The 266,549-nt window shown below is 38.7% G+C and overlaps 1 protein-coding gene across 2 annotated transcripts; it reads right to left on the bottom strand.

Annotated features, from left to right (window-relative positions):
• Positions 1-23,384: 23,384 nt before the first annotated feature.
• Positions 23,385-178,992, bottom strand: LOC149250232 (E3 ubiquitin-protein ligase PRT1-like). Of its 2 annotated transcripts, none has more exons than XM_089458979.1 (7): positions 178,589-178,992; positions 143,233-143,261; positions 142,923-143,102; positions 74,231-74,674; positions 73,885-74,094; positions 24,714-24,787; positions 23,385-24,142 (listed from the first exon to the last, which is right to left on the bottom strand). In XM_089458979.1, exons 1-7 carry the CDS (start codon positions 178,774-178,776, stop codon positions 23,819-23,821), a joined length of 1,449 nt encoding a protein of 482 aa, XP_089315105.1. In that variant the 5' UTR covers positions 178,777-178,992; the 3' UTR covers positions 23,385-23,818. The 2 variants fall into 2 exon arrangements, with proteins under 2 accessions (XP_089315105.1, XP_089315104.1); XM_089458978.1 differs by having other exon boundaries at positions 74,231-74,677; positions 178,589-178,991.
• Positions 178,993-266,549: the final 87,557 nt, after the last annotated feature.

Here is a 266,549-nt window from a genome sequence, read left to right as displayed (position 1 = left end):
GAGGAAGGATGTGGAGGATAAGGAAGTCCTAAAGAGGTATCATATTTTGTTGCAGTTTCAGGATGTGTTTCCTACAGATATTCCAGAGGTACCTCCTCATAGAGAGGTGGATTTCTCTATTGAGTTGGTACCAGAAGCAGCACCAACATCGAAGGCACCTTACAGGATGAGCACTCCAGAGTTAGTGGAATTGAAGTTACAACTTAAAGAAATGCTTGATAAGGGATACATAAGGCCAAGTGTATCACCTTGGGGTGAACTAGTGTTGTTGTAAAGAAGAATGACGGTACTCTCAAATTATGCATTGATTATAGGAATTTGAATGGTGACCATTAAGAACAGGTATCCATTTCCTCATATTGATGACTTGTTTGATTAGTTGAAAGGAGCAACATTGTTTTCAAAGATTGATCTCAGATCTGGATATCATAAGGTGTGCATTAAATAAGAAGACATCTACAAGATTTCACTCCGTACCAAGTATGGGAACTATGAGGTTGTGGTGGTTTCTTTTGGTCTAAGTAATGCTCCAGCCACTTTCATGTGTCTAATGAATAATGTATTTCACCCTTACTTGGACAAGTTTGTGATAGTATGTATTGATGATACATTGACATATTCCAAGAATGAGGAGGAGCATGTAGAGAACTTGGTAGAAGTGTCAAGATTGTTGATCGAACATTAGTTGTATGCCAAGCTCAGCAAGTGCAGTTTGTTTTAGTCTCAGATTCATTACTTGGGATATGTTGTTTCCAAGGAAGGAATAGTAGTGGATCAAGAAAATATTAATGATATCGTGGAGTGGCCAACTCCTAAGCGTGTGGATGAGGTGAGATCATTCATGGGACTAGCAAGATATTACAAGTGTTTCATCGTAAACCTCTCAAGGATTGGTTACCCTATCACATATTTGCAGACGAAAGTAAATAATTTTGAATGGACTAAGGAGTGTGCAACTAGTTTTGAGAAGTTGAAGAATTTTCTTACAAATGCTCCAGTTTTGAAGATTGCAGACCCCGATAAGGAGTTTGTAGTTTTCACATATGCTTACAAGAAAGTACTTAGTGGAGTCATGACACAGGAAGAATAGGTGGTATGCTATGAGTCAAAGAAGTTGAATGAGCATGAGAATAATTATGTGACTCGTGATCTTGAGTTGGAAACAATCATTTATGCATTGAAGATGTGGAGACATTATCTCCTTAGTAGGAGGTTTATTTTGATGATTTATCATAGTGGGTTGAGGTACTTGTTGAATTTCAGGCAAGCTAGATGGTTGGCTATCTTCAGTGAGTTTGACTTTGAGATAAGATACATCAAGGGCAAGGAAAACAGGGTTGTAGATGCTCTTAGTAGGAGAGTGCAGGTGAACCACATTACATCTATGATTTTTTATGGGACAAATTTTCAAGAGTGGATATTACATAAAGGGAAACATGATGAGAAGTACCAGTAGCTAAAGAATAGGTTAAATCATAGGTTGCAGGAGGAGGGTGAAGTGATAGGGATGAGGAGTATCACCTCACAACAAATGGCTTGGTGAGATTCATGAATAAGATTTATGTGCCAGATAGTAGTGAGTTAAAGAAGCTCGTCTTGAGGGAGTTTCATGTCAAGCCATATTCAAGTCTGTTGAAAATGCAACAAGATGATGGAGCTTAGTGGAAAGGAGTCGCCTTCACTAAGTGGGCCCGCAAGCTGTTTTTGGCGCAAAGTCTATTTTTAGACATATGGATCATGGTCTATGAGTTTTAGTATTTTGTTTATGGATGATTGGTCATGTTGGGAAAAATAGATGGACTTCTATTTTGGTTCACAGCGGAGTGATCAGAGTCTATTTTTAGACTACCAGGCTAAAAATAGAAACAGTCAAATATTATTAGCCCTTAGTAATATTTAGACTCTAAACATTATCTTACTCTCTTGGAGCACTTCAATTCGAGCTACAGATGTGGCACATGCAGCTGACAAAAGGAATCACATGGTTTCTTATGTGTTAGTTGAGCTATTGCATGAAGGACTTCAGTTAGAACTCATGCATGTGAGTTCTGTGGAGTTGGATGTGGAGTTGATGGAGTTGTGTTCAATTTGACTTAGTTGAACTAGTTGTATTTAGTCTAACTAAAGAATACACTAGTGATGAGTTGTGTGAATTATATATTAATTAATTCACTAATTATTAACTCATAAAGAAACTAAAGAATACATCAGTTAACTCAGTGCATGGACAGTTCAATGGAGATAGGTGTTAGAGGTAAGTGAAAGGGTGAGTTGTGACTATCAGTTGTGCATGAGATTTTGCACATGCATGGATTGAGTAATGCCAATGAGGATTGCGCAGTGTGGGACAATATCAAGGAAATTGTAGCTTGTGCTCACATGATTCTCTTGCAGGATTGTGCAGTGGAGGCAGGCAAAGCAGCAGAGGAGATTTGAGCTATGATTGATCAGATCTGAGATAGTTTTGTGTGTAACAAGTGGAGATAGTGTTGGATACTTGTGAGGATTATTGTACTATGTATTGTTACATGTTCTCAATCATTATAATATACAGATAATGTGGGGTTTTCAGTTGTATGCTTTCCCCGGGTTACATACTGTGTTAATGTGCACATGTGATTGATGTTTCATTGTTTTTGATGCTGCTAAATTGATGATCAACATAGAGGAGATTATGTATTGTGCATGTATTCCGTAATAGTGTATAATCAGGATAATCTCTGTGAATAAGTGTTTATTATTCAAAATTTCTACATGGTATCAAAGCTGGTTGATTTGTAGAAAAGTTCTACATGGTATCAGAGCAGAGTTGATCATCAGATCTATTATTCAGAAAGTGTTTACATTTTATTTCTTCAAGCAGAGTCTGTAATCGGGCCAGGTAGCCTCTGGATTCATCCTTCTTTTGGAAGGTGAGATATCCGATAAAATCCCATACAGTCAATCTCTGTACAAGAAATACTTTGTTCTCATAAATTTTAGATCAGAAGCAGTTGAGTTTTGAGCTGGTGGAATTCGAATTTGCAGCAGTGCTTTCTTGGTGTCAAAGTTGAAATGTCTTTCAACGGATTTTGATTGGAGTATGCCCTTGAAGGCAGCTCGAACTATATTGCATGGAAAGATAGGATGGAGGCGGTGTTAGATGACAATGGGCTGAAGGAGTTCATAGAGGTTGAGGTCCCGAAGCCTACTGATACTGCTCACGTTGAGGCTTGGCAAAAGAAGACAGCAAAGTGTCAAAGGATTCTGTTGGAGGGCGTGAAGGATCACATTGTGTCTAGCCTGCATGGAAAGGATTCTCCATACTTGATGTGGAAAGCGTTGACATATTTATTCCAAAGCAAGAGCGACCAGAGGAAGTTGGCGCTCAAGGATAAACTCAGAAACATTAAGTGTGAGAATGGAGACAGTATGCCCAAGTATCTCACGAAGTTCACCCAATGCCGGGATGAGCTGGGAAGTGTGGGGGTGACTGTCGATGATGAGGACTTGGTGAGCTTGTCTCTCCTTGGTCTTCTGAAGAGTTGGCATTCCTATCAGGACTTTGTCAATGGTCAGGAGAAATTACCAGGATGGGAGAGACTTTGGTCGGATCTTGTGCAGGAGGAGATCAGACGGAGCACCGGAGACAGTTCTTCATGCATGCATGATGAGGAGAACCGTGCCTTAGCAAGTAAGGCGAATAAGGGGAAGGAGAAGGTTTCTCTTTCTGAGTCCAGTTCTTCCAATGATGGGAAGAAGGTTGACAAATCGAAAGTGCGATGCTTTTGTTGTCATGAGGTGGTCCATTATGCTTCAAATTGTCCACGGAGGAAATCCAAGAAGGGATCCAGGGAAGGATCTGAAGGTGAGGCACTTGCTTCACAGTTTGAGTTGGACTTCACACTCTTCGCATGCATGGTTTCATCCATGGTGGGAAGTGGTTGGTTTCTTGACAATGGAGCTTCTTTCCACATGACCGGTGACAAAAGTTTGTTCAGTACTTTGGAGGAGAAAGATCTCCAGATACTCATAGAGATGGGTAATGATGAGAAGTATAGTGTCTCAGGTATAGGCACAGTTATTTTTCAGAGGGAGCATGGAACTTGTCTTACCTTGACCGATGTCAAGTATATACCGGGACTGAAGAGAAACTTGGTGTCGATCGCGATGCTGGAAGACAAAGGCTATGATGTAGTCTTCAGTAAGGGAAAGGTTTTCCTTAGACACATCATCACTAGACAGGTGAAGCAGATTGGTTCACGGGTCAAGAACCTGTATGCTCTTGAGGTTCAAGATGCATGCAAAGCCTTGAGCAGCGAGGTAACTGATGGAGACTTGGTGGTTGAGAGGGAGCGTATATTACCTCTAAACATGCAGAGGCAGAAGAAGTCTCAGACGATTGTGGAGGAGCCACAATTGGTGCAACAGCTTCAGGAGGTTGTGGAGAAGCCAAAACAAGGGAAGCTGAGAGGAGAACGAGTAGAGACATCTACTCATGCAGAGATCTCCAGTAGTGGGAAACTTTGAGCCAGGTGGGCTGAGGGATCGCATGCAGCCATACCTCCAGGTAGGAGGTGGGGCGATATAGATTGATTGTGCCAAGGAGGAGGGGCAGGATCCTTGAGGTACCCAACCTCTTGGATGATACCTTGCTACGGGACCCCCGATGTGGAGTAGCAGGAACTGATTGATTGGGTAGAGACAAATGCGGATGGAGCGGCAGAGAGAGCGACAGTGTAGGGAATCCCAGGACAGCGCATGGCTAGCAGGCTGCAGCAATGCGAGAGGCACAAGTGTTTTGCACAGTGCCAGGTTGCACAGAGAGGTGTGCAATGGTGCGAGATGCATGGAGATGTTATAGTAGCGCAGATGTCAGAGAGGGAGAACTTGTCAGTAGCAGGTAGAGCTTCAGCATCAGAGTATGTTCCTAGCCCAACAAAGTGGTTAGTTGGGAGTGTTTTTGTTCTAGGTGTTGTTGGAGCAAGTGGACCGGGCAAATGTGTTGCATGCAAAACATTCCAGAGTTGCATGATAGGGGTTTCCGATAATCCATATCTTGTTGAGAGGGAGTGTTGAAAATGCAACAAGATGATGGAGCTTAGCGGAAAGGAGTCGCCTTCACTAAGTGGGCCCGCAGGCTATTTTTGGCGCAAAGTCTATTTTTAGACTATGTCTATTTTTAGACATATGGATAATGGTCTATGAGTTGCAGTATGTTGTTTATGGATGATTGGTAATGTTGGGAAAAATAGATGGACTTCTATTTTTGGTTCACATCGGAGTGATCAGAGTCTATTTTTAGACTGCCAGGCTAAAAATAGAAACAGTCAAATATTATTAGCCCTTAGTAATATTTGGACTCTAAACATTATCTTACTCTCTTGGAGCACTTCAGTTCGAGCTATGGATGTGGCACATGCAGCTGAAAAAAGGAATCACGTGGTTTCTTATGTGTTAGTTGAGCTATTGCATGAAGGAATTCAATTAGAGCTCATGCATGTGAGTTCTGTGGAGTTGATGGAGTTGTGTTCAGTTTGACTTAGTTGAACTAGTTGTATTTAGTCTAACTAAAGAATACACTAGTGATGAGTTGTGTGAATTATATATTAATTAATTCAATAATTATTAACTCATAAAGAAACTAAAGAATACATCAGTTAACTCAGTGCATGGACAGTTCAACGGAGACATGTGTTAGAGGTAAGTGAAAGGGTGAGTTGTGACTATCAGTTGTGCATGAGATTTTGCACATGCATGGATTGAGTAATGTCAATGAGGATTGTGCAGTGTGGGCAAATATCAAGGCAATTGTAGGTTGTTCTCACGTGATTCCCTTGCAGGATTGTGCAGTGGAGGCAGGCAAAGCATCAGAGGAGATTTGAGTTGTGATTGATTAGATCTGAGCTAGTTTTGTGTGTAACAGGTGGAGATAGTGCTGGATACTTGTGAGGAGTATTGTACTATGTATTGTTACATGTTCTCAATCATTATAATATATAGATAGTGTGGGTTTTCAGCTGTATGCTTTCCCCGGGTTACATATTGTGTTAATGTGCGCATGCGATTGATGTTTCATTGTTTTTGATGTTGCTAAATTGATGATCAACGTAGAGGAGATTATGTATTGTGCATGTATTCCGCAATAGTGTATAATCGAGATAATCTCTGTGAACAAGTGTTTATTATTCAAAATTTCTACAAGGTCACCCAAGATATCTGTATACTTTGACAGTTGTTAAGAAATTCTATCATTGGTCAAATTTGAAGAAAGGTGGCTAAGTTTGTTGCAAGATGTTTGCATTGTCAGCAGGTGAAAGAAAAGTGTAACCACCTAGCTAGTTTTTTGCAGCCTATTCGGATTCCAGAATAGAAATGGGAGTTCATTTCCATGGAATTCATTACAGGCTTGCTAAGATTGCAAGCTACCCGCAACTATTAAGGAATCTAGTCAAAAGAAAAAAAAAATATTCAAAGAAGAATTTGGAGAAGAAAATAAAAGCGAGAAAGAGATCAGACTGAAAAAATAGCATATCAGGTTTGGAAGAAGAAGGAATATCAAGAAATGCCAAAGGAAAATTGAGACTAGATCAGCCTTAGGAGGAGCATGTAAAAGAAGGTGCATGAACTCAAGGGTCTCCTCCAGGAAAAGAATATTTACATAGTGTAGATAAAAAGTGTTTCAATGGAAAAAAAAATCTTGTTTCTCATTTGAATTCAATTGTAGTCTACCTTATTTTGATCATATGCACAAGCATGCAACACCATCATCTAATTTAGAATTGGTTCAATAAACACTTATGGTCAAAAGGTATGAAGTAACATGTCACGTAGATAACACTCAGAGACTTGTGGCAGTCCATGGTTAACTTGTGCACCTATAGCAAGTAGATAGTTAAATCTTATAAATATGATCTATGCATGAAGTTATCAATATGAAGTGCACTTCTGTGTAAAAAGTGATGTGCAAGTGTATTGGGTGATCATATCACTAGCAAGAATAGTGATTGAATATATATGTGCATTGAATGTATAATTGTTGAGACTTGTTTGATCATGTCCTGTGCATTTGGAAAAAAAATAGTTGTTGTATATTCCTCAAGTGCGCATGGATTAAGTGATGGTGTGCTTGTACAATGCGATTAGAGGCTATGCGCTTTGGTGTAAGGTTGATCCACTATGCAAATAATGAATGTGCATTGTGTGTAAATTGAAAAGTGTAGGTGACATTCTTGGAGTTAACGTGCACATTTGTCGTTGGTTTGAGGCTAATATGCCAATAATCAAGTGTGCATGGTAGAGACTCATAGCAAATGGATAAATTTTTGTTTTGCAGAAACTAGTGTGCATAGTCAGTTAGTAAACAAGATTGTGGCACCTGTGCATGGAGTGTAACAATACATTGGAAAATATTACATATCATGCATTACTTTTGTGTGTGTGGAGTGAAAACTCGGAAGTTGCGTCGGCTGTGTCAGTGTTGCTTAGTTTTGCACCATCGTTTGCACTTCCTTTTGTATCATCTTCTAAGCTAGATGGGCTTCTTTTACCAAATTCATTTGATCGAATGCATTGTGTTTTTATGTTGGAAGCCAAAGGAATTGATCAAGAATGATTGGGTGTTCTAGACCTCCCAAACCATGGACTAGGGGCATACAACTACCGACATCTAGTTGTTAAATCTAATCATACATTTTTTGAACTTCCTGAGGATGAGGTCATCCTTGAGTCTATGAATGAAGCCTTAAGTGATGAATGTAACACCCATTGCATCGAACAAGAACTTGTGGATCTATATGAAATAGTGAAGTGACAATGTGTTTTGTTGAGGAACATTTAGAATATGAGTGCACATGGAGTCACAAGGACCTAGTGCGATAGGAGGTGCACGAAAAAATGTTGTGCGACCTGTAGCAGAGCATGGAGGCAAAATGCATGAAGTATCCTATGCGTTGAACCAGATTTGATTTTCTAGATGTACAATTAGTGACTTTGGAGTACGAATTAGAGGCCTACTTAAATTTGGAACAAATATGTTTTGACCTCGTGATCGTGTGAAGATCGATTTCTAGATGTAATTATACAGAGGTGTTGAAGCATATGTATGCAGGGTTGCTGAATTTGATAGAGGAAAAACATGATGCCACATTGTGTAGCTACTACATATGGATTTCAAAGACAAACCTAAGGTTGTGGTGGATCATGTGACAGAGAAGTTATATGACTAATTGTGTTCGTAGGATTTTTTCCATATGTTCAAATCTCGTGTATTTTCCAAAATGCTAAAGCTATGTAATGTAAATGAGATGTATGTTGTTATGAGGTCATGTGTGTGAGTTTGAAGTGTTGGTGAATTGATTGATGTATTGAATGAGTTTGCATGTAGCTGTCCCATTATGTGTATGAGTTGTGTATAGATTGCTAGTGTTATTCACATGTACTTTGTACGTTGTTGTAGCAGCTTTTATAAACCATGTATATGTTGTAGCTTTACCTTCTTTATTGTTTTTAGAATCTTGTTGTAGATGTCACATATTTGGCTGAGTCAAAATCATGTTGCCAAGGGCTTTTCATTAGATTGTTGACTTGAGATGTGTATGGCTAAGATAATGAGAGAGGTGTGTTGTTGTCTATTGTATGAGTATGTTATTGCTATGAATTGATGAGGATATTATTGTTGACCAGAGTTTGTTGTCATTGCTTAATCGACTAAAGATTACTTGTTTCCATGTGTGTATTGGGCATATATTATTACATCTGATGTGGAGAGAAAAAGTTTGGCCATGTCATATTTTTCAGAGTTCACATGTGTCCATGGGGAGTATACTGCACATCTTTATCAACTATGTGATGAATGGCAGAGTGTTGGTATCATTGACATTGCTTTCATCCCCTTACCATTGATGTGAAAGGGGGAGAGAGTACTGAACTCAACTTTAGAGAAGATCAAGTTCATGAGAGCAGATCAAGCTTTAGCTGACATCAATGTCAAAGGGGTAGCTTGTTGATAGTATAGTATTGCCATTGATGTCAATAGGTGTTTGGCTTCATTTTCCTTGTATTCATTAAGTTCTATATTTTGTACTAGGTCTTATGCATGTTATTAATGGTCAAATATTATACCTGAAGTTGAGTTGCAAGTGTGGTTGAGAAGGCATACTTAGAAGGAGTAACACAAGTGCCCAGTTGAAGACAAAGCATTGTAACGTTGGTTTTTAACCTTCTCGGGTGTGTTATACGCGCTTGATGAGATCAAGAGGTGTGTTATTGTTGCAGATGGTTTGAATGATGTGATGACACCTTGATACTTATGTTCAACTGGTTGTATATACTTGTCTATGCCATGTTGAAGAGTAGAAAGGAAAACCACAGGAAATTATCAAGGGTTTTCCCATGGTATTTGGCATGAGACCTTAAGTGGTTAATTAATTTATTTTATTTGATATGGTCATCTTGGGTTATGGAATGTAATTAATGTTTTTTATTTGGTCCATTCTAATGAGAAGAAATATTATAAATCGATTATGTTAGTATTGGAGGATTATCAGTGAGAGAGCTACAATGCATAATGATGCCTTTGGTATACCTATAACATTGATCAGCAAAGTTTCTGAGATAGACTTGCAGACTTGAAAAATTGTTGTAGTGTGCATGTTGAGCAGATCATATTGGGCCCAGCCTGAAAAAATTGAAATGAGGTCTACATAAAGGTTGAGGAGGTTGGGGCCTCTAGCAAGTGGTGGATTTCCAAGATAGGAGTATGGATTCTAACTAGTAGTGATTATAAAACAATTGATAGGAAGTTGGGGCTTTCTAGCTAGTATTGGCCAGAAAACTGTAGTTGGGGTCATATCTCCTAGTTGGTAGTGTTTTGGTGATCTATGTAAAGATTTGCTTGACAAATAATAGAAAAATCTGAGCATCGCAATAGCAATAGGGTGGTTTTCTTTCCCTTGAGGGTTTCCACTAGATATTCTTGTGTCTCCTTATGCATGACTTTCTTAATATTTTTTATGGTGTTTATGTCTTAATTTTATTTTGAGCTTACATATTTAGATCTTTTGAATTATGTTGTGTTACTGATTGTTTACCATTTTGGAGAAAAACTTTAAATTGAATAAACCCTCACTACTAATTCACCCCTCCTCTTAATAGTGATATGATGTCCAGCAACCATTAGAATCAGTGTTGCAAGAAACACCACCCCCATGGATTAAAACCCATAATTGCATCTCGTGAAGACGTGTAGGTGAACCGTGGCTGAAACCACGAGAAAGAATATTGGAACCATAGTTCACCCTCAAAAAAATGCTTCCTAGACTTTCATAACCATGATGGTTTCGTTTCTAGTTTCATAGGTCCAAACTATGGTTCTAGAATGGTTTTGCCATCATTTTGTCATGGTTCCTGAGTAGTCCTAGAACCTACCTGCATGGTTCCGCGGGCGACTTTTTTTAATTTATTTTTTTTATTAACCAGTGGTTTAACCATAGCCTAGGGTGGGTTATGGGAAATGGAGGATGAGGTTAAAATGCCTCTTCCACCTCTCTTTTCCTCATTCTTGCATCTTTCTCTTGGATTTGGAGCAGAGAAGAGAAGAGACCTTGGAGAAGAGAGAACATAACAAGATTTTGAGATCATATTTATGAGAGGCTTGAGGATAGAGCAAAGGAGATCTTGGGGAAGTAAACAAGGAGCTTGGAGGAGTGGAGAAGGGTTTCCATCTACCTCAAGTTATCAACTTCTCAAGAGATAAAGAGGTAAGTGCAAACCCTAATTAACTCCCTCATTTTCTCTTCATTCTTGTTTGTATTTTTTCTCCTCCTCTCCTACTCTTTCCTATTCTTTCTTCTTGCTCATTTATTGCAAGTTTTCCATTTAAAATGGTTTTCTTTTGGTCTATAATTCCACTTTTGGTTTTCATGTTTGGTGGAGGTAGGCATACAAGGGAAGAAATGGAAAAAGAGGATATTCATTTCACTCATAATGACCCAATTTATGATGAGGAAGGGGATGAAGACGACATTGAAATGCAAGGAGGAAAGTTGCAATGAGACCCTTGTGGAATTATGTGACAAAACTTGAGGGAGGCAGAGGTAGTGGAACCTTCAATTTTTTATGCCCTCATGATTGTCATGGATGGAAACCTTGTAGTGGTTTATATCCCTGTGTGAGGAGGAATCTTTGTGGGGTAATGGAAAATGATGAAAAAAGCGTACCATAGGGATATCAATTTAGGAACAAAGGAAAAAAGACATCCAAATAGAGGAGGCTAAACAAAACAAAAACTTTAGTCTGACACAAGTGCCACCTGTATATTTGGTGGCCATACTTCATCTCCTCTTGATACTTCCGGAACCTTTGAATCTAGAAGAAAAATAGCAAATTTCCTAAATATTGGTGGGAGGGATGATGTCGATGCAAAAGTGGTCTAGTTTCTTTGTGTTTGTGGTATACCATTGAATGTGCTTCACTCTCCCTACTGGCATGATTTGGTTAAGGCCATCAATGAAGCCCCAAAAGGATACAAGATCCCCAACTATGATAAAGCTAGAACTTTGTTAATAAATCAAGAAAAATCAAATATTGATAGAGCGTTGGCACAATTTACATAGGAGTGGGCGGATTATAGGGTATCCATTATATCAGATGGTTGGAAAAATGTTGGAAGCCAACATTTGATAGATTTTCTTGGTGTTTCTTCTAGTGGTGTAATGTTTCTTGTAAGTCATGTCTCCTCCTCCATCACTGCATTTGCTCAAAACATTGCAAATCTCCTATTGAAAACAATTAATGATGTTGGTCCTAATAATGTGGTTCAAGTGATCACTGGTAATGCAACAAATTGAAATGGACCAAGAAGAATCATTGAGCAGACTCATCCACACATCTTTTGGTCTGGGTGCTTGTTGCACACATTGAACCTTTTGATGCGTGATATTGTAAAGCATAAATAATGTGGATGGATTGATTAGCTATACAAGAGAGGGAAGCAACTCATTAAATTTCCAATATAAGGGTCAACTAATTTTATGGCACTTACTCCAAGTTGCAGTTGCTTAAGCTTTCAAAAACTAGATTTTCAAGTTATTACCTCACCTTTAGGTTCCTAGTGAAGGTGAGACAAGCTTTAAGTGCTATGGTTATATGTGATTCATGGGATGAGATGAGCATTGATAGAGACGGTGCTAATGTAGTGAAGGAAAATGTTCTTGACAATTAATTTTGGTCATAGGTTAAATATGTTTTGAAATTCACCAAGCCAATTTATTACATGATCAAGTTTGCAAATTCAGATCGACCAATAATTGGGGGGGTGTATGAGCAGGTGGATATCATGTTGGGGAAAATTAAAGACATTGTTGATCCTAGATATATCGCCTTTTACAATTATATTCATGCAAATGTGGAAAAACGATGGAAAATTCTAAACATTCCATTTCATTCCTTAGCATGTGTTCTTACACCTAAATATTATCATGCATCATGGACTTCAACAATAGTACCTGGTAAGGGCACCAAGAGAAAAGCACACGAAGATCTAGAGTTTATGGTTGGTTATATGAAAACATTGGATAAATTAGTCTTTGATGAGGAGTGTAGCATCATACAAAAACAATTGAACAACTATATCCTTGCCAGTGGTGAATTTGTGAGAAATCATGCAATTAGAGATTGAGGGAACTTGTCTTCTCTTGAGCGGTGGAACATCCATGGAGGTGCTACTCCACTTCTACAATTTTTGGAAATTCAAGTGCTCTTGCATGTGGTGAATACTTCTTTTATATAGAGGCGTTAGAGCACCTGTAGTTTCATCCATAGTGTTAAAAGAAACAGGGTAAATGTAAATCAGGTAGAGAGTTTGGTTAATGTTCTTTACAAATTGTGATTTTTGTCCCATTACTATGAGGAGGCAAAGAAAAATAAAGACTTTAAGGTTTGTGACAAAAATCCAAAGGAGGCCAATTTGGAGAATGGAGTGTTGCATATAGAGAAATTGGAGGAGGCTCTTATTCAGGATGATGATGGTCATTATGAGACGGCACCCCCAACCAATGCCATGGTCCCCATGTTCCATTCTTCAACAACAGTGGTAGGGGCTTCATCTTTAGCTCCACGACCACTATCTTCTTCATTTCCACCATGTGGAGGCTCACATAGTGGTCATGGTCGTGTAAGGAGGAGAGATTATTCAATTGATTCACAGTGCACTACTTTTTTGTCATAGTATATAGATGATAAACTAGAGTGTTAGGATTTAGTGTTGTGATTTTGAACTTATCAATCTTCCTAGTTCAATGTGTAGTTGGTAGTGGCCAGGTGGCTTATCCTTTAAACATTACTGTTTGGTCATGATTCATGCTCACAATTGCTCACTTTCTACTATGATAGATAAGTTATTTGAATGTTTTATCTTCTAAATGTCTATTTTCTATTGTATGCTTAAAATTTGGATACTTTCTAATTTTTTACCTTCTATTATACGTAATATGCTTAAATTTGATGTATGTTTTTAATTACTGAAATCTAGATGGTTAATACTTCAATGATTAATTAGTGATCTATTTTGGATGTCATATCTATCTTGATGTATAAATATGCATGTTTTCATATCTTCTGCAACTAATCTGGTATTTTGGATTTTTTTTAAATATAAATGCAACACACACACACACATATACATACATACATGCTTCGTTTTTTAATATTTTTGGAAAAACCATGCTTTTGATGCTTTGCTTCCCAAAAATGTCCCTGATTCATGCAACATTGATTGGAATACCTCCAACAGTGAAAGCACAAAAATAACAAAACTACACAATTTTTGTGAGAAGACATGTTGGATGTAAATTTAATAATTCTCTCTAATTGTTTATTTCATATTCACAAAATTGACACTCTAAAAACGTCGTTTTTCCTTCAAAGTAGACTCACAATTCACTCTCACAAGTCACAGTTTGAGGAAAGTGTATTTGCAAATGTTCACTTTCATAGTGCCAGTTTCATTTTCTTTCACACTCAATGCAACAGTTTCCATTCACCAAACGTGATTTTGAGTGGATATGGCGTTTTATTTAGTATGTATATAGGGTAGGGTTGGGCTTTTATTCACTATTATAATAACGTTATCTCATGCCACCATTTTACAGGTGAGGAGGGAACACCAAGATATCCTCTTTTCGCAAGAGCCCATATTGCCACCCTAAAACGTGGGTTTCATGAGGGAATGCTCTCCTTTCTAGATGAACATTCTCACCTATGTTTCCTTGCATCCCCCTTATAAGCGTATGACATGAAATGTTCTGAATGGATTTTTGAGCCTCATGGGTGCATGAAGCATGCTCCCTATGCTTTGGGGATGTATCCCTATGCAACATTTATTATAGAAATCATTCTAGAAAGAAAAATGGTGGCTTCTATGGTAGTACCTTCTTGTCAAAAATTTCATGTTGTTATATCTCATACCTTTGCTCTAGCAAGGAGGATAGAAAGGGATTATTGTTGCAAAGGTTGACGGTTGGAAACAATGGTTTAGATGACTATGTTGGCTCTAATACTATGTGATAGATTGTTGGTATTGTGAGATAAAACTATCCAGAGAAGAAAGATTGTGAGAAAGAACTCACTTGTCACAATGTGTAAGAATTTGTATGGATGAATGGTGCCAAGTCATAGGAAATATATTTCACTTCTTCTCATAATTGAGGATTCATGTATTCTGTTTGTTGAAATAAGATGTCATTGATGCCAAAACCAAGCAAAGGTGAGCCTCTAAGGAAGCAAAAGTGATTGACCCCACCAAGGTCTTAGGAATGATGTCAAAACCAGTAGATAAAATAAAGCATCCACCAGAAGTGCTTGAACCCTCAAATTCAGAAATGAAATCCAAAAGAATCCCTTCAAGAAAATTCATGAAAAGGGTGGTCAAACTTAGTTCAGATGCAAAAGAAAATTACACCATCAAATAATTCATTCCTAGACCTTTCTAATGGTAGGTGGGATGCCTCCTAATTCCTTTCCAGAACTCAATTTGGCCCAACTGTCAAGTCGGCCATGATTTGAGGGGTTAAGACCACTATATATAGACGGATGTGCACTCATTTAAAATAGACTCAATCGTTGATCTAAACATAAGATCTTTGTGATGGCCTAAGGGCCAAACTAAGGAAGAAAGGTTGAGATTTTAAGGGTAGATCTAAGGGGAAATTGCAAGACGGATTTTGGATAGCCTTATATGGTATTTATTGTGGCATCTATGTGTGATATGTTGTTTGGTATCCTTCCCTTATTGGAGTAGTTCATGCCCTAGTCTGCTATTTTTTCTTTTTGGATGCCAAGACAGTGAGGCATAAATTTGTGCATGAAGGCCAACATTTTAGAGATAGTTTTTGTGGCTTTTTTCTAACAAGGCCAATGGTGGAAAACTTTCCATATGGCTCTCTTAGTTTCCAATTTAAAGGAGGAATGAATTAGTTGTTCTATGTTTTCGTTGTGGAAGGACTTGGCCCTTAAAGGAGTTTATTTTTCGAGGTATCTTCTCTATAACAAGGGTGTCTTCCTAGGGGTGTGACAAACCTATGGTAAGGACTACAGAGACAACATATTGTACCTACAACTAAGAAGAGTATATTCACTAGTGTATAGATGGAGAAGGAGTATATTCAGTTGTAAGGAGCAGTTCTATCAAAGCAGACTAAATCCAAGCCTTTGGATGGTATTTGTCTTTCATACCAAATTGTGGAACAAGAATAGATTCATGTACGTGGTGGAGTGGTGCCATGCAAGAGATTGTAGTCTCCTTTAGGCTGGTGTCCGAGAAGTGTGAGTTGGTGCTCACTAGAGAGTTGGTGCTTATTTTCAGTTGATGTTAATAAACCCGGGAGGTGGTGCTTCCTTTTAGTTGACGCTGATAAATTTGGATGTAGTCCTTAATATACTAAGAAAATCATTCAATGGTTTTCTCCTGCTTTGGGTTTCCACTTAAAAAATATTTGTGTCTTGTATATTATTATGGTGTTTTCTTTATATCTTGGGATACATTTGCAAATTTTTATTATTAAGAATTGTCAATATTGATTCACCCCTCAATATTGTTGAATATTTCAAACTTTAGTATCACAGTGAGGTTCCTTCAGAAACAATTTAACCATTGGAAGGAATATCTTTGTAAGACTCTTGAACAAGCAAGAAAAATACTCCAAACATGGTCTACCATTGTTTGATGGACAAAATTATGCCTTTTGGAGTATAAGGATGATATTGTTATTATAGGAACACGGATTTGATCTTTGGTAAGATGTTCCAAATGAACACAAGGTATCAACTTCTACTCCAACAAATCTGATTGCAAGAAGACTCTATGAAAGTAATTCAAAGGCTGAGTATGTCATTCTAGGAGGGTTGACAAGATCAAAAAATTTCCCAGTTATGCAATATGAATTAGCAAAGGAAATTTTGGACAAGCTCAAGAATGTGTATAAAGGAGATGAAATTTCAAAGGAGCCAAGCTTAAAACTTATAGAGGACAATTTGAACATCTGGAGATGATGGAAGATGAAGACATTATAGCTTAATCTCTCCAAGTTGATGAGATCATGAATACTATGAGAGGAATGAAAGAGAACATTGCATATGTAGTCATCATTCAAAAGATACTAAGATCTCTCCCAATGAGATTTGATTCTAAAATCTCAGCTTTAGAAAAGACAAGATCCAGCTACATTGAGCATTAATGAGTTACATGGAATTCTTACAACATATGAAATGAAGATAGACAAAGAATACCCTCCATAAGGGAAGCATCTTTCAAGGCTTCCAAGAAGACAAGGAAGAACAAGCAAAAGTAAAAAACAAGCTCTAGTTGTAGTGATGATTCAGACAATGAAAAAGAATTGAAAAGAGGAACTAGCAAATATAAAGGTAAGCTTCCTTTAAAATGTTTTGAATGTGGTAGAATAGGTCATTTTGCTCCTAAATGTCCTCTTGCAAAGGGGTTAGATAGTGATGAAGAGGAAAGTTATAGGAAAGAAAAGAAATTTCATAAAAGAAACAAAGGAAATAACAATGGAAAATTCTTGAAAAAAAAAAGTATCTAATCAAGAGATGTTAGTACCTCACCTAGTGAAGATGATGGTAGTGACTATGATTTTGATAGAGTGCTCTTCATGGAATTAGATACTCAATGAAACTCTTGTAAACTGTGAAGGAAATTGTGAAGAAGAAAGAGAAGTGGATCTTAAGGCGGAATTGGTTAGTGCCTTAAGTGATCTTAGAAGAATAGGGAAGAAAAATCTCAAACTCAAGGAAAAGGTGAATAAATTAAAGGAATGTTTACAATGTCTCGATAGGAACTCTGAAGAGACTGAACAGACTATCATAAATATAAAAGTACAATTAGAAGAAGCCAGAGTGATTAAAGAAACATTAAAGAGACACCTAGAAGAGAGGGAAAGAATAACTGGGAATCTAGAAGTTGAGGTAGTCTCCTTGTGGAAGGAACTAGAGAAGAAGGATATCCAGTAGAACTTTGACAATAGCACCAAAATACTGGATGAAATCATCTGCAACCACAAACCATACAATGACGGGTTTGGATAAGGATAAAAAAAATGATAAAGGTTCAAAGATCTATGATATCAAGAAATGAAGAAAAACAAGGAAGCTACATTGATGCTCTTAAGGTTCCCATGAAGAAGGAAGAATACAAGACATTAAAGGAGGAAATACAACAACCAACAATGAAAAAGATTCACGAATAAGATCATGGTTTCAAAAGGAAAACACCATCAAGAAGCCCACCTACACTCAGGTACCAAAATATTTTTCTTGGCTTATGTTATTCTTGTAATAATTTTGGGCATAAGGCTATAAATTGTAGAGCCTATGCAAATGATAGAAATTCAAGAAACAACTATGAAAATTCCAAGAACTACTATGAAGGCAGTTATGGTAGAAAACCTCATGAGGTTTTCAACATAAATTATAACAATTTTGGAGCCTCTTAGTTATGAAACTGAATGTTATAAACCAATTTTGGACATATAGCTAGAAATTGTAGAAGCAATTTGATAGTTCCTTCAAGGGAAACAAGGCGGGTTCTTGTCAATCATATGGGGGAACAAGCAAGAACATGGAAAAAGAAGCAAGAAGATTTGAATGTTGAAATATGTGGGTTTTCCTTACAAGCCCAAAGCAGAAGAAGTCAATGGTATATTGGTAATGGATAATCAAAGCATATGAGTGGAGACAAAAACAAATTTGTAACATTGAAGAAAGAAAAAAAAAGGGTCTTTCACTTTTGGTAATGATCACTCTACCAAAATTATAGGGAAAGGCACAATTAGCCCTGGAGGCAAAGATGTGGTGGCAGAATTTTTTTTACTTGTTTAAGGCATGAAGTATAATTTGCTAAGTGTTAGCCAAATGCGTGATCAGGGACACACTTATATTCAGTTTAGAAGAATGTGAAATAAGGAGAGAAGGATCAAGAAAAATGGCTACAACAATAATAAGAACTCCAAAATGTACATCCTTAATGAGATTGTGAAGGAAAGATGTTTCCTAGGAAAGGAAGATGAAAGTTGGCTTTGGCATAGGAGATTGGGGCATATACACTTTGACAATCTTGTTAAGATCAACAAGAAGGAAGTTGTAAGGGATATGCCTAAAATTATAAAGCCTTCAAATACTATGTGCAAGCATTGTCAGCATGGAAAACAAACAAGAGTTGAGTTCAAAACTAAGGAACATTCCACAACAAAACCACTGGAACTTGTACATACTGATTTATGTGGGACAACAAGAACAAAGGACTAGTTGGCAAACAATACTTCATGTTTCTCGTTGATGACTACACAAGAATGACCTATGTTTGTTTTCTTAAGAAGTCAAAATCTTTTAAAAAATTCAGAGTATTCAAGGAACTTGTTGAAAATGAAACCGAATTTAAAATCGAATGCTTGAGATCACATAATGGAGAAGAATTTACTTCAAATGAATTCAATGATTACTGAGAAGAACATGGAATAAGAAAACACTTCTCAACAACCAAAATGGATTGGTTTGAAAGAAAGAAAAAAAGTTTGGAAGAGATAAATAGAACTTTGTTGAGCGAATCCAAGATAAGTAATATCTTTTGGGTACAAGCAATACATACAATTGTTCACATTTTTAACAGAGGGTTGCTCAAAAGAAACAATGACAAAACTCCCTATAATTGTGGAAGGAAAGACTAGCTATTGTCAAGCATTTCAAAATATTTGGAAGCAAATGTTACATAAAGAGGGATGGCCATAAATTAGGAAAGTTTGACCCCTGAACATATGAAGGCATACTTGTTGGGTACTCATGTAAAAGTAAAGCATACAAGTGCTACAATATTAGACTCAACAAGATAGTAGAAAGAACCAATGTAAAAATTGATGAAATAAACTTATTGAAGCGCAAGAAGGAAACAAAAAAATCACACAACTTTGAAGAACATGAAGAGGAAGAACTAAAGCAAGAGGAAGAAAAGGAAGAAGAGGAACACCAAGAAGAGAAGTAGGTAGAAGCAAATAATCGACAAGATTTTTAGACATCTTTTAGGACACCTAAACGTTGGTATCAAAAGAATCATCCACCAAAGAAAATCATTGGGGAGAAGAGTGTAGGAGTAGAAACCAGAAGAAAAGCATAAACACCGAAACAAGGGCAATTATCTCTATTGTTCACAATTGAACCAATCTTTGAGGAAGCTAGCAATGATGAACATTAGATCAAGGCCATGGAAGAAGAACTAAATCAAATTGATAAAAATGGGACATGGGAACTTGTTCCAACACCCAAGGACAAAAATGTGATTGGTTAATGGGTCTTCATAAACAAATTAAATGGGGATGGAAAGCTAACCATAAACAAAGCAAGGCTAATGTGCAAAGGATATACCCAAGTGGAAGCGATAAAATTTGAAGAAACCTTTGCTCCAATGGCCAGAATGAAAGCAATCATAATGATATTACCCTATGCATTCTCCAAAAAAATCAAAGTGTATTAGATGGATGTAAAATCATTTTTTCTTAATGGGGAATTAGAAGAAGTCTACATAGAACAACCAAAAGGATTCATGTTATCAAAAGATGAAGACTTTGTTTGTAGATTGAAGAAAGCCTTCTATGGAGTTAAGCAAGCCCCTAGAGCTTGGTATTCAAGATTGGACAGGTATTTGCAGCAACAAGGATTTAGAAAGGGAAATATGGATGATAATCTCTACATAAAGATGGATCAAGACAATATGATCATCATTGAAGTATACGTTGATGGCATCATCTTTGGAAGTTATGATGATAGTTTAAGTAAAAACTTCACAAAAGATATGTAGAATGAATTTGAAATGTCCTTCCTTGGGGACTTGACTTTCTTCTTGGGACTCTTGATATCTTAGGTAGATAGAGGCATTTTCATTTCCCAAACCAAGTACATCAAATAAATATTGAAGAATTTCAAAGTGGAAGACTCCAAACTTGTGAGTACTCTGTGGTCATCAAATGCAAGTTGAACAAAGAAGATGAATCCAAAGAAGTGGATCAAAGACTCTCTAGATCAATGATTGATATCCTACTCCGTGGCAACTTCAAGACCATATGTAATGCAACCAATTAGACAAGTTGCAAGATTTCAAGTTGCACTAAAGGAAACTCATGTTCTAGTAGTGAGAAGGATCTTCAAATATCTCAAAGGAACAACAGATTTTGGGCTATGGTACCCAAAAGGAAAGGATTTGACACTAGTAGCTTACACAAATGTAGATTGGGCAAAAGGTATAGATGACAAAAGAAGTACAAGTGGAACAACTTTCTACTTGGGGGATTGGTTAGTATCCTAGTTGAGCAAGAAACAATCTTCAGTATCCTTATCCACAACAAAAGCAGAATATATTGCAGTAGAAACATGTGCTCAAGTCCTCTGGATGAAGCAAACCTTGTAAGACATACAAGTAAAATATGATGAGTCTATTTTGATACTTATGACAATACTAATGCCATAAACATCTCCAAGAATCAAGTGATGCATTCCAAGGCCAAATATATCCCTATCAAGTTTCACTTTTTACGAGAGCAAGTCACAAAAAAGAATATCAAGCTAGCGTACGTTGGGACGAAGGAACAGATTGCAAACATCTTCATCAAACCACTTTGCAAGGAGACATTTGAGTATCTCAGACAGAAACAAGGAATAATTTATGTTCCAAATTGATTTTCACAATCAAACAAGGAGAAAGATAGTGTCAAGGGGATAAAAAGATCAAGAAGGACAAAGATATGGGGAGTATAATAGTCGTCATCAATGATAAAAGGGAAGACTCTTGAAAGTTGTCATTGATGTCAAAACCAGGCAAAGTTGAGCCTCCAAGGAAGCAAAATTGTTTAACCCCACCAAGGCCCTAGGAATGATGTCAAAACCAGTAGATGAGAAAGCATCCAACAAAAGTGCTTAAACCCTCAAAATCAGAAAATGAATGCTAGAAGAAGCCCTTCAAGAAAATTCACGAAAATGGTGGTCAAACTTCAAATGCAAAAGAAAATTACACCATCAAATAAATCCATTCTGAGACCTTTCCAACAGCTCCTAACTCTTCACGATTGAGGAGATATAAATTTTTGAAAATATATATATATATATATATATATATATATATATATATATATCTATTTCCTTACTAGAACTCAGGTCGGCCCAACTATCAAGTTGGCCATGATTTGAGGGGTCAAGACCACTATATATAGGTGATTGCACGCTCATTTAACATACTCGGTGATCTAGACAAAAGATCTTTGCGGTGACCTTAGGGCCAAAATAACAAAGAAAGGCCGAGATTTTGAGGGCCGATTTAAGGAGAAATTGCAGTGCATATTTTGGACAACCTTTTGTGGTATTTACTATGCCATCTCTAACATATTTGTTTTTTTGCATCCTTCCCTTATTAGAGTAGGTCATGCGCTAAGGGATGACTGATATTTTCCCTTTTTGAGCATGAAGGTCGACATTGTAGAGATCATTTGTGGTTATTTTGGGATGAGGCTAATGGTGGATGACTTTCCCTGTGGCTCTCTTAGCTGCCAATTTAATGAAGGAACAAATCCACTATTTCGTGTTTTCTCTATGGAAGGACCTAGCCCTTAAAGAAGTTTATTTGTTGTGGTATCTTCTCTGTAACAAGGTTATCTTCCTAGGGGTGTGAAAAACCTATGGTAAGGATTGTGGATATAATAGATTGTACCCGCAACTAAGAAGAGCATATTTGTTGGTGTATAGACAAAGAAGAAGAGTATATTCACTGGTGTGGAGCAAGCCTTTGGAGGGTATTTGTGTTGCAGACCAAACTGTGGATCAATAACATATGTGTGGGTGGTAGGGTGGTGCTAGGTAGGAGACTATAGTCTCCTTCAAGTTGGTGCCTGAGATGTTTGAGTTGGTGCTAACAAACCAAGTTGGTGTTTCCTTTTAATTGGTGTTGATAAATTTGAATGTACTCTAATTTATTAAGAAAAGTATTCAGTGGTTTTCTTTCACTTTGGGTTTCCACTTAAAATTATGTGTACTGTATATTTTTATTATTTGCTTTGATTTATATCTTGAGATACATTTACAAGTTTTTATGGTTAAAAATTGTCAACACTGGTTCACCCCTCCCTCTTAGTATTGCTGAATATTTCAACCAACACTATTACGGTAACTTATGGTAACTTGTTTTTGTTAAACACCATGCCTTTAATATTATGAATCATGCTTTTTCTGTAATATTATTGGGTATTCATAATCTTAATGTAATGATGTGTTCTTCTCTTTGAAGAGGAAAATCTAAAGGTCGAGTTTATTTGAATGTATTGTCATGGCTTTCATGTCACTTGGAAATTATAATATTGCGCTTAATTTGCCTTTGGGAAAATAAGATTCGATATTACAACTAGATAAAGACAAATTTTGTCAGTCCCACCAAGTGATCACATAGGGGACCTCTCAAAATAATTCGGAGTGGGAGAACAAAATTATAATGCACTATATTACTAACACTATACATTCTGAGTTTAAACAAGCCAAATCTCCCAGAATTTACTCAAATAAGGATTTCTATACGAGCTTTAATTCAAACGTACTTTGTGGTCCTACTACATATTCTCGTATAATTCAAACGAACTTTGTGGTCCTACTACATATTCATTTGACACGTGAAATTGTTGCTTCAAAAGCTTTTAAACCTAGCACCGTCGTAAGGCAAGCAATTGGAGCTGGTATTGAGGCTTCACAGAGCAAACATGCCATTACAACCCTCAAAAAACATCTTGCATCAACACAAAATTTTCAAATCTATTGCATATTAAGTGGCTGGAGGTAATCCCATTGACAGCCAATAAACACTTAGCAGCTATGGATAAAAATCCCTAAAGATATATATAAAATTGCTTTAGGCATCACCTGGTTGCTTTATAAGTTTTAAATTTCAGTGTTGATAGGTATCGACAAAATATCGGCGAGGGTCCAGAAAACATCTTATTGGCAATATCGGCGAAAATATCAGCAAAATATTCTTGCCGATATTTTCAAAATAAGGCGATATTTTGCCAATATTTTCAAAATATCACGAATATTGCCGATATTATCAACAACTTTTAATAGTTGAACATACAGCTGAGAACTAGAGTGTTTTTACAAATTCCTATGCCCTGGAGGACCTTCATAAGTCACATATAGCAATACAATAGCCCATAAGACAGATGTCTTCAACATAAATCCCCATAGATGGTGTCATGGATACAACAAATATGACACTTCTGTTAAATCCCTATACACAGTAATGACATCAATCCCTATCACTTTCAGTTTGATTTCTCTCGGAATTCTCAGCACTCTCTACACTGTTGTGCATCGAGTCTTCACTGTCTTCTTCAGCCAGGGGAATAGAGCCCCTCCCAAAAATCCGCAGGATGAGTTCTGGAAAGCGATATGTCATAGATTCATCAGCTCTGCTCAGTGTGATTGCCTGGAAACAATGTTCTGGTGTATGCTGTTGATTGAAACGCCCAGGAAGCACTGAACCTTTCTGATAACATATTTCGCACAAGTCAAACCCAATAGATTCATGGCAATCTAGACATTTATACCTCGTTCCTACAATTGGAAGCACCTGCCAATCATAATGCACCTTGTTAGAAGTATGAATAACCTCAGACCACTGAATCAAATGTATGGACCCTAGCCAATCAACAACCATGCATATATCGCTTAATACAAGTTTTGCCTAGATCAGGAACAACATCTTGTGTAAACCACCTAAAAAGTCTCACAACACAACTACTTTAGACACAGAAGACTAGGTCATGTGGACTAGGGTCTACTCTCCAAAATCACCTTGTAAATCCTAGAGATAGTCTATCAATTATGACATGAAGATGTCCAAGAATGCTACTATATCTATGAATCCTTAAATTTTTTAAATCCTTTGTGTTGAAGGCTTCTTTTAACAGTCATCTAATATAAGAGTGGTTGCCTAGCACTCAACCTAGCGTTAGGGAATACAAAAGAAATTTTTTAATTACGTATCCAAGTCTCCATATGATTTACACTACACACAAACACTTAGAACTAGAAGCAGGACATGCAATCATACCCCCCTTAAAATAAAATAATAGATGGTAGAAATTACTATACTCTTTGGAAAAGTACTTCTCAAAAATAAATCATGCCCAAATGCTTACCCCACAATAATCACATCCAACATTTCGGTGGATTTCCGGCGTCTCGGCAGTTGTTCTTCTAGCTTCTTTTGTGCCTAAAATTCAGTCAGACCATTCAAATAAGTCTATTGGCTAGTCCAAAGGTTACAAAATAAGACAAAAATAAAGTACAGTGAAACATTAAATGCATATTATGGGAACATTTTGTGAGAAAGTATTACTTATATTACACAGAAAAAATCATGAATCACAATATGAGCATCTCACCAATCTTTATGTAGTCAAAGCTGCAATAAGGTCAGTGTAAGTTAGTGCAGAAACAATTTTAGCATCATTAATGAACATAAGGCTTTAGTTTGAGCAGATAGCTCATCAAATGCTAAATTTTGAAATGCATGAACAGAAGCTACAACCCTCTCAAAAACATACGGCACATCCTCCAAAGAGGGCACAACACATACGAGTTAATGCAATGCCAAAGGCCGCAATAATGACACAGAACAATGAATTTGCAATCTACAAGCAGTGCCACACAGTTAGGATAACATACAATGCGTTAGGAGTCCTAATAGTAAATGTTGGGTTGTGTTGTTAGGAAAGTCATTAGTCTTAATGTCATTAATGACCCATACTAGTTATAAGTTTGGCTATAGGAGTGGTGGTGTTAAACTAATTAAATGGCATACAAAAAGCAACCCATGTTAACGCATTCGATGACTCCTTGATTAATGAATTAAAACTTTCTCCTTATCTGTCGTCTTTCTCCCTGTAAATGGAGGCAACATACTCTCATAGAGCATGCCTTCATCAAAGTAGTTGTGCAAAGGAATAAAGGGAGAGCTATGGATAAGGCACGATGATGCCGCCAATTTACAGCGTGAACTGTTCTCCTAACCTTATAGGTTACGGCCTCCCTTAACAATCACTGTGGAATGTTTTCGCACAGTAGCTCAGCCTTTAACCTTCACTGATTCTTTCTATCAGGACTCTTCAGTCCCTTGAGAACCCTTCGCGCCCTCAAGCCTGCATACAAGTGACTGCCCCCTCTTTCCTTTGGTTTATTGGATTTATCGTATAAATCCTTAAAATCGGCACTTTTACGATAGCAAAACCTTTACAAAGGATTTACGCACAGACACGCGTAAAATCCAATCACCCCGCTGAATCCACAGGCTTGGCACAGTTCTCGAGGCTACACTTTATCGCAGTCGGGCGTCGGCCCTTCCACGGGTCACAATACCCAAGCCTTCCACTACCCCGATATGCGATTACACTATCGGAACTCCACGGGGGCGCTTTTTACACTACAGACCCACTCCCATTGTTATATCAGAAATGTTAAAAAACATGGAAATACAAAGAAAAAAATCCTCCCCAAACACAAAGTCCGGATCTCAAATTTTATATACCGAGGCCTATAAATATCGTCGGGTCCGCCTTATCGCTTGCGCCCATTCCCCTCCGCCGATAAGGTGGCGATGCGATTACGCAATGTGATCACGCCGATGATTGCCAATCCAACTCCGACAATTAAACCTCCGCCGTCGATCTCTTCCGTAGATCCAACGGTCCTCGTTGAATCGCTCTATCGCAATCGGCTATCGTTGTGGTCGGGGTTATTGCCCCCGCCGATCCAATCCCCCAATTTAATCTCCACCGTTGATCTTCCCATAGATCCAACGGCCCACGTGCAATCGCTTGATCGCAATCGGCGTTTGCCCGTGGTCGGGACTACTCCACTCGCCGACTTCAACTCCGCCGATTTAATCTCCATCGTCAATCTGTTGGATCCGACGGCCCCTGAGTATCGCCCCCTAAGCCTTGTGTTCCTCTATCTTCGGGGCTTTTTCACGTTCCCGCTGCGTTGCGAACACTTTCTTCTATGGATGCCTTCGCCCCCCTTGGTCATGCCGGATTCCCCTGCAATTATATATATATATATATATATATATAAGCTATGATTCGTGTTATTCTCAGTTTTCAACCATTTGAAACACAGATACACGGATTCTAAATGGAACTTTGCACATAACAACAACAATAAAAAAAACAAAGCAAGTATGTTGAGTCCCTGTCCCTCTCTGTGGTCTACTCGCATTACACCAGTGGCCTTCCTTACAGTCTGCCCGTAGGCTTACAACCCTTCTCAATTCAGCTAACCTCTCTAACCTTCCTTCTTGTTTTCTTTTTAATACATCAGAGGCAGTTCCTCTTACAGTTCGAGGAACTGTTTTCTCAGTTTTGAGACAGTTTTCTCAAACTAATTCCCATCTAATCCTATCTTGTCTAATTCAAAACTAACAATGGTTGATTCAGCCTTCACTTACAATAATACAAAATGAAACTAAATAAAATAGAAATTGAGATGTTTTCCTCTCTATTTGTTAAAATAGAACAGAAAATAAACAACAAACAAGAACCAACTCCCAGTTGTCACCTCTTCATTCGGGTGCTCCTGCATCACACAAGCAAGTTTTAATGTTATATAACTTTTCAAGGATGTTGACTTTAGAAAAAATTGGCATGTTTAAGGGAGAGAAAGAAACTTAAAACAAAAACAAAAAGGAAGAGACATAAAGGAAGAACTCACAATCCCACCTTTTGGAGAAGAATACAGGAATTCATGAGTTCACAGAATAAGGCACAGTTGAGAAACAGTTGAAAGGAGAACACTGCTAACCATCAATTTGCTGGATATGAAAGAGCTGAGAAACTCACCAGAATAGTGCGACCAAGCCAGACTTATAGAATGTAAATAGTAGATAAAGATGCAGAAACCCCTGTGCCTAATCGTAATAGAAGAGGATATCCAGAGAAGACATCAAACCAGAGCCACGAGGAGAAAAGACACATACCCAGAGAAGATGACATAAATATGGGCACACATATAGACCAAGAGAGGGACCTGCTCAAAGTAAAATCTACCAACAGACACAATAGCACACATAGACATAATGGGGCAGAAAATGTCTGCTTGTCCTTCGGACTTGACTTGACTTGATCCCTGACCGATGATGTGCACAGAGACAACCCTAAAAGTTTTCAACTAGGTTGCACAAAACGGGGAAACGGGTACGAGTTTCCGAAATGGGAAGCGATACGAAACACAACCTCCCCAAATTTTGGAAACGGGGAAACGCGATATATATATATATATATATATATATATATATATATATATATATATATATATATATATATATGTATGTATATATATATAAGGACATTTAAGAAATATGTGCAATGATAAAGCATATATGATACATTCTAATTTATTACATTATGATAAAATTGTCAATTGTCAATGCATAAACTATAAGTCTCTAAATTTACATCACATTTACTCATGAATGATCACATAATGAAAATAGAAATATCCAAAATCAGCCACGAGAAATTTCTAATTTCTTGTCTCGTGCTTGATTGGGAGTCCTCCTCCTACATAGTTGAACGACCTTAGTGCTCTTGATTAAATACAAGTTTCATACCCTAGTACCCTACATGCTCTTCATTATTGGGAGTCTCCCCTACATAGAGGGCTTGGTTCTTGATTAAATACAAGTTCCATACCCTAGTACATGATAAAATCCAATGGAAACATTGCAATCCCCCCAATCCTGAAATCCTGAAAAACAAATAAGTCTGCTGGATTTTGAGTGAGATCTAAAATTCTACTTTCTCCATATGAAATCCAATGAGGGCGAAACCACTCTCAAACATCCTGAGTCATTTCATGGTAATGTTAAAAATTTAAGTAAAAGTGATATTCTCCTTTATTTTTCATTACCATGAACTGCATATGCCTCAAACTTCCTGATGAACTGCATATCAACACTAGGGCAAAAGTTCACTTTTATAACTTTAGACAGGCATCTAGAAGCAACTAGAAGTCACTAGGATAACCTAAAAATAAATTAGAAAACAAATTAACAAAAAAAAACACACAATTAAAAAGCTGAAACGTGAGTCGTACGGCTTTGAAACGCGTTTCAGGCCGTACTGGCCACATTTCAATTTCGTGAAACATGGCAGTACGGCCTGAAACGCGTTTCAGGGCCGTACCACACGCGTTTCAGCATTTCGTACTCGTTTCCGTACAGAAACGCCCCCTTGCCCTACGTTTCCTGCAACATAGGTTTTCAGACAATGTTCGTGGCATTTTTCAGCAGAGACACAAAGAACATTATTATTCCAGTGGCAATGTGAATATTTCCAGTTGCAAATGGAAATAATGCAATCGCGTAGTCTAATGAGACGGAGGAGTTGCCCGGAAAGTTATGGAAATTCCGGTCATATTTAGAGAAAATCCGGCAAGTATTTTGTAAATCCAAGTTATAGTTGTTAAACTTCAAAATTTTAGGTGTCCTAGACAATTTTGATGGTGTTGAATCCATTTCCACCATCAAAAACACGATTCAAGCACTGTGTCTACAAAAAATTTTGAAATTCTTTTGCCCGGATTCCGGCCACTTTTAGCCGTCCAGGCAATTCCTCCGCCTCATTAGACAACTCATATTGCAATCAGGCCATGCACATGGCAATAATACCCAATGCAAACACGAATAATTTCTGAGCAAAACTACATACTGAGAGATAAATAATTGTTTTCTAAAGACTACTTTCTTCCTTAACTTTCTTTGCAACTAAAAGGGCAGACATATAAAAACACTTTGTTGGTAAATTTTGTTAAAAATTATAGCTCGGACAGGAATCTCCGCACAAATTTAGTGTGAACATGCCAGAAGTAATTTGAGATAGTTTTAAAAAGTAATTCTACTTATAGAAAATAATTCTATTTTGTGATTTGTTTTAATAAATAATTAGGTAAAAGTCTTATATTTAGCAGTTAAGTCTAAAATTGTATCTCATGCATGACTTAGACTAGAAGTAATCCTCAAGAGTCAAAACAGATTATCCGCTAAAAATATAAAAACAGGGCAAGGTAGAGGCTTTGACCATGTTTGAGCAGTTGAGCAAGTTGAGTGGCAAAAAGGGAAAGAGAGCAAGCAGCCAGGAAAGAGACGTTTCCAGCAGCTTGTGTGTAATATCTCAATTTTTCTCCTTGGAAAGTTGTAATTAAACTTGTTAAAAAATATGCATGGATATTTTATTTCTGCTATACTGATCACCATCAGGTAGATATAACATGGTGTTGTAAACATTGTAAATACTATTACTTCTTAAGTTAAAAAATGATGATGACAAAGACCAACAGACCATGAGCACCTATAGTGGCTATGATACCACAAGTGGGAAAAGGTAAAGGGATTTAAGGGATTTCTTCATGTCTAAAAATCCTATGTTCTTTCTACCTATCATCCCTTGTCATCTTCACCTTATTTAAGCAATGAGTAGTGGAGAAAACTATTTCCAAGAGTTAAAGGAAACCATCATCCCTATACTATATCAAGTGCCTCCCTTACATTCTTGGAACGAGAAGTAGTGGTGGGAACTTCTTGTTGTGCAATTACACATGGGAAATTTGAATGGGAAGAGGAAAGCTAAAAAAGACAAAAAAAGAGAGATGGAAAAAAAGTTTTTAAAACTTGAACAGTAGAAAAGAAAAAGAAGCCATGACCATGAAGATCAGACCAGCCATGAAATTGAGGATATACATCTGTTAAAAAGAGCCAAGGAACTCAGAAATTCTGCAAAAAGTTTGAGATAACAGCTAGACCTTTCTATGTCATCACTGAGCAGTGAGGAGCACAAACGAGGAAAATTTCCAAGGGACTGAAAAGCAGACAAGGAAGTCCTCCTTGTGTTGTGAGGGGCAGCTAATGTGGGTGCCTAGAGCTGCTTTCTGAAAAACTTGGCAGTGAAAATTGAATATTTGTTAGAACTCCATTTACGAGAGATGTTTTCCAATTGATACAAGAAAAATTCCAGGGAGTTCATGACATCGTGAGCCCTATCTAAGCCCTATCTTTGGAAAGAGGCTCAAGATCTTAGAGATCATGATTGGAATATTGGGTGATCATGAGGCCATCTACAAACTACTGCAGTCCAGATTATTGGCCATTTGGAGGAAGGAGCAAATTGTAATATTCCTAATAGGAAATTAACAGTGAATAACAGAAAAACATGCTCATGAATAACACCTAAAAATTGCAAACATGCATAAATATCAGATACACATTTATTGGCACCAAAACTAGTTCTTCATATTAAATTTTGAGTTGGATAAATACAATATAGTGAGGGAAAGAGGAACCTGGGCTTGCTATAGCAAACAAGCAAAAGCCCAGGTTGAGAAATCAATGCCCAAGTGCTCGAATATCAACCCAACTAAGCTTTGCGCGGATCCAGTAAATTCCTGCTCCTGCTGCTAGAAAAAAATGGTGATAGCTGCCACTCTTGTGCTCAGAACCTCCTGAAATTGCAGCTGGCACCTCCCCACAATTTGCTCAGAAAAAACCCAGAAAGGAATCTGCCCCAGACCAACCACCCAGAAAACCCACAATATGGTGCAAATTACTAGTTGAGTAGTAAAATGCACTGCTGAACGAAAGGGGATTTATAACCTAAACACTACCAGGAAAATTCTGTAAATTTAATCGGGACCTCTCTTCCAAATACCCATAAAAACCCAGAAAGCTTTAGGCCCCAATCCAATTCTCCAGAAAACCCACAATTGTGTGCATTGGCCCAACTCGTCCTCTTATGTGTACTGCTGGAGCAAGCTGTGGAATGCTCTCCTAAAGTCTCCAAGAATTTCCCTCTGAAATTCCCTTGCAATTCCTCCACAAAATCCCTGTCCTTCTAGCTCTTCTTTCACACCAAACTCACCCACCAAAACCCCAATCGAACTCCCAGGTAATGATGGCTTCCGCAGTCCCCAGAAATGTTCCAATTCAAGCTGGGAAATTCCTCCACACTCAGCCCTGTAAAATCCTTCAATCCACCAGCAAATTTGCAGAGCAAGCTTCCCTAAAAATCCCAAAAATTCGTTGGTCTTGTAGCTGCCTCCTCAAGGAATGTGCATTCCATTTCCAGCACCCAGCCTGCTCACAAGAAGGATCAAATTCTCTGGCAGACGGTTCTCGAATAAATTTGCTATGAAGAAATCAAACTCCCCTAGAGTGACACTCGAAGTCCATTGAAGGAGTTGAGATTCCCGCCCGGAAATCTCGTGTTGAACAGCACAATGTTGACTTGGCTCAACAGCTCAAGCAAACAAAGGTTCAATTTAGATATAGTCAAAAGGTCCCAAAATGGAGGCCAGTTCTCCTATTTATATTGTGTCTCCTCTCCTTGTGGGCTCCATAATTCGACCTCCTTGCCTCTTCCCTCCAATTCGACTTCCTCAAGGAGTGTGAATTTCCTCATGGGGTGGCCCCCACATCCAACTATGTGATTAATCTTCCCTTTGTCTAATGTTTGGGGCCTCCTCTATCACACAAAATTAAATTAATTAACTTTCACTCACTTTTCTTAAGTTTGTACGCAAAATTGTTCTCCATCCAAAATTTGCAAAATTGAGAAATGCACTTGGCAGATTTTAATTGGAAGTGATATTACAGTCCTCCCCGGCAAAAATTTCTTGTCTTCAAGCAATGCCCGAACAAGCGCCCCTCTAACTGCTAATCACCACTATCACCACCAGTGATACCAGGGTTCCAAATGTGCTACGAGTCATCCCCAGCCTCCACCAAAAATTGCCAAAAATTGCTTGTCCTCGAGCAATCCCTGAGCAAGCGCCCCTCTTAATGTTGATCACCACTATGACCACCAGTAATACCAGGGTCCCAAATGTGCTACTGAGACATCCCCAATATTTGCGCTGCCTGGTCATGAAGGAATCCCTCAATACTCGGATCCCAAGCCATCCCGATCATTGTGAAGCACCCCTTGCTCTGCTCACTGTCCAGCCAGGTATGGGTACCAGAATCCCATTACATACGATCAATAAGTAGAGCATCATGATAATGTAGGACTCTGTCCAATTCCCCATGAAGCTCCCCTACCAAGTAGTTTGGCTCCTGCCCTCCAAGAGTAAACTCCTGAAGGTACAACCCAATCCCCATGGAGATAAAGTCTCCTGAATGGGCTTCCACTGATATCATTTTGCTGACCAACCTGCCATGCCGATGAAATCTCCCATGTCACCAGCGAGTCACAAAAGCCCACTAGAAGATCTGAATGATCTCCCCCTCTGGTGGTCAGCTCATCCCTAAAGGTCGCTAAGTTGTCCTGTACTGCGATGCCCGGGTCTCATGCTAGCCTCAGATGGGTGCCACCATGTTGTCGTTGCGCCACTCTGACTATGATATACTGCCCATCATGCGCACGTTGTATCCTCCTCTCCTGAAACCCGATGGTGAAATATCGGTGAAAGCCAAGCTCTTCCTGCCCAGGCATCCCCATGACGCCAATATCTGCCCATCCACTGCTAATCCTAATCCTGAGCAGCAACTGGAAAAACCTGCCTCACCAAACAAAGGAGGCTTCAGCAATCCCCCATGTGTCAACCCCAACGTGAGCTAGATCACCCTCTACTATGGTCTTGCTCCTCACGAAATGGAGTGACCTGTTAGCCCATTGAATCCCTGGATTCCATAGCCAGACCTGTAGCGGCACAGCTCTGACAACTGTTGGAATCCATCTGTGCCTCGTCCCTAATCCTTGCATGTAGTCAATATATAGGCTCCATATATCATGAACTAATATGATGAATGCTAAACTGCCTTGTGCCTGCCACTGCGCAGTACTGATGACCGCTAGAAGCCACATGTGCCAAATAGCTACCCCTTGAATGCAGCCAATAGATGGGTATCTGATACTCGCAATTGACTCAGTGTATGTGGATCTGTCCTGCTCCTACCAACCGTCACCATTAAGTATGTCATCTGCCCTCTCGATAATGTGCCAATATAATGTTTATAGAGCCCAGACACATACTAGAAAACTACCTCAGTTGTACATGGTATCCTCTGCTCATGCAGGGTCCCGACATGCCCTGCGAAAAGAGTGGCACATGTCTCCCACATGATGATCTCCCCAGGTGTAGGCCCAATGATGAACCATATGCCACCGCTATAGAAGATCACTTCATTCCCCAACCGATGGCTGCCAACTCACGTACCGACCCCATGCCACCGCTGAGAAGTCTCTCCCCTAGTGCGTTGAGTGCCATCCAAATTTCTCAGGTGATCTCCCCGTCCTCTGTTGCTCATTTCCATAGTGTCAAAGGACAACAACCAAATCATTTGTGCTTGTAAGCGATGTAGAAGAGGGGTAGGTGTGTGAGTCCCCACGGATACCATCAAGTGTCGCTCATCTACATCCTCGTCAATCCTGGGTGAACTACACCCAAAGTTATGCCTGGTGTCTCTGTCCATAAGTCTCCTTAGAGGAAACACTCCAAGACCGCGTTATATAGCACCATACGCCCCTACATATCATTGAGCATCCCTGGACGCCTCGACATACTCACTATACACTGCGACCTACCCCTGTACACCACTGAATACCCACTGCTACTATTGTACCATCCTCCTCTATCTCGTGTCCTGCTTGTGTCACTGTACCTGACACTCCCCGTGGGTACTCAACACAATACGAGTTGCTCCTACTCCACAGCACAATCCAACACACTACGGCACACCACCATGCATCTCCATGCCCACCTACAAACCACTGCTCAACGCTAGATGCTCCTACACACCCCTGGATGTCATGGCCTAAAGTTGTGACAGTACGCGTCCACCCACACCCAACCAACATCATCACCTCCACCATCGCATCACCATACCCTCCAATGAATGGATTTCCCCTCCAAATCCTCCCTGAGAGACTCGTGAAGTGAATCTCCCTAGGTACCAGTAGCAATGCCACCACTGCTCTGCTCCTCCATGTCCTTTGTGCCCCACATAACTGTGGAGAATCCCCAGCCCCATACAAGGCACTGTTTGGTGACCTGCCAATGCCACCTCCTCCGACAATCTCCTGCAAGAGTGTGTTGATCATCCCGCTAACCAACATACCTAGATTACCCATGGAGTCCTCTCACACACTGACTAGCCATTGGTGCTAACTGAAACTTCCCTAGCAAATGCATGTGCTCGATCATTGGGTCAACTATACCACCAATGCCATAGTCAATCTACATATCCAATAAATGGTAGATAGTCCCACCTGGATCCCAATGCCAACATGGGCCCTCAATATCCCCAACGCCTGAACACGCCCGCTAACTCTCACTCTGGTCTATGACTAGCTCCATATGCCTAGCCCACACCACCAGGTCCCAATTTAGAACCTCTCGCCATCCAACCCCTAGGGAAGGATCGAAATCTCGAACCCCCGTACACGAGACTAGCCCCCCATCTTGGGAATGGTGCCCCCTGCGTAGCTCAAGTCGCCTCCTCTCACTGATCTGGTTGACACATAAAATATGTCAGGGTAATTTGGCATCTCTCGCTCCACTGTGCAGAGGTAGCCTAGCAATGCTGCTAGCCCCACCTATATAGGCACGAAGAGAGCTACTATTTGAAGGTACTGCAGCTCTGTTGATGGTTTGTGCATTTGTTTGCTCTAAATCGGTGGTCAGCCCAAAAGATGACTGCTCGTCCTCCTCCATCATGGGCTCAACATGACTCATGGATTGCCCCTCCACGACTAGCACACGTCCTTCTATGTGTTCTCCATGTTGTTGTAGGTGGTTGTCGTCTGGGGATTCAATCATGGCTCTGGGTACCTCTGTGTCTCCTAGCACCTCATCTAGGGACGACACCTCATCAACAGGTGGCTTTATGGGTGTAGCCTCTATTCTCTCCACCAAGGTGTTAACTGGTGCTATCAAAGAGGTCTCCAACAATGGTGACTCCTGCACCACACCGGGTATATCGATGTGCTCCTCACCATCCTATGTGCCCTCAGCATCATGCTCAACCTCCTCCCTAGGCTCCTGATATCTAAATCCAGGTCTCCACCAGCAAAAGCGCCCCCTGGTCTCACCCCCTAATTGCCCCTGTCCTGCCTGCTCCTTTTGAGGAGATTTGGTGCCCTCATTCTATTGACTTTCCCCACATGGTGTAGATGGTTGTACCCCCACAGCCTGCACACCCCTAGTGACTTTGTTGTAAGGATGAGGATGGACCTGGTTTGTCACCTTCCTCAACTGGGCCAACCTCTCCTCGATCCAGCGAATTATGCCCCCAGAATTCCTGCATACTGAATCTTCCTTGGGCCTCCTCTCACTGATCTGGTTGACACATAAAATATGTTGGGGTAATTTGGCATCTCTCGCTCCACTGTGCAGAGGTAGCCTAGCAATGCTGCCAGCCCCACCTATATAGGCACGAAGAGAGCTACTATTTGGAGGTACTGTAGCTCTGTTGATGGTTTGTGCATTTGTCTGCTCTAAATCAGTGGTCAGCCCAAAAGATGACTGCTCGTCCTCCTCCACCATGGGCTCAACATGACTCATGGATTGCCCCTCCACGACTAGCACACGTCCTTCTATGTGTTCTCCATGTTGTTGTAGGTGGTTGTCGTCTGGGGATTCAGTCATGGCTCCAGGTACCTTTGTGTCTCCTAGCACCTCATCTAGGGACGACACCTCATCAACAGGTGGCTCTATGGGTGTAGGCTCTATTCTCTCCACCAAGGTGTCAACTGGTGCTATCAAAGAGGTCTCCAACAATGGTGACTCCTGCACCACACTGGGTATATCGATGTGCTCCTCACCATCCTATGTGCCCTCAGCATCATGCTCAACCTCCTCCCTAGGCTCCTGATATCTAAATCCAGGTCTCCACCAGCAAAAGCGCCCCTTGGTCTCACCCCCTAATCGCCCCTGTCCTGCCTGCTCCTTTTGAGGAGATTTGGTGCCCTCATTCTATTGACTTTCCCCACATGGTGTAGATGGTTGTACCCCCACGGCCTGCACACCCCTAGTGACTTTGTTGTAAGGATGAGGGTGGACCTGGTTTGTCACCTTCCTCAATTGGGCCAACCTCTCCTTGATCCAGCGAATTATGCCCCCAAAATTCCTGCATACTGAATCTTCCTTGGGCCATGGGTTGTCTATGGTTTAACCCGTCACTGTTCATACATGCCCAAATCCTCCATGATCTTGTTGGATCCCCCACAGCTGACCAAGATAATGGCTCTGATACCACTGTAATATTCCTAATAGGAAAATAACAGTGAATAACAAGAAAACATGCTCATGAATAACACCCAAAAATTGCAAACATACATAAATATCAAATACACATATATTGGCACCAAAACTGGATCTTTATATTAAATTAAGCTGGATAAATACAATATAGTGAGGGAAAAGCCCAGGTTGACAAATCATTGCCCAAGTGCTTGAGTATCAGCCCAACTAAGCTCTATGCAGACCCCGTAAATTCCTACTCTTGTTGCTAGAAGAAAATGGTGGTATCTGCCACTCTTGTGCTCAAAACCTACTGAAATTGCAGCCGGTGACTCCCCACAATTTGCTTAGCAAAACCAATAAAGGAATCTGCCCTAGACCAACCACCCGAAAAACCCAAAAAATGGTGCAAATTACCAGTTGAGTAGTAAAACACACTGTTGAACAAAAGGGTATTTCTGTCCTGAATACTACCCAAAAAAATTTGCAAATTTAACCAGGACCTCTCTTACAAATACCCATAAAAACCCAGAAAGTTTTAGGCCCCAATCCGATTCTCCAGAAAACCCACAAATGTGTGCGTTGGCCCAACTCGTCCTCCTATGCGTACTGCTAGAGCAAGTTGTGGAATGCTCTCCTAAAGTCTCCAAGAATTTCCCTCTGAAATTCCCTTGCAATTCCTCCACAAAATCCCTACCGAACTCCCAAGTAATGATGGCTTGCGCAGGCTGGAAATTCCTCCACACTCAGCCCTGTAAAACCCTTCAATCAACCGACAATTTCCAGAGCAAACTTCCCTAAAAATCCCAAAAATTTGTTGGTCTTGTAGCTGCCTCCTCAAGGATGTTGAAGAATGTAACTAGGTTAGGTCTTCATAATTTTATTTGAGTCATAATGAAATGTATTTATCAAAAGAAAGAAAAAAAAAAATATTATTATTATGACTTATTAAAGCATGGGTTTCATCATTGGGTCATCATGTTATAGGTCAATGTCCCCATTAAAGACTTCTACGTTTTGTCTTGAGTCATTAGAGTTATTGTCCATTTTATGAGACCCTTCTTGGGCTTTTGAATCATGTAAAAATAATTTTTATTGAGTCAAATAAGTCATTTGGCACCTCCACACCAAGTTGGCCCTTACCTGATCAAGTCGGCCTACATCAACGTAATTCAAACTCCAGAAGAGGATATAAATATAATGCATCTTGATTCATTCGGAGCATCACTCACAAGTTCGATATTCAAGAGAGAAAAGCAGAAGAATGCGAAATTGCAGAAGAAATCGAAGGAGATTTGCTAAAGAAGGAAAATAGAAGTTTTTGGGTCATCTCTCTCACAAGTGTGAAAGTCACTGGGCTATTGCTGGAAGGTCGAAGTCTCTACTACTGCATCAAGGTCAAGTTTCTGATGCTGCATCAAGGTCGAAGTTTCTGTTGCATCAAGGTCGAAGTTCTGTTGTTGCTTCTAGGTCAAAGATCTGTTGCTGCTACTAGGTTGAAGTTTTGTTGCTGCAAGGTCGAAGTTCTAGGTCGAAGTTGTTGCTGGAAAGTCATCATCTACAGAAGAAAGGAAGGGTTGACTTGGTGATTGGAGGAAGTCAATGTCTAGATCAAGGAGTCTTGGATCATCTCATGAAACTATTAAAGGAAGAGTTGTTGACTAGGTTTTCCCCTAAATAGGGGTTTTGCCCTCGCTGTCCACCTACATCTGGTGTCTTTGATCTTCGTGTTATGGTTTTGTAATTGCTTGATGAACTAAGATAAAAGAACACAAAAAAGTTAATAAGAACATAAGAATATCAAAAGTAATTATCAACATAAAAAAACCTTTCTGCGTTTCTAATTTTATAACATGGTATCAGAGCTAAGGTGAAGAAAGAGGAAAAAGGCAACTTGAAAATCTATTAAAAGGAGTTTTAAGAAGTTTGAATAAGGGTCATTAAGGAAAAGGATCATATAATAAGTCAAGCATATTATCTTCAAGAACAATGTCTAACTCAATGAAGGGAGAAAACAAATTAGAAGGAGCATCCAATTACAAGGCATGGAAAAAGAGGATAGATCTCATCCTCGAGAAGAATAAAGTCTTGGATCTAGTCAAAGGAAAAGTAAAGAAGCCTACAAATGAATCAAGTGATGCAGAAAAGGCAAAGTTCAGAGAAACAGAGATATTGGCCATGACCCTAATGGTGGATGGAATAAAGGACAACCTCATCCCATATATATCCAACATAGATTCTGCTCAAGAAATGTATGAGGCCTTATCCAAATTATTCACAATCAAGAATCTTGGTCAAATTGCAAGTCTTAAGAATGAACTAAGAACTATGAAGATGACAAAGGAGGACATTGTGGCATCCTTCTTTGTAAGAATAGCTAGAATCAGAGATGAACTCCAAGCAATAGATGAGATAGTACCTGAAAAAGAGCTTGTAATCACTGCACTTCTAGGATTACCAACATCTTGGAGTGCCTTTTCATCAGGTATCAACAGTTGGAAGGAAACTCCTACATTCGAACAATTATGGAATGCATGTAGTCAAGAAGAAGTCTGAATTTCATTAGTAAGCAACAAAGAGAATGAAGAAGAGAAAATTTCAAATGCCTATTCTGCTCATCACAAGAGCAAAGGAACCTTCAAGAAGTCTAAGGGGTCTAAAAGGAAGGTAGACCTGTCCAAGATAGAATTCTACAATTTTCACAAGATGGGTCACTACAGAAGTGATTGTCTTAACAATCCTAGGAATAAGAAGGGGAACAGGGATCAAGCAAATGTTGTCGAAGAAGGATCTCCAAAGAAGAACAAGACCGAAGAATCGGAAGAATCGGAAATAAACGACTTATACTACTATGTCCCTCTACTCTAAATTTTTGAATTGTTTTTCTTTATACTTTGATTTTTAGTACTTGTAGGTTTAACATGCTTTGGAAAAACATTTTTTTGAATTGTTTTGTTAAATTTATAGGTCTCCCTTGAGATTGGATTAAGATTTTTCCAAAGATAAGTATCTTACTCCTTGTATTATCTTTTATATTTGGTTTTCCTTTTCTTATCTAGATGTGTTTGTATTAGAGATGCTAATAACATTTCTTTCATATTTTCCTTGTTTAGGAATGGTTTGATGAATGCTCAAAGGTTATGGAGAAGACCTCACAAGACAAAGCTTGATAAAAGTTTTATTGGAATCGATGTCCTATAAGGTTTGTTAAGAAACAACTCAAAGGTATGTCTTAAACCATAAGCTTTGTTCTCTTCATGATAAAGGTATATTCATTCATTCTAATAAATTTGCTTTACATTACTAACAAGTGTTATGTCTAGGACCTTTGAATCATAAAGATTCTTGTTTGGGTGATTAATCATTAGATTGAATCTACCCTCATTAAAATCATCATGTTTGTGGAACCCTAAAAGGTTCTCTATAAAACCCTAACCTAAGGGTATGTCAATGCTAATGTGAAAAACCCTAGTCTACTTAGGGTTATTGATGAAATCTAGAAAATACTATTCTTTTGATGTTTGGGGTTTTGATGGTAATGTCATGTTTGGAGTCTTAGTATTGTTATGGAAACCCTATTCCTTTAGGGTTGTGTATTCCTAGACCTTGAGGTTTTGGTAAATTAGGGTTTATGAGCAAAACCCTTATATATCGAGAGTAAGCTCCTAGGAATGAAACCCTAGGTGTATGTTTGTTTGTCTGATCAAAACCCTAGCCTAATCAAGATTTTTATATGTATGACTTTAAATGTATTGATATTTGTGTCTTGGGCTTACCTTATGGATATTGATATGCTTGTGCATGATTATGAAATCCTAGATATGTGCTAACCTAATTATTGATGATCATAGTTCTAGGGTTTGTAACTAAGCCCTAGTCGAAATGTGACATTCTAGGATATGATGTTTAGCCTTGATAATGAATCTAGGGTTTACAACAAACCCTAGTAAAAGTTGATCATATTAGATTGTACTATGATTGGTTTTATTTTTTGATATATCTTTGAGTGTCTCAAAGATGGAAACTAGGGTTTGCATTAAATCCTAGTATAAGTCTAACATATAAATTATGAAAAATTGTTAGATGTATTGTAGAAATGTACTTATTGCTTCTAGGATTTGCAATATATCATAATAGAGTCTGTCATATTTCTGAAAGTAATATTGGGGCCCTAGATATAATGAGACTGATATCTTGATTGAGTTACTGATGTGATCTAGGGTTTGTGACAAAAACCCGAGCTAGAGGTTGAATTATGAAAATATGTGTTTCTTGATGATTATGAACCTAACTAAGTTTAGGTATTTGATGCCTAATGCTTTCATTATTGTATGATTTTGATATAGTTAACTTCATGCTTCTATATGTGTATTTGGTTGTACTTTCGGTTTAAGTTGTGCAGGTACATAATCTTCAAGAGGTTGAAGATATTCGTAAGTTGATTTGGTTGATAAGCATGATGAAGGAAGTTGTATGAATGATGATGATCAAGATGACTTTGATAAGAAGGATTGAAGCCGTGAAATATTCTCCGATGCTATGGAAAAGATGTTGATCTCTCTAAGTTAAGAGGGAGCCTGGATAGAGGAAATCTCCCAAGTTGAGAGGGAAGGAATATTATACTCATGATGGATACCTTGAAGAAGAAATTGGAGAATGCATATTGAGGTGTTGTTGAAAGAAGGAAAGCAAGATCTAGTTGTAGAATATGTTGTTGCATGTGAAGTAGGAAAGGAAGTTGTATGATTGAGGAAACTTCTGTCAAGATTTTTTTGGGAAGCCTCTAAGTCCTACTATGATAAATTGTGAAGCAACATCAAGATGTTTGAAGACCCCGAAGGTTTGTGTTTACTTATGTATTTGAAAGGTTGTTACTGATTGGGGTTGTGATTGTTCAAGTAAATCTCTCAAAGTTTTGGAAGCATGCTTGATGTTATTGATCTATTTTATTGGGAGAGATTTGATGTGTTGAGGCTTTGTGTGTAATACACATTGCCTGGGAGGACATCTGATCGGCCTGTGTGTTGATGTCTAGTTCCCAAGTAGGGAGGGTGGCGTTGGTCATAGAGCTTTGACCTTGCATTACGCACCTAGTTCCCTGGGTTGATGGCACCTAGAGACGCTGAAAACTTTAGTCCATCTTACTCCCACCTTAGATTTCACTGGTCAGTAATCTAGTCCATGACGTTGTGTGTACCTAAAACTCTTTGTGGTTCATGTGGTTTGAGATCTTCCATGTACTTGTATATATATGTGTAACTTTGAATACCTCCCTAGTTAAGACGGGGTGTTGAAGAATGTAACTAGGTAGGCTCTTCATAATTGTATTTGGGTCATAATGAAATGTATTTATCAAAAGAAAGAAAAATAAATTTTTATTATTATTATGACTTATTAAAGCATGGGTTTCATGCTTGGGTCATCATGTTATAGGTCAAAGTCCCCATTGAGGACTTCTTGGTTTTGTCCTAAGTCATTAGAGTTATTGTCCATTTTATGAGACCCTTATTGGGATTTTGAATCATGTAAAAAAAAATATCGAGTCAAATAAGTCATTTGGCACCTCCACACCAAGTGAGCGCTTACCTGATCAAGTCGGCCTACATCAGGGTAATTCAAACTCCATAAGAGACTATAAATACAGTGTAGTTCGATTCATTTGGAGCATCACTCACAAGTTCGATATTCAAGAGAGAAAAGTAGAAGAATATGAAATTGCAGAAGAAATAGAAGGAGATTTGTTGAAGAAGCAAAATCGAAGTTTTTGAGTCATCTCTCTCACACGTGTGAAAGTTACTACGCTATCGTTGGAAGGTCAAAGTCTCTACTATTGCATCAAGGTTGAGTTTCTGCTACTGCATCAAGGTCGAAGTTTCTGCTGCATCAAGGTCAGAGTTTTGTTGTTGCTTCTAGGTTGAAGATCTGTTGCTGCTACTAGGTCGAAGTTTTGTTGCTGCAAGGTCGAAGTTCTAGGTCAAAGTTGTTGCTGGAAGGTCATCATTTGCAAAAGAAAGGAAGGGCTGACTTGGCAATTGGAGGAAGTTTGTGTCTAGGTCAAGGAGTCTTGGATCATCTCATGAAACTATTAAAGGAAGAGTTGTTGATTGGGGTTTCCCCTAGATAGAGTTTTTCCTTGGGCTGTCCGCCTACATTTGTGTCTTTAATCTTCATGTTATGGTTTTGGTAATTGCTTGATGAACTAAGATAAAAGAACACAAGAAAGTTAATAAGAATATAAAAATATCACAAGTAATTATCAACATAAAGAAAAATTTATGCCTTTCTGATTTTACATCAAACAAATGTGAATTCCCTTTCCATCACCCAATCTGCTCACAAGATGGGTCGAATTCTCTGGCAAATGGTTCTAAAATAGATCTACTATGAAGAAATCAAACTCCCCTAGATGACACTCAAAGTCCACTATAGGAGGAACTGAGATTCCCACCCAGAAATCTCTTGTGTTGAACAGCAACAATGTTGACTTGGCTAAACAGCTTAAGCAAACAAAGGTTCAATTCAGATATAGTCAGAAGGTCCCAAAATGGAGGCTACTTCTCCTATTTATAGTTGTTGCTTCTCTTCTCTCCTTGTCGGCTCCACAATTCGACCTCCTTGCCTCTTCCCTCTTCCCTCCAATTTGACTTCCTCAAAAAGTGTGAATTTCCTCATGGGTGGCCCCCACATCCAACTATGTGATTAATCTTCCCTTTGTTTAATGCTTGGGGCCTCCTCTACCACACAATTAAATTAATTAACTTTCACCCACTTTTCCTAAGTTTGTACCCAAAATTGTTCTCCATCCAAAATTTGCAAAATTGAGAAATGCAGTTAGTAAATTTTAATTGGAAGGGATATTACACAAATTGTGTCACTTGCTACCCATGAATTAACAAAAAGATTGGTTGACCAAAATATGAGACTATTCAATAGTTGACCAAGGAGGAGCTAAAGAGGATATGAGTTTGTGCATCTAACCACTCAAATGAAAACGGCAAGGATGTGAAGATTCAAACTGGCAGCAAGAATGACCTAACGAGGAAAGGCCTTTTCTTTATCTGCAAGAGACCTTGGTGGCCTAACCACTCATACTTGAGTAATATAAAGGAAGTGACAGAGGTAGATCAAGAGGAGATTCCTTATAACCCTCCTGATGAGGATTCGTCTTCTATAGTTGAGTCCATTGATTTTCACAAGGATACCTCTGAGGAGAATGAGTAGTCGTGTGGAGATGTTGACAACAGCCTCAATATGCATCCATGTTTAATGGATGAGTATGATGAGCAGTTGTGTGGAGATGTTGACAGCAGCCCTGATATGCATCCATGTTTAATGGATGAGTATGATGAGCAGCAGATTGTCCCCACGAGGGAAAAAGATCGAGGCGAGGACATTCAGGGTGATGAGCTACTAATGATGATCCAGTAGGGAAATCACACAAAGAAGCCTGAGTCAGATGAGGATGTTGTGCATGATATGCCATCCTTGGAGAGCCAGTTGAAGGCTCAAGACGTGGTGGAGGTGGTTGAGCATCCATCTTTGGGACCACCCATCGATGAGGTGCAAATGGATGCAAAGACAGCCAACAGGGCTACAACACTTTTAATTAGTAGCTGCCAGGAGAAGATTGAGCATTTCAGGACAAATCTTATGGCATTGAAGTAGAAGATCCAAACAATCTGAAGCACCATCATGCAGCAAAACAATAAAATTGATGAGCTTACATTGTCTGTGTTGACTCAGTGGCCAAGTTGTCTAGTGTTGAGGGACGACTAAGGTTCCTAGCGAGGCAACAAGAGAAGTATACCTTGGACATACAAAGCAGCCCTCTCCAAGAGTATATAGACAAGGCTTCTAGCATTGTTTGCCCACCTTTGTCCATTCAAGAGAGATGGGAGAGGTTTTATGGATGGATTTTATTGGTGAAGCAGTATGCATGAAGCACCTTGGGCATAATGGGCAGGTACCTTGTGCAGATGATCATGCATTCGATCTTTCCCACAGGACAGATTGGTGAGAGATTATGAGTTGGTATCCTATTGATGAAACAACTCTTATGAGGATATTTCTGGCCAAGGGTATATCACATCAAGAACCCTGGGCAAAGATGGGGGGATAGGGTGTTATCATAACCCACAAGTTCTAGGGCCTACGTATCATTGGGATCTAGGCGAATCTTTTGATGGCAGGATTGGTCGGAGGTTTGCTTGGGATCTAGGTATTGAGAGATTCATTTATATTTCGATGGCATGGAGGCATGTTGTAGCACAAAGGTTTGTATGGGATCCTAGTATCAGTTTACAGATGCCTCTACGTGGACAGATACAGATTGCTTGAGGGAAAGCAATCTTGGGGCGGGAGGACTTGTAATGTCCTCTATCGTACAACCGCGATGGATTTCCAGGGTACATGATGGCCAGATCACAAGAAAAGAATTACGTCATTAGAGGTCTTGAAGGGTTTTTGAGAAGTTTTATGGGGTATGTTGTCGCTCAAATTGTACAAGCACCGCGACAACTGCTCAGGGCAGGCGTTGTCACTTTGATACTTGCCCACTCTATTCTAGTTGTCTCCCAACAGCAGGCTATGGGGGGTAGTCCCTATGGAAATGAGGTGGAGGAAAACAAGTTGGGAATCAACTTGTTTGGGAGACTCAATTGAGTGGCCTAGCAACTTGGCAGAATTTAGCAAGATTAGGGATTTGATTAGATTTAATATTGAGACCACTACGTAATGGAGTCAAAACTACTTGCTTATTAGAAATTATAGCCAGCTGACCAGATGGAAAATTGTTGCTTCTATGATGAACTAACCTATATGAAGATGCAACTCCTAAGAACTAGGTGTGGTGCAAGGATCTTGGTTAATTTTAGATTAAATGCCTAATCTAAGTTGAACCTTCCTCTTAATTGTTTTGAGAAACAATCTTCAGAGTAGGTTGTGAGATGGATGCCAACGGGAAGCAGGCAGTGCCCTAATTAATGATACCTCCCCCTGTGTTCCAACCACCTAGTGCCTCTGCCACTGCAGAGACTGTGGCTCTGACGACTACAAGGTCCCTGTGTTAACCACTAAGAAGGGTTGAACACCTCAAGCTAGATGAGAGAGGGTTGTCCTAGGAGTCTATCAACCAAGCTTATGCTTGAATGTAAGTTATTAAGTGCAAAACTAAGACTAGGATGCTTATGCAATGATTATGAGTGAAGTCACATGAGTTAAGATTGTTTAAATGTTTAAGTACTTAAGTTATGATTACTCTATATGACAATAGTACTTAACAACAATTAGAAGGCAAATTTAAAACAAGATAAGTGCTTAAGGATACAAGTGCTAATAAGAAATGAATTCACAAGATACTTCAACCAACAATATAAGTAAAAGAACTTAGAGCACCTATCCACAAGATGCCAATAACAATTATTCAAAATATTCTTATGTTAATATCACAATGCCAATTAGATGTTAAGTGCTCAAAACTAATATTTAGGAAAGTTATGATTATTTTCAGTGAGTGAGCTTACTAGATGTGAATATTGAACTTTATAGCATATAAACTATAAGGAAAACACAATGTTAGCCACTTCCACAATATTAATCCTAGGAACAAGAAACAATAGAATGTATAGCTATGAAAGCACTTATGCAATTTATGTTCCAATGACCTCTTGATAAGCAACAAGTGAATGATATGACAGCATTAAAAGACTTATAGTAGCGGTGAGAAACTCACTTTAAACCCAAGATATAGCAAGCCTAAAGCAACTAGATTTGGTCACTAAAGTGCCCAACAACTTGCCAAAGTGAAACAGTGAATTTTAGCTCGCTTGACATGCAATTTTCAGAATTAGATCAGATATGATATATCTTGTTACAGCAGTAAATAAATCAGTGAATCAGTGAGCTAGTGATGCTACAACAAGTGTCAAATATGCCCAAAACTAGGAAAAATTTAACAAAACTGAAGAATTTAGTTTTTTGAGCCCTTTTAGGTGAATTATTCAGGAAATTTCAGATCTGATTCAGTGATTTACGTGGAAAATTCCAGCGAGTAAAATTTTATATATAGGTTAGATCCTTGATGCCCAAGTGGCCAAATATTAGGAAAATTTAGATTTTGCAATTTAAGAGTATTTTGACCAACTTAATGTGATTTTAGGGCTTATGTATCACTGCTATAATGATGAAATTACAACAGTAACAAAATAGTGAGAAAGCTAGGGTTTAGAGAGCAAACTCTAGGCCCAAGGCCTTGAAGATCCCTTGGTCCAAATTTGTTTAAACTTTAGGATGAGCTTGCCACCTAAAAATCAATTTTTTTAAGGGAAAAATCCTACAAAACCACCAAGTATTCAGTCTAGAAAATTCAGAGATGGATCTAGGGCAAACTAGTGCCAAAGAAGGCCAACACTAGGCCTAGTAGGGCTAGTCTTGAGGGAAAAAAGGGCTAGGAGGCCAAAGAGAAGGCAGAGGAGGAAGGAGGAGACCAAAAAAGGGGAGAAAGCCCTAAAGGGCTTGACGCAGGGGCTTAGAGAGTAATTTAGGGCCCTAAAGGGCCACGGCTAGCCCAAAGGGCAGTCGTTTGGGGCAAAGGAGGGTAGTCGAGGCCTCTTAGGCCTACGACTAGGCCTTTCAAGGCCTAAAGACCCCAACGCAAGGCCTAGGAAGGGAGGCCGAGGCCCCTAGAGGGTACGACCTGCCTTAAAAAGTGTTGAAATGCTGACAGAGAGGGCTGGAAGGCTGACGCTAGCCGAGAGTAGGAAGACGTTGGACCTAGGAGGGATGGATCCAAACCGTCCTAAAACTCGAAACCCCAGCTTTTGAAAAAATCATTTGCTTTAGATCTAAATTTTGCTGCAAATTTTCCAATGGTTGGCCCTGCAAAAATTTCTAGAGACTAGATCTTACCCTCAAGGGCCTAGATCTAGCTCTATTCCAACTTCTTCTCTTGATTTCACCTGCACAAATAGATTCACAAACACCCAAAACCCCAAACATATAGAAAATATCAAAACCCCAATTAGCAAAAATAATTTACAAAACTATTTTACAAATATACAAGGGTTTTAAAATAAATTTTGAGAAAAAAAAATTATGGAGCTTTTTTCTTTGATAAATGGCTAAAAATACTTTAGAAACCCAATGCACACTATAGCCTTAGCGAAGTTTAAATCAACCACATAAATATTTGGGATCCAAACAAAGTCGGTTCATGCCCACAGTTTGTGAACTTGGAGACCAAGGACTGGAGTACCTGCAAACACTATGTATATTTCTCAAGAAAATATGTTAATCACATGGTGAATCAAATCATCTAAGATTAGCCCAAAACTATCAATAGAATGACTTTATCCCCATCTAATGAAAACAAATATTTTTTCGTTTACCAACACAACATAGGAAAGCCCGTAGCCAGCACATATCACAAATCAACAAACAACGAACACCTTGAACTGCATCACAAATTCTTTATTATGATAGAAATAAAAGTTCCTAGTGGAACAATAGTGTTACATCAATGCTTCAGTAGCAATTTCTTAGCCAAAAATCATATGGTTTTTGAAACAAATGACTCTCGAATTTATGGATAAATCCTCCAAACGGAAAAATAACAGCTAGTTGGCTTGATCCTCGTCAAAATAATCTTGATCATCTTTTCATCTTAGCTGTTGAATTTTTATTTTTGAGGAATTTTCGAATTTCTCATTTAATTCCATTTTTATTAGCTCAAAAATAATTATTTTCAACTAATTTCCTCAAAAATTGACTTTGACTTCACCACCAAAGTTGAAGGGTTCAATTTTTCTTGAAATATCCAATATTCCCTTGGTGGAGGACCTCCAAAAATTAATTCTTTTAAAACTCACGAATTTTTACACTTGAGAATTTGGTGTCTAAGTATGAGGGACCATGCATTAAAATATTTTTTACATGAGCATTTTTACAATTTAACCCTCAAAAGGGGAATACTCGTTCAGTTTAGACCCTCAAATTACATACCCAATCTGCGACACAATATGATCTAGTAGACCAAATGATTTGTAATCAAATAATTTAGCCAACTAGCTTAAATTATTCCCAAATCACTTTTACATAAGATTCAACTAGAACGCTAGGACTCAGCTAAGACTTTGACAAAGAATTTCACCCTAGCTTTGGAGTGAAGTTGGAGGGAAAAACTCTACCGGTCATCCGTGTTTAGAAACACATGAGTCAGTGAGACGAAAAGCCTCCTAGGATGAAACTCTTGCCAAAACAATAGGCTTACCTAGGTTGTTACATACATTCATGGTCTTACTAGCACCATTTATATTACATAACTTGCAAAATGGGTTTATAATGACACATAAATTGTTGATATATGATCTGATCCTGTTGAAAAAATCGGTACTATCGCTTCCTTGGAACTTTGAAAAAAACTGTACAATAGGGTCCAATGATGTTCGTTTGGCATATTTCATCATCAGGGTCATTTCCACACAACTTGCTTTTGGTTTCGTTGCGTTCTAATAATTCCCATAAAACAGGGTTATTATTGAGCCTAACTTAATTAATTACACTTAAGGTGGCATTCCAAGAGGAATATTTGATGAAATATCTTAGTGTAATAGCTCGTTGGAACCAAAATGAGAAGCTCTACAGGATGGGATGATGAGAAGTGACTTTCAATGGCCAGAGAAAGTATTGTGGGTGATTTACCATTGTCTCAGATTAAAAGTGACTTTAATTAGTCACTTAATTAAATAAAAGAAAGGAAAAAATGCTCAATTGAAGGAAAAAAAGGACAAAAGTGACTTAAGCAAAATAAAATTAAAATTAAAAATTGATACTTCCGCTTCCTTGGAACTTTGGCAAAAATTGTGCAACAAGGTCCAACGATGTTCGTTTGGCATATTTCATCATCAGGGTCATTTCCACTAATGCATGGATAATGGGTACACTCAAACAAACTTGTATTGCGTTCTTCTTTGATGCAAGCAACCTATAGCCTAGTAAAATCCAACTAGGTACTGCATTTTCCACACAATACCAACATGGCAATGGGAAAATTTGTTCGCAAGTGACAACCACTGCAAGAAGATGGGTTGATGGAACCCAAGTACAAGAATTGACTGTTGGATTTGACTAGGGAGTGGAAGCAACAATTGTGGCTAGACTTGTTGTGGAAAAAAACTGAGACTAAGGACATCCACGAGATTCTTGGATGGATGAATAGGTTGCTTATTTGTTTTGCATCAAAATTTGGGGATTATATAACACTGTTATCGGAACTGGTGGAACCAGTCGGTCCAACTAATTTGGGGTTCAAACTCTTCTGGTTCAAGGTCTGGAACCAGAAATGGCCGGTTCGGTACCCAACAGCTGGATTTGTAATAGAACCAACGGGTTAGCTACCAAACCAGCGCTTTTTGCTGAAACGACCGGTTCCATACAATTTAAACAAAAGACATTCCAAACGTGATTTTTTTTAAACAAAAAAATTTGAGTGGGGAAGCCTAATATTCAAGCTTATGCCCCTAGTATTGGTATGCAATTCATGGTAATTTTTAAGAACATGCTCCTTTATCTTTCATTTTCATCCTTTTACTTAAATTTTTAACATTACCATGAAATGACTAAATTTGTTTGAGAGTGGCTCTGACTTCATTGGATTTCATATAAAGAAAATAGAATTTTAGATCTCACTCAAAATCCAATAGACTTGAGAGTTTTTCAGGATTTCAAGATTGGGGGGATTGTAATGTTTCCATTGGATTTTGTCATGTATGAGGCTATGAAACTAATATTTAATCAAGAGTATCAATTCCTCTATGTACATAAATGTTAGTGGGATTGGTTGTCGAACTCCTCTATCATGACCCTATTAAAAATGTACCCATCACTGGAACAAAATCTTGACTTGACGTGCTACATTTCTTCTATTTTATTTTAATGCTTAGAGGGTGATATTGATGACGAAGATCCCAATATAGGCAATGATTTTGATGATATGTAGGTATTTGTTGTAGCATGATTTGTTTTGGATGCTAAAGGCCATCTAGAGCCTATTTGTTGATATATTTTCGATTCAGAGATGGATTGCACTACATGTTATTTTGGTTATGTGCACCCTTTCATGCTATATAAATGAAAACTTTTGCTTATTTGTGTATAAATGGTTTGGATTCATATGGATGCACGTGAATATATATGTTTTTCCTTAAAATTTGAATATTTTTTGTTCTGGTGGACCGAAATTTTGGTTCAGCTTTTTTGCCAATTCCAACTGGTTCCCTATTCATAAGGTTTTCTAGTTCGATCATCAATTAACTCTGACAAAATTCCGATATAAAAGATGATACAACTTCCTTCCACTTGTCCTCCAACTTTTCTCTTTATCCTCAATTTATGTATATCTTCGTCATTCACAATTCCTCCAAGTCTTCAACAACACTCATGAAGAGACCTTTTTTTCCCAGATGGATGCTTAACCGTGAAGGTGTAGTTGGTTCTCTCATAATGATCCAAGCCACACTTTTAGAAATTCTTGGTCAAGAAATAAAGAGGGAATAAAGCCACTCACTACAGATTTTCAGATTTATGGTCAATAATTCTTATTTTAGTGAATGGCCAAATGAGCCTTTGAAATTTTCCAGTGGTCTAGGGAGGCATCAAATGTAAATCCAAAGCAGATTAAAAGGCAAAATCTGTCAATTTTGGGTTCAATTACTGACATTGATGAAGCACACACAAAATTAGATGAAGATGACACTTGAAAATATTGTCGTAGATGAGACAGAGAGCAACAATCATGAAGACATTGAAGAAGAAGAGATACTGGAGGGGAAGTTAGTATTAATTTTCAAAGCTATCGTGGTTGTTCGAGAGAGGAGATTGACGGGCAAATTGATCTTAGAATATCTCATTAGGTGGAAGGACTTGCCTGAAGAAGACGCCACATGGGAAGGAGAACAAATCTTGCAGCACCTGAATTTGCAATTGATTGAGTGCAAGCAATGTCAGGAATGGGGGACTGTAATGTCCTCTACTAATTAAATTTCCCAAGGGACGACGTAGTAGCCTATCTAACCCCGTAGACTCTAGTATTTTGTAAAGGTGGAACCAATTATTTGGTGTTATTGGGGTAACATTAGATAGTTTGGGGTAAATAAAGGAAAATTTACAATGAGAACCAAATTTGGGGCAAATGGATGAAAACATGTTAGCCACTCAAATTAAAATGAGGGAAACCCCAAAGGGAATCTATATAAAGGAGAGAGGATTCATTTTGATCATCATGGATTGTGGACCTTTCTGATTTTTAAGTTGAGGCTCTTGGAGGGTTTTAAGGCCCCTTTTCTCCTAAGTGGTTTTGATGTTGAAAGATTCCACTCTAGCCAATCCTTTACTCTCTAATATGTTTAACATAATCTTTGAGGCAACATTCATCTATTTTGTGGCAACAAGGGTTTCTGAGATAGTATATGAGGCAGCAACCTAACTTCAAGGCATTTTGTGGTAGCGTGGGCTTAGGAGGCAGAATTTTCTGGTAGCGTGATTTCCTAAGGCACTATTCTGGGTAGCGACGATCTCTGAGGCCACTCCATCTGGGAAACCTTGTGTTCTAGGTAGCAAGGGCTTGAGTGAAGAATCCTGTGATTGCGGACCACTCTTGAAATTTTATTTATGGTAGCAACTCCTCTCTAAAGCAATATCTAGGTCGTGAAGGACTATACTAGGATAGTGTTGATCTATACAAGGCCTAAGCCTATGGTAGCAGAGGGTTCTAAGGCATTTCTATGTAGTGAATCACCACTATGCCATTATCTAAGGTGAGTTGTGACTTGGATTCTAGGGCATGATCTAGGTTGCAGAATACTACTTTGACATTATATGAGGCAACAAAGGATTCTAAGGCTAGATCTCAAGCAACGAAGAGTTCCTAAGGCCAAATATGAAGCAACGAGGGGTTATCGAGGTTTAATTTGTGGAAGCGAGGGTTTCTAGTGCTAATTAGACAAGCACAATTTTCCGCAACCAATAATTAGTTCCAATGATTGCTTCCCACGTGTGAGTGAGAGAGATAATGTGTGAGTGATGAGTGAATGAGAAAATGAGAAATTCAGATGTCTTTTTATAGTGATTTTAGGGTGCCCAAGTGGCATGTCTCTGCTGGGCTGACCTGTACTTTTGGGGCTGACTTTAGCAAATTCAATTTTAATTTTCTTTCATGAGCCGACTTGTGTAGCTGGGGAATAGCTCCTGCAGCTACCCAAAAATCAACACCACCTAAGGCAACGACCCATCTTGAGGGTGTTTTCCTTTGGCAATGCACTGGTTCTAAGGCACTAACTGGTCAAAAAAATACCCCTGAGAATCAATTTGATGTAGCAACCCATATCGAAGGTGTTATCTGTGGCAGCTTCTCAATTCTAAGACCTGATGTGTGGATGCAGGGTATATCTGAGGCATTGTAGTGGCAACAAGTTATTTCTTAAGCCTTGGTTGTGGCAGCAAGTGCTAACTAAGGCTTCTCTTAGGCCTGGTTTGTGGCAGCAAGAGATTTCTAGCAACCTGATTATGAATTGATAGTGCCAGCACAGTTGGAATTCCCTCTGTGAGGCAGCAAACAGTGCCACTAAGGCAACAAGTTAGTGAAGGATCTCGGGGCAACCAACAAGACCGTAGTTCGCTGCAAGGTCAGATGAGTAGTATAGGGCCAGTAGGGTCTGCTAGCTTGTGTATTAAACTACAGTGTGCTATTGGAAGGATCATGAACTTGTAACTGTTGAATTGGTTTTATTTGTATGAATTGTTGGTGGAATCAAATACTTGTTACACTATTGTGCATTCAATATTATGTCTATTTGCGAAAAATTTCAGGAATACTGTTATACTAGTTAGAATACAAATTTTTTCGTGTGCTCTTTTCAACCCTAAGGGTAATTTTCCCTTAAGGGATATTACATCATCATCTGGAATGCTTTTACAAGTTTATATATTGACATAGAATTAATAGTGGTTTATTGCTGCTAAGTTAGAGGTGTTTTAAGATCTCATAGGATACTCTCGAGCAAGTTTGGATAAAGCCATGTTTTTGTTCCCCAGCGTCTGAGTAGCGTGTTTCATCTGTTCATTAGTTTCAAAGGGACATTTATGATATGTGTTCTATTGTTGATTTTTGGTTAGCTGCGGGAGGTATTCCCTAACTACACAAGTCGGCCTTTGAAAGAGAAAAAAAAAATAATAGGCCCGAAATAATAGGTTGGCCCCACAAATGAAGGTGGATGACTTTTGGTCAAAAGCAGTGTTGCGAACATCTCGATAACATCCTGATTTTATCTCGAAATCACGATTTTTTGGCCTAGCCGATATTTGCCTATTTTTACCAATATTTTGATGGGATCTTGATTTTGCCAATGTTTGCCAATTTTTACCAATATTTTCCCGATTTTTACGATTTTTTGTTTTCCGGACCCTTGCCAATTTTATCCCGATGCCGATGTCCGCAACATTGGTCAAAAGTCACCCCATTTGATCTAATATAAATACAAGTGTGACTTCTCCACTTTCATTCATTCATTCAACACAACAAAATCATCTGTTCTTCTGTTCACATGTGTGGAGGAGAGAAAGAAGAAGATCAAAATTTGACCAGCGTTGACTAGCATTGACCGAGATTTTCTGAGGTCAGTTTGACTTGCATTGACCAAGATTTTCTGAGGTCTGTTTGACCTGGGTTGACCAAGATTTTCTAAGCTCAGTTTGACCTGTTTGTCTGAGATTTTCTGAGGTCAATTTGACCTTTATTAACCAAGATTTTCTGAGGTCAGTTTGAACTATGTTGACAGAGATTTTCCTGAGGTTAGTTTGACCTGACTGAGATGTTCTAAGGTCAGTTTGACCTGTGTTGACTGAGATTTTTTTAGGGAAGTTTGACCGAAATTCTAGGCAGTTTGACCGAGCTCTATCTGGACAATTTGACCAAAATTCTGGGCAATTTGACCAAGCTCTATCTAGCCAGTTTGGCCAAAATTCTAAGCAATTTAACCAAGCTGTCTGGGAAGTTTGACCAAAATTCTGGGCAGTTTGACCGAACTCTATATAGCCAGTTTGACTGAAACTTTGGGCAGTTCCAGAAGGTCGAATTCTGGCCTGTTTGACTAGTGTTGTGATTTTGGTCTAGGTTGACCAAGTTTGACTTGAAATTATCAGATTATACTTTTTCTGAATGGAACAACTTCTAAAAAAGATCATTGAGTTTTCTCCCGGTTGTGGGTTTCCATTAGCAAAATTTTTTGTCTATTGTACATGGCTTTTCTGTTGTTATCTTTACTATTCCATTGCATTTACAATTGAACTTTCTAGAGTGTAATTGCTTATGTGCTAAAGTAATATCATATATCATTGGAAGTAATTATCAGTTGTAGGAAACTGTGCTTGTCTAATTAGCACTAGAAAATCAACATGGTATCAAATCTTTCGTGAAGACACCATTGGAATCACCCCTTGAAGACACCTAATTTTGCAATCATAGTTTTAAAACTCGGACTCGGACTCAAAACCGGCCGAGGGTCAACTCCAACTCGGACTCTGACTTGGTATCGACTCGGACTAGTTGATTCCAATGACTCCATCTCTATGAAAAGTAAATTAAAACTTTAATTTTAATGAAAAAACATATCTTTAAATATTTTCTTCATGTTTCCAAACTCAAAGCATTAGAATAATAGAGAGAAGACAACACTTGATCAAAGCATGCTCATGAATATAACTATTGTATCAGAATGGCACCGAGTGCACTGTCGAATACATGTAATATATAGAGATCAGAACAAATGATTATTGCATTGAATTCTTCTTTTCAAGAAGACCAAAATTGGCCTATGGTTCACTAAAATCGGACAAGGAGAAATATGTTTTTGAAGTGAAGCTCACACATGTGCAATTTGTCAACGTCGACCTCACCATCATGTAGGCTCATGAAGCCCAAGAGACATGTCTTTTGACCCACATTGATTCATATAAATAAGAGAGACCTCAAACCTCATTTGGCATCATCACAACTCATCAAATATTTTCTCTCCTCATCTGATTGGGTCATACAAGTTGCAGGCAGCCTATTTCTCTCACATGTGCACATTTCAGGAGGCATCTTTCACTGGGCATTGACTTTTTGTTTCAGCTGAATTTGACCAGCATTGACTGAGGCTCTTTAGACCAAATTTAACTGCGATTTTTGGAGGACACTTTTTGTTTGACCAGGCTGCATTTATTGGCACAAAAACCAAGGACTTCTGGGCACTTTGACCTGGGTTGACTGCAGGCCTGTTTGACTGCAACGCTGACTTCTGTTTGACTGAGTTTTGTTGACACCTAATCCTCAACGGATGGGTGAATTGGAACGTGAACAGTCATCAAGAAGATGAACTGTTCCGTCTCCTTTTTGTATATAATCAATAGTTCTCTAATGAAATTACATATCAGTTTTTCTTCTGCTTATTCTGGAGTTACCCTGGCCTGACATGGTATCAGAGCACAGGTCCCAGGTCCCTTTTTCTGGCGTGCCTTGTAACTCCTCTGCCTCTGCCAGCGCTCTGTCCTCAAATGGCTATGACAATCTGCCACACCTACTCTGTCCAAAATCGTTCCAGCGTTCCTCTGCGTGATTCTCTGCACCTCATTGAATTCTTTGCGCATCATTGATTGTTTGCGCCTCATTATACCCTGCGCATCTGCATGGTAACCGTTTTCAAACAAATTTTCCCACGACGAAATCGACTTTTGACCTGACCATCAAAGCCTGTTATGAACAATTCTCCAAAAGCCTCCATGTTGAGTTGCTCCGCCCAATATCTTTACCATCAACCAATGGTCGAACAAGTAACTGTCCACTTCTTGCGCGAATCATAGCAACAGCTCTCCAGTTTTTATATTCCCATCTATCAATCTGCCCAAGAACATTCATCTCCATTGAGACAGATAACATGCATCTATCGTTATACGAGCCACGACCTTCTTGTCTTTGAAGCGGATAGCCAAAACCAACTCTCCAATTTGTTGTTTTAAAGCTTCAAAAGAATTCTCTCCTTCAATTTGAATATCAAACTGATCCTGTCCCTTAGCTGTAAGCCAAAATCCTGTGCGAACAAATACAGCCAATTGACAGATCCGATACAGTAAAATGTTGCCTTATATCGGTACGGTAAAGACCAGTTGCGTAAGATAACTTTTGAAGGCAATCCCGCACTAATATTCCATCTGCTGATATAGCTTGCTTGCATCGTGCCCGTAGTTGCAGAGCAATCTTGGAAGGTGTTCTCCACGTTGTTCTGCGGAACGAATTGGGATCCCTGGTCGTGCATGTAGTACTCGGCCTGAGAAGTCGATGTTGTGCCGGAATTTCTGCTTCATCTGTTAAAATCGAAGGCTTAGCGGAATCGGCTCTTCGCGACTTTTAAGCTGCTAGACGGACTACATTGTGGTGAATTCTGCAGTAATCTATTAAATTATGTTATTAGTTAACTTGGAACCTGTTATAGACGTCCGTTCAAGTGAACACTACAAGCAACTGGACGGACTGCATTAGTGTTTGGTATCGATTTACTTAGTGATTTAAAATCCATTTATGTTGCGGCATGTGAGTTTGCTATGTGCTTCTTGGGAGCTTGCTGTTAATACCCACAGGGATGGTTTGCATTGAACGTTTTTTAGTGAGTACATCATTTATGAGTGTAATCTGACATTATTCCATAATGTGGGGGTTTTTGTAAGGGCTGAGAGTCAATCTGGTTATGGGCTCAGGTCTTGAGAATCAAAGGGATTTATGGTGATTTTTTAGTCTTTTCAGTGAACTTTGAAATTGTAATACCGTTGCTGCTCCAACTTTGTAGAGCTCGCAGTTAATACCGTTGCTGCTCCAACTTTGCAGAGCTCGCGGTGAATGACTGATTATTTTTAAACAACCAAAGTTATTTCCCACAGAAATCTTTTGAGTACAATTTCACTGTACATCAGTAAAAGTTTTTTATATCAACAGAAATTTCTTATCAGCAGAAGTTTTTTTAGCAGAAGTATTTTTTTTTACAGAATGCATTCAATCATTTCTATGGTAGGAATAGTTCTCACTGGCAAGGAGAACTATTCTGAATGGTCTCGAATGGTAAAACACACCCTCATCTACAATGAGTTGTGGAAAGGAGTGTGTGTCGGAGAAGAAGACAAAGACCCTGTGCAGCCTACATCAGATAAAGAACTTGTCATTTGGGAAAACAAGAACAGCAAAGCCTATGCATTGATCGCAGCATCTGTAAATGAAGAAGTAAGTCGTCATATTTCATCCTATTCCACTGCCTTTGAAGCTTTACAAAAGCTGAAAGAACTCTATGATTCACATTCTGCACTTGAAGTTGTTCAGCTCATGATTAAACTCTTCACTCTTGAACTGAAAAATAATGATCCCCTTGCTCTTGCATCTGAAATAAAGTCTATAATGCATGATATTAAATCCACTAAGGTTGAGCTGGATATCTCTCTTATTGCCTTTCTCAAGGCACTCTATCCTACCTACTCCAATTATCTTGAGTCTTTACAAGCAAATGGAAATCTTAAAGACATAACCTTTGAGTCTCTTGTGAAAAAGTTTGCTGAAAGAGAGAAAGCCTTTGGAAAGAAAACAGTCCCTGAATCTTCTGAAGAGACTGTTTGCCTTGCTCATAAAGAAAAGCATCCTGCTCAAGATTCTACAAGAGGAAGAGGTGGACGAAGAGGAAGAGGAAGATACTTCAGAGGCAGGGGGGCAGACATTCTCAAGCAGAAAAGGCAGATCTGCATTGCATTCGCTGCAAACGAAATGGATCACATGATGCTTCTACATGCAAGCTACCATGGGACAAAATTGAGCAGAGAAGAAATCAGCAGAAAGGTAAAACTGATGACACAGACAAAGGTAAAGCACCTGAATCCGCTCACTATATTGAGGCACAATGTAACATTGGAGTAAATGAAGATTTGTTTAATGCTTCACTTGCTTCTTCGAAAAATGACTAGTTGCTTGATTTAGGAGCAACCTGTCATATGACTCATAGGAAAGATTTTTTTGAAGATTTCACTGACAATGTTGATGGAGCAGTATACTTTGCAGATCAGTCAAAAATCAAGCCATCAGGGCTTGGCACAATCAGGCTTAAACTGCCTGGTCTTCCAGACTTTCTTCTGGACCATGTTCTATATCTCCCACAGCTCAAGAGAAACTTGCTGTCCCTGGTCCACATCCGCCAGCAAGGTCACTCCATTCATATGTTTGATGGCAAACTTGAGGTAAGAAAGGCATTTGACCACTCACTTGTCATGAGGGGTATAGAAGAAGAAAGACTTCTTAAACTGCAAGGAACCTCTGCTCATGCACAACATTTCTCATATATTTCTCATCATGAAGAAGGTACACTTCCGTCAAGTTTATTATGGCATGCTAGATTTGGACATTTAAACTATGATAGTCTCCGCTTGTTGAAGAAAAATGGTGTTGCTGGTTTGCCTACCATTCCTAGAAAACATAAGCAATGTGATGCTTGCATTCTAGGAAAGCATAGCAAACAGTCTTTTCATGATTCACATTCAAGAGCACATAGGAAGCTTGAACTCATTCATTCAGATTTATGTGGTCCAATTCCTGTTCCTTCTGCAAATGGAAATAAATATATCATGACATTTATTGATGATTACACCAGAATGTGTTGGGTTTATTTATTGAAGAACAAATCTGATGCTTTTCAAACATTCAAGAATTTTCATAAATGGATTGAAAATGATGCACAATCTCATATTGGGTCTATTCGCACTGATAATGGAAAAGAATATACATCAAATGAATTTGAACACTATCTTCGCCAACATGGGATTAAACATCAAACAACTGTGCCTTATAATCCTCAACAGAATGGTGTAGCTGAAAGAATGAACAGAACAATCTTGAATATGGTACGATCCATGCTTTTCTTCAAAAATGTAAAGATAATGTTTTGGGCTGATGCTGTTCTATGTGCTGCATATATAAAGAATAGATGTCCATCTAGTGCTATAAGAAACAAGACTCCTTATGAATTGTGGTATGGACATGTTCCTTCGGTAAAACATCTCAGGATTTTTGGTTCCACCTGTTATGCTTTAATACCAAAGGTACATAGAAACAAACTTGGTGCTAGAAGTCGTAAGTGTATCTTCCTGGGGTACTCAAACACCTCTAAAGCATACCGTCTCTATGATGAAGTAAATAAAAAGTTTGTTGTATCTAGAGATGTCATTTTTCTTGAATCATCCAAATCTGACAGTGTTGTTGAGCGGCAACTTGATCGCTTGGATAGATTCACAAAAACGAAATCATTTCAAGAGTTTGATAATCAGATTCCACATCTTGAAGGGGGGATTCCTATACTAGATCAACATGTGGAATCTTCTTCTGAAGAACAATCTCCCGTGCATGAAACTCCAACACCGGATGATCCTTTAAGTGATGTAATTAATAGAATTGGGAGACTCAATCTTGATTCAGTCCCAACTCAATCAACAGAGCAGCCTGGACCATCTCAGAAAGGTCCCCCAAAGTGGCTGACAAAGACACTTGAAAGTGTTCATCCTGATGAAATTGGAAAAACAGGAACCAGAAATACAAACCGACAAGATGGAGGTGATGTAGATAACTCTAATTCACCTGTTGATATGGATGTTACTTATGATTGTGAATTGAACTTGTCTACAGATTTTGAACCAACTTCCTTCAAAGAAGCGATGCAGAAGGAGTATGATGCCCTCATAAAGAATGGCACTTGGAAGCTGGTTGATCCTCCATTTGGAACCAAACCAATTGGCTGCAAGTGGGTCTACAAGAACAAGTACAAAGCTGATGGCTCACTTGACAAGCACAAAGCTAGGCTTGTGGCAAAAGGTTTTGCACAGAAGGAAGGGGTTGATTATGAGGAAACTTTTGCCCCCACGGCAAAATGGGCCACCATCCGAACACTCTTTGCACTAGCTGCTCAGAACGGTTGGAAAGTCCATCAAATGGATGTAAAAACTGCATTCTTGAATGGAGATCTAAAAGAGAATGTTTTTATGTCCCAGCCTGAAGGATTTGCTGTGAAAGGACATGAACACAAAGTATTCAAACTTGTGAAGTCCTTGTATGGCCTCAAACAAGCACCACGAGCCTGGTATGAAAAACTAACTGAGCATCTTCTGAAACTCAACTTCAAACATTTTGATCTTGATGATGCAACTTTATTTGTCAAGAAAGTTGGCAAAACAGTTGTATATCTTGTGGTATATGCAGATGATCTTTTAATGACAGGGAACAATGAAAGCTATATTGCATCCATAAAGAAAGAATTAGGAAAAAGTTTTGAAATGACTGATTTGGGCTATGTTCATTACTATCTTGGCATTGAAGTAACCCAACATCCAAAATCCATATTTCTTTCTCAAAAGAAATACATTGGAGATTTGTTAAACAGATTTGGCATGACAGAGTGCAATCCTCTTTCTACTCCAATGGAACAAAACTTGAAGCTCACATCTATTGAAGGAAAGGAATTTGAGGATGCAACAAAGTATAGACAGCTTGTAGGAAGTCTCATCTACCTCACTACTACCAGACCAGACATTTCATTTGCTATTGGAATCCTCTCCAGGTTTATGCAAAAGCCTTGTGAGGGACATTGGTCTGCTGCAAAAAGAGTTCTAAGGTACTTGAAGGGAACTCAAGACCTTGGAATCAAGTATACACAGGTGGACGACTTCAACTTGATTGGATACTCTGATTCAGACTTCGATGGAGACAAAGAAATTGGGGTATCTACTTCAGGATATGTTATGAGTCTTGGATCAGGAGCTGTCTCCTGGAGATCACGCAAACAATCAGTACCAGCAGATTCCACAACAGAAGCAGAATACGTGGCAGCTGCTGAAGCAACGAAAGAAATTGTGTGGCTCAGGAAAATTCTTGAAGATTTGCAGGTAAAACAAATACAATCAACTCCACTCATGATTGATAACACCTCTGCAATAAAGTTGGCCAAGAACCCAAAGTTCCATGATCGTACTAAGCACATCAATACGAAATATCATCTGATCCGACATCATGTTGAGGCCAAAACAATCCATCTCCGTCATTGTTCCACAAACGAGCAAATTGCAGACATCTTCACCAAAGCGCTTGGAAGAGAAAAGCTTGAAAGATTCAGAACGATGCTTGGACTCACCAACATCCCTTCAGATTAAGGGGGGGAATGTTGACACCTAATCCTCAACGGATGGGTGAACTGGAACGTGAACAGTCATCAAGAAGATGAACTGTTCCGTCTCCTTTTTGTATATAATCAATAGTTCTCTAATGAAATTACATATCAGTTTTTCTTCTGCTTATTCTGGAGTTACCCTGGCCTGACAAGTTTGACGACTCCAAAGCTCACTGTTTTGGGCTGACTTTAACCAGGAAGAAAGGCTAAATTTGACCAAGGTTGACCAAGCTCCTAAGGGTCTTTTTATTGCTGCATTGACCACAGTTCACTTTCTGGTTAGGGTTGTTTGACTGTTGTTGACTTGGAACAGAAATTGCAGATTTGACAGGGTTGTTTTGGATGGTGGTATTGGATCATCAAATTGGCAAGTCAATTTTGACTGACTTTGTAGTATTGCACTCTCTCTTTCTGTTGAATATTTGATATTTATAATAAGAAGAATTGATCAAGGGTTTTCCCCATTTTGGTGTTTTTCCTTGGCTTGAGCCAAATTCTTGTGTTCTCTTGTCTTGGCTTGTCTTCTGCACTTTATTGTTTATGTTCTATCTACAATTACTGCCAATTTGAATTAATGGTTTATGTGATTGCTATTGGAAATTAAGTAGAAATTATCATTGGGCTAATAAAAGAACATTAAAGTAATTGTTGCAAGCATAGAACATGCCATTGTTATCTACAATTAACAGAGAGACATATTAATTGTGTCCCAAGTCAAAAGGGACAAGAGAAAGGACGTGAAATTAAAGTTAAGTGGAAAGACGACTTGGCACTGCCACTTGGGACAGATCTTGTCCCCCACTTAACTCATACATTGGCATAATGTAACTTAACATAAGCCACCTTTCCTTACACTTCAGCACTATCAGCCAATCAACATGATATGCTACCAGTTCAAGGATTCCACTCAGCCAAAGGATTATACATAGGCAGTTAAAGGAGACATTACGCAGGCCTATCTATTAGTGGATTGCACACATGTTATTCACTAAAGTTTGCTAAAGGATGAACCACGATTTGAGTGGGAGACACACTCCACTTCATTGCCACTTCTCTATAATCAACAGCCAGCAAATCTACATGCAGCAGGCAGGGGAAATCTCCACACAGCTGACCTGTTTACACCTGGACTTGAGCCTGGTTACATTGAGGAATTAGTGGGAGATCATCTCTACTCGTGCCACACTTGTCTCCACTTATTCTACACATGCTAGCAGCCAAGATACTTGCACCAGCCGTCAGGGAAGGGTGACTGCCATCTACATCCAACTCAGATCCTCTCTTTGGTGACTTTACAACAGTCTTGAGTTAGTCCTCCTTCACTTGGCAAATCAAACCTGCCTTGGGATTTTTGAAATGTGTAACTAGGTTCGGTCTACATAATGTTTGTTGTAATCATGATTTTATATATTTGATTTTAAAGAGAAAAGAAAATTTATTATTGTCATTCTTGATGCATGGGTTCCATGCTCAAGATAAAGTTATTTGTAGGTCAAGCACCCATTGAGTGCTTCTAGGTTTGTCATAGAGTTATGAAGTAAGAAAATTCATTGTCATACATGTAAGACCCCTTTGGGCATGTTGTATCTTGTAAAGAATTTTTTTGTAAAGCCAAAAGTGTCATAAAGACCCTCCAAGGCCTTGTCAAACAAGTCAGCCTACAAGAAGGATCAAGTCAGCCTCAAGGACAGCAATTCGACCTCCTAAAAAGCCTATATATAAGGGAAACTTGACTTCATTTGAGAGGACATTCATTCACGCAAGAAAGAAGTTTGATCTCCTCAAAAAAGAAGCTAGAAGACAAAGATTGAAGTTTTGGACCTCTCTCTCTCTTGTATTAGGGTTTCTAAAGTAGCTGCTAGAACAAAATTGCAGAAGTTGTTGGGGAAGTCAAAGTTGCAGAAGAAACTGCTTGGAAAGTCAAAGTTGCAGAAGAAGTTGTTGGGGAAATCAAAGTTGCAGAAGAAACTGCTTGGAAAGTCAAAGTTGCAAAAGAAGTTGTTGGGGAAGTCGAAGTTGCTAGAAGTTGTTGGGTCAAAGTTGTTGGGTCGAAGTTGCTAGAAGTTGTTGGGTCGAAGTTGCTAGAAGTTGATGGGGTCGAAGTTGCTGGAAGTTGATGGGGTCGAAGTTGTTGGAAGCTGTAACGTCAAAGTAGCTGGAAAGAAAAGTTCATAAAGAAGAAGTTTGACTTGGTCTTGGAGGGATCTTTGACAAGGATCTTAGGTCTCGGAATTCATCATTCGAAGTTCTATAAGAAGAGAAGAATTCTTGTGGATTTTCCTCTCAAGAGGAGAAGTTTTGGCCCTGGCCTACAACCTACATTTTGTGTCCTCTTGTCTCATTGTTTTTTATTGTTTGGTAGTTGTTTGATGATAGAGAACACAATAATAATCAAGTGAAAGAAGAAGTTAATACATGTACCTCAAGCTAAGTAAAAGAACATCACAAACAATTATCGAAGTAAGAGGAATCACCTAATCTAGCTGCCCCTAGATTTCTCAACAGGGATTAGCTCCCATTTGCCACTTGGTTGATTAGTTCTTCATTGGGATTCTCTCAAAAATCTCTACAAATGTAGCCCATTGCTCTCATTCAAGCTATGGTGGGAAGCACTAAGCTTGGGTATATCTTGTTGGATTATTTCTTGATATCAATAAAGAAGCAAGTCTTTGGAGGTTAAGGTGGTGTCATCTTATTGTCTATGGTGAAGGTAGCCTTAGTTTGTGTTTAATTGATTCCTCTCATTTTGTATGCATAGGCCCTTGAACAGACAGTGTTGTCTTAGGGAGAGAGTAGAAAGTATTTGCTACTTCTCTTGTTAATTTGGCAACTAGATTTAATCGTTGTGTGTACTTGTTACTAGCACATTTTAGTTATTTATTTTGCAAGATTTACACCTATTTGCTAACATTTTGACGGCAAGATCCTTTAGTACAGGTTGTTCTCTATCTTGAAGCTGGCCACATCCCCGGTTGGATCAGCCACTTTCAAGACACCAAAGCAGGCTTACCTCATCCGTTCGAATACCTCCAAAGAGCTGCCACACATCAGTTGAAAATGAGGCTTTAAAGGAGCCCACATGCTCTTCCTTTCCATCATATCGAAACTCATTATTTCTTTTGGTTACTTGCACATGTGTGAAATTTGAAAATCTAAGCATAAGAGGCTTCTTTGTTTTGGGTTTATTTTATCCAAGAAGGAACCAAGTTTACTCGGTTCCCCTTGAGCAAATTTAGAGAAATTTATCATCAATTTAAATACAAAATATTTCTGCTAACTAATCCTAGTATATGTTGAGTTTTAACATTTCCTTTTTCAAGTCTTCAATAGCTAATTATTGACTTTTCTACTCGCTGTCTCCTTGGCAGATTTGCTGGCAGGGAATGTTGTCTTAGGGACTGTTTTTTGAGGCTGAACCACAGGACAGCAAGGACTGTTCTTTTTGGGCAAAGTTCGTAGGCAACAAGAACCATTTTTGGGACAGTCCTTGGGGCTAATTTTAGGACAGACTTTGACTATCCTTTTTTCACTAATATTGGCACAATTTGTAACAAGAATAAGAGAGTTTTGGAGTGGGTACTTGGCACCTTCACAAACACCTTGAAGACTGCCAAATCTCCAACATCGTAACCTTCAAGAAGACCATTGCAGTTTTTGGTAGAGGAATTTGCCCATTCGAATTAGCCAAAAGGGCCTTTGTAATTTCATTTGATCGCTTCTAAATTCAAGAAAGCAATATTTGCTCTCTTCCTACAAGAGGAAACTTATTGTACTTTTTGCTCTTTCAGTAGTTTGAGATCCTCTTCAAGGGGTTAATTACTTGTAACATTCACATTGTAACTCACAAAATATTTGGAGAAGGCATTTGTTCCCTCAAGGGACTTCATTGTAGGCCTCTCTCCAAGCTCACTCCTCATCCATTACTAAATAAGAGAGATTCTAATAAAATTTAATTTTTATTTGGGAGCTTGGGGAATCTTCCCCTTGGCATCCCTTTTCTCAATTTGGGGAAAGTATCTCTTGTGTTTGCTTGAGTGGTTCCATTTTGTCTTGATGCATCTAACTAGAGTAGAATAGATCCATAAGCTAAGTCATCTAATCTCTTTTTTTAAGTTGTTTTTCATGCAATTTTAATTCTAGTCCCTTTGACTTGCTCATTTCAATTTGCATGCAATTTAGTCTAAATGTGTTGAATAACTTCATTGGTTAGCTTAGCTTGTTAATTCTATTTTTGCTTCCATCTCTTTAAGAAATTCTCTCTTTCCTGCAATTAACAGATTTACTTGCTCCTGCAATGCATGTGCATATCCTGCAAATTTTCATTTGATTTAGTTGATATTTAATTTGGTTGTCTTGCCTTTCTCTTTCAAACACTTTCATTTTGCAAAGCAATCTTTCACAGCAACTTGACAACTTGTGCACTAATAATTTACCTCCAACTTAAGTTGGTTGAACTAGAAATTAGGGATCTTCCATTGCTCATTGTCTACTTACTCTGAGATCCAGGCCCCAGCGAGGGTAAGGTCTAGGGAAGAGAGTTATTTTAAAACTTGTTTTAGATCCTAGGGCTGATTCACTACACTGCAAAGCAGGTTGATATTTGAGTTCATGTTTCATATGCTCTTATTTGGACAGTGTTATTTATTTTGAGCAATCCTTATTTGTTTCAAGTATCATTTGATTGAGCATTTACTTCATTCTCAAGCATTTTTCAAGTGTTGTACTTGCTAAGTTATCATTTTCCATTTTACATTGAAGGCAATAATCTCTTGTGGCATTTTTACTTCATGTTTTTTTTGTTTCCAAGGTTTTTTTTTCAAGACCATTATCTCTACCCGGAATATCTTTTTAGCAAGTACTTATATCTTGGCACTAGTCTCACTTTGATTATCTTGCAATATTCATTCTTGTTGATGTATATGCTCATGAATGTGCTTTGAGGCTATATAGTGAATTATATCTTGATAATCTTTACCAACTCCTAATACTTAACTTCTTTAGTTGAGCCTTAGATATATTTTAGGGTCCACTCCCCATGAAATCACTAGGAGTAAGCCTAGACGGAGGAGTTGAGAATTGAGTGATAGCCTCAACTAGAGACATGCCTCCAAGGCCACACCAAGTGGAGTTAACGATTTTCTCCACGATAATTTCAGGTGTGGATAAAGGCGGGAACAAGTCCTAAGCACTTGTAGCTCATACGAAAAAAAGTAAAGGAAGAAGAAATTATGGAAAATTTCATAAAAGGTATACAAGTAGAAGACATGCTCCCATTCAAGATCAAAAGAAGAAGGATATATCAAAGATTCAGTGTTTCAGTTGTCACAAGTTTGGTCACTATAAAAACAAGTGTCCTGAAGGGAAGAATGATAGAAAGAGGAAAGGCAAGAAGCATGCTTCAGTACCAAAAATTGATGATAATGAGCATCCACATTAGAAGAGATCTAGGAATGATAGTACAAATGATCTTATTATTTAAGACAATACAAATAGAGAGTTCAAGGCAAAGTTCTGAGAGAAAATAATGAAGGAGAATATATTTCCAAGCACCTCATTGCCTTCTGCAAGGAAGCAGAGATTAAGAGGAAGTTGATGATTCCCTACAATCCTCATATCAAAAGATAAGTACTTCATATATTTTTTTTCTTGATTATTATTACTTTATTTTTAGTTAGCCTCTTGTCTTTGTATCTTTTGCTTAGTTATAATTGTTCCTTCCATGGCCTTCTAATGAGGTTTGCAAGTACGTCGTGAAGGTTGTGAATGCTCTGGCAATAGATGGAAACATCGGGAAGAACAAAGCAATGTTTGAGGTAAGAGGATTATCCCAAGATTGAGCATAAACTCAAAAAGAGTGATTCGTCTTCAAGAGGGAGAAATTGTACAGCCATCTAGAACAATGCCAAATGACTAGAAAACCTCCTAATTTAGAGGGAGCAGACGACCAAGAAGTTTGGGAGGATGCCATGATGGAAGAATGAAGAATGATGTGTGGATAAATTGTATCGAGACCTTAAGCAAAGTTAGAGGTGACTTCCAAGTGGATCTACAAGATCAAGCATGTCGTAGATGGCAGCATAAAGAAGTACAAAGCGAGATTCGTGGCAAGAGGGTTCTCCCAAAAAGATAGAGAGGCCTATGAAACGACATTTATTCCAGTTTCCAAGTACACTTCTATTAGATCTATTATTTTTTTGCTTCTATTATACGTTGGAAATTGCATCAAATGGATGTGAAGACTGCTTTCCTCAACGTGAGTAATTGAGGAAGAAGAAGTGTACATAGAGCTACCTCAGAGCTTTGAGGTACGTGAGAGGGAATCTCATGTTTGCAAACTGAAGAAGGCTTTGTACAAACTCAAGTAGGCACCTCGGGCATGTTATTCTTGGGTTGATGGATACCTGATGAGTCTTGGTTTCACCAAGAATGATGTCTATCACAGTGTTTACTACAAGGTTGTTAAAGGTGAGGCTATGATCATGTTGTTATATGTTGGTGACTTGTTTCTGACAAGAGCAGAAAATCTCATTGCTCAGTGTAAGAGGGAGTTGACCTCTTAGTTCGAGATGAAGGATCTAGGCTTGATGCATTACTACATTGGAATAGAATTAAAGCAGAAGTCGTGTGAGATCTTCCTTGATCAAGGGAAGTATATTATAAAGATCCTATAGAGATTTGGGATGATGGACTGCAAGTTCATGGCCACTCCCATGGTGACCAATCTAAAGAATCTTAGAGACTTTGATTCAAATTTGGTGGATCCCTCTATGTATCGATGGTTAATCGGATCAATGATGTAACTGGTTAGTACCAAACCTGATATTTGCTTTGTTGTGAACACTCTCAGCCAGTTAATGGTGGAATCGAGGCATGTACGTTGGATTGCAGCAAAGCATGTGTTGAGATATCTGTGTAGTACGGTCAGTTACAAATTGAGATATGTCTCAAATGGTGAAGTACAGCTGCAGGGATACACAGATTCCAATTGGACAGGGGGTGGAAGAAAAGAAGGGCACATCAGGATGTTGCTTCAGTTATGATATCCTGGATGAGCAAGAAGCAGACAGCTGTCGCACTCAGCACTACAAAGGTTGAGTATATTGCAGCTAGTTTGGTGAGTTGTGAAGCAGTGTGGATTCAGAAGCTTCTCGCAAGATTGTCTGATCAGGTGTTGGAGATGACCGAAATACATTGTGACAATCAAAGTTGTGTGAAGCTTTTGAAAAATCCAGTTTTCATGATAGGTCGAAGCACATTGAGATTAAGTACCACCACATTCGAGACATGGTACAGAAGGGAGCATTAAGGCTCTAATACATTTCTACGGACAACCAAGTTGTTGACATTCTCACAAAGCCTCTGCCCCAAATGAAGTTTTTCTACTTTAAGGACAAGCTTCGAGTGGTTAAGAATGCTTACCTCGATTAGAGGGAGTGTTGATGTCGTAACATCAAGGGCAGACATTCTCCCTAGGTTAAGGGTATTCCCCCAATCAATTGGACATAATATGGTCTTGTCCTACATACAATCAAGATCTGCACCAAAACCCTCTGATCCCATAAAATGAGCAAACTCTGAACAAATCTGAATCCCAATATCAGGATCTACAAATAGTTTTCTAAAAGCTTTCTTAAATCCTTTTGAGACTTTTGGGTCTTTATTTGGTGTGGTTATTTTTCGATTACTTATCAACTCTACAAAATAAAATTTTAGATTCACTACATAGGCCAAAAGGTGCAATGGGGTGGTCACATTGTTCCACATCTTAGTCAATATATCTTTTACTCGATTGTAAAAGACTTCATATGGGTCCTTCTTAGCATTTATAACCACCCTTATATTCTCTATCATCAAGTCAAGACCCTCATACACCTCTCCCAAATTAGGCATATATGTGTCAAACATGTGTAGCAAATCCACAATTGCCATAGTAAATGCTAAGAGGTAGTCCACCCTATCCCACCATTCATCATCAACAACTAACCTTTTCACTACTTGTGCTCTTTCAATCCGGGACTACCTCCATTGATTCCAAAGAGAACTACATACCATTGATTGTAATGCTTCTTCCACCTGCATAATCCTTGTTAAGACTATGATGTGAGGCAAAGCGAGTTTCAACAACCTACAAGTGCGAATGTTTCAATAAATTAGAAGTCATAATTGATTGAATGCCTCTTATGATTCACGAATCATGACTTATTTGAGAATTCAATTTACATATTTGAATTTAGAGCCATATAAATTAGAATTTGTGAAATAGACTTTGAAGTTTAGGTACCTTAAGGAGCTTCAACTTCGCAAATTTCTTGTAGATGCTTTAGGACATGTGGTGGTTTGTGATAAAGGCTTGAAATTCTTTTGCCTCATCAAAAATAAGTTGAAACCACTCAATTTGCTTCCCCAACTTGCTCAACATGAGGTTCAATGAATGTACAACACAAGGGATCCAAAAGATGTGTTGATATTTGCCTTCAATAATTAGGCTTGTTTCCCTACACATCGTAGCATTGCCAATTACCTAGACAACATTTCCTGACCCCGCCATTTCAATTGCTTCAATCAAGATGTCAACAATGAATTGGGAATCTTTCAGCTACCCCTCACAATCCACTGCCTTCAAAAACATTACCCCCTTTAGGCTCTAAGCAAACACATTGATCAAAGGCCTATTCCTTTAATCTTTCCAGCCATCAAAAATGATGGACACCCCTTAAATGTGCCATGAATTACGAATGGGGTTTAATTTAGTCTCCAAATCTAACTTCCCAATGGTCAATAGTTTAGTGCAGACCTTCTCATATCCAAGGCTCTTGTACCCTTTTGGGGATTCATTCATTGCTTTGATCATCTTTGTCTAGTAAGGAGATCGCACAATGTTAACAAGAAGCCCATTTGCATAAATGCATTGACCTATAGCTGCATTTGCCTTCTCTCGATCATCATTATTAAAAAGATTTCAAGCTATCCCAAATTAAACCGCTTTGAACCAGGGCTACCAATTCCATAAGAGGGAAGTGGATGCTTTGCTGAAGATGCTCCCAACCTTGTTAGTTGTTTGAAATGAGAATTTGCCTCATTTCCTTTAGCATTTGCCTCGTCTTGTTCTTTTTTATATTTTGCATTTTTTCCTTAAACCTTTTCCCTTTTTCCATTCTCTTTAGGTGGGCCAGTGCATATTCGAATCCCATTGTTTCTTAAGGCAAGTAAATGTGCTTTAACCCAAGTGTATGATCCCTTAAACTCCTTTTGACACTCATTGCAAACCCATACCAATGATCCCCCTCCTTGGATCTTCCCTACAACAGTTACATATTTCCAAAGTGGTGACTTTGGATCAACTTTAGGGGTCGATTCAATTTCTTGTTCCTCATTACGAATGGATGAACTTGAAGATGCCATGAATGGGACGTTCTCAGTAACATAGCAATGGATGGAATGTATAATGGCAAGAACACTTGCAACATACCAACATTTATGTTCAAGAACTAATATTAATTAAATTTTAATTTGTAATCTGTCTCAACTTTCAAGTTTGTCCAATGAAGCATGATTCAGCCTTCAGATTACAAATAAATTTCAAGTCAAGGTTACAGGTTACAGAGTGCAAGTATTTTAGGTTACTGGAATTATTCATGATTTGATGGAACTATTGTTCTAAACTCTGAAGATCTCTCAATTACAGTTTAAACTTTAAACTTTAAAGAAGAATGTTTAAGGGCCAGCTTGCATTAGATCCATATTCATCAAATTTTTAAGTGGAATTTACAGTTTAAGGATCTCCAAAATAATTAAAACTCACAATTAAGCATGCAAAGTGGAAGCAAACTCTCTTTTGAGGGTTAAAGGGTAGTCAGTGAGCATGTTATTGTTAGTTAACTTACCTACACCACTATGTGTATCTACCCTTCAACTCCAAGCAGCGACCAGCAAGAATGACTCCAACTCCAAGTCCAAGTATGAGTGAATTTTAATGCATGGGCCTCCTCCAACTCCAAGCAGCAACAGGTGGCCTCCTCCAACAGCGAATGATGAAATGCCTCCAACTCCACGCAGCGACAAGTGACCTCCTCCAAGAGCGAATGATGAAATGCCTCCAACTCCAAGCAGTTGTCAGCAACGGGTCATGCTCACGGGCTCCAACAAAAAAATGGCATGAAGCGAATGAAAATTGGGTTACATAGGTTAAGACAGGGGTGGGCCCTCAACGCAGATCTTTCCCGACTTTTCCCGGTGAAAAAAAAGTTAAAAAACGTGACTTCCATTCCCGGCCTTTACCTTTTATGGGTGGATTCATTTCCGGATGGGGGGCGGGCCCTCAACGCTGACCTTTCCCGACTTTTCCCAGTGAAAAAATAGTTAAAAAATGTGACTCGCATTCCCGACCTCTACCCTTTGTGGGTGGAAGAATCCGTTTCCGAAATTCCTGAAACGGATCCAAAAATATTTACAAACTTTTGAAATGTTTCTAAATCCGGATCGAGATCAGTGAGGATCCGTGGGACCTCACTCCGCCACATGAGATTTCAGCAGCGAATCCATCTCAGATCCATTCCTGGGAGACAGACTAGGTCCTCCAAACCTCAGCAGTGCACAAACTCCCCCTGGGCAACGATTTAGTGGACAATCCGCACTTTCCACCGGCCCTTCATCGGGCCAGCAAACTTTGTGGAGTTTTCTTCAGTGTTCTTCATCAGCGTCAGATGTTAGGAGAGATGGGTCTGATCCTCAGACCCATTAGCTCCTGCTTCTTCTCCGCCATGGCATTCCATACATTGTATATTTTATGTTCCTGCATTGTATATTTTATATTCATGCATTGTATTTTTTTTTATAGGAGACTGTTTGGTTCTCCCGCATTGTATGGACATCATTGTACTCAATAGTCCCTTTGACCTACTTTGGGGTCAATAGTTGGACATAAATATAATTATCTTATCTTATCTTTATCTGCCATTTCCAAAAGCCTGAAATGGCTCAGAAATGTTTCGACGGCATTTCGTAGGTGGATCATACTGGTTCTGGTTTTGGAAACACGGAATGGCGTTTTTGGCAATTTCTGAAGGCGTTTCCGGTAACTTAGCCTTATATCAATCTTTGAATGAGCATGACAATTGATATAGACACATTGCCTTTAAGAACTAGCAATAAGTCCTAGCCACTCATACTGTATTCTTCTTGATCAATAGCGTAAGAGACAAGACGGCCAAACAGCCATCAGATTAGTACTAGCCAAAGGCATACATGCTAGTTTCCCTAAGCTGACAGAAGACCATCCATGTGATCTGTATCAGGATGTTACACCCATAGAGATTTATGATTTTTTCTTACAATTTACAATGAAAAAAGGAAAATTTGATGAATGGACCATTTAAAATAGCATACTTAAGTTACAAAGAAACAGGGTTTTATAAGTCCATAATGGCACTAGCAAGTGAATTAGTATGATGACTCAATCATTGGAATGGTGAGGACCAAAGTATTGAACATTGTCAATAACCAGGAAATATGCACGTGAGACATGAGCAGCCAAACCAATGTCATATATAAACTACATTCTTAATTATAATTACACCTTTAAACAGGAATATTCTGCATAGCAAACTAATAAACAAGATGAGGAAAGCTAAAAATATAAAGCATCAAACTAAATAAAAAGAAATCAGCAGTGAGTAGCTTCAGTGTAATTTCCTCAACACACCACTTCTATGATCTAGCTCACTGGTAAAAAGGTTTAGTCTTTAGAAAAAAGAATAGCCTTGTCTCATATAACAATTAAGCCCTAACAGGATTAAAAGAGATTGGTAGGAAATACATCTTGAGTAATCGTCCTCAATTTTTTGGTGTTTTTTTTCTTGGACAAGAACTGACGTTTTCCTTTCAGCATATTCTACAGGAAATCTTTGCTCCAAGAACTGGTCCAACTTCAAACAAACAGATGGTCGATCTCCAGGGTGTATCCATTGACAAACTTGGCAGTTAAGAGTTCTCTCTTCAGAGATCTTAATGCATGATTGACAAAACACTGTCCAAAACAAAATTATTAGTGTAAAAGTTAAAGAATTCTGACTTGAGCACTAGAGAAGTGATACGATGTGCTCCTTCACAATCAACCAGAAAATCAAGCATTTACTAAATATAATCACATTGGGGAATCTTACCATGGCCACAATTCAGGACTATAGGATGATACAATAACCTTTTGCAGCAGCAACACAAAACATCATCCACTGTAACTTTATTACATGAAATAAGACTTGGTGTATTTGCCTGATCTTTTGTTGTATTGGAAGCCACACCTCCTGGACCATCGTTTGCTTCAAGATTGTTAACAATCACTGATGTTTCAACATCAACTGATTCACTCTGATGACATTGAGAAGATTTATGCATTGACACAGTTCCCTTCCTAATAGCGCCAGATGAGAAAATACTGTCCATGCTTTTTGTTGCAATGCTCGATTCTGGAAGTGAATTTTCTTGTAAAGATTCCCTTTCAGGAAAATTTGCAGTAGCTGCTGAGCCATTCAACTTTGAACCATACATGATTTCAGCAGTTTGAGGATCATCAAGTTGGGGAGAGAATATATTCATTTCTCTCTCCTCTTCTACATGACAAAAGGCATAATATATCATCAAAAAGAAGAACCTATTGCAAAAACTACCAGAAATGGCAATATTCTAATGACAAAATATAACAATTATGTCAATAATTTCATCATAAAACAAACAACATTCATAAATTAGCATCTTGGTTGAAATGTATAATTATATATTAAAAATCAGATCATGTTGAGATCAAAACCTACCCAAGCAGAATGGAATTGAACAACTATCATCCCAACCAGACTTTATCATTGACAGGGATGCCCTCAGGTAGATTTTCCCTTTTAGTTCAATCACGATGGATATAAGCAACTAGAACAAGCATGCATGTTCATTTCGCCAACGAGAAGTATGCTGCCATGGTGGGATAAGGACATCAATTACAGAACTGAACTGCATAACACTAGAAAGGAAGTATAAACAATTTCTTAACAGGCTACTCATTAACTTTTAAGTCTTTATTAGCTTCTTAACAGGCTATTCATTAACTTTTAAGCTTTTAACAGGTAGGGCTTTTTGGATAGTTGAAGATTTTGTATTATCCTTGAGAGAAGGCTATGGTATGTACTTGTACTTCATCTTGAAGTTATATATGAAGTTTCCAACTGTCCACAGTTTTCAGATTTGAATTTCACTATATATGTTCTTTATAATTTGCTATTTACAACCATTTGTCTTGCTGATTGGACATAAGTAAAAGAGAGAACTGTTAAGTGATTTGATATCTAAGGAAGAATATAAGGGACTGATTTTACTGCTGTTATACTGCTGTAAAAATGCATTTTCAGATCTGACTATTGGTTGATAATTTACCTTAAAATGGGCTGAAATTGTTATTGTTAAAATTGGCAACTAGGGCCAAATTCCACCTTGGGACAGCTCATTTGATGGAGATGATGATTGCATTAAATTCCTCTTTTCGAGAGGACCAAAATTGATATAAAGATCATCTAATTTGGACAAGCAGAAGTGTGTTTTTGAATTTATGCCCACACATGTGCAAATTGTTCAGGTCAGCCACATCATCATGTAGGCTCATGAAGCCCAATGGACGTGTCACTTCACCCTCAACGACTTGTATAAATACAAGTGACCTCTCACCTCATTTGGCATCATCATCACTCACACATTCTTCTCTCTCCTCTCATTGGTTTGTACAGCTATTGGGCATTCTCTCTCTCTCACACGTGTGGCAAGGAGGTCGAATTTCTGGACAGAATTACACAGCCGAAAATTTCAGGATTTCACCAAGTTTGACAAGCATCGACCAGTTTTGGCTGCAATTTTTGGAGAATTATTTCTATTTCTCTAGGCCACATTGCTGGGCACAGAAATTGAGAAAATCTGGGCACTTTGACCAGCGCTGACTTCAGGGTTGACTGCAACTTTGACTGCAGAAAATTACAGCAGTCTCTCTCCTTTGACCGAATTTGACTGGACTTTGAAGGACTATTTTGGGCTGACTTTGACCAACAAGGAAGGCCGAGTTTGACTAAGGTTGACCGAGCTCAAGGAGGCAAGTTTGACAGCTGCGTTGACCATCTTTGACTTTCTGGTTAGGGCCGAGTTTGACTGCAGATTTGACAGGCTGTTTTGACTTTGATTTGGTAAGTCAATTTTGACTTTTTGTACTCTCTCTCTCTGCTGAACATCTGATATAATAATAAGAAGAATTGATCAAAGCGTTTTCCCCACATTGGGGTTTCTCCCTGGCATCCACCAAATCTGGTGTCCTCTTGTCTTGATTTGTCTTCTGCATTATATTTTATGTTTTATCTACAGTTACTGTCAATGTGATTTATTGTTAATGTGATTGTTATTGGAAACTAATTTGGAAAATTGTCATTTCGCTGCTTAAAGTAGATTGAAGTAATTGTGCTAAGCATAAAACATACGATTGTTATCTAAATTTAACAGTTATCTTTTCTCCTTGAACTGCCAAGATGTTTGAGACTATTTGAAGTGAAATATTGTGATTTTTATACTGCTGTTTTATACTATAATGGGGCGATTATCTCAGAAACTAACAGAAGTTTATATATTTATTATTAATGATTGAATGAATGCTACAAACGTGAGAGGCCCTTGGCTTAAATACAACCTTGGGTGCCTCTTGATGAATGGGCATGATCTATGATCATGCCCTTTGCTTTTTAGTTAATTATAGACTTTAATTAATTTACATAACATTGCCTTCCTCTTGAAAAGATGTTTTGTCCTCAAAGCATACGTAACGACGGGTGTTGTTGATGAAACGCTTTTGTCTCCCAAGAAGCTTCTTCCGGTAAGTCCTTCCACTTGATCAACTATTCTTTGATTACTCGTGATGGCAGCTGCTTTTCCCTGATGGCGACGATACTTTCTGGTTCTAGAATGACCCTTCCTTCGTCGTCTAATGTCGGAAGTGTTGTTTGTGCTGATTGATGTTTGCCAAGTGCCTTTTTAAGGTAGGATACATGGAAAACGTTATGAACATGATTTCAATCAGGAAGGCTTAAACTATATGCTACTTGGTCGATCTTTCTGTTGATCTGGTACGGTCCATAAAACCTTGGTGCCAATTTGTTTTTTCCCTTTTGTTTTAAGGACAACTGCTTGTAAGGCTAAAGTTTAACAAATACCCATTCTCCAACTTCAAATTCTCTCTCTGTTATGTTTCGGTCAGCGTGTTGCTTCATATGATTTCTTGTATTATTTAGATTTTCCTTTAGGGTTTGGACAACTTTTTGGGTTTCTTCTAACTGGTCTTTAACAGGTATAAGTTTTGCCTCGATGATAGAAAAGTCCTTCCATTTCAGAGGTTCGTAACCGTACAGAGCTTGAAATAGAGTCATTTTTGCTGACATGTGGTAAGTAGAATTGTACCACCATTCAACGAGATGTAACCATTGAGCCCACTTATTCTGTTTGTCTATGGCATAACAACGTAGGTAGGTTTCTAAACATTTATTGACAACCTCTGTTTGGCCATCTATTTGAGGATGGTAGGATGAACTCATGTTGAGGTATGTTCCTATATGATTGAAAAATTCCTTCCAAAAATTAACCTTAAATTTGGCATCTCTATCATTCACAATGACCTTGGGAAATCCATGTAGTTTGTAAACATTTTTGCAAAATATATCAGGGATTTGTTTTGCTGAGTCTGATTTCCTCATTCCCATAAAGTGAGCATACTTGGTGAGTCTGTCAATTACTACAAGAATTTTATCCTCACCATTAGATACAAGTAAACCCTCGATAAAATCCATTGGTATTTCCTCCCATTTCTGATTCGGGATATTTAAAGGATGTAGTAGTCCAGGTGTCATAATATTCTCATTTTTATTCCTCTGGCATTTATCGCATTTTGCTACATATTTTTGGATATCATTACTCATTCCCTTCCAAAAGAATGATTGGTGTGCATTATAATAGGTTTCAAAGAATACTATATGTCCGGCTGACAGTGAATCATGCGACTCTTTGAGAATCTTGTTTTTAAATTTGGAATTTGAATTCAAATAAATTCTTCCCGTGTACCATAGAATATCGTTCTTCTATTCAAATTTTGAATTCCAAGGCAGGTTATTGATTATACAACTTGTTTCTGAATCTTTTGCATATTCACTTCGAATTTCATTAAGCCATTCGGGAACAACAACTGAAACTGCAAGTAATGATGGTTCTTCGTCGTTCCTCAACAAAGCATCAGCTACTACGTTATCTTCCCCCTTCTTATGTAATATATCCATGTCGAAAGTAGTGATTTTTTCTATCCATTTTTGTTGTTCTATAGATAGCATTTTCTATTGGAGGAGATGCTGAAGACTATTATGATCTGTTCGTATTAAGAACTTACTTCCCAAGAGATATTGTCTCCATTTGGCTAATGCATGCATAATAGCAAGCATTTCCTTTTTGTATGTAGACTTGAGACATTCTTGCTCATTGAGCTTTCTGCTTTCAAACGCGATTGGGTGACCATCCTGCATTAGTACTGCTCCTATGCCAAAACCTGAAGCATCACATTCAATTACAAATGGTTTTGAGAAGTCGGAAGTTGCCAATACAGGGGCATTAGACATAACTTCCTTCAAGTCTTCAAAACACTTTTCGGCGTCATCATTCCATCGAAATGAGTTCTTCTTTAGAGGTTTCAATAGGGGTGCAGCTATATGGGCATAGTTTTTAATAAATCTTCGATAATACCCGGTCAATCTTAAGAATCCTCTTAGCTTGGAGATATTAATTGGTTTGGGCCATTCCCTTATAGCGTTGATCTTATTAGGATCTACTTTTACTCCTTTGGATATTATATGTCCGAGATATTATACTTCTTCCTTCCCAAAAGTGCATTTGGACTTCTTGGCATAGAACTGATGTTTTTCTAATCCAGTAAAAACTTGTTCCAAATGTTGTAGGAGCTCCTTCCATGTTTTACTATAAATTAGAATGTCATCAAAGAATACTAACACAAACTTCCTTAGATACCGACGGAATAGCTTGTTCATAGCAGCTTGGAACGTTGTCAGTGCATTGGTTAAACCAAAAGGTATTACTTTAAACTCGTAATGACCTTCATGTGTTTGGAACGCAGTTTTTGCTATGTCTTCCAACCTTATTCTGATTTGGTAATACCCCGACCTTAAGTCCAATTTTGAGAAGTATTTAGCGCCATGTAGTTCATCCAACATTTCATCGATAAAAGGAATTGGAAACTTGTTTTTAATTGTTATTTTGTTTAATCCTCGATAATCGACGCATAATCTAAACGATCCATCTTTCTTTCGAACTAATACAACTAGAGCAGCATATGGACTTTTACTTTTTGTGATCATGCCACACTTTAAAAGATCTTGGACTAATCTCTCAATTTCAGCCTTTTGATGATGTGGATATTGATATGGTTTGATGTTGATGGGATTTGATCATGCTTTTACTTCAATTGTATGCTCGATTTGTCTTTTAGGAGGAATCTTCATCGGAAGGTCGTGGAATACCTTTTTGTGCTTTTGAATTAGCTCTTAGACTTCTGGTGCTTCTTTGTTGACCAGATTCGAAGTTAACATTTCTAATTGATGACATTGTACTACATAAGTTGGTGCTCCCTTCCAAATCATTTCGTCATCTGGGATGATGATACAATTTGGTTCTCAAGTGGTTGGAACACATATAACTTGTATTTCTACCCTTCCCATTTAAATTTTATAAATTGTTTTTGATGGTTGGCAGAGTAAGTGCTTAAGGTTTGTCGCCATTAGATACTTAAGACCACATCCACTCCTCCTAATGGTACAGTGTAGAACGGATATTCTAGTCTTGAATCTGCAATTTGACTTTATGGCATTTCCCTACCTTTTCAATTTTCTTACCATCAGCTACCATAACCTTCATGTTGGGCATGGGAAATGTGAAAATGTTGAGTCTTTTCGCCATGGTTGAGTCCAAAAAATTGTGGGTGCTACCGATATCGATCAGAACCATTACATTGTTCTTCTTGATATGTCCTTTTAATTTTAATGTCTGGGGTTGTGATATACCTGTCATAGTCGATAATGATACTTGCGGAATGCTCTCATCATCTGGTTCTAGAGAAAATTGTGGGGAATCTTCGATTTCTTCTACGTCTGATTCATCACTGTCTGAATCATTAGTTGCTTCACATTTATACAAGTTCTTGGTCTCTTTTCCTTTAGCACACCTATGTTTAGGGTCCCATTTTTCACCACAACATTTGCACTTGCCCTCTTTCATTCTTTGCATTTCCAAGTTAGATTTTTCTCTTTCACGAAGATGTGGTGGAATATATTTTGCGTTATCCATGTTCGCGGCTTGGGAAAAATCTTCGTCTCAAATATACTCTTTCAACCTTCGGCCACTGCATTTTTTCGTGTTTCTTTCAACAGCTTTTGCCTTCTATCTGGCTACCTCTATAGAAGTGATGTCATGAAGCTCGAGCTCAGCCTGGAGATGGGGTTTAAGTCCCATGGTGTATGATTGAATGAGACAATTTCTGATTATCCACGTACTCGCGTAGCTAAAGTCTCCCATTCTCGAGTGTATTCGTCCACATCTTCTTTTTGTTGCAATCTGGTGAGTGTTGAGAAGAACTCTTCTTCCTTGACACCTTGGAACCTTTTAAAGAATGCATTTTTGAATTTCCTCCAACTGATAGCAAGTGTCGTCTTTTTCCACCACATATACCATGTATATGCTTCGCCTTCCATTTGCATGGAAGAATGCTTGATCTTTTCGTCATCATTGTCAATACTGTAAATCTCAAAATATTCTTCTGCTTTATTGAACCAAGCAATGCTGCATTTTTCGTTACCGTCAAATTTGGATAGCTCAAGTTTTGCTCTTCGTTGATATGTAGCTATCGACAGAGCGAAGAAGGGGTATTGATTTGAAAACAACATATTGGTGTATGGATTCCAGAGCTGCCTATTTTGAAAATTCGTGTTACTATTTTCTTGATTAGGCATGGAAGATGTCTTTGGAGACTCGAGTTTCTCATGTGAGTCTGACGAGTTTGACAAATCTGGAGAATTGAGATGTTGAGTAGCTTCATTATTCTGGGGTATTTGATCGGGTGTAACCTTCATCTTGTCACAAATACAGGTCAACAATACCATTGCTTGATCCACCTTATCTGAAAGGACTGTCTGATCCTTTTTAAATTCGTTCTGGTTCTGCTCGAGCTAACTCTCTATTCTCTTTGTTGTATCCTGGAGTGCCTCGATTTTTTCGCCCTGTCCAATCACCTTAGTCTCAAGGTCTAACAATCTTTTATTGAAATCGGCCATCGACATTGATGAAGCCATTGATCTGGTATGTGGCGGAGTATGTTTATCCAACTTAACTTTTCTTAACTCGATCCCAATTTTATATATATTATTAATTAATATTATTGTATGGTCACTATCTACTATATAGTTTTACTGTTCACTATTATATAGATCAGTGCGATTAATATAGTTATATGTGTTTTATATAGATCAATGTGATTAATATAGTTCAATGTGTTTTATATAGATTAGTGCGTTTAATAATCCGATTCAAGCGACACGACCCTAACGCTGGGTTGGAATGAACAAACCAGCGGTTGTTGGGACGGGATAAAGAGAAGCGACGATGATGGGCCCAACAGAAAACGACGGAGAAGAGGGGCACGATTGGATTGACTACCATGAGGGAACAGAGGTGACGGCGGAAGTATATGTCGTGGAAACAGGCGGAATGACAAGGGATCAACTGTCGAGCAGAAGATGGTGCGGAAATAGAACGCAGGGATCAGTGGTAGGTGATGAGCAGAAGACGCAAGCAACAAAGACTTCAATCGAGCAATCGAACCCGCTATGGTACCAAATGGGGCGATTATCTCATAAATTAACAAAATTTATATATTTATTATTAATGATTGAATGAATGCTACAAATGTGGGAGGCCCTTGGCTTAAATACAGCCTCGGGTGCCTCTTGACGAATGGGCATGATCTATGATCGTGCCCTTTTCTTTTTAGTTAATTACAGACTTTAATTAATTTACATAAAATATAATTTACAGCAGTCCTAAAGACCAAAAAATTTAGGGCTGAGATCCAGGAAACCTTCTAGGTAGAAGGTGGAATTTCAGTTGCACACTAATTACCCAAGTGCCTGAAATTTCACCTAGTATTAGAGCTTGTTATATTTGAGATCACTCTTTAGTAAGAGGGAGCTTGAATTTTGGATGGAATTTACATGAGAAAGGTACTTGACCTAGTTAAGGTCATTGGGTGCGAAATCTTAGGTTGCTCAAGTGAAGCACCTTAACACGGAAGGATTGTTTCTTCTTCATATTGCAAATTTGGCAAGATAGATATAAAAGTGTTATCCTCTTTATCTTTTAACACCATGTCTATTGTTGGTTATGTAGATAGTGAAGCATTCAGATTCGAGACATCTGACATATGATAGACTTTTATTAGTAGATTCCAAAAGCAAAAAGGAAGCATGATCATGGATCTTGGTGGCGATGCCACTTATCTTGTGACAAGAGTTGGCTCCATTATATTTTTTGGGTTGATTTTCATTGGTCATTAGGATTGGCACCCTATATCCTCATCTCTAAGCCAAGGCCCAAAAATATGCCCTAAAAGGTTGATCTAGCTATAAGAAACATAAAATTTCAATCAACAATCCTTTGGGTTTCTCAAGGTGTTTTAGGCTTATCTTCTCACTGTTTTAGCAAAAGGTGCTTGCTAGTGGTTTTCTTCTCAAGTGAAAGTGTCAACGTAGTCTCATAGGCTCTAATACCACATAGAAAATTTTGTAGCCCTCCCAGTTTCAAGTTTTTAGCATATGGTTTAATGCCCTCACCCCAAACAAATAGTTGATTTAAACTTAATGCTAAGTTGCACGAAGCGCCGAAATTTTTTTGGAGTTTCTGAAACGAGTACGTTTAGAAACGTCACCTCCAAAAAATGCAAACGTCGGCTGCAACATCGATTGAAACGTGAATAACACATTATCCTGCAAGAAAGGAGGGAATAAGACCCATAGCTGACAATTTAGAAGGAAAACCAAGTCTATATTAAATCTCGTAAATGATTACATGATGGTCGAGTTTCGGCCGAGTTTCAGCCGAGTTTCGAAGTTTTGGGTATGGGCACGACCCGAAACGTCAGGTTCCTAGAAGTTTCGTGCAACATAGCTTAATGCAAATTAGCTTGAAACATTTAGGACTATACATTTGTGAAAATTCTATTACTGCAGCATAGTTATTTTTGGACAATTGTCCCCGAAAAAACCAAATGCGGGAAAACCAATGCAACAAAGGAGGATTTTATTATTCAGCGTTTCTTGAGTACAAGTAGGGTGCCAAATTGGCTTACCCAACAGAGATAAATTCTCCGGCGCCTTCCCTAGGCTCAGCATCAGTCCAGCTAGCCTCTGCGCAGCTCCAAGACTTACTGAGTCAGCACTCTGCCTTACTGCGCCAACATTTGGCCTCTCTGCGTCACCCATGCAGGCCCTCCAATGACTGCGCAGTCCTACTACCTCTGTGTCTTCTTGAGTGGCTCTACATCTGCCTCTCTGATCTCTGCGCTAGTCCTCCGCAATGTCTCTGCCTCTCTGTTACATACTCGCTACCTCTTGCTGCAATCCAGTCTTTTAGTTCGAATTTCTCAGCAAGCCCCGCTCCAGAAATCGAACTCACTGGTCTCCCTCAGTATATCTCCAACTGACCCTCAAGCCTTCTCTTATACTTTTCCTGTTGATGAATCAACGGTCGAGATTAAGTCCCTAATCAACGGCTAATATTAAAATAGACTTGATCTTCGTCTCTTAGAAGCTTCTCATCCTTATCTTTATTAATACCCATTAATATTTTTATTTTCCTAAGTTTAGACTTAGGAACTCATTAAAAATATTAATTATTTTAATAACTCTTCATTCGGATGGAATTTTCCAAAACGATTTCTGGGTCTTGGAGATCTCATGTGCTTTAGCCTCTCCACCAATTTTCATGGCTAGAGCACATCCGATGCTACCCCAAATCAACACTCCCTCTTAGCGAGGAATGTGCTCTAGTAATACTCCACAACTGAGCATCACCCTAATCATCCAGCACCGGTACCTGTGCTGATGTTTGGCCTTTCTGCCCAACATCCTTTGCACTGCTGCATCCTGTACTGTTGCCCATGGCTCTACCACTGCCACTGCTACATCTGTACTGCAGCTCCCTCTGCATCCGTGTTGTTGTTGGTCCTTCCTCCCAACACTGCAACTCCCTCTGCATCCGTGCTGCTACTGGTCCTTCTTCCCAACACTACATCTGCACTGCAACATCATACCCATTTCTGCTACTGAAATGGATTCTTTATCATCCCCATCTTCTCCCTGAAATAAACAAACTTTGTTCTTCCAAGGGCCTTGGTAAGGATGTCTACCACCTGTTCTCCTGTAGGAGTGTAGCTCAACTGTACAGCTCCTCGTTGGACACAGTCTTTAACAAAGTGACACTGAATATCAATGTGCTTTGACCGATCATGAAATACTGGATTCTCAGAGAGCTTGATGCAACTCTGATTATCACACATGATCTTGGTCGCTTCCATCCTTCTTCTGAATAGGTTCACAAGCAGTTTTCTAAGCCATATGGCTTCGCACGAAGTTATGCTAGCGGCCATATATTCTGCTTCAGCTGAGCTCAGAGCTACGGATTTTTGTTTCCTACTACACCAGGAGGTCATTCCTGATCCAATGTTGAAACAGTACCCAGAGGTACTTTTCCGATCCACTGAACTTCCAGCCCAATCTGCATCAGTAAATCCACTCAATCTGATATCCTTACTCCTGGTGTACAAGAGTCCATAATTGATTGTTCCCTGTATATATCTGAGAACATGTTTGGTTGCTGCCCAATGCGCCCTCTTTGGTTCCACCATGAACTAGCTGAGGGTGTTGACAACGTAACAAATGCCTAGCCTAGTATCGACCAGATACATCAAGGACCCTACAAGCTGCCTGTATAAAGTGGGATAAACATCCTTGTCTTCTAATGCATCAATTTTCTTCCAGTTGGTGATCATTGGAGTAGCCATAGGCCTATAGTCCTGCATCCTGAATCTCTTCAAAATTTCTGTAGCATATCTCCCTTGTCCAAGGAAGATCTCCCCCTTCTGCTGCCAAACTTCCAACCCCAGGAAATAATGCATCTGTCCCAAATCCTTCATGTCGAATTCTGTGGCTAGATTCTTCTTGCAGTCCTCGATGAGCCTGGATGATCCTGTCAAGAAGAGATCATCCACATATAATACTAGGATTAGAGGCTCATTCTCTACAACCAGATAGTAGAGATTTGGATCTGCGTCACTCTTGACGAACCCCATCTTCTGCAAGTAGCCATCAATTTGACCATACCACGCTCTAGGTGCCTGTTTGAGCCCATACAAGGCTTTCTTCAATCTGCATACATGAGACTTCTTCTCATGTGTCTCAAAGCCTTCTGGCTATTCAATGTATACTTCCTCTTCTATTACCCCGTTCAAGAATGTTGTTTTGACATCCATCTGATGAATCTCCCATCCCATCTGTGCTGCAAGAGATATCATGGTTCTAATAGATGTATACCTGGCTACTAGGGCAAAGGTCTCTTCGTAGTCAATTCCTTCCTTCTAAGCATACCCCTTAGCCACAAACCTAGCTTTGTATTTTTCCACACTGTCGTTTGCAGTGTATTTAATCTTGTAGATCCATCGTGAGCCTACCACCGATCTGTCTTGAGGCCTAGGCACTACTTCCCAGACATCATTCATCATTATAGAGTTGTATTCCTCTACCATTGCATCCATCCAAACTTGATGTTGAGCGGCCTCCTGAAAACTGGTTTTTTTCGCTCCCTTTTATTGTTTCTCAGTGCACCGATGAAATCTTCTGCATCCCGTAGAATCTATCGAAGTTCATGGCTCGTTCTTCCTCTAGTAGCAAGTGCATCTGTTATCTCCTCCTCTTCTTGTGATTCTTCCTGTTTTGAGGGAGAATTCTTGGCTTCCGCTGGTTGAAGTGGTTTGACCAATGGCTCATCTTTTGACTGCTCCTCGAAAGGCATTTCTCGAGATTTTCTGAAGGCCCTATCTTCCATGAACTTCACATCTTGTCGAACTACTACCTTCCTGCTCCCTGGAAGATAGATTCTATATGCCTTAGCATTCTCACTATATCCCACTAGATATCCTTTCTCTGCAGTTTGATCTAACTTCTTCCTTTTCTCCTCGGGTATACGGCAATATGCTAAACTCCCAAATATCCTGAAATGGTTGACTTCAGGTGTCTTCCCGATGAAGACTTTCTCTGGAGTAATCTTGCCCAATGCCCTATGAGGAGTTCTATTCTAGACATAGACTGTCGTGTTGCATGCTTCTGCCCACAGGAATTTTGGCATATCCTAATCATACATCATGGCCCTAGTTGCTTCCACGATAGTCCTGTTCTTCCTTTCTGCTACTCCATTCTGCTTCGGATTGTAAGGAGTTGTCCACTCTCTTATGATGCCCTCCCTAGCGCAAAAATCAGTGAAGTCCTTATCAACATATTCTCCACCATTGTCTGAGCGCAAAACTTTTATTTTCTTCCCTGTCAGATTCTCCACCAAAGCCTTGAACTCTTTGAATCGACAGAAAACCTCGTCCTTGGTTTTCAGAAAATAAATCCAAGTTTTCCTTGAGTGGTCATCAATGAAGGTGACGAACTATTCGACACCACTAAGAGCATAGAACAAAGTGATGAAAAATTAACACAAAGTTTCAAGAAAATTAACATCATTGACTTGTCAAAGTTGCGACAACTCAGGTGCCTTGGCAAGGAGTGCTTTGGCATGGATGAGGTAGCTTCGTGTGGATTGCAATTTGATAAGTTTCATGAGATTGTGTCTTCATTGGGTTGCAAAGTTGCACATTCGACAGCGGATCCACGTGCACATGAGGTGTTTGACCTAAGAGGATGAGGACACTTGCAGAGTTGAGTTGCGGTGGTCTAGAGTGGACTAGGCCAAGGGTTCAACCATAGCTCGAGACTGACCTTAAAAAGACACAAGTTCAGTTGTAACATGTGAATAGGTTTTCATGAGGTTACTTTCCAAGATGGAAATCAAAGTGAGCCAAGGGGAGGTTGTGTTGGCTGAAAGGGAGTCTGGCTTTAGAGGTAGACTACGGGGGAGAGTCAGGCCCCCAGTGGAAGTCTAACCTTCAGGTTCGGACGAGAAAGTGAGTCTTCCATGCCATGCAAGGAAAATTGCAGACCATGCAAGGAAATTCGTAAACCATGCAAGGAAGTCATGATGCACGCAAGTAAAAGTCATGGTACATGCAAGGAAGTCATGCACCATGCAAGATAAGTCATGATCATGTAAGGAAAAGTCATGGCACATGCAAGGAAGTCATGGGCATGCAAGAAAAAGGCATGGAATTGGAGACTTCTAAGTACAAAGAATGTCATGGTTTGGATGGCCATGCAGGATGCTTTGAAGCGGGATGCTTCTAGGAGCATTGTCACTTCGAAGATCCAAGTCTTCTAGAAGGATGTGGTTGCGGATCAAATTTGGAGGCAAGGCATGCTAGCCTTGACACTACTTGAAGGGCATGCCTTGATCCAGAGCTCAAATGAGGATGATTACGCCCCATGATGATTAAGGAGGGCTTGTTGCATTTTATGGAGCACCAACAATGGAAAGAGGGAACACCATGTTGTCTAGATGGCACCCATAGAGACGACACAGGGCACATAGAGCTGGATTTTGGACACATGGAGATGCTTTTAGGATTGATTTGAGGACCCCTCCTCAAATTGAGGTTGATCATGATGCATGGAGACTCATCCAGCCCTTCCATTGTATCTTCAGAACATTTTGAGCCCTAAAATGGCATGACATCATGCTTAATGAGGACTTACGGCACATGTGGGCATTTATTGGCATATTTTATTTGTTGAACTATTGGGTTGGCTTGTAACCCATTTTACTTTGTGTCTACTCAAAATTAAACTTGTTTTAGGGGTTTCTAGTGAATTATTGAAAGTGATAGACCTCCTATAAAAGGATGATCACTCTATTTCGTTTTTCATCATCGCACTTGTGGATTACAACCTCTCTAAAAGAGCTCGACTTAGCCTATTATACTTCACTACTTGTGGAGATGTGATCTTATGTGGATTTTTGCTATTGGAGACTAGTTTTTGTATTGGAGACATCTTTTTGGGATTGAAAGAAGGCATGTTCTTGGAAAATTTGTGAGTATTTACAAAATATCTTTTATGGTTTTACATGTAATGAAATATTGCTAGGGTTTTCTATTTATTCCTTGTCTAAATGCAATTTTTTATTGGAAAGTCTTGCTAAATTGTTGCATGCTTAATCTATTTTCTTTGAACTCCCTAGAAGACCTCTTAGTGATATTCTTCTAGCTAATTTCTCCCCTCATAAGAAGATAGCTAGGGTTAGGAAGTGAAAAATAGGGTTTCCCCCTTACTCCATGCATGAATTTGATATCTCTATGATTTAAATCCCTTAAGACACAATCACCCAAATAGGTTAAGGCATTGGGATCCCATTGATGATCAAAATTCATCAAAACTATTACCTTTTCCCCTCTTCTTAACATTATCAGCCCTTCCAGGCAAGCCACTAGCACTAGAGCAAGAGCCGAATTCAACTAGGGTTTGAATTATTGGAATGTTGGAGCTGATTTGGCATTCTCTCACCTTGCTTGACCTCACAAACTCAAAATCTAGCATATTACATGGAGAAAAGTACCTCATTAGCGTTAACATCATAAAAGCCTAGGTAATTTAGGGCCTTACAAAACCCTAAATCTATACAAAGCTTCAACATAGGGCTTGTTGAAGGTTTACAATCCCCTATTGTTGATCATACCTTTAAGCAAACCTTTTCCTTGTGCTTGTATTTCTAGATGCACTTTTATTGAATCATATCTTGAAACCCTTGGCCCCAAGTACACTCTCCAAGGTTTAGTTTATGGTACATTGCTTCTTGACATGAATATTTGTGCCCTAATCCAACTAAGAAGTACCTTGCTTAAGCCAGTCACAGACATGACCTTGAACCTATTGACTTAGAAGACCTTTTACGTGATATATATTGCGAAGCACCCTATGTGGTGAAATTCCACTAAAGAGCAAGAGGTGAGTGCTAAGATGGCAATGGAAACCACTGTTGAAGCTAGTGGTAGCTTTGGAAGGTCTTTTGCATAGGCTTGGTGTCTTAGCATGTGGAGTTAGTGGTAGTTTCAAAAGGTCCTCTGCATAGGCTTGGTGTCTTAGCATGTGAAAGACATTATTTGTCTCGTCTAGGTGCTTTCGTGGTGGAATAAGTGATTTATGTCTATTTTCCTAAGTCTAACTTAGGAAAAGTACAATAATTAAAGTCAATTAATTATTGTGGACTATTGAGTCATTTTCTAAGGATAAATAATTTAATTATTTAAGTGACTTAGAAATAATCTCAACCGTTGATCTCCAAGATGGTTCTAGAAGGGAGATTGGGGTTAGGGATTTGGACTCAATGAAGATTATAAAGGGAGCCTAGCGAGGAGGTGAAGACACAAGTTGTGTGAGCGAGTCATTGTTCAGAAAATAAAAATAAATAAATAAATGATTTTCTCAGTGAAGATTATAAAGGGAGCCTAGCGACGAGGTGAAGACACAAGTTGTGTGAGCGAGTCATCATTTAGATTAAAAAAAAAAAAAAGTGATTTTCTCTAAGTGTGCGTGGCTCTGTGGACCAGGAGCGTAGAGAAGGTGTGAGTGGATTGGGGTGAATCCAAGAGAACCACGTAGGAGGAGACTGCAGGGTCAAGTTACCAAAGGGAGATTGATTTTATCTGGAGGAGGCTGAGTTGTTGGAGGGCCAAGTTTTCCCTACTATGCAATAGTGTCACACAACGAGGGCGCAAGTTGAGTTGTTGGCTGAGTATTTGGGCTGAGTTCTCTAGGCCGATTTAATCAGAAGGCTAATTTCCTAGAGGCCAAGTTCCTTGGGCAGAATTCATTCTGAGAGAACCATGTTACAAGTTCCAAGGTTTTGGTATTTTCCTTGTATCTTCGTGGACCAAAAATCCCAAATTTTCCAGATAATTAAATGACGAAGAATTGTTGTGGGTGATTTATTTTTGTAATATGGTTTATTTTCGTTGCATATATTTAATTCTATTAGTTAAAAATACTAGTGACTTTATTTTTTGGGTGATTCAGTTATTATTTGGGTAAATAAATAAATTGTTGGGGATAAATTAAATTGTTGTGAGAAAATCAATACAGCTAGTATTAGAAATTTAACATGGTATTAGAGGCTATTTAGAAGACTCTAAGAGAGAGATATGAGATCACGATGGTTTACAGCAACAAGTTTTCCTTTTTGCAGCAATGGAATTATTTCTTAAAATTTTGCAGCTGGGTTTTGTGGTCGATTTGTGGAGATGGCATCATTAAGCAGTTTGAGATATGAAGACGGGTTAGACAAGGCATCAAATTTCAATCCCTGGAAGGAGCGAATTACCATGATTACGAATTACCTTGCAGCGGAGCATAAGATCAAGGATATGAAAGTGAGTTGCATAATTTTGGATGATGAGAGGAATCATATAATTCCTCGCATATCAGGGGAAGACACTAGCAGACAAATGTGGGTAGCTCTAACCGATCTTTATTGGAGTAGAAATGAGAACAAAAAAATGGTGCTACGTGAAAATTTAACCAACATTAACATGAACAAATCTGAGACCGTGACATCTTATCTCACAAGGGTCCAGCGGGCTCGTGATGAGCTTGCAGTTGTTTGGGAAATTGTGCATGATTCGGAGTTGGTTAAAGTTGCTTTGAAGAGGTCCATAAAGCACTAGTCCACTTTTGTGGATGGGATTCTTGCTCATCAACAGCATCCTGATTGGAGCCAGTTATGGGATGACTTCACCCAGAAGGAGATCTGGGAAAACTCATTGACCAGAGGACAGTGAAAAGGCAATGAAGAGAAAGATGAGCTTGCTCTTGCTGCACAAGCAAAAAAGGGAAAAGCGAAGGCCAAGCAAAACTAGGGTGGAGGAGGATCTTCATAGAACAAGAAGGAAAAGGACATGAGCAGAGTCAAGAGCTTTGCCTGTCATAAGTTCGGGCATTTTTCCAGCCAGTGCCCAAACAAAAAGAAGGGCAAGGGAAAAACTGTTACAGCAACTATTGAGCAAATGAAGGAGATATCCGAGAAGTTTGAGAAAAAAGTCTTAGTATCTTGTCTTTCTGGAACCGTCATGAGAGGTGTCTGGTTCATGGACAGTGGAGCATCTTGTCATATGACAAGATCTTGAGAATTCTTCACCAACATGACAAGAGGGCCGAAAGATGTACATCTGGAGCTTGGTGATAAATCCAAGTATGCAGTCGAGGGCACTGGGAGTATCGAGTTCTGAATGGAATCAAAGGGCATCATGGAGGTGAACGAGGTATTATATGTACCAAGGTTGGAAAAAATCTCCTTTCAATTTCGGTTGTAGAAGACAGAGGACTAGAGGTCAGCTTTACAGGTGGTGAAGTGGTTGTTAGGCCGAAAGGTACCAGTTTCAACAAGAAGCGGCTGATTGGTAGAAGAGAAAGGGATCTCTATCTGTTGAGAGGACGGATAGTGAAGGCTCTCATACATGAGAGTGACAGCCAGAGCGGGATTTGGCATAGGAGGATGGAACACCTACACTACAAAGCCCTTCCTTTGGTGCTGAGGATGGTTACTAGGTTTCTAGAGATTTGAGTGGAACAAGATGGAGTGTGTAAAGGGTGTGCGCTTGGCAAGCAGACCAAAGAGGTGTATCCTCACAATGAGACCAAGTCAAAGGGTATGTTAGTGCACTCAGATATTTGTGATCCTATATCTATGGCGTCAATCACAGGGTCCTTATACTTTGTAACATCGTAGATGATTATTCCAAGAAAACTTGGATCTACTTCCTCAAGACCAAGGATGAGGTCTTTGATCGGTTTCAAGAGTTCAAAGCTCTTGTGGAGAACCAGACAGGGAAGAATATTAAGCCATTGAGATCAGATAATGGGGGCAAGTATACCTCCACCGAATTCCAAGATTTCTGCAAGGAGGCAAGAATTAAGAAGGAGCTTATAGTACCTTACAACCCTCAGTAGAATGGCGTTGCCAAGAGGAAAAATAGGACTTGTTGACCAAGTACATGTCAACAATCCAAGAAGCAAGGTATACAGCACTAGACAAACAAATTTGAGTCAGTGCCATCATTGTAATCCCAAATTCTGCAAGTTTATTGTAAAAATGATTCTAGAATAACTATTAAGCCATGTAACAACACCTAGGTAAGCCTATGATTCTTCTCAAAGGGTTTCACTCTATGGAGTTTTTTAACCTCACCAAATTATGTGTGTTTGTGAACGCGGATACTTTTTCTCCTAGATATACCCCAAAGCTAGGGTGGAACTCATTGACGAGATCTTAGGCGAGTCCTAGTCTTTATCGAGTCTATGTATTTTTCATACTAGATCATGTGTCTTGTCGCAAAATTTGGTTGAGTTTCAAGTGGCCTATGTCTATGTGTATTTCCCCTTCTAAGGGTTGAATTTGTAACATCTGATGTAAAAGTGTGTTTCGAAATATTTTTGGTGAATGCTTCCTCATAATTAGAGCATCATTACCAAAATATTTATTAGATACACTTAGAGGGTGGAAAAAAAATTAATCCCCTCTCGAGTTTTTTTAATTTTAATTTCTGGCAAAAAATAAAAATTAAATTAGCCAGAAATTATCCAAAAAATAAAATAAAGGGAAATTAATTACCCTCCAAGTGGAAAATTCATCAAAAAATTATTTGAGGCTATTTTCAAAGGAAAAATTCTAGTCAAAAAATAAAATGCCTCATTTCCAAGGCAGAGGGACCCAATCCAAAAATTTGTTGGGGCAGAAAATATTATTTTCCTAGCAAATCAAACTTTTGGACCAAGCAAAGAATTATTTTGCACAAGTAACGATAATTCTATTTTTTGAGGGTCCTCCATGGTCCAGAAGTCAAAATTTGACCCCTCTAACACAATGAACAAGGAAGGTCAAAAAATTTCCGAGATTTGTGCCAACTAATCAAGGGTTCGAATTTTTTCCTCCAGGATCAAGCCATGGATCGATGCAACTAACCGTTATTTCCACTCGAAGGGTTTATTCCCTATCATTTTTTCTATATAAGGAAGCTCTCAAGCTCCTCATTGTAACTTCAACTGATGTTGAAAATCTTTTGTACTAAGCTAAGTTCTACTGGAATTTCTACATTAATTAGAAGACTTTGGGGTTTCAATTCAAGGTTTCTCTCACTCAATGATTCATGGTATGTGTTGAATGGGTTTAATGCTCTAATTTTATTTTAACTGGAGATTACGGTTTCATAGCCAGTGGTTGGACTATCTATTAGCACAGGCATCTTGCTTTAGGTTTTGGGCTAGAGTACACACTTAAAAGTTGGTAGATCTAGCAAGTATCTCTAGATCTCTAGCCTATTTGTGTGAATTGAACCCCTATGAAGCTAATAATCTATATGTCGAGTTTATAGAGATATTTTCAGGTGATTCAGCCCTTAGTGAAAGGCCAAGTTCATTGACTTTGAGGTGATCATATTTTGTTTGGACCCTGAGCTTATCTAACAAATCTATTTTGCAGAGTTTGGGTTTTTGCATTAAAATTAAAATTATTTCCATCAAATCATCTTACAAAATTTATTCTTGGGCTATTAATGAATTATTTTCTTATTAGAGCCAATATTCTTTTGTATATTATTCTAAATAATTTGTAAATATTTTTTCTAACCCTTGCATATTATTCTTACTATTTGTAAATAACAATTTTGGGGTTTTATTTGAGAAATTTCTAGATCTCATGTCTTGGGCTCCATTTATTCATCTTGCAAGTGCCAAAGGACTAAAATTTCAAAGAGAAACTCAAGAGCGAAGGTCCTAGCCCTCACCTAGCCTAGAGAGCTAGGGTTTAAAGGGGTATTCAGCTTAAAGAGGAGTCGTCCAGTGCAAGGAAGCAAGTCGCTTGGGTTTTTAGGGTTGATCTAGGGTCTAGAGACCAAGATCTACAAGACCCAAGTCCCATTTTTGCAACACCTAGCTTCCTTAAGGAAGTCGCAACCCTAGAAGGGCCTAATTTATTTTTGCAAGTGATTTCCAAGGCTAATAATTTGTTTTGCAAGCCTAAGGTGATTTCTGGCAGGGATTTGAAGGGCTTTTCATTGTATTTATGTCATTTCGTGGACTAATATTGATTTTGCAGGCTTCTTATCCATTCAACAAGGGTTTCAAGGGCTATAAACTCATTTGTTTCATCATCCATGGCCTTTGAGGCCTACCCGCTAAGCCTAAGGCCACATTCTAGGCCGGCCGCTAGCATTGGAGGGCCTAAAAGCCCTAGTCGCTAGCATTGGAGGGCCTAAAAGCCCTAGACGCAACCCTAAGTGGGTTGATCCATCATCAAACTTGCTTTTAACACTAATACATTTGAGTTGCAGGTCTCTTCAAGGGAAAATCTCCAAGTTTTGAAGGTTATACATCAAGTTTTGGGGCTTGCACTTGCCACATTTGCTCAACTAGCCTAGCCGCAAGCCTAGAAGGCCTAAATTTGCCCTAGTCATGGATTTTGAGAGCATTTCCTTGGTTTCCAAGCTAATCATTGGTGGTTGCAGGTATTCAAAGGCTCAATCATTGCCAAGTCACTTCATTTGGTGCCTCAAGCTTGTCTCAATTTGGTAAACTTGCTAGTGAAGCAAGGCTTTAGGGCCTCAAGGGTTCGATCCTCTATCCCTTTCTCTCTCTCCTTATTGTCATAACATATCAGATCTAAAGCTAATCTATAACAGTGGCATAATCAAGTGATAATCACTTGAAAGAAGCCTAATAACTATAAGAAGTAACATTCATCACTTAAGGGCTTAATCATTATTGTGTTTGATGGTTTCTCTTGTCAATTTTGGGACTACTTCACAAATATAGCTTGTTGATCTAATTTATTCAAGTCTGGTTCATTTTTAAAGTGATAACATTGTGAGAAATCCATTGGTGAATTAACCATACAAGTCTTGCATTAACTTGTCTATTGCATCTTGCATCATTGCATTGTCTCTTTCTAGCATCCATTGTTAATTAGATGCACTTGTTGGCTTCATATCACTGTTAGCAATCTCATCTCTCATTGTGCTTGTCTCTATTTTGCTATTATATTATGCCTAATTGATTCATGATCTAAGTGGCAAATAGATGTTGTTCTCATCATTGTGATATAAAGTTGTTTCTTGTGCCTAATTGCTAATCAAATTTTGACATAAGTAATACATTGAGAACATCTAATAAGCATCTTGAGTATTTGAAATTGCTAGCCTTACTTCATTGTGATAAAGTGCTCCAATTTGTTCTTGTACACAATTGTTGATCATAAGAGGAATTAACTAACACATTAACAAGTTCTAATAAGCTCTTGCTAATTGTGTTTCATTGAAATTGTCTCTATTGTTTCATTGGGATATTTGATAAATGCCATAAGTACTTCATTTACTTTCTCTTGTTATCTCGTGTTGAATATCATTTGGATCTCAAGTTGATTTCTTGTTGAAGTACTTGATTCATTTAATAATCTCAGTAGAGCAATCACTCACATCTTGCATTTCCATTCTAAGTTAGAAGTGCATTCATAAAATATAGCTCCAAGCATAAGCTTGGTTGTAAGAAGATAGGATCACCTGCTTAAAAATTTGAGGACTCTAGACCCTCACTTGCAGTTATATAGGTGACCTTGCAGTTCTCTTGTGGGTAATCCCTTGTAGGAACTAAGGCACTTAGGTGGTTAGAACACCACGAGAGGTATCGTTAATGAGGCCATAGCCTCCTTCCTTTGGGCTTCTCTCTACAACTTGCATTCGAGACTAGTTCCAAAAGAATTGAGGAGAAGGAATCACTTAGATTAGGCATATAATTAAAAGTAACCAAGAGTTTGCATTTCACATAGTTTTAGGTCCTGCACTTCATATAGGATAGAACTTGCATATTGCAGCAATTGTTCATTTGGTAACTTGGAATTCTAATTCATATTGCGCAAGTAATTAATCTCTAAAGGCATTGGTCTCTAACTTGTAATCTTAAATAATCTAATTAAATCGTGCTAATAATCATACTTGCCTCTTAATTCCAACCAAGTCGCTAGGCCATTCAGTTGTGTCTCCTTAACTTGTTGATTCCCAACAAGTTGTTCATAATCTCACCCATAGGGACTACCCCCCTTAGCCTGCACTTAGGAGAGAGCTTAAACGGAGAGGGCAGGGATCAGAGTGACAGCCCCCGGCCTAAGCGTTGTCACAATCATATGTACAATTTGAGCGACAACAATACCATCATGGAGGCAGCGATGGCAATGATCTATGATTAGGAGTTGCCTATGTTTTTGAGGACGAAGGTCTACAATACAACTATGGACACGCAAAACAAGTGTCCTCATAGGGTGTTGGAGGACATGACTCCTGAGGAGCTATTTACAAGAGTGAAATCAAACGTGATTCATTTGCGCATATTCGATAGTCTAGTTTATGTCCATGTTCCTACAGAGAAGAGGACTAAGCTAGAGCCCTTGTCAAAGAGGGGCGTATTTGTGGGCTATAATGACGTCTCAAAGGCCTACCGAGTCTACATTCCAGAAAAGAGGAAGGTGATCTTGAGTCAGGATGTCAAATTTGATGAGGGAAGCATGTCAAATTTGATGAGGGCAGCACCCTTAGTAGATCTCATGAGACAGACCCAACAACAGTAGAGGATCAAGAGCAAGAGGCTCCTAAGATTGAGCAAGGACCATCAATACCAGCAGCAGGCACACAATCAACAGACTTGGAGGATGAGTTGGATATTCCCTCGAGCTCTACCACGAGAAGGCCAAGATGGGTCGAGCAGACCGTGAGAGACTCTAAGGAGCATGTGGAGGCTCCTAGCAGCACTTTTAGGCAGAGTAGACAACCTACCAGATTTTCCAGTTATTTGGCACTGTCGAGCAGTGTCAGCAAATCTGAGCCTTCCATTTTTTAGGAGGCTATAGATGAGAAAGTCTGGAGAGATGCCATGATAGAGTATAGCTCCATCATAAGCAATAATGTATGGGACATCGTGCTAAGAGCAGAGGAAAAGTTTGTGGTCACTTCTCAACAGATCTATAAGATCAAACATGCAACTGATGGCAGTATCAAGAAGTATAAAGCAAGGTTTGTGGCGAGAGGGTTCTTAGGAGTGGATTACGATGAGACATTCACACCCATCGCCAGATATGCGTCCATTAGAGAAGTCATTACCACTGCTTCAGAGATGGGGTGGAGGATACAATAGATGGATGTGAAGATTGTTTTCCTCAATGGAGTAATTGAGGAGGAGGTGTATATTGAGCAACCTCAAGGTTTTGAAATGTATGGGAGAGATTCATGTATGTAGATTGAAGAAGGCCCTTTATGGGATGAAGCAAGCTTCGTGCACATGGTATGTCAAGATAGATGGTTATATTCTTGGTTTTGGCTACACCAAGAGTGAGGAAAATCCCAACTTGTACTTTGATCTTGTTGAGGATGAACCACTCATCTTGGTATTGTATGTGAATGATATATTTTTGACAAGATCGAAGAAGCTTATAGAGATGTGTAAGGAGGATCTTGCTTCACAATTCGACATGAAGGACATAGGTTTGATGCATTACTTTTTAGGATTAGAGGAGTGGTAGCAGCTAGGAGACATTTTCCTTGGGCAAGGCAAGTATGCAATTGAGATCTTGAAAAGGTTCAGGATGGAGAATTGCAAGCCTATGTCTACATCGATGATAACTAACCTGAAGAAGTTGAGCGTTTCTGAAGGTGAATTAGTGGATCCCACACTATACAGACAATTGATAGGTTCCTTGATGAACACTAGGTCGAATGTAAGTTTTGTTGTGAACACACTCAGCGAATTCATGGTGGAGTTGACACGGGTTCATTGGGTCGTAGCAAAGCATGTGCTGAGATACCTACGTGGCATTGTAGACTTTGGATTGAGGTATGTCAAAGCTAGAGGAGTGGAGCTGCAAGGGTACACACATTCTAATTGGGTAAAAGCGTATGGTGGATAGACAGTCCACATCTAGATGTTGTTTCAGCTTCGGATCAACCATAATCTTGTGGCTTAGCAGGAATCAACAGTGAGTGGAACTTAGTCCAACAGAGGCAAAGTACATGGTAGCAAATATGGCAAGTTGTGAGGCTATTTGGCTTCGCAAGATACTTGCAAGATTATTTGATTTGTAGATAGGGCCAACGATGATTCACTGAGATAATCAAAGTTGTAATAAGCTAGCTCACTGAGAATCATGTGTTTCATGATCAATCCAAGCATATCGAGATCAGATATCACTTCATTAGAGACAGGGTCCAAAGAGGTGTTGTGAGAATGCAGTGCATTTCTACAGAGGAGCAGGTGACAAATGTTCCACTAAGCCTCTAGTGAAAGGGAAGTTTGTGAAGTACCAAGTAAGTAGGGGATAGTTGAATCCCTTCCTTGCTCGGTGGGAATGTTGAAGCTAGTGGTAGCTTCGAAATGCCTTTTGCACAGGCTTGGTGTCTTAGCATGTGGAAGACATTATTTGCCTCTTCTAGGTGTTTGCTTAGTGGAAAAGTACAATAATTAAAGTCAATTAATTATTTTCGACTATTGAGTCATTTTCTAAGGATAAATAATTTAATTATTTAAGTGACAAAAATAATCGCAACCATTGATCCCCAAGATGGTTCTACAAGGGAGAATGGGGTTAGGGATTTGGACTTAATGAAGAATATAAAGCAAGCCTAGTGAGTAGGTGAAGATACAGGTTAAGTGAGTCATCACTCAGAGAAAGCAATTTTCTCTACGTGTGATTGGCTCTATGGACCAGGAGTGCAGAGAAGGAGAAGTGCAAGTGGATTGGAGTGAATCCTTCGAGTAGGAGGAGATTGCAGGGTCGAGTTGTCGAAAGGAGATTGATTTTATCTGGAGGAGGCCCAGTTGTTGGAAGGTCAAGTTTTCCCTAGTGCGCATCGGTGGCACGCAAAGAGGGCGCATATCGAGTTGTTGGTTGAGTATTTGGGCCTAGTTCTTCATGCGGATTTCAACCAAAGGCTAATTTCCTAGAGGTCGAGTTCCTTGGGCCGAATTGAAGGATATTGAACAAAATAAGCTCACATAATTGCCAGAGATATAAACAAGCAAACATGGCGAAAAAGGTCGGAGCCTCACTGTATTATATTACTCACACTCTCAATGTAATGTACTTTACAAATAACGATAATAATACAAACAATACATGAGGGAGTTTGTCTCAAGATAGTGCGTCTATCTTGGACACTTTGGTTGAGCAAATCTCTCAACCATACACTAATCTAGGAGCCTAACTAGTTGGAGATAATCTCTCAACCAACTAGGCCTAAACTGGCTCCTAACTATGAGGAACAAACCTAAAATCTAGAAAGGTAGGATTAAATCCTGACTTTCAAGATTTTAATTAATTTAATTATTTGGACTTAGAATTGTTTTAACATATGGGAGTGATGCTAAGATTCCCCCCCTCAATGATAAGTCCAAAATAAGAACCAAGAACCATCTTCCAAGTTCTCATGCTAAAATTGTTGATCCTCAAAAGCATTGCCTGAAAAACCGCCAAAGCTAGATGCCGAAAAAACTCCAATTAGAAGAGAACATGAGTCAGCTGCAAGTCTGATTCATCTCTGAATTTTGCTTGACAACCCCATCACGTGCCAAGCTACAAAAGGATCCATCTGTCCTTTGCTTGCAATCAGCATCCTTTATCCACTGACAAAATGTTGATGATGCCCACTGGCGAATTTGCTTTGTCCACTGACAAAATATTGAGAACGCCCACTGGCAAATTTGCTGATGTCGAAACTGCTCACTGTTGTTTGTTGAAAACTACTCACTGGCCTCTCGATGTTGGACGCCCATTGGCTGCTTGATGTTGAACGCCCACTGGCTGAGTTGATTCTGTCGAAAAACAGTTTACTACTACTTGTTGATGTTGTCAAAACTTTCCATCTGACAACCTTCAATTCCATTATTATCATTTTCCCCCTTTGTCAGCTAAAAGGAGAGACAATCGACAATTGATTTTGGAACTCCCCCCCTTCAGGTGTAGGAGAGTTTCACCATCTGCATTTTACTGTAGAATTTTTCTTTATGTGAGACTGAGTCCTTCGGTAACACATAGACAACTGTTTGACTATAGATGACCACTTCCGAGGATCAATCCATGCATATAATTGATCTTCACTCTGGGTGATGATTTCGCTTGCAACATCTTTTAGATGAATGATTTTTCTTGCCACAATGTTGACAAGGATGGAGGTCAAAGCATTAACTCTCCATATGGCCATTTCGCTTACAAAGATTACACTTAACCAAATTCTGAGCATTGTCGAGAAAACCAGCACTTACAAACTGAACTGGTTTTGAGAAATCCAGAACAAACAAGGTGTTTTCTTTGTTGTATCCTAGGCCATGTCGATATTTGTTGAAAGATATTTCTTCCCATGGTCTGATCACCTTCTTGGAAAGACTAACCTATTGTTGTTCTTCATACTTGTTGCTACTGCTAACATTTTGTCCTTGATTTATTAAACCTTCTGTATCACACTGGGCATCAAGCATTAACAATTCATCTATTTGACATGCTGCATCAAACTGTTGATCTTTGGTACTACTAGTTGCATCATTAAGTAGTACAACTGGTTGGTTGAGATCACTTGTGTCACAACTTATGTCAACCTGATTGATTAGTTCATATGTGTCACAACTTATATCAACTTGCTTGATTAGATCATCTGTGTTGCAACCTTCATTAATATGCTGAAATAAGGTCACTTGTATCACAACTTTCATTTGTTGACTCGATAAGGTCTTCTGTGTCACAACTTGCATCTATCTTCTCTGCACATTGTGCATCTAGTAAATCTTGTTTTTCACTTAACTTAATTTGAAGTAAACGAATGAGTTCTTCTTTCACTCCGAGCTCAATTCGAAAGTCTTTCGCTGCTTCTAATGTACTAGTCATTTGATTGATTAAGGTGTGAGTTTGCTTCAACTTCCATTCCATTATTTCAATTGTGTTCTGTAACTCGTCATTGCAATCTTTCAACTCTTTAATCTTCAGTTCTGCACTTCGAAGACGTTTTCCTCCTTTACCCATTATGAGTATTGACTCGCTCACTTGTACTAGCTCGCTAGCTTGCTTGATTTTGCTTAATGGTTGCTTGTAACACTTGCAGGATCTGAAGATCTCGCTCGCTTGAATTCTTGAACTTGTGTGCCTGATTTAGTTTATCAATGGAATGGTTGAACTCACGCTCACTTTAACTTTGTGAATGCTTCAATCAGCTTGACGTTTGCTTGAAATTTCTGTTAACAATTGAATGCACGCTTGCTTGAATTTTTTACTAGGATGAGTGTCAAATACCACCAAAAATGCACCCAATGTTTACAATGACAAGTTCAAATGATATTGGCTCAGTTGAAGAGAATTGACTCACTTAAGTGACTCAGTTGAAGAGAATTGACTCACTTTACCTCCTATAAATTCACAATTTGGGTGTCGGTTTCGACCGAGAATGCACCCTTACAATTCAACTCAATTTGACTTTGATTACAAGCTAGCTTACAAATTATGATTTGCAAGTTACAATTTTGTTTTGAGTGGACTTTTACAAAAAAATTGCAAGTGCATTGTCCAAAAGTTTGATGTTGAATTGATGCAAATGTTGTTGATGTAGATGACAACTTCATTAACTTGATTGCCTTGAGTGAATGATGTTGAATTGCTTGTTGATGTAGAATCGTTTTTGAATGTTGATGTTGACAAGCTTGATTATATGTTGCAGCTACTTGATTGCTTGTAGTTTGCTTATTTAAGATTGATTACATGAGCTTGAATGGAATTAATTATGTGCATACAATTCTTTAATTTGTTGTGTACTCCATGTGTACCATTTTACAAAGATAGTGTCAAAACTAGACACAAAACATAAGCAACATCAAGAATCATGCGCCATCACAAGCATACTCATGGTGTACCTAAGATCCCCTTATTCAATTTCAGGCGGATCTAGGGCACATCAACACCGCAAAAAATATGTCTTTATTAAATATTGAAGTACATCAACCTTCACCTTCACCTTTACAACATCATGATTGAAATTTCTCAAGCAATGAGAATGCCAAGCTCGCAAATTCTTAAAGTAAAAGCATTACTTCAAATTACAATAATTATCTTCCCTTGAAAATTCACTTATCACTCCAAAAATACCAACAAAAATTTTCTAAATACACTCCAAATTTTATAAATCACTTATAACTCCGAATATTAAGAAAGTAACAAAAATAAACTTTTCACTCCAGATTTACAAAAATAAATTTACCTTATCACTCCATTACATAAAGAATGCTTTGAAATTTCAAAATAACTAAAAACTCTTTATGAAATCACTTGAAAAGTGATATAAAGTTACTTTGAAAAGAGGTGAATAAATTTTGGATTTTGATTTAAAACACATACACCATTCTCTTTATAAAAAACTATACATACCATACCATAAGTCTTTTTTTGTAAAAGCTTTTTCACTATATACTTTGAACAGTGCTCACAAATTGCAACAATCCTTCTTCGATCCGTGTATACTTATACACCAAATTATGTTCGTCAAATTCATCCACTCAAGGTCTAAGCTGGAAGCTTCTCAAGGTTGCTCCTCCATGCCTCTGTCACACACACCGCTCACATATAGCCTTCTAGTTTGTGGCTTAACGCTGCTCTATCATCGTCGGGCTTAAATCGCTCTTTCAACACAATTCTGAACTGGTTCCGGAAAGAGGAAGGTGGGTTGCTGCAATTTTATGCCAATGAATGCGTGGCTTCAACAAATTTTGACTTCAATGGATTACAATTTCAGGCCAAATTACTTATTGAACAACCGTTCCACCAGTCTTTGCTGCAAAAGATGCCAAACTAAAGCAGATTTTTGTGGAATGAGCCAAACAATCTATGTTGTACTGTGACCAATTTATTTTGCAAAGGTCAATCCACCGTTTGATGCAGGTTGAATTGTGTATGGTTTTCAATGTAGTGATAAATTATTGCAGAGATATCGATCAACAGTTAGCAATGAAACACCGATTTAACCACGAACTTGACTAACAGAAATTCTCCAATGGCTTCTCCACGAATTTGAAAACCATGACTTCAATAAATTATAAATAGCTAAAGGTGCATCGGAATAAGTAAAACATCTGAACCTGAAATTGGATCCTTGCTAACCGCTCAGACACTGACTGCTCCACACACAATGTTACATACACCTCCTGGCCCAAGCTGCTATTGCAAACAAAGGCATTTCTCAAGGTCATGTCATTGCAAAATATTCCTCGAACAAAACAGTTGGTGCAGTAGCTGAGAGAGGACTCATTGAAAAGGGTGGCCAACCAATGCTCCCTTCAGCAACGCTCCCTTCAGCAACTCTACCTTTAGCGACTCTACCTTCAACAACTCATGAAATTCTTACCATTAATTAAACGTCCACACACAGTGTTGGGTGACATATCTATGAACTCCAGAGGTAATCCTTGTGCTTGCTTGGAGAGTACCACTGCAACTGGAGGCTTAAGCTATGGCTTGTCTGCAGGAGGACAGTGTTCTTTTTCCAATACGAGATCTCAAATTTCCGCTCAGAGTTACAGCCAGTAAAGCCAATTTGAAATAGATTTGAAATCGTAGAAGAAACGATTATGCAGAGATTATAATTCCTCAAGCCTTTAGTATGATGCCCAGCCTTCATATATTTCAGCAAGTGTGACCTTCAGGAAGTAACCACTTCAGTCCTCTTCTTTACGATGTCTGCTACAGTGACATGAAGCTACAGGACTTCACACAGTTGAAGATATACACGTCTAGCAAACCAACCCAGTTTCGTTCTCCTAAAAAATGATAGTCTTTGACGTTGAGATGGCCCACACAGCCAGTTAATGAGGAGGGGAATCAGTTTTGTACAGGTCGTAGTCTTATTTATCTCCCAATCATAAACAGTAAACAGAATTAAGGCCCACGGCTTCCACGTTTGTGATCTAGTACCAACATCGATCTACTCTCTTGTAGCAACAGTGGGTTCTCCCCTCCAACAATATCTTCAACATTCTAACGCAATAGCAAATGTACATTAAAGCAGCATTGATTTGATAAAGAGCTCCTTTCAATATTAGATTGACAGATCATGTAGGAAACACTGGGGTAGGTGGTGGCTCCCTTCCTTTTTCTTAAGACCAAGATATTGACTACAAATATTTGCAGATCGAATCTCTATTTGGGTGTTGTAACTCTATGCAGAATCTCCTATTCAACCTTCGATCAGCACGCACCAAACTCTCAAAATCTTCCATGGAAAACTACCATGCATTCACTCAGGCCCTCAGAGCTATAATGCTCTGATACCACATGAAGGATATTAAACAAAATAAACTCACATAATTGCCAGAGATATAAACAATCAGACATGGCGGAAAAGGCAGGATCCTCACTATATTATATTCCTCACACTCTCAATGTAATCTACTTTACAAATAATGATAATAATACAAATAAATACATGAGGAAGTTTGCCTCAAGATAGTGCATCTATCTTGGAAACTTTGGTTGAGCAAATCTCTCAACCATACACTAACCTAGGAGCCTAACTAGTTGGAGATAATCTCTCAACCAACTAGGCCTAAACTGGCTCCTAACTATGAGGAACAAACCTAATCTAGAAAGGTAGGATTAAATCCTAACTTTCATGATTTTAATTAATTTAATTATTTGGACTTAGAATTTTTTTAACATATGAGAGTGATGCTAACACGAATTGATTCAGAGGGAGCCATGTTAAAAGTTATGGGGTTTTGGTATTTTTCCTTGTATCTCTGTGGGTTGAAAAACCCACATTCCAGATAATTAAATGACGAAGAATTGTTGTGGGTGATTTAATTTTGCAATGTGTGATTAATCTCTGGTTTATTTCTGTTGCACATATTTAATTCTAGAAGTTTAAAATACCAGTGATTTTATTGTTCAATGATTCAGTAATTATTTTGGTAAATAAATAAATTATTGGGGATAAATTAAATTTCCCTAAGAAAATAAATCTAGTTGGTATTAGAAATTTAACAACCACCTCGTTGTTGTATCTTAGTCTAGTTTTTGCTTTGTGAGGCCTTTCACAAAGCCTGCTAGATTTTGAGGCAATAGTGGAGATAAGTCATACTCAATGAACATGCATAATCAATAAATCGCAGTGGTCATCATCACTAAAACATGAGAATAAACATTGAATAATCAATTGCAAATCATAGCAATCTTTCACTGTTAAGCTATTATTCCTATAAACCAATGCTCATGGTAATCACTTTGCCCAAAAATCACAAAACAATCGCCACAGGAATAACTTGTGTTACGAAGCCCCATTTCAGATGAGAAGGACAAATGATAACCACTTTCATAGGTTGTGTGATCATATAATCATACAACTATCTCGCATCCATCCTGTGAAGTTGTTGTTTCAAAGTAAACAAAATTATTAGCCAACATAAATAGTGGCGAATACCAGATGCTAGTAGAACCACTCACCAATTATCTTTGATAAGTATAAAATTGAAGAATCAAGGCTCCACAAACTCTCTATAACCCCAAGTATACAGAAAGCAATAACTAGTGGTTTTGTCAAATGCCACCATTTTCTAGAGCATCATAAAATTGGAGGATAAACTAAGGTTTTCTTTTCAAGAATTGATTATTAAAAATAATCGAGCTTATATACTTTGGGAGCTTATTTATTTCAAAAAATCATGAGACAACTTATTTTTAATATAAATATTGAAGTACTTTACCAATCATAAAATACTTTACAAATGAAACCTGAATCAAGGAATTATAAAAAAATATCAAGTAAAAAATAATTATTGCTAAGAAAAAGCATCACTTAAAAAGTATTCTTGAAATCCAACCTTGAAATAAGAAAGCAGTCCTTTTTATCCATAGTCCCATCAAAGAAGTGGGTTATGTTAACAATCAAATTAGTAGTGTTGCTAAGGTCCTAGCAACCTAATAGATGGGCACACATAGGGCAAGGATCCATTGTCTCCTTGGCATAAGCCCCCGCTATTTAGGCCCCACACCCCCTAAACAGCCAAGGGAGGAGTACCTAAATTACCCTCAACACCTCCAGTACAAGACTAGTTCCTTATATGGAGTCAATTGAGGTTGGATTATTATATTGTTTGTCATCCATCTCAATGCATTTGGAGTGGAAAATGTGGAGGAATCAACTCACATGACCGTTTTCACTAGCAAGACCATGTTTGGCAAACGGGGTCTGAAACCTTCTAGGAGCGTTTTGAGGCATCAATCAACGTTTTTTGGGGGTAAAACTTTGTTGTTTTAGCATCTCAAGTTATCATGTTATTCTACACAGAGATCTTTCCAACGGCACAAGAAGCGCGTCAATCGGAGTCTATATGCGAAAGTTATGCCTTTCACACCCATAATTCAAGAGGATGTCGCATCAACCCCTATTATTCATGGAAAAGGGGCTAGCCATGTGATTATGACGTAAAAGACTCTAGAGAGTCAATATTGTAACTCTGGTTAAGAGTTGAGATGGTCAAACTTAACCACTAGTAGGCTATCAGGCTGTGTTATAACCAGGTCACTAGCAGGAAGAGGCATTCCATTCTTTTGACTGCATTTGTTCCATAGCTAAGCAAAAAAACCAAAAGAGATAGGAGGTAGAGCACACAAAGAGGATTCATGCACTGTAGCAGCCCACAGACCACGGGCCATACTTCTTTGTACTTGCAACCATATTTCCAGATAGAGAAAGAGAGCAGAGTTGTCTCACCTTCCAGTTGGGTTTTCTCCCAAGAGGGTTTCCCAGAGCAAATCGTGTTTTTCATGTGTGTGTGTGGGCTTTTAGTTTTCCGTTTTCTATTTTCTGCATAATTTTCATTCGCGTGCATGCACTATTAACAGTAAATCTACAAATCCAGAAATCTAATAAAACTGTAATAGTGTAGAATTTCAGATTTTAAATAAAATTCTAACAAATCTGTTGTGACGAACTGTCCAATGGAATATCCACAATAGTTTAAGGATCATATTAGTATCAGGGTAGATCTCTTTGGGTATTTTGTGGAGATTTGCAGGGGATCTAGATCGGCGAGGCTGAAAAATTGTAAAAACTTAATCATGGTCGACGAATTTGTGAATGACCCTCGTGATCCTATAGAGGTGAGGTTTTCGCAGCTGGAACAAGAAGTCGCAGATATAAATCGCAATGTAAACCTCCTCATGGCGGCTCTGAGTAATAAGCTTGGAATATTTGGAGAAGATGGGGGTTCAAATGCAGAGGACAAATTAGAAGGAGGATCGGGAGATCGAGAAGAAATGGAGAACCAGCCAAAGAAAGAACCTGGAAAAGATCAACCCAGTTCAAGTGTCGTGAACCAATCACAGTCCCTGTTTAAAATGGAAGCAAAAGTCGATATCAAACAATACCACGATGAGATCGACACTCTGAAGCTAAATCACTAGTTGCAGCAACTGGAAGTTTATTTCAGTGTCCATCAAATTGAGGAAGGACAAGATTTCATTTCTGTGACTGAAATTAGAGGGCCATACACTGACTTGGTGGGAGAGCCACATGGAGACCCTAAGGTTGGAGGGCTAGCCTCCAATGGCTAAGTGGGAGGACTTCAAAACCCTCATTAAGTCACAGTTTTACCCTATTGTGTACATAGAGGACTAGTGGATACGATGGCACTACTTCAGGAAAAAGTCGGGCCAACACATGCAGGAGTACACCACAAAATTTAGAAAGATGGCCATAATGTTGGGTATCTCCCCAAAGAACCCAGATGTACTCCTCAAGTATTTGGGGGGTCTACACCGCCATCTGTGGGAGCAAGTGATGTTGTTCAAGCCCAAATCAGTGGACGAGGCTTATGTACAGGCATGGTACCTAGAGAACATAAACCTGAAGAGAGCACAATTAAGTGGATCGAAGCAAAGGGAGCAAAAGGATGCTTCTGAGGGGAAGAAGCAGCAAAATGGAGGAAAAGATAAAAAGACATCAGCCATAGCACACCAGTGCAAACATCCCAGCAACCACTACAGTGTTGACGGCCATACGAAGGAGAAGTGCTAGAAGTTGTATCTAGAGCTAAACCCGAAGAACAAAAAGAAATATAATAAGAAGAAGAATTCCATGGCCACAGATTCAAGCAACCAAGTTGAAAGCAGCTCAGATGTGGATGAGAAGATCATTTGTACATCAATGCAGAAGGAGGTGAATCTGAGTAGCCTTCAACAACAAGAAGAGAGAAATGACCAAACTCTTCCATATAGAGATACAGGTCAAGAAGAAAATTATTGATGCTATGTTTGACTCAAGATCGTAGGTGAATCTCATTGCAGCAGAGCTAGTCAAGGAATTGGGGTTGGAAGTTCATGATCATCCAAACCCATATCCATTAGGATGGGTAAATAAGGATGCAAAGTTGAAGGTAATGAAATAGTGTAAAATTAGATTTGCTATCAGAGTTGATTTTATTGATGAAGTAGAATTATATGTGGTTCCCCTTGATGTGTGTGGAGTTGTGTTTGGGAGCCCATACATGTACAAGTGAGATGCAATATTCATGCAAAGAGTTAACCAGTACCGGCTCGTCAAGGATGGAAAATCGTTCATCATCAACACGCACAAAGGCAAGTCAACAATTTCACTGGTAGGTGCCAACCAAGCCAAGAAATTGTTCAGTTCCAGCAAGAGTATGTTTTATTGTTTCTAAGAGGAAGTCAATCTGTGGAAGATTCAGTAAGAGGCAAGGCATCCCTGAAGGGGTATACTAAGAAACAGAAACAACTGAAAGAGTTGCTATAGGCATAAAGGGATGTGTTTCGAGAACCTAAAGGACTACCGCCTGAGAGGGAAGGGAAGCACAAGATCCATCTTTTGCCAGACTCCCCATTGCTAAACATTGGGTTGTACAGGCAGTCTGTTATAAAAGTAAGTGAGGTGAAAAAACAGTTGCAACAGTTGTTGGAACATGGTATCATTCGATCAAGTACAACAACATGTGGGTCACCCATCATCATTGTGCCAAAGAAAGATGGGACTTGGTGGATGTGTATAGATTATAGGGCATTAAACAAAATCACGCTCAAGAACAGATACCCCCTGCCCAGGATAGATGATTTGTTGGATCAGTTGCAGCAAGCAAAATACTTCACCAAGTTGGACTTAAAGTCTGGATATCACCAGGTTCGATTCAAAAAAGAAGATACATGGAAGATCGCCTTCAAAATCAGGCAAGGTTTGTATGAGTGGTTAGTCATAACATTTAGCCTATGTAATGCACTAGCTATGTTTATGAGATTAATGATGATCTACTGCGCCCTTTTATAGATCCATTTGTTATTGTCTATTTGGATGATATACTGGTATACATTGCTACCTACAAGGAGCACATCTCACATTTGATGCAAGTGTTGGAAACATTAAAGCACCAGTTGTTGGCAAATCTCAATAAGTGTGAGTTTGCACAACAGTCTTTGGTGTATCTAAGGTATGTGATAGGTGGAGGAGAGTTGAAGATATATCTTGCCAAGATGGAAGCCATCATGAAATAGTCGGTGCCTACTAATGTTTCTAAGGTCAAAAGTTTCATTGGCGTAGCACAGTGCCTGAGGAAATTCATAGCCTCATTTTTAACGATAGCAGCACCACTCCACACCATAGCAGCAGGTGGTAAGAGTTTCCAGTGGGGGAAAGGTCAACAGAGGTCTTTCGAGGAGATAAAGAAGAAAATTAGTCAAGCACCAGTTATGGCATTACCAAACTTGGATAAACCCTTTGAAGTGGAGACAGATACGATTGGGTATGCTATGGGAGCGGTCTTGATGCAGGGAGGAAGGCATGCATGTTACCATTCTGAAGTATTTCATGGGGCAATTCTTAACTACCCTACCTACGATAAGGAGCTCTATGCCCTAATCCAAGCTATGAAGAAGTAGAAGCGCTATCTGATGGGAAAGGAGACAATAACCCACACTGATCACCAGCCACTACAGTACTTGCAAGCCCAATGTAAGCTACAACAGACCAAGCATTACAAGTGGATGGGGTTTCTACAGTTGTTTCATTTGGTGATCAAGTACAGGAAGGGCAGCATAAAAAAGTTGGACGACATGCTTTCAACGTTGCCCACATCAAAGATCACAGCTTTGGGGACTCTTATGCACTTGGAGCCATTCACCCATGATGCATATAGAGAGGTATATTCAAAGGATGAGGACTTCAAGGAGGTGTTCCAACAGTTGCAGAGTCAAAGTCATGTGCACGATGGTGACAGCACCATTGACAACCATCTCCAGGATGGGTTACTCTGCACGCTGGATAAGCTATGTGTTCCTAAAGGTGAGTGATTGCAACTGATTAGAGAGGCTCACGCCTCCGCGGTTGCAGGGCACTTTGGTGTAGGGAACACTGTAGCAAACTTGCTGAGGTATGTGTATTGGCCGAAGATGCAAGAGCAAGTAGCGAGGTTCATAAGGGGATGCATGCTTTGTTGTACCAGCAAGCCTAGAAATAGGAAATAGGGTCTATATCATCCCTTACCTGTACCCACTCGTCCTTGGGAAAGCATTTCCATGAACTTTGTGGGAGGTTTACCATCAACCAGGAAGGGACATGACTACCTATTCGTGGTAGCTTACAGGTTCAGCAAGATGTGTGTCCTGATACCCAGTAAAAAGACCATTAGTGGGCAAGAAGCAGCAAAATTGTTCTTTGGACAGGTCTGGGTGCACTTTGGGATACCAAGGAGCATTGTTTCAGACAAGGATACAATATTTCTCAGTGCATTCTGGACTACAATGTGGGAGAAGATGGACACGAAGTTGAAGAGATCTACAGCATTCCATCCACAGATAGATGGGCAGACAGAACTAGTCAACAGGACTTTGGTGCAGCTTCTAAGGGGATACAACCAAAAGTATCCGAAGACCTAGGATGAAAAGCTAGTATATACTATATATACAACATTCTTACAATAGAGCAATCCATAGTACATACTTCTACAGGAAACTCCCAATTTGAAACATGTTTTGGGTACTTGCCACCTTCACCTTTGGACAGTGCATATGGGCAACAAGGAGTGATAAAAGATCTTACAGGAGATGCCCTGAGGGCTGAAAATTTTGTAGAAAAAATAAGGCAAATCCATCTACAGGTAAAAGAGACATTGCAGAAGTTGCAGAAAGTATAAGGCCAGACATGATCAGCATAGAACAGAGAAATTGTTCAAGGTGGAAGAGCGAGTATGGCTACAGTCATAGTTTTAAAAACCGGAACCAGGCATCGAACCGATCGCCTATCTAACCGTGATTTGAACTAGAACTGGATCAACCCAGATTCAATAAACTGGGAATTGAAAAAAAAAACATAAAATATTTATTTTTTAATCAAAAACTTATTTTTAAGATTACAAACCATTAGAGACAAAATATGGAAATTCTTCTCATCCATGTAAGGGTGCATATATCAAAATGGCACCGAGTGCAATACATATCAATGATATCATCCACAAAATATATAACCAATGAGGCTCTAAATGGCCTCTAGAGTCCAAAAACAATGCTAAAACTCAAGCTACTAGGCCACTAGCCTACTACAAGTACAAAGTACAAACTCAAACTCAAAGTACAAATCATTGATCAACATGATCACTCATCAAACTCATCACCACTACTAGAGATGGGATCATCAGCAGGAGCTACATAAACATCATCTTGGTCAGAGTCTGAGGACTCCTCACCAAGGTTACTTGGGAGTGGGAGCGGAAGCGGGAGCAAGAGCGAGAGCGGATATTTTCAAAAGCTCCTGGTTCGAGAGCGAATTTTTATATAATATATATTTTTATATATTTTGATGCATATATGTCAACAAAAGCATGTAGAATGATGAATTAGTTATAAAAAAACATAAAAACATGGATTAGACCATATAACATCAATCATCTAGTCGTTACAATCATCAACCATTGGTCCACAAGTTACAAGTTTTGATTTATATAGCATGTAAAGGTGCACATAACCAAAATAACATTGAGTGCAATCCATCTTTGAACCAAAAATACAATAGGCTCTAGATGGCCTTTAGCATCCAAAAAAATCATGCTACAACAAATACCGACATATTATCAAAATCATTGCCTATCTTGGGACCTTTGTCATTAATATCACCCTCTAAGCATTAACATACGATAGAAAAAACGTAGCATGTCAAGTCAAGATTTTGTTTGAGTGATGGGTACATTTTTAGTAGGGTCATGATAGAGGAGTTTGACTACCAATGTCACTAACATCAAGGTACGTAGAGAGATTGGTGCTTTTGATTAAATAAGAGTTCCATACCCTAGTATGGACAAAATCCAATGGAAACATTGCAATCCCCCCAATCCTGAAATGCTAAAAAAGTGATAAGTCTGCTGGATTTTGAGTGAGATCTAAAATTCTACTTTCTCCATATGAAATCGAATGAGGTCGGAACCACTCTCAAACATCATGATTCATTTCATGGTAATGTTAAAAATTTAAGTAAAAGGATGATCCTTGTACTTTGAGAATTTAACATTACCATGAATTGCAAATCAATACTAGGGCCATAGGCTTGATCATTAGGCTGCCCCACTCAAAAAATCTTGTTTCTTTGAAAAAAATTGCATTTGGAACGTGTTTGCAAGAAAAAATTGTGAAAAAAGCTAGGGAGTGAAAAAAAAATCAGGGAGAATACTTCGAGAGCGCGTACGAGGGGGGGGCGCTCCCCCGCAACCCTACTCCTCACACTTCTCTCCAGCCTCAATAGCAATACTAGGCCTAGCAGAACTAGAAGAACAAGTTGGTCGAGCTGCATGACTACTACTCCCCTCACCAATACCATGTGCCATGCTTGGTCTTGGTGGTTCGCTTCCTCCAGCTATCGGTTCAACTACCAGATCTGCATTGGGATCAACACCCCCAACTCCATGGCATCAATATCAAAATCAGCATCAAACTCAGCTGGATGAGACTCCTCCACCCATTCTGAAGATGGATCAATATCATCCAACACAATGGGATCTGTATCAAGTCTTTTGTTCAACAACTAGTTGCGCCTTAGTCGAAGGTTGTACTGCACAAAGACAAGATCATTCAATCGTTTTTGTTCCAAACGATTTCTCTTCTTCGTGTGAATCCGTTCAAAAACAGACCAATTGCGCTCACACCCAAAAGCACTACAAGTTTGGTTGAGAACTCTAACTACAAACTTTTGCAGTTGAGGGCATTGGCTTCCAAACGACTCCCACCAATGTGCTACAAAGACAAAGACTAGAGTTAGTTCATTTTTCAACAATTTAGATGGTAAGTTTGAACTTTGAACAATTTACAAAATACAAATTACAGCTTCAATTTTAAACAATTGAACTTCACAAAAAGAAAACAAATAAATTGGAATTGCTTACCTGGTTGATCCACATCTCTTGCAATCTTTGCCAGATTTTTGCCAAATGTGCCTGTGGCCCTAGAGAAAGCAGTGAGTTGTTGATGTATTTCCAATTGTTGCGACTCATTAGGTACCATGCGCTCCAAGCACTCATACAACCCATCTCTGACCTCCCCAGTATGATCTTCTCCTAGCTTAGCTTTATAATGATACTTTGGGTTCAGGAAATACCCAGCTGCATGTATAGGACGATGGAGTTGATTGTTCCATCTGTTATCAATGATCTCCCAAATAGGCCCATATTTACCTACTCTATCTTTGTAGGCCTCCCGTATCTGCTCCTTTACCTGACATGTCCTCATTAATGTAGCCCATGGCCAATTTTTCTCCATCTACCAACTGTAACACCTTAACAAGGGGCTCACGAATTTTCACAACCTTCGCTGTTTTTTCTTAAAAGTGTCGTCAAAAACTTTCTTTTTGGTGTCTTTTTCATCTGCTCTACAAGCCCACGGAGATGTGTTGAGAAATCTAAGGCATAAATGATTAGGAGATTTCTCTTGATAATTGCTTGTGATATGCTTTTACTGCTTGGATTATGATCTTCTCTTCGTTATATTATTAATGTGTTCTTTTCATCAAGACAATTACTGATCCGGATTTAAACAAGAACGCAAAAAATTACAGAGATAACCATAAAAACAGAGATGCAGTGGAAATAATACTTCATTTCATTAATGTAAAATATTGAAATATGCATACAAACAGAAATGGAAATAAACTAGCTAGGGCGATGGTAGCTTATCTCTGAGAAGAGATGTGGTGGCTACATGCCTCTGAACTGTGTTACAATGAGGCTCGAAGGCCTATTTATTGTTGAGAAATAATGGAAAACCCTTAATATCCCAAAACCTAACCCTAGGAGATGAAACGCCAAATTGTGGGCCCCGTTTTAGGTAAGTTGGTACATCAACTTCCCGGGGTCGTAACTTTGGCACCCGATCTTCGTTTGATGCGTACAATAGCTCGTTAGAAAGGTCTATCCAAGCACTACAACTTTGGGAAGAGCAACATCGGTCCATGGACCAATGTTGCTCCTAGATTTCCCAAAAAACGTCGTTTAGGGCCTCAAAATGGTTCCAGAAGTTCAGGACCCGAAAAATTGCTAAAAATAGTAAATTGTGCTACAATTAAGGAAACTGAAAGAGACAGTTGTGGGGGTCCAAGTGGGATAGGTGGTTGGCCACCGACATCCACCTGGATCATTCCTCCCCCCTTAGGAAGCAATGGTCCCCATTGCGTTGAGTTCCTCCATCTGTTGAACTTGGTCCCTGGTGAGCTGCTCTGCAATCTCGGATGTGTCCAGTAATGGTGGGAAGCATGGTTGACGATGGTCCACATTGAACACTCGATGCAGGCAAAGGATTGAGGGAATGTTGTGCTCCAAAGCATTGTTTCCCACAGCCTTGGTAATGCTGTAAGGACCATGTCGGAGTGGTCTGAGGTTCTGATGGGCTCTTGTAAGGCGTTCTTTCTGCAGATGCAACCAGACTTTGTCGCCCACTGTGGTGCCCCTGTGGGTGAGGAGAAGTTGTTCCTGTGTTCTTTCATGACTGTATCCCTCTGTTGCTGCTGCTGCGTGGAGGAACCCTTCGCGGGGGTCATGGATGTGGCAACAATCTTCCCCTTACTTTGGGAACGAACCAAACAGAAAATGAATTTCCTAGTCTGGGAGACGACCTTGTTGCATTTCTTAGCAGAGATCAAAGAGGTGGCGATAGGTGGGGCTACCTCCGGTATCCTGTATAATGAATTACCCAAAGTAATAATAACAGCGCGAGGCCTTGACTCATACATAGCATGTCGCCTCCACAAGTATGGCTGGCCAAATAGTACATCACAAACATCCAGAGGTGCAACATCACACAATACCTCGTCTGTGAAGGGTTTGATGTTGTAGGGAAGGCAGCACTGTTAGCAAACTCGGAGATCTCGTCCTTGTTGAAGCCACCTGATATTGTACGGCTATGGGTGTGGTGTAGTCAGTAGGCCCAACCGCTTCACGACCTCTGCTGAAATGAGATTCTTTTGGCTGCCACTGTCGACAATGAATTGTAGCGGTGAACCCTTCACCCACATTTGTGAGTGGAAAATACGCTCCCCCTCTTCTGGATCTTCGAGCTCATTCTTCTGGATCTTGGCGGTGGCAACAGTGGCACTAGGCTCCACGTCAATGATCTACTTCCCTTTGCCATTCCCTTGTCGGGTTCTGACTCAGGGTCGGAACATGCATCTGATTCGAAAGCCTTCAACTCAACCACCAGCGACTGCTTGGTCCGACACTCACTTGTGTTGTGAGTGGGGCTCTTGTGGAACTCACACCACTTTCCTGTGTCCTTCGACTTCGTGGTGTTATTCTTTTCTTGCGGCTTCGACGGGCTGTCTTGGGTCACCCCGCCTTGGCTTTGTCCTTAGGTCTTCAAATTCGCAGATCCAAAGTCTCGCTTCTTCTGTTTAAACTTCTGCTCGATCTTGACAGCGTATCGATACGCCGTGCCAAGCAAGATGTCAGGAACTCCATCTCTTCCTGGATGTATCTGTGTAGGCAACTGCAGTATTTGAGTACCAGATGCAGCTCAGAATCTTTGATACCCAACTGTGTGCGAAGGGTATGAAAAATGTTGGTGAACTCCAGCACATCTTGGTCCCTTCCCTGTTGCAGCGTGGTCCATTTTATGTATTTGTCCTCATAGCTTTTGACAGGGTAGTATTGTTCCTTGATGGCATCCCAGAATGAATTCCAAGTGGATGCCGCTGAAAATAGCGAGCTTGTACTTTCATCCTTCTGCTCGCAGTAGGTTTCCCACCAGTCCTTGACGTGGGGGGCTGCTTTGAGAAGAGCGAAAATAATCTTTTCCCGACTAGAAAAATCATGAACAGAAAAATACCCATCTAGCAGATTTAACCATTTATCTATGGAATCTACGTCTATCTAACCCTCGAATATGGGGATTTCAAAATTAACTTGTACCTTAAAGGGTGTGGCGTTTCCAAAGTAGCTGTTGGAAGCCGATGCATCGCCTCTGGGTAGTCGTTGAAGGATCTGGGCAAAGCTGTCCATCATCGCGTTCCTTTGTCGCTCAAGGGCTTCTTCGAGCAAGATTTTGATAGGATCTCCTGCCCCCTCGTCTTTCTTTTCATCCGCCATGGGAGGCCATCAGGATTTGCGAGGCTAGTCTTGCAAAGGTTCGACCAATTCAAGCCCTTACTCCTTATATCCCGACCTCATTGGGGACATGCAAAGAAAAACAGAGAAAAAAGCAGACCGCTTTGATACCACTAATCTGGATTTAAACAGGAACACAACAAATTACAGAGATAACCATAAACACAGAGATGCAGCGGAAATAATACTTCATTTCATTAATGTAAAATACTGAAATATGCTTACAAACAGAAATAGAAATAAACCAGCTAGGGCGATGGCAGCGTATCTCTAAGAAGAGATGTGGCGGCTAAATGCCTCTGAACTGTGTTACAATGAGGCTCGAAGGCCTATTTATTGTTGAGAAACAATGGAAAACCCTTAACATCCCAAAACCTAACCCTAAAAGATGAAACGCCAAATTGTGGGCCCCGTTTTGGGTAAGTTGGTACATCAACTTCCCGGGGTCGTAACTTTGGCACCTGATCTTCGTTTGACGCGTACAATAGCTCGTTAGAAAGATCTATCCAAGCACTACAACTTTGGGAAGAGAAACATTGGTCCATGGACCCATGTTGCTCCCAGATTTCCCAAAAAACGTCGTTTAGGGCCTCAAAATGGCTCCGAAAGTTCAGGACCCGAAAAACTGCTAAAAATAGTAAATTGTGCTACAATTAAGGAAACTGAAAAACTAGAAGAGACAGTTGTGGGGGTCCAAGTGGGATAGGTGGGTGGCCACTCACATCCACCTGCATCAATTACCAAATAAACAATAGAAGACAAGAGACACAGTATGTAGGCTTGTCAACCGGGGACAAAAACCTCTCTCTTTGAGAGGAAAACCAAATCAGAAATTCTTCTTATAGATCTTCAATTGATGAATACCAAGACCATGACAAAGACCCTTGACTTTAGTGTCCTCCCAAGACCCTTGTAACTAGCCTTGATGCTCTGCCTCTTCCTTTTCTCGACTTCTTCTAGATCTCGAACTGCTCTCCTTGGCGTCTTCTAAAGAATCTCGGTCTCTACTCTTCCACACTGCTCTTCTCAGCTTCCCTAGAGACTCTCGGTTTCTTAGGTTAACCTTATTTCAGAAACTCTAGAATAGTCTATGCTCCTTGATTAGTCTCTTCAAGAGAGAGAGACCTATTTCTCCTCGGCTTCTTCTTGCAAGATCCAATACCCAAACAAGGTCCCCTCAATGCAGCAGCAACTTGTTCGACCTTCTCTCTATGCCTTCAAACCTGCTCCCATCACACATGGGAGAGTATATAACCCCAAATCAGAAACCCCAGAACAATCCTTCCTTCACTATACTTCCTTTGCTCTTCGCTTTACTTTTTCTAGTCCTTTCGTCGCACTTATGCTTGTAGGCTCTTCTTCACCGAATTGCTTGCCTCAAAGTGAGGTCGAGTTTGGCTATATATACACATTGTCTCATGTCCTTTAGGCCGACATGATCACTTGAGGGAGAGTCGACATGATATTCTAGGTTTCTCCATTTGTTGTAGGCCGACTTGAAGAAGGCTAGTGACAAGGTCTTGGAGGAATACTTTACATAGACAAGTGTGACTCTTTACAATGTGTAACATGACTTCATTATATGACAATGACTCTTTTATTCTTTTATGACTAGATGACAAAATTCCTAAAGGCTCTCAGGAACCTTGACTTAAAAATAAAATCTCTTGCTCATGAAACCCATGATGCAAGCATTACAATATTTATTTTTCTTCTTTACATCTCTTTACATAAAATCACAATTAAATGTCATTGTGAAGACCGAACCTAATTACACTTTTCAATAAGATGAAATCCATTCATTACTGGAAAACATTTTCTGCAAGTTTTGTTGTTGGGAAGTGAGAGATTGCAATGTGAGGAAGTGAGTTGCAAATCTTGTGATGGCGGGCCTAACAAGCTCCTTGCCCCCAATGTTTTTCCTCATTAGGCTCAACACCCATGAGTGGTTGTAGATGTATTTTGTGATACTCTTGGCATGCTCTACAATGTTCTTCACCCACTCCACTTTTCCTATGTCCTCAAGCATGAGGTCTATGCAATGTGCAGCACATGGGGTCCAAAATATGGTCTTGTATTTGGACTCTAGCATCTTTCCAGCAAGAACATAGTTTGAGGCATTATCAGTGATGACCTGCACAACATTATGTACCCCCACTGATGTAACAATGTCATCCAAAAGCTCAAATAATAGGTTGGCATCTTTCACCCTATCAGATGCATCAACCGATCTCAAAAACATGGTTCCTTGAGGGCAAGAGACAAGGAAATTTATGATAGTGTGGTTTTTTCCATTAGTCCATCCATCTGACATGATGGAACAACCTGTTTTGGTCCATGACTCTTTATATTCATTCAAATATTCTCCAATGGATGCAATCTCTTTTTGCAAAAGTCTTCCCCTCAAGTCATGCATAGTAGGGCCTTTGAAGCCCTTTCCTACAGCAAAAGCAGCATCCCACATAGCTTGGTAGTAAGGTGAGTGAGCAACATTAAAGGGGATATCTGCATCATACCACCATCTGGCAATGTATTCAAAAGCAACATCTTTGCATTGCTTTTTCCAATGAGCATCCAAGGTGGGTTGACTTAGACTTGGTTGGGAGGCAGTGGCACTAGCAGAGGTTGAGGTGGAGGAAGGTGTGAAATAGCTCTTAATGTTCATCCTTTTTTAACCTTTGGCTTGGCCTTGAGGTTGAGACCCAAGGGAGGGAGGAACATAACAGAAGGGATATTGGGGATTTGAGGAGTCTGTTGGGAATCACGATTATTGTTACACCAAAACCCACAGGTGTTAGTCAACGATCGCATCGCCAGAGATAAGGATCCACGAGAGGCAGTTAGTCCATGTCATGAAACACACGGGGAGCATTGGTTTATCCAATGTCCAACAATCTCCCCCCCAACGCGAGTCGAGTGTGTATCAAACTCGTGACCTACGCTCTGATACCACTTGCTGGCAATCAGGATTGTCGTTACACCAAAACCTGCAAGTGTTAGTCAATGCCCATGTCACGAAACACACAGGAAGCACTGGTTTATCCAATGTCCAACAAAGTCTTCAAAGTCAAAATCATCATACCCACTTGCTTCTCTCTCTCTCCTAGCCATAGCTTCCTCAAGTTCCTTCTTCCTTGCAATTTCATCTTGAATAGCCTTTTCCCTAGCCTTTGCCTCCTGATACTTCTCAAACTTTTCAAGGTATTCTTTCCTAATAGGCCCTATGACTTCATTTGGTGCATCACAAGGGGTTACTTGGCCTCTTATACCAGCCAAGTGTTGTTTCAACCTATAAATACCCCCTCCTCCCATTGGGTGCTTGCAATATTTGCACAACATTTTGCCATCAACAACATCACAGACTACAGTGCAGCATCTTTGGCTTTTGGGGCCATAATGGATGGTGAAATTTCAGATTTTGAATGAAAGAGATTTGCAAATAAAATAGGAAAATGCAAAACCTATGATCAACTACTATCCTTCTAGTTCTTCCTTAATGCATTTTAACTTGAAAGTTGAAACTTGAAAGAGGGGAAAAAAATTAAAACAGAGACCAATAAATCTGGAAATTTTTTAGGGAAAAATCATACCTGGAAGGTTGGAAATGAAAACTAGTTGATGAAGTCTCCTCCCAAAGATGCCAACTACACTAGAAAGCTCCTCCAAGATGACAAAGAACCTCCAAACTTGTTGTTGTTGCTCCAAAACTCAAGGTTGTTGCAGCACTGCCCAAGCTCTCAAACTCTCACAAACACTTGAAATCAATTGTGTGAGACAAATGAGAGCTTGGGCTTTGCTTTTATAATTGTAAGTGAGCAAATTTGGAGGGAAATTTGCCCATGGTTTGGGCAAAACCACCTTAAGAAACCATCTGCGGGGCCCACAAAACCACCCAACTCCACGTGCGTCGACCCGACCGGTTAGTGTTGGAATCGACTGGTTAGGACCAGTTTTTTACCAAACCAAAACCATCTATGGGCCCCACAAAACTGCCCAATTCCGCACACATCGACCCAACTGGTTAGTGTCGGAATTGGCCAATTAGGACCGGTTTGGTAAAAAACGATCGGTTTAGCACCTAACCAATCCTAACCGGCCAACGAATTGGGTTTTTTACTCCAATCTGATGCCAAGGCTATCTAACTAGCCGATTTCCGGTCTGAACTGACTGATTTTTAAAACCATGGCTACAGTTGAACAAGGAGAGGCTACAAGGAGCTAGTAAGAAAATCAAGGCTCAAAGGTATGGTCCCTTTGAGATACAAGAAAAGGTCGGTGAAAATGCCTATCGACTCAGTTTACCACCATATATGTGCATTTACTCAGTTGTGAATGTAGAGAATCTGAAACTCTATGAGCCTTCCATGCTAGATCACAAAGAGAAACAGGTCCCACCTTCTGTGGAGAATTTGGTACTAGACGCTCAGACAGAGTTAAGATACAGTTTTGCAGAAGAGGTCCAGGGCTACAAGACAGGGGCAGCATGACCTTTGGCAAATTGGGTAAAGGACAACTTTCTGGCAAAGCTAAATGGTACACCAGAGAGAAGGTGATGGAAAAATCTCCTCACCTCATTCAGTAGAAGCTTTTGGGGACCAAAAGCCTCCCAAAATGGGGAGGTGTGATCCGAATTGGATCATTATATTGTTTTCAATACATCTCAATGCATTTGGAATGGAAAAAGTGGAGGAATCAGCTCACAGTACTGTTTTTATCAACGTGACCCAGTTTGGCAAAACAAGGTCTGAAACCTTTCGGGAGCGTTTTGAGGCATCAAATGACTTTTTTTGGGGGTGAAACTTTATTGCTTTAGCACCGCACCTTTCCATGTTATTCTACACACAAAGATCTTTCCAACGGCACAGGAAGCGCATAAATTGGAGTCTGTATGTGAAATTTATGTCACTCAAATTCGGGAGGATGCCACATCAGCCCCCATTATTCATGGAAAAAGGGCTAGCCATGTGATTATGATGTAAAAGACTCTAAAAGAGCCTATATTGTAACTTTGGTTAAAAGTTGAGGTAGTTAAACTTAACCACTAGTAGGCTATCGAGAAGTGTTATTGTAATACTCCTAGGAAATAATAGTGATAAACAAAGCAAAACTCCACATGCAACACATAAAATTGAACACACAATTAGACACCCACAAATTCAGCGAAAAATTGCACCAAGCTGAGCCATTTTATTATCAAAGAGGAATATACAATATATGTGGGGAATATGTGCACATAGGCTTGCTAAAGCAAGCTAGACATGCTCCAGGCAATGTTTTTAAAACTGAAACCGATGACCGGACCGGTCCACCTAATGAACAGGTTTACCGACCGGAACCGGTCTAACCGGGACTGGTTTGGTCTAAACGAACCAGTTTTAGAAAAATACATTAAATATTTAATTTTTAATGAAACAAAACTATTTTTAAGATTTAAAACCATGATTTCAAGCCAATAGAGACAAAATATGCAGAGTTTGCTCATTTATATACCATGTAAAGGTGAATATATCGAAATGGCACCGAGTGCAATACATATCATCGACAAAATAGCAAAATACATAAGCAATGAGGCTCTAAATGACCGATAAAGTCCAAAAACAATGTTGCAAGCTATGAGGCCATTGGCCTACTACAAGTCTACAATGTACACATGATCAATCATCAAGTTCATCACCACTACTAGCCACAAGATCATCATCAGGAGTTACATAGACATCATCTGGTTTAGAGTCTGAGGATGCCTCAGCCTGATCTGCGACCCCAGTAGCAATGCCACCAATAACAATAGAAGTGGACCTAATGGAAGCACGAGTTTGTCGACCTGCACGACCAGTGCCTTCCATTGGTTCTTTGCCTTTCCTTGATGCCGCTACTAATCCTGGTTCTGATGCTGCCACAAAATCTGCTTCGTCTTCCGCTAAAGCCATGTCGATATCAAATCAGCCTCAAACACAGGATCTTCAGTCTCCTCCACCGATTCTGATGTTGGATCAATATCGTCCAACACAATGGGATCTAGATCAGGTGCTTTGTTCATCATTTGGTTCCTCCTCAGTCGAAGGTTGTAATGCATGAAAACAAGATCATTTAACCGTTTTTGTTCCTTAAAGGCTTGGAGAGGGTATTTTTGGAGGGAAAGCACCCTTAATTTCCCTCTAAAACCCCTAAACTACCTTGGAAAAGCCGCAATGTGGGTCCTCAGTGGGCATGGCAGGTAACCGGCCGGTGTAGGACCTGTTAGGGCCAAATTCTCGCCACAGCACCTCCTTAACCGGGTTTTTCAGCCGGTTGCAACCGATGGCCCTACTGACTAGCTGGTTAGACCGGTAACCGGTTAGCTAGGCTGGTTTTAAAAACTATGACTCCAGGTGAGAAATTGTGTTGTCTGGATGCTAGGAAGTGATTCTTCTTCAAGCTCTGCACAGGCCTTGGAAATCTGCAACTGCTGGATGGAAAGAGACTGTTGTTTGACCCCTCTAGAGTGCTCAAAAAATTCTACAAAATTAGCCTTGAGCTCTCCTCAATAAACCCACAACGACCCAGAAAGGGTTGGGCCTAATTCCAACCTCTGAAATTACTACCAATTATAGAGAACACCTCCTCCACTTGGGTAGTTGTACAACCTGGAAATGTTGCTGCCAAACCCCTACAAAATGTTGAACAAACTCCCCAACAATTCTCCTTATGTCCTCCCACAAAACTTAGCCCCAAAATCCTAGCCAAGACCCCTCAATGAGTAGCCTCCACAAATGATTGTGCAGCCCTTTGTTTAGTCACCTATGTGCATGCCCAGGAATGCTAACTTCGACTTGAAGAATGACCTCTCAATCCACCAGTCAATCCCCTACAAAAATGTTGTTAAACACCAAGAGAGTGTGCTCCTAAATTCCCGGAATCAGTTGTGTTTTGTAGTTCACTCCCCACAAGAGTGCGTGGTCCTTTTCTACACCTAGTCTACTCCTAAATGGCTTGAATCTCCCTATAGAATCCTCCCTGGAATAGCTCCACGATAAATCAAAGGCTCCCCTAGGGTGGCACTCGAAGTTCACTGAAGGAGTTGAGATTTCCCTCGGAAATCTCGTGTGTTGAACAACACTCGTAGACTTGGCTCAACAGCTCAAGCGTACAAGGTGAGTTTGTCTATCAAAGTTTCAAAAGCCCCCAAATGAAGTCTTCTCCTCCTATTTATCATTGAACTCCCCCTCTCCAAGTGGGCCCCATACATCGACCTCCTCTTCTCTTTTTCTCTCTCCACAAGTACGCCTTCCTCCAAGGGTGCGTATTCTTCTTGGGCGGCCCCCACTTCCCACTAAGAAATCGATTTTTCTTTCTTTCTCCTATGTTGGAGCCTCCTCAAGTTAAAAAATGCCAAGTGGGGTCCTCCTAACCTACTCTTCCTAAGTCTATAATGGCAAAATTGCAAAATGGGCAAAATTGATAATTACTTAGCAATATTGCTATGTAGGAACATCATAGTCCTCCACGCCTAAATGTTGCTTGTCCTCAAGCAACTACAATGATGGGTGTTGGAGTACCTATTCACCCTCCCAAGTGGCATCCTCCTCTGGCAAGTCCTTCCACTTCACCAAGAACTCTCAAACGGTCTTGTTCTTGAACCTCCTCTCTCTCACCTCCAAAATGGCCTCTAGCATCAATACCAAATGTGCCTCGTCGTCCAAAGGGGGTAAATCAGTAGTCGTTGTCACCTACTGTCCCAAGGCCTTTTTCAAGCATGAGACATGAAACACATTGTGTACCTTGCTCCCTAGTGGGAGCTCCAGCTCATAGGCCACCTCTCCAACCCGCCTGGTCACCCTGTAAGGCCCATAGAAACGTGGTTTGACCTTTTCAGCTCCATTATGCTTCAAAGTGGATTGTCTATATGGTTGGAGCCTTAGAAAGACTAAGTCCCCAACCTCAAAGTGCCTCTCGACCCTGTGCCTGTCTGCATATATATTTTTTTGATTTTGGGTTATCTGTAAATTATCCTTGAGAGCCCTAAGGATGTCTTGGCTCTCTTGTATCCAATCCTTGGCCCCTGGGGCCCTACTGTCTCCAAACACCAAATCAACAAATGTCAGAGAATCATAACCATATAGAGCACAAAATGGAGACATACCTATCAACATGTGAAATGTGGTGTTGTAGCAGTACTCTCCAAGGTGAAGCCACTTCACCCATGCGTGTTGTTGCCTGGTCACATAGTTGCGCAAGTACCCATCCAACCACTTGTTTACAATCTTCATCTAGCCATCGATTTGTAGGTGATAACAAGTACTGGGTGTCAGCTCAATCCCCACCAACCGAAACAGCTCTTGCCAAAACCCCCCCATAAATCAGTTGTCCCTATCACTAACAATGGTCTTGGGGAGACCATGTAGCTTAAACGCCTCCCTGAAAAATAACTCAACCACCTGTGAAGTTGATGACCAGGAGGGTATGGCGAAGAAATGGGTGTACTTGGTCACTCTGTCGACCACTACATATATGCCGACCCGCCCCTGTACTGCTGACAACCCTGTACTAAAATCCATGGATATACTCTCCCAATTCCGCTCAGTAATGGTAAGAGGTTGCAGTAGTGTTGTTGGGTGTGTCTGCTCTCCCTTGTTCCACTGACAAGTATCGCACACTTGCACATGCCTTAGAACATCCCCCTTGAGGCCCCTCCATGAGAAACGCTCCCGGATAGCTTGGTATGTCTTGAGGAACCCCTAATGCCCTGCTAGTGGAGAGTCATGTGCAGTCTGCATAATCCTCTCCCTCAACTGTGAACCAGGTACCAAATAAATCTGGTTCTTGTAGTAGATCACCTCATCCATCACACAGAACAGGTCATTTGCGTGGATGCCATCTAATATCTCACAAGCTTTCCTGTCATAAGAGTACTCCACCAGCAACTATGCCCTGATGCCATCTAATATCTCACAAGCTTTCTTGTCATAAGAGTACTCCACCAGCAACTATGCCCTCCAATCATATCAAATACTCTCATAAGGAATGGTGTCGTGGGCCTCCTAGATAAGGCATCAACCACCACATTTTGCTTGCCCTTGACGTACTCTATGTCAAAATCGTAGGCCTGGATCTTGTTGACCCACTTCTACTCCCTCTGCTCCAAAAAGAATCGAAGATTTGTTGTAATCAATCGTCACCCAGATAATGTCGGAATTTGGCCAATGCATGCATGATGGCCAACATCTCCTTGTCATATATGGAGTAGAGTGTAAGGACTGTACAGAATTTTGCAGCTATTGTAAAGACAGTAAAGGATTTCTTAAAATCATCATGAACCTGTGATAGAATTACATAAAATTTTACAAATCTCACTGACAGAATTGATGAGAGTACCTACCTGTATTCTTGTGGTTCAGATGCCTCAAGCTACTCCTGCTTCTGATACCAAAAGACCGAAACCACCCAGCCAAACTGAGCAGAACCTCGCTACTCAGTCCAGTAAGCTTCTCAGTTGAAGCAGACTGTTCCCCCGTGCCCGGAAACCTCAAAACAAACAAGGCTCAATTGTTCCTGATGATGAACTGTGTACAAATTTTCCTCCTCCTTCTTCTTCCTTTCAAAATTGTTCCCTACTCCCTATATACTGTTTCTTGGCGGTGGTTGCTCCCTCCACCTGCAACCCACCGCTTCTCCTTATGGTGACACCCTTCCCATGTCACGTGATATATATTCCTTTTAAAGGTATATTGATTTTTGGTTTAATATCCTTTTGTTTGTTTTTAATATAAAGGTTTAGGTTCATATTAAATACTTTATCTTTAATTTATTTTTATTCTTTTTATTAATTTATTAATATAAATTATTAATATTCTAAGATATATAATTATATAACCAGCTTTTAAGATTAGCTTAATTTTAACATCTATATTTTATAATTATTTTTACGTTATACATTTTAAATTTATATCATTGGTATTGCCCATTAATCAAGACGCATTAAGCAATATGGATATTGATGGGTGAATATAACTTCTATTTGAAGGAGTGTCATGATATTTAATACTTAAAGTTAATTTAGTATATAAATACTAGTGCGATGCATGCGATACATGCATACGTAGCTATCATATGCATGCATCGTATGCATGCTAATATTCTTGTGTTCTCTATATTATAGATAGGTCGTTACATAGAACCTCTCATGACTAAGACCAACATCAAACGCAGAGCAAACCAGCACTTTAAACAAGGGACAAAAGTCTAGAGGCGGCGGTAGAGGGGCAAACCCAGACTCGGAGGATTTGTATCAGATTTTTATCAAAACTATCTCTAGGAAATCGATAATGTTATGGGTCTGGAGTACGGATCAAGTGACAGATCTAAAGCAAAATGCCCAAAATATCACAGGTATTTCTGCTTCATTACAAAGTTTGATTTTTCCGGGAAAGTGTTACAGGAAGAGATCCCTTTGAAAGACTATGGTATTCAAAGGAACTCTACCATTATCCAAAATCTACGGCTAAAAGGAGCCCCAAGAGCAAGCACATCTGCCAGATCAGCACCGACAGACAAGGGTCATGCCTCTTTTAAAGATGTATTAAGAGGGAAAGCTGGTACTCAGGACAAACAAACCCCAAATCTGACAATTCCAGGTCCATACATAGTAGAAAAGATGGATCAAGCTCCAGATCTATCCATAGAATTACCAGAAGTAAGTGGTCTCTTCAATACTTTACAAGCAAAAGCTATCATTTGTCGATTTAATGGTTTCTGGCCCAAATCTGAAGATCTAAGTGAGTGGATCTATCTCAACTGGACCAGAGACTGTGATATTTATATGTGTGCAAAAGGTTTTTTTGTGGTTCAGTTTGATAGTCAAAAATATTACAATCATGTCATAAATGACGGACCATGGTTCTGGGGAAGGGCGGGGCTCTTCATAACCCCATGGTTCCCTGGTTTTGATGCAAACTCAATGGTGGTCTCAAAAATGTCGGTTTGGGTAAGGCTTCACAATCTCCCACTACCTTTTTGGCACCATCTGGTCCTAGAAGGCATCGAAAACTCTTTGGGAAAGTTTCTAAAGCTAGATCGAGATGGACTTAAGAAAAGGCCTTCTGGAATGTATTCATTTGACACACAAAGATTTCAAGTGGACACAGTGGTTAGATTTTGAAAACACTACCTTTAGATGCAGGGTTTGCCACCAAACAGGGCACTTGCAAAACACATGCAAACAAGCAAAGAAAAAAACAAAAAAGAGACCGCAAAAACCAAAAGGATGGCAATTCCCAGAACCCCCATCGTCAGATGAGGAGGATGAAGAAATGGATGAAACTCAGCAACAGCCGGAGACAGAAAAACAACAAGGCTCTCAAGAGGAGGGAGAAGAAAAGGAGGAAGAACAGAACAATCAAGCAGAGAATCCAAATAGATCTATAGTTGTTCTGACCCTTGAAAACCCATTAGAGGAAAAAAACAACAATTAAGGCACAAGTGGAGTTAAGCGATCTCATGTATCTAAAAGCTCTGATTCAAATAAAGAAGTTCCAAACATATCCAGAAATAATGAACTGGCAATTGTCTCTACTACTCCACCTGGGGTCCGGCAAAAAGTTCAAAAGATAAAGGGAAAAAAAGAAAAGTCCAATTCATCTGGTAATCTGTGATTTTAATTTTATTTTTATTTTTTGGTAGCTCTGCTACTATGTGTGTGTCTTGTACACACACAAGTCCCTCGGGACAAATTCCGAACGCTTTATGCATATACTCAATGTAACTTTTCATTTTTATTAATAGAAAGTTACTGATTTTTTCTTTGGAAAAAAATAATCTTTGGGTTTCCATGAAGCTTTTGAATTGTTTCCATAAATGCAGTAGCAATTGTACTGGCTTTAAAAGGATGAGATAATGCCCAAAAGTGTGCATACTTCATAAGTCTATCAACTACCACCATGATGACACCCTTTCCTGGTGTATATCCTCTTCTTTTGATGTTTCTTGTTCCTTTTCTTCCTCCTCTTTACAATCTATGTAAAATAATTTCTTCTCAACACACTTATGACCTTTAGTGTATTTGCTATCACAACTGTAACAAAGCCCTTTTGCTCTATTTTCCTCCACTTGTTGTAGTGTCAACCTTGGAGGTTGTGGAAGGCTAGGAGTAGCAACATATCCATCTTTATAGTTGTGAGTGGTAAACTTCCTTATTGCCATACTTTTGCTTTCAACTTTTCTTGCCACCCTAAATGCCTTCTCCAATGAATCAAGTTCCCAAAGGCGAACCACGTGTTGGATGTTATCCATTAAGGTCCCTATGAAGACATCAATCCTATGCTCCTCTAGAATATCATTTACCCTAATATTCAATTTTTGGACGTCTTCAATGTGCTCCGCCATTGAACCCTTTTGTTTGAGATTTATCAATTGGCTAAAGAAGGTGTTTCTCTTTTTATCCTCATAATGTGTTATCATTTCCTCCGTAAAAATTCACCAAGTGACAAGTGGTTTACAAGAACAAAGACATCGATACCATACAAATTGATTGGGTTCTAAATATAAATTTGCAATGTGTACCCTTTGTGTGTGTTGCACATTATGGAGATCGAAATATTGCTCCATCTGTAGTATCCATGTTATCGGATCCTTGCCATCAAACTTCCTCATATCAATCTTTGGAATATGATGGGTCTTCAATCCAAAGTTAGAGTCTATGGAATCTAATACTATTCGCCATTAGGAAGCATTATTGTAGCAACCTTTTCAAACCTTCCTTCAAACCTTCCATGTCTGCTTTTAAACCATTCTTCAAATCTTCCATGTTTTCTTTCATTTTTGCTTCTATACCATCCATCTTAGCTTCCATACCATTCTTCAAACCATCTATCTTAGCTTCCATTTCATTTTTGGTTACTCTTTGCGAGAGTGAAATTTGTTGCACTTGGTCTCGTAATTTTGATATATCATGTTGCATTTCTTCCTCTTCTTCATGCGTCATAGTAGATCTTTCTGGTTGCTTACTAGGTGTTTCCATTTTCTTGCTTCGAGTCATTTTGGAATCAAACAATGTATTTCTACTTTACTATGCCCCTTGAATCACTTCAAACTGATTGTTCAAACAAAACTTATGCCAACTTTTTAAAAAATACACACATTTTACTAGCTTTGTAGGAGCTCAATATTTAATCTATTGTATCTTTGTAAATTTGGATCTCCATGGTCAGAAATTCAATCCTGTGGTAGCCCTCTATGTCTTCTTTCCAATGCCACAAGTCAAACCAAATTTGGATTCTTCAAGATAAAGTTATGTCCAATCACCCACGATGACCTGATTATGGATTGGTTCAGTAGAACGAGCTTGTACGGAGTGCCACGTGTCACTGTTTCAACCTTCGACCCTGAAAACGATACACAAAATACTACAGTCCGTGCACTTTCGACCACTTTTTACGAAATTCAAATCTGATGCTCGTAGAGGAATATTTGACGATTTTCCCAAGATCATCTATTTGAGACGAAATTCTGGAGCATGCAAAAAAACCTAACATTCTGACCATATCTCCAAAAATATAGCGAACAATGACCTAAAATTTTTACATGAAGTTCATCAAGATTTCGGCTCCTTGTGGTAAAAATTTCAGCTTTTGAACCTTCGTAGAAAAAAGTTATAGCGAAAATTCCACGATGACCTATTTGCAGCAACAAAACCATGAGGAAGATATGACGATTTTCCCAAGGTCACCTATTTGAGACAAAATTAAGGAGCATGCAAAAACCCCTAACATTCTGACCATATCTCCAAAAATTTAGTGAACCAAGAACTGAAATTTTTACATGAAGTTCATTAGGATTTCGGCTCCTCGTGGTAAAAATTTCAGTGTCTAAACCTTCGTAGAAAAAAAAATTATAGCGAAAATTCCACGATGACCTATTTGCAACAACAAAACCCTAGAATCCAAAGCTCTGATACCAAATGCTATGCAACCAGCTCATAAAATAGAAGAAAAGATAGATCAACAACTTAAAAATTATCCTCTTCAAGGGGGAAATCTCCTTTACATTACATAAATGAACAATTCTTGGATGATACAAATGACAATACCTCCTTTGTATATATAGGAGTCTAAGGGGTCACAATATAATCAGAGCCTACATAACAATAATAATGTAAGGGCACAATAATAACAATAGTGGGCTTCTATGGGGCATAGCAATAACAATAAGGGGGTTACACTAACAATAACAATAAGGGGGCTACACTAGTATTATAGGGACCTAACACCCATACAAACAATTGTGAAAAATTCAGCAATGCTAAAACCAAACAGTTGTTCATCACCTATTTGAAGTGCTCAAAAGCCCCCTGCGCTACATTTGTCCACTCAAATGCACCTTTCTTGGTCAGATCGATGAGGGGTGTTGCCAGCTGAACTTCCTGTAATAGGTGCAAATGCCTAAAAATCCCCGTAGCTCTGTCACACTCCTCGACGTAGGCCAATCCAGTATGGCCCTGATCCACTCCTGGTGCACACGCACCCTGTCCTCTCCGATGGTGTGGCCAAGGTATAGCATCTCTGTCAATCCAAATTCACATTTGGACACCTTAGCGTATAACTGTTGCTCCTCAAGAACACTAAGCACCTCCTCCAAGTGCTTCGAGTGCTCCTCCCAAGTCCTACTATAGATCAAGATGTCATCGAAGAACACCAGCATGAACCTACGAAGTTGCTTGCAAAACACATGGTTATGCAAGACTGAAAGGTAGCAGGGGCATTGGTTAGCCCGAAGAGCATCACCAAAAACTCAAAATGGCCATAATGGCATCTGAAGGTTGTCTTCGAGATGTCCTGCTACCGAACTCTAATCTGGTGGTAGAGCGTAATTCAATCTTAGAGAAGTATTTAGCTCCTCTAATCTCGCCCATCAACTTTCCTATGAGCGGGATCGAGTACCGATTCTTCAACGTCCTCTTATTCAAGGCTCGGTAGTCAATGCACATGCAGAGGGTCCCATCCTTCTTCTTCACCAGCACAATTGAAGAAGCGAAGGGACCATCCTTCTTCTTCACCAGCACAATTGAAGAAGCGAAGGGACTCAAACTAGGCCTGATGTTCCCCAAGGCCAACAACTCGTGTATGGGACGCTCAATCTCATCCCCATATGCCTTGGGATGTCTGTATGGCATGGTGATGACTGCATGCACACCCTCTTCTAGATCAATCGTGTGCTCAAATCCCCTGTCAGGTGGTTTGCTTGGAGGGATATCTCCAAAAACGGCTGGGTACCTATCCAAAATCTCCTAGATGTCTAGGTGTACCAGTCGTGGTTGAGTCCTTGCCTCTATGATCCTGAGCTCCACTGCCCACTCTATATCTCCATGTCGTAAGTCAGCCTCCATCCTATGTGCTGACACTGTCTGTGGTGGGTACGAATGCATCCCTCTCAGCAACACCAGCTTCCCATCTGGCCCCATGAACTCCATCTCTAACTTCTTCCAATCTGTAGTGACTCGCCCAAAGAATAGAGCCACTAGACACCCATGACAATGTTGGTGTCCAAAACATCGACCACGAAGAAGTGATCGGTCATAGAATAATTTCCCATAGACACTGTCAAACTAGGGACATATCGAGTGCACTACATAGTCCTGTCTCCTGGCACCAAGACTAAAAACCCTCAAAGCTCTCAGTCTGTATACCTCTCTGCTTCACCATTTGTGCATCAATAAAATTGTGGGTTGCCCCACTGTCCACCAAGACTACCACAAGTTGTCCCTGTACAGTGCCCCTAACCCTCAGAATGAGATACTTGGGGACTCCCCTCAGTGAAGCAATGACCCCTCCAGTGGGTTTGAAGAGGTCTCCATCAGTCTTCAAGTGGGGGTGGTGCTCCTCCTCCTCCACTGCCTCCAATGGTCTACAACTCACCACCTCCTACATCATCCTCCTGCGCTACACCATCCTCTAGCTCGCTATCAAAAAACACCTATATATAATGGGCCTTTCCCTTGGTACACCTATGCCTAGGTGCCCATGGCTCCTGGCAAGTAAAGCACAATTTCATCCTACAGAGGTCTCTTTTGGTCTGATCATCCAGCTGTCCACGCCCCTGAACATCTCTCTGTGGTGGGGGTCTAGTGTCACAACCCCTTTGTGGGAAAGGAGCTCGTGGTGGAACTGGTGCCCTAGTCTTGGGAATTGTGTCCTGCAAATCCCTTGCACAATTCACTGCCTCCTACAAAGTGGCGGATCTGCTTGCCTTCACTAGCCCATGCAAGGGCTCAACCAAACCCTCCACAAAGGTGTAGACCCTCATGGCATCTGACAAATTCGGCACCATCACCGACACCTCAAGAACTCTGTAATATAATGCTCGAGGCTACTTGTTTGCTTGCGCTGAGTCAGCTCTCAGAAGTGTGCCTCTGGATCCCTCCTGTCAAAACGCTCCACAACCCTCCGCGTGAAATCCTCATAAGTCACACTGGCATGCCCTAGCGTGGACAACCCATGGAACCACCAGTCGTGTGCCTACCCCTCCAAGTGCAAGGTAGCCATTTTGATGGCTTCCACCTCAGTCATTTGGCTAAGCTGAAAATACGTGTCTAACTTCTCTACCCAAGCCCTAGCCGTACACTTAGAAGAACCATCAAAAATGGGGAGGTACATCCTCCCAATGGTGCGCTACAAATCAAAATTCTGTGTGCCTGAACCTCGTGCACCCTTGCCCTTGTCATTCTGCTTGAGCTGGAAATAGTCCTTGAAACATAGTGCAGCACAAAAATCCTCCCAGATCAACGGCCAGTCTCGGAAGTACTCTCCCATGGGCATCTCATCTTGCCCAGCCCGTTCACCAGCTCCTAAAGGTAAACACGTGGGAAATGTGGTTCTGGTTGGCCGACTGAAAGCGTGTGGATGAGTCAAAGGGGAATGGTGATCATACTGGTGGCCCCTGATGTCTCCCCAAACACAAAATCCCTATGGACACTCTTGTCCTGTTTTTGTTGCTTAAGCTCCTCTAGCATTTCTTACTGCCCATTTTCCAAGTCATTCAAAGCTTTCACGAGACTATTGAATGTTGCCTCCTCTTTGCTTGTTGGCTCCCCCATGCTTGCCTCTACTGCCTCCTGTTCTGGGGTCTCAATATCAGGTGTAATCTCTAACTCCCTCTCCTAGCTCTTGTATCTATGCCTCCTGTAAGTAATATTTTGCTTCTCTTCTGTGGTCTAGAAGATTCCCCCACGGCTGAGCCAAGATCGGTGCTTTGAAACCAATGTAATATTCCTATTAGGAAATAATAGTGATAAACAAAGCAAAACTCCACATGCAACACACAAAATTTAACACGCAATTAGACACCCAAGCTCTGAGTTAGCCCTAGAAATCTGCAACTGTTGGATGGAAAGAGACTGTTGTTTGACCCCTCTAGAGTACTCAGAAAATTCTTCAAAATTAGCCTTAAGCTCTCCTCAATAAATCCACAAAGACCTAGAAAGGATTGGGCCATTTCCAACCTCCAAAATTACCCCCAATTATAGCATACACCTCCTCTAGCTGGGTAAGTCATACAACCTGGAAATGTTGCCGCCAAATCCCTCCAAAATGTTGAACAAACTCCCCAACAATTCTCCTTATGTCCTCCCACAAAACTCAACCCCAAACTTCTAGCCAAGCCCCTTCAATGAGCAACCTCCACAAATGACTGCACAGGACTTGGTCCAATCACCTCTACGCATGCCCAGGAATGGAAACTTCGGCCTGAAGAATGCCCACTCAATCCACCAGTCAATCCCCTGCAAAAATGTTGCTAAACACCAAGAGCGTGTGCCCCTAAATTCCCGAAATCAACTCTGTGATGTAGCTCACTCCCCACAAGAGTGTGTGGTCCCTTTCTACGCCCAGTGTGCTCCTGAATGGCTCGAATCTCCCTGTAGAATCTTCCACGAAACAACTCCACGATAAAGCAAAGGCTCCCCTAGGGTGGCACTCGAAGTCCACTGAAGGAGTTGAGATTTCCCCTCGGAAATCTCGTGTGTTGAACAACACTCATAGACTTGGCTCAACAACTCAAGCGTACAAGGTGAGTTTGTTTGTCAAAGGTTCAAAAGCCCCCAAATGAATTCTTCTTCTCCTATTTATCATTGAGCTTCCCCTCTCCAAGTGGGCCCCATACATCGACCTCCTTTTTCCTTTTCTCTCTCCCCAAGTACACCTCCCTCTAAGGGGTGTGTATTCCTCTTGGGTGGCCCCCACTTCCCACTAAGAAATTGATTTGCCTTTCTTTCTCCTATGTTGGAACCTCCTCGAATCAAAAATGCCAAGTGGGGTCCTCCTAACCCACTCTTCCCAAGTCTATCATGGTAAAATTGCAAAATTGGCCAAACTGATAATTACTTAGCAATATTGCTAAGTAATTACATCACAGTGATAACGGAGCCACTAGGAGGAGGAAGCATTCAATTCTTTCAAGTGCATTTGTTCCATAGCTGAGCAAAAAATAGCCAAGAGGGATAGGAGGTAGAGCACACAGAGAGGATTTGTGCACTATAGTAGCCCATGGGCCACAAGCCATACTTCTTTGTACTTGTTGTTGTATTTCCAGACAAAGAAAGAGCGTAGAGTGACCTCATCTTCCAGCTTGGTTTTCTCCCAAAAGGGTTTCCTAGAGCAAATCTTGTGTCTCATGTGTGTGTGAGCTTTTATTTTGACGTTCTCTAATTTTTGCATAATTTTTGTTCACATGCGTGCACTATTAACAGTAACTCTATAGATCCAGAAATTTAATAAAACTGTAATAGTGTAGAATTTCAGATTTTAAATAAAAATTTATCAGATTTATTGTGACGAACTATCCAGTGGAATATCCAGGGTAGTTTACGGATCAATAGTGTGATCATATAATCATACAACTATCTCGCATCCATACCATATAGTTGTTGTTTCAAAGTACACAAAATTACCGGCCACCATAAATCGTGGCGAATAGATCCCAGTGGAACCGCTCACCAATTATCTTTGATAGAAAGAAAATTGAAGCGTCAAGGCTCCACAAACTATCTATAACCCCAAGTATACAGAAATCAATAACTAGCGGTTGTTGTCAAATGCCACCATTTTCTTAAGCATCATAAAATTGGAGTATAAACTAAGGTTTTCTTTTCAAGAATTGATTATTAATAATAATCGAGCTTATATACTTTGGGAGCTTATTTATTTCAAGAAAGCATGAGACAACTTATTTTGGGTATAGATATTGAAATACTTTACCAATCCTAAATACTTTACAAATGAAACCTGAAAATATATCAAGGAATTATAAAAAAATATCAAGTAAAAAATAATTACTGCTAAGAAAAAACATCACTCAAAAAGTATTCTTGAAATCTAACCTTGAAATAAGAAAGGGGTCCTTTTTATCTATAGTCCCATCAAAGAAGTGCGTTATGTTAACGATCAAATTAGTAGTGTTGTTAAGGTCCTAGCAACCTGCTAGAAGGGCACACATAGGGCAAGGATCCATTGTCTCCTCGGCATAAGCCCCCGATATTTAGGCACAACACCCCCTAAACAGCCAAGGAAGGAGTCCCTAAATTACCCTCAACACCTCCAGTACAAGACTAATGCCTTATATGGAGTCAATTGAAGCGGAGGTGTTTACTTTATACCTACTTCCTATCGATAAAAATGTCACTGTAGTAGCAGAAAACTATAGAGCAAATATTAGTAGCCAAAATTCACTAAACATATAGCATACAACCTATGGATTTTGGTCTACACCGAAAATCCTAACTAAAAGTGATATTATCTTTCAGTTTCGATGACTTATTAAGGAGATAAGATTTAAAACAACTTGTTAACCTGTGTGACACACTGTAAAGTCTACGTAAAATGTGGGGACAACAATCTTAATTTTATTGTTACAACCACCCTACAAGTGCCTAAACATTCCTAGAGGTTAATCTAGGGGGTGGAGATGTTAGAGGAATCAATGTAGAGGCATTTAAGGCCTCCCCTCTACCCAAATTTGACTGAAAACGCAATTCCATTAGGTTGGAAATCAAAATTCAGATTTTTGGGTGAAATAATTTTTGTTTAAGCACCCAAAAAATTCCATATTTTAGATGTGCAATTATTTAGGGCTGGAAATTAAAGAATATTACTCTAAATAATTAATATACTGATTTTTAAACAATTTGGAGAAACTAGCAAGATTCTAGATTGAGCTTTGCTTACTTGAATAGCTGCAAAACTTGTCGTAATTTATGCAGATCTCTCTAGTACATCAACTTAACCTTCAGATCTTCACATACCAATGGCTAGATACAAGTGTAAAATAGTGTGTATTGGAAACTTGTACCCTATCTCGGTGAGATCTATCAATTAACTCAATTATCCCCAAGATTTTAGCTTGCTAAAAGATAAAACAAGAGAACCAGCAAGTTGATATCCTACTTTAACAGCAAAAAAATAAAGTAAATTTTGTATTTTCAAAATAAGTGACTGTTGTGATATACATGTGCCCTTTTATGTCTCACCTCTTGCTAGAGTGTGAAGTCAATACTGAGATACTCTTCTAAGTCTAAATAGATGGCTTTTTCCAAGGGAGTGAGTTTGGTCTGGAATGGAAGTCGATGTCATTGTTGCCTCACCCTTCTTGGTGACTTTCGAACTATCCTAGGGGCAGTCTCTCCTTGAAGTGGCATCTACAACCTTTAATTTCCATGTGCGATAGAATACGAAATCCCAGAGACAAAATGAAGTTCCCTCAACGAGATGGTTCAAAAGGTTGGATTGATCTACCTGCAAACCAAGAAAACTCAAGCGGGGTTTCCCCCTAATTGATTCTCTCCATGTGACTGGGTAGATCCTCAATGGAAAAAATTGTTAGTCATGGAATAGTTTTATTAATCACCAAAATAAAAACTTATTATGCATGAATCATATATCAAGAAGAAAAATAAAAACAAAATCCACTCCGTCAATGTACACAATAAATTTACAAAGGTTTGCAAAATATGAACTCTTTATTAGGATAAAATTTGTCTCAATTGACAACAACATCACAGTGAGAAGAGGCTAGCCTTTTATAGAAAAAATTATAGCAGTTAGTCAATGACTAGTTTGACTCTTCCTCCATAAAATATTTACTAGTTATCCACATGTGAAGGCTTAATAAATTAATTCATAAAATATTAGAATATAATTTTTAATTCACCTACTAGGGGGTCAACTTGGACAAATTTCCACAATTTAGCTCAAGATTCCCTTTGCTCGCAATTCATTGCTCAAATAATTTGTCCACCGAGTCTCCAACGACTAGTTAAACCTTCTAATGGCTAGTTGACTTCACCAATGATTATTGTTGACTTTACTTTCCCCTTTAGTAATTTGACTTAGCCACATGGAAACTAGATCTCCAACACCCTTGATTTTTTGACAATTTTGGAACTTGGGTTTTGCTCTGTTGGCCTTGATCTGTACTAGGTATCTTTCTGATTTTCCACATCACCTAGGGCACTGCCACATCGTAACTTTGTATGCCACATCACCATGCACCTGTGTTGGTTCTATAACACCATTGCTAATCTTTGAGATCTAACACATGGGTTTTGTTCATCACTTTGTGCTTATCACTTTCGACATATTACATGCCTGATTCTGCCCAACGCTCAACATGATACCCCCTAGAAACCTTTTTTTACCTATTGACCAAGTTTGAACAAGTTGTAACTAGCCATTGGATGCTCAAATCTTAAAAATCCCACGTGGCATGGAATCCTCTCATCATGCTCTATAATCTGAGACTAGGTCGACTTTTTAACCACTAGGACTACTTTGTATTGGGAACCATGAATTGCCTCAAGAAATATGAATGTTGTCAAAATAGATTGTTATTTTTCTAGAGTTGTCATGAGGAATACTACACCAAGGCCAAGGTCACATACAAACTCAATAGACTCGTGAAATGACATAGGTGCACCTAACACCGCTGGGCTGGCCCATACACCAGTGATCACCCCTACAGATGCAGGCCCCCATAAAACTGAGTCCCAAGAGATTTCACCTAAATCTCTCCAGTCCAACTGGGGACAAAAGAGACTTTGAGTGGAACTTCAAGGGATAGGGTATTGTCCAACCAAACAACTGAATACAAACTCAATGACAAAGAGATGGATCTAGGATGCCTAATATAGGGCCTCCCATGGGTTTTACATGAATTTTGACTTGTGACCTTGGGTTTACAATGGTGATGAATGCTGCACTAAAAAGTATATGTACCCCTGCCAACAGATAGGGTAACAGCACCTTTATAATTCCTACACCAGATGAATATCAAAATGTAGAAGTTGAGAGATTTTGTTTAAAAGGTATCCATATTCACATCACAGAAATGGCACCCTTACACTTTTTGTTCCCAAATATACCGAAGGAAGATATAATTTTCATAATCACAGTACCCGTTAAAGGAAGTTTCAACGAGAACAAAGCTAAGTTTAGTAATGAGGCAAAGAAAAGATTCCCTAAAACATTTATAATATATGCTACAGCTCTATTAAAGCTCTATTAAAATTCAAAGGGATTATCCAAAAAAAGAAATGGCACCCATACACTTTGTGTTCCCAATTATATCAAAGGAAGATATTTTCATAGTCATTGTATCCATTAAAGGAAGTTTCAACAAAAACAAAATGAAGCTTAGTAATGAGACCAAGGAAAGATTTCCTAAAACATTTATAAGATGTGCTATGGCCCTATTTATAAGATGTACCAAAGGTGATCCTTCAAGATGATCAAAAGTTGAAACAAAAAATGCAAAAAGAATTTGACAAGGTCATCACTGCTAAAGACAAAAATTCCTAACCTTAAGAATCATATTCAAAGATTGATCGCATAGGTTACATAGTTAAAAAGGTAAAAGAAGTCATAACAACAGTAAAGCAACTTACTAGCAAGGAGTCATTGATCAATAAAGAAACAATAACTAACCCCATGAAATACATAAGTCATCAATGTGAAAACGCAAAACTTGGAAAAGGAACCAATACATATCCAAAAGAAATCTTATCAACCAATATATCATCAAAAGTATCAAAAGATGAGGATGACAAAAACAAGAAACAAGATTCAGGGATGCTTTATTATCATCCAAATCATAGAAGTTATTGTATTATTCAACAAACTAACTAAAGGCAAAAACAAGACAAGAAGCTTAGTGAAGATCCTATTATGTTGAAGAGAAGCTTAAGTGTGGAATCTCATCATTTCCCAAATTGCACAAGTCATTGCCACACAGTTCTGCAAAAAAATTGAAATAGGGTGGTCTAACCCTTTCACAATAAGATAGTTCTTCTCAATGCTTCTTAACTCATATCATCAACCATCACAACTTCAAGAATGGAAAATCATGAGAAGGCATTACAAGCCAAAACAAAGACATAAACTTTTCCATAAAATGTTTTAATGACAAAGCAACTTTGAAGGAAAAGGAAATGTAATGAACACACACACATCAAATAAATAATATTAATAAATATTGGCAATAAATGAAGTGACACGTCCTAACTAAAAGACATGACCTATCCACCAACGTGACAACTTAATGTGTACAAGAACATTTTCACATGGCACTGTATCATTCATTCATATCTTATTCAATTATTTATATATTGTCTATACTAATTTTGACCTATTGTCCTTATGTTAGATATTCCTTAGTACATTAAGAATATTTATTTCATAGTTTTGGATATGATAATGTATTTTGACATGGACTAATGCGTGTAAGCATGTGTGATGCTAAGGGGGCCACTTAGATAACTATGGAAAATCATGGAGACAAGGACAGCATTTCCTATTGTTTTGTAAAATTAAGGACAATTGTACTAAACTTACATAAAATTAAGAAAATGTATAGAATTGTATTAAACTAGTAAAATGCTTAGGGAGGGCCCAAGGTCCAAGCCCCATAAGCAAATTGTAAATATGTAATTGACAATTGCCTATGATCAGGCATGTGATAGCCCATGGGGCATAGAACAATTGGTGAATGGGTGCATTATTAACGCACGCCATTCATGATGGTCATTGGTTCGAAACCCCATGGTTTGTCCCACCATGTAACCTTCAAAGAAAAAAAAAGATTAGGCATATGATAGTGATGTAAAACAAATCCTAGTCAAAATAATATAATATGGCTTAGAATGTCCAAGGGGAACATGATATGGGGCAATGGACTAATGTAAGGTAAAGGAATAGCGATGACATGGGGGAGGTACAACTTTTACTAGTAAAACTGAACATTACCCATCCCTCCACCCAAGAATTACTCCTAAAAAATTATTAAAATGGTTTTTTCACCAAAACATTCCCACTTAGTGAAAAGACTAACTTTAAATCTTTGGAAACATCAATGTAAAGGTACATTCCAAGAGGATCCCTCACCTTTTAGCTTAGAAAATTTGAGGAGATTTAAGAAAGAGTCGGCCTTGCTTGTTAAAGTCAACTTTCATCATGATGTTGTCTCTCTCTCTTGGTGCGCAATAGTATATGGTTGCATTTATGGCCATTTTAGGGTGGAATTTTCCCGATACCCCTGTTGTTCATGTGATGTAAATCTCTGAACTGTGATGTACTTATTTGTTCCATGAAGTAATATATGCAACATTCCAAGAAAAGGTCTTTTATTGTACAAGTTATAATTGACATATGGAAATTGACACCCATTGCCCAAATATATTTGACACCTAGTGCCTAAATGCATTTGACACCTAATGCCCCATGCATTTACCCTTATCACCTACATGAATTTGATAACTAATACCCTGAGCATATGACTCCTAATTCCCCCATGCACTGACACATATTATCTACATGCACAGCCATCTTGAAGCAATGCCTACCTATCACATGCATATGCTTCCCTTGACAGGACACCTAACCACTTCATGCAAGGGTGAAAGCTATAAATGGAAGTTCTGCAACAGAAATCAGTTTCTCTCTTTGTCCATTCACTTCCCATCTAGTTTGTGAGGGAGGGATACATTACGCCACAGGACAAAAATGTTGCTACATTTGTATAAGAGAACCTGGGAAAAGTGCTTTTGCCTATGTGAATCCATGCCTCAACTCAAGGGTGACAACTTGTTGTGTTGCCTATGGCTGGGACAAAATTATCCCCCTTCAATCATTCCCGGCAGTGATATGGATAAGTACCATGATGTCATTTGTTTGTGTCTATTGTCGTGGAATTTTAATTTATGTGATCAATTGCTTGTGTTTGATTTTGGTTATAGTGTATAAATTCATTACAAAGTTTATTAAATTCATCCCACGTTTTGTTGGTGTTTTCTATTTCAAAAATTATAGAAAATAAATCCATTGTGTGCTAGAAATATCTTATGAAGAAAAACCTTTAATTAATTGGTAATCCCAGGTGTGCCAGTTAGTGGCTGATTCCCAGTAAGGGAATCAGGGGTGCTACATAATACATCCAATTTAAATAAAATGGATAATGCAGGACTATCTACAAATAATAAATCTAATTCAAGGCAAGAAATATTAAAAATGGCTCACGATGGTAACATGGCACTATTAGAAGCAGCAAGTCCAGTTCAGCCTTCTTGCATATCATCTTCAAGTTTTAAACATTTTTTATCATTTTTCCCATCTCATGAAAACTTTATTCTACTGGAACGAAATTATTTTAAATGGGACTCTATAAAGAACAACTAAGGAGATTTTAGTCGTCAAACATGAAGTGTCAATCACCAAAGAATCAAATAGGATACACCATTATATTAGCTGGGAAACGACACTTGGATATAAAACAAGCATAGCGGAGTCAACAGGTTGTAAGCGTTTATGCTTATTGCCTATAAAGTATCCCAAAAGAATAGTTCCAAGGGAAACACAGAAACCATATTTTCCTATAAACAAATTACCTTGTATTTGTTCTGATCTTAGTCTGTAATCCTTTGGAAATGCTTTCAAGAGAAGAAAGTGAAGCAATTCACACACTCTTGGAAAATGATTGTATGGACTCCTACAGAGTGAACAATATGACTCTCTGTGAGAGTTCATGGCTCGGTGAACACACCAGAAGCAGAAGACATGACCGCAAGCTGCATAAAAGGCCAAAGAAGGTACTTTCAACTTGAATAACTTAAGTTTCTTAAACAAATAGCGCTGAACATAAAGCACCTATTCTTTTAACTACAATCTAACGACAGACAGGATCAGATGCTGGCTTACATTGAACAACAGGCTTGTACACTAGCTCCCTGTTCATACCAAACACAGAAGTGAGTTATCTTTACATAAATTGCTTTTTACATTTATGCATATTTAGTGATTTACTATAGCTGTAAGTTGAAGCCAAGCTGTGAATCACTGAAGCTGAAATTCTAATATTAATCAGAAAAATAAGCAAAATCATCCTCATAGAGAGTGATACACTCGAAACATTCAATTTGTAAAAATCATTTCATTATTTTGTATCTCTCTTACAGAATTTTGCCCCTCTTCATATGATATATATATAGAGAGAGAGAGGCTTCAACTTCCAGCAAACATAATTTGTAGTTTTCACTTCAAAATAAGCAATTTGTCTGTGTTAAGTGGATCCGCACTACTTTCTCATTCAATTTTGATATTGCACTAATTTTGACCATTAAATTAATTACAAAAGTGTCTCATGTCCTTGTATAAGCCTCTTTGCTGTAATTTCAAATTATACATATGTTAATTTACAGTAGAATCTCCATTCCAGCCACTAAAAGAAATATGCATTCAAAAGGATGTCCCAGCAGGGAATATGACAAGTTGTATTTAGAGCACTGATTCTGCTACTACAGCATCAGCAGTAACATGTCTAACAGAAAATAAGATACCTTAATAAAATCCTTAAAAAACATCCTATAAAATAGACAGCATGGGTTGGTAGATACAACAGAAAGGAAAGAACAGAGCAAGAGGGTAAGTCCTTGAAGGGCTTGCTTAAAGTTTTCAAAATTTGGCACTTCCTAGCACCATATGTCACAATCTTTCTAACCAAGGATTTATTTGATTGTCTATGCAAAATTTCCAACCTCCCCAAGTAAAGATATACCCAACACCAATCAAATTAAGGACTTCGATGGGATCACAATCATGAGACGGGTTTAATTGAATGGTGGGGCAAGTACAAAACGCGTAAAAGACATGTCAAACCTATGTTGATTTTTGTAGCTCGGGTAGGTACTTCTGCACAGACCTTGAGTCTAGCCATGAAGAAGTTGCCCACATTCTCTTTATAATGTTGAAAAGTGTAACTAGTTTCGGTCTTCATAATGACATGTGTAATTAGGATTTTATGTAATTGACGTAAAGAAGAAAATGAAATTATTTTTGTAATGCTTGAATCATGGGTTTCATGATCAAGGAATTTCATTTTATAGTTAAGGCTCCCATTGTGAGCCTTCAAGGTTGGTCATCAAGTCAAGTCTAAGAAGTCAATATCATGTATTGAAGACATGTTACATATTGTAAAAAGTAATTTTTATTATGTCAATAACCCTCCAAGACCATGTCACAAGCTCACCTTGAAGTCGGCCTAAAGATAATTCTAGAAAGGCATGTCGGCCTTGTCACTAGGAGAAGTCGGCTTATTTTTTATGGACAGACTACTATAAATAGGACAGCTCAGCCTCACTTGAGATTAGAATTTGGTCAAGCATCAAGAACAGAAAAAGAAGTGCGAGAATCACTAGAGAAAGAGATCATCATCAAGCGAAGGAAGAAGGAACCTAATCGAAGTTGTTTGGCACTGTTTTTGGGCTAGTCTCTTCGCACGTGTGGCAGAAACTAGGGTTTCTGCAGTAGTGTCATAACAGTCCTTGAGGAAGTCACCAAGAAGGTCTCCAAATTAGCTCCCTTGCTAGCCAAGATCACCTAGAGAAGTCTTCAAGTATAGCGAAGGAGGAAAGCATCTCAAAACTCTCTCCCTCACCTCCCACGTGCGAAATTGCAGAGGTACGGATTGCAGGTCTGTGGAAAGGAACCGAAATTTCAGGGTAGCCGAGAAGTGCAGTGCATGAAGGCAATTTGACTTGTGTTGACTTGAGCAAGAAGAAGAAGCAGAAAAGAAGGATCTTGTGACTTGGTCTTGGAGAGGTTGTTGTGTCAAGGGTCTTGGTCTTGGTATTCATCAATTGAAGTCTCTATAAGAAGAAGAATTCGTTTTGGGTTTTCCTCTCAAGTTGGAGAGGTTTTGGCCCTGGCTGATCGCCTACATTTTGTGTCTCTTGTCTCCTTATTGTTTATGCTTTGGTAGTTGTTTGATGAAGAACACTATAATAATCTAAGCAAAGAGAAGAACTTAATCTAAAGAAGTAAAAAGCATTCACAAGCAGTTATCATTAGAAGAGAAATTATCTAATTCTAATGCCCTAGATTTCTCAACATGGTATCAGAGCTAAGGTGACAAAAACAAGGAAAGGGCATCTCATCAAGGGACACTCAAGCATTCAAGGACCTAATCTCGAGGAGGGCATCAAAACAAATCTAGAAGAGCATCTTGAAGTGAAGATCTACAAAAGGTGTCAAAACCCTAGATCAAAGACGAAGTCTGCACCAGAAGAAGTCTTGGGATCCTCAAGCCATAATCTAAAGACCACAAAGACCCTGCTCAAGTTGAAGAGATCTACAAATCAAAGTAACTTGAAGACTACTCAGCCAATAGAAGCAAGATCAAGGACGTTGTCATCATCATCAAAAGTTCTAAGGGAATTTCCCTCTCGTTGAAATAAGGATTTCATCTAAAAAGAAAATCCTTATCCTTGAAGAAGATCATCCAAGAAACATCAAGACATTATCAAGAAGTCATCATCAATCATCATCAACAAGGACATCACCATCAAAGGATCTAAAGTGATCTCCCTCTTTGTGGAGTCAAGAAGAGAACTATCTTCATCAAGGAGAAGTTCTTTATTATCTCTATATCATCATCAAATTCAAGCAGGCAGCAAGTGGAAGAAGCATCTTCACAAGTAAGTATATTTATGTCTACATCTGAATCTGTCAAAATGTCTTTTTCCAAGGAAATTGGTTATGGCTTCAAACTTTCTTGCATGGAAGAAGAGGACAGATTTGAATCTCATTGAAAATGAGGTCATGGAACATGTTAAAGGCTCAATCACCAAACCTCCAAAAGAAGATGCTCAAGCACTTGCAAGGTTTATGAAAGGGGAAGTAAGGGCTCAAAGGATTCTCATAGAATCCATCAAGGATCCCCTCATCCCATATGTATCTAAACTCGAAACTTCAAAAGAAATATATGACAAACTGGTAGAGTTGTTTTCCGTAAGCACTGCAGGAGAAGTTATCTCATTAAGGCAAGAACTCTACAAGCTAAGGATATCAAAAGAAGAAGGAATAGCCTCATACTTTATGAGGATATTTGAAATAAGGGATCAACTTCAAGATCTGGGAGAAATAATGTCTGACAAGGAGATGACCACCGTAGTACTAAATGCACTACCAAAGGAGTGGGGTAACTTTACTTCAAGCATTTATGGGAAGAAAGAAGCTACTCCATTCAAGGATCTATGGTCACTATGCAAGATTGAAGAAACCAAGCTAAAGGCAAAAACTGATGTAGGATCAAATGAGCAAACTCAAGCATATGCTGCTATGGAAAAGAGAAAAGGGAAGTTTGGGAAATTTGGTCCTCAAAAAAGAAAGAAGAACATGGCAAAGGTTCAATGCTATGGATGTCAAGAATATGGGCATTACAAGAGAGATTGTCCTAAGCTCAAGAAGGACAATAACAAAAGAGGTAGAGAAGAAGCTCATATTACCGAAGAAGTGGAGGAAGTTGAAAAGAAGAAATTCAAGGAGGAAGTAAAAGATCTCTACTATGATTGAGATAGTCTTCCTCACCTAGTTCTTTTCAAGTTTTTGTTTCAAGTTTTCTGTTGTAAGATATGACTATCATGAGTCACTAAGAAAGAATGATAGGATGCATCATGGCATCATAGAAGCATTAAAAGCAAGAGCTCGTGACATCATCATAAAGAAGCATGAAAGATAGCTGAAATAGAAGTCTATGGCAATCACCTATGGAAGGATATAGCTCTTGGTAACCTCATTAGAAGCATAAGTGGTACTTATGGAAAAATAAAAAGTCATCTAGTACAAAGCTCATCATACATCAGTTAAAAGGAAACATTTGTTGGATGAGGATACTCAAGATCCTCTGTTGGAATCTTCATCAAAAGGTTCACCAATCAAAGGAAGCAAGTGTTTCATCAAGAATTCCAACTTGTAGGAATTCATGGAAGGATGGTATGATGTCAAAAGAAGTGAAGCAGATCAAGGAATTGAAGATCTTTCAATCAAGGAAGTTGTTGAAGGAAGTCTAGATGACCTAAAGGAAAATGAGGTATGTATGCTTGTATTTGATAATGTAGAGTCATGTCATATGGTTGCAGGTAACATGGGTAAATGCTCTATCTCGAGAGCATGATCAAAAGAAAGGATCTCCTCCTTTGAAAGGATGCAGGAAGGCATGGGTCACACATCGACTAGATGAAATCAACATAATATGTCCTCATATGAAATATGAGGTGGTTGACGAAAATTGGAGGAACTCTGATTGGAAGTTCCTGGAAAAGAAATGTGTGAAGAAAGAAAGGAAGAGATCATGAAATATGCAACTATGGAAGAGGTGATCAACATCCAAGGATTGAAAGATTTGACTATGATATCTCCATGAAATATATGAAGACCCTGATGAAGTCTGAAAAAGAAAGAGACCCTTGACAGTATATATCTTTTGGAGATGTGTCAATATGTATGCCAAATGTTGATGCAAACAGAAAGATGTCATGATGAAAGACCATCACAAAGGTAATTTTCATTTAATTTTCATTTCTTATTTTTGAATGATATCTGGATGGGCTTATGCAGGGCTGCTAAGAATAGAACTATGGAAATCTTCTACAATTGATGATCATGTGGAAGGATGAAAAGTCCTTAAGAAAACATGATATGAACAAGGCAACATGGCATGAAGAAAGGCCAGATATGGACTAATGGATCACTTTCCAATGAAAGGAAGGATGACAAGACTCATGGATGAAAGTGATGGAGGGTTTGTGCCCTGCAAAGAAGTCCCGAAAGATGTAGACTCTATGACAACACAAGAATTAATGACATCAGAGGAAGGAGTTCTTTAAGCAGTTGGTTGTCCCATGATCTCCACCTGAAGAGTTGCTTGAAGCAAGTCCCATGTCAAGAGGGAGATTGGTCAAGTCCCTAGTTAAGAGGGAGCTTGGATACATTCCTCTTATAGGAATAGGTGCATTCCTTTAGTGGAATGCGTATGTCCTCCCTAAGTTGAGAGGGAGAGATAGACAAATCATTCTTGTCTTCACTTGGGAAGACAGAAAGGAGGATTGGGTAAACTTCTCGCATCTAATACTCATGGACGATGAGTTAGGGCATCCAACATAAGTGTAGTTGTAGAGGACCGATATTCTTTGAGGTCTAGGAATCCAAGATAAGAATAGTCCTAGTGGAACATACCCTAAGAGAACCCGGGTGGGGTATGTTCCGAGAGAGACAATGATGAGGGTGTCTATACATCATTGGTCTGGCCAGCATTGAGCTCTAATCTTGTGGAGAGATAGAGCTATTAGTCAAGGCCTTGCCATATTACAATGTTGGATGATATGATGTTATACAGATTTATACAAATGGGTTGTAATGTCCCTTCCTAGAATAATTCTCCTTGAGTTTATTATCACAATTTTGCTTACTATGGGACCCACGAAATATTGGGCTAAGACTTAGGAAAAGGGAGGCAGAAAATCTTTATTTTGGTGAGACGTGAGGGCCACACCCACTTGAAATACACATTTCCTTAGAAGGGAGTTCGATTTGCCAAGGAAGGGGGTCAAAAAACTTGATGGAGGGGCCCACATGGGGAGGCAACTCAAAAATAATAAATAGAAGGAGCTTAGCAACTTTTGGGGTCTTTTGTCAATCATACATTTCTCTAGTTGCCCGAGTTGCTTAGCTAGGTCACAGTGTTGTTCAGCGCAAAGCATTCCAAGGAGAGAGTTCACCCTTCTTTCGGTGGACTACGAGTGCCACCCTAAGCAGGTAATATTGCACCAGTTCGAAGGGGAGATTGGAGGAGTTCAAGGCACATTGTACAGCCTTTCTCTCAGCTAGTTCATACTCCAAGAGGACGAAGTAGAGGGCCACAAATAGCTCATTTCAACTATCTTCCAGGTGGTGTTTGCCGAGAGAAATTCTTGCATAGTTGCTCCAAGGGAATACCAAGCTAGTAGACGTGTTTGGGGGCAGGATATTGTTGTTTGGAGGCAAGACGAAATTCAGACACTTGGGGCTTGCACAGGAGCTATTTTTTGGGCACACATGAAAGGTTGGGAAAAAGGTTTAGGAGTTGGATTTTGCCAGGAGAGTTAAGGAGATATTTGGGGAGGTGAAACTCAACATTTTGGGAATACTGAGGGCCTTTTCAAGGAGATTGCAGACAGGCCTTATTTTCCATCCAGTTGGGGAGGACATGGTAATTGGGGTCAATTTTCATAGGTCAAAAACTAGACCAAACCCTTTCTGGGTTTTGGTGGGTCATTCGAGAGGAGATTAAGGTTAATTTTGCAAAATTTTCTGAGCACCGGAAGTGGGTCTTACAATAGTAACTTTCCAGCAGACCATGCAGTTTTCTGGAGCAGCACAGGGCATCTTTGGAGCAACTCACTCTGAGCATTTTGTTTTCTCACCTGGGTCTTGTCAAGCTTGCCATTGAGGCAAGCCTAGGTGCATTCCTTCCTTACCATTGTACTTTGCTCCATATATTTTAATAAAATGGCTCAGCTGGATGGTATTTTTGGAGGTTTCATGGGTGTTCACTGAATTTTCTGAATTTTGTGCTTGCATGTATCATTTTGCTTGGTATATCACTGTTTTTCCTAATTAGGAACATTACAGTGGTATCAGAGCTCAGATCTTGTTCAACCGTGGGGGATCTTTCCTATGAACGAGGAGGATAGGCAGAACGTTACTTACCGTAGGCAGAGGTACCAGAGCAAGGAGAGGGAGTTGGAGATTACACCTGATACTGAGGCACGTGGGTAGGCAATATTAGTGGCAAATATGGGGGAGCCAAAGAGTAAGGAGGAAGCAACATTTGACAGCCTCTTGAAGGACCTAAATGATTTAGCCAAAGGACAAAAGGAGATGTTAGAGGAAATCAAACAGTAGAATATGGACAAGAGCATAGCATCCATCGTGAGTTCCTATTTAGGGAGACTTCAGGGACCTCACAACAGTACGACCACGCATTACCAGCCACTCACCCACCAGCTTTCAGTGGGCCAACTAGGATTAGTTGCCTACCTTTCTACCTCAGTGCCTAGTGAGCAGGGTGGGTCGGATGATCAAATGCCCATGGGAGATTATTTTAGAGAATGGCAGTCCATGGGGGAAGATTTCAAAGCAGCCTTGTCCTTTAGGGATTACTGCCAGCTCAAGCAGAACGAGAAGGGAAGGTACAGTGGGGGATCTAGCACACAGAGTTCAGAGTTGCAGCATACCATTGGGAGGATGTATTTTCCCACGTATGATGGATCTACCAAGTGCACAACTTGAGCTTGGGTGGAGAAGTTGGATACCTATTTCCAGCTTAATCGGATGATAAAGGTGGAAGCCATCAAAATGGCTACCTTGCACTTGGAGGGAGAGGCACATGGTTGGTGTTTTCATGGCTTTACCACACTAGGGCATGCCAGCGTGACCTCTTATGAGAACTACAGAGGAGTTTGAGGGGTTTTCAGTGTACTCGATATGTCCCCACTTTGACAGTGACCATGGGGAACTACTCGGTGACAGATCATTTGTTTGTTGTATATGTGTCAGACACCAACGTGGTGATGGGTGTTCAGTGGCTCTACTCCCTTGGGTGGGTCACTACGGATTGGAGGAAGTTGGAGATGGAGTTCATCGGGCCGAATGGCAAGCTGGTGGTTCTTCAGGGTATGCAATCATATCCTCCACAGACAGTTTCAGTGCACACGATGGAGGCTGACCTGAGGCATGGGGGCATAGCATGGGCAGGTGGAGTTGAGGATTTCAGAGGTTGGGGGCCAGCCCAAGCCACCACACCCCGACATACAGGCCATCTTGGACAGGTACCTGGTAGTGTTTGGGGACATACCACCAGGGCAGCCCCCTGACCGAGGATTTGAGCACACGATTGAGCTAGAGCCGGGGGTACAAGCAGTTATCACCACTCCTTATAGGCATCCCAAGGCCTACAAGGATGAGATTAAGAATGCCATTAAGGAGTTGTTGGAACCTGGGTACGTTAGGTCGAGCTCTAGTCCCTTCGCCTCATCAGTTGTTTTGGTGAAGAAGAAGGATGGAACATTACACATGTGCATAGATTATCAAGCGCTCAACAAGAAGACTTTGAAGAACCGTTACCCCATTCCACGCATTGATGAGCTGATGGATGAGCTTAGAGGAGCCAAGTACTTCTCTAAGATAGACTTGCGTTCGAGGTACCACCAGATCAAAGTGAGGGATCAGGACATCCCCAAGACGGCCTTCAGATGCCACTATGGGCATTTTGAGTTCTTGGTTATGCCCTTTGGGCTAACCAACGCACTTGCCACCTTCCAGTCATGCATGAACCATGTGTTCTGTGGGCAGTTGCAGAAGTTTGTGTTGGTATTCTTCGATGACATCTTGATTTACAGCAGGACCTGGGAGGAGCACCTACAACACTTGGAGGTGGTGTTACGCATTTTAGAGGAGCAACAGTTCTATGCCAAACTGTCCAAGTGCAAGTTCGGGTTGATAGAGATGCTCTATTTGGGGCATATTATTAGGGAGGATGGAGTAAGGGTGCATGAGGAGAAGATCAGGGCCATCCGGGATTGGCCAGTGCCCCGAAATGTGACTGAGTTGAGGGGCTTTGTGGGCATATGCACCTATTACAGGAAGTTCGTGAAGGGATTCTCACAGTTGCCAGCTCCCCTCACAGATCTGACCAAGAAGGGGGCTTTTGCATGGACAGATAGAGCACAGTCAACATTCGATCGCCTCAAGGAGGTGATGAGCAGTTGTCCAATTTTAGCACTCTCAGATTTCACTCAGCCTTTCACCTTGGAGTGCGATGCATCAGATGAGGGAGTTGGCACAGTATTATCTCAGGATGGCCACCCCCTTGCTTTTGAGAGTCGAAAGCTCCTTCCGCATGAGAGGTCGTATTCTATTTACGACAAGGAGATGTTGGCCATTATGCATGCGTTGGCCAAATTCCGGCAGTATCTGGTGGGCCACAGATTTCGGGTGAACACTGATCACAATAGTCTTCTCCATTTTATGGGCCAGCAGAGCCTCAGTGGTAGGCAGCAGAGGTGGGTCAACAAGATCCAAGCCTACAATTTTGATATTGAGTATGTCAAGGGCAAACACAATGTGGTAGCAGATGAATTATCCAGGAGGCCCATGACACTTTCACTCATGAGCATTTGCCATGATTGGAAGGCACAGTTGTTGGTGGAGTACTCCAAAGATTGGCGAGCATGTGAGATTTTTGAGGGTACACACACTGATGAGCGTTACAAGTTGATGGCTGATGGCTGACGTCATAGACTGCAAAGGACGCGTATTCTTAGTTCCATGTTCATAGTTGAGGAAGAGGATTCTCCATGCAACTCATGGCTCTCCATTGTCGAGGCACCAAGGGATCCGGAAGACATACATGACTATCAAAGAGCTCTTCACATGGAAGGGCCTCAAGGGAGATGTGTTGAGATATGTGCAGGAGTGTGAGGCCTGTCAGAGGAACAAGGGGGAGTTGACCCATCCAAGCCAAGCTGTTGCAGCCCCTTCCCATCCCTAAGGGGAAATGGGAAAGTATCTCCATGGATTTTATCACGGGGCTCCCTATGGTGTAGGGCAAGGTTGTATCTATGTGGTGGTGGATCGATTGACCAAATATGCACATTTCTTCGCCATTCCAGCTCGGTGTTCCACGTCACTAATAGCAAAGTTGTTTTTCAAGGAGGTCTTTCACTTGCATGATCTTCCCAAGACCATAGTCAGTGACAAAGGCACTCATTTCATGGGGGCATTCTGGCAGGAGCTTTTCAAGTTAGTGGGCACTGAGCTCACCCCCAGCACTAGCTACCACCCACAGACGGACGGTCGAACCGAGAAGGTCAACAAATAGTTAGAGGGCTATCTACGGAACTACGTGCCCGGACAGCAAAGGGCATGGATTCGGTGATTGCATATGAGCAAGTACTGCTACAACACCACCCACCACACTTCCATTGGTATGTCACCTTTTCTTGCCTTGTATGGTTATGATGCTTTATCTTTCGCTGACATTGTTTTTGGAGACAGTCGGGCCCCAAAGGCCAAAGATTGGATCCAAGCAAGCCAAGATATCCTCAAGGCTCTCAAGGATAACTTACTGGCGGCCCAAAATCAGCAGAAGGTGTACGCAGACAAGAACAGGATTGAGAGGCAGTTTGAGGAGGGGGACTTAGTTTTCTTACAGTTGCAGCCATATCGTCAGGGCACACTGAAACAAAAGGGGGATGAGAAGCTACAACCCAATTTCTATGGGGCGGACCGGGTGATCAGGAGAGTTGGAGAGGTGGCCTATGAGCTGGAGCTTCCACCAGGGAGCAAGATCCATAATGTCTTTCATGTCTCATGCCTCAAAAAGGTGTTGGGACAGGAGGTGACAGCAGCGACAGAGTTACCTCCACTAGATGATGAGGGGCATCTGGTTTTAGACTCAGAAGCCATTTTGGAGACTAGAAAAAGGAAGTTGAGGAGCATAACCATCAGGCAGTACTTAGTATGCTGGAGGAACTTACCAGATGAGGATGCCACTTGGGAAGGTGAGCACATACTTGAGCATCCAGCGTTGAAGTAGCTTCGGGATAAGCAACATTTGAGAGGGGAGCACTGTAAAGTCCCTTCCTAGAATAGTTCTCCTTGAGTTTATTATCACAATTTTGGCAATTTTGCTTACTATGGGACCCACAAAATTTTGGGCTAAGACTTGGGAAAAGGGAGGCCGGAAATCTTTTTTTGGTGGAACGTGGGGGCCACACCCACTTGAAATACGCATTTCCTTGAAAGGGAATTCAATTTGCCAAGGAAAGGGGTCAAAAAGCTTGATGGAGGGGCCCAGATGAGGAGGCAGCTCAAAAACTATAAATAAAGGGAGCTTAGCAACTTTTGGGGTATTTTGTCAATCACACATTTCTCTAGTTGCTCGAGCTGCTTAGCCGGGTCACAGTGTTGTTCAGCGCAAAGCTTTCCAAGGGGAGAGCTCACCCTTCTTTCAGTGGACTACAAGTGCCACCCTAGGGAGGTAATATTGCACCAGTTCAGAGGGAAGATTGGAGGAGTTCATGACACATTGTACGACCTTTCTCTCAGCCAGTTTGTACTCTAGGAGGACACAGTAAAGGGACACTAATTGCTGATTTCAGTTATCTTCCGAGTGGTGTTCGCTGGGAGAAATTTTGCATAGTTGCTACAAGGGTATACCAAGCTAGTTGAGGTGTTTGGGGGCAGGAGATTGATGTTTGGAGGCAGGACGAAATTCAATCACTCGGGGCCTGCGCAAGAGGGCATTTTCTGGGCACACATGGGAGGTTGGGAAAAAGGTTTGGGAGATGGATTTTGCCAGGAGAATTGAGATCTTTGGGGAGGTGAAACTCAACATTTTGGGAATGATTAAGGGCCTTTTTCAGGGGGATTGCAGACAGGCTGTATTTTCCAGCCAGTTGGGGAGGACATGGTAACTGGGGTTAATTTTCAGAGGCCAGAACTAGACCAAACCCTTTCTAGGTTTTGGTGGGTTATTTGAGAGGAGCTTGGGGCTAATTTTGTAAAATTTTATGAGCACCGGAAGTGGGTCTTTCAGCGGTATCTTTCTAGCAGACAGTGTTGTTTTATGGGGCGGCGCGGGCATCTTTTGAGCAGCTCACTCTCTCATATAAGCGTTGTGTTTTCTCACCTGGGTCTTGTCAAGCTTGCCACTGAGGCAAGCCCAAGTGCATTCCTTCCATACCATTGTACTTTGCTCCTTATATTTTAATAAAAAGGCTCAGCTGGGTGGTATTTTTGGAGGTTTCATGGGTGTTCACTGAATTTTCTGAATTTTGTGCTTGCATGTATCATTTTGCTTGGTATATCATTGTTTTTCCTAATTAGGAACATTGCATGGGTTACCAATCCAACTCTTCTTATGAGAATTCTTCAGATTGAGAATGTCCAAGTACCTTGTGTAAATTATGAATACCTCCCTATTTAAGAGGGAGTGTTGAAAAGTGTAACTAGGTTCGATCTTCATAATGACATGTGTAATTATGATTTTATGTAATTGATGTAAAGAAGAAAATAAAATTATTTTTGTAATGCTTGAATCATGGGTTTCATGATCAAGGAATTTTATTTTATAGTTAAGGCTCCCATTGTGAGCCTTTAGGGTTGGTCATCAAGTCATAAAGTCTAGGAAGTCAATGTCATGTATTGAAGACATGTTACATATTGTAAAAAGTAATTTTGATTATGTCAATAACCCTCCAAGACCATGTCACAAGCTCACCTTGAAGTCGTCCTAAAGATAATTCTAGAAAGGCATGTCGGCCTTGTCACTAGGAGAAGTCGGCTTATTTTTTATGGACAAACTACTATAAATAGGGTAGCTCGGCCTTACTTAAGATTAGAATTCGGTCAAGCATCAAGAACAGAAAAAGAAGTGCGAGAATCACTAGTGAAAGAGATCATTATCAAGCAAAGGAAGAAGGAACCTAATCAAAGTTGTTTGGCATTGTTTAGGGCTAGTCTCTTCGCACATGTGGCAAAAACTGGGGTTTCTGCAGTAGTGTCATAACAGTCCTTGAGGAAGTCACCAAGAAGGTCTCCAAATTAGTTCCCTTGCTAGCCGAGATCACCTAGAGAAGTCTTCAAGTATAGTGAAGGACGAAAGCATCTCCAAACTCTCTCCCTCACCTCCCTCATGTGAAATTGCAAAGGTACGGATCGCAGGTCTGTGGAAAGGAACCAAAACTTCAGGGTAGCCGAGAAGTGCAGTGCATGAAGGCAGTTTGACTTGTGTTGACTTCAACAAGAAGAAAAAGCAGAAAAGAAGGATCTTGTGACTTAGTCTTGGAGAGGTTGTTGTGTCAAGGGTCTTGGTCTTGGTATTCGTCAATTGAAGTCTCTATAAGAAGAAGAATTTGTTTTGGGTTTTCCTCTCAAGTTGGAGAGGTTTTGGCCCGCGCTAATTCTGTGTCTCTTACCTCCTTATTGTTTCTGCTTTGGTAGTTGTTTGATGAAGAAGAATACTATAATAATCTAAGCAAAGAGAAGAACCTAATCTAAAGAAGTAAAAAGTGTTCACAAGTAGTTATCATTAGAAGAGAAATTATCTAATTCTAATGCCCTAGATTCCTCAACATAGAACAGTTGCTCTAGTGTGAGCATGTTGCTAATGTAACTTAGCCTAAGCCTAACTTAGGAAAAAGCACATATTAATATGTTGGCTTATTGAACTAAAAGAAACTTAGGAAAAGTAAAGTAATTTACTTTAGTAAGTTTTAATCTTAAGTTCTTAACCATTGATCTAAAGTGAGGCGAAATCTATTCCCGGTCGTCAATCACTTTGAGATTAGGGTTAGGGTTAGGGATTTAGCTCAATGTAGAGTTATAAAAGCAAGGCTAAGGAGAGGAGATAGACACAGAACATCAGCACAAAACTGAGAGAGGCATCTCAGTGAGTGTGTGTTGGGTCCAAGAGAGTGCAAAGGAGCTGGAGATCTAGTTCTACAAGAGAAATCGAGCATTGATCTGAGGCAAATATGCTAGATCAAATCCAGGTTATTGTATATGTATTTTCTCAGGTGGGCCATTATTCGAGGGCAAGAGCCCACGTAAGTTTGGATTTTTTAATGAAAAACTTGTTAGGCAAAGATCTATATGTATCATTGTGATTCATATCATTATTTGCTTTCGCTGAATATTTTTGTTACGAACCTAGTTGTGTGTTAATTCAGTAATTTTTTGCCAAGAATTAAATACCACGTGTTTGGTTCAAGGAAGTCTAACATGGTATCATAGCCAAAACTCAAATGATTTGGGAATTGCAATTGCCAAGTTCGGCTACGATCGTAGGAGCGAAAAATAAATATAAATAAATAAATAAAATAGGGGCCAAAGTAAATTGGCCAAACAGCCGAAGAGAAATTTTTATAAAGAGCCAAAAAAAAATTAAGGGCACAATTTCAAAAAATAATAATATTGAGGGAGAGGCTGTTATCGCAACTGATAGCCGCCAAACCGGCCAACTCGCAAGGAGGAACAACGGTCAACCGGCCACAGAATTGACAAGGTGGAATAGTGGCCGACAAGCCGCAGAATTGTCAACGCACTGACTAGCCGCGCAATGAGTAAGGCACAAGCCACTACAGAGGGTGTCATGCAAAGCAATAGAAGACACTAGTCAACAAGCAAGGAGCGAGGAACCGCCATCAAAGCGGCAAGGCGGTTAGACTTGGGGAAATAATCAGCTAGAATAAGATCATCGTTGGTTGGAATTCATGGGTCGCAAGCATACAACCTAAGTATTTTTAAGTCATCAACCATTGTGATTGGTAGAAAATCCAAGACAAAATTTGCAGTGCAGGAAGGCTAAGCTCGACAGAATAAGTCGATGCAAGCACAGATGGGACTTCGTAACAAAGGCGAGCTAGATAGCGCAGGTGGTAGCCACCAAGCAGAGAGACAACTAGCATGAGGTGCCAGTCTACAATTGGATTGGGAACTAGAGACAACACGACATTTGTGGAGGGGTCAAGACCAACTATAGTTGATAGACAGCAGCAAACCACATGAGAAAAGGTTGAGAGGAAAGTGGCAGGCAGCAGGTTAGTAGGATTAACGCCACCAATTTTCCAAAGCATGGACAGAGTGTGGGAAAGGTTGTCAACGGAATAGATTCCAGCAACAACGGAGGATCTCAGGTTGAGGCCAGTAGGGCCTAACCACCAATTGACAGAAGTTGTTGTCTATGGGTATTATTCGAGCAAGGAAGATAGTTGTCCAAGTAGCATGTTGGAGCTAACCAACTACCAAGAGTCGACAGCATGGCACAACCTATCAAGAGTTGGCTAGAAAAAGGAGTCAGTGAAGTCGAGAGGACTGCAGTGACAGGTAAATTGCAACAATCGGCCAAGAGGAGTGTCGGTGTCTTCTTCATCAAGTAAATTGTTTTTGGCAGGGTTTGATCAGTTGGACAGGAATGGCGGCCGATCTCAAGTTCGAAGATCACTTGGACATGTTGTCCAACTACATCTAGAAGGAGAGGATTGCATTGCTATTAAAGGAGAATGAAATCTGGTAGTTTGTATAACAAACTCAAATTCGGGGCACCTTTGTTAAAGGAGTCGTGGCACGGGAGAATCTGCCATCCCATGATAGGTTATGGGATGACTTCACCCAAGAGGAGCCTCATGAGAAGGCTCTTCATAGAAACCAAGTAAAAGGTGAAAGCGATGAAGAGAACGTTGCTCTTTTAGGTCATGTAAGAAAGGACAAGGGGGCTACCAAACTAAACAAAGGAGAGGGAGGATCCTCTCATCATGGGAAGAAGAAGGACATGAGCAAACTCAAGTGCTTTGCATGTCACAAGCCAGGACATTATGCGATTCAATGTCCAAAAAGAAAGAAGGGCAAGGAAAAGGCAACCACAACAGCCATTACATAGATGGATGAGTTGGCTGAGAATTTTGAGAGGAACTTTGCCTTGGTGTCATACCTTTCTGAAACCATCAAGAAAGGTGTTTGGTTCGTGGATGGTGGAGCATCTCGCCATATGATAGGAATGAGGGAAATGTTCCTTAGTGTTTCAGAGACGAATTCAAACATGCATGTGAAGTTGGTATGAGTACCATACATGCAATGAATGGGGTTGGAACAGTGTTATTCCAGCTAGAATCAGGAGGATTTACAGAGGTGGCAAGGTGTCAAATGTCTTAGAGTTGAAGACGAACTTGCTCTCAGTCTCAACTCTAGAGGACAAGGGGTATGATGTTGTGGTCCAAAAAGGAAAAGTATTCATATGTTCAAAGGGAGCTACCCAAAACACAGCAGTATGGCTTGGTGTCAAAAAGGGTAAGTTGTATAGCTTATAGGGCCAGCTTGTAGGTAGATCCAAGGGGATCGAGGATGGGCAAGAGGCCTCTCCCAAACTATCAAGACCAGATTGTATGAGCTAATATTGATGGATGCTCAAGAGCATCCTCCTAGGAGCATGGTTGGGAGAAAAAGGTCTTTGAACTGGATTCCAAGGCAAGGAAGTCTTCCAGTATAGAGGGAGTAGCTACAGTAGCGGATGATGTGGCAAGATTGGAGATAGATCTAGGTGTAGGAGGTTCTTCTAGAAGTACCTCCCTTGCGAAGAAGGAGTGTTGATTTTTGTAGCTCGGACAGGTACTTCTGCACCAGCCTTGAGTCTAGGTGTGTAAAAGTCGCCTGCATTCTCCTTAGAACACTTGTTCTAGTGTGAGAAAGTTGTTAATGTAACTTAGCCTAAGTCGACTAATGAAAAAGAACATATTAATATGTTGGCTTATTGAGCTAAAAGAAACTTGGGAAAAGTAAATTAATTTACTTTAGTGAGTTTTAATCTTAGCCATTGATCTCAATACAGGCAAGATCTAATCTCAACCGTCAATCACTTTGAGATTAGGTTAGAGTTAGGAATTTAACTCAATGTAGAGTTATAAAAGCAAGGTTGAGGAGAGGAGATAGACACACAACAGCAGCACAATATTGAGAGAGGCATCTTAGTGAGCATGTGCTAGGTCCAAGGGAGTAGAGGGGCTAGAGATCTAGGCCTGCAAGAAAGATCAAAAACCAATATGTTGACCATTAGAGTGGCACCTGGTGATTATATGAAGACTCCATGCCCAATGATGTACCAAAGGACACTTGTACCATCAGATATAATCAGTCAACATTTGTTTTTTAACTCTACTTCTATTTTCTCATCATCTTTCTTGTACCCAGATTCCACACCCTATGGGGAATTGTAATAAGTGATACTAGTAATGATGAGTTTTGAGTCTGTAACAGGCCTAGGATGTTGGGACTCGATCAGCAAATGAATACACCTTAGAGTATTTTTTAATCTGGTTAATTATCCCTTCTTTTTCAGAGGCGGATAATTTTCTAGGTATTTTCATTCACTTTTTACCCCAAAGCCAGGGTGACGGTTTGAAGGTTGAGCCCCTAACACATCTTAGTGTCTAGAGTCGATGTATATTACCATACTAGATCACACACAAAAATTCATCAAATTTGATTAGGTCTAGATACTCATTTTTTAATTTTTTAGATTTCCCGAAATTCAAAAATTGCAAATAAAATTGTATTCAAATTGTAATAAGTGTAGTCTAGAGAAGTTATATGGGGTATGAGTAATAAAAATTACACCTCTCACTCTCGATTTTCTATTATGACACACTTTGAGGAGTTAATAATGTGTTTTGGACCCTCAAAACCCACATTTCTTAAGTTTAGTGGAAATTGTGGCATTTAATTAGGCTAGAATTAAATAAAATAGAGAGAAATAAATATTCCATGTGACAGAATGTCTTGGAAATTATCCTAAGTCAAAGACTTGAGTCAACGGACATGTGGAAGATGACTGAGCAAACTGCATCACAAATGCACCATTATTTCATAAAATCGAATTTCCCAAAGATAAAGCAACAATTGCACATGTGGAAAATTAAATTTATTAGAGGAGTTCATGCACTAAAGGAATATTCTATGGTATATTTGCACTGAAGATTATGTGGGGCCTCATCTCACAGTGATCTCGGGTGCACTCCACTCTTGAGGATTACGAGTTTCACTTGGCCAGACTACAAGTTTCACATGGAGGAATCACGCAATTCCTAGGGACCTATTATAGAGCTATCATGGGATTATCTACATATGTGGCATCACTTAGTTCGAGTTTGCATTGGTTGACTGGAGTTATCACGATACTTGAATTCAATCATGGATGAGTTTACCAAGCCATATATGGAATTCAATTTCCCTTGTGGTTCACATATGGAATTCGATTTTGCTCTGGTGTCTCTATCTTCTCCACATCAAACTTGACTTATCTTTCTTTGGGATTTGCTCCAAGTTCAGTTCTCATATGCATTCTTCCTTGGGATTTTCTCCCAACTCTATATATAATGAGGCTATGTGCTCTCATATTGTATCATCTTATGAGCTATTGGGCTTGAGGAAACTCTATCATTTTGTACTTACATACTTTCTTAATATAATCAAGACTTTGGGGCTATCTAGCTAATGTCCTCTTGGCGTTATGAGGTGATGTCCTTTCATGTTATTACTAATGTGTTTAATTTCTTTTGCATATTGAATTAATATTAGTTTATACTTGTCATTTTGTTTGGATTGATGTGTGCAAGCTATCTTGCACATATCATTGATTTAGAGTAGTATGGTAGGGATAAGCTTGCCAATTCATTTTAGGAGTAATGTTTGGTTTATCTTATTCATTATATTGCTCTAATCTTGTGCAAACTAATACGTATTCAAGTGTGTAGGAAAGATCTTTTGTATTGTGTGCAGGAATCCATCTGGAAGTGAAAGAAATATCAATTAAATCAACTCACTCTTAGAGTCAAAACGATCCAAGACTCAACCATTTTTTCGCTCCAAGTCTTCCATCCAACGAAGAGCAAAAGGGAGTTTTCTTACTCTATAACTACTTGATCATCCATTTAAATTTAAAATACTTCTTTGATTCTAGCTCTTTCAAAGTTATATCTCCTATTCAAGAGTCATTTCCAAAGCTAAGCAAGTATGGGGGTTCACTCTCATTACTTGAGCTAGTATTTTGTATATTAAATTGTAGTTTAGTTTTGGTTTCTTTTTTCTAGTTTCACACTGATAATTGGTGTTTTTTTTTTTTGCTCATAGGCTTGAGCAATGGGTAGCAAGGAGCTTGAGGAGAAGTTTTGGGAAACTACTCACTCGTGTGTATGCAGGACCCCCTCACATTATCCAAAGACTAATTTCTAGGGAGGCCGTAAGCACTTGGGAGAGAGTTGCAAACTCATCTAGGCCTCGGGGATTTTGAGCCTTGTGAATCTTTTTTTGAGAGTTTTTTCCATCTTCAAGTTTGTTGTTATATTTTTTGGGGGAGAGAGTCTAGCTTTGTTAGATTCATGTCTTTGTAAAGATCTCTCTCATATTGTGGGCAGCCCTCTTAGAGGCATTTTTACCCGCTTTAAGTGCTAATAAAACATTAAAAAAAAATGTTTGAGGGAGCTTGGGATTTTTCACATGGCATCTCCCTCCCTCATTTAGAGGGGGGATTCTTGTGGGTGGACTAATTTTGCTTCTAGTTTTTCTTAATTTTCTAGCACTTAATTTCATTTTGTGCATGCTTAAAGTATTTAAATTCTCACATGCATAAGCTTCCAAGTTGTAAACTTGAGCAAATCTTATTTTATGTGTAAACACTCCATACTTTGACAAGTTTTATTTGTTTCATAATTTCTTCAACTATATGCTTCACTACTTGGTCAATTTATGCTATGTCATGGAAACTATTGGAGCACTATCATTTATTTGAAACAATTGTAGCTTAAAGTAATCTATTACATTTTACTTGCCTATTTTCCATTTAATGGTGCAAACACATATGAGCTCATTTACATTCTAGTCTCTCAAGTTCTGCAACTATCTTATTTCTCGTTGAAGCATTTGCATGTAGCGTTATTTTAAATTGGGAAATTAACACAATTTGCACTTCATCTAAACATTTTAGTATGGGAAGGCCCCAAGCCTCGTCAAAATTTAACCTCCAACATAAGTTGGTTGAAGTAGACATCTTAGGGACCCTCTACTCCTCTATTGACTCCTCACTGTGAGATCCATATCTTTGGCGAGGTTGAGGTCTAAGGATTGAAGAATTAAATTGTAATCATGTTGTAGAGATAATAAATAAAATTAACCAAGAGCACTTTCCATTACATTTACTTTACTTGTCTCTTGATGGTTTGAGTTTTCATATGCAAAGTCTATTCCAAAAGCAAGTATTGTAATCCTTTCAAACAAGTGTTTTCTTTTCATGCTTCAAGTCTAATTGCATATTGATGTCTTGGTTTAGCACTTCATTTCTTTTACATTTCCAAGTTAATTACTAATTGTTGGGTTTTGGCAAGATATGTTTCACATGTTTTGATTCATAAAGTTGATTATCTCAAAAGCATTTTTGTATCTTGCAATATCTTGTGCTAACAATCTTTTGTTTACATTTCAGAGTTACTTTGTTTTTTCTTTTGAGAGCATTGCATTTTACTTTGAGCAAATATATCTTTAAATTGTTGAGCAAATTCCTTATAAGGCACTGGTTTTATGGTTTTTCTCATGTTAATGATTGGCATTGTTATTTCAAGTTGTTCACATCATATTTGCTCATAAATCCTTAAAAATAATCCATTTTCACTATAATACTCTCCTAGAAACTCACATCTTTTAACTTAACTTTTCATTAGGGACCACCTCCCTTAGCTAACCTAGGAGATAGTTCAAACGGAGAGAGTCGAGATTAGTGTGACAGCCCCTTCTCTGAGTTCCCTGCCACCAACCACACCTTGTGGGGTTGAAGGTTTTTCTCACTAACTTGTAGGTAGGTGATAACACAATCTAAGGCAGATCCGCTAGATCAGATCCAAGTTATTGTAACTGTATTTTCTCAAGTGGGCCATTTTCCCAGGACAGGAACCCACGTAAGTTTGGATTTCTTAATGAAAAAATGGTTGGGCAGAAATCTTCATGTATCATTGTGATTCAGATTGTTATTTGCTTCCACTGAATATTTTTGTTACGAACCTAGATGTATGTTTATTCAGTGAATTTTTGCTAGGAATTAAATATCAGGTGTCGGGTTCAAGGAAATCTAACAACCTAAAGGAGAAAACAACAATTAATATGCATGAGAACTCTATGCTTAAACTAAAACATTGCTCCATAAGCTCAGAGACTTTGTGAATGACTCAATAAGGTAAAAGAATAAGACTATAATTCAAGCTCTGAAAATTAAAAAACACATATTTTCACCCCAAAAATATCCATGCCTTTTTTCTTATGTTCAGACTCTACAAATTAAAAAAATACAACAAATTTCACCCCAAAAAAATCAGTCTTTTTCCTTCTAAAGGGATATGTTTCTTAGTTTTTCATGTTGGTCATTGCTAGGAGATGGAGAGTTGGACATAAAGTATTTGGAACGACAGATCTTGAAGCCCTAGTTAAGGTCTTCTTAATGCATGTACAGTCGTTGTGGATCAGCCCTTAAGTTTGTTCCAACAGTGCGTGCTAGGGTACAGAAGTGGGGTCCATCATGAATGGTAGTAGGGCTGTTATGAAGTGTTGAGAAGAGGGCAGATTCAAGAGTTTTTAAAGGAGCTTCTCAAGGTGTGAACAACAAATATTTGTATGCCCTAGTTAAGGCTTCCCTCTAAGGTATGCTGCCACTAAAAGACTGCTCAGAAGGTTGATAAATTTGCTCAGGTTTTTTGTAAGTGAGAGAGAGCAGAGGGACCCTTAGAAGGAGACATATAGACAGGGAATAGTGGTCGTATTGCTCAGAGATTCTATGTATATGTCAGTCCTAAAGTAGATCATTTCTAGCCTCTAGTAACTGTACATTGTACAGAAGTGTGAATTTATGGGCAGAGTATATCGCTAATATAGTGAAGGGAAATATGGGTCAACATGGAGCAGTCTCAGTGGAAAGAGAGTTGCATTGAAGTAGTTGGAAAGGACTATTCTAAAGGACCTAGGACAATAAATTTGATGAGCCCTAGACCTGTGCAATTTGAGGAACAAATTGCAGAACAGAGGGAAGTAAGTTTGCAACCCTAGATCAGTCAAAGTGTTCACTATGTGTAGCTAGTTTGGAGGCCTTATAAGAGTGACAAGAGCAATAAGGAGCTTGTGTGCGAGATTTGAAGAACGAATTGCCTTGGGAATGCGCTAATGCGCTAGGAAATTGGGGCTAATTCCTAAGAAATAGGAGCAACCCATGCATTAGGAAATAGAGGCTTATTTCCTAGGATTTGTGCAAGGATTGAGGAGCTCATATAGGAAAGGAAAGAAGGGCAAAGGAGAGGCCAAGTCCAGTGAGAAGGACAAGAAGAAAGATCTAAGTAATATCAAGTGCTTCCATTGCCATGAGTTTGGGCACTATGCTTCTATGTGTCCTAATTAATAGTAGAAGGAGTCCAATAAGGATCATGTTGCTGCATTAGCAGTGGTAGATGTTTTTTCTGCCCGGTTCGAGAAAGATTTCTTATTGATTGCTTACATGGAAAGCTCAGCAGATAGCAGTATATGGTATATTGATTCGGGAGCGTCCTTCCACATGACCAGGAACAAGAAGAGTTTCAACCACCTGAAGAAGGACATGCAGTTTCAGATTGAGCTAGGAGATGATGGTCAGTATGTAACTAGAGGAGTTGGTACTATCAGTTTTCAAAGGATTCAGGTAATCCTTGTTAAAATTTGGGTACCAGAGAACAAGTGGTTCCCTAAGGCTTTGATCTTTGGCCTAGGGAAGAGTGTCCAAATTTATTTTTCATCTCCTAAAGTGACCTAAGTGGTAAAGTCAATTAATTTAAAAGTGACTTTATAAATGGTAAAGTTACATTCTAATTTAAAGGTGACTTTATTAAAGTCAATGAAGAATTAGAAAGTGAAAAAGTGACTATGGAAATAAAAGGCTAAGTGGGTCTTTATTTAAGTGGGTGAGTTAAAAAATAGGAAGTGAGAATTAAATGCACATTTATTCTCATCCCTAGATCTAAATGAATCTCAGCCATTAGATCTTAGGATAACCCAAGAGGTCATTTAGAGAGTAAAAGAAGAAGAGAAGAGGAAAAGATCATTCATTCTTTCATGAGCATTTGAGAGAAAGAGAAGAGAGAGCAAGGAGAAAATTTCTGAGCAGTGGGGAAGTGAAGGAGAGCAGCAAGAAGACATTTCAGCAAATCTAGGTAGCAGCATTTATAGGCACGCATCCCAAGGCAAAACTATATAGCAAGAGAAAGGCACGAAAATCAAGAAAGAGGGACAACGGCAAGGGCACAAATTTCGAGGCAAGTTTTGGGGACGTTTTTCGAGGTAGTTGTATTGCTGAAATCCGTATAGTTCGTACAGCAAGTTCTAGGCACATTTTCCGAGGCAGGCCGTACAGCGTTTAATGTTGTTTTATTGCTGGAAAATTTCTGTTTTGGTAGTTTGCTGATTGGCACGATTTTTGAGGTGGAGTTCAAGCACAAAAATCGAGATAAGTTGTAATTTGTGGTTGCCGGAATTTTTACTGTGTATTTCAGTGTCTATGTAAAGCATTTTCAGAAATAAAGAAGAGCTCTCAAACTGGTTTTCCCCAAGAGTTGTAGGGGGTTTTTCCAAGGTCACATTGACCAAAAATCATTGTGTTATTTTTTGTGTGTAGCTGTCATAATTTTGTTGTGTTTTATTTCTGCAATTTCAGCAGTTGTGAAATCTCTAAATTTGTGTTTTCAGAAAAATATTGTCATTTCCAGATTTTACAATTTTTATCATGCTTGGATTTAAAACTAAATGCATGGAGTGATAAGGATAACTGATAAATGAAGTGGGGGTTGAAATTTCTTCAAGGTAACAGAGCTTGATTGGCTAAAAAGTGTAGTTTGAGACAGCAAATTGAAAATTACAACAGGTTGATTTTTACACAGAAAACAGAAACCTTTACCACAAATTTAAAATTTCAGTTTGGTAGGACAGTGAAACATGTCTTTGGGTTTGAGAGTGGAAGAGAGGTTGGATGGGCAGAACAACTACAATGCATGGAAGGAGAGAATCCAGAGCATCTTTGAGGAAGCAGAAGTCTGGGGCATTATGGTAAATACCACACAGAACCCAATAGTAGTATCTGCTGACCCTGTATAGTTAGCAAAGTTTAACAAAAAGAATGCTAAGGCAAAAAGATTGATTCTAGAAAGAATCAAAGACCATGCCATTTCTCATGTGAGAGGAAAGACTTATGCACATGAGATGTGGACAGCCTTGACCAGTCTTTACCAAAGCTCAAATGAAAACAGAAAAATGGTCCTAAAGGAGAAACTGAAGGCCATTAAAATGGCTAAGACTGACAGTGCTACAGCATACCTCACAAAGATCACTTCAATGAGAGATGAGTTGGCAGCCGTAGGTGAGATCATTGCACCCACTAAGTTGGTGAGGATTGCTTTGAATGGTCTTCCTGAGACTTGGGAGAATTTTGTGGTTGGCATTGTTGCTCGGGAAAACCTTCCCGATTGGGAGAGGTTGTGGGATGATTGCATTCAGAATGAGATCAGAAAGAACCATCTTGGGGCAGCCAAACAGGTGGAGGAGGATGACAATGTGGCATTGTTAGCAAGAGGCAAGAAGGGCAGAGCAAAGAAGCAAGCTTCCAACAGTGGAGGCAAAGGCAAAGGTAAAGGCAAGCAACAAAACAAGGAGAAGGATTATTCCAAAGTCAAATGTTGGAATTGTCAAAAGTTGGGACACTATGTTGTTGTGTGTCCGGAGAAGAAGAACAAGAAAGGGAGAGACAAACCCATGACAGCTTTTGCAGAGATAGAGAGCTTCTCAGAGAGCTTTGATCGAGAGTTTGGGTTCATAGCTTGTGAGGCCACTAGTGCAGGATCACCTGCCATACTAGTTCAGAGGGAGTGTGCATTCCCCACTACTAGCAGAGCATCTTCTAGCATTTGGTATGTTGACAGTAGCGCTTCCCGCCACATGACATGAGTCAGAAAGTACTTCTCAGAGCTTTCAGAGGGTGATACTGATATGGAGGTAGTACTTGGTGATGACAGCATTGTTAGAGCAGTAGATGTGGGGGACACTGACATTTGATAGGGGACCCAAACCTCCCTTGAAAGTGTCAGATGTTCTATATGTGCCTCGAATGAAAAAGAACCTGATATCCGTCTCAGTACTTGAGGACAGAGGGTATGATGTGTTGTTCAGGAGAGGGCAGGTGCTTATATATCCTAGGGGAACTCCAACTTCTTTAACTAAAGAGATTGGTGTGCGCCATTCCAAGGTGTACAAGTTCTCATTCCAGCCCCTGATGGCATTGAGTAGCAGAACCCGAGACAGGATCGACAGCAGATCTAGCAATTTAGAGTTGTGTGAGATTTGGCACCGCAGGATGGGGCACATGTATCATGGGGCCTTCAGTACATTGCGGGAGATCACCATTGGTGTGCCAAATTTCAGTTATGATCACCTTGATGTATGCAAAGGATGTGCTATGGGGAAGTTTGCCAAATCCCCTTTTCCCAGCAGTGACAGCAGAGCGACCGGGATCCTTGACTTGATTCATACCGATGTGAGTGGTCGGATGTCTCATGTATCCTTGAGTGGCTATGAGTACTATGTTTTATTCATTGATGACCACTCCAAGAAGACCTAGATTTATTTCTTGAAGACCAAGAGTGAGGTCTTCAAGCGGTTTCAAGAGTTCAAAGCTCTTGTGGAGACCCAGACAGGTAGGAAGATCAAGGTCCTCAGGTCGGACAATGGAGGGGAGTATACCCTTGGTGAGTTTGTTGATTTTTGTGTTGAGGCAGGCATTAGAAGGGAGTTTACAATTCCTTACTACCCCCAGCAGAATGGGGTTGCAGAGAGGAAGAACAGATCCATTGCAGGGGCTGCCAAAGCCATGCTTCATGATCAGGGGTTACCTTTATTTTTGTGGGCAAAGGCCTGCAACACTGCTATGTACTTGCCGAACAGGAGTCCACATTGTGCCTTGGGAATGTGACTCCGGAGGAGGCTTTTTCTGGGAAGAAGCCTAATGTTGGGCACTTTCGTATCTTTGGATGCCTTACATATTCCTATGTCCCCAAGGAGAACAGGACCAAGCTAGAGCCCACTGCAGACAAGGGCATCTTTGTGGGTTATAGCGAGATCTCGAAAGCTTATCGGATTTATATTCCTGCGCAAAGGAAAGTGGTTGTCAGGCGAGATGTGAAGTTCAAGGAGGAGAGAGCTTTCAGGAGGTCACGGGAGTTAGAGTATCCAAAGTCGCCAGACCTTCAGGAGCAGCTGAGTCAGTCAAAGGGATCTAATGGTCAGGGATCAGGAGGTACATCGATTACAGTGTCAGGTCCATCAGTGAGTAGTGGCTCTCAGAGTCAAGTGGGTGGTTCTTCGGGCAGCATGCAGGGCAGTTCGCAGAGCAGTTCACAGGGTAGTCCACTAATGGATAGTTCGCACGGTACTTCAGCATCTATAGGCACAGATTCAGGCATGAGGTCAGTTGGCAGGCCTTCAGGGGTTCAGGCTTCTGATGATGATGAGGATTCTTTCACTCCGGTGGGAGAAGTATGCTCAGGGAAGAGGAAGCCCAAGTGACTTCAAGAGAAGTATGCTCAGGGAAGAGGAAGCCCAAGTGGCTTCAAGATACCTTGCGTGAGGCCACATCAATCACTGGGCCAAAGAGACAAGTTAGAGAGAGTAAACCACCTGAGCGGTTTTGTAGTTACATGGCATTGGTAACAAGAATTGTTAACTCTGAGCCTTCTAGTTATGAGGAGGCAACCAGCCAGCAAGTCTGGAGAGAGGCCGTGATGGAGGAGTATTCTTCTGTCATGAAGAACGATGTTTGGGAGGTATTGCCGAGGCCTGAAGGTAAATCAGTTGTTACTTCCAGATGGCTCTACAAGATAAAGCATGCTGTAGATGGCAGCATCGAGAAGTTCAAGGCTCAACTTGTGGCGTGAGGGTTCTCACAGGTAGAGGGAGTTGACTATGAGGAGACCTTCGCTCTCGTAGCTCGGTATACATCTATTCGCTCCATTATATCGATTGCAGCAGAGATGGGTTGGAAGATCCACCAGATGGATGTGAAGACCGCATTTCTCAATGGCTTCATTCAAGAGGAGGTTTATATTGAGCAGCCGCAGGGCTTTGAGGTGCATGGGAAGGAGTCCCATGTATGCAGATTGAAAAAGGCACTCTATGGCCTGAAGCAAGCTCCTAGAGCTTGGTACTCGAGGATTGATACATACTTGCAGCAGTTGGGTTTCACAAAGAGTGAGGCTGATCCGAACCTATACTTCATTGTGGTGGGTGAGGAGCCTCTCATTCTGGTGTTGTATGTTGATGACTTGATCATCACTGGTGCAGAGAGACTCATTGAGGGCTGTAAGAGAGATCTTACTTCAGAGTTTGAGATGAAGGATATCGGCTTGATGCATTATTTTCTGGGATTAGAGGTGTGGCAGGAGGAGGGGCATTTCTTCCTGGGACAAGGGAAGTACATTGTGGATATTCTTAGCAGATTTCACATGGAGGACTGCAAACCCATGTCTACACCTATGATCACTAACTGGAAGAAGCTTCATGCTTCTGATTTCGAGTTGGTTTGACAGTTGATTGGTTGTTTGATGTATTTGGTCAACGGTCGACCAGATATATGTTTTGCAGTTAACACTATGAGTCAGTTCATGTGTGAGCCTAGGAGAGTGCACTGGGTGGTTGCAAAACACATTCTTCGTTACTTGCAGGGGACTGTGGATTTTGGTCTGGATTATAGACAGGATGATGGAGTGAGACAAGCAGGGTACACAGATTCAGATCGGGCAGTTGTGCTTCAAATAGGAAGAGTACTTCCGGATTCTGTTTTGGGTTGGGTTCGACAGTTGTGTCGTGGATCAACCGGAAACAACAGTCAGTTGCATTGAGCTCAGCTGAGGCAGAGTATATGGTTGCCAATTTGGCTAGTTGTGAGGCCATATGGCTTCGCAAGATGTTGTTTGGTCTATTTGGTCAGGCATTGAGACCTTCAGTGATTTACTGTGATAATCAGAGTTGCATAAAACTCACAGAGAATCCAACTTTTCATGACAGGTCAAAGCATATTGAGATCAAGTATCACTTCATTAGAGACTATGTCCAAAAGGGAGTTGTCAAGTTTGAGTACGTTTCCACAAATGAGCAGGTAGCAGGCATTTTCACCAAAGCCTTACCACGGGGCAAGCATGTCTACTTCAAACACAAGATGGGAGTGGTGAGAAACACTTTCCTCGGTAAGAGGGAGTGTTAAAATTTGGGTACCAGAAGACAAGTGGTTCCCTAAGGCTTTGATCTTTGGCCTAGGGAAAAGTGTCCAAATTTATTTTTTACTTTTCTCCTAAAGTGACTTTATAAGTGGTAAAGTCAATTTAATTTAAAAGTGACTTCATAAGTGGTAAAGTTACATTCTAATTTATAAGTGACTTTATAAGTGGTAAAGCTACATTCTAATTTAAAGGTGACTTTATTAAAGTCAATGAAGAATTAGAAAGTGAAAAAGTAACTATAGAAATAAAAAGCTAAGTGGGTCTATATTTAAGTGGGTGAGTTAAAAAATAGAAAGTGAAAATTAAATGCACATTTATTCTCATCCCTAGATCTAAATGAATATCAGCCATTAGATCTTAGGGTAACCCAAGAGGTTATTTAGAGAGTAAAAGGAGAAGAGAAGAGGAAAAGATCTTTCATTCTTTCATGAGCATTTGAGAGAAAGAGAAGAGATAGTAAGGAGAAAATTTCTGAGCAGTGAGGAAGTGAAGGAGAGTAGCAAGAAGACATTTCAGCAAATCTAGGCAGCAGCATTTATTGGCACGCATCCCAAGGCAAAACCGTACAGCAAGAGAAAGGCACAGAAATCGAGAAAGAGGGACAGCAACAAGGGCACGAATTTCAGGGCAAGTTTAGGGCACGATTTTCGAGGCACCATTTTGCTGAAATCCATACAGTTCATAGTACGTACAACAAGTTTTGTGCACATTTTTCAAGGCAGGTCATACATCATTTAATGTTGTTTTATTGCTGGAAAATTTCTATTTTGGTTCTTTGTTGATTGGCAAGATTTTCGAGGTGGAGTTCAAGCACGGAAATCGAGATAAGTTGTAATTTGTGGTTGCTGGAATTTTTAATGTGTATTTCAATTTCTCTGTAAAAGCATTTTCAAAAATAAAGAACTCTCAAACTAGTTTTCCCCAAGAGTTGTAGGGGGTTTTTCTAGGGTCAAATTGACCAAAAATCACTGTGTTATTTTCTGTGTGTGGTTATCATAATTTTGTTGTGTTTTATTTCTGCAATTTCAGCAGTTGTGAAATCTCTAAATTTGTGTTTTCAAAAAAATATTGTCGTTTTCAAAAAAATATTGTCATTTCCAGATTTTAGAATTTTTATCATGCTTGGATTTAAAACTAAATGCATGGAGTGATAAGGATAACTGATAACCGGAGTGGGGGTTGAAATTTCTTCAATCCTCTTCATCTCAGAGATGTTCTCTATGCTCCAGGATTGAGGCAGAATCTTTTTTTGGTAGCTACCCTTGAGGACAAGAGATATGATATCATATTCAGCAGAGGCAACGTGTACCTCTGGCACTTAGCTTCTAGATGTAAGAAGCAGATAGGTGTGAGGGTGAAGAATCTCTACAAGTTGCAGGTAGAGACAGATGCAACTTGAGCAGCAAGGCAGGGAGAGCTCAGAGTAGAGAAGTGGTGGTTGAGCGAGAGCAAGATAGAACTCTCAAGAGGGAGCCTCAGACAGTATCTCAATTTGAGTCTAAGCTAGTTGGCATAAGGGCTAGCCAGCAGGATAATGAGAAGCATAGCCCAAGGCAAGTGGAGGCGGCCACTCAATTAGAGACTTCCAGTATAGGGAGAGTTCGAGCCAAGTGAGCAGAAGATTTGTTTAAGGGGGATCAAGAGAGTTGGATCTTCTAGTATCACTTTCAACCAATGGAAGCAGCCACAGAGGCATACAGGGTACATGGCACTTATGACTGAAGTAATGGACTCATTGAACATGGTGGGAAAGAGCAGGTCTTCAAATCAGGTTCCGCATAAGAAAGCAGGGAAGTCTTTTAGTTCAAAGGGAGTAGCTGCAGTAACAGAGAACATGGTAGTGTCAGAAATAGATCCAAGTGGACAAGGTTCTTCCAAAAGCACCTTCCTCGCTAAGAGGGAGTGTTGAAAATGGTAGCGAGAAAGGGCTCCTTTATTTAAGCCTTGATCAAAGGGACCTTAACGAGTTCTTCCTTAGCATGCCCGAGTTCATATAAGTTAGGAACCAATTCCTATAAGTTAGGAACCAATTCCTATAAGTTAGGAATCAATTCCTAGTTAGGAGCTAATTCCTATAAGTTAGGACGAATTCCTAAGATTTAAGATGAGTCCCTACAAATTAGGATGAGTTCCTATAATTTAGGATTAGTTCCTAAAAGTTAGGATGAGTTATGAAGCAGTTAACTAATGTGCAAAAGTGGAAGGCCAAGTTTATTGTCTTCTAGTGCGAGTTAATGTGGGAAATAGACAAGTGATTGAATCTCAAGTTCTAGAATTGAGATGATACCAGTTGCATGAGTTAGTTAACTCAATTAACTCAATCAATCACAAAAGCACTTTCCTAAAATTAGAACTTGCTAACTTTAGCCATTCGAATTGCATTAAAACTTAAAAGGAGGATGAAGGCACAGATTTGATCACTGTCTTGTGAGCACAAGTTGGTGAGGCAAGACAATAGATCTCACAGGTTTGTGAGAAGGTTGCACAGGTTTATATGTGGAGCTTGTAAGAGAAAGAGGTGCCAAGGGTAGCTTGTGTGCAAGATTGGAGAGAGGAATTTCCTTGAGAATTGCGCAAGAATTTGGGAGCAACCTATGCACAAGGAATTAGGTGGAAATCGAGGAGCAAATCAAAGGTCTTGCAAGGTGTGTTCCAGCTTAGTACAAGCAGAGAGAATCAAAAATAAGAGAAAGGTGTGCCAAGAGTAGCTTGTGCGCAATATTGGAGAGAGGAATTTCATTGGGAATTGCGGAAGACTTTAGGAGCAACCTATGCGCAAGGAATTAAGTGGAAATCAAGGAGCAAATCAGAGCTCTTGCAAGGAGTGTTTCAGCTTAGTACAAGCAGAGAGAAATAAATTGTATTCTCTATTGGAACCTATGTCACAGGGTTCGGCGAACCTGAAGGTTCAGGTTCAAAATTCGTCGAACCTGAAATTTGTTTTGAAATTCGTTCAGGTTCGCCGAACCTGAAAGTCGAACCTGATCGGCGAACCTGAACGAATTCGAACCTAATCGAACCTGATCGAACTTGAAAATCGAACCTGAAAAATCGAATTTGAAGATCGAACCTGAACGTACTTTAAGGCAAATTTCAGCGGTTTTTTTGAGGTTCGATGGTTTTTTTTTGGCAGTTTTGGGTCGCACACCGGTTTTCTTCATCGCTTCCCAGCCTGTTTCTCATTCCGTTTCCAATTATGTGTTAATAATTTCATTGTTGCGGCTGCCTAGCTGTTTCTCATTCCGTTTCTGTTCCCGTTGTCATTCCCATTCCCCCATTGGGACTACATTTATACACCACCATTCTTTTTTCTATGCATGAAATATGCAGGGAGGGGAGTGGCCCGTGGCCTGTGGCCCGTGGGTACACGTTGCTTATCCGCCAAAACTCTGTAGTCATTTTTCTTGTTCTGTTTTGTTTCTCGTTATGTAACATGTTTATGTTTCCCGTCTCTGGTAACCGTAAAGTAGATTTCTTATCCTCCAAAACTCAATTTTACAGTCGTGTTGTATCATTGTATGTTGTAGCCTGTGACTCGTGAGGGAAGTGGTTCACGTTTCTTATTCCCCAACGCCCTTGAAGTCCTGTTTCTGGTTCTGTCAGTGTTCACTGTAGCCCTGGTAGATTTGGATGAAAATCCACACATTTAGATTTGCTTTTTCTTAGAAATTTGTTATCGGAAATTTAGTATTTTACATGTATGGAAAAACCTCAGCCCTGGCCCCTACCCAGAAGGTTCTTCCAGCCTTGAACCAGGACAGGAGCCTCGTTTTTGGAGGAAACTTGCGTACCCTAAATAGCTTGCATTTTTTTGTGCCATTTATGTTAGTTATCATTGATCAACTTATCATTGAGAAGGCATTCCGAAAGCTAGGTTAACATCTTTTGAACTCTCAAAATCGCTTTAATTTCATTTGTAAATACTAGTTTATTCCATTTGGAAATACTCTTTTATGAAACAAGGGTGGGAGCTTCATTTTGAAGGAAACTTGGGCATCCTGATTCCCATATACCTGGAAATTTTATGTCATTTATGTTAGTTGTCAACTTGTACCTTGATGTTGTCTCTCAATTGATATGAAACTCTAACTGGCCTCTGTTTTGGTTTTCATATTCAACATTCATCTCATTTTTCCCAAGTTGTGAGCAAGATGTAACATTATCAACAAATTTATTCTGCACTTGCTTCTCAGTTTTCATATTCACACTGATATTTTTAACTTTTTGCTATAACATACCATTGTCTTCTCTATCTACCACATCTTCAGTCTTATTTACAAATTACAGGGGGGGCAGCCTCTTTGTCAATAAGATCATCTTCCACTGTGTCTAAAACCCAAAGATGCTACAATTTTGGGCAATTGCAAACAATCTTCTCCAACTCCCTGCTACCCATAAGTTATAACAGCATCGTTGAAGTTCAGCTCCATTAAGTTATTGCAAACAGAATAGATTGTTGGCAGATACTCAAGAATAACTTCCCAAAATCCTGACAAATACTGTTTATGGATCGATTTTGAATTTTCTATTATTTTGTCATATATATATATATATATATTGAAAAATATGTATAGTCGAACCTAATGCCGAACCTCATTCGAACCTGATCGGAAAATTCGAACCTGAATCGAACCTAATCATTGTCGAACTCGAATTCGAACTCGAACTGAGTGACATAGATTGGAACAAGTTGTATTTGTAAGAGATCTATTGCTCAAATTTCTTCAATAAAAATCTCAATCAAAGTAGAGGGTTTTCCCAATTGGCTTCCCTAGAAAATTTTGTGCCTTGACTATTTGATGGTGTGTTTATTATTGTTTCTATTCCATTGCAAAATCTAGTAGAGAAATTATGTGTCTATATGAAAAGAAAGTAGTTTTCAGATTGTTCATATTAGTAGTTGCAAAATTTCATGGATTTTCTACACTGATAACCCAGGACCCCACACTTCAGAACCATATCGGACAAAGGGACGAACCAGAGTATTCAGGAGTGACATCTTGGACGATATGTCCTGGAAGTGGTACTAGAAACAATGTCTTTCAAGAAGAGCAAGGGAACCATATCCTTTGTTGACTTGGGGCTATGGTGCATGATGTAGCTGAACCAGGGGCTTGTGAATAATTACCAAGTAGGTGTATGTACAAGTGATCACAATTTCCTCTCCTTTGAAAAAGAGATGTTGATCAAAGAGTGTCATTTTGGTAGAAATTGATGAACTTACATTCAGGACCATTACTCTATTCTCCTCTAAGACAGGATTCACTAGTGAGCATCTCTGTTTGGTGATTGCATTTATCTAGTTCACATCTTCTTTATTGGGACTTGGAAATGCTTCAGAGTTTCTGCCTTGTTTTCCATCTAGAACATCAAGTGTATGTTTGTTTTTGAGCCATGTGAGGTAAATCCCAAATTTGTGGCCAAAGGTGCTTTGTTGATTAATGATGCTCAAGCTTTAGAGTAGCTCGTTCTGATTTTAATTCACCATCAGTAGCTTTATGGAAGAGGATATGAGGTCCATCATATATACATTTTCACTTGTTGGTTTGTGGCTTGTAAATATTTCTCCATAAATACAACACATATTTTTCAAAATAAAAACGAAAAAAGTTAGAATTTTCAGTTTAGAAACTCTGAAAAAAGGGAGCCTCAATTTCTAGTGTGGGAATCCTAACCCTGATTTAGTCAGCATGTAATATTTTGTATATTTAATACAAATTCTCTAATTTACGAGCCAAAAAACAAAGGTGGAAGGATCTCCTAATACAAAATTCCTTGTGCCAAGATAATGATACCTTTCAGCAATATTCTTCACTTACTTGCCTCTTTGGAACAATCCATCTTAAGAGGTAGGAGCTAATGGTGGTTAATATGTGTTTTAATGTGCACAATTGTGAACAAGGAGAACGGTGTGGGAGTTTGAAGAGGGCAGATAAGCTTGAATCTGCTCATTACAATATCTTAATGCTGAAACACAACGTTATCATTATTTATAAATTGCCAAAAGCAATTACATGGATATGGACTCTTCCTCAGAGTTCCTCCCCAGGGTGGTCATTTCCGTGGAGAAAGATCTCCTCCAAGGGCAAGGAAAAGGCTCTAATTATCTTTATCTAAAAGGCAGGTTCCAAAATCCCCATTAGGTTACAAAGCAAATTGCAGCTGGATTCTTTTCTTTCTTCTATAAATTTGACTTCTCTTCTTCAAATTGAGATATGTGTCTCAGCGAAGCTTCCAGGTAGCATCGATTGCAATTTTATTCTGAATAATGAATTTTAAGTCATTAGACTGTATTTAATAGGTCACAAAGGCATGATAAAGCATCCTGACAAACCTCCAATTACGAGGGTATATATATATATATTCCAAAATCCCTATAGGTTACAAAGCAAAATGCAGCTGGATTCCTTTATTTCTTCTATAATTTTGACTTATCTTCTTCAAATTCAGATATGTGTCTTAACGAAGCTTCCAGGTAGCATCGAATGCAGTTTTAGTCTCAAATAATGAATATTAAGTCATTAGACTGTATTTAATAGGTCATTCAAGCATGGCACATCCTAACAAATCTCCAATTACGAGGGCATATACAATTTTAGTCTCAAATAATGAATACTAAGTCATTGGAGTTGTTTCAAGTAAGACTTTTTAGAGTTTACAGTAGATTTCTGGTTGGAATCTGATAAAAAAAATTGTGGTCATATCTTAATTTGTGTTGTTTAAATTGGTTTTTTAATTACATATATGCATTCAGCACCCTGAAAACTCTTTGGGGTCATATCTTCATTTGTGTTGTTTAAATTGGTTTTTTAATAACGTATATGGATTCAGCACCCTGAAAACTCTTTGGACTGTTTGGACAGTTCAATTGTGCAGAATTCAACTGTCAATCCTGTGATTTCAATGAATCAGTACCGAATTTTAAACAAATTAGATCGGAAAATAAACCGGAAAACTTTTTAAAAGCTTGCACTTAAAAACAGCTACCCAAATAATTAGGCTGTATTAATATTAATAGTTCATTCAAGTATGGTAATACATCCTGACAAATCTCCAATTACGAGGGTATATATATATATATATATAAAAGAACGCTATTCCATCCAGTAAAAAGCTCCGAAGGATTCTTATTTTTTCGTTACATTTGACAACATCATAATATTATAACCAGGTATCCATCAGTTTATCAAAATGAGGTTTTGTTAACAAAATTTGCGATTCAATGGAAAACGTCAAAGTATGTCAAAATGCATATATGAGGCATTGGCAATTTGAGATGATTTTTCCAAAATGACAAGCTGAAGAAAACAAAAAAACAGGCGCTAACTTTATCAATTAAATGGGGAACGAATTTACGAACTTACAGGCATATCACACAAAGGAAGAACTCGCTATCATTATCCGCATCCGTGGCCATTGAAGGACAAGATATTGGACCTTCTATATTTCTGTCCATGTCGATATTATTTTCCGCCAAAGTATCCGAGGCCGCAACTTCCTCCTCCTTCGGCTCATCAATTCCATCCATTCTGCTGATATCGAAATTATCCATCTGTTAATCGATCAAGGACGCACGATGTTTCACAATTGAAGATGCCCTGTTGCTCTCTCGAAACATCTTGAAGTAATCTGAGAGTAATTAAACTATGCGCCTGTCGTGTGCGACTCCGCTCCCCTCCCCTTTTGTCGGTTAACGAGTTTAAAAAATAAAAATAAAAACCAGAAAAAAATTGCCGGTCAGATCTCCGAGATGAAATAACAAAACAAAATAAAGACAAAGGGGTATCTTAAATTATTCTTAAAGAGAAAAAGGTTAAATAAAATAAAGAGAAAGGGGTATTTTAAATTATTTTGAAAGAGAAAAATTAAAATAAAAATAAGAATAAAGAAAGTATTTTAAATTATTTTGAAAGAGGAAAAAATGGAATATTTAAATTATTTAGAAAAAAATATATATATAAAAGATATAATTTGTGAATATTTATTGCGTAGATTAGTTAGTTTGAGTGGGGTGAGTTTTTCTATATAGTTGGTTAAAAAAAAAAAAACTTTTTGTTGGTTGATAAGTAAAAATAAAAAAAAATTATAGTTCAAATCTAGGAGATGATATGAGAAAACAAAATAAAGGCAAAGGAGTATTCTAAATTATTCTGTGGCCTTTTAAGAAAAAAAAAAAAGGTAAAATAAAATAAAGACAAAGGAGTATTTTAAATTATTTTGAAAAAGAAAAAGGCAAAATAAAAGTAATGAAAGTATTTTAAATTATTTTAAAAGAGTTAAAAAAAAAAAAACCAAAAACAAAAACATTTCAAAGAGAAAAAAAATTATAAAGTAAATAATTTAGAAATATTTATGAGGGGTAGATTAGTTGGTTAAAAACTTTTGTTGGTTGATAAGTAAAAATAAATAAATTTTATAGTTCAGATTGGGAGACGATATAAGAAAACAAAATAAAGGCAAAGGAGTATTCTAAATTATTCTCTAGCCTTCTAAGAGAAAAAAAGGTAAAATAAAATAAAGACAAAGGAGTATTTTAAATTATTTTGAAAAAGAAAAAGGTAAAATAAAAATAAAGAAAGTATTTTAAATTATTTTGAAAGAGTAAAAAAAAAAAACATTTCAAAGAGAAAAAATAAATAATAAAATAAATAATTTATAAATATTTATGAGGGGTAGATTAGTTGGTTTGAGTAGGGTTGAGTTCTCGAGAGGAGTTTCCAGTTCAAATTTAGTGGAGAGGGGTTGATGATGGAAGTCACCTTTGGGGAAATTAAATTATTCCAAAAAGCATCTAAGTTCAATAGATCTTTTCACGATCGAGTCATAACATCCACTAGTGAGTAGATTGTTCTTCCATTTAGCATCTACGAGTGAGTGGTCATAGCATCCACTAATGAGTAGATTGTTCTTCCATTTAGCATCTACGAGTGAGTGGTCATTCTTTTGTGGAATAGATGGGTTAACACTAACTAGCTTCCTAATTACAAACCCAAAAAAAACTAAAAGACATAGAGAGCCTTTTAAATTATTAAAAAAATAAAAAGAGTATCTAAAATTATTCAAATATATATATGACAAAGTACTTTTGAAAAATCAAAAGAGATGAAATATAAAATATGCCATTGAATTTGATTAAAATTCTATACAAATATATGTGAGAAGACTACTCTCTATACTCTCTCTTAATATTTGAAGTTGAGAAGATATGAATAATATAGTATAACAATATATTTTGCTCCTTTGATGGTTGATAAGTTCTATTTGTTTCTTTTTATCATCATGTATAATAGAGTGGTAAAATAAGAGGTCTCAAATGGGGTTGAATCTAAAGATATGTAACCTTTTCAAGAAGTATAATAAATCTCATAGTACATTGAAGATGAGAAAATGAGGTTTTTTTTTCTTATTGATCTATTTTGCATAAATTACATATATGTTGAATGGTACTTTATGGTGATTTTGCTAAATGATCTTCACGTGTAGTACCTCATACTTAGATTGATTGCTATAATATGGCTACGTTGAGAGGCCCAAATGCACTACCAATAATATCGGGGAAACTAACCCTAGAAAGAGGCCAATAAGACTCTTCCTATTTGGAATATGGATCCTCTAGATTAGTGGCATGGTTATAACATACTTGGTGCCTTAATGCTCGATTAAGGATATGGGGTGTCAATTTTTCTTCTTCTTCACGAGCTTAACAATCAACTTTAATACGACATGTAAAATATGAACTGAAATATACCACTCAATCATGCAACTTTTGGTTTTTGTCTTTGAAGTATTTTATCAAAAAGTTTGTATGCAAATTATAATAAAACACCTTTAACACATTTCTTCAAATGATTTGCATGCAAATAGACATAGATCAGGTACAAAAGTACTAGCACATAACAATGCTAACATACATCAATACTATTTTCATTCACAAAACAACATTTTCAATGGGGCATTTCTTCAAACACTTTGCATGCAAAATAATATAACAACTTCCTCATGGCATATCTCCTCAATTATAGCAGTCTAAGTTCTAAAAACTGAGTGAGATTATCAACGGGAGTTCCTCCTACTATGGTCCAAGTTTCAGCCTATGGAACCTCCTAAATGAAAAGTCATAGTAGAAATGCCAACATGACCTATTTGATACATGATTTTATGAGCATCCAAGAAGTTCGAATTCCACTAACCATATATCCTAAAATATCTCGACTCAAGATCTAAAAGTTGGACCAAATGACCAACATAATTTCCCCTCACTATAGTCCATGTTTTAGCTTCTAGAACTTCTGAAAAGAAAAGTTATAGCAAAAATGCCAGCATGAATTGTTTAAAAATGCATTAGGAAGCCCAAATTCCTTTGATCATATTTCCTAAATTTTTGCGACACAAGATATGAAAGTTGGACTAGATGATTAGCAATATTTCTCCTCACTATTTTCGAAGTTTCAGGTTTTGAAACCTCCCAAAAGAAAAGTTATAGTAGAATGCCAACATGACCTATTTAAAGATTAGGAAGCCCAACTTCCTTTGATCATATTTTCTAAAATTTTGCGACCCAAGATCTGAAAATTGGACCAGTGGATTAACAAGATTTCCCCTTACCATGTTTCAAATTTCAACTTTTGAAACCTCCCACAAGAAAAATTATAGCAAAAATGCCAACATGACTTGTTAAAGAAGAATTTAGGAAGCCTATCTTCCTCAACGAGTGGTTTTACAAAATTTAATACATATAAAAAGCTACATCCAAATAGTATAACAACTACAACCACGATAAATTTGTTGAAGGGGAAGTGCATGTCACTAAACCATCTATACCAGAAATATCATTAACACGTAAAAAAAAAAATCTCTATTGCATCCAGAAAATTATTGGAAACTAAAGTACTATGAACCACGTTTCACCACACCATATGCTCAAGTGTGCTACAATTTTTCTCATAGTTGGCCACCCTTGTGTCAGATCTTGATTCCTTGAGGAGAACTTAACTCAGGGGTATTTCACACACTCAGATTCAAACCATATTTTAACACCGAGAGTGAAGGTAATTCTCCTTCACACACACACACACACAAAAGAAAACTCAGTGATCAACCTTTCCATCTTTGACCAGGCTCACATTCACAAAAAGACCATGCATGTCTACATGGCACAAGGGATTCCTTCTCTAATCTCTATAATCCCTTATCCCTCCCCTCTTCAACTCTCTATGTACCACACACAGCCAGGACCATTCCCAGTCCTCAAAGCCATATAGTCCAGAGAAAAAGCATTGCAACACATTCATTCCCTGTCACATAAGATATCACACACAACTTTTAACCAATCATAAGGTTTGAACCTCTTTGGGTTTTATCACTGATCCTTTTTCCAATTCAATTTTTCTAAGTGAGAGAGAGAGATGTATGAGAGAGTAATAGAAGAGAGAAAAACTAGAAGATTAAGAACCAAGAAAAAACCCCTTGATTGCTCCTCCCTCTTATTTTTAAATCACACCTCAACCCTTCATCTTCCCAACCTTTCAGTTTCTTGGAATACTAACCATCACATCAATGGAAAATATTCACCCAATGTATTTTTTTCCTCTTAAGTTGAGTTTTCCCTCTCCCTAAGGGATCATACTTTATTGGTTATCCCATTTCTTCAACTATAGCATTTTTATTAATAAAAATAAGCATTACATCATATAATAGAGTTTGACATCATAACATCAATGTTGGCACCCCAACATTATTTGTTCTTAATTACATTACAAAATTTTGGGTATTGACACGGTATTGAAAGGGCCGTTGCAATCCCCTCCCCTTTAAGGAACATCATCCTCGTTCTTCTACTATATGTAGAACAATTCTATACAAAAGAAGGGATATGTCATTTTCATATCAACAACATTTTTCATGTCCTTAGTTGCCACTTTCAACAATGCCATTTATTTTCCATGGTTTAGTTACCTCTAGAACTCCTATCAGTCTAGCACATTCCTACGTGATTATATGTTGCTTCACAAGGCTTCCATGGGGAACAAGTTCAACTCGTTTTTTTCTTGGACACACCTAATGCATTCATGATCCCAAATGAGTATGTATACGAATCTTTGAAAACCATTTATTTCAAGTCTCCCCTTCCTTGTAGTCACATACCTTCCAAGTTTAGGCATCCCCTTCTCAACCTCCCCAGTTCCTTCGGCGATCCATTCCTTGACAAGGCTTCCTCGCACATGAAGAGTCTCAAGACTTATGGAGTCTTACAGCCAAGGCATCTCTCTAGCTTTCTATAAACAACACAACAAATTTTCCATAACATAACTCATGGGGGTGGTAGGAGGGGGAGGGGTTTTGTATAGCCCTAATGCAAAATCGAATACAAGGTATGCCTTGGGGTTGGGATCAATGACCAATAATCAGGTCGAATAGCACAACTTGTTGCAAGGCTTGACGTTAGACAGAGCTCTTCAAGTAACTAATATCAACATCCTTAGCAACTCACTTATTGTGATACAACATCTCTATAAAGGTTCTTGGCCTAAAGAAAGCCTTATGGAAAACATTATCAAGAGAATCAAAACACTGCTTGAATAATTTCTTCATAAAAAATTATTCCATATCTTAAGGAAGCAAAACACAGAGGCAAATAAGGGTGCTAACCAAGCTTGCATGCTCAAAGCTAGACAATTAGAAATCAATGGCACCCAAGGTTGGTGTAATTTACCATAACCTCAACCACAATCAAATGGTAATTAAGCATTACATTAAATATATTAATGTCATCATACAAACCTCAAAGCATACTCTTAATGCAATGAAATTAATCATGGGATGTCAATCCTAACAAGTGGAAAGGATCATGATATGGCTCAGGGCCTCCAAATATCAACTTCATCCTTACGTTGACGGAAGCCAAACCATATTAACATGCTATTTGGTTTTCCGAAGGTCACAGATTGATCACATAGTGCATTCTCCTCATGGAAGCATAATTGATATTCATAGTTGAGGAATATTGATCAGGCCTGAGGCTTTAACTCCTCAGGCAAGTGGTTTATCTGGTTAGCAACCCATCATGATTACCTAGCCACTGCACACACATTAGAATACTCTATTTTTAAGTAGCACTTTAATGGAAGATGATTGTGGTTACATGGTTGCTCTATGACCTTGAATTCAAGCAGAGGGAATTCAAACTTGGTCTGAGAACCATTAATCTACCTAGGAGATCGGTAGAGGATTGGAAAATCATAAATTTGACCTTTAGTGGGATATTTTGTCTGACATTCTAGCTCTTTGGGTTAAGCTTTCTCTAAAGTGAACCCACCATGGGAATTTTCCCTTATTAACTTGGTTAACATAGACAGGTAGGATAAGTGAAAGAAAGGAAAAATAGCAGTGACTTTAAGGAGGAATTGTTGGTTTTCTAATCACCTCAAGAGTTCTATTCAGTGTTGTCAAGTTGTTTGGCCTCCTTGATCTAATATCATTTGTGTTTTCTAGTTTGGTCAAGAAGTTGGGGGGGGGGGGGGGGGGGGGGGGGGGGGGTGGTGGGGGGAGAAACCTCTATGTCAATCTGTCAGGTATCACTAGGTATTTTTACTCTTGCTAAATATGCAGGAGCCAGAATGTGGAAGAGCTCTACAAAAATAGCAAAAAGTAGCCACGAAACTAGAATACTGAATTGTGTTAGTCTGGATATTGTTACACAATTGAAGTAGCAAATTGATGTTATGAAAGAGGGATTATCCTCAATCTGAAGATTAAAGTCTACATGCAATCCACTATCCAAGTCGAGGAGAAAAATCAATCCCTTAGAGAAAAGCTTGCTCGACAAGACGATGAATTAAAAGTTGTGTAGCCAACTCATGGACCTCCAAGATCAAATCAGTCTTGTACAAGCACAACTCAATGAGAATGAATACCTATCCATAACACTTGATGAAAAACTCCTAGATATTAATAATCCAACTACAAGAAAGTCATTTAACTACACCTGAAGCATGTTGCCAAGTAAATTTTGATTTATATTGGGTAGTTTTTGTCGTATCTATGGTTTTAGCTAGGTTTTGCAACTTTATATAGTATGCAGTCGGGTTAGTATGTTATTAGCAGTCCTTAGTTCCATGGACTTGTAAGATAATGATAATAGTGTAAATTTCATGTGTATTTGTTGTTTATAGACATAGATTTAATATAAATATTACTCATTCTTGTTAAAAAAAAAAAACAAACATAGCTCATGGTGATCAATGCATGTCATATGGCTCCAATGTCACCAAAATCACCTTGTCCCTTGGACTTTTCAACTTCACAACCATCATCTATTCTTCTTGGATTGATCATCATCTCACCTGTATCACAAGCATATAGTTTCAAAGAGATTTATCAAAATAATTTAAATCAAATATTCTTCCTTTTTCTTTCCTTTTCCAAACTTGCTTCATATATGAATCAAATTTCATAAATATGAGAATCCTCTCATGATGGTTTACTCTTGCATATGGTAGTACACATCCTTCATTATCATAACCAAGCCCATTTCAATTGCAACTTGTACTTTCAATCAACCAAATAGTGGCAAGTGTTTATACATTAAATCTTTTCATTGCAAGATTTATAACATCCCCTGAAGTGATATTATAATTATTATACACATAATAATTCAATCACTTTCAATTAATTTAACAATAAATTGAAATGAAGTTATCTTTGCATTTTTTATTTACATCACAGTCATTCCAAGCATTACATAATGCGTTCAAGCATTTATTCCAACAACCAATTGGTCAAAACTAAAAGATGCATATCTCTAAATTCACGAGTAATTAGCTTCCACTTTGCTTTGTCGAATGAGGCATTCATGCCACTCATTCTACTACTCAACAATTCCTTAATATTATTAGAAGCTACTTATTTTCATGACATTCAATCATGCAATTGATTGTCTCATACAAGCATGCATGCACTCAATACGCCAAGCATATGTACCACCATGATTCATAATATGAGTGTCATGACCAAATCAAGCCATAGTAACTCATGGATGCATCACAAAGATTTTAGCAATATTTACACACTAAAGGCTTCTTGCCTTTGTCATAACCCACTAGGTGTTAATGAAAAACTTGCTTTCCTATATCAACAATTTCATATAATTTTCACATTAACTAGGAAAAACCAACCCTTCAATTACATGTTCCTTACCAACATATTGAACATTATATGATAGAATCGCTTGTTTCAACCTTAGAAACTATTGGGCCAATACTCATGGAATCATGAACACAATTTCAGTCCCTACATTTGCTTCATATCCCACATTTCCATGCATTCTCTCAATGTATTACCAAACATATTTTATCTCACAAGTGTATTATTCATTCATTTAATTTATGTTCAACATGGCAGCTCAATGCATGCACACATTATTAAGATTTTATTAAATCTTTTTGTGCTAACAACTTTATGCCTTAACCATACCCCTTCTTGAGCATCCATGCAAAACATGTATTAGTTTAAAAAACAGAAGATATCAAATTGAGCTAAAAGAAATTCACACCCAATTCCTCTACCTTTTTACCTTTGCCTGTTATTTTCCCTACCTACTTGGCTACCATCACATGCATTCATAGCTAAGATCTTTTTAAGGAGTTTAGCTAGCTTCTTAGAAAACTTTATGTTGCAACATTCAACAACCCCTAAAATGATCTCAACCTCACATATTAGTCACAAATCTATCATTTAGTCTTCTTAAAGACAAGTGTCAATGAATATTCATAAAGGGAATTTGCACCATGTATCCAATTTACACATTCAAATAATGCCCTCAATCATACACCCAAATATGTGTATATACATCTTGTCATGCATGTGCCATACATATTCCATGCTATCCATACACATTTATTTTTTAAATTTATTTTTCAGCCTCTCTTATTTTCAATAATCCACATGACAAGTTTCATAAGCATAAGCACAAGCACACAACTTTATTTCATGTGGTGGTTAACAATGAGAGATCACTCTTACTCACTTTCCATATGAACATTGCATGTGACATGGAATTCATTGGGTAACCATGTGTTATTACCCAAAACATAACAAGTACTAGTTTCTATTTGCTTACCATTCACACATTCATATTATTTTCATAAATAAAATATATCACCTAAGCATAATTTTCAATTGAGGGAAACTCCCTTCTTAAGCCATTTTCATATATGTGACTTCATTGTCCATTTGGTTCACATTGACTCAATCAATCCCTCCTTGGCTAATCCTTTATCCACATCTTCCCTCTAATGCAACAATGCAAGGCAGGCTTCCAAGTTCATTAGTAATTCACACCAATGGCTTGGTTAAACACTTAGATTATGGAGCATGTTGTCTTGGTGGTTTATCAACTACCCTCTAACATCAAGCACCAAGGTGTTCTATCAGTTGTACCTACAAAAAGTACTAGGGTGGTTTATCAATTCTTTCTTAGCAATAAGCACCACAACGACTCACTCATTCCTTTGAGTTCATTCACAAAGATTCACTCAAGGTTCAAATAGGGCATTTCTTAGTCTTAGGAGTTGGGATCCATCGTCTAGGTGGTTTATCAGTTGTATTTTCATAGCAAACACCACAAGGGTTTGATGTCCACTATCTAGGTGGTTTATCAGCTACTTAGCAAGCACCATAATGACCCATAATTCCTTGTCCAGGTGGTTTATTAACTACGCAACAAGCACCACAATGATTTAATCTCCCATTGAGCCTCCCACTAACCACACAATCTAGTGGCCTTGCACATAAACACTTGTCCATACACTCCTCCCTTCAGGGCTCCAACATTCCACAAGGCAACCTAAGGAGAAGTGCACTTACAACACTGTCACAACATGCATATCAACATGTATAGGTGCCACTTGTACCATTTTCTCATTGACACTTTATCTTCCATAACATTAATTCCACAAGACTACATGCAACACCTTCCTTAGCTTCCCAATCATGTTGTCAACCTGTTCATGATCGCATGTTCACCATTAACCACTATTAGTCATCTGAATTGTGTTATGACAAAATACTACTCCAAGTCTTTATGCATGCACATCCATTATTATATGCACCTAGCATATCTTCATGAATATAACATGTCATTATTTAATATGCATTCAATGGACATGCATCTTTGAACTATTTCATCTATTACATTTTTATCATGTCTATGTTATTATTCATCAACATATGACAACTTCTCAAAACATTAAAGAAAAGTATTAAAACTAGCAAGAGATAAGTTAAGAGATTCCCCTCATAGTTATGGTTGCATCACTTGGCCATAAACTTTTGCAATTCTATTGGACTGCTCTAGGGAATCTAGTCAGCGTCATACATGTTTATCTTGCTACATCAAACTCAATTCAATTTCAAGTGTATATATAAAAATAGTTTCGCATAAGTACACATGCATACATAAATATTAATTTAAAACTTAAATTATTTCTTGTACTTGAGTCCATCTAGGTTCAACATTGAATCTTAGCTTTGATACCACATTTTCACATTGTATTAAAGCTCTCATTTCATCTCTTCTTGAGCCCATTTAGGTTTAGTCTTGAAACATGCTCTAACACTAGTTTGTATCAATTTTTTTTCTTCTTCACGAGCTTAACAATCAACTTTGATACCACTTCTAACATACTAACTAAAATATACCACTCAATCATGCAACTTTTGATTTCTATCTTTGAGGTATTTTTTCAAATAGTTTGTATGCAAATTGTAATAAAACACCTTTAACACATTTCCTCAAATGCTTTGAATGCAAATAGGCATAGATCAACTACAACAATACTACAATACAACAATGCTAACATCCAATAATATTATCCCTATCCACAAAACAACATTTTCATTGAGGCATTTCATCAAACAATTTGTATGCAATGAATCATTAATTTGTCTAGGCATCTCTTCAAACACTTTGCAAGCAAACTAATATAACGACTTCCTTAAGACATATCTCCTAAATTATAGCAATTCAAGTTTTGAAAATTGAACCAGATGATCAGTGGGAGTTCCCCTCACTATGGTCCAATTTTCAACCTATGGAACCTCCCAAATGAAAAGTTATAGCATAAATGCCAACATTACCTATTTGATGCATGATTTTAGGAGCATCTAGAAAGATCGACTTCCTCTAATAAAATCTCTTAAAATATTGTGACTCAAGATTTGAATGTTGGACCAGACGATCAATAAGATTTCCCCTCACTATGGTCCAAGTTTCAGTTTTTGGAATCTCCTAGAAAGTTATAGTAGAAATGCCAACATGACTTGTTTAAAGATGCCTCTAGGAAGCCCAACTTCCTATTTCCTAAATTTTCGCGACCCAATTTCTGAAAGTTGGACTATATTATCAACAGGATTTCCCCTCATTATGGTCCAAGTTTTAGGTTCTGGAACCTTCCAGAAGAAAATTCATAGCAAAAATTCCAACATGACATGTTTAAAGATGCATTTAGGAAGCTCAAATTCCTTTGATCATATTTCCTAAAAATTCCCGACCTAATATCTAAAAATTGGACCAAAGGATCAATGATATTTCCCCTCACTATGGTCCAAGTTTCAACTTCTAGAACCTAAAGAAAAAGGAAAGAAAGAAAACAGAAATTCCAACATGACATGTGTAAAGGAGAATTTAGGAAGTCTATCTTCCTCAACTAGCATTGTTAAAGAATTTATTACATATAAAAAACTACAGCCAAATAGTATAAAAACTACAACCATTATAAATTTGTTGAAGGGAAAATGCATGTCACTACACCATCTATGTTATAAATATCATTAACACGGAAATAAATATGTATTTATTGCAGCCAGAAAAAACATTGGAAACTCAGGTAGGGTGAGTCGCGTTCCACCCCACCATAGGCTCAGTTGTGCTACAATTTTTCTCAGACTTGGCCACCCCGTGCCAGATCTTGATGCCTTGAGGAGAACTTAACTCAAGGGTATTTCACACACTTACATTCAAACAATATTTTAACACTAGAAATGAAGGTCATTCTCCTCCACACACACAAGAAAACTCAGTGATCAACCTTTCCATCTTTAACCAAGCTGACATTGACAAAAATACCATCTAGTTTTGCATAGCACAAGGGAGTCCTTCTCTAATATCTGCAGTTCACCGACCCTCCCCTCTTAAGTTCTCTATGTGCCACACAACACCCAAAACCATTCATAGCCCTTAGAGCCATCTAGTCCAAAGAAAAAGTGTTGCAACACATTCATTTTCTATCAAATAAGTTTTCACTCACAACCCTTAACCAATCATAAGGTCTTAACCTCTTTGGTTTCTGTCACTAATCATTTTGTTGATTCAATTTTTTTAAGTGAGAGAGAGAGATGTAAGAGAGAGTAATGGAACATAGAAATATTAGAAGCTTAGGAACCAAGAAGAAGAACCCCTTGATTGCTCCTCCCTCTTATTTTTATAATCACACCTAGACACTTCATCTTCCCAACCTTTCATCTTTTTGGGAAGACTAAACATCACATCAAAGGGAAATATTCACCCAAGGTATATTTTTCCTCTTAAGTCAAGTTTTCCCCCTCCCTAAGGCATCATACTATGTTGGTTGTCCCCTTTTTTCAAATTTAGCATTTTTATCAATAAAATAAACACTACATCATATAATAGTGTTTGACATCATAGCATCAATTCTAGCACCCCAACATTATATGTTCTTACTTACATTACAAAATCTGGGATAATGAAAGGGGTATCGTAGTGGGAACCAGTTTCAATGGGATTTAATAGTTGAAAGAAATACAAATAAACTAAACTACCCTTCAAAACATTTCACTATGAAAGTTATAAAATAACACAAGCTATAATTCATCAAATAAGATTAGTCTAAATTTACTAAAAGATAGCACCATAAACTATATTAGCTACAAAAAAGGAAAGACTAAATTAACCTAATAAAAAAGAAAATAATTAACATATATTGCACTAATGAATGAAGATAACAACTTGATTACCATGTTGGTGATGCAACATCAGGGGTCCTGGGAGCTTTGGCGATTTTCCAAAAAAAAAAAAAAAACAAACAAACAAAAATGAAGGCAAGGGGTTTCGACCTGGAACCTAGGTTCGTCCCTGAAGAAATCCTTATGTGCCTGAGTTTTGGTTAAAGGCCTCCCATGGGGTATGGGACCAGGGACGCTGTGCGCTCTTTGTAGGGTTTTAAGTCAGTCGGAAAAGCCTGTCATGAGGTTCCTTTAAGGCACTAACAGTCTTTGTTTAAGGGGGCTTAAGACTGCTCTGGTCAGAGGGTTTCTGTTTTGAACCGTTCTCCCACTTACCTTAACAACTTGTTGTCACGGCTCCTCTGCGGGCAGAAGGCTCTAGTGATACTCGTGGTGGTTCCAAGGCAGAGGCTTCTAGAGCTACCCGCAACGGTTACAAGGCAGTTCCAAGGCAGTTTTCACGGGGTTTGACCCGGTTTTCTCGCGTTGTCCCAAGACAAAGTGGTTCGTTACCTCTTTCAAGATGTGTTTAGTGTGGTTTGCATGAATGGAGGAGGATTTTGAGGAAGAATTAGTTGATTATTCCTCAGACAGTCTTACACACTCGGACATCTGGGTGGAGTCACACCCATTGTCTCAAGTTGGCCTTAGACCGGCTTCATCCCCTCCACTAGAAGAGCAGGTAAGCGAGCGAAGGTCAGATATGGCTGACATAGAAGAGTCACTGCAGGGTCTAGACCTCACTCAATCGGCCGCGACAGTTTCAGAGGGGTTTATAAACCTAGTTGAAGGCACAAGCTCCCCTTTTCTCTCAATACCATCACCTTTAGAATTGTTAACGTGGAGTGAGAAAAACCAACATGTGGATGGTTTTCAGAGCAGGGAGGGTTTCCCGGTAGCAGGGTCGGAAGGACTGGGTCTTGGCACAAATGTTCCGGTAGATCCTCATGTAACAGCACACATCCCTGTTAGCAGACCCAAACCCTACTCAGAAGTTTTCCCAAATATTTCACCTGGAAGTAGCGCTCTGCCCTCTGGGTTTTTCGATGGCATAGCGATCAAGGAAGCTGAGGGGGATGAGACCCGTGCCTCGAACTCAGATGATAACCAAGTGGAGGTCGATCGACAGCAACCCTCTGGCCTAGGCCCAAAGGAGAAGTCTGGCAAGAAATCCAAGCTCTCCAAAGCAAGAGAAAGGGGCTGACTGCTAGTTTTTGGGGAAGGAGTTGGCATGGATAAAGCGACATTGACAGAAAGTACAGTGCTGGTGGGCAGAGTCCGAGGTAGAAATTACTCTCCGGGTCGATTGAAGAGATGGACAATGGAAGTATGGGGAAATGTACTGGAACAACTTCCCGCGGTCTTGTCGATGTCCAGGGGTTGGTTTGCCCTTATCTTCTCAGAGCCAGATCAAGTGAACTGGGTACTGACTCGCTATTAGCATCTGGAAATGATCCCCGTCCTCCTCAAACGATGGACACCTCTTTTTGACTCGGAGAAGGAAAGCCTGGGTGTAGGGCTGATATGGGTTCGTCTGTTGGGACTCCCACTGCAATTCTGGTCCGAAGACATTTTTCGGGTGATAGGCGACGATTTGGGCACATATCTTGATCATGATAGATCGTATATGGACTCGGGGGTTTTGGCAATGGCTAGAATCTTGGTTCACCTGGACACAAGAGAGGGCCTGGTGGAAAGTTATCGCTTTCAGATGGGTGACATTATCCACTAGCAGAAGCTGGATTATGAGGGCATCCCCTTCAAGTGCCAGAGATGCCATGAGGTTGGCCTGTCGAAAAGTGTGCAACAAGAAATGCTAAATTTAGGAAGTGCTAAAAATAGCACTTCTAAAAATAGCAGTTTGGCCAATGAGCATTTTGGCCACCTTGGGTGAGAGGTGAAATTGCTAAAAATAACATCTTCTAAAAATAGCATTTCTGGGTCCCTTCCTATTTATAGCAGTCCTTGGTCTATCTATAGGAAGTAAATTCGAATTTGGTCTTACCAGCAGTTTGGAATATTAATTAATTAATTCTCCATGAGTTAATTAGTTAAGGAAAAGCAAACTTGAAGTCCTTGTGAGAACATGCAATTATTTCTCCATGCATTAGGGAATGTGTCCTTGATTTGCCCCACTGATTGAGGAATTAAGGATGAGTTCTATATTGAGAGGATCAGTTGACTTAGTTTAACTTAGTCAAGTTCAGTTAGATTAATTTAACAAGTTGTTAAATTAATGAGATACAATTTGTTGATGCTTGCATGCATGTGACAACTATTATTTTCAGATAATTGTGTATTCACTCATGGATAACTGATGCATGTCAGTTCAGACAAAGACCCAATTGAGATCAGAGAAGGGACATTGTACTATCAGTTGGATGAATATTTTTCCTATAAAGGAAGCTCATCCATGATGAAGATTTATCTCCTTCAGGTTTGTGCAGTTAGATAAGAGGTTAGTGAGTGCGTGAAGAGGCCAATTCACACAGGTGGCAACACTAGACCCCAAGGAAAACTGCACAAGGAAATAGGAGGCTTGGAGGGCAGAGGAGAAGGTTTGTGAGAAGCCTTTAACTGTCTATGAGCGGTAGAGGTATTGCAGAGAGTAGGATAGCTTTTGAGCTGATTCTTTTTGTAATACTGGTTATATTTCCACTTGTATGATAATACAGAGATGGGGTTTTAGGCTGGTGCTTTCCCCGGGTAAATTTTTATGTGTTATGTGTGATTGATTTCTCCATATCAGTTATATGTGTTCTTATTGATATTGCTCATGTTAGATTAAGCTTCCGCTAAATTGTTTATAGAAGTATATCAAGTGTTTTGCTTTAGTACATTGCATTACCAGACAATCTATAGGTGGGAAATTTCTCCATGGTATCGAAGCTAGCTGATTTGTAGAAAAAGTTCTACATGATATCAAAGCTAGCTGATTTGTAGAAAAATTCTACAAAATTCTCTATGGACACCTTTACAAATCATGCCCCCTGGTCATTGGGCAAAGGCTGAGTCCCCCGAAATGTTCTGCAGTGGATTGTACTCAAACAGAGTTGGGGAAGGGGGATCTCAACGCGCTTCAGGGCAGCTTGAGGCAAGGTCAGGATAGGTCGACTTCTGTGAGGTCCGAGTCGGACGCTTGGACCATGGAAGCCCCGATTACCGGAGCGCACGCCAGTGAGAACAATGGTTTTTCGGGTACCTCTTCTCCCCTCCATCCTCAATTTACAAATGATTGTATGCTATCTATTTCTGCATCTTCAATTTGTATTTCGAATATTGCTTCTAATACTGGTAAGCTGAGCCCCGTCATCTGCCCTGTGGCCTCTGCCCCTGTGCCCATCCTCAGTACCCCCTGCTCTACAGTCCATCATGATCTCTCTCAAGACCCCTCTAGGGATTCGGCCTCCGGTACCTCCCACCGATACAATTTGCACTCCAATCCCCCATCCCTCCATGCCTTCGGACTAGATGAGGACCCGCACCCCCCCCCCCCCCCCCCCTCCCCCACTTCCACCCAAGGCCCCTCGGGGCAGACAATCTCGTCTCTCAAAAGCTATCAAAAGGGCCAACCTTGAGGTGGCTTCAGGTATACAGACTCCCATAGACCAGGTCCTTAGAGCAAAGGGGAACCCTGCAAAGGTTGACCCATGAAAGGCATCTCTTTCAACTGCAGGGGTTTGGCCACCCTGGATAAAAAATTGGCATTGAAAAGATTGTGTTTGTCTAAAAATTTGGATTTCCTATTACTGCAAGAAACCCTAGGGGACAGACCCCTTGTACATAAAACCCTAAAATCCTTCCTGCCAGACTGGGATTTCTTTTTCTTGGATGTGAGAGGGCGTTCAGGGGGCTGTGCCCTTGGTTTCAATAAAAAATCAATCAGGATATTAAATGTCTGGGGTGGAAAAGGTTTTCTGGGAGCTGATTTCATTTCCGCCTCACTCAATATCCCCCTGACGATTATAAACATTTATGGGCCATATCAGAATAGAGAGGTCTTCTGGGAGAATCTACTTTAGGTGGATTTTATGCAAGGCTAGAACCTAATAATTGGGGGTGACCTTAATTTCTCACTTGGGCTTGCTGAGTCATGGGGCCACAGGGCCCAGTCAGATGTTTTAACGGGGTTTTTTGAAAACCTGCTGGATCGCCATGGCCTTATAAGCATTGATTCGACTCCTATCATGCCAACCTCGAGGAACTGCAGAACGGGGGAGGATGCCCTGGCTCGAAGGCTTGATCATTTCCTAATCAAATTCCCTTTATTAAACCACCTCGCACATATTCGTCAATGGGTTGGTTCGGGGGGATGCTCGGACCATTCCCCGATTTTCCTGGAAATTGAGGATACAAACCTCAAACCTGGATCCCCTGCCACATGGCTCAACGAGGATGATTTTCATGTTATTGTTAAGGATTGTTGGACTCACTGTAATCGGGAATCCTACCCCCCGCCTAGTGGCGGTCATATCAAACAACCTAGCCCGTTTGAAGGAAAAAACTATCAGCTGGGTTAAGGCCAAGCAGAAAAGGGAAGGTGAGGAGCTAAACAGGATTGAAAAAGAGCTAAAACTTCTTGAATCACTGGGACTATCCAGTTATGCCTCCCTTCAATCAAAGGATCATCTCATAAACCTGGAGAAAGAAAAGATCAGGCTGATGGGAAGGACTGAGGAGACCTGGCGCTTAAAGAGCAGAGCTTTATGGTTGAAGTCGGGAGATGAAAATACAAAAAAAATTCAACAGTTCGCCAGGGGTAGAAAAGCGATTAATACGATTTGGGAACTAAAAGACCACACAGGCAGAGAGGCCAGCTCTTTCACCCAGCTTGCGGACATGGGAGTTAGGCACTTCTCAAACATCTATAAGAACCCAAGGGGAACAAATATAGCTGAAATCCTTCGGGTTGCGGAAGTTGTGCCTCGGTTTGTTGAGGATGAGGAAAGAGAGGCTCTAAATCAACTGGTCACCTTGGGGGAAATGGAAGCAGCAATAAAAGGCTTCAGAAAAGACAAAAGCCCAGGGCCTGATGGTTGGCCAATAGAATTCTACACCACTTTTTTTGAACTCATTAGGCAGGACCTGCTGCTAGCCATTGAGGACTGTCGGACATTAGGAAGGATGTCAGAGGCTTTCAATTCTACCTTCCTTGCCCTCATCCCTAAGGTGGACAAGCCCCAAACCTTTGATGACTTTAGGCCCATCTCCCTTTGCAATTGTGTTTACAATATTACCTCCAAGATCATTGCCCTTCGTATTAAGCCAATCCTCTCTAGGATGATCTCAAAAGAACAATTTGCTTTCCTCATCCATCGTCAGATACCTGAAGCTATAGGCACTGCCCAAGAAATGATTCACTTGATTAAAACTCTTTCCAAGAAGGCTGTTATCCTTAAGATCGACCTTTCCAAGGCTTTTGATAGAGTGAGCTGGAACTATCTACAACTCATGCTTACCCACATCGGTTTCCCTCAACAGTTCATCAAGTGGATAGTCTGTTGTTTCACTTCTATTTCTTTCAGTTTCCTAATTAATGGGGCGGCTTCAACTTTCTTCCGACAGGGATGCCCCCTCTCCCCATTGTTATTCCTTCTAATTGTGGAAGACTCAGCAGGTTATTAAAAAAAGCAAGATCCAATGGAACCCTGGGAGGGGTTGAAATCACTGACAGGATTGTTATCTCACATCTTTTATTTGTAGATGATGTTCTTATTTTCTTAAATGGCTCTTATCATGATACCTCTTGTTTCAAGTCAATTCTATCTTTGTTTTGTAAAGCCACAGGTATGGATCCGAACTATGAAAAATCAACTATCATTTTTAACTCTTGTCTTCAAAATGAACAAAGATTTGCCTCCCAGCATTTCGGTTTCGTCAGGCAGGATCTGGATTCAGGACTGAAATATTTGGGTTTCAGGCTAAAGCCAAACGGGTACCGTATTGCAGACTGGTCATGGCTGCTAGCAAAAATTGAGAACTTAATGAATATATTGCAGCAGAAATGGCTCTCTCGTGACTATTGGCTCACCCTAAAAAAATAGTTCTAGAGGAAATCCCAGTTTATTGGATGTCCCTAGCATGGATACCTAAAGGCATTCTTCGTAGAATCTAACAGATTTGTTGCAGATTTCTTTGGCGGGGTCAAAATGCCGGAAAAACCTTTGCTTGGGTTAAATGGGAAAGGATTGCAAAGCCCAAAAAATGGGGTGGATGGGGGCTGAAGGAACCCCTGGACTTCACAAAAGCCCTCGGAGCAAAGATGGGATGGCAAATCATAACCACAAACAGCTTGTGGAAGGATGTCGTATACAACAAGTACATCCATCCCATATCAATATCTGACTGGATTCGTAGCCCCAACCACAACATCCAGGGGGCTTCGAGCATTTGGAAAGCCATTTCCCACTCCTTTGACATTATAAAGAAAGGACTAGCCTAAAAAGTTGGGGATGGTTCTCAGATAAGAATTGGCTCTGATGCCTGGGCTGGAAGTGGGAATGCACACATCATGCCTAGAGATATGCGATAGGACCTAATGATGGTGGGAATTACACAGCTAGCTCACATTGCGGTAGTGGGTCTCTTGGCTTGGCCAAACATGCAGTGGCTTGCCTTTGAGAACGTGGGAATTAACGAAAGATGGAGTAGGGTATGGCTGCATTTCATAGGGGCATTGGAGGAAGCTAACATCTGAATCTCTAATAGGGAGGATGAACTTATTTGGGCAAAAGCCCCCACTGGCAGATATTCCCCAAAAGTTGGTTTTGCTGCGATCATGGAGGATCGGGCAACGGGTGAAACTTGCTGGTGGTGGCAACATCTATGGAAGCTGAAAGCCCCCCACAAATATCGACTCTTCATGTGGGGCATACTCTCAAACAAAATTCCCACAGAGCTAAATTTAAGAAAGCGCAGTTTCCATGGCCCCTCTGTTGCTGCCTGTGTAAAGCTGATTTGGAGGATACAGATCACCTCTTCCTTCACTGTCTAGTCTCGGCTGGAATTTGGAATTTCATCATCTCGTCCCTCTCAATTCACACATGCTGGGCAGGACAGAACGTAAATGAAGCTTGGCAGTCTTCGTGGTCGAGTGCTGCCACGCAGAAAATAAAAAACCTGCCTCTCATTGTTTGCTGGGGTATATGGCTTATCTGAAATCAACAGATATTTTAGGAAAAGAATGCCTTTGGGGCAACCACATGCAATCATATGTTGGCCATTTACAACATGATCCCTGAGGATCTGTTTCAACGTCCCATCAGAGTCATCAACCCATAAATCATAGACAGGAGCTAGCCTTGGACCTATTTTGATGGTTCAGCACAGCCTGAGGGCTGTGGTGGGGGCGTTGTTCTTCATTTAAATGATTATGTTTTCTTCAAAATCAAAGTGGGGCTTGGGCAAGGAAAAAATAACTATGTTGAACTAAACAACCTTAGACACCTCCTCCTTTTTGCAAGAGAACAACACTGCCACAAAATTCAGATTTTTGGGGACTCTCAACTTATCATAAATTGGATCAATGGGACCTATAACTGTCACTTGCACACACTCAGGGATTTGGTGGAGGATGCTATATGCTTAAAATCTCAGTTTGAGTTTTTTGTCTGCTCTCATATATACAGGGAAAGGAATTAAGTCGTTGATCTTCTTTCCAAAGAGGCTGCACAACAGATCAGAGGTCACTGGTTGATTCATGAGTTTAGGGATGGGGCTTTTTTCCAGATCTACCATAGGCCCTTCATTAAAGGGGCAGGAATCCTCCAGGATTGATCTATGAGATCATCCTATATGTCTTTTTGTTTTGTTTTATGTTTTAGCAACTATTATCAATTTTTAAGTTTGGCTAGCTTTTAGACTTATGGCCCTGGTTTGCCATTGATCCTATTGTTTAAAAAGGATGATATGTAAATATTTTTGTCACATGACTATTGGACTGATAAAATTTTGTATAGTAGTGAAAGAATTCCTCATATGCTGGTATACAACATGTAATTTTCTTAACTTTTTAATGAAAATTATGCCTTTTCCTCGAAAAAAAAGAAAAAGGAAAAAAGAAAAAAAAACTCTAATATGCAAAAGAATATATGCATATGCAAAATAGTCCAATAACACACAAGTTATTGCTACATATGTCCATAGGGATCACAATTTAGAAGAATCCTTGTGCAAAATCATGGGGTATGAATGGTATCTACATTAATTTGTGTAAGTAAAACAAGTATAGTCTAATTTATTGAAGAAACATTGCCCACAAAATAATCAAACACATATGAGTTTTTTCTAAAAATTTATTGCCTAAGAATTAGCTTATGAGCATTGAGAAATCAACATAAATAGTTCTTACAAAATTATTCTTTGGGGGACTCCCCATTACCAAATTTCCTAACCTCCTAATCCTTAGCATTGCCCTTCTTTATAGAATTACAATAATCCTTCCTTCTAATGAGGTGGAGCACAATCCCAATCATGAAACTAAATTAGCTCTTGAAATTGATAGAGGACTAACAAGTGGTTCGGGTGGTTGGAGGTGGTGAAGAAGATGTGCTCTCTTTATTGGCTATGTGCTTCTCCCATTTTTTTGTGGATCTGTTTGATCTACTCAATTGGGAATGGAAACGTTTGTTCCAACTCCAACACACTTTTTCCAATGGTATGGGAAATGGATTCAAGTTCCCTTTTGGTGACTTTTTCACAAAGCATTAAACAAAAAACCTCTAATGAAGGGGAGACAAGGGAGTTTAAGAGTGACACTTGGTCTAGACACTTCAATTGTTGCATTATGTTGTAATGATTCAAGTGTCTTAAAAATCATAAAAATCGATTGATACAATCCACTTTGAGGGGGAAACTTCCATTTAAAATGAGTCAAATACAAAAGACAAGGTGAAATGATCATAAGAATAGGTCACATTGGTATACATATAGGAAACAAAAGGTACAATGAAAGGTTTTGTTTGACTTATAACACTAGAAATGTAATAATTCAATATAGGGGGCTTACTAAAGGGTTTTACGCTTAACATGCCCATCCCCTTCAAACAAGTGTTGTCCTCAATGCTTGAATAATTGCAGATGTTTATGCATGAATAACTCATCTTCCTGTGTGACTTCTTCCACTAGAAGGTTCCTCCATTTGATGAGGTACTCAGTAATTGCTCAGTCTTGTAGCTACTTAATCCATGTTTTTCGAATTATCTAGGCTAGTTCTAGCACGATCTTCCCTTCTTTATTAATCTCTAATGAAATAATTTGGATTGGGATCTAGTCATCGATTACCTTTCTTAACCAAGAAACATGAAAGACTATATATACATGTGAATATGGGGGCAACTCCAACTTGTAAGCCATAATTTCAATCCTTTGCAACACCTTATAAGGGCCATAATACATAGGTGTTGATTTATTGTCCTTCTTTTGTTGCTTAAGGATATCTATTTATATTGTTGTAACCAAAAATATACCGAATCCCCACTTCAAATTCCCTTTTGCTACAATGTTGGTCTACTTGTTGTTTCATCTTATTTTGTGTTATAACCACATTGTCCTTCAATAGTTTTGATTTGGGTTGTACAAGGAATGAAATGAAAGGTAGGCAAGGAAATGAAATACACACATAGAAACATAACAAAAAGCATAATAATACGGTAAAAACCTGACTTCTATTAATAAATAAAATATCGAAATATTGTAGAACACAAACTAGCTAGATTGGTGGTAGCTATCTCTAAAGAGATAGAGATGAGAGCTACACACATTTGTAAAATATATTATTAGAGCTTGAAATAATGGCCTTTTAACATAAATAATGAACCCTGAAGATCCAAAACTCTAACCTTGGAAGATGGAGCACCAAAAGGTTTGTGAGCCCCAAGGTGGTTAGTTGGTACATCAACTTCCTAGGGGTGCAATTTTTGCATAGAATATATGTTTAGGGCATACAATAGCTTGTTGGAAAGAACTATTTGAGGACTACAACTTTTGACTAAGACTAGGGTATTAAATGTTGTCTCCTGGCCCCTAAATTTCAAAAAAGTATTATTTAGGGCCTTAAAATGATCCCAAAAGTTTGGGACCCAAAAAAAAATAGAAAAACTGCCAAGAGAATAGAGAATCGTCGAGTCAATGGAAGAGGTGTATGGCCATCAATATGGTTGGAGAAACAATTTTAAGATAGGATTTTGAGGATTCTACACAGAGGAGCACTTTGTAGACAGATATTGTGTGGTAATGTTTGCCAAGGAGCAAGACACATACATGAAAAGGAAGAAAATACTTTAGGCCAATTTTGGTTTTTTTACCCATAGTATTAGGAATTTACCATGTTAAAAGTAGGTGCCTTGTCGGCCTTGTTCCCCAGTGTAAACTTATAAATAAATTTGCAATGATATGTTAAGGGTGTGCCTTGTTATGTTTTGTTTTAAGATGAGTATTCTATGAAGCTTTTACACTGTAATTTGATGGATTAGATTGTTGAGCTATGACAATTGTGATGTAATGGAGAATTTTATGAAGTAATAGGATTGTTTGTTCAAGATAATTATATATTATGTGCAATATGGCATAATTGATCTAGTTTATCTGTTATGCTCTATTATGTTCTGATAATGATTGATTTACCGTGGGGATTAAGGTATACTTTAAAAATATTGTTGTATTGAGAATGATAGCATAGTTTCCATATCTCCTCCACCATTATAGAATTGCCCTGGTTCTTGTAGTCCTTGTTGGCCCTCATTTTTGGTCTATTTTTGCTTAGGGAAACCTACTTAATCCTTATATTTTCCATCCATTTTCCATCACATCCATCTCATTTTGATGTATTTTATGCATATTCAGGTGTTTAATTTTAATTTTGCAATTTCTAGAAGTTTTTATGAAAATTGAGTTTCAAGTGCAATTTTGGACTGAATCAGAAATTCCCGTAATAGCTATGTGGATGACATGTTTGTAGGAAACTTGGGCTCGAGTTTGATGCATGGATGGACAACTTGGGAACTATGACTGAGCTAACTCCACTTGGTTCGGCCAGAACAAGCTTTATTAGGCCCGGTCAAGGCTGGTCAAACATGACTAGTCACCAGAAAATCCCTAGGAAATAGGGCAGTTTTGAGATTTTACGGGATTAACCATATTTCTTGGGATGAATTGGATGAGTTCGACTTAGATAGGTGGATATGAATAGATATGAGTGTTAGAGATAATATAGATCAGTTTGTTTCATTAAACCTCTATTTAAAGCCAAGACTTTGATGGCTTTTGAAATGGAATTTGTATGTAACTTTTGTATAATTGGAGTTGGGAGCTAATTTGAAGAACTTGTTTCATTCCAATTTGTTGTTCATGCTTGGTTGATTTACTGAAGTTGTTGTAGCTGAGATTTCTTCAAGTGTGCAAGGCAAGGGTGGAGGGCCCCCACACCAAGCTAAGTACACTTCTTGGTTCAATTTTCATAGTTTTCATAGACTAGTTTTTGTTTCAAATGTATTTAGATGTGTGATGATTGCTGAATGAATATTGGTTTAATTCTAATCTACATATGAAGGGACACAAAGGAATTTAAGTTAAATTCCCCTTCTATTTGATCTTGAACTAAAACTGAATTTCATTCTCCATTTCTCATTTGAAGTTATTTCTGCATTTCTGGTTTGAAGCAATGGTGATTGTGATATAGTAGGATTGTGAAGAAGGACAATCTGGACCTCCTTAGTTAGGAGCCTCTTCTTTTACATCTTCTGCATCATAAGCCATTTTTAATTAGTGCTCTTAGATTTATCTTCATGAAAGTAGTATTGTAGGGAAGAACAACCTGGTTCTCCTAAGTTAGCAGCCTCTTCCCTCATATATTACATAAATGAAGTAGAAATTGTTAAAATAGGTTTATATTTATAATATGTACTTAATTCTTCAAATTTTATCTTCTAAACTTGATTATATCTGATGTCCATATACAGTGGATTTGCCTCCAAGTTTTACAAACCCGGATTGATAATTAAATACTTGTGTTAATTTAGTCAATAAATTAGCTCAACATGTTGGCGCCGTTGCCAGGGAGGTAATTATCAGCATAGTCAAATAGAAGATAAACAAAAAACACTAAAAATTTAGTTAAGATACATTTCTCTTAGTTATGTTTCTTTATGCCTGGAAATAGAGACCCTAAAATTAGGTTTCCAAAACAAAACCCCCCAACAAAAACATAAAATCAAAAAAAAAAAAAAACAAAACTACAAAATCCATTTACACGACAAGATCTAAAAATGATGTTAAATAATAGATTACAACACTACTCCATTCTTCAACATTCTTTCTCATCAAGTCCTTACGATCAAATAAATTTTCATGTCCAAAATTTCATTAAAGTATATTTTTCAAATTTGGATATGAGTTTACTTATGATCTTGTTACGAAAATGGATGCACTGGAAATTCTCTTATACTTGAGAGAATGAATTATTTTTCTAAAATAGAATAGAATAAAATAAAATAAATAAACAGGTAGAATGAATTCACAATAAGACTTCCATAATAAATTTGTTTCAAACAATTTCTTCAAATCATTGTTCAATATTTATTTGAAAGGACTACATGGCAAAATGCAGTAAGAACAAGCCTATTTTGGGTAGCCATATAAGATCATTTTGAAATCATGTTTTGAAATCTAGTTTTGGAATCCATTTTGAAGTTCTCAATTTATATCACAAATAAAAATGTGATCAAAATCAAAACTAGGTCTCAAGTGAAATGTTGAGGACAGAGTTAGTACAGCCTATATTTGAAGTGTCTAATGGAAACATTTTTATCTGAAATTCATAGGGAAGATAGCCCTTGGAATATAGTTTCCAAATCAATTTGAATGTATCATATGAAAAAGTTATTCTTGAAATACCAACTGCTTGTCGAACAATCTGCATGGTGACAATTCTAGGTCTTGACTGTTCATTGGCATATTTGACATACCAAACCATCTTCTTTTCAAAACCTGTTTATATGGGAGATATATGTTCAATTCTATTTTAAGAAACAATTTGAATCATCCCATTTGGAGGTGAAATGAAAAAGTTATGCCACATTTAGTGACTGCATGTCTTCAAAACAGTATAGTAAAACTATGCCTCCTAGGTCTGTTCATCACCAATTTTGTGATATCAGGCCTAAGAATTTTTAAAACCTGTTTCTACTGGAAATACAAAAATGAATCTACTTTAATCTCCAAGTGGAATCACATTGATCTGATCTTTATCGAAGAAGTTACACTTCAAATAGTGACTGTTGGTCTAGTTACAAATTAACAAGAAGCTCTATCAAACATGGCACTCCTTATAATTTTTACTATATCATTTTAAACCATTTTGAAAACCTATTTATACTAGAGGTAGCCATATGAATTCACTTAAACTTGGCTTTGGAATCACTCTAATTGGATATAAAACAAATATTTTGTAAACAAAATACCATTAGGAAGTCTAGGCTAGCCACCATTCCTCAAAGGGGTAAATAAATGCATTATGTTTGTCTATCATATTTGGACTTGTTTTCTAAGCAATGCTTGTAATTATTTACATGTTTATTGGAAGAAGAGAGACTGTACACCTCTCTTCCTCCATCATCTAATGTTGTATTGCAGGCAAGTGCTATGTTTTTGCAGGTCATAGGAAGAATGAAGGAGTGAACTCCATGGATGAAGTAATTTTCCAAATCAAATTCATATTTCAGAATATGAATACAAATGTTCAAGTCAAAGAAAAGTGAAGATACACCTGATGTTGAGTTCATTCAATGAAACTCAAATTCTTGAAGCTTGCTCTTAGATGTTGACCAACAACACCAACAAACCCTACAACATGATCGAGATCAAAGACAAAAAGACATGAAGATAATCATCAGAAGAAACAGTCAAGTTCAGTACCATGTCAAGTCACATCAATCTTCAAAGAAGCCTTTCATATTGAATTCATATTGTTCATGATTTGAATTCATATTGTTCATCATCCATACTGTATGTTAAGCTCCGTGACCATGCATGTTGAAGTCCAGATTTACTACTACATCATGACTTCAATATAACCTATTTTCATAAGCTTTCATACTTCCCTACTCCATTACACCCCACCTCCATTCAGAAAAGAAAAAAATAGAAAAAGGTCAAAAATAATAAAGGAGTTTGGTTGTGAAAATCCACGAAAGTGGCACAATACAAACTCGAATTCATATAGGAAAACCAACTTGTTTGGCCAATATGAATTCTCTATTTTGTTTTACCATTTCTTCAGTTTGAGTTTGCAGGAATCATCCTCCAAAATAAACAAGACTTGAGGACAAGTCTTCCCATCAGCAAGGGGGAAGGTTCACAAAAAGATACTTAGTTGTGCAGCTGAATTGACGACGGAACTTGTATTGTTGGCAGATGGGACCTGAAATATTTTTGAAGTCAATTGCAGAGGGACCTGAAATGTTAACAAACACATGTATATATTGCATAAAAATGTACATGACAGAAGGGACCTGAGTTATCATGAATCAATTGCGGAGGGACCTGAACGACATCAACAATCAATGCACCAGAATCAATGAAGGATGCTAGAACAGGAAAACAGTAGATGCCATTAGCATATGGCTGAAAGAAGTGAAACGTTTTGACAGAAGCAACAACGTAGAATATATAAGCACGCTATGAGAAGAATAATGCATTGGTTCAAAGAGATAGGAGAGCGTAATTCTCTCAATGTTAGCAACGCTCCACCAGACTCCAGAAATCCCGTGAAAGAAGGTAAGAGATTGCCTCCAGTTGTTAGCAGATTTCAAGGAAAAATACTCGTGTTAGGCATTGCATTGTGAGCTAAAACTTCAGTTAAGGATTTATCACAATAGATACACGCTGGCCACCTGTAGATTTTGAGATACACGCTGCCACAACCATTTCCCAGAAATTCCTCATGCTTATTTCGTTTTCATTAATATTTTTGAGGAAATCTCGGGATATTTTAATAAAAACATCAGTTATAAGATAATGCATTTACCAGTGTCACGACTGTCATTCATTGAGACTCTTCCATCAGCAAAGCCATAGGGTGTTTAAATGCAGTTTAACAATGGAAAACGCAGTAATTGGGCCACGTTGCAGAGGAATCACGATAGTCCATCACAGCCGTTGAGAGGCTCAGGAAATCGAAAGAAAAAACGGTTTTACAGAGAAAACACAGGAAAGAAAGATATCAAACCGAGAAAGGGGAGCAACAAATATAGCGTTGAGGAGCTGGGGAGATAAGAAGAATAAGCGGAGATGATTGAGGGATAAGTCAAGAGATCTGGCGGACGTGTAAGCTCAAAGAGATATTTCACGAGCAAGAAGTCAGCAAACCGAAGATACAGGGATATGGAGCACCATTTAACAATCCTCAGAACTCGCCAATAGCCAGGTAAACGTCGAAACTACACCATTGATTCCAGAAGCTAATAAATCTAAGGGTTAGATGAATAGAAGTGTATTAATGAAGTTGTGATAAGGAAACATGATTCAGTGTAGTTGCATAAATCAAGGCACTGAGTAAGGCACGAAAATTATGTAAAACAGCGCGGCAATCCAACCATATTTTGCATGCAAAACACGTCATTCAAATATCTTTGGGATCATATGCGACCTTGTATAGCAGAGGAGGCAGAGTGCTATTGTTATTGAGCCGAGGATGTTTTTTTTAAAATGTTGTTACAAGGATTATATTGCAGGCACTATAATGTGCATTTTTGCATAACAGGTATTGTAGATTGCCAAAACAGAGGTGTTTTTACGTGCTGTTAAAGAGATTGTATTGCGTGAATAGATGAATTCTAAATGTGCTTGTATTGAGTCTGTTGGTGGATCAAAGACTGCCGGGTACGGAGAAAGATACACCAAGAGCGGTGTTAATAATGCTTATGGAGCCGGTTCGGGTAATGGCTTTGGCAACGTAGAATTCGATGCCAACAATGGTTTTTATAAGGGAAATCCTTGAACACGTATTCTGGACATTGGTAGTAAGGCCTCATAAAATTATTTCATCATCAATATGACGGTTTGTGTTTCATTTGAGTTTCACCGCTAGTATAGCAAGGTTTGTGTGTAAAAAAAAAGAAAAAACTGCTTTTAGAGTTTGGTATTTAGATTCCAATGGTATAAACTGTAAGCTTGTCTCAGTTTATGATGTATATAAAAAATGCCCATAAATAAAAGTAGCTTGGTTTAAAAAATTTATGCTAATGGAATCCTGGTTTAGAGAGCATAAGCAAGAGGTAAGCAGGATGCTGGAGAAACATTTGAAGAAAAATTGATTGCAAATTGAATGATCATTCAATCTCAGGAATGCATTACAATTTTGAGAAGCTACTATTTTTCGTTGCTTCTTCTGAGCAAAATAAACTGAAATTTGAAAAACGAAAACATGGGTTTTCTTCAGAACGAGCCTAATTAGACTCCATGCTGACAGTTTTCCCAAATTCATTTTTATTTGGGATATTTTTATGGTTCTTCCGACCCCTATTTTGCAGATTGCATAGGTAAATGAGTGGCTAAATTGAAAGTGAATGCCTAGACATAAAAAAATTGCTTCTTTTAATGAGATGTAAGGGCAACTGGATATTGCAAGCTTTGAGTAAAATTTTTGATTTGAGAGGGACATGAATCCTGTGTCGGAATGTATTGCAAAATTCAAGTTTTATTTGTCGTCTGAAGCTACTCATCCATAATGACATATTGGTAAAGAAAGTCATCCACAAGAAAAGAGAAGAAGTACATGAAAGTATAGATATCCTTTTACAGGTAGCTCAAGAGAAAGCTTCATCTTCAAGGGACAGAGCCATCGGTAGAACAACAAGGGAGGTCAACATATAGAGGCAGAAGATCAATGAGACAAAGACAAGCATGAGGACATGCTTGAAGATCATCAAGGGGGAGATGTTGGCCCTCAGTTTTGGTTTATTTTTTCTTGGGGAAACCTACTTAATCCTTATATTTTCCATCCATTTTCCATCACATCCATCTCATTTTGATGTATTTTATGCATATTTAGGTGTTTAATTTTAATTTTGCAATTTCTAGAAGTTTTTATGAAAATTGAGTTTCAAGTGCAATTTTGGACTGAATCAGAAATTCCCGTAATAGCTATCTAGATGACATGTTTGTAGGACACTTGGGCTCGAGTTTGATGCATGGATGGACAGCTTGGGAACTAGGACTGAGCTAACTCCACTTGGTTCGGCCAGAACAAGCTTTATTAGGCCCGGTCAAGGCTGGTCAAACATGACTAGTCACCAGAAAATCCCTAAGAAATAGGGCAGTTTTGAGATTTTATGGGATTGACCATATTTCTTGGGATGAATTGGATGAGTTCGACTTAGATAGGTGGATATGAGTAGATATAAGTGTTAGAGATAATATAGATCAGTTTGTTTCATTAAACCTCTATTTAAAGCCAAGACTTTGATGGATTTTGAAATGGAATTTGTATGTAACTTTTGTATAATGGGAGTTGGGAGCTAATTTGAAGAACTTGTTTCATTCCAATTTGTTTTTCATGCTTGGTTGATTTACTGAAGTTGTTGTAGCTGAGATTTCTTCAAGTGTGCAAGGCAAGGGTGGAGGGCCCCCACACCAAGCTAAGTACACTTCTTGGTTCAATTTGCATAGTTTTCATAGACTAGTTTTTGTTTCAAATGTATTTAGATGTGTGATGATTGCTGAATGAATATTGGTTTAATTCTAATCTACATATGAAGGGACACAAAGGAATTTAAGTTAAATTCCCCTTCTATTTGATCTTGAACTAAAACTGAATTTCATTCTCCATTTCTCATTTGAAGTTATTTCTGCATTTCTGGTTTGAAGCAATGGTGATTGTGATATAGTAGGATTGTGAAGAAGGACAATCTGGACCTCCTTGGTTAGGAGCCTCTTCTTTACATCTTCTGCATCATAAGACATTTTTAATTAGTGCTCTTAGATTTATCTTCATGAAAGTAGTATTGTAGGGAAGAACAACCTGGTTCTCCTAAGTTAGGAGCCTCTTCCCTCATATATTACATAAATGAAGTAGAAATTGTTAAAATAGGTTTATATTTTTAATATGTACTTCCTTAATTCTTCAAATTTTATCTTCTAAACTTGATTATATCTGATGTCCATATACAGTGGATTTGCCTCCAAGTTTTACAAACCCGGATTGATAATTAAATACTTGTGTTAATTTAGTCAATAAATTAGCTCAACAGTCCCTCGTAAGATGCCTCAAGTGAGACTTCACTTATTTGCAGGTGATGCCGAAATGGCTGGTGTCTGAGGGGCTTTTTTGGTTGTTTCATTTTAAACCTAGGTCTGCCCTTCGCATACCATACCAATGGTTTCAATATCGGGACTGGGATCTGCGATTAAAGGGAATGTGGAGGTTGACTAAGTAGGAGATACATCAGTGGATACAAATGAAGGAATGCAAATTTGTGACAAAAAAATAAAAAAATAAAAAATAATAATAAAAAAACTAGAAACCAACTAATCAATTCCAAGAAGTGGCTCCAAAAGTATGTTTTTACAGACTTACATGAGATTTTATTCGTTGAGTTCCCTGTGATTTTAGTTGAGTGGTTACCAAGACTATTCAAGAACATCATAAATTAGTGTACTATAGTACCATATATTTGGAATTTTGGAACTGATTTGAAGGGCGAACTTGGTGAACAACAAAATTTCATGTGTAGTCGATTTCTAGTTGAACAATGTTCTGGAGGGCCACATTGTTGAATTTGTGATAGACACTACTTAGTCATATATTAAAGCTGAGAGGAATTTTGTCAGAGGACCATGAGGAAGATTAGTGAAATCACTATTCACCTGTATAAATATGTTGTTATGTGACAAAGGAGTGATGATGATGGAATCTAATAACATAAGCAGTTGAATCTCTTCATGCGAAATGGGGAGACTAGGTGCTTACTAACAAATGTCCTAAGGGTAGAAGGGAGAGGGATACAAGAGATAGAATTAGGTGGATCAAGGATGTTGAGGCACCAGAGAGATAGAAGTGAAACATATACTAGACGGGTTAAAGCATGAACAATGGAACATGAAGAGAAGGTGATAGAAGAAGCTAGTGGAGTGTTGCGCAGTGGAACATGATTTTGACGCAGTAGTGAAGTGAGAGGGATATTTACGTTGAAACCTATGAAAGAGAGAAGAGCAACTGGAAAGGCGAGAGAAGGAATGAGAAGGTAGCAATGTAGTGGAAGTTGGGAAGATATTCATGTCGGTCACATGTTCGAAGGAGTGCCACACCTAGAGGATAATGAGATATTGTGCAATGAGAAAGGAAAGGATAAGGAAGGAGATCCTTAACTAAGCTTGGAATGAGAAGAACTAGTGTATCATAGTGACCCTGCTCAAGCCATACCCTGTGTCGAACCCAAGACCTTGTGCACATCGCCAAGTCAAGAAGTAACATCGCCCAGTAAGTTATTGCAATTAAATTCAATTAGTAAAGGAATAGTCAAAGTAGATAGACTAAAGGAAGTATTTAGACAAGATCTAGGATATTAGCAAATTAACCAAAAGTATCACAAAGCACAATTGTATAGAGAATGATGATAAACATTGAGCCTTCCATGCGAACGTTTCTCTTTCATGGCACTAGATCGGAGGATCCTAAGCAACATCTTTTTGTGTGTGAGGCAGTTGGGAATGTCAAGCAAGTATAAAATGAAAAAACAAAGATGGCACAACTGGAGACCAGTTTCAGGGATCACATGTTAACCTGATACATGAAATTCAAGAACACTTCCCAACAATGCAAGGTAGAGGACTGGGAGAGATCAAGCAACCATTTTTGAAGGAGTTATATAAACCAAAATCAAAGTCCTAGTGTATCACATAGGTCAAGGAGATTAAGCAATATGTTGGTGAGTTGGCATGGGATTACAACTAGAGATTCGAAATCTTACTAGACCAGTTATCATTTCCGATTCCTAATGTGCAACATAGAGAATGGCTCATTGAAAATATGTTGTCGTATATACATATTTTATTAACTCAACAAAAGTTTACCACATAGTTTGAAGCATTGGAGACTACCATGAAGTTAGAAGCATCACTTGCAGGTAGTGAAAGCAACGCAGGAATGGCGCAGGTCCAATCACAGTTGGTGACTTTGCAAATATAGTTATAGGACCTAGTGAAGGACAAAGAGAAACACGACGATGTTTGGTGCACCATATGCCGAAGAAGAAAAAAAGGACACCATAAAAATGAATGCCCAACAACATACATGGATACAAGAGTTTTGAACCTATTGGTATAGAGTAAGGGAATATGGTGTGAGGTTTGTATAGTTTGGGGACATATACCCACTTCGTGTCCAATGATGTAGAAATATCAAATTTCAATGAAAATACTATTCTACAACTTTTGTAAATTAGTTGGGCATGACATAAATACTTTTCATGCATTGGAATTGCTGAGAGAGTGTACTACTAATACATATAGGGTGCAAGAAGTAGACGGTTTTGAGGATGTTATGCCCATTTATAACACACCTAGAGGATATTATCCAGGAAGATGCCAAGGGATGCAAGGCAAAGGTTAGAGATTTCCAAGTAGAGGCAGAGGAGGATTTAGATAAGGCCGAGGACCAATCATCTATTATAACTGTAGGAAGATAGGACATTTGGCACGAGATTTCCCTAACCCATGCATGTATTTACTGCAAGCAATTAGACCATACTACAGAGGATTTTCCTTATCTCATCGTAAAATGGTAGGAGAAAAGGAGAGAAAATGTGCAAATGAAAACTGCGGAAGAGTGCATAGATCGACCACAAGCTAGAGTAATTACGCACGAAGGAGCAAGGATGGGAGTAGATGCCAATGGGTCGGAGAATCAATAGTACCAATGGGTAAGGAAGGAAGTAGAGACACCTTCCAAGTTTGATCCAACAAAGGAAAAAGAAACATACAAGGAGGTGAGAAGGGAGTTGTTGGCGATGGAATGTTAGTCATATTCAACCATGTATCAAGCACTACTAGCATATGACTTGTCACTAATCTATGGTAGGTCTGCACCAAAAGGAGGAGGAGGAGAGGTAAGCCCTATCAAAAATTTTCTAGACAATTGTTTAGACTTAATGAAATATAATTGACCCTATATAAGCTACATAGAATTATCAACCAATGTGCACAAGGATAGGAAGGGCCTATAACACAATATCCCATGTGCATAGTTAAATAGATCATGCACAAGAAGAGGACAAGCAAATCAATTCAACCATATAGAATTGATTCTATCGTAGCTAACGCAGGAGAACCTACATTATATACAATCTAGTATTGCCAAATAAATACAATTCCACATCACAGTAGCAACGATGGAATTGACATAGGTGGCTATTGCGCATAATGCACTAAAGACCAAAAAATGTAGCTGATGGTCGAACAGGAGCAAGCGAAAAAACAAGAAAAAATTCTTAGGAAAGCAGTTGAGGAGATCTATAGTAATCTCCCTTCAACAACCATGGATTTGAACACACCAACAAAGGTAAAATAGATAAATATTAAAGAGGTTATACAAGAGTTAAATTCCAAGGTTATAGTAATAGAGTCACAAACAAAACCTTCCACCATATCAAAATATCAAGAGCATCACGTTGAAGTCCAGACAGTCGCAGTGACCCTTGTGTGACTCAAGGGATTGGATGCAAAATGCCATAAACTTAATGGGAAAGGATATCAGATATAGGAAACATTGGTGGCAAGTGCATAACTCAATGAAAAATTACATAAAATCTAGACATGACAAGAAATATCTCAGAAGATCCAGGATGGATTCAACACATTTACAACCTAATGAGCACCTTAAAGCCATGAAATAAAGGACACAGCTGATCAAACAACTAACTACTCTAAGAACCAAATAACAACAATTATCAACAAAATTTGAGATCTTACATGAAGAAGCATTTGTTGTCACCGAGGAAATTGGGACTATGCATCACAACATCAAGCAAGTAATCTGGGACAACCGAACAATATTAGGGACTCCCATGAAAATTGACTTAATAGCTCAGATCTAGTGATGCACAAAGGAAATTCAAACAAAGGTCAAGGTAGTAAATAAAAATATAGAGGCACTCATTACAAAGGTGAAAGAATTAGTGCCTTTAGATGCTTGACAAAAGGACTAAGTGGCTCAGGATGAGCCGCAGTTGAGTCTTGGGTCCCTGTCAGAGTAGTAGTATTGAGATGGGATTTTGAGGATTTCGTGCAAAGAAGCATCGTGTAGATGGATATTGCTCGGTAATGCCAGTCGAGGAGAAACACGTGGAATGTGAAAAAGAAGGAAATGATTTAGGATAATTTTGTCGTTTTTACCATAGTATTAGTAATTTCCCAGGCCTTGTTTCCCAATGTAAATTTATAAATAAGGCCACAACGTTATGTTAACAATGTACCTTGTTATGTTCTATTTTAGGATGAGTATTTTGTGAAGATTTTATGTTCTAATTTGTTGGATTAGGCTGGTGAGCCACTACAACTGTGATGTAATGAAAATTTTCTGAAGTAATAGAATTGTTTGTTCAACATAATTGCTTGTTGTGCATAGTAGAGTATAATTGACTTGGTTTACCTTCTATGCTCTGTTATGTTCTGATAATGATTGATTTATTGTGAAAATTAGGGGTATACTTAAAATTTTATGGTGTATTGAGAATGATGGCATATGTCCCATGTCCCCTTTGCAACTGCAGAATTGTCCTGGTTCTTGTAGTCCCTCATAAGATACCTTGGGTGAGACTTTACTTGCTCACAGGTGATTCCAAAAGGGTCGATGTCTAAGGGGTTTTGTTGGTTGTTTCACTTTAAAACAGGCCTTCCCTCTATGTGCCAACATATATTACATGGATTAGACCTACCCCCTTAGGAAGTAATGTTATCCATTGTGTTATGTTCCCTCATAAAATGGGGAAACCTTTGCTAATTTTGGCTCCTTGTAAGCTACTTGCCTTGGTGAAGAAATTTCCATGCTTTGACAACCTAGTAAAGTTGCATGTTTTGTTGGGGGCATCCTTTGTATTGGTGTACATGATATGATCCATTGTAGATTAGTGAAGTCACAACTAAGTTCTTTGGGGGTCAATTGCTTGACTGCATTTGAGGTGTCAAAAAGAGGTGGAAATTATGGTAGAGGCAACTCCACATTAAATACTTGGTGCAAACCAAGGAAAGGGGGAATGCTTAATTCAAAAGCATTTTCACCCACAACCCTTGTGATTGTGTAAGACCCATGTCATAGTGGTATGAGATTCTTATGGGGGCCTGTGAGGTGCTCTTTTTGTAAATGCAACCACACTTTATAACCAACCTAAAACTTATGTAAAACCCTATGTTGGTCGTGTCATTTCTATACTTGGCATTGAATTTCTTCATGATATCATGAACCTATTGTTGCAAGTGTTGGATATGTTTAACAAATTTAGCTACTTTGTCTACTTCACCTAAGCATGGGAAGAATTTGTTGGTAAAGATGTAATGGGCATGGATACATTGATTGGGGCCAATGGTTGGAACCCCAAGCAAACCTAAAAAGGACTATGGCCATTAGAGTTGTTGTGAGCTTTGTTATAGTTGTGTTGAACATATGGAAGGATTTTGTCCAATGTACATGAATGATTAGAGTTATACATGCACAATATATGGACAATTATCATGTTGACCACTTATATTTTTCCACGTATTTTGGGTTAAAAGGAACTTGGTTTGGTCAACTTGGTATCCATTAAAGACCATGGGCTAGACCAAAAGGTACTAAGGAACCTACTACCCCTATCTGAAATATGGTTTGAGGTAGCCCAAAATGAACCCAAACATGCTCAAAGAAGAGTTTAACAGTGAATTCAGTAATGATACTCTTCTTGCATGGTGCCAAAATGACCATTTAGAGAACTAATCGACAACTACAAACACACAATTGTTACCATGTTTGGTGAAGGGAAAACTTGACATGTAATCCATGGAGATTAAATCCTAAGTTTTTTTGGGGTAGGTAGAGAAGTGTAAATCCCTTGCTTCTTGATGGATAATCTACTAATGGCACATATGATGCATAATTTAATATATTGGAGGACATATTGTCAAAGCTTTGGCCAATAGAAAATACTTCTAAAATATTGTTACTATATTCTCCACACCAAAGTGCCCCGTTAGTTGACTTAAATGTGCTTCCCATATTAGCTTAGCATACTTGCTTGAAGGAACAAAAAGGCAGCTAGGTAGCACAAGAGCACATCATGGAGGTGGAAGTCTAGAACATGTTTGCTTGCGACCAACATCTAGTATGTGGCAGCGTAAGAATAATCATTATTGTATAATAGTGGCCATGTAGAGGTTTGGTGTCCACAATAATTAATAACTATGGTTAGTGAAAAGCCTTTCAATTACCTTTTTAATTGTTTAGAAATACAACCAAAAGTTTATGCTTTTAATTATCAACCAAGGTTTGTATGGAACTTGCAAACTATCATTCATTGTCTGTGCTAGTACAATAAGTAGTGGTAGTATTATAAATGAAAGTGATAGGGAAATATATTGAGATGCTTTCACAAGTCACCAGAAGAAATCCACACCACACTTGCAATTGAAAATCACTCTTGCGGAAAAGTAAAGAGTGCACTTTGCATGGAATTAAACACACTTGTAGGAAAGTAAACACACTAATAGTAAAAGGTGACTTGCTAAATTGTTTTAGATGATATTGAATTTTGCAATAGAAATGCATATGAAATGAAATAGCTAACAAATTTATAACAAACCACAAGTTATAAGAGATTCAAATCGGGTTGTTCAATAAAGAATCACACCATAAAGGAAATTGTAATATTGGAAAATAAAGTAAAAGGAAACTAAATAAAAAAACTGAGAAATTAGTTAAACTTGTAACATTACCATATTCTTTAAGCTACAACTATAATTGTACAAAAACCACAACAATAACAAAACCACATGTTAGATTTGTAAGAGTTGAAATTGCGTATACATTCATGAGTTGCAACAATTTGTAAATAACCAAACCAATTGTTAGAGTTATAACATTATGTGAATAACATAATCAAAGTTGTAGCAATATGTAAATACCATAATTAGAGCTGCAACATTATGATAAAATGAGAAATTATTGTAGATAACAAAATGTAAATAAAACTAAAGCTACACTACAATGTACAAACAATTCGACGCTAAGGAAGGGGTCCTACCTCCTTAGAGAAGGCATTGGTTAACAAAATAACATTGTACTAGCCAATCAACACACCATCGATGGAAAGAAATAGGAACTTGTATAACAAAAATTCAATTACAAGTACAAACTAGTTGTCTCTCCAAATTATAGTGTCAAATTCTAAATGATTGACATTATTTTGTTCATCTTTGGTTGCCCTACTTATACCAATGTACAAACTATGTTAAGAGTTTAATGGACAATGATGAAAGTCTAATTGTTCCATCTAGTTTCTATGAATTTCTTTCAAAAGATAGAAATTTAGGCATATGCTGACTCGAGCAACTATGTGACAAGTGGCAGTTGGGTTTCACTTTCCTTGTTCAGCGACCAATTGCGATTGTCACTTTTTTCTTTTAGGAAATTGGTTGGTTGACTAATACGGATACTATGTTGGTTAGTTGTGCAACTCAGATGAAACATCATAACAATTGTCCATAGTTGCAACAGGGGTCACTTGACTGAGAGTTGCAACAACAACCTATGGAATGAGTTCCAACAATAATGCTAAGGAGAGTTGCAACAATGAGGAGCCGCAACGCAAGTGTTGGCATCTTGGAATTGGAACATAAATGTCCTCAGTTCATAGTTGCAACACAAGTTTCACCAACTCAAAGTTGTATCACTCTAGAATTGCAGCATTGCACTAGAACAGTGAGTCATAACAACCAAAAATAGGGAGTCACAACACCTACAAATTGAGAGTTGCAACACCTAGCAACTGAGAGTTGCAACACTTGGCAACAAGGATTTGCAACACTTTACAATTGGGAGTTGCAACACCTAGCAATAGGGAGTTGGAACAACTATCCATAGTGAGTTGTAGCACTTGTATCATACTCCCATTTGAAGGTACCCATGTAACTATGCCTTTTAAATAACATTGGTTAGTGTAGAAAGGTAATTATCTCCTTAAACACATGGAAGAATATATGCAAAAAGGTCGTAGACGAGTGTTGGAAAGATGCCAAATTGGGTGCCATTCATCTCCACCCAACAAATAATATTGCAGGTTTATGTGCAAGCAACAATCAACATAATTCTGAGTGATAGTAGCATCCATGGAAGTTACTAATGTTGTAATCCACCTCCCTTGACTCATGAGAATGGTAGTAGCCATTCCTTTACTCAACTTACCTCAAACAAACAAGTTCTTCTTTTCTAGCCATATTATAGTCTCTTTGATACTTGGTAGAAGGAAACCAGATCATTGGATGGAGAAAGTTGAGTCCAACCCAATGGTTTCCATGTCAACTCTCTATACACATGATATATCATTATAACCTCTTGAGATCCATTGTAAAAATAATTAGGGTTGAAGGGATCTCTTTTGCGCATGTCTTATATGGCTTGTTCCCAGTGTTCAATACATCATTTTACAACTGTTAGTAAGTATATAAATTTGTGTCTTACAATGTTCAATGGCCTCTTACCTATTTCAGGCTGTAAATTCTACATGTCGAGAGGGTTCACCCATCTCTAATGTACTGGGAGGACATATTGGGGTCTAAAATTCTCCCCTATAATCCAAAATCTACAATTCAAATTGTTTCTAGTCACTTGAGTAGTTGTCCAATCAGTGTTGTTTTTTGAGAAATATGCAAAAGCTCACAATTAAACATCCCCTACAAAATGGTTAGGGTTACAATGGAGTCATGATGAAGTAGGATGTTGTGTTGATAGATCTAGCACAATAGATTACTCCTTATTGGTACATGTGTAATAAGCCTTTTGGAATGTAATTGGATAGGTGACTTTATAGGACTTGGAGGTCATGATAGCTTTTCTTTGGAACATGAAATACTTCTCATGCAAGTGCATAATATACATAAGAGAAGGAGATCTACAAATAAGTGCATCATCCATTAATAATCCAAGGTGGATCTTCTAAACTTTTAGTTTATCAACTTATTTTTGTAGCTTGGTAGTCTTTTCAACCTCTTCATCCATTCCCTTGTTCCATTCCTCCCATTTGGTCTTATGAATTTTTCCAACTACTTAGCCAATCTATCTCTAATGTTTCTTATAACTTATTTATGTTCCCTAATGGACCCTACCTTTTCCTCATCAACTAATATCCCCTTCCACATGTCTTCTTTGGCTTTCTCCTACTAGTTTAGGAGGTTTACTTTAACTTCTTGGTCCTCCATCTCAACAAGATCCATTTGAATAGAAAATATCGTCTTAGGTCCTTTTTCCTATGTTTGGACAACCTTATCTAAGGTTTCTTTGTCATGTGGTTTTTCCTGGGCTATTTCCTTTTTTTCTGGAAGAGGTTCCCCTATTTCCTTGGCAGCAATGAAACTTGTTATATGAGAAATGCACTCTAATTTTTAAAACTGCTTGTTTTCTCTCAATCTACTCTTTGATAATGTGATTGTGGTATGAAGTTTTCTACTTTTATTTTCAAGTATTCTATGCATTCTATGAGGAGAAGTATATAAGGGCATCAAGGAAAGAATACCTATTACTTTCTTCTACTTCCTAAACTTGAAGTTCTTCTTTAGTTCTGATGTGGCAATAACTTCTTGTTCTTCTGTTGGTGTTTTGGGTGTTGCAACTTCTTATTCTTCTTATGGTTGTTGCTCCATGTCAACTTGTAGAGTTGCAACAAGGCCATCTTCAATGTCCCCCCTTATTGGTTCTTGTATTGAAGCAAGGTCCTCTTCTATGTCTTCCCTTGTTGGTTCTTATGTGACAACAAGCCTCTTCTATGTATCCCCTTGCTAGTTCTTTTGTAGTAGCAAGGTCTTCAATATCCATCTCTAACTCTAGTTACTTAGTGCCTTGTTCTTTCCCCATCACCTTTGTTGGTTCTTGTGTGACGCGAAGGGCTTCTTCTTCTTGTGCTATAACAGGCTCTTCTTCCACCCCGCTAGTTCTTGTGTGACAACATGGGTTTCTTCTTGTTCTATCTAAGTCACATAAATTGGGGTTGGATCCTTTGAGTATATTGTTCTCTTCCTCTTGAGGTTACTATGTATGTAAAAAAAAATTGTATCTACCTCAACATCTTTGTCGAAGCCTTGCTTCCAATGATCTCCACATCACTTTCATGGCCAACTTCTTCCCATTGTGGAGTTGCAATAAGGTCTTCTTCCATCGTAGGATTTGCAACAATTTCAACTTCTTCTTCTATGAGAGTGGAAAAATTTGTATTCTTCAACTTCAGAAGTATCATGAATTTCGACCTTCAGAGTTGCAACATTGTCAACCTCTAGAGTTGTAGTAGTTGTGGCGTTTGTAGTTGTAGTAAGGCTCTCTACAGGTGGAATTGCAACAATTGTAATTTTAGGTGGATTTTTAGAAGTTACTTCTTTTGACTAGTACCCTTGCTACAATGCTCCATACTCAACCTATCTTATGCAAGGTGTGTTTGACCACTAGCTTTATGATGTTGTGATGTGAGAGGGAATCTCTAGGGTGGTTGAACTTTTGACCAAGTGTAGGCATGGTTTGGATTGTCTTCTAAAGGAAGGGTGACATGTTAACTACCCTGTTATTCCTCAGGTGGTCCAACATCCTTAAGTGTTGTAAGTAGACTATCACGTGGCTTCCTTCATATGTGAAATAACACTACACCACAATGGTTATGTCTCCCCATGTGTCTAGAACCGATCTTCGATCAAATCCAATACTTTCCTGACTAAACCCTCACCTAGCTAAAGGAATTTCTTCATGATTTCTAGATTTGATATTTTTATATAGTATCATCATTCTCTAGCTTAATGTATACCTGTAACTTCAGCCATGATATCTTCATGCATAAGAACCACTGTTCCCCCTACTATTAACCTTTTTTTTTTGGAATTCATGGTGAACACCAACATTGCATCATCATTGTATCCCTGGAGCTTGTGAACATATTCAATCCATTCTCCATTTTGAAAAATTCCCCAAATGTGGTCATATGCCTACAATAACAATGTCTTTATTGGTTCACTTCAATTCAGAGAGCCTCCCATTTTCGCTTTCTATTCAGAGCTGAATTCGTTCTATGGGTACAAGGTGAAATGCACAACTTTGTTGGGGGGGGGGGGGGTTGGTGGTTCTAGTTTCTAATTATGGCATGGGAATGATTGTTTAATAGTGAGATGATGTCATTGGTCGATGGTAGTGATAATGAATGCATGTGATCAAATTATTGGTCAAGTAATTTATGCCAAATCAAATCCATTTAATATGTGGTCAAGAGACATACCTTCTTACTTTCCATGACTGGTCACTTTCTTCGAGGTTGGTAGCATAATCATTTATGTATTGTACCTTTGTTTTGTTGTGGCTCTAGCCTCGAAAAGATAAATGGAATCCTTGTTGGCTTTAGAATTGCAGCAATGGGGTCATTGTGCCAGAGTTGTAGCCTAATTTAATCATGGTGTCACAACAGACATTGTTTCCACTCAAATTGATAAGTGAAATTATGAAAACTGAGTTGCATTGTCTATTGCAATAATTAAATTATGATAGTGGAGTTGCAACAACAGATCTCTAGCAACAGAGTTGCAACATTATGAGTTATAACAATGGAATTTCTACACTTGAGTTGCATAATGGATTTACAACAATGACGACTTCCTCCCTTGCATGTTTAAAAAAAAATATTAGTCCATGAGTCTCATAGGCAGAAGGATCCTTTCTTTTTAACTTTTTATTTTTTTAACATGAAAAGTGTAAGCCTAGGATGGTTTACGCATGACATGTGCCCAAGTTATGCCCTAAAGGGTTTCATACATGGTATTGTTTCTTTCTTTTTGAAAGAATAAGCTGTGAGAATGATTCACTGGATAGGGATCTCTCCCTTATGAAAAATCTCGAAGTCCTTATCTGGCCATCCATCATTGCTTTTCCTTAAGAAGGCTTCCTTTAATAGGGGTCTATGAGATAACTGATGCTTGTGTTTGTTTTCCATCAGGGGCACTCTCTGTTCATCAATGGTATGAATTTTGATGGCTCCATTATTATATATAGTGTTTATCTCATAGAATATAAGCCATCAAACACATAATTTTCTCTAAAATCCTTAACTTGGAATCAGATAACAAATCCATGTCTCCATCTTTAAATTTATTCTTCTTGATGAACTTGCCATGCCACCAAACTCTTTAGTGTTGTATCATTGATGTTTGGTGTAAGGGAACTTGACGAATCTCATCTAGCTCATTAACCTAGAGGAGCCTATGGTTCTGTGCTTCAGATAGGTCCATTCCAAGTTGTACTATTGTTCTAAGTGTTTAGATATCTGTCTTGTACTAATTCCTACAAAGTGTGATTGATAGTAGTACTCCATTTAGTCTAGTAAGACCATAGATCTTCAGCAAGTCATTCAACACAATCCTTGAGGTGTAATATGGTAGTATTGGTGATAATAGCCTCAAGAAATTTATTTGTCTCTTCCACCTGTGCATTGGCCTACATATGGTATGGTGTTGCGACCCTATGCTTAATCATGTATGTATTCATTAGATCTTCAACAAGCCTTGAAGTGAATTGAGCTCCTCATTGGTATCTATTTCCTAAGGTATCCCAAACTTGGTGAACCTCTCTTCATGAAGAAACTCTATTACTGCTTTCTTTGATGTGGTCAAGAGAGCCTTGCTTTCCATCCATTTTGTGACATAATATGTGCATATTGGTGTTGAGGTTTGAAAATGAGCTCTTTTTGTCACTTTGTTATCCTTAGCTTTGCCTACCTTTGCTCTTATTGTTATACGTCATTTTGTCGCATTAGGCAAATGACCATTAGTTTGGACCTTTTGCTATCCAACAAAGTTTTCCAAAGCATCCCCCTACAAGGCTAGAACCCAAACAATCCCAAAGAGAATGAAATTACTGGATCTTAAGGATCAAAAACCTATTTTGGGTTTCCTGCGTAGTTCCCTACTCCATTTCTGCACATACGCAGAAAAGACCATTAGAAGTTGCGTAAAAGTGCGCTCTGTCTTACATTATGGCCTGCACACATGACTTAATGGAAGTAAAAAAAGTAACTAAGTCTAGAATATTTGTTAGTCGAATCTTTCCCAAATAACAACTTCGAATAAATTCTTACTCAATCCTGATCACTCCCATCATGGAGCTACTTCCCTCTCTTTATGGATCCCCTATCCCACCATTTGTGGATCTCATACCTTAGGAAGAGGATCCCAAACCTCCTCCTCTTGGCATATAAATAAAAAACAAGCTATAGGATTGGAGGGGACCATTGAAGGTAGGCTTATAATCCAGAAGTAAGGCTAGGAGGATTTTCATCCAAGGAGAAGGTTGGAGATTGTGAGAAGAGGCTTGTAACATCAATGATTTGAGGTTGTAAACTTGCTCCCCCTTTTATTTAATAAAAAGAAACTGTTCTTTCCTATTCATGTCTTTTCTAATATCATTTGTGGGATTCCTTGATCATTCACATAGGATATGATTGGTTATTGATTCAATTTATGATATATGTTGAGTTAAGTGTTTCATTTATCTTTCATTCTATATACTAGATGCTTTGATCCTTTGTGTGTTTTTGTCTATGCAAATATCCTTCGAAACAATCATGGAGAAGTTGTGGAAAGTGTTGTAACAGTCTCTAAAACATGAAGGAGAAGCTAACTATTGAAGCCATTGAAAGGGACTTCAACAGGAATTTATTTAAACTGGTAAGTGATGCCTTGCATATTACTTGTTTCAATCAATTCCAAGCTAAGGAAAGGTAGTTGTTCTTTTCTTGTTTTTTACTAGATTTCATTTGAGATTCAGGGAGACCCGTCTTGGCCGCAAGAGGGATTAGTTCACCTAACAAATTGGCGACTCCGTTGGGGAACGTCTCACTCTCCATCATTCTCTTTGTTTTGACCTTTGATATTTTTGTCATAGTCCTCTCTGAGTGTTTGGAAACACCGAAAGTTTGGATTTTATGATTTATTTGAATTTTGTTTTTTCCAAAAATTTCCCATTGTGCGCACTTTATATTAAGGCACAAAGCATATTTCTACGCACTTAGCCCTTTGCAACAGTGCGTATGCGCACTGTATTGATCTATTGCGCGCGCACATACTTGGAATTTTTGAAAATTTCAGTTTTCTCTTAATCAAGTCCATAAATTTTTGTTTTTCCTATTTAATTACACTTATGTATACCTTCATTAAGTCTCTGCGAGTCGGGTTAAGTGTTATGAAAGAGTTTTGTTGCAATTTTCTTGTTTTCACAAATTAGGGTAAAGCTTCATCTGATGTGTTGTCGATCTATCAAAAGAAAGACCAGTTGGTCTTGGTTTGTCGTCTTCCTATCTTTCTTCTTTCGAACATATCAGGTCTTGTGTTTATTTACTCTTTTGTGAGAATTTGTTAAGTGAATGAAAAGAAATGATTTACAAGAATGAGTATTGTTTATGAAAAGTGCTTCTTATGCTGGATTTGAAACGAAAAGTCATTTTTCTTCCATTACTGAAGTGTTTTAGAATTGTACTCTTGACTGTAGTAAATTCATAGCATTCAATAGGAGAAATTCATTTCAAGTGCTGATTGGTTTCTTCATGCATTTTGGAAATTTTTGAGGGATTGTATGTCAAAAGGAAAGTTTCTTGATTTTTTGAGTTGTTGGGAAAAATTGAATTTTTAAAAGTTAATTTCTGAATTTGGGTAATTCGAAATTGAAGATTTGCATTTTAGAAAAGGGATATAGTGGGAATTTAAGAGTTTTTTGCATTTCCATTGGAAAATTGAAAAGACTCTCTCCTTACTTCAATTAGAAATTCATTGAAAATTAAATATTACAATTTCATCTTCGATTGCATTAAGGTTTTGCGTCAAGTAATAACACCATGAGTTTTGACGTTCATTTGCCTTTAGAGTAAGTAATGACTCTTGAAAACAACACAAATAAAATCAGTCTAGAATTATATCATTATTTTAGGGATCTTTTCCACCTACATTAGATCATGTTGTAGGGCTTTGGAATAGGGAAGTGAGTTAACTTTCCAAAGCTGCAAACAAACATTAACATATTGTGATAGGGAGTAAATCCATTTACTGCAATTTGGCTCTGGTAATCTCCCCTTACAAAGGAGTTAAGCATGAGATCATGTCGTACCCAGTGGAGTGATTGACCCCACTTCATTAGTTATAGTAGGGTGATTTACACGTATTAAAAATGGTGTCGAAAGGTACTTGGGAGTCACTTGGAAGTAAACCTTAGATTAACCACGTTGAGGAACTTTCAAGGGGTTGAGATTTGTTACTTTTCCCTTGCATGTACGTACGATCTGCGATTGTTCCCCCAGGTCAAATTGTTTTATGTGGTAACCTTAGAGACCATAATCTTAGTGCTATTACCTAAGGTAACAGCGGAGGGGAAGTCTCTGCTATACCTAGAAAAAATGTCGGCTAGACTCACTTGGACCTTTTGGAGGGTATTCTTCATTTGAGATGGCATAAATGAAGATTACTTCCACCAGAGCGTGTACATTGAGCAGGTTGTCAACGTAAGTGGTTCCACATGCTCCATCTTTAGCCACTTTTCACATTGATCTCTGCAACGTTGGGTTTCATCACCAACTAGTGATTTCACTCTCAAAAGCTTGTTTGCATGGTTTGATTCCTTAGATTTACTAGCGTGTCTTATTTGCTTGTTTTTTACTTTTTAGAGACCTTAGGTTTGGATTGTGAATATTATTTGGTTTCTTGATAAAATTTCATCGTGGTTGATTCACCAAGGAATTCGTGTAGAATGAAGGGTTTACCCCCTGAATTTACACCTAGTCAATTGGAAAATATTAAAACAGAAAGGCCAAAGTCAACAGGATATGGAACCTCAGAATAACCTGAAACATCTATAGTTTTAGAATCTGAAGTGATTCCAACCTAAGAAGTAGAATCAGGCTTATTTAATCTTGGCCCAGAAGTTACCGAGGTTGTTCAAAGTGAATATGATATTGGAGAAGTTTCAGACACAATACTAACTGAACCAGAAGGGTAAGAACCTTAGTCTGATATTTCTCAACTTGAATCACCTTCGGTTGTTATAGCTCCTACTCCTACTCCACCTTCACCTCGAAGGAAGCTTATAATTACGATTGGATTACCACCTAGTTTAATTAGTATTGAAGATATTACTGGGAACGAGGAGGAAGAATCACCTTGTACTCCAGTTACCACTAGTGAACCAAGAGTTTTTCCAAGAGTTCCTTTTGATCCTTTCCAACCTGATCCTTGGTATTCTACCCCTTTGGACTTTTTAGGTCAAGGTTTTCCACCTCACCGCATTTTTTTTTCTATTCACCAAGACGAACCAAATCAAATTTTCCTCCTCGGAGTCAACCTACTAATAATTCTATGTTTACCAGCTCTCTGAAGTCACTATTGTATGGTGGTCCTTTAGTTCCTACTGGATACCAGTCACTTACTGGAAATTTTTCAGGAGCTACTCCTTCCCCTCAAGTTTCTACTTGGTCATCTGGTTTATCTACATCTACTATTCAGAGCATGACATCCATGCCTGAAGCACCTTTGGAATCATACCAATATGTTCACATGGTATCTGGTAGCTTAGGTAATCCTCAAGTAACCCCAACTGGTGTTTAATAACCTGCTGTGGAAAACCACCTTATCCTCCACCTGGAGGACAACCTGTTGTCGGATCATATCCTATGATTGGAGGACAACCTTTTACTGGAATTTATGTTCAGATACCTCAACTCGGTCTGGGTCAACTTGTTGTGGCTTGGGCCTTGATTGGTACTCCTTACTCTTGATTGGTACTCCTTAACCTAGGACGAATACTATTTGGAACCCTGCTTTTGCTCAACAACTTGTTCCAGTTGCTCCATAAGTGCCAGTTTATCAACTTGTTCAGCCTACTGGACAATCTATTCCTCAAATACCTATTCCAAGTATTATTGTACATATACAACAACCTGTCCAGGGAATTCCGCAAACACCTGTCCAACAACTTGTCCAAGGAATTCCACAAACACCTGTTCAACAATCGGTTCAACAACCTATTCAAAGTGGACCTAAGACACATGTTCAGACATCTGTTCAAAAACCGGTTCCGAGTTCACCTCATACACCTATCCCGGTAGTATCACAAATTATTGTTCAAGTTACCCCTCAAATGCTTGTTCCACAAACTACACAAACCATCCCTCAAGCATCTTCTTATCAAAATGGTCCCACTGTTTAGTCTACAATGCAGATTCCTACCAAAAAACTTGGTACAAGAACAATGCAAATACCTTTTCAAGGCTAAGATTTTCAAATCCCACCATTTCAAGGTCAATCTTTTTAGGTTCCACCTTTACAAGGTCAAGCTTTTCAAAGCCCACCTTTCCAAGGTCAAGATTTCTAAAGCCAGCCTTTTCAAGGTCAATTTTTTGAAAGTTAACATGTTCAAAGTCAATTTGTTCAAGGTCAACCTTTTCAAGCTCAACCTTTACAGGGGAAATGTTACTTGGGTCAAATGGGTGAGAGTCCACCTTTCTAGAGTCAACCATACCCTGGTCATACTTATCAAGTTCTTGTTCAACTACAACCTAGTATGATTCACCTTGGTTACCCTGGAGGAATGCAAATTCCAACTGCACAAGATATTCTAGGATATCTTGGGTTTCCTCCTTCAAGAGTTGGACTTAACCCTTAGGGTTATCAAACTCCACAACAAGACCCCAACCGGTAGTTACCGTTCATCGCAACCCTATATTTACTAGATTTATCTCGGCTAACGAATGATCCTATTTATTATTATCCTTTTTGGTTGACGATTCCTACCAAGTTACCGAGTGATATACCGAAGTTTGAAGGCAAATCAAGAGAGGACCCATCAAATCACATTATGACATATCATCTTTGGTGTGCATCAAATTCACTAATCGATGATTCTATCAGACTTTGCCTTTTCCAACGAACTTTAACCAGTTCAATAGCCAAATGGTACATTGAGTTACCTCGCGCTTCTTTCCATAATTTCAACTCTTTAGCAACAACATTTTTGACACATTTCCAGCTACCAATTTGATATGACACTGGTACTAAACTATTGACTTCCCTAAAACAATCGAAATCCACTTACATTTCCGATCATATACATGAATGGAGACGTAGGCGACGATTATTCAAGATTGTATTCTAGATCAAATTTTAGCTAAATGGTTTACAAAATAATTACTTCCCGATATTACAGAGGATGTTGCTAAGGGAGGTGTTGTAATGGAAGAGCAGGTAATTTCTTGTGCCCAATATTTAGATTTAGTCTATACCTAATCTGACACCTTGTACAAGAAAATCTCGAATCTACCTCACCCAACAATTTTAAATGATCAACCATATTCAACTCGTACATGATCTAACACCATTAATTGTAGAATAGGTTCTATCATCCATTAGTCTAAGGGTAAAAAGAATATTTCTAAAATCACTCAGACTTTGTCTATACAAGATTCACCCATTGAAAGCCTTTCTTTGGAAACTATTTCTGAAATTAATGTCGTAGAATCATCTACTAGCAATAATCAACCATCCGGGGGTAAAAAGAAGGGGAAAGGTAAATAGAAACAAAATGTTTATCAGAAAAAGAAACCAATTAAAAATGAGCCTATTGATGAGAAAACGAAACCTTGTTATCCTTGCCTAATCTATACTGAAGATGATTCATTATACGAAGGAATGCCAACATCGGGCAGAGGTGACAAAATTTACAAAAGGTTCTCCAACTCTTGTTGTTTTGAAGGATCCTTTTCCTTCTCAAGACAACAAAATGATTTCGCATGATCCATCTTCTTCTTCCACATTGGAAGATATCACGATGATGTCTTCGCAACAAGTTATGGTAGCAACAAGATCAAAGGATTATGGATCTAAGGGTCCTATAGTAAATGGAAACGATACTAGTTCATCTAGTTAACCATCCACTTCAATTCCTCCTCCTTATGAACCATTACAAATTAAGAAACCAAACCCTAACATGATGATTCAACCGCCTCCCAAAGGCATTCTTCGAAAATCTTCTTTCAACCCACATGTTAGAGCTGCTCAGAATTACAACATTGTTGAAGACTTGGCGATGTCTCCTTCAGTAATGTCAACTCTTGAAGTGCTGCAAACATGTCCTGCACAAAGAAAGTTACTATTATCAGCTATTGGATAAATTTATCCTTAGGATTCTAATCTTATTATCTTTGATCTTAAAAGTCATATAACTAGACTCCCGTATCAACTGACATTCCAGATACCAGTTTTTGTCAAAACCAAACGAGTGTTTTGCACAATTATCGATGAAGGAGCTTCTACGTGTATCATGTTTATTGCATGTTGGAAATCTTTAGGTTCTCCAACTATCAATTAGTCACCTACCACTTTGAAAGCCTTTGATGGAAGAGTTTTTCATCCTTATGGAATCCTAAATTATCTACCCATAGAGTTAGAAGGTAAGACAACCGCAATCGAAGTTGAAGTTGTTAATTCCCAACTTGATTACAACCTTTTACTTGGTCGAAGTTGGACCTATGTTATGTCTGTAGTGGTCTCATCGCTTTTCCACATGATACTTTTTCCCCATCAAGGGAGAATAGTAAAAGTAGACCAGTTGTCTTACTACACTTCCAACCTTAACTCTATAGGTAGCGTACCTTTTGTTGGGAAAATGATTACACCTTATTAGGATATTGGTGTTGGTTTTCTTAAAGATTCATCACTAATGGGAAATTTTTCATTCCCTGCACTGAATTTTCCTTCTAATGTTGCCCAGGTTAACATGATCACATCAAGCACTATGAAATCTTTTGATCCGTGGATAGTTCCTTTAGATTATGAATTGACCTCCTACGACAAAGAAATGCCTTTGAGCACAATTGAATTGGCTTATTAGGCAGTTCAAATGTTTTCTGATCCACCATCTTCTGAGATTGATCGAGTGAATGCGATCAATGATTATTATTATCAATTACCTTGGTTATAACCAATTTCATTTCATGATCCTTTCAACAATACATTTCCAACTGATGAAAGTATTATGGAAATCATGACTTTGGATGAAATTCCATGGGATGATTATCATCATCACTCATATTTTCTTCCTAACCTTGATAAAATTGAGAATGATTTTTCAACTATATTTTCGACTAAGATCGTAGATAGTCTTGAATGGCCCATGTCAGTTCTTCAAGTTGAATCTGAAAAGAATTTGGGAAACATATCTACAACGATTGCAATTGATATCTCAGTCAAAACAAGAATTATCGAGAACATTCACATAGGTGCTTCGTGCTCACTTGAAGAAATTCAAATGTACAAAGCCCTATTTTAAGAATTCCATGACATTTTGCCTGGTCCTATGAGGAAATGCCAGGAATTGAGCCGAGTATTATTGTTCACGAGATTAAGACTTACCCAAATGCAAAACCTATCAGACAAATATTACGTCCAATGCATCCACGAAAGGATGCTGCTATTAAAGCAGAGGTTGAAAAACTACTTAAAGTAGGTTTTATTTACTCGGTTCCCTTGACTGATTGGGTTTCCAATATTGTTCTTATTAACAAAACTCAAGGGACCATCAGAGTATGCGTATATTATAGGGATATTAATAAGGATTGTGCCAAAGACAACTATCCTACCCCCTATATCGATCAAATCATTGATGATTTTGTCGGTAATGAAATCTTTTCATTCATGGATGAATTTTATGGATACAATCAAATCAACATACTCCAAGATGATCAGCATAAAAATGCGTTGATTTGTCTACGGGGGAATTTTGCTTATCGAAAACTCCCATTAGAATTAAAGAATGTCAAAACAACCTTCCAATGTGTTGACGCGACGAATGTTCACTATGCCAACAAGGGGAACTAACCCAATCGAAAACCCCAATTAGATCCGCTTTCGTTTGGAAAGGCTAGTTCCAATGGGTTTTAAAGGATCCCGTAAACTGTTATAGGTGTTGAAAGATTGCTTCTTGGAGGAAGAGTTAAATTAAATCAACAAAGAGAAACAACTAACCTATATGTATCAAATCCTGTCTACACTAATTCTAACTACTTATGCTAATCCTAACTATTCTAATCTATCCCGCAGGAGTATAACAAAAGGAGGTTAAACATCATATATAGATTCCAAGTCCTAATGAATCAATTACTGGTTCACAGATGAACAAGGCTGTATTAAATCTTAATTGCAATCTAATTACTTATATAGGAATACACATTCCTTTCCATACAAATAAAGCTTGCAACTGATGTTTAACAAGGTCTCGAATCAGCAATTGCTCATGAATTAACCAAGACTAGTCACAAACTATCTATTATCAATGTGCACAAAACAGAACACATTTATATTTATGCCAGCAACAACAACCTGATTCCAAAAACATGAAAGAAGAGGAAAATAAATCTGAAACAAAAGGCTCTCTCTTGACCCAAACAATCCTGTTTATTATCACAATAAATCAAAAGTTTTTCTGCCGAAAAAAAAGGTCCTCCCTTCATCTCTGGAGGTAATATTTATGCCGAAGGAACTGATCCTCGGTCTTCCCTTAACCTTTCACCTCGCTTCTCTTTTCAATATACAACTCAGGATATACAATCGCAGAACAATCGGTGTAATCGTTGACACATAGAGGGCATATCTGCTGGAGTGCTTCATTTCCTGTGGAAATGAATAGACGTTGATTAAAAGAGGATGATTGCGTGTCATCCCTTCACACCTGTATTGAGTGGATGTTATTCCCTATCATTTCCTGAAGGAAACTAAAGATACTGCGCTCATCATCCCACATCTGGCATGATTGAAGGTGTGTTTGGAGGTAATAACATCTTGATGTATCAGCATTGTGCTTCCTCTTGACATGGCGCGTGCCTCCATTGTGCACTATGGCGGTTCATATCCTTCTCTGCAGAATATGTCTTTGCAATATCGACACTAGTGGTGCAGAGGTGTCATCTTGATATAAATTGCCTTTGCCCGCTACCGGGTCCACTCGAACTCACCTACAAAAATAATTCATATTAGCTATGATTATGAGAAATATGACAAACATGCTCACAAACAAACCTTGCATTCAGCCACAATTTCTATTTAATCTTGCAATGCAGAGCAACTATAATTATCAAACCACCGAACCTGCTGTGACACGTATTCTCGTTACCCACAATATTCATTTTTACTCAAGGATTGCTTTGACAATGCTTCAAAAGCAGACCATTCACTCTACGGGATTTTCCTTTGAAAACTCGGACCACAACATTTTATCGAAATACATGGGAATACACGGGAAAACCCGCGGCCGAACCATAAGGCCGAACTTCAAATAATATACCCCCGGATCTATAATCATCGTCGGGTCTGCTAATCGCATCACACCTTATGTTTAAGCCTTGGGCTCTGCCGATTGCGCTTTGTGATAGGCTGGACCTGAAATATATATGTGCCACGGTTAATAATGCGAGTGTGTCTGCCATATCGCATCGTGTTTTATATATAAACGCTGAACTTTGCCGATTGCGATTCGCGATTGGGGAGGCAGACCCGAAATATATATGTGTTGCGCTTAATAGTTTCGGCGGGTCCACCATATGGGATTTTCCTTTGAAAACCCGGACCAAAACATTTTATCGAATACATAGGAAAACACGGGAAAACCGACGGCCGGACCATAAGGCCGAACTTCAAATATTATGCACCCGGGAGTATAATTATTGCTGGGTCTGCTCATTGCCCCTTTGCATATCGCATGGGCTTCACTTTCGCTGACTGCCGATTGCGATTAGTGATAGGCTGGACTCGAAAAGTATATATGATGCGTTTAATGGTCCCGACGTGTCTAGCATATCACATTGTGCCTTATGTATAAGCTTTGGGCTCCACCGATTGCGACTTGCGATTGGGGGGAGCGGACCCAAAAATATATATATTGTGGTTAACAATCCTGGCGGGTCCGCCATATTGCGGAATGTTTGAAGCTTGGGCTTTGGGTCTTGGCAAAGTGCGATTGCGATTTGCGATGGGCTCCGGACCCGAAAATATATATGCTGCGCTTAATAATATTGACGGGTCGGCCATATCACAGAACGCCTTGTGTATGGGCCTCGGGTTCCACTGATTGCGATTTGCAATTGGGGAGTGGACCCGAAAAATATATGTGCTATGATTAATAATCTTGGCGGGTCCGGGGTATCGCGAAACTTTGAAGCTTGGGCCGATGCGCGGGTTTGAAAGTGCCAATTGCGATAAGTGATAAAAGCATGCAAAATGTGTGAAGATTGAGGCAAGGTGGAAAATGTAAGTTATGCATGTTGTATAGTATTTCTATTATCAAGGCATTGATATAGAAATAAGGACGCGATGGGAGGTTTTGAGGGTTGAAAAAGTCCCGATGAAGGATATGAATGAAGGGCTAGAAAGGGTTATAGATGAATCATGCGGCAGAGATTTATTAAGGGGGCCTTAACCATTAAGAATTGAAGATTTGACTCGAAAAAGAGTTAAAATCCCTAGGATAAAACAGATCATTTGGAGAGTTATCATTCAGAGAAGTGAAAGATCAAACTTCTAGGGGACCCATTCAAAATTGCTACCAGGGCAGGTTTTAATAAGGTGGTGGTTGTGGCCACAACAAATGGCGAACCGCTGGGCGAACCAGTTATCTCTGTTTCCAAATAAACCTTGGATCAATAGAACATCAGGGTGTTAAGATAAACTTGAAATGCAAACTGTGTAGATGGACAAGCATGGGTTCCACTTCAACATTAATTGCTTCAGGTGGGATAAAGACAAATAGCTTCAACTTACTGATAGGGTTTTGACAGGCATTCTCCAATGGTAGTATTATGGGATTTATTGACCCTCCTTTACCTGTTTTCTACTTTCAAAAATCCTTTTAGGGCCATCACTGGTCTGTCAATACCTGTTTAGGTGTGTACCTCAGCTCTTTATTGCTCATCAAACTTGATGTAGATATGTTTATCTGCACTTTATGTAAGAATTTCAGTGCTATATTTTCATATGATTGAATGGGGTGTAGTCATGGATCATGCCATATTTTTAAACTGCTTAAGCAAGGTTGGGCTTGCTGTGTCAACCGGTACTCTGAGCCCAGCAACAGTCCCTACTCCAACCGGCTTCCCAAACAACCTGTCCTTCCAGATTGGCACAAGGACTCGACATTTCATTTTCTTTTAAATAAGTCCTTCCAGTTTCAGGCACAAGGACTAGAGCACAATTGGATTTGCCACAGGGTATATGACAGTGAGCTTAGCCCATGAAAGGAGGTTTACTTGTAGATGATAGGTATTGGAAACTTAGTGTGGTGGATGGAACCAATGGAGAATGACTATAAACCTTACAGACAAGTATAGGCTAGGTCTGGATGGGAATTTAAAAATGCAGGGTTCCGCCATGCCAGTCCAGCTGTGGTTACACATTTTCGTTTTATAAAGATGCCCCTACATGCTCCGATATCCAGGTTATCAATAGATCCTACCTAGTTCCCAATAGATGCTAATGAGTGGCTCTGATATGAATTCCACCGCTGATTTTCCAGTTCTCATAGGCTCATTGAAAGTTTGATTGATTTGCAAGGTAACGATGAATTTAGGATTGACAGACTCATCAACAGGTTAATGAGGGAGGAAAATGCTGAAGGTGGCGAATGAGGGCAATCTGAAGAGAGTTATAAAGGTGAAGATGAGACTGAAGGACCGAAATCAATTGGCTGAAAAGGACTGAAAAGTCAAAAGGAAAATAAACTTTGCGTAAAACAGGAAAGGACATGATGAAAATGTAACTAAGCTAACAGCAAAATAAAATGAATCCTAACCTACTTAGGAGGTAACCACCATGTGGTGGCTACTGGAAGTATCTCTTAAGATGTTGGCCATTAACAGGGAGTTTTTCAATTTCTCCCTGTAAAGTTTTCAATTTGTAAGTTCCTTGACCGATTTTTTCTTCAACTTGGAATGGGCCCAACCATAAGTGTTGGAATTTCGTGTGCTTACCTTTTGGCTCACTCAACTTGTCCCATTTCAAGACTAGCTCTCCTATTTGGTAATCTTTATCTCCTGCCAGATGACGGTCAAACCATCTCTTTACAATCATTTGGTGATTTCTAAATTTATTTCTGGCTTTATCTCTCAATTCCTCCAACTTCACCAGTTGGTTGATCCTTTTTTGAAGTAAGGCTGAAGGGGTCCCTCTTGAGGCTTGGGAGAGCTGTAAAGAGGGAAGGGTAACGGTGGGAGGTAGGATGGCTTCCTGTCCATAGACAAGGAAGTATGGGGAGTTTCCTAATACTACTTTTCGGGTGACCCTATCAGCCCAAAGGGCATTTCTTAGAGCGTTGTTCCAATTCCTCTGGTTGTCGGAGACAGATTTACGGATTATGCGAATGAGGTTTTTATTTGAGGAGTCTGCAAATCCATTTCCATAGGGGTAATAATTTGATGCATACCTTATGTGAATTGATTTATCAATAACAAATTCAGTCAATTTCAGTGATGAAAAGTAAGAAGCATTGTCAAATATGAGAGCGTCAGGGATGCCAAACCCGTTGATAATAAATTTCTCAATAAATGATATTACCTCGTCTTCGTTTACCTTCCAAAGGGGATGGCTTCGGTCCATCTGGTGAAGTAGTCGGTCACTGTGAGTATATACTTATGCTACTGTGAAGAGTTCAAAGTGATCTCGCCTATGACATCCAGGCCCCATTGCTGGAACGGGCGATAAATCATAACAGGCCTGAGGGGAACGACTGGCTTTCTTTCTAGTTTTGCGGCAGTTTGACATACCTTTCATTTCTGAGCGTAGGCATGCGAGCTCTGAACACTGTGGGACAATAATATCCAGCTCTTAATATTTTGTGAGCAGTGGTCTCTCCGCCATAGTGACCACTTGCTAGGCCGTCGTGCATTTCTTTCAAGACATGATCGGCATCATCCCTTTCCAAACACCTCAGCCAAACTCCATCATAATTTTGTTCTATATAATGTGTCATTGGACAAGTGATACTGATTAGATTTCAATCTGAGCGCTCTCCTTCATGATGCATCCATGTGTTCATGACACGATCCTTGTGTTAGATAAAAGCATATGTTGTAATACCACGACTCAGGATCCAAAAGGACTTCCGACGTTTCGCGCTCACACAGCAGTGTCTCATTAATCCATAGGGGCTCCTCCCTGAATTCTACTTGTGCAATCTATATGCTTTGCGTTTCTGGTTCTTCGGATGCCCCTTCTTTATCCGCCAAGGCTTCTACCGCAAGCTCACACAATCCCTGCCCTCGAACTATCTTCGCCAGCTTAATATCGAGCTCATATTCTTGAAGGGCGGTTATCCAATTCCCTCTCCGTTCACCCATTTCTTTCTACACGAAGAGGGCTCTTACAGCAGGGTGGGGAACGATTACTTTAGTCCTGGCCTTTAATAAATAAGGGCGGAAATGTTTTACGGCTTTAAAAACCGCAAAACCTTGTTTCTCCACGTCTAGGTAGTTCAATTCTGCTCCCTGAAGATTAGAGCTCATATAAGAGATAGGGACTTCATTGCCATCATCATTTTTTTGGGTGAGGATTGCGGCATATGAAACATCAGAAGCGAAAGTGTACAATAAGAATTCCTTGTCGAAATTGGGGCTGACCAATGCAGGAGCTTCTGCGATGGCCTCCTTAATTCGCTGAAACGATTTCTTAGCTTCATCGCTCCACCTATACACAACGTCTTTCTTCATCATTAGCTGCATGGGACGCACTATTTCTGCGAAACCTGAAACGAATTTCCTAACGAAATTAATTTTCCCGAAGAAAGATTGCATTGCCTTTTTATTTGCAAGGGGTTGTATTCTCATGATGGTCTCTATTCTTTCGGGATCAATAAAAATCCCTTCTTTAGAGAGGATGTGACCCAGTAGTTTCCCTTCTGTAATTGTGAAAACGCTCTTCTTGGGATTCAACGATATTCCATACCTTCGACATCTTTCAAAAATTTGTTTCAAGTGATAGATATGATCCCTTTTATGATACGAATACACAATAATGTCATCCATGTACACTACTACTGATTTGTTAATCAATCCTCGGAAAGCTATGTCCATAGCTCTCTGGAATGTGGCGCCCACATTAATAAGTCCAAAAGGCATTTTACAATATGCGTAAGTGCCCCATTTAGTGTTGAAGGTTGTCTTGAGCTGATCTCCATTCGCCACCAACACTTGATTATATCCCGAAAAACCATCCAATAGGGACAACATTTCAGACCCAGAAACGCACTGAAGAATGTGTTCCATAGAAGGGACAGGATAGTTATCTTTCTGCGATGCTTTGTTCAGGTTTCTGAAATCGATACATAACTTGATGTCTCCATTTTTCTTTCTTACTGGCACGAGATTGGCTACCCAGCGGGTGTGCCTGACAGGAAAAATGATTTTGGCGTCCAACATTTTGTTTAATTCTTTCTTCACCCGGTTCCAGGTTTGGATGTATCTTGCGAAGCTTTTGTTGGTATGGCCTAACATCCTTCTCCAACGGAATCACATGTTGTATAACGCTGGTATCAAAGGTTTTTAAGTCACCATATGTCCATGTAAAGACATCCTTGTACTCTTTAAACAGCTTAACAAACGCAACTCTTTCTTGTGGAGAGCATTTTAAGCCCAAATTAACAATTTTTGGGTCTTCTTTGGTTCCAAGGTTGTCTGATTCATACTTCATGGATGAAATATGCGTTTTACATTTAGTCGGCTTCTTGAATTTATCGCGCAGGTCATACAAGTGCTCCATCTTGACAACTGACTTGGGAATTATATTGGACTGATCTTTTTCCTCATCGTCCCTATCATTCCTAAGCCTGTCATGCTCTTTTTCATCAATGACTGCATTTTTGAATGTCTTCTCGTAGTGCAGGAACTCAAGGATTTGCTCGTCATCTTCGAACACCTACCAATTTGGGATGTTATCAGGGACGAATGGTCTGAAAATCAATTCAACATAATATTTATTCTTGTTTAATCTAAGATCAGGAAAAAGTTTTGAAGCCATACTAGCCATCAGATCAGCATCTCGGTTTTGCCCTCGAGGTATGTATGTGATATTAAAAGAATCAAAATTGTCAATTAAGCTCCATACCTCATGTTGGTATCTTACCAGGTGTGGCGAATTGCAGTGTATCCTTTTCCTTACCTGGTCGACAATTATCTGTGAGTCACCAAAAAATTTAAGATTTTTCACCTTCATATCAATAGCTTTCTTTAGGCCCTGCAACAAGCCTTCATATTCTGCGGTGTTGTTGGTGCACGCGAACTCCAACCAGCTGGCCATCAGATGTTGGTTCCCTTGCGGGTCAATGAGAATGCTCCTGGCACTTGCACCTTCAAGGCAATTAGAGCCATAAAAATAGAGTGTCCAAAATATAGAATCTAATGTTACATCAATTGAACTGCTTTCTACGAAATTAGTGCTATCATCTACTATAATACAGGATAATTCATCAGTTAGATTGTAGGGAAAAGCTTCCAACTGTGTGTTTGTCACAGTTTCTTCAACTGTCTCTGCATGGAATTCTCCGAAACAGGTTTCGATGGCACAAACGTCAAAACTATAATTCCCAAGGATAGAGTTGGTAAATATTACAGGTTCATTGGGGCCATTTAGTTCCGTCACCCCATACTTCATGTATCTTTCTCGATCAACCCTCAACATATCACCTTTTCCCTTCTGAGGCAGCAAGAGATGGGATCAATCAATTGAGAAATATCCATTCAGATTTGTTGACCAGTCCCTACTGAGCAACATTCCATAAGCCTCGGGTATGTCGACTACCACTATGTCAATGACTTGTGTGTACTGTGGTTTGGTAGCCATCCGAACCAACACATCTTTCAATTCCCCAATTACTTTCACATTTGTTCTATCCAATTGCATAATTCGAGTTCTAGTTTTCTTGGGTACCACGTGAAGTCTTTTAGCAACAGCATAAGGCATAATAGTGGACGAGGCACCAGAATCTACCAAGAAATTATGTACGTTCATGTTGAAGATCTCAAATGTGATAAGGAAAGGTGGAGTCATGGATTTTGATTTCCTTCCTATCATGGCCGCACTGACATCTTGGGGTGTTCTATTTATTTTTGATAGAGTGGCTTCCATGGATGGTGGTGTTTGGGATGTACTGGAGGTACTAACGGGTCTGGACAACGAAGTTCTGGTTTGACTACTTGGATTGGTGGGAGATTTTCAATTCCGTTCATTCATAGCTTTCAAAAGCAAATCTCTTTGCTGCGTTAACTTTAACAAATCGAAGTATGTGATATTAGCTCAGGATTTCTTAAGATCATCCACAATATTGTAATCAATGTTATAAACAGGGTAGGGTAGAGTAAACATACCGGTTTTTCCATTCTTAGGTGGGAGTTTACCATTTTGAGTCACCTTCGTTGCAGTCGGAGATGTATTATCTTTCTGTGGATAATTCACAACTAGAGTATTATTGGAATCACCGCTAGGTCTACCCTTCTCAACAGGAACTTTAGGAGTGGATGCCTTCAAAGGGTGAACATCTTACAGGCTTCATCATGCTCGCAAGTGGCCCCTTACTTCATGTGTGGATTTCATTAGTGTGGATTTATGCCGTACTATCTCCTTCGTCATCGCCATTCTCGTTTGTATAGAAATCCCATAGTACATTGATTTGAGATTCTTCATCCAAGGGCTCTTCTACTTGGTATTCCTCCTCATTTTCTTGTTCTGGCTCCAGCTCCACTATAGGTTCTTCATTGTTAAGGAGCAATCCGATAAGAGCCAGCTCTTCCATATTTAAATTCCCTTCACTGGGTGGAACAGGCAGTGCAAGTTGACCATGACCACCTTCTGTCTTCTTATGATAGAAAGGTTTGAAAGATTTTCTGTTGTTATAATCTCCTCCATTCCCACTTGTACTCTCTCCAGAATTCCTTTTCATATTGATGACTGTGTTTGTCAATTTCTTAATGATTTGATGCAAACCTTCCACATCTATGGTATCCTTTTCTTTGATTTTAACCCCTTTGTTATCACTCCCATTATTCTTCTTGGATGATTGAGAGGCTTTCTTTTCTTCGGTTTTATGATGACATGTTGTGAGACTGATCATTTCATTCTCAACTTTTACTGCTTAATTGATAGCACCCTGTAAGGTTTGTGCGTTACTCCTTTTGACCCACATCGCAGTAGGGACAGGGAGAACAGTGATGTAGAATTCCATGAGAACTTCCTCAGTAGGTCTAGCGTTAGTCGAGATTCTGTTGAACAAAGTGTTGAATTGGATGTTAAAATCTTTGACCTTTTCTTTGGCTTCCATTTTCAAACGGGATAGCTCTAAAACTAAGGCCACAGGTGTTTTGTCATCGCCAAACTTGTCTAAAAAGGCCTCTTGAAAGGTGATCCATGAGGTGATCGATCCTATTCTCAAGCTAACGTACCATGTGGAGGCCGCTCTAATCAGGGTAAAAGGGAATAAGCGACATACTACATCTTCATCGGCTACCCCCAACATGCGCACGACCAGGAAGAAAGAGTGAATATGGTTATCAGCTGTGTCTCCCCGCTCAAGGTCGAATTTAGGCAATACTCTTTCTGCATTCTTGGGTAAGGGATGCTACTGCCCAGGTACCGCTACGACATCCTGAGCGAGCCAGGGAGGGAGTGCTCCCAGGGGAGGTGGGAGTTGGTTCCCACCTGGTTGAAGCTGATTCCCACCTGGAAGAGGAACGTTAGCCATATTATGGATAGGGAGGTTTTGGTCGAAGGTGTCTTTGAGGCGTTCTTTATTAGGATTTCCCAAATCGTGCCAGGGATTACCTACAGAGAGTGGATCCTCATGAATTTCTTCCCAAGGAGTGTTGATACTTTGCAAGGACTCTAGCACAATATCTTCAAGAGAAGGGGCTATAGATGTCTCTTCGTTTATGGAACAGATCCTTGGCTTTCTTTTAGTTGTCGGAGGTAAAGAGTGAAATATGGGGAGCTGAGAGAGGGAACGAGTGTAAGCCCGAGTAAGTACTCTGACTGGTTGTTCCTGAGTGACAGGATACTCCCACAGTGTCTCTTCTTCGGGTGACCCAAGCATGGGACTTAGAGGGATCTCTGTTTCTTCGAAATGAGGCTTTTCCAAATGGGAGGAAGGATCTTTTCGACCTTTACGATCCATGCATTAATCTTTTCAAGTCCATGCATGACATTTATAGATGGAATCATAAAAATCTGTGGACGGCGGTTCAGGCCCTCCTTTTAGTGCCAATTTGTTGACGCGACGAATGTTCGCTATGCCAACAAGGGGAACTAACTCGATCACAAACCCCAATTAGATCAGCTTTCGTTTGGAAAGGCTAGTTCTAACAGGTTTTAAAGGATCCCGTAAACTGTTATAGGTGTTGAAAGATTGCTTCTTGGAGGAAGACTTCAATTAAATAAAAAAAAGAAACTGCTAACCTATATGTATCAAATCCTATCTACACTAATTCTAACTGCTTATGCTAATCCTAACTATTCTAATCTATCCCGCAGGAGCATAAAAAAAGGAGTTTAAACATCATATATAGATTCCAAGTCCTAATGAATCAATTACTGGTTCACAGATGAACAAGGTTGTATTAAATCTTAATTTCAATCTAATTACTTATACAGGAATACACATTCCTTTCCATACAAATAAAGCTTGCAACTGATGTTTAACAAGGTCTCGAATCAACAATCGCTCATGAATTAACCAAGACTAGTCACGAACTATCTGTTATCAATGTGCACAAAACAAAACACATTTATATTTATGCCAACAACAACAACCTGATTCCAAAAACATGAAAGAAGAGGAAAATAAATCTGAAACAAAAGGCTCTCTCTTGACCCAAACAGTCTTGTTTATTAGCACAATAAATCAAAAGCTGTTCTGCCCAAAAAAAAGTCCTCCCTTCATCTCTGGAGGTAATATTTATGCCGAAGGAATTGACCCTCAGTCTTCTCTTAACCTTTCACCTCCATTCTCTTTTCAATATACAGCTCAGAATATACAATCATAGAACAGTCGGTGTAACCGCTGACACGTAAAGGGCATATCTGCTGGAGCGCTTCATTTCCCGTGGAAATGAATAGACGTAAATTAAAAGAGGATGATTGCGTGTTATCCCTTCGCACCTGTATTGAGTGGACGTTATTCCCTATCATTTCCTAAAGGAAACTGAAGATACTGCGCTCATCATCCCACATCTGGCATGATTTAAGGTGTGTTTGGAGGTAATAACATCTTGATGTATCAGCGCTGTGCTTCCTCTTGACATGGCGCATGCCTCCATTATGCACTATGGCAGTTCATATCCTTTTCTACAGAATATGTCTTTGCAATATCGACACCGGTGGTGCAGAGGTGTCATCTTGATATAAATCGCCTTTACCCGCTACTAGCTCCACTCGAAGTCGCCTGCAAAAATAATTCATATTAGCTATGATTATGAGAATTATGACAAACATGCTCACAAATAAACCTTGCATTCAGCCACAGTTTCTATTTAATCTTGCAACGTAGAGCAACTATAATTATCAAACCATCGAATCCGCTGTGACACGTATTCTCATTTCCCATAATATTCATTTTTACTCAAGGATTTCTTTGACAATGCTTCAAAAGCAGACCATTCACTCTACAGGATTTTCCTTTGAAAACCTGGACCACAACATTTTATCGAAATACATGGGAATACACGGGAAAACCTGCAGCCGAACCATAAGGCCGGACTTCAAATAATATACCCCCGGATCTATAATCATCGTTGGGTCCGCTAATTGCATCGCGCCTTATGTTTAAGCCTTGGGCTCTGCCGATTGCGCTTTGTGATAGGCCAGACCTGAAATATATATGTGCCACGGTTAATAATGCCGGCGGGTTCGCCATATCGCATCGCGTTTTATATATAAACGCTGAACTCTACCGATTGCGATTCGTGATTGGGGAGGCAGACCCGAAATATATATGTGTTGCGGTTAATAGTTTCGGCGGGTCCGCCATATGGGATTTTCCTTTGAAAACCCGGACCACAACATTTTATCGAATACATAGGAAAACACAAGAAAACCCGCGGTCGGACCATAAGGCCGAACTTCAAATATTATGCACCCGGGCGTATAATTATCGCCAGGTCCACTCATCGCCCCTTCGCATATCGCATGGGCTTCACTTTCGCCGACTGCCGATTGCGATTAGCGATAGGCCGGACCCGAAAAATATATATGCTGCGTTTAATAGTCTTGGCAGGTCTGGCATATCGCATCGCGCCTTATGTATAAGCCTTGGGCTCCGCCGATTGCGACTTGCGATTGGGGGGAGCGAACCCGAAAATATATATATTGTGGTTAACGATCCCGGCAGGTCTGCCATATTGCGGAATGTTTGAAGCTTGGGCTTTGGGTCTTGGAAAAGTTCGATTGTGATTTGCGATGGGCTCCAGACCTAAAAATATATATGCTGCGCTTAATAATATCGACGGGTTTGCCATATCGCGGAACACCTTGTGTATGGGCCTCGGGTTCTGCCGATTGCGATTTGCGATTGGGGAGCAGACCCGAAAAATATATGTGCTATGATTAATAATACTAGCGAGTCTGTGGTATTGCGGAACTTTGAAGCTTGGGCTGATGCGCGGGTTTGAAAGTGCCCACTGCGATAAGTGATAAAAGCATGCAAAATGTGTGAAGACCGAGGCAAGGCGAAAAAGGTAAGCTATGCATGTTGTATATTATTTCTATTATCAAGGAATTGATATAGAAATAAGGACGCGATGGGAGGTTTTGAGGGTTGAAAAAGTCTCGATGAAGGATACGAATGAAGGGCTAGAAAGGGTTATAGATGAATCATGCGATAGAGATTTGTTAAGGGGGCATTAACCATTAAGATTTGAAGATTTGACTCGGCAAAGAGTTAAAATCCTTGGGATAAAACAGATCATTCGGAGAGTTATCATTCGGAGAAGTGAAAGATCAAACTTCTAGGGGACCCATTCAAAATTGCTACCATGGCAGGTTTTAATAGGGTGGTGGTTGTGGCCACAACACAACAGGCTATGTCTTACACATTTCACGATATCAAGCATATTGCATAACCCTATTTGGATGACTTACTAGCTCATTGGATGAAATGGGAAGATCATCGAACGCATTTGAGAGTTATCTTTATCAGGTGATGACACTAAATATACACTTGAACCCCAACAAATGTGTTTTTTGTGTCCATTTTGACCGATTACTAGGATTTTTCATATCAAAGGAAGGCATTCATCTCCATCCACTCAAGGTAGAGGTTGTTTTGAATTTGCCTCCGCCTTCCAACCTCCGCCAACTCCAAAGTTTGCAAGGGAAAACAAACTTTTCACGTTGATTCATCCAGAACTACACTAAGCTAACTAAAGGTTTTACTCAATTGTTGAAAAGGGGAATATCATTTACTTGGGATGAAGTTTCTCAAGAATCTTTTGATGCACTCAAACACGTATTGATTCATAGACCGTTGTTGCATCCTCCCAATTATCATCGAGACTACTTTTTGTATTTAGTTGCATCTGATGTCACCATTGACATGGTTTTAGTTCAGGAAGATGAGTTGAATGATGAGCATGTGATATATTATTTGAGTAGAAATCTTACGAAAACTAAAGTAAAATATGCACATGTGGATAAATTGGCCTTGGCAGCTGTTCAAGCTGTCCAAAGATTTTGTCACTACATTCTCTTATGCAAAACAATAGTGATTTCAGACTGCAACCCTATGGTTTACATTCTTACGAGACAATTGCTTGGGGAAAATATTCTAAATGGATAGTTATCCTGCAATAATTTGATTTAGAATTCATAAAATCTAAGTCCAAGAAATCATTGGTGTTTGTCGAATTGTTATGTGACTTTCCCTATGCTGAGACAGAAACCGTGGCAAGGGATTCTCTTCTAGACGAATCCATCTTTATTATTAGTACTTTAGACCCCTGTTATGGAGATATCATCATATATCTTCAAACCCAGACTTTTCGGCCAGAATTGACTCGAACCAATCATCGTCATATTCAGTACCAATCTCAACAATACATTATTGTTGGCGATATACTTTATCGTTTTGGCACTGATTCCATTTTTAGATGATGTTTGACTCATGAGGAAGCTGAAAAGGCATTGAATGACTATGATTCTGGATCTTGTGGAAGTCATATGTCAGGGTTTGCCACTGATAAAAATATATTGCGCGCTAGGTATTTATGGCCTTTGATGTTCAAATATTTTATAACTGTGATCCAGAAATGCCATAATTTCAAAATCTACGATCGCAAAATGTGTGCACCGCCAACTCCTCTTGACCCAATCATTATTGCCAATCCTTTTTCCAAACGAGGCATCGATTTCCTTACATGTAACCCTCACTCGGCCGGGGAGCATGACTACATTTTCCTAACAATGGATTATTTTATGAAATGGGTCAAGGTGATGCCTTCATATAAGGATGATGGTGAAACGACAACTATTTTCATATCCAATCATGTGATTGCTATGCTCGGGGTTCCACAAGCCATCCTCACAGACCATGGTAGCCATTTTCGAAACTTTATGATGACCAAACTTACTGCGAAGCTGGGCTTGCATCATGACATTTCTACTCCATATTACCCATAGGAAAATAGACAAGTAGAAGCCGTTAACAAGGTTTTGACCACCATGACTAAACGAACTGTTAGAATTCATAAGTGAAATTGACATCTAATGCTTTTTCCAACCTTGTGGGCATATCATACCTCAACAAAAACTTCGACTGGTTTTACTCCCTTCCAGCTAATTTATGGTCTAGAAGCAGTTTTGCCCATTGAATGTGAAATACCGTGTTTGAAACTGGAAATTGAATTATTACCATCTACTTATGCAGAGGAGGAATGTTTTTTGTACTTTACACGACTAGGTGAGACTTTCCATGATGCTGCATTAACTAGTGAGACTCATAAGAAACAAGTTAAGGCACATTTTATTCAAAATGTAAATCCTCGCTCATATTCAGAAGGGGATATAGTCTTGGTTTATAATCAAGAGTACGATAAATTAGGTGTTGGTAAATTCGATCCCATGTGGCATGGTCCTTATATTGTAAAATGTGTACTAGAAAAAGGGGCTTATGAGCTAGTTGATTATGACGACATTTCTTTAGGAAAGCCCATAAATGGTCTTTACCTGAAGAAATATTATGCTTAAATCGCTCAGTGAAGAATTTGTATATTGCTGTATCATATTTTGTGTGTGGAAATTTTAGCATATTTTTACGATTTTCTACTACTTCTCCTACTTATCTTGTGTTACACTTGATTTGTAGATGTCGACGCTCCCTCAAACTTACATTGGCTTTGTTGATGGTGCTAGTCGTAGTACTTAGAATTTGTCTTCTACAACCTAGGTCATTTATTCACCCACAGATGAGTTAGTTTCTATTCATGGAATATGCCTTGGTCGAACAATGAATAACATCGTAGAGTATAGTGAAGTTATTGAACTATTATCTGACGCCATTTCATTTGGTATTCATTGGTTGATCATTATGTTAGATTCTTAAATCATAGTATTACATTTAGATGGTGTCTATTCAGTAAGAAGTATTGCAATGTTAATAATGTTTTTGCAGTTTTGTCTCTTGGAGAGAGAGTTTGATTACATCAAATATCAACACATTATGAGACGTTTAAACACATTAAATGATGCATTGGCTAATTATGTGTTAAATTAGCATTTGTAAAACATCTGTAAGAAATAAAAAGAAATATTCATCCATATATTGTACAAGATGAATGGAGATAAAAGTAGTAGTTTTCATTAGTTAAAATGTATGTAAAAAGTGTGGCTTTTACAAAAATGTCATTCAAGACATGCAACCCTGTGGTTTATTATTCGAACGTGATGATACATCATCAAAAAAGAAAATCTAGCCCTAAGACTAGCAGCTACGCATGATGATCATGGTAGTAGAGAATAGCGCGAGCTACTTGTCGTAGCAAGTGGCTAATCGGTCCAGGAACCCACATAATGTGCCTCTGATAACAAAGAGGAAAGCCATCAATCCTAACATTTGGGATGTGTAGGGTCAACCTCTCTAGGTTGTGCTCTAGCTCAAACAAAACCTTTGTTGCATCGAGGTTGTGTACAGCTCACTGCACCTGTCAAATATGCGTAGTCTTGCTAGTCGCACCAGGCCCACATCTGCATGATCATTTTGGACAATTAGTTTGGATGCCAAAAAACAAAAAATAAATAAAAAAAATTCAAAAACAACCAAAATGCGAAGTTTTTACCTAGGTCACCCCACTGCATTCTAGCTGGTAGTGGCATATCTAGATCACCTATGTAATCCATGCCTACATATGGAAATTCTTCGATCATAACGATCTAATGTTCCAACCATCCAAAGAAATCAAGAGTATATCAAACAGTTGGGCCTTCACCACCTCTGTGGTGTGCCATCAATGTGACCCACTTCAACATGCAAGGATCTCATGGTCCTCCTCCATCTATGGTTACCTGTAGGGAAAGAAGGGGGATCCTCTCTAGAGCGAATGAGATAACAAAGGCACCATACCCAAAATTCTTGAGTTTGTCAATTTTCACTCTAGTTAGTTGCCCTTTTAGGTTGGCAACTACCCCTTCACACTAGTTGGCTATTGTAGGTTGCATACACTCTACGAAAATATGCATCTGAGCCTTGGCGAGCAAGTGAAGTGTTGCACTCCTACATAATCGTGCAACAATGAAGCCAATAGCTCTCAAAGGGGGCCTCTCAATGGTTTTGATATCAATACGCTCGTCTTTGAGTTCAGCTCCTTGAAAGTAATGTTGCACTAGATAGGTGGAAGTTGTTTCACCACCTCATCTATGCCCATATAGAGAAATGTCCTCCATGACGTGGTAGCCCAGACAAGAAATAGATTTCATCGGCATCTATAGTGAGTCTATGATCTCCAATCAGGAAGCACTCTTCCTATACATTCCACTTTCTCACCATCCATTCCAACAAATCTAGTTGGGCCTTCATGCCTAGAATTGTGAAAAAATTATACAAGCCACAGTTTCTCAGAGCCTTTAATGTTTCTGGATGGTTAAAGCAACTATATCATGTTCTTCATGTTCACGCTCTCTCCACTCCATTTTTGTAGCTCAAAACCCTGCAAATAAACATGGAGGATCATTAGAAAACGTTGTGGTATTTTTTTTGCAAAAAAATTGGACGTTTTTCATTAACTTTTCAAAGCCCTCAACGTTGTGTGCGAGCGCTTTTGAAGGCTAGTGCATATTTTCATGGTTCTAGCCCTAGAAACCATGAAAATCTCATTTTTCTATGTTAAAAAATCTGTTGGTGTGCGCAGGCCCGACGAAGATGAACTGCGTACACCAGGGGCAATTTTTCAATTGATAAAACCCCCTTAAAAACCTAAATACACAGTGAAAACCAAAATAAAAGCAATGAAAATGAAGATATTAGAGAGATCATTTACCTGGAAAAGATGACTCATGATTTGGTCCAACAGTTTTCCCAGAATCTACCTCTAAAGTTCTTGGTGAAAATGCACTCTATCAGTCTCAAATGGTAAAAAGTTTTTACTTTTTTGGATATTTATAAGTTTTTTAGGCCCATTAAAATATTATTTCTTACCTATTAGCCTCTGAAATCCAAAATTTTAATGCTTTTACTATGTTTTTTAGCAGTGACCATAATTTTTGAGTTTAAATGTGCAGAACACGAGCTATTTACAAAATGAATCATTTTGGTCAAGAGTACATTTTTATCATTTTTTCGAACTTGTTAAAGACTTACGAAAAAGCAAAAAAAGGAGTTCTCTTTATGCCCTTTCTAGACTCTCTAAACATGAAAAGATCGTCGAGTACTTGACTATTCAAACTCGTAAAAGTAAATGAACAACCATCTAGTCAATATAAGTTTACCCCTTTTACGAATTGAACTAGGCTGTTTACGAAAAAGGTATACATTGACTAATCATGGTCAATAGATCTCTCTCCTGCATTATTTTACCCTTTTTCGGGCTTGAGAGACTAAATTTACGAAAAATGACACTGTGGAGTTTACTTATGTTTTTCTCCTCACTCCCTAAAAATGAAAAACACCGAGCTTTACTTTCTCTGGGCTCGTTAAAAATTTACGTTGAAAGAACTAAACAAGTTTTTTTTTTTTTTTTTTTTTTTTTTTTTTTTTTTTTTTTTTGTGTATTTTCAAACTCTTTAAACATGAAAACGACAGCGAGTTACCCCTTCATTGGACTCGTAAAACTTAAGCAGTGCACGACTTGTCAATCATGATGAGACCGAACCACTCCTTCCTTTGGTTTGTTAAAAGTACTCCAATGGACTCATCCAAAGGATGAGCTTAAAGGACAAGTATATGTTATCCTCCTCAAGCTTGTTACAAATAAAGAGGTAATTGCGAGTAATGGTGGGGGGAAATTGGAAAGAACCTTTGTTTTTGTATTACAAAAGGCAGTATGTCGCTCTTGAACATGACACTTTGTCACTTTTGTGTCCAGGTTGGGAAATCCATTTGTCTCTTAATTGACCGTACCTCATTGAAAGTATTCAGTTGGTTTGGGTATTATTTTTGAGTCAAATGCTGCTAAGTCAGAATCTCGTGTAGCCGATATGTTCAAGAGAAGTCAAACCTCAGTCAAAATTACTTTGTTATTTATGGCCTTCAATCGCGTCAACCATCCCCGAGTCATTCCTTGATTACTCCACATTGTTGTTCTTCCAAACTTGACATGAGTTTCATGTGGTAGGCCCTCCTGCGACGAGTCGCTTCCTATCAACTTCAGCTCACTATCTAGGAAGTTGATCTAGAAACCTTCAGTGCCTTGGAGCTTGCATGCCTTAATGGTAAGTTTATCGCCTTCGACAACAGGTTCTCATCATTGACCTTCGATCAAATGATTCTATGAGTGTTCGACATCAGCACATCTATTCACACTTCGTAGGTTATACTGAAAGTACCTTGAGAACCATTGTCATTATTGGTGGTTTCTCTCACACTTGCTAAGTGTTTACATCATTGACCGATAATCAAGTGGTTTCTACCATGTTCGACTATGAGACATTCACTCACATGGCTAGATTTGTGCTACAGATCGAGAGATGGAGATCAAGACCTTGGATCTAGTTTCATTCATCCAGACTACGTGGAGTTATTAAATTTTCGTGATTCTGAACATAGATCCATTGATGGTTTCATCCATACTGTGTCTTCTATTAACATGGATCTTTAGATGTATTTCCATACTAGTTCTCTGAGACATTTATGTTATGAGTATGGGAATGCCTACATCAGCGATGATCTTACATTGCATTATAACATTTGATTGATTATTTCAGGTCTCCGACTAAAGTCTCTAACCCAAACCTTGGTATGATAAATTGCTTTTGTCATCAAACATATTTTCTAACTTTGCACTTTAGGGGTAAATCTGTTACACGTCATTTTGTCGCATTAGGAAAATGACCATTTGTTTGGACCTTTCACTATCCATTAAAGTATCCAAAGCATCCCCCTGCAAGGCTAGAACTTAAACAATCCCAAAGAGAATGAAATTCCTGGATCTTAAGGTGCAAAAACTATTTTTGTCTTCCTGCACAGTTCCCTAGTCCATTTCGACGTATACACAGAAGAGACCATTAGAAGTTGCGCAAAAGTGCACTCTATCTTACACTATGGCCCGTGCACATGACTTAACACAAGTAAAAAATAAAAACTACAGTTTAGAATCTTTGTTAGTCAAATCTTTCCTAACCAACAATTTTGAATGGATGCCTACTCAAGCCTAGTCCCTCCCATCATGGAGCTACTTCCCTCTCTTTATGGATCCCCTCTCCCACCATTTGTGGATCTCATCCCTGAGGCAAAGGATCCTAAACCTCCTCCTTTTGGCCTATAAATCAAACAAAGGCCAGAGGATCGGAGGGGACCATTGAAGGTAGGCTTATGTTGTATAAATAAGGCTAGGAGGCTTTTCGTCCAAGGAGAAGGTTGGAGATTGTGGGAGGAGGCTTGTAACATCAAGGCTTTGAGGTTGTAAGTTTGTTCCCCCTTTATTTAATAAAAAACAACTATTCTTTGCTAATCATGTCTTTTTTGATATCATTTGTGGGATTCCTTGATCACTCACATAAATTATTATTGGCTATTGATTCAATTTATGATATATGTTGAGTTAAATGCTTCATTTATCATTCATTATATATACTAGATGCTTTGATCCTTTGTGTTTTTCTGTCTATGCAGATCTCCTTCAAAACAATCATGGAGAAGTTGTGGAAAGTGCTAGAACAATCTCTAAAGCATCAAGGAGAAGCTAAATGTCGAAGCCACAAAAAGGGACTTCACCAGGAATTTTGTTCAATCGGTAAGTGATCCCTCACATATTACCTATTTCAATCAATTGTAAGGCAAGGAAAGGTAGTAGTTCTTTTCTTGTTTGTTACTAGATTTCATTTGAGATTAGGGAGATCCGTCTTGTATGCAAGAGGGATTAGCCTGACTAACACTTATAAGCCCATCATAGCTATAAATTCATAAACTTATGATATCATTTATGCACAAACACCATGCTTGAGATACAATGGTTACAAATGAAGGATTTAAAGTTAATCATGTCCACCTTTCTATAGTTTTGCATATTTATTTACAAAAACAATTAAAAATGTTATGACTACATAAACTCACATATTTTGCAGTTGCTCATTCTTTTTGTAGCCCAATCATATATTACCATATCTCCAGGTGTGATATAGAAAAATAAAAAACTGAGGGATGTGGAAAAAGGTGAAGAGATGGTTTTCCAACTACAGTTGCAACCATAAGACATCCACATCACTAGTAGAGCTCAGTGAGACAACCTTGTTAATAGTTCAGGGAGTGAACTGAGTAACATGGAAGAGTTTGAGTTTGTTGGTGATTGTTTACATTGTGCGGTGGATAAAGATCCTACACAGTGAGAATATAAAATATTTAAGAGATTTTCAAGCTCTCATCATGAATCTCCCAAATCATCAAATCACTCTTTTATTTCCATGCACTCTGAAAATTGTTATTTGTTCTTGAAGACTAGTAACAAAACTCTCGAGACAATTTTATCTTTTATATTATAATTACTTGTGTCCCTGTTTCTAAAGACAAGTCAAATGTATTAAAATAATTTCAGTTTAATATAGTTCACATGTTCTATACTTATGATGAGTAATTAATGGTCTTTCTTAGAATTGTGGTGATACTTGTTTTAGCCTCTCTCGGTTCTATTTAAGCAGCACATGAACCAACTAGGAAGGACACCCCGTGAGGAAGGAAATTACCATAATTCTTTGCATGGTTAATCTATTTATGTTTCATTTCACTTTCATCAACATGGTAGATTAGATTACACACGGATATGTCATTTATCAATTACAATTATTTATGTTTAGTTTGTAATGATTACATCTCTATTTTCAATTAGAATAGTTGCTTCTCAATCAAATATGAATTGGTTATTTAATTGAAACACAAAGATGGAACCATGTGTTACTTGCTGGTGTAGAACCTTGAATACCCTATGGCATTTGTCTCAATTTTATGATCAATATATTAACAAGATAGATTATCTTCGTTGAATCACAAGGACAAAACCCCGTGTAACTTGTCTGAGCAGAACCTTGTACAATTTGCGACACTTGTCTCAATTTTTTTTCTTTCTTTCAAATTTGCATAGATTAAAATTTGAAACTAAGTCTTAGCATCCATTGTGCCTTACAGATCACAAGATTACCAACCCAAATTGATGAATTAAATGTAACATTATTCTAGTGCAATTGAATTGAACGACATTTTTGGTGTCGTTTCTAGGGACTTGTACATATGATTTAGCTTTAATTTAGGTTTCTTTTGAATTACACAACTTTGGCAGAGGAGAAATAGTAAGACAAGAGGTAAGAACATGTGAATCACCATAGTGAGGTTTCTCCAAAGCATTGGTTGTTGCATATTAATATAATTAGTTGCATGAGTAAGCATGTAAGTAGAATGCATGTATAAAGAAAGAAATTCAAAAGGTATATTCATTAGAGATAGAACCACTTTAACACATCCACCTACCACCTCCACTAGTTCATGTGGTGTAGTAAGAACCACATCAACATCCACATCACGTATCTCACTTTGGTATGTATAATAAGGTATCATGAAGTACTAAGGTATGAAATCAAAGCTAGAGAAGAACCATCATCTTCAACATTAGCTGCCATTTTTCTCTCTCATTCAATAGGAGAATAATTTGATGCACAAGAGCTTGAAATACCTACTAAAGAAAAAGAAGAAACTTCTTTGGAGAACCAATAATTGAAGAAATAGTTGAGGAAAATAGAAAAAACATATTCTCATAGTTCTGAAGAATCAATGGGTGAAGGAGAAGGAGAGATAATACCTCCTAATGGAACTGGAAATGGAGCAAGAATAATTTTAGGAGGTGGAGGGCAAGGTAATAGAATAGCTCCATTGGAAGAGTAGAAGATGGAGATAATGATACTGAAGAAGATGCATTTGGTTTTCCTATTGAAGACACAAATAATAATGTCAATATGAAAAACATTTCTCCATCAGTAGTTCCAAATTTCCATGGTATGCGAACTTAGGACCTAGAAGCTTTTCTTTTTGAATTTGAAGTTCTTTGTAGAAGTTATTATTATTTGCAAGATTCTAAAAAATTAAAGTTATTTTTAGCTACATTAAAAGATTGGGCTTTAAGATGGTTCATGGGATAAGGAAAAAATTCAGTAATATCTTGGGATGTAATGAAACAACATTTTCTAGAAAAATATAAAGATTATTGTATTGAACATGATCTTAAGGAAATAGTCTTCAAAATGAGCCAAAAAGAGGATGAAAATCTTGAAGATTTTGTAAAAAGATTTGTCTACAATATTAAGAGAGAAAAGCAACATAAATTAGGATTTAACACTCTCAAAACTCTTTTGCTTTAAGGAATTAGAGATGAATGGATTAATCTCTTGAATTTTATGTGTAGAGGAGATGTATCCCGACTTACTTTTGAAGAAAGTTGTGAATTGTGCAAACGTATATCATGAGGAAGAATGAAATACGGTAAAAGTGCTCAAGACCCAACTATGGCTAGAGTAAGTAAATTTGCATCCAGTATGGTAAGTAGAACTAGAGTTGGTCATTTATTAGAAAATTTTAAAATTGATATTCTTGGAAATTTAAGTGAACAAATTGATATGCTAAGAGTTCAAAACAAACAAAAGGTAGAAAATGCAACGTTATTTGTATTTTTTCCTAGATGTATAAAAAAACATCCTTTGAAAGAACATCCTTTTGATAACATTGAAACTTGTGTCATTTGTGCAAAAAAACAAGTGACAAAGGATTGCCCATCTCCATTTGCACTTAAAGTAGTTTATCAAGAGGATAATGGAGAAAATGAAGCCTGAAAACAACTTTGTTTTGCAGCACCAAGAAGACCTTGGCAAGCTTGACAATAAGGTACTATGTGAGATCTGTAACAACACCTCGTCATTTTTTTTCGTAGGTCAAGTTCATTGAGTGGCATGGTTCTTTATTTTGAGTATGCCTCCTTCTATATTTGTTGAGATTACCCTATACAATTATCCCTTAAATATGGCCATCCTCCCTTTGAAACCTAACACTCTACTACTGAGGGTTCAAAGTTCAATTTGGAGGTGAAGTTGTTATCTTGTGGTTACAGTGTTTCCAAGCTGGTATATATATACAATCCAGTAGTTTAAGATTCAACAATTTCCCTAGTCGGGAAACCTCTGGTTGTAGGTAGTCCATGGAGACTAAGCTAATGAGTCAACTTCATTGAGTTGAATCACTATTTTTGATATGAGGAGGTTGTATTGCATACTATAACTTTCCCTCCACCTAGGTGGGTTAAACAAAGAGGTTTTAGTAATTATGCATGCAATTCATGCTTATCTGATTTCATAGAGACTGCTCCCAATTTGTGGCAATGGCTCTCTTTGCTAATGACATGATCCTTTCTTGTGACATCCTACCTTTACTACTCGATTATGATGGTGACGAAGTTAGTTTGTTTTGTAAATAATGGTTGTTAGTGTCCATATTATGGAACGTTTAAATATCAACCAACTCCCCTTATTGGAAGAGGAGACAAACTTTACGTTAGTGATGTGAATTATGAAGCAATGCACGCATCATAAACTAATTACCCTTCCAATTCAACAAATATTATTCTTATGAACTATATACACAATATTAGTGCCACTAGATTTGAACTTCATGTGATTTCATAGTATTCATAGGTGAGCTCTATCATGATTGTTGATTATAATACCCAATGGACCCATGTGAATTTCTTCCTTCCTAATAAACTGGTGGGGCTAGTCCTACCTCTAACTATAAAAAGTCTAGAATTACATACTGAAACAAGGATTTTCATATAGATCATACATATTTCAGGCTCACTCATTAACAATATGCATTCACAATGCATTTCATAGATAGGCAAACAAGAACACTTAGTCGTAATTAAGGGCATAGGACCATGGGATTTGACGAGAATGCTATAACAATTTATTTTAACCAATGAATGAAATCATGGAAATTACAAGGCACGTTGCAAAACACATATAATGTATACTAGTGAGATTGGTTGGCGAAATTACTCATAAGCCACAAAAAAACACACTATTGTGACAATACTTCTTTCCCAACAATATACCGCTGAGGTTATCTTAAATTATGCACATAACGTGAATAATTTTGTGGTAGATTTTTAAGCCCAATTTAAATTTACTCATAACGTTATACCCAACTAGGAATAAACACCACATCCTGCCTAAAGTTGAGAACCATTTTTATAATTGACAACATGCTCAATATGAATACAAAAGCATAGGGTATTGAACCTACATACTATCAGCTAGTAGCAGTAACATACAAATTAGTTATCCAAATATCATGGTGGGATAACACATACTTTGATTTAGTTAATCATTCAAAGGTTATATCGATTATGCTATGACTAAGCAAGATGGCAATGCAATTTGTGGTTACAACACCTACACAGAGTCTTGGGTTTTTATGTTATCCATGTAATGAGGCGAAGTATTATTACAACCCTTAATTTGGTATGAGCTTCTCTACCCTCTGATAGATGCATAGTCCTTTAGAGGGCACATGTAATAAGGTAAGACAATGAATACTTGTGATAAAAAAGAAACTAACAGTTGCGCCACCCTTAATGAGTGCATACACATGAAAATACTAGGAACTTCTACGAAACTCATGCAAGGAGATACTTGGAACAATATAATGCAATTTGTAGCTATAACACCTACACATAGTCTTGAGTTTTTGTTGATATCCATGTAATGAGGTGAAGTATTATTACAAACCTTAATTTGGTATGAGTTTCTCTACCCTTTAGTAGATGAATAGTCCTTAAGAGGGAACACATAATTAGGCAAGACAATGAATACTTGTAACAACAAAGCAATTAATAAATGCACAACCCTTAATGAGGGCATGCACATGAAAATACTAGGAAATTCTACAAAACTCATGCAAGGAGATATTAGGAACAAAATTTACCATAAGCCATAGTTGCATATTTCCTCCGAACGTAAACAAGGAATACCTAAAACAAGTTACCACATTCAACATGTTAGATTTGTTTCCTCAACTAGCAGTGTATTAACCATTAGAATGCTAAATCAGACTTAAGGAGGTATGAGATCCTTACAGGGTTTGCATAATGGTTGTTCGTTGTTTGACTTGGGCATGTGATATGTGGGGCATGGTTATTTTACATCAATGTATAATATTCAGTGTTATGTGCATGATTTTAGTATCATACTCATTATTTCACAACCATGTAGAATAATAGCTATAGACAACACTAAAATCAGACCTATGGTGTATAAGGAAAACATACCTAATGCTATAATATGGCAACCATGCACTAGCAGGTGGATAGTCTAGTCATAATTGGAACGTCAAAGGAAGTAAGGCTATTGAATGGTCATTAGTATAACGCCAATAATTATCCTCCCAACAATTGGTTGAATACCAATAATGCAACTACCACCCCTAGCTTATGAAGCCTGTCACAATGACTAGGCCAGGGATTCAAGAGGTCTATTCCACCTCCATCCTGCATATGGAATTTAAAATGTGGCTTGTACTGAGTTCCAGAGGCAATCCTCCTCCACCCATTAGCCAAAAAGGTTTCTAGAGAAGGTCTCCACCCTTCCCTTTTTCAAGGAATCCTAAGATTGATCTCCACCATGAGAGGGATTCCAGAGAAAATCTCCACCCTTTCCTATTTTAGGGGTTCCAGAGATTGATCTCCATCCTGAGAGGGATTCCAAAGAAAATCTCCACCCTTTCCTATTTTAGGGATTCCAGAGATTGATCTCCACCCTGAGTTTGCTCAGCAACTCCACCCAGTGTTGGGAATCCAGAGTGTGATAAATTTGAGCACTCAACAAGTAATTGGTTTAGGGTATCCATAGGCCTCCACTATTTTAGCTTGTGAGGGAATCCAAATAAGAAAATTCTTCACCCTCAATCAATTAGTGTATAATAGTTCCATCTAGAAAACACAAAATTCATGTATATGGTGTAATGATATGAGGTATGAAAATTACAACTTCTAAGCCAAACTGTTTTGGTTGCAAATTCCTTGTTCTCGAGTAAAACAACAACATTTCCTCGAAAGGGTAAGGACAATCAAACACTTTGCATTACTGAAGTTTATTCTTGCCAGTCAATGTATAGAGATTATGAATACGCTTTAATCGCTATAACATTTAGTGAACTAAATGTACGAAGGTTATGAATACCCGTTAATCATTATATCAGGTAGTTGAACTAAGCATACAAAGGTTATGAAAAACCTTTAATCAGTACATCAGGTAGTGAACTAAGTGTAGAAAGGTTACAAATAGCCTTTAATTACTATATCAAGTAGTGAACTAAGCATACAAAGGTTATGAAAAACCTTTAATCATTACATCAGGTAGTGAACTAAGTGTAGAAAGGTTACAAATAACCTTTAATTACTATATCAAGTAGTGAACTAAGCATACAAGGGTTATGAATACCCTTTTATCACTGTATCAGGTAGTGAACTAATGATGAAACAAGAAACACTACCTCATGGATCACATCCTAGCAACTAGATGTGCTTTAAGTGCAATAAAATGACCAACAATCACACCTAGCACCTAGATACTGATTAAATGCAGAGACAATAAATGAATAACACATCATACCATAACATTTAGGTACATATTATGTGTTGAGACAACAACATGCCCAACGCCATATCAAGATAAGTATTTATAGTTTTAAGGAAACTAACCTCTAGGGCTACAAATTCTCCTGTTACCCATGTGATGTCTATCCCACGATATTGTCTCTGGCGTGTCTCTCCTTCCTATGCAACAATTCCCTTGCTAACGTTATTTATTGCCTATCCCTCTTAGTGCCCTTCTCTCTTGTTTTCACTTGCAATTATCTTTTTATTTCCTCCTCCACTACTATGCTACTCTTATGCTTCTCCTTCTTTTCTCCCCCTCCCCTCTGCCCTAGGCCCCCCAATTTCTCTCCTTTTATACAACTCCCAGTTAATTAGGGCCCAACCCCTCTAGACCAACCAGAAATGTCCCCCTGTCCCTGCTAGTCCTGTTCCTGCTGATCAAATTTGTAGTCCAACCAATTATCTGCCATTTGGCTCCTCCTTCAGTCCTTGTCTGCCATTTTCCATCTTCCCTAGGTCCGTTATAGAATTTCTAGAGTGTGTAGAAATATCTTCTCCACCATGTGCCAGTATTTTGCAAATATCTGTGTATATCCCTCCATCACAACCTCCTTCGTTCTCCATCCTAAAAACCCCCTTTCCAAATGTTTGTGTGCAGTTTTTCCTCCAAAAAAAAATGGCCCCTTGATAACACCTTGATTTGAACGTGAAGTTAATATGATCCAAGTTCAAATGATTAGGAGAATATGAACAAGGTCCATGCTTTATACAAGGCATTTTTTTAAACATCCACTCCTACTAACATTAGAGGGTTTGTCTTCTACATGTTAGATTTGAAAGGTGGGTCTGTAGAGTTATACCAAATATCGTAATCCAATCTATGGGGTCCTTCATTTTTGGGGTAAATTTTTTTGGCAAATTTTGGTCAGGATGTTGCCCAAAATACGATTGTGCAAGAGATCACGACAAAAGGGGAGATGAATGACTGAAACAATTAGATGCTGAGAATGATTGGGAAAATGAGTGCAAAGGAAATGAAAAGGAAGTTACTATGGATTTTGCAAAGATTACCAAAGAAAGATAAGTGCACAAGAGGGCAGTCACGATGGAGTTTGTAGAGGACACCAAAGAAGAACAAGTGCATTGGAATTTGAAGGAATCCAAGGAAGATCAAGTGGGTGGGATCATGAGAGGAGAATCTATAAAAAATTAAGGGAATATAGTGGAAAGGAGAGACTGGGAGCCTATGACAAGATGTTTTTGTTGTGTAGCTTGAAGGACCCATCTCTCTAAATTCTATGATGTAATCTGATCTAGTAGTGATTTGCATTCTGAGTGTGAAAATATCTTAATATGATGTAATAATGCAATGATCTATTTGTTAATGAAAGGGAGTTGCGAGAGTCTATTGTCTGCTTGAATTATAATGGAATGTTTAGCCCCTTTTAATTTTTTTTATAAGTATAAGCTAGGTCGCGCTTTGTTATTTCTATTTATGTTGTAAAATCTTCGTTCTTGCTGTGTATAAGGTGATTGTAGACGAGAGTATTGTAATATAATTGCATGGAATGGATTATCTGTTGCATTGTTCTTTGATTCCATACCTTGATCCCTTATTTTGCTAAGTCTTGGCATGCATCAGGTGAGACGCCTCTCTTTCTTATTAAGCGAGGTGAAAATGCTGGCGCAATTCTAGACTACAGCTTCAAAAGCAATTTAAAATGTTCTTGAAACAATTTAGAACATTTTAAAATGCTTTAAAAACAGTTTACGACGCTTTAAAAACTAATTTTGTTGGTGCCCTTTGTTCGAACCCGGGGTCAATCTCCGTTAAAATTTTAATCCAACACGATCTACTAAGCCTTACAAGATTTGTAAGTAAAACACTATTTAAAGCACACCATTTTTTAGTCATATATCTTTAACAACATCACTATTTCTAGCTATAGGAACACCAATGTTTGCGAATTTGTTAGATCTTGACATTGAAGTATCCAACATGTGTTCACCAATCATAATGTTTGATAAAAGGCTTGGCTTATGGCACTCACTTGATGTGCACAATATAAAAGAGGAAGGTTGGTTGATTTCTGCATGTTTCTTAAATAGGGTCATACCCTAATCCTCCTTTTGTGTTGTTATCAACATTCCCCTTGTTCCTTGTTGTTTATAGTACTTTCATCATTGTGTTGCAACCACACAAGGCATAGGGACTTTTATTATTTTCAACATTTACATTATATACATGCATGTACCATGAAGACTACCATTAGTACAATATCTACATGCTTTGCAGTGTGAGTAGGGTCATTACAACCCTCCCCCAAAAAGGGAACACTATCCTCGATGTTCTATAAGTGTAGCACACCTCTTCATGTTTAGTCAGACTGGATTGTTACCAGTCTTAGTCGTGTTACTAGAGATCTAATTTTGTAGTATATACTACTCTTCTCCAATGGTTACCATATAAATGAGTTTCGTAGCAGATGGGGGTGCAAATCAAGTCCAGGTGAGGCAAATAATCTACTGTTATGATATTACTAACAGTCTATGGAAGACATGATTAAGCTAAAATGTACTCACACAGATTTGATGTCTGAAAATGTATTTTTGTTTCTTTAGACTCAATGAAGATACATTGTTGGTATAAAATACAATGGTTGGCATAATGTAATCCTACTTGTGTTGAAGTAACTATTGTCTCAATACCACCTTGTTTTTATGTTATGCCCCTAGTGTTCATTCCAATAACTTGCATAATTGTTTTCCGGACTCCTAGATTACTTTAAAAGGTCACTATGCATACTTGTAGGCAATATTCCTTCTTTTGTCCAATTCTGGTCTATGAACAACCTTGCCAATCCATGAAGCAATTAGTGACTATATTGCTGGAATTATCTCATGTATACTGCTCATAAGGAGTATGACACCTTACTAAGGTAGTTACATTGCTCACACTTAACACTTCCATATGAGATTATGACTTTAGTATAAAGAAGTTTTGTGGAGAAGTAGAACTAAAATTTTAGCCTTACCTAGAAAAATAGTTAAGCAACATTATCATTGTCACAATTGTACAAGGCTCTGCCATATGCAAACAAAAGTCATATGAACTTGAGAATAAACCTTTCTTGGAATGTTTGTAACACCCCACCCCCACATTTACCCACTTTAACCTTCTCAACAGGGTAAACATGAGATGAGAGTTACTATGCGCGACCCGATTTCCAAGATGCACTTATGGAAAATGGGGTCCACATTTCTAGAATTGATTGCAAACACCCAATGACGCATGATCACACTATTATCAACCTAACTTGGCCCAACCCTATTCCCTTTCAGTTTCATTTCCTTAAATTTAACACAACTTTTTATTTTTGGCAGTTTTTGGGTCCTAAACTTCTGAGGCCATATTGAGGGCCTAAATGAAATTTTCATGGAAAATGGAGAGACCAGAAAAGTGCCAAAGTCTAGTTTTGAATACGTTTAATGGCCATCTCATGAAGATCTTCGAAACACGGTATCATGATAGCCAATTGGATATCGTATGCCAAAGTTACGACCCAAAGAAGTTGGTGGTCCAAATTACTCATTTATACAAACACTTTGTATACATAGTACCTGTAGCTCACAAATGCCTATTTACTCACTGATTCAATAATTTCATCAGAGAATCATCAATAAGGATTGTTTCCCTCTATTAACTACAATAACACACATTAGCTCATGCATTCATATAAGATAACCAAGAGCCCATCAAACCATGGAACGGATCCATAACAAGAGCACGTCATAAAATGATAAATATGCCATGCATGTAACCAATATTTAACCATAATGGAACCATGAAAAATGAGTCATAAAATCATACATAAAATCTTAGCTTGTGCTCATTAATCTCAATAAGAATAACACATGATAACATATGCAATTTCCAACCAAGTTAGGGACTTCCACGTACCACCCAACCATAGATTGAGTTGAACCAAATCTTTCTTTCATCCAATCACCCTCGTGCCATATTACATGCATGAATATGGGATCTCATGGGATAAACCAACTATAACCAAATAAGGAGTCCATAGGTTAAACCACCTGCACCCTCAAGCCATTGTGATCTCACCTAAACTAGTCCAGAGATCACCAAACTAACACAAGCTTGGATGCCTCAAAATTTCTTCACCATACCCAGAGGAATTTTCCTATCTCCACCCGCTTGTCATAGGCTTCCCAGAGAAAACCATCTCTACTCCCAACCCTTGGGATTTTCCTGAGACCACCTCACCCAGGTCTAAAATCTTTAGGCAATACAAATCTCAACAAAAAATGAATCCCAATACACCATGGCTATCTAGGAAATGACAAGGTAAAATCTGAACACATTGTCAATTCGTGAAATCCCATGCCAATGACGGAAAAATAATAATGTAACTCAAATTCATGCACCATACATTTAGATCCCAACAAGGAAATCACACATGCAACCTGTTACCTGCAAAATTCTCCTGTTATAGCTGCTCTTCCCACCTTGTCCTTCCGCTCCCTTACTTTTCCTTTGCTTGCTTGTATCTAGGTACTCTTTTCCTCCAAGTCCAATTGAGAATGCCTCAATGTCCAAGTGATGGCTAGAATGTCCCAGAGTAACCAAGAGTGATAAAAAAAGTGTTGGAATGTTCTCTATATCCTTTTATTTTCTTCTCCTTTTTCTTTTCCTTTTTTCCTTCATTTTCCCTTGCACACATCTTCTTGTCTCTTCATCTTCATTTTCTCCTATTTTCCTTTATTTATTTAATTAATTTCCCTTTGCCTTTTGTCTATGCCAATGCCAATGCCAATTTCCATATCCAATAATTAACAACAAGTGGTGCCCACTATAATGTTTTAACCTCCATTCAACTTGGAATACATGTCCCATGACCTTGGTCTTATTTTGCCTTTATAATGTCCTTCCATTTACATTAAAAATCAACATGGTACTATTACACCATTACAATTAGCCATGTCCCATAAATAGAAGGAATCTCACACTGATATAAATAACGATAGAATTTAGTTGGAGACTTGGTGAAATTTTAAAATATTGGTAATAAAGCACAGTTGTACAGATACATTTCTATCAACATGTTGATGTTGTTCGTGCAACCTATATCTTCATCATTGATGATTGCGAGGTACAAGATCCTAGTAACATTCCCTACTATTTGTATTTATCATTAAAAGTATATATGCTTGGCTATATTCACACAATATTATTTTTTGATACATCTAAATTGCGTAATCTTTATTTTTGGACGTTTGGGATAGTAAAGAGAAGACTGACTAAAATTGAAATATACAACCTTGTCCACTGAACACAAAGAATCAATGCCACCTTGCTATCAAATTAATATTTGATATAAAGCTTGCTTTATATCTAAAAGTCATCTAAGAAAATATTTCTCAATTTATACGTCCTAATTTTGTGCTTTATCTTGGAATTATTCCTCGAATTTTACATGTTGATTCTCTAACTTTAATGAGCATGTTAAATCTTATAGGGGGCTACTATTGGGTTCTACCTTAATGGTCCCTGGCTAGCTATCAAGGAGGGAAATGAGGCTTACGATAACTACATTCACATCACATGTGCAGATCCTTGGAGTTCTATCTCACATTTTCTAAATTAATATCTACATAGTAAAATGGAATTAGTTATGTATAAACACATTTAGGGTTAAAAATTTTTCTCTCATTACCTTAGGGATAGGGAAACACCCAAAATGCTTGGTCAAACAAGTTTCTATGACCTACCCCAGTGGATAACACATTAGAATATCTAGACAACACAACTTGTAACAACACCCCACATTTTTTTTTTGTTAGGTCAAGTTCATTGAGTGGTGTGGTTCTTTATTTTGAGTAGGTCTCCTTCTACACTTGGGGATATTACACTATAGGATTATCCCTTGAATATGTCCATCCTCCCTTTGACTCCTAACACTTTACGCTGAGGGTTCAAATTTCAATTGGAAGGTGAAGTTGTTATCTTGTAGTTACAATGTTTCGAAGCTGGTATATATATATATATATGTATACATATGTATATATGTATATGTATACATATGTATATATGTATACATATACATATGTACATATGTATACATATACATATATACATATGTATACATATATATATATATATATATATATATATATATATATATATGTATGTATGTATATATATATATACATACATATATCTATATATATATATATATATATATGTATGTATGTATATATATATATACATACATATATCTATATATATATATATATATATATATATATATGTATGTATGTATATATATACATACATACATATATATATATATATATATATATATATGTATGTATATATATATATACATACATACATATATATATATATATATATATATATATGTATATATGTATATATATATGTATACATATACATATGTATACATATATATATGTATACATATACATATGTATACATATACATATATACATATGTATATATATATATATATACATATGTATATATATATATATATATATATATATGTATGTATGTATATATATATATACATACATACATATATATATATATATATATATATATATGTATGTATGTATATATATATATACATACATACATATATCTATATATATATATATGTATGTATATATATATATATATATATATATATATATATATATATATATATATATGTATACATATAGATATATATATATATATATATATATATACATACATATATATATATAAAATTCAGTAGTTCAAGATTCAATTATTTCCATAGTTAAGAAACCTCTAGTTGTGGGTAGTCTGTGGAGACTAAGCCAATGCGTCAGCTTCATGGTGCTGAATGAATATGTTTGATATGAGGAGGTTTCATTGCATACTTCATATTTCACTCTACCTAGGTGGGTTGAACAACAAGTTTTTGTCATTATTCATGCAACTCATGCTTATATGATTTCATAAAGACTACTCCCAATTTGTGGCAATGACTCTCTTTTCTAACGACATGATGCTTTCTTGTGACATCCTACCTTTACCTATTCGGTTATGATGGTGATGGAGTTAGTTGTTTTTGTAAAGAATGGTTGTTAGCGTTCATATTGTGGAACTACTAAATATCAACCAACTCCCCTTATTGGAGGAGGACACAAACTTTACGTTAATGATGTGAATTCTGAAGCAATGCAAGCATCATCCACCAATTATCCTCCCCATTCAATGGGTCTTGTTCTCATGAACTGTATACACCATAGTAGTGCCACTATATTTGAGCTTCACGTGATTTCATAGTATTCATAGGTGAGATCTATCGTGACTGTTGATTATAATACCTAATGGACCCATGTGAATTTCTTCCTTCCTAATAATTTGGTGGGGCTAGTTCTACCTCTAGCCATAAAAAGTTTAGAATTCACATGCCCAAATAAGGAGTTGCATATAGATCATACATATTTCATACTCACTCATTAACAATATGCATTCACAATGCATCTCACAGATAGGCAAACAAGAACACTTAACTGTAATTAAGGGCATAGGACCATGGGATTTGACGAGAATGCTACAATAATTTATTTTAACCAATGAGGCCTCTCATGGAAATTAAAATGCACATTGCAAAACACATATAATGGATACTAGTGAGCTTGGTTGGTGAACTCACTCATAAGGCACGAAACAAAACATTGTTGTGAGAATACTTCCTGCCCAACAATGTACCTCCTAAGTTATGTTAAATTATGCCCAGTTCCTGAAATGTTGTGAAAATTTTTTAAGCCCAGTTTAAATTTACTCATAATGTTATATCAAACCAGGAATAAACTCCACTTCCTACCCAAAGTTGAGAGGCACTTTCATACTTGACATCATGCTCAATATGAATACAAAAGGATAGGGTATTGAATCTACACACTATTAGCTAGTAGTAGTAACATACAAATTATTTATCCAAATATCATGGTGGGACAACACGTACTCTAATTTAGTTAATCATTCAGAGGTTATATCGATTATGTTATGACTAAGAAAGATGGAAATGCAATTTGTGGTTACAACACATATACACGGTTTTGAGTTTTTATTGTTATCCATGTAATGAAGTGAAGTATTATTACAACCCTTAATTTGGTATGAGCTTCTCTACCCTAAGGTAGATTCATAGTCCTTAAGAGGGAACACATAATTATGCAAGACAATTAATACTTGTGACAACAAAGCAACTAACAGTTGCACCACCCTTAATGAGGGTATACACATGAAAATACTAGGAAATTCTACAAAATTCATGCAAGGAGATACTAGGAACAAAATAATGCAATTTGTAGTTACAACACCTACACACAATCTTGAGTTTTTATTGCTATCCATGTAATGAGGTGAAGTATTATTACAACCCTTAATTTGGTATCAACTTCTCTACCCTATGGTAGATGCAATACCTTAAGAGGGCACATGTAATTACGCAAGACAATGAATACTTGTGACAATAAAGGAAATAACAGCTACACCACCCTTAATTAGGGCATACATATGAAAATACTAGGAACTTCTATGGAAATCATGCAAGGAGATACTAGGAATAGAATTTATGGTAAGGCATAGTTGAATATATCCTCCAAAATTAAACAAGGAATACTCATAATGAGTTAC

This window comes from Pinus tabuliformis, chromosome 7 (assembly GCF_031772625.1).
Source record: "Pinus tabuliformis cultivar Carrire ecotype Pingquan chromosome 7, CPIR1, whole genome shotgun sequence".
Lineage (NCBI taxonomy): Eukaryota > Viridiplantae > Streptophyta > Pinopsida > Pinales > Pinaceae > Pinus > Pinus tabuliformis.
The sequence above is the reverse complement of the archived record's forward strand: the minus strand, read 5'-3'. Positions and strand labels throughout refer to the sequence as shown.

What these genes read in the sequence shown, in the direction of transcription:
- LOC149250232 (XM_089458978.1), bottom strand. Translation starts at nt 178,776, where the DNA reads ATGGATAATTTCGATATCAGCAGAATGGATGGAATTGATGAGCCGAAG. An exon ending in TTCCTTTGTGTGATATGCCT is followed by an intron (nt 143,262 to 178,588) that starts GTAAGTTCGTAA and finishes TGGTATGAACAG; the next exon opens with GGAGCTAGTGTACAAGCCTG. An exon ending in GTACAAGCCTGTTGTTCAAT is followed by an intron (nt 143,103 to 143,232) that starts GTAAGCCAGCAT and finishes CCTTTTATGCAG; the next exon opens with CTTGCGGTCATGTCTTCTGC.